Below are 227,880 nucleotides of genomic sequence, written 5' to 3' on the forward strand. Positions count from 1 at the left end.
GCCCAGTGTTCCTAAAGAAAAGGTCAAATGCAGGAAAAGATGGTAAAATTAGGACCGACTACTAAAAATAATATACGTAACCTCCCCCCTTATTGAAAATCCTGGACATGCCACTGGAAGGAGGGCATTCTCCAGGAAAATCGCATAGGTAAAATGATTTAGAGAATATTCCTGAAACGCGGGCCTATTTGTGTGTTTGTTATATAACTTCCCTCTCCTAGGTCCTAGCTCTTTTTAGGTAGATGAAAGAAGGAATGATTTGAGTGGGATTCGACCACAGTCTCTTCGGTGGAGAGATCGTGTTAGCAACCAACATGCTTGGCCACTATACACTTTTCTATACGCAGAAAAGTAAATGCATTTACTAAAGCAAATAGCTGTAGCCTCGAGTTTTTAAAGTGCATCAGCAAGCACGTTATCTAGAAATTTATATTCCGGGTGAGGTCCGAATCCAATTGTCCGTATTAAATCTACAAGCCGCATCTTTCAGTTGCCTTATCCCACTGTCATACGCAGCCCCAAATAGATTTGTCTCATAACTTCTTTCCGTACCGGGGTTCCTTATCTCATATTGGTACTTGGGCCAGTCTCCATCCGCCCTGCCAGTTTGATTCAAGGTCACGGAAATACCCTGTGTACCTTAACAATAATGAAGAAATATATCCCCTTTATTCAAAATGCAAGAACCGTTTGCGGAAGAAGCGAAATGCCTTCATATTTCTGAATTAGTAGACACGATAATTTATGAGTGTGAGTATTGTGTTGTGTACTCAACTATATCGGCCGCATGATGCAGAGTTAGAAACACTTGTTACGTATTGTTAAGCTGCCAACATTCGACATGATAAGTGTGGCTACAAGAGGTAGGTACGTACATTATGAAGGATGATTAACAACTATGAAATAAGCAATATCCATTGCAGGTATTAAGTAAAATATTTTTTTCTAGGCACTGGAGTACGCATGGGGCTTGAACTCCTTGAGCCCCTCCAGAAATTTTGTAAAACTCAAAATTTTGAAATGAAAGCAGTAAAGATCTCGGGAAAACCAGCGGTAACTGCAAACTCCTCTTGAAATGACCTCTGATTAAATTTTTTGTTCTTGAACTAAAACGAAGGTTTAAAACGTTAATTGCGATCTTTGTTAAAAGTTTATGCCCCGCCCCTACCTAGAAAGCACCTATGTGATACCCACTCAAAATGCCTCTCCGAAAGAAAATACTAGTGTTACTAGATGAATAATGATCTATAGATATAGACATAGATTTAGTCTAGATATAGATATGCGCGTATCCTCACTCAGGCCCGTAGCGAGGGGTAGGGGGTTGTGGACTAGGACGCCATGCAAAGCTTTTCCTTTTTCGTAACAAAAGTCACAATATGCGACCGAGAAATTTACACAACTCACCGTTGGAATTTTCTGTGCCCCAAAGTAGTAGTAATCGTACATTTTTAAAGATGTTCGTCAGGCCACTAAGACATAACTAAAATATTCTTAAATATGCTCAACTTTTTAATCGCGAAGATTAGGATGAATGGTGAAAATATGAAATAGAAGAAATTGAAGGACAATTAAAAATATATGCGGACGACATAACAGAAGCACCGCGGAGTATCATACTGGACGTGAGTCCCAGACGGCAGAGTCTCGCTTGTCTGCAAAAAGTAGTCCAGGGTGTACTACGTGGAATGAAAATGTAACAGTTATTTAGAAAAATAGTCCTGGACACTCTTTTTATGGGATGAAAAACTTTCCATTCTGACCCCCATTCCCACAGTTACGATCATGATCAGAAGCAAGGTTGTTGAGTGTTTAAGTCCACTTTATGCACAGATAGACTAATCAGGACTGGGCTTACATTTTCAAGTGGACTCCGAACCACTGTGTACCTCCACCGGCTATCGAACCCGGGACCCCTTGATTACAAGGCGACGACGTTACCACTGCACCATTGGGGAGACCCTAGGTTTATTAAAGGTCTAGGAATCCATAAATTGTAATGGATTCTATTGGGTCAGTAACACGGACCGGAACATTTTCCATTGCACAATTAAAACACGGTCCAAGTCACAGTACCGAAAATTAAACATTTTTAAATGAGTCTTGGGATAACGGTTCTGATCCATGATAGTTCGGTATTATATTGGTTCCGTATTGATTGTCTTCTCTATCTGGTGTCACTTAAAATTGAGTTCTAAATAGGTTCGCGAGTACCTCTTATGTCGGAACACACCGCGGATGTAAAAATTGTGTAGGGAAGCAATGACAACGCTGTTGTTCTCTCATGGGCCATATTCATAAACCTCCCTTGGTGAAGTGTTAACCCAATGCGTAAATCTGATCGAGAATGAAATGTGGAAAATGGGTGTTAAACCCACTTACCTGAAGTACAGTATTGCAGCCACGAACTAAGTAAGCATCTTGATTCCTTCGTTTTTAAGTCGTACTCATAATATACTTCCGTACCAAATCCAAGATGTCGTCGACCACGTTTCGTCGCTGGCTTCTGTCTCGTTGGTGCGATTTTTATAGGCGTTAAAAGATTGGCGATTAGATGAGAAATGGGGCAGCTAATCTGGCATGCCAGAGCGAGGCGAACTTCCACTGTCAGTGGCAAACCTTTACCTCTCTTGACAGAAAGGATTTCCCTGTGCGTGTTGCCAACTCCGGTCTCGAAACCCAGAAAACAGCGGCGATGGAACTCGATGCGTTCACCACGTGTCACGTGGGCTTGACAAGACTGTCGGTTCCTAAAACGGGCGCTATTGGTGGGAAAGGTTTGATGGGAGGATTTGCTGGGCTTGGACTTGACATATGGTAGTCAGAGGGAAACTTTATCTTTCGGAACTTTCTTTGAAGTAAAGTGGCGTTCGAATCAGGACTCGAACTTTAACAAAAGTAATGCGTACCGTTTCGTGAAAATTGCCATTTTGAGCCCTGAGTTAGATGGGGTAAGAACGAGGAGAAGTAGATACACGTGAATTTTATATGGGAGTGGTCACCGAAGCATGAAGGAAACTTGAAGCATACCAGAAGATTCCTCTTCTGGTTCACTGACTACCATTCCTTCGTTATCTCATACATGTTGCTGGTGCTTGAACATGGATTGTGGCGCTTCGAGGCTTCTGCTCGTGTGTTCTCTAACAAAGGGAGATGATGGTGCGAAATGTTGAACAACCCACCTGTCAAGTCTTCAATAGGTGGGCAGGTCGTAAAGAGAGGCAGTCGAGCTGTTTTAATGCATCCGGTTAGCATCTTTTTCACTGTCACTTCTCTCTACTTGGGCGTGAATGACCTCCAAGCAGAAGTAAAGATAAATGTGTTTTTTTTGTTGTTGTTTTTTGCATAAGTCAGCTACAAGTCAGCTACCATTTGGTAGTAACGATTTACTTGCAACGTAGATACTTTTTTGAGTAACGGTAAATATTTACTTTTCGAAACGAATAACTGAAACTGGAACTCTGATACTTTTTTCGGGTAAGCATGGGCATAACTTGCCCCCATAAAATTTGCAATTTATTCAAATGTACAATTCCTGGAGCCAAAGGAAAAAATAATTTTATGCAGTAAGATAGTCTTGCCCGGTATTTTTACGAAATGGAAAAATTTCAAGCCTGCCAATGAAATAAAATATTTACGAAGATTTTGCAAGAATTTTTTTTAACGTATACAATTTGCGGACAGATAAATTTCTTGGCCTCATTCCATCGTTTTGCACTCAGTGCAAACAGTTGTTATTTCCTTACAGAGTTTTCCGAGATCACAAATCACGTGAGTTATTATCTCAGTGTGGTATAATAGGTTCACGGTGTTTTGAATTATTTCGGATAAAGAGATAATGTAGAGAAAGGATTTTTTTTTGTTGTTTAACTATGAAAAAGAAATTCTTTGAACGACAGCTTCTAGCATCAGTCAAATTATTTGAAGAGGTGCAAGGGGTACGGTTCCGGTTCGTATCAAAGGATTTAAATAATACTGCACCATTTTCCAACAGCCCCCTGTTCCACACTGTCGGGTTAACCAAAATCCGCAGAAAAGTGACGTTAAATAAACAAAATCAACTCAAATCTTTTGTTCCTCTGGATCTACAGTACACTGTACAAGATAATCTCTTGTTTTGTAAGTGAACTTTCATCAATTCCATACGATTACCATTCATCATCGTCGTCACGATTCGCAAAAGGTAACAAAAAAGTAAGAAAATATAATACAAAAAATCAAGTCAAGAAGTGTTGAAGCGAATAAGAAAATTAATAATACTGCCTAATTTAAGTATTTTAAACTTTATTATATTTTCAGGACATATTTTTATTAATTTTGGTGCCTTATTTGCATACCTATTTTACAAGTTGTTAATGCCCATAAATCCTTATGCTAGTGATATGAATCATGACGAAATTTTTTATTTCGCAATTGTCACTACAGTGTACTTCTTGCAACACTGAAATAACACCGTAAATCACTCGCCTCGAAGGACAAACTCTGCGTTGACTTCAGTTACTTTATGTCCCCACAAGATGCAGTCACTGCAGTAGAATTAGCACGAGACGATTCATCGATCCTTCCTTGCATAGTAGCCGGACCCCGCAGCGGAGTGGTTAGCACAGGGGTCCCGGGTTCGAATTCCGGTGTGGGCATGGATGTTTCATAAATTTCATCATATCATCACTCATCCCCATCTTCGCAAATTAACCGAAAGTGGCACAAAAGCGAAGTGAAATAAAGCAAAACACAATCAACCTTGAAGAGGAAACGATCTCTGTCAACGATTGGTGAACCTGTTTCTTTCGGAGACGAATGATTTTTTTGTTCAACTGTTCACACGGGTGAATTAAATAGAGGGGCCAAAAGGACGATTGCCCCAGTCCCATGATAGAAGATCGTTAATGCACCACTGTTTGTTTACCACTATGTTCACCGACACATTTAGTTAAAATGGTGTATCCAAAGCCATTAGCGTCGCTTTTATGCCACTTCTTGCTAATCGCGACGATGAGGATGACCGATGACTTGATGATGGGACACTCACAAATAACACTCATGCCCAGGCCGGGATTCGAACCCGGATCGATCTCCGTGGCGGAGTGGTTAGCACAGTAAACATCAATACTGAGCTTTACAATGGAAACAATCCTTGTTTGTCGCATTCTCTTCCAAGTTTGTCTGTCGAAAAGATAAAATGTAAAGACAGGGGTGCCCATCCCCCAAAAAAGGTAGAATATCCCCCCCCCGTTTATGCAGTGACGGCGTCAGCCTAAAATAACTGGGGGGGCTACGGATTTGGGAGTCAAATTCTCGGGGGGCTAACTAATATCGGCTAAAAGGTAATTACGTAATACTTTACTACGGTAAAATATTACCAGTGACATGCTTTACAGTGAGATCCAAAGATAAATCACTGAGATGTTACGTTGCATTTTGTTCCACAGGCACGAATCTGTTATATCAAATAAAATGCAATAATCGCATTGTTTTCTTTTCTTAAGCCATTCTCGAGAGAAATAATATCACATACTTACTATTCATATGAACAGTAAACAAAATACGCTATAAAAATACACTCATTATCAACTCGCTGGATAGGCCGGTATGTATAAATACTACACGTAACACTCTTTCTATGTACAGAATGTGAACACTTTTTTTTATATAAAATAAGAAAATAACCACAGCAAGAAACTACAAAAAGATACGTCTGTTTTTATGAGCAGCTACAACATTGTTTAAATCCAAACATTTTGCAAAGCTCTTTCTCACAGGACAGAATAAATATAGCACTCAACCTCTTATTACCATTTCGATTACGAAGGCAACACTTGGTTTGCCGTAAGCAGCCTTTGATGGGGTTGTGCAGATTTCCATAACGCAAACCTTTTAAAGTTCGTAAAAGGTAATTTTGAATGTTTCGACCCAACCATTACAAGCAGCTGCTGAAGGGTCTTTATTTTGAATTCCTTTCTGCCTCAGTGTGCCATAACTCTAAACTGTTCAAATCACAACAGTAGGGAGCTGCGAAAGATTGTAGCGTTTCGTGATTCAGAAAAGCGGCACTAACTTAATAAAGTAGGCATGAAATAAACAATTCCACCCTTGAATAGAAAGTATGTTAATGATACCATTTTCTCTGCCATGACGAAATATCTTAGTTTTTCTTGTTCAACAACTGGAATTAGGAACTTAGGGCTAAAAATGGGGAGGATGCGAGAAATACCGTCCACTTAGGAGCCGCCACTCTCAAGGAACAAACATATTTTCAATACAAATTCACCTCTTCTAGGAGACAAATACATCGACATAAAAGCAATGAGTATAGTTGCAGCTCTTGCATCGGGGATTTATGTTAGTGAAAATAACTGCTGAAGAGTTAAATTAAATTTCAGAATATTATGCATAAATACTGAATTGGATCAATAGTTTTAGAAGTGCTTCAAAGATTGATTCTTCTGCACAGTATCAAGTTTGGCCACTATGGTAATATTGCAGCAATTATTTCCTAACCTACCAAATTATAATTAGTTAACATGTAGGACTAGGACTGCGAGCAAGAAAATTGCCAAAACCTGCTGATATTCGGACCGTATTTTAATGATTACTTGATTGAATTTGTATTAAGGTCTATTATATGCACAGAGGCTAATCGGGACGAGAGTTACGGCTTCTAGTGGAATTGAATTGTTTTTTTAAGTCCACTATATGCACAGATAGGTTAATCGGGACTAGACCTACAGTTTAAAGTGGGATGCGCAATATGCCTCCACCGGGCATCGAACTCGGGACACAAGTCGACGACGTTGGCATTACGCCATAGGGGAAGTCCTTCTAGTGAAATTTGAATGACTTAATGAAATGTTACCTCCACCGGGATCGAACCTGGGACCCCTTGATATCAAGGCAGCAATTCTATCGCTAGACTATGGGCGGGGGAGGCCAATTTTAATATTTCCAATGTTTAGCATTTAGGAATTAGGTAGTTTGTGTACTCTTTGATCCTTTAACTTCGTATTTCTCCCTCTCGAAGATTTGCAGTGATGAGGATAGGAAGGCTTGTGTTGCTACAGCCATAAACCTTCGGGTTTAAGAACGCTGGAGAATTAGTTACTTAGGAATAGATATAACGATGAAACCAATGAGAGAACATCTCTAACTCTCATGTAATTGTCGGTACTCCAATGAGGAACTAACAAACAGAAAGGAAACATAGCGCTTCTTTAGATTTTGAACGTCGTTCTACTTTTAAAAATTAATTTGTCACACTTGTTAGACTTTTCAGAAATATAGTGATAAGATTTACAAAGGCTGCCAACGACAATCAAAGAACAGTCTCACAGCCACTGAATACGTCCATCTTCCAGGCAGGTAGCAGATTTCGTAACAATTTTGGCGACTCATGATTGGCGAATTACTTGTTAGTATCGGGTGACTAGTGGCCCATTCATTTCAGAACACATTGTAATAAAGTAATTGCGATCTACCCCAACTAGAAAATGTACGTGAACATTGTACTTGACCCAATGAAAGTTTCATAATGGAAAATGGAAATTTTACTTTTTAAGTTTTCGGTTGAAATGCGTCTACCGTACTAAAAAAATCTAGGGGGGCTGAAGCCCCCCTAGCCCTCCCTGTAGCGGCGTCTCTGCGTCCATGCCGAATTAATTATTCAAATTATTTTTGTCAGACAAAATTTGTGGAAAAATATAATACCAGAGGTGCAACCACGAATTGTGTCTGGGAGGGGGGGCAACTACCAGGATAAACGTACCAATAATAATAATAATAATAATAACATTAATAATGGCTTTATTATTATTAGTATTACTGCTACTACCAGTAGTAGTAACAAAGACGTTATTATCCTCAAAAATTACGCAAAGAGGGGGTAGAAGTCTGTGCTAAAGCAGTTGTTTCGAACGAACGATATGAAACATTTTTCAAAACCGTCAATTTCACATTAGCTAATAATGGAAAACAAGCACAAAAACTGTATTTTTGAATGGCAGAAAATGAATGATAAATGCATTCCGAAGATATATGTGTAACTTTCACGCACAACGTACGTTTTACACATATGCAACATGGAGCGACATAAAATAGAAAATACATACTATTCAACAAGCTAACACTAAATTGTGCACTAGGGTTATGACAAAAAATATTTTTTTAGCCTGTAGGAGAAATCAATGAACTTTTTAATACAGAATCAGAAAATGACAATTATTTTGTTCAATTCATAAAAAATGTTCCGCACCAATGACAATGAAAATTCTCAAATTTAAGTACATTCAGCATAGTCAAAATGTATTAGTTGAAATAAGATTCAGATTAAAATATTTGTCTGTTTTGCATTTCTGGTACAGTTCCATTAATTACACCCCTCGTTTGGCACAAATATTCGTCTGTGATATATCTACAACGGATCTTTCAACATTCCAGTGAGTTACAAAGCACTTCATGGCTGCAGAGCAATTTAATTCGGAAATTCCATCCATCAGTTTCTGGTGAATCTTTGCGTTGAACATTTGGTTAGAAAACCAGGCTTCCTGCCATGTATTTGAGATGAAAGATCACGGTATTTCCAGTGATATTCTCCGTTTAGGAATGAGGAAATACGAAATAAGAGCAATATAGCACGTGAATTCCATCTGGCACTGTGAAGAGACTGTAATTTTCTCCATTTAATTGCTGGGTATGCACCAGTTTCTTTAAGGAAACTGAATTCTCTACATAACTCATACAGAAATCTAAAATCATCTCACCAACCTGGATTTTGAACAGTTATCATTTCACTTTCTGGCTTGTAGGACTGCTGCAAGACATCGTATTGTTTTATCACTTCGTCCACGAATTCATAGTTCAGAGTTGGTTTGGTAGAAGAAATCGGATTAAAGAAGTCTAACACATGCTTTACGATTCTATCAAGAATATGATGCTGGCAGCCAATGCACTGTGGCTGATCAAATCCTCTTGTGATCACTTCACTTTTTAATTTTTGAACAATTCCATTCACTCCTCCAGTATTTACTGCTGTTGTGTCACATACGATCATTTTGAAGTTCATCCATGCATCAAATTAATTCAGCAAACTTTGCAGTTCATTTAGAATATCCTGTGATGATCTGCTTTCACATTTTACTATACCTAATTTCAATTCTCTAAGTGAACTCTTCAAGATTTACACTTGATACTCGTGATTTGCAATTTGCTTACCGTCGAAATGAAGGCAGAATTGTTTCTCTTCTTGCAAAATAGATTTTATTTTACGCTTTGCATCTTCGCCACTTCTTATAAAACCTCGCCAAACACCTGCTGTGATGGTGTTGTAACACTGATTCCATCTTCGGCTAGACTGGAGCACACTACAGCAGCTTTATTAATTGAAAGTGATTTTTTGTCACCAACTTAGTTGCATGTGATGTTGAAAAAACGCAGGACTCGTTTTCTTTTGTCATCTTCATTTTTATTTTCTTCTGATACAGATGCTGTGTCAGAAAAATTTCATTCATAATTACTTCTGCTGATGATGCGTCGTCTACATCAGTGGCAAAGACAGCGTTTGGTTCAGATTGGGAAGCCGATTTTCGAACTCGCTTAGAGGGATGGATGGACGATTGTGGAGCAACTGTGCTTGTTACATATCCAATTTTACCTTGTGATTTAACTTGTAACTTGTATAGTTCTTTATCTTCTTGGCACACCAATGTCAATCTGTTTTCGTTATGTCAAATATATTTTTATTTAAATTTGAAGTGAATCCTTTTTCCTCTTTCTATTTTTATCGTTCTCTTCAATCAATTTAACTACTTTTGACATAATTGCTTGTTTTGATAAAATTGGAAATCTAAATTTTCCCCAGAGAACAGTAAGCTCACCAGTTATCATAGCCATTATTTCTTTCTTATCTTTCTCTGTTTCGAGAAGTGTATGTTAGGGACCAATAATGTCTTCTTCCGCGGAAGTCGAGTAAAAGAACTAAGTGTTTCAATTATAGGTACATCTCGTCTTATTGTTGCATCAATAGCTACATTCTGCGTCCACGATTCCGCATTTTTCTTAATCGCTTCACTTGATTTATATTATGCCATTATAATACCGTGTCATTCTATAGAATGAAGGGATCTGAACCAGTTAACTGATGGGGTGATGTAGACTACTCATCATTCATCCTCTTGATGAGACCACTCGTCATTAACATGACGAGTTATTGCTTGGCATGCGAAAGGTACAAATAACACAAAGGAATTAAACTACTGAAAAGACAATGGCAACTCGTTGGATTTTGTGAACCGTTGAACCTGTATCATGGCTGGGTGTAGGATAATTACCTGTCTAACTGAAGTCTCTGAGCTGAATCGAAAATAGCGAAGTCCTCTGTAAGCTTCTCTCTAAGTGTTGACCAAAGCGTGCTTCCACTATCGACCTCCTGTCTTGCTGACCTCCTCTCTCTACCAACTCAATTCCCAAAGTCCAGTCCCTTCCCAGCTTGTCTCACCTCTATCTTCCCTGGCCATCGAGCTCTTCCTCGATGCCGAATCGCCGAATCGTGTTTATTATAATTGCTACCATGCAAACCGCTGACACCAAACCCAGAAGTGTTACCTGTTTCCTGAATGCTCAGGAGGTTTGCATGGCACAACACAATGCATTGTAAACATGCCTAAGAGGCTTGAGACAGCTGAGAAAAACAAGTGAATGCTCTGGTCAACATGAAGCGTTCAGAGAGACTTAATAAAATAAACATACAATCTTAGGGATTGATACGATACTAATATTGAACTACCAAACCTGAAAATAGAGAAAATATACACAATTTGTCACTTAATAAATAATCATTTAATAATTACTACATTAATTTACTTATTATTACATTAATAATGTCCTTTTCAAATGTTTTTTGTGGTATTTTTTCGAAAGAGCCCCAAAAATAGTTGTTATTGATAATGTGGGGTTATAAAAATATTAAATTTATTGTGATGCTCTTTCCGAAGAATCCTCGCTGTTTGAAACCACCAACAGTCACACACACTGTATAATTAGCATAATCTGTAACTACATACAGATACAAATACACGTATCATTTTAAATAATATTTTACTAAAAATATAAACACATCTTATTAGTAATTTTATCGTGAGCGATATTATAAAGATCTACTTTTTTAGTAGCTACAGGCTACAGTACCGTACATACAGTTCTTGTGACACACACTGAAATTGAAACGGGTTGGTGCGGGAAGTTTTTTTTAGAGCCACCTGTAATAATTATTTTTTAGTAATCAGGTCACAAAAGCTCATCATTTGCGACCACAGGAGATACAAAATTTTGCAAAAATTTTTTTAGTCATAACCCTATTGTGCACGTATTGAAAGCTTATTCAATACAAATATACAACACATATTATTTAAATACATTACATTATAGAAAAAAAGCAGAATGCGAGCGAATGTTTGTCCCCCTTGCTACCCTAGAATTGACTTCCGTCGAAGGTTGGGGGGCAATGACCCCCTGCCACCCCTGTGGTTGCGTCACTGTATACAGACATATTTAAGCAATATATGTTTACTTTAGATACTTTAGGCTCACTGCCATTCTTAGTGTCAACCTTATTCTGTACAGTTTGTCTACTCGACTAACCTTGTATTAATGTGAATACCACGCCCCCCTCCATCCAAACCGATTCTAAAAGCATAAGAGGTGGTGTTTAATTTTAACCCTATCGCCGCGATCATCCACAGGTAGGTAGAAAAAATATACACAATAACCAAAACTAAAAATCAATAACAAGTCAACCAAACGATACGATGACCCCCCTTTTTGTGTGAAGATATATTATAGAATTGGTATAAAATTTTGTCCCCCCCCCAAAAAAAAAAACTGTGGGCACCCCTGTGTAAAGAATAAACCCGTGTCAATCAATCAATTACGAGAATATTTCAAACATTCTGTTTGACAATTAGTAGGAAATTAATTGTAATTGTAAAATAAAAGTACATGACATTTCTCTCACGTGTTCAACAATTGAAATGTCGGATAATTCTATTCCATTTCACCAACAGCCGTTGTTACGAAGAAACACATATCATTTGAAAGGTTTGATTGAATTGTTGTTATAAGTCCACATTATGCACAGAAAGGCTAATCGGGACTGGAACTACAGTTTAAAGTGGGATCCGAACCACTATACAATATGCTTCGACCTGGAATCGAACCCGGGACCCTTCGATTACAAGGCGACGACCTTACCACTACGCCAACAGGGAGACTATATGTAAAATGTGTACGTTGTTTACGCGTCAGACGCACATCTGTTGCCGTCTCTGTATGGAATGGGGAGAATATCTTCCTTTAGTTTTTGCCTTTCTCACCCAATGGCAACCTTGACCATGAGAAGGTTAGGATAGTGAGTGCCAAGAAGACTTGTGAAGGCGTCCCCCTTCCAAGAGCGGTTACGGCACCGGATTAAAAAATGAGTGGGGAGGCAGAAGAGGAGGGCGGAGATACTTTATGAAGAAAGCAGTCGCATTCAATACACCATGAAGTACCATACAGAAGCACGATTGGGCTAAAAGAGCATTTATTATGCCCTCCTTCGACGCCGTCGCCGGCAAAAAATACAAAAAAGCATTCGATTCTGTCCTGACACATAGTGATTGCTTTTGTAAATGAGCTAATTTATGAAATAAAAGGCAATAAACCGTGAATAACTAGGAAACAAGTTAACACGAATATATGATGTAAAAGGGTTGACAATTACCGATGGGGATTTATCTCTGTAACAGAAGAACATGTTCAACCTTTACGTTTTTTCGTGTTGTGGTTTAGTTGTTATATTGGACAGTTAAAATAAAATTTCAGTGAATTTCGGATACGTAAGAAAATTGCTTTATGTATTAAATAATGATCCTTCACATACTAATGGAGTAAAAACTTTCTCATATATTGGTTATTATATTTTCTTTCGAAATGAGGGGAATTTGACAATAATTTAATATGATGTATGACACAAAATGTTATTTTGTATTTACCGTAGATTCCTAAGCCAATAGTAGAGATTACTAGGGAGTGCAGTGAGAAGGGGGAGAACATGTCAATGCAATGTGCTATATTTGTTTAAAACTAGAAACGTACCTGGAAATATTATCACAGATGCAGTGGCGTGGCGTGGATTTTTAAAAGTGTTACCGGTTTTAAGGGAGACTTGGGCGCCTCCCCACCTCATGCCCCCCCCCCCCCAATGTCTTCCAAGTAGTTCATATAATATTAATCTGGTACGTATGCAATTCAATACTAGATTTTGGTAAAGTTATTAGTCAGGAAAAAAAATGTTGACATAAGGACTAAAGTGAAATCGCAAACATTGGTTGTTGACACAATAATACGTAATTTGATACTTACAGAAACATCGAAGGCTACTTATAGAGCAGATCAATCCGACTTTGAAAATAGTTATATGATGCTGGGATCCCGGGTTCGAAACCTAGCTTGGGCATGGGCGTTTGTGATGTCTATTCATCAATTTAATCATGTCATCATTCATCCCCATCTTCGCAAATTAGCCAAAAGTGGCACAAGCGAAGCAAAGTCAATCAAATCAAATCAAAAAACTTCTATGATGCTGTCATAAAGTGAAGTTTTTCATTTGAATTTGAGAGTTTCGACAACTGCACACATCCACATAACCACGGATAGTCGTTATACCACGAAACATTGAAATGTCGGTCATATCCAGCAGACGACTTGCTTTTTAAATCGTTTAAAATAGGCTTTGGCCTCCCTTTCGCCACAATTTCGATTTTTTCTGCAAAATAACGAACCGAAAGATTGCTTCAAAATATCTTCTATCGCACGATTACACACACTGTCCAGATAGGATGAACCCGCCACCTCGGAACTCGGAGCAAGCTTAATTGACAATGCCCGAAAGACACCAGTCACAAAACTCCCACTGCACAGTCCCTCCCACAAACCGTTGTTTACTTTTGTAACACGTGAAGCACCCTCCTTGCCCCCTCCCCTTTGCTACCTTTAATGCTTTCGCTTTATAGGATAATCGTGACTGACACTTCAGAGCGTGCTAAGATAACAATCGGGAAATTATGCTTGTAAGTATTGTTTTCACCCAAAAACAGTTCTACCACCTCAAAAACATTGCTTCAATCCGAAATTATTGCATTCCTGCGACAATCAGTATTATCAACAATTATCACAAATTCCTGTAACCGAAATAATATTATACGTGTGAAATATAGAATTTTAGGTTGACATTTTTAGAAGGACAGCGGACCCCTTGAACATGTACATCCCTCTCCTCTCCTTCTCGCCCATGATGTCGAAGAAGGACAAAGAGGACTTTCATAATCGCTGATATTTAGTGTAAATACAAAATATCACTTGGTAGTTTGCTTTTGCCCCCGTGTGATTTGATTTTTTTAAATTTTTGATTTGGCAATTTAAGTCCACTTCATGAACAGTAATTCTAATCGGAACAGTTTAAAGTTGGATCCGAACCACTTGTGCCTCCACCGGGTATCGAACCCGGAATCCCTTGATTGTAAGGCGGCGACGCTACCACTGCGCCATCGTTCCCCAGTGTGACTGGACACCTTCACAGTAAGATAGACCCGATTAGGCGACTTAGCTCTTTTCTGTCAATTGAATACGGCAACACTGGCATGTTTCCGGTAAGGATCACCGGCAACTGCGCCGGCTAAACAGCCCGCCTCCTCCTCCCACCATAACAGTCTTTGCCGCTACGCGAAGTCTTCCTTTGTGGGCTCAGGACCCTTTCCTCATGTTGCCTGAGGAGGGTACCGGATCAGTTTTCTTCTTCGCTTTTGCCGGTGTCAGAAAAAATGTCAGTCTGCAATGTTTACTTTACGACAATATTAACAGTTTATGTACGTAATAATATTTTAAGACGGGTTCTTCAATTCTTTATATTTTGGTGTTACCTGCGGTAACAGCGGCTACATGCACGCCACGCCTCTGCACAGATGTCATTTTCGGTGTGTGTGTACATCGGAAATATTCGTATAAAACACGACAGGAAAGTATGCACACGCCATACATATCATAAACTTATTAAAATCAACATTATTTGTGACATTTCTTATGAGTCGTCGTGTCTGTCGCAAGCAATGTTGCCAGAATGTGGAGTCATTTCACTCCAGAACTGTGGAAATTGGAAGTTCATAAGCACACACAAGAGCGGTAGGTAGTGAAGGCAGAGCGAAACTTCATGTGGTGTGTACGGAGTAAAGTCCCTATCACACGGAACTGGATTTCCAGTAGGAATGACCTGGTTGGCGCTGAACTAACTTTCTAGGTAGCAATCATGGCCGCCTGGCTGACTGCTTGACTGGCTTGGAGGAATAGGACATGTTCTAATTGCTACTTGCTTTCCTCGACTGGATTCTGTGGAACAGCCAATCAGAGAAAAGTTTCACCATGTGAAGATAATCTGTGAGTGTGCAAAGGAGCGCTTTTGTCTGTGGTTTCCGAGTGTTACTCCAGCAATGTATAACGTATACAGCATGAAAGGCGAGTTGAGTTACACCATCTATGCTCAGTGCACGGTGTTTACATTTGAAATAAATAAAATATTCTTCCATACGTGCACAGTAAACGTTCTAAAGTATGTATTTAAGCAACGCCATTGTTTTGTACCTAATAACGTTTTATACGAAACGTTATTCCTCTCGGTTGAATAGTTATCGGCTTTTAAAAATGTGAAGTGATACATTGTTTACATCTCACGTGGCCGCCATTGCAACTTCCCTCGTATGGGAACCAAAGTCTATCGACAAGTACGCTAAGTATCGTGTGAGGCGAAAACTAGCAAATTGGTAGACAGTCCAGCGCCAACTAGGGCATACCTACTGGAAATTCAGTTCCGTGTGATGCGGGCTTAAGGAAGGATTGATTCCCTCTGGATACTTGCAGGTTCTTCTCTGCTTGCAAAATTTTAGTTCTTTTGTATTAACAGGGGGATGACGGGGATTCCTCCCTCCAACATATTTTGTTCCCAGCAAAATAAAATTGTTTTTATTTCTCCCAGCAAGGACGTATTTAGGGGGGTCCAGGGGGTGCGGACCCCTCCCCGAAAGACTTACTAATTACAAAAATTAAATAATGAAATAATATAACTAAAATTAAATAATGAAAATATACTTACTTGTCATTTTATCGAGGGTTATTTATTTCCACCAAACTTATTGGAAGGCAAGCATTATTTAATAATCATACTACTTTGAATGACAGTGGCAAAGTAGATTTATGCACGATTTATTACCACTTGTAACGTAACATTCATAAAATATCTCCAGGAACTTTACTTTTCGTCAACTGGATCTAACAACCTTTTTTTAATATTTAATAATAAATATTCAATTATTTATCTATTTGACATTAATTTCCTTGCCAGGGCAGTTTTTCTTGTGCAAATTTTGCCCACCTTAACGAATGTTAGATAATGAATGTGTGCTGTTATATCACTATTATTATGCCGTCCTCTTATCTATTCATGTAATAAAAATATATTAATATGAATATTTTAATTTAATGTAACATTTTTGTGTAAACATTATTATTATTTTGACACACTTGGTTCGGACACCCCCGGAAACATATTTCTATTTATGTGCCTGCCTGCCATGGATGTTTATATCCCCTCAAAGAAAATAAATTCAATTGAAAAGCATATAGTATATGCTTAATTATGTAACAAACACAATTGAAAAATCATTCGTGTTCATTAATGGTCCAGTCATCCATTCTGCAACTGAACAACTTACCGAGCCGAGACAACAGCAGCATAGTACTGATATTTTACGTGTGTTACAGGGGTCACAAGGAACTTGTAGATGGACGTGGCAAGAGAAAGTTGGTCAAATTTTCGGCGTTACTATTTCAAAAGCTCTTTAGAGAGAGTTTGGGTTTACTTAGAATGTAAATGTATGAACCAAGTGCTTCTAAATTAAGTTTAAATGTCATCATAAGATTTAATGACCTAGGTCATATCCAGACAATAGTTTAGTTTACTGACTGGTTTATAACATACAAATTTGCACCCCCCCTCAAAAGCTCACCTCCCGAAATGAATTCATTTGCACAGTGGGGCAAAGCAGCCCCCCCCCCCCAATCTACAGGATACTTCATATTTAATATATTTTTCTATTACATTGTAATCAAGGATTTACCAGGGGAACTGATGGGGCTGCAGCTCCTGAAAAACACAAGAAGGAAATTCGGATTTTGATATAAAACTTGAAGCCACATGCAATTTAGTGGAATATACAGGCATTCAAAATGAATGGCAAAGAATGAAAAAATCGAATTAAGAAAGTAAGTTACACTCTGAGGAAGGGAGAGAGAGAAAAGCATCACTGACGGACTTACATTTGCTTCTGCAGTGTCACAAAGCAGTCTCTTTGACAAAATGTACTGTGGGGCAAAAGTAATGATCTTTCAAACTATATTTTTGGAATATTTTAAAATAAATTCGAATAAATGCTTTAGTAAACAATTGCTTGAAGAAAAGTTACTCAATGAAAGAAGAATCCGATTTAAATCTTTTGGCACAGATAGCATGTAGAGGCAAGAAGAACCACTTTTCTTAAAGTTTTGCTCATTTGGGGAAAGGTTTCGTTCCAAGTTCTTTAAGAACGGAAATTTAATCCTGTATGCATGCATCAACATGAGATATATTCACGGTTGCCACAGACATATCTTTTTCTGCTGGATAATGTATTAAAGGGGATAGCATATTTGATAACAGGGTCATAGCGGCAGAAATAATATCAGGATGAAGTTCCTATGGTCAACCAATCTGTGCTGTCGCATGGTTTCGCACAAACAGCAGTGTTCAGAGTGGCATTTCGCCATCTACTACATCGTCTCCATGTTGATCCATACAATACAAACACCCCCCCCCCTCCCAAACTCCACTGAGCATCCCCCGTAGTTAGGAATTTCCACCTTGAGCACTGACATGCAGGATAAAAAGTGTGCTTTTTCTTTGAGGGCTCATTGTGCTGAATGAACTGAAACACTACAGATTTATTCCCGTCTACTGGATGACTTCTTTCTTCATTAGTTGCATATATACAGGGTGTTGACAAACAGCACAGACAAATTTTCAAAGTGTGTAGGGGACATGAAGGTGAACAATTTCTCGTAGTTTCTGGAGAAAATATAAACTTAACTGCACGATCAGTCAAACTCTGATCCTAGGAACTTGTGGACATTTTGGTTCCATGAATAACATCTAAGGCTTTGCTCAAGTCCATTAATTAAATTTCATGAATAGAAGACAACTGAAACATTTGTACTCTCAGGTTGAGCTTCCTCAAGGTATTGATTGTACATGTATTTTGGAGCTTGGTGTTTCAACCTATCTATGAGCTGAGCAACCGATTCTCCTTGTACTTGAATGCATTTTCTGAATTTAAACCTCTCGGTGAACTTGTTTACTTGAGGCCTCTAATGATGAAGCATCTTTTAATCCTCATGTAGGTCAGCTTAGAAATATCCTCAGGTGCAGTAACATTATGCAATACTTTAAAAGCTTCTGGACCCATAACTGCAAGAAGAACAGGAACCATCCTTTGTTCAGAAACATTTTGAGCTACGCACAGTTGCTCAAACAAAGACGTAACTGTCAACGTCTTCAGTTTCCTCGTGAAACTCACTGAAAGGAATGTTAAGTGTCATTGTACAAATTACTAAAAACACAATGATGGATCCAAGTATCGAAGTGAAATGTTCAACACCGAATGCTTTTCCGTCAACCTTGGGACAAAGAGAAATCTACACAACCTATGTACTCACGTACAGTTGTTCTGACCAAATGAACACATTCTGGGAGAATAGAGATGTACGATCTCTATGTAAACAAGTTCAGTTCTGTGTATTTACGATGAAATATGCACTTCGTTTGAAATTGTATCCACTTATGCATAGAGTCTATCCCTGAAGCATTCCGTATTTACTTGATTATACAAATCCTTCTTCGATTCAATCATATCCTGTCCACACAGCAGCACCAGAATGAAATGTTCCGAATGATTATAGAATGCTTAGGTACACATGAAAACATGGATAGACACAATAAAATACATTCTGTACGTAAAGCACTAATGAGGTTTTAATAACTTTCAACATGTGTACAACATGGCACCTGAGGAATCTGAACTAAATCCCTCATAATCAACAACAGACTATTGAACACGTTTGTTCTTCCTCATGGCTTCAGTATATCATGATTATACATAATATCATACAGCTCAATCCTGTATGTATGCAGCCATGGGGTAGAGATTAATCGTTGCTACTGACGCATATTTTCTGTTGGAAAAGGATAAAAAATGTGTATGCTACGGACAAGGGTTGCCCTCGGGAATGTAAACATATTTGGGGAAAACTGGCGAGGTCCATATTAAAGTATCTGTAGCCACTTTCGACTTATCACGATGAATAATGATTAAATTAAATTATGGATGAAGGATATTTACAAAGAACAAATGTCAACCTTGCCCCCGAAGCTAGCTCCTTAAGAATCAAAATTTAATTTGATAGATATGTACGGATTGTGATGCATTAAGGGAGGCTAAACCATACAACTTTACACTGCCTGTGTGTTGGCATGATAATGTTTCCATACCACACTATAACAATGTTTTCTAACAAAAAACATAAATGACAGTGGCAATTGTGAATCTTTACTGCAAGGCTGCATGTACACAGGACAGAAAAATGTCATGTTTCAGGTACTCATGGAATCCAACGTGTATGTCTGCATGCACACATGCCTGATGCTACAGATGTTGCAAAATTCTATTTCATGTACTTGAAAGTATATAATTTAGGTTTTTTAATTTTATTGGAGCATTCTAATTCTTTATTCCATTATGTACTGTTAATAGTCTATCTAATTCTTTATTCCATTATGTACTGTTAATAGTCTAACTCCTAAGGTTTTGAGAAAATCAAATGTTGAAACAAAAGCAGCCATTACAAACCAAAGTGTTAAACACAAACTCTCTTAAAATGACAACCGATTACCATATTTACCTTTGAACAACTTACAAAACGAAGATTAAAAATGGTAATTACAAAATATTTTATAGCGTATCCTGCCCCTACCCAGAATGCAGCTACACGATATCCACTTTTACAAATCCAGCCCTCTTCCAAAAAAAAAAAAAATCCTGCATACCGCTAGTGATCTGTACTGATCTGATAAAAGGTTTTCGAGAGAGATTACATTAATTTCCATTTAAATGATCATAATATGACATATTTGTAGTTCCAACAGCACATATGCTCTAAAACAGTTATATTTTTCACAAGCTGCAACCTTAAATGTATAATGTCACAAGAACACAGTCAGAGAAGTGCAGAAATACTAATGCATCTTTGTGTTGTTAATGTTAGGGAAGTTACAATTTTTGGTGTTAATAACTCAATTTTTATATAGTTTTTGTCAACATTAGTCAAGTTACAATTTGTGATGTTACTAGTTACGCACTTTGTGTAGGTTAGGTTTTATTTCTTAGCATTTCCACCGTTTTATTTTTTGTGGCATCATACATCAAAATTCAGAAGCATCTGAATTTTTACCTGTGGGAATCCTAAACTTTTATCTACAATATCACGGAATTTCACATCTGCCTCTATTCTAGGATGAAAATATGAAAAACTACACAGAGAAATCGTATTTCTGGCACTTGTTCCACTTTATCAAACATGCAACGAATTGTACTGTGAAGAGGTATTAATTTGAACATATATATCTAAATAAAACAAAAGGTGCAATAAACTGAGATTCTATATTTTCTAACATGGAAACATGTATGTGTATATACATATATACACATACATATGAATATTTTATGTATATATGTAACAATATATACAACAATAGCATTTCTTTATTTTACAATTTACAAAATTTTGAGTTTGTTGCTTTCATGGACAGAACATCTAGGACATAATATTATCAACAGAAGTTATATTTTACAGAATAACATGCTGTACATAACATACTTTACCAGAAGAAAAAATAAAGATCTCTTGTGCACAACAAATACTTTAAAAATAATTTACAACTTGAATACATTTTAAAAGCAAATTGTTGTAAAATATATATATATTACTACTGAAAATATAGAACTAAATATGCCTGGCAAGAAATGAAGTTGGATAAACATAAAAGAAATATATTTTTTCTCATTTTCAACTTTAAGGAAAGACACAATATGAGCATAAATATTAGATAAGGAGTTTTTGTGACATTTGCATAAAACATAACATGTCTCCCATAAGTTTAGGATACTTCTATGGATTTAAAATTGGTATTTGTAATACTTTTCATGCATAATAAGTTCCCAAGTTTAGCAATATATGCTATGCTGTGAAATTATTACATTATAGCTTATAAATTGACATAACCCTTAGAGCTAAGACACTTTATAATTCAAGAGTAAGTCACATATATCACTACAAAAAAGGTAGTATCAATATTTGTACATTGTTTTGTAAACATTAACATAACATTTCCCAGTGGAATTATCAAGAGAAATAAATTGGAAACAAAGTTACAAGCTTCATTGATAAAAGTACATTGAATAGAGTAAAATTAATTTCAACTGCACTACATGTAATGCCCCTTATGTGAATCAAACAACTCGATCTTATGACAGAACTTTAAGGAGTCCATTAATACATTTGAAATTTAAGATTTCAAAGTCATACTTTACAGAAATGAGTGGTTATTGTATCATATTTGTTTGGAAGGAAGGTTCCACAATGATTAAATATGTTATTTACGATTTTAATAGTTTTGCAATGAGTGGAACTATTTACCTATTGCAAATGTAAACATCTCATTGGTAAATAAATTTCAAAAGAATGATGTTGAAGAACATGCTTTTTTACAAAGAACTGGTCATTTTCAAATAGTAAAAGAGGCAAGATTGTGCGATGGTTTTTATCTGTTTTCAAGTTGGTATTATAGACAAATAATTGGAAAAAAATTAATAGCAATTAAAATAAAATATCAAACCCTCAAATAACTCTTTTATATCCACACTGAATCTAATTATGGCATTTGTAACTGAAAAGTAAAGGTTTTTTGTAATAGTTTGTTCTCCTTGGGTACATGACATTTCTTGTATACAAAGTTGAAAATTGCATGACTTCTTACAAATATCAAAATTTCGCAATTAGCTAAAAAAAGTGACGGAAAAGCAAAGCAAAAATACACTAAATCAAATACAACCAATTACAAAAAATCACACTTATTATACCTGCATGTATATGTAGCTGTACCATTTCCTATTATTTTTTTCCTTATCATGAAATTCTACTATGCTTCAAGCTGATGCTTATTATATTTATGCAATCACTTACCAATGCAAACACCTTTTTCAAAATTTCAACATGCAGTATTTTTTGGTTCAGATTATGCCTTGTTATTATCCATTATAGGTTAATCATACTGATGAGAATGAATGATAGACTTACAATGCTTGGTTTTGAAGCATGTTATTCCAACCCCCACATCAAAGGAACTTGCTTTGAATACAGGTATGATACAAATACGCTATGTTATATTGTTCTTGTGAGAATTTATATTTTTTCAGCTGTAAACTTAACTAACTGAACAGGAGGAAAATAATGATATTAACAAAAAAAATATTAATCCACTTTAGATATTACAGTATAGAGGGAGGAAGGTTGACTAAAGCATCTACAGTATTTAATAACTCAAATTAATAAATTTGCAAATGGTTTTTTGACGTTACCAGTTTTGTAAATGAACACAACATTATTTATCTGTACAATGCACTCAATAGGCTTGGGAGATTTAATTCCTATACTTTTTGAGTTTTTAATTCATGTTAAATAATTATTAAAAGTCAAGTACTGCAGTATTATACAACCTATACTGTCATAGGCATTTTGTGACTTTGTATTAAATTATGAAAATGAATACCACAACAAGTAATACTCCAAATTTATCGAGTGTGGAAATACCTACACACTACATATTTATGATGGCAACATATGCAAATTCTTTAACTAGCTTCTAGGACAACTTATTTCCAAATTTTGGAAATAGTAGAGTAAATAACTTGTATAACAATGAATTCTTGGGGAGTTAATATGATGCCATAATTAGTTTGAACAATATTAAAATTTATATGTAAAAGAAATACAGCAAACAGGTACCGAATATCTTGCAGATTGTTGTAATACATTTTTACAACTCTCTGATTCTATTTCTAAGATATGAAAAACAACAACATTTAAAAAGTTGGTAATTCTGAAGATATTTTTTTAATATTCTTCCAATTACTACTTCAAATGCTGCGAACCACATCTGACAGCAATCTCTTCAGTTTAGTAGAACACACTTTGCTTCTAGTATTTGGTAAACATTACCTACGTGCTAAACTATTTTATGAATAGTAAAGCTGATGACTTTCATATTGCATATGCAGGAGTATTATTTTCATTATTTGCATTCAAGTACCTGAACTAATAAGTAGGGGAAGAAACAAAATGTATAAAAATACAAAACTACTTATCCTGCTGTTCATGTATTTACTTCCATCACAAATGTTGGTTTTACAAAAAATTATCCCATTATTTACTGTACACATGGACTATATTACTGAAATATTTATTACTCATATCTCATTCTTATAGTTATATTTTCTTTAGAGTTTTGTAATAATAATGAGAATCTACAATCAACAAATTTATTCAACTTCAGTACAAATTAACTTATGCCTATTTTTGAGTATTACAATAGCATATTTTATTTATTGCTGAATGTAATATCTTCCATATCAGTGATATTTGTGATTGCAAAAATCATTATCAACATTAAATTTATTAGTACTGAAAGTAATTATAAGTTATGACAAAATAATTGATAGGAGGTGGGTACACAAAAATTTTGCATAGATTTCCTTAGCACCTGTAGCAAGTATTGTGACAGCTGAGAGATGAATTTAAGTGTGAAAGGTGTAGTATAATCAGTGAAAATGCATTTTGAAGTCTGTTTTGAAGAAAACTGGACACAATTTGAATGTCATGTCTCATTGAAACAGACTTTTGAAATGCTACAATTGACCGAGGAAAACGTATAAAATAAACCTTGTTAAATATGCTATGCCTGTTTCATTCTAAAAAAAAATAATAAATAAAGTTTTTCGTCTAGAGCAGATCCATTGCAGTGAATGTAAAAATACTAAAAAATTTCCAAAAAGGATCAAAAATCCATGGCAAAAATTACAATCATATGAAAGGTAAAACTTCATCTGCATCATAAATGATAAAAGACAACAGACTATTGTCTAGACATGTACCTGATATTAGTTCCAAATTTGACATCCCCGATTAGCCTATGTGCATAAAGTAGACTTTGAAAAACATCCAGATTAGACATGGCTAGCCAAGATCTACCAGCATAGAGAGATTTTTAAATGTTTTCTTACCTTGAAACTTCTCAACAACTTTTCAAACTTTATGAAGATGGGTTTGAACATATGGATGAAATATGAAAGTACGTGTCTAGCCTATAGTCTTTTATCATTTTGAAAATAAAAATCTCACTAGAACACAATTGCTTTTATCGCAGTGTTACAAAACAATATGCACACAAGTACACACTGAAATGTCATTAGCTTATAACAATGTTATTTGAGGCAGTAAAGAAATTCTTGCATGGTACATATCATCTGTAGGTGGAATTCAATGAAACTGACAGGCGAATATAGTTATTCTTTAGAAGTTTCATAGAAATTTGTAAGATGGAGGTATAAGCTATGCCTATGTACATATATCAGGAAAAGGTCCATGGGATGGATAGAAAACTTTGGCTATTAGTTTCCAAACCGCACTACAAAAGGTTACCATTCCCTTCTCTCCCTTAAAAAGTCATTAAATTGGACATCCATAAGAATTATCTATATTTCTAGATGTTCTTGTACAGGACAAAAAGTCTTAAACTAAAATCAATGTTATTGCCATGTTGGACCTTTGGCCTTCACCAATGATGTTGTTTCTGAAAATTCTCATTTCCGATATTCCAAATTCTGTAAAATTAAATCTGATTAGAATTCTATCTACAACACTGAGCAGTTAGCTTTTGCAGTTGTCTAGATACCAGTATTAGAAAACAAACTTTTGGTGCCACAAAACTATCACGGTTATGAAGACAGCAGTGAAAGCAAATTACACAAAAATTCATGATTTGGAATATCATAGCAGTTTTTCCAAAAGGAGAGAAGTTTTCAGAAATAACGTCACTGGCACGGGCCAAATGTCCGGCATGGTGTTAACTGCATTGTATGTAACATCATGAAATAGACGCAACATTATCACATTACAATCTAAATAAAAAATAATTTGCTTACTCTCGTCCCTGTTTACAGTTCATTTGGCACCTTATTTTCAGTTACAAGTCTTGCAATTTCTCCTGGCAATCAATATATAAGAATGATAAACGAGTGAATGGACAGCACTAGCAAAACAAAGAAGACAAGAGAAACATGATGATTTCAGAACTGGCAAAATGCAAATTCCCACAATGATAACATTTCCCCCTGTTCTTGGAACAAGTGTAAACATGCTCTTCATTATGTTATACTACTGAGAACCTCCATTTGGAAACAAAGACTGGCACTAAGGTATGTAAAATTATTAACGAATAGGAATTGAACATATTTTAGCATCTTGATCACCTATAAATTTCTGAGACTCCCTGATATAATTTAGTATTAACTTTTTACTCGATTAGTGTGAACAGTTTTTATAATTTTACACTGCTTTTCTGCTTCTTTAGGCTAGACTTCGAGTTTTTGTTTTAAGTCCATTTTATGCACAGATAGGCTAATCGGGACTGCACCTACAGTTTAAAGTGGGATCCAAACCACAATGCCCTCCACCGTGTATCGAACTTGGAACTCTTCGATTACAAGGCAGCAACGTTACCACTATGCCACTGAAAAGTCACTTTAGGTTAGAGGAAACACCAACTGGGAAGGCAGTGAATAGAATCATTCCTATCAAGCATGCAATGAATAGCACTCAAGCCCTGTTGTTAATACTTAACCCTTGTTTATCACAAGGGAGGGGGAAGAAGGAAGACCCCCACAGTTCTTGAGTGTGTTTCTGTGTTCCCAGTTTCAACCTGACCATTGAAATACACAGAACATAGCAGACTAACATTCGACATTTCATGTAACATTGCACTAATTCTCTATGGCAGAAGGCTAACCACTTTCCTAGTATCCATTCTGTATAATCACTGCACTGAAGGTAAATGGTGATTAGACGAAGGGACACCCACGTTAGGACTCGGAGCAGTGGCAAGATCATGACACCAGCATATTCAAAGTGCTCGGCCACCAAGATGACTTATGCTCAGATAGCTTTAAAACTGGTTACAGCTTGAAGTGGAATCTGAACCACTGTGCAATTTGCCTTCACTTGAACCTTGATTAAAAGGCAACAGTATATTATAGCCACAGGCTCGTCATTATTGATGCACTTGATTAGACAATCTCATTTGTATTGATCTACCAATTAATTTATTATTGTTATTCCCATTTTCTTTAAAATTGGAAGTCAAAATTGATGAGATTGTTCTTTGCTAGTGTTGAGAGTTGGATTATTGTGGAGGATCTCGTAAGATACCTTAATAACACACTGGAGCTCACTGGTACATTAGTGGAATATATTAATATCAATAGGTAATTATATTTTTTTTTTGTGAGTAAAGTGGATTTTTTTATGTATCATACAAATCAGTGAAATTTATAAAATTTCTCCTGTTTTGCTGTTTTTCAAAGCATCAGGGATAGTGGTTCTGTCATTGATTCTCAGAATTGGGTAAGTTACTCAAAAAAAGTAACATATTACAATTATCATTACTTTTTTCCGAAAGGAATGCATTACCATTACTTTTTTTTTTCAAAAATAATATGTTACCACTTTGTTATACAAAGAACATTTACTTGTTTACTCAAGTATTATGTCTGTTCTGTGCAGTGTATGATGCACAGTAAGGCTAATCTGGACTGGACCTACAGTTTAAAGTGGGATCCGAAGAACTATATGCCTCCACCGGGTATCGAACCCAGGACCCCTTGATTACAAGGCAACGACGCAACTGTGCAGTGTATGTTTTCCCAGTGTAACTTTATATGCACAATGCAACATGGCATAAATAATGATCTAAATATAATAAAATATGTTTTGTTCTGGTAAAAATATCATTCACACCAATTTTATCAAGGTAACGCAAAGTAACAAAATATCGTTTAAAATTTTGGTAACATGTTAGAAATGCAAGTACTGAAAAAGTAATGTGTTACTAACATAAGTAGTGAAAAAGTAATGCATTACCAAGTAAAACAACTAACATTACATTACTCCTGAACTCTGTCATTTTCTAGTGTGCTATTAATTGTAAGAAAGTGACTTTTCAATGTTTTGTTCAGATCATATTTTAATTAATTCTGATGCAAGTGTAAAAATTACCCCTAATATACGATATAAAGCAGACAATAAATCTTAGCTATAGAGCTAAAGTATAATTTGTATATATATTTATATAGACAGCGAAAAAAGGAAAATACTATGCTTGGTCATCTTCTGATGTGAATCCTTCAGTCCCTGACAATACTAACAAAAAGTTTACGAAATACTGGGAACATAGTCAATATTAACTACAGCACTTGGCATTACAGTGTATTTGAAATTGTTTCAAATACAGTAGAGCGTCGATTATCCGAACGTCGGTCAACCGAACGACCCCTTAACCGAACTGTGTACTCGCTCACTTTCAGATATCTGTAATGAAAAAAGTACGTGACTTAGCTGCTCGTAAGCGTGTAGGCTTGCTTAGACAGACCAAAATAAAGGATTTTTTTAAACGTTAATTTTGTGTACTGTGTGTATTGTTCATGCAAAATGCGTATGTAATATGTACATATTTTTGTTTAATAAACTGTACCACATACTATATATTCCTACTAAAGTTGCCTTTGTACGTTACTTTGTAATACACACTTAAAGAGATTATCCGAACAAACCAGTTTTCCGAACACCCATGTCCCCCAATTACTTCGGATAATCGACGCTCTACTGTATATTGAAAAATCCTGATGTGATCCAAGCATTACTATGAAACAGAAAAACAATGTTATTAAAAGAAAAATAACTTCCTGGTTATAATAATACTTTGGGGTATTTACCTTGAACTCAGTGAACATCAAACTTTACCTACAGCTTTATGTTTTGGTGCCTTATGTTAAATGCTGAAATACTACTGGACATTATCTTTTGTGCAGAGGATAAATTATTTTGACTCAATATTTTTCAGGCAATATGTCATAATTCCATTACAACTGTCAATGAAACTTTCAGAAAGAAACAAATGTTTAGTGTAAACCAGTTTCCCTTGTCTTCTATATATGAAATTTAATTAATGGACTTTAAAATGAACTATATGGACGGATACTACATAACAGACGGAATAACCACTTATGTGTGGTATTGGTCAATAATGGTACCAAATAATCATTCACGAAATGCACTAAAACTATTGATGATTTTCAGTTATGTTCTATAGAGAGATCTTTTTCTATTATGCCAAGATTTATACTTTCAGGGAAATATACTGGCGTTAATTGTATCCACCAGCCTTTAGAAGAAACACAATGAACACAAAAGATAATGAAACGCAAATGTTTCACAATTACCATACAGTAATTTGTGTTCATTTGGGAGACATGTCAAAAATCACACGTATGATCACATTTTCACATATATTAATACACCCACACACCCACACGCACACTTAACATGACAAATACATCCATTCACATGAGCTAACCAGATTCATAGTTGGACCTTTCTCCTTATTTGCCACTTGGTTAGGATTCAAGAGCATGTTGTATTAGCATAGCACCTCAAGAAATCTGGCTCAAGCAAAATACTGCTTTCAAGAGTCAAATGTCAATAATAACATATTTCCACTGACCACAAAACTGCATGGGGAAAAAACACTATCATTTACGCAATCTACATGCATAACCTTGAGCACTCGATATTTTATTATCTTTCAAGATGAAGATGGTAAATAATTACTTTGTTTAAAATCATAACAGTAATGCTTAAAAAATCAGATCTACCCATATAATTTGCATGTTTCCTTCCTGCAAAAAGTAGCATAATGCCACATGAAAAAAGAGCAAGCAATTGTACTCCTGTAATTGCATGTAATAAACTTACTCTTAGCAAAATTCAGTTCAGCACCCTTATCAAGAAAAATCCATCTTGAATGCATTGCATCTGTTGAACACAACCGTAGAAGCGTTCCGGAATTTGCATATATTCAAGCGAGCCACTGTGGATTCTCCGAGCATCCACAATCCGTCCAATGACGATTCACTTCATGCCACCATTGCTAGACGTCATGGTTCCTCAGCTTGGTTCTCTGCTCTTTTCAATATGGTAGGCCAGTGCCTCGCTAAACTTCTGTTTGCCAATGTTCATCTTGATTGTGTCTATGGACTTAAACAATTGGTCGGACACAACGTCGTCGGGTAATTTGGTCAGAAACTGTGCTCCGTGGATGAAATCAAGATTAATTAGAACATCCTGGTACAAATGGAGGACGCCTGGAATAGGATGACAAAACATAAATGCTTTATTCTTACCTGATTATTTACCTCTCGATTCTATGACCATTCAGGGTTGTTACTTTGAAGTGGTAGTTATTGGAATTTGGACCAATTTTGATCCCCCCCTAAATGTCCATATGCAAAATATTGCATTAAAATCTTACTTAGGGCTATTTTTGAATTACTCTCATGGAAAAATTGCATGATATATTAATGATACCTCAAGGGTGCAGATTTATACAAAGAAGATGTCAACCTTTTTTAAAAAACAAAGAGCAAGAACATGAAACCATGCATCATATGGCCTAATATAACAACTATGAGTTGCAAAACTGTAAGGTCTTCATAAATAAAACTTTATTATTTATAACAGTGAACATCCTCACGAATGCAGTGATACCCCACAAGTATAGTTACAACCACGGATTACCATCAATATTTTCAAAAGAACGGGGCTGCACTTTGGACTTGAATTGCACTGAGAACACATGGGCCCTACTTTGCCCAGAACCTTGCATAGTTTGCCTAGTAACAAAATCTTTGCTGGCCAAGTAAATGTAGTCGGACATAGCAGCTTCAAATGCTGTACCACAGACATGTGTGCACCTAAATCAGCATCAAGCTTACATTTAATATACATATGCCGTAACTATAGTCATGTCTGTCTATGATTATATGATGTACACTACATTAACAACAGTAATTATCTGACCCAGTTGTGACTCATGAGTAGGACAGCATTCTCACGGGAATTGCAAATGCAGCGACCAAACTAAGCGCAACAAAAGTATTTCTTTTGGCCAATTTCCTTCAAATTTTCAACTTTTCTTTCCAATTTTTTCATGATTCCTGGGAAAAGGGTTATTAGAGAGGGATGCTATTCCTGGGGTCCCTATACAGCGAGTTAGTTATATTTCTTGCAAAAATCATGAAAGACCCTTGAATATGAATAAAAAAATGACAAAAGGAAGTTGCACCATTTGTAATAAATTTAAATAGTAATTTGAGCTGATGTCAAAAATACTTGGGGAAAAGGAAAGATTTTAAAAAACAACGATAATCAACATTTTGACCAGTTCCTTTCCTACAATGCATATTGGAAAATTAAGCTAGATTAAAAATTACCTAATAGGAATTTTTTTAGCAGTTTTATAATTTCCCTGGGATTTTTTCCACCTGTTTAAGCAGCTCCGGCCCATCCAGCATCGTATAGAGTGGGTACCCGGAGGAAACTCTGGGGGGTAAAGGCAGCCAGGGGCATAGTGCTGATCACATCACCCTCCACTCCACCTTTGGCCGTGATCAAGAAAGTGTGGGGCCCTAACTTCACACCCCATGTACGCCTTCATGGCATGGTGCAAAGCACAGGGGAGCACTTTACTTTTTTTTGTTTTATTCTTGCTTCTTCATGTTACAAGATTTACTATAAAAAGTGTGTAATTTTGCAGCTTATACTGAGAAAGAGAGTTACACGATTCATACAATTACTTACCTAAAGCTGTCCTGAATAGAAACTCCTCTCCATCTCTTAGGAAGACATCCCACACCCGACATGCTATATCCAACTGCATGGATTTTGAGAAAATGGTGTATACCCAGTCAAGCAAATAGAGGTCGGGACTCAGACCCTGTCTTGAAAAGTGTTCGGAAAGCCTGGGCAGATTTTCCCTGAAGAAATCGTTGTAAGTAGCATAGTAAGCCTTCATCTGAAACAAAAAAATCTTATATTAAAGATGGACTGATATTATTATTTACTTTATCAGTAAAAATTTCATAACCTGTGGCGCAACAGCCTGTGAGGACCAGTGCCTACCCACCGACTGCCGGCCTCATTCCCACATGCCTCAGCAGAGGTGGGAGATCATAAAACCAGTTACGGAATGACGTGTGATCAGCACGATAAACCCAATCATGACCAGGTTATGCTACTTATTCACAGCTCCCCAATTTCATGATGGTGAGTGACCACCAGTACCATACACTGGCCAAAACCTCATGAGAAAGGTTGTTAACCTTTCCCCAAGAGACTCGAACCAGCATGCATCCCATAGCAGAGCTCAAAACATGATACCTTAGACCACACAGCTAAGGTGAGGGACTTACTGATAGAGTACCACATAAATTTTACCGAAATCAGTAACTGATATTCTGCTGATCTGATATAAAATGTTCCATTAAAGGATTATTGACATAAGTAATCAAGTCCAGTGTTTGGCATGTGGCTTCCTCAGGAGATGGACAAGATTAGTCAAGGTTTAAAACATGTGGAAGGTAAGTTGAGGTTAAAAAAGGTTAAATGAAAAAAGACAATGCAGTACCCTGTCACTTCTTCCCACTCCATCTCTGGCTGGCAACTGATATACGCTGATCGCTTCCTAAGAAAGCCACATGATGTGGTGAAAGCTAGAGAGCAAAGTAAGTACAGTACATGCCAAAAGCTGGACTTGTAACGCTATTCCTCACTCGCAAAGGAATATGAGTCAGATTGTGTGCAAATCGTTGTTTGTTTGTTTCCGTTTTTTGGAGAAGTAATACGTCACTAGGTCATGTGACTATGGAAAGGGAAGGCTCTCGCCAATTTAAATTGTTAAATATACTATTTACTTTTCGTACTTCCCACAAAGGCCTCTGATTCTGTTAAATATTTTAATAAGTAAAGTTAGTCAAATTGTCAGCCTTTAGTATATATAATTGTAGAGGACTAGTGGTATAATCCAAATCTAAATTATATGAGAAAATACTTGGGTGGTGACAGACTTTATTACTTAGTGAAATGATGGCATGTGGTGAAAGTTATGCCTTATCTAGATTATTTACCTTCTTCATTTATCAGGTAAGTGCAATAAGTTTTCTGTGGAGGGTAAAAACTGCAGAATTTTATTTAAAAAATGGTAAAGCTTGGCACTAAATTACAGGTTCTTGACAGAAATATAGAACAGGTAAGATTATCAAGAATGACTTCGTTAACGATGATTAGTCACATCTTCAAAAGATAACAAGAGCAAGAACATGCAACTGTAAATGATATATGAGTAGGGACATAAATTTATGGTAAATGAAAATTTGCAAATGAAGTAAAAAATGCGCTAGATCACTGGTAAAAACAACAGTGAAATCAAATGTTTGAACCATGCAAAAATGGCTGTAGATTGCTGAGCTGGTGCAATTGCGTATGTAGATAGTTTGAATGAAAGTAATTATGCAAAGAAATCTGCTTTGGGACACTCAGCAAAAGGGAAGCAGAGCAGGACTGAGACAGTGATAGATGTAAAGTAAAAGTAAAAAGTAAAGTGCTCCCCTGTGCTTAGCACCACGCCATGAAGGCGTATAGGGGGTGTGGGGGTAACGCCCCACACTTTCTTGATCCGGTCGTGACTGGGGGTGATGTGATCAGCATCACGCCCCTGACTGCCTTTACCCCCCAGGTTTCCCCAGGTACCCATGTTATTCGACGCTGGGTGGGCGCCGGGGCCGCTTCCGTCAGAAAAGTTCCCGGATTTGAACCGGCCGGGGATCGAACCCAGGACCTTGAGCATGGTAGTCAGACGCGTTACCGACTGAGCCACCGCGGCTTTTCAGTGATAGATGTGAGGAAAGAAATGCTACTTGACATTTGTACTTCTGTGGCAAATTGGCAACGCAAATGCAAAGTGTTGACTACCATGTTTTGCATGCTTCTGTTCTAATTTGCTAATATTTCCCCAAAACAAAATTGCATTACTTCTTGAATAAAATTCATGCACATTTCATCAATGAGTATGCTAGTATTTACAGGATCTTAAAATTCTTTCACATTTTACATTTTTGCGCATTCGTAAAAATTCATTGTCCCTATGCATGAGTAACAACACTAAATCACTGCTTTAGATACAGATATAGAGAAATCTGAATTGCACAATTGCAAAGTAACCACGAGGTAAACATTTTCGGAAACTAAGAATTCCACCTACACATTTCTGAAATGTTATAGAAGTAAAGAGGTTAAGGAACTACAAAACCATTTAAAATCTCTACACAGCAACAAATACAATCCTACAAAAAACATTTTTGAAACAAAAAAGGCAAAGTCAGATCATAGTTACAAACTAATAGTGCCCCATCTTTTCAGCATTTGCAATGCCAGGCTTAATTCAACCTCCATATGAATTACGACAATTTCAAATTTAATTTCAGGAAGAATTTTAGCCTCCACATTATAGTTTTCCATATTTCATAACAGAAATTACATGTCAACCCCACCATGAAAAAACACACACACAATATACTAAGCAAAATTCAGAGAACATTGCAGATAATCTCAAAAATAAAAATGAGAGAGAGAGAAACCAGGAAATTCGACAAATTAGAGGTCTTTTCCTGCTACTCATTCTCTCGCTGAAAGTCTTAATGGTCCCATCCTATTCATATACTCGAACCACCTCAACCATTTTGATCTATTCAGTCCTGCACACTCCACAGTGCCACACATGGGAAATAAATAATTTGTAATCTACCAGTTCCAGTACATCAACACTAGAGCCAGATTTTGCACTAAATGCTTATTTTGTTTCTGTGGACTGATTCATAGGCTCTTAACCTTTTGGAGCCCAAGGCCATTTTCACATGTAACCCCCTTAATGCCAGAGCCGATTTGATCAAAATGCAGAGTTTCAATTAAATGAGTGTAGATCGGAGGCTAATTGCTCTATAGAGATGAGTGATATACCGTTGTACGCGGAATGAACCAGAGATTCACACTATATAAAATTTATGCAAATTTGGGGTATATGTGGCGAGGGGAGGGAGAGAACACTCAAAAATCTTTTTTTTTTAAAAAAATGGCATTTCCCACCACCCCCCAAAATTTCGGAAAAATGGGGATTCCCTCCTCCCCCCAAGAAAAAAGTACATGACAGTGTCAACATGCACATGGAAATTACCGCTGACATGTAAGGAACACCAAAATATTTGCATTATTATCGTATGACCAATGTAATGCGAGTTGTACCCCCAAAAGGAATGGTCAGCATGCCACTGATTCAAGCTTCAAAATGCAGCTGTACCTTGAAATGACTGTAGCTCAGAGGCTAATTGCCGTTGAATGATATATCATTGTACGCGAAATGAATCACAGATTCAGACGATATAAAATGTATGCACATTCGGCGTATATATGAAGGAAGGAGGGGGGGGGAAGGACGAATCCCCAAAAATCATTTCTTTACATTATTAGGATGCAGTTTCAACAACCCCTCTTCCCCCTCCCCCAACTCCCAACCTCACTTGCTCCTGCACGGAAATCATTCCTTTTGACCTCGGGTACCGATATACAAACTTCCTTCCAATGCAGTTTCCAGGGGTGAGGGAAACGCATTGCTTTAGAACAACAAAGACGGTCTTCCTTTGTCGGTAAAATTTTTCCCTTGGAAAAAAGAAGTTGCCTTTTTCCTGACATTTTCATGAAAAGAAAAAAACGTGCAACAATCATTTCTGTTAAATACACGTGTTAACAACAATATGAAAAAGATAATCGAAATTCTAACCAAAAATAGCAAAGTTATAATGTAAAAACTAAGACCTTGACAGAGCGTCTCGATTGAAACAATCGGGCCCCCGAGGGTTACATGAGAGTGTCTTGATCGAGACGATCGGGCTCCTAAAGTTTAAAGGGAAGTTCCTTTCAGGCCACACAAATCACCATGTGTAAATTCTATTATACCAAAAAATTATTCAAAAGATGAATAGAGAACAAAATATCCGGTGTGAAAAGTGTGTTTTGGTGCCCTCCTCTTCAGGTTTGCCAATGGATTGAAAGGACACAAGAAGGTGAAAATTTTGAAAATTAATTGCAGAATATCTTAGATTTTAAAGGTCAAGCAGCACTTATGCAAACTAAGAACTTCGGAAGTCAAGAGGATTTTTCTGCATATAAAAATATTTTTTTCTGGAAGCAAACGGAAACAGAAATTGACCCCCATCAAAAGATTTGCTAACTATAACGTAGGTTGAAGTATTTGTTAATATACTCTACAACACCCCTATTACTTCAGAAAGTTATAGAATAATACAGAATTTTAAACATTTTCTGTTTTGAAACCCAATAAATAATGCAGTTTGTTTCTGTTAATGCAAAAAGTACACAGACTTCAGTCTATATTAGGAAAGTATATAATATACTAACATGAAACACACACTCACCTAGGAAACTAGTATTTCAATGCTCTATTAATTACTTTGGCCACTGTCATTATCAACTCACAAACCTGTAGAGAGGATGGTGAAAGTGATCCCCCAAATTAACCGAAAACTGTTAAACCAGGTTTGCAGATAAATAAGTACTTCTTTTCAGCATATCAATTTTCTACTGTTTCTTTCATTCCCCAAAACATGAATTAAATTATACTTGGTTAACATTATTAAAGTTTGGAAGTATTCAATTTTTCCATGGGAGATTATGAAGTTTAGACTTTTCATTATTTACATGCATATTAACAAGTTAATGCATGTTATGTGCTTTTTTTTTAAAAAAAATCATTTTTGTGTCAATTATCATAGCAAATTTTTAGGACCTATTATCAGGCCTTTTCCCCAAAATTTTTAGTATTTTTTCATGCATAATTGGACAGTTCTTAATGCCTACATGTACAGGATCTAATAAATGCGCAATAAACACACATGGAGGCTCACACCTTGGCTGTGCTGTCTAAGACATTAGATACAGGAAACACACTTGTTAGAGTCTCCTGGGGAGAGGGAAGCTTAACAACTTTTCTCCTGAGATTTTGGCCAGTATAAGGGACCGGTGGCCACCATCAGGAGGAAAATTGTAGCCAGATTACTGGAAACCTACAACGACTGGGGGTTCGTCGTGCTGAACATACGTTACCCCGTAACTGATTGACTGATTGCCCACCTCTGCTGAGGCATGTGGGAGTGAGGATGGCAGTCGGTACATAGACCCTGGCCCTCTGTTGAACCATGGGTTAAAACACACATGGATGTCTGTGTATATGATTTACATGCAAGTTCATAACTGGTATTTTGAAATTCAAAATTATTATTATTTAACATTGTTAGCAGCAACTTGAGAAAGCACTGTAACAAAAGCTGGAAAATCGCCTATTTTAAAGTAAATGTAAGTAGTGTTTTACAATAATAATGCTCTTAACAAAATGACTGCAAGAAACAACCGAATGGTAGACTTATACAAAGGTTGGATGCACACTAACAAATCACAACCAACTTACCACGGGCTCATCCAAACGAAAGAATGCCATCTGGCATGGGCGGTTAAGTAAATTGGCAAAGCAGATGAAAGCATCGGCCACCTCCAAATTCAATATCAACACTGCTGCAAGGAATGACATGCCTTGAACGTAGCCAACATCAGGTCTGTAGCAAACGTAAGCACCGAGCAAACTGTGTAACATGTCATAATATGGTCCACCCTGAAACGGAGAGAGAATACATAAAACCAAAGTTATGATTTACTCAAACATCTGTGCACAAAATTCTATAGATATTTATGCAATGTTAACTTACATCAATAACATAATTAAAGCTGTAAAAATACATATACAGTGAAACCTCGATTTTATGTTTTTTTCAGGAGATCCTGGTGAAAAAACTAAAATGTGGGAAAATGTAAAACTGAAGAGACTTTCACAACATTTTGCTACGTTGGCACCATCAAAACTGAATGTATAATGTGAGAAAATGTAAAATCCGGGAACATAAAATAGGGGTTCCACTGTATATTGAATGAAAGGAAAGAACACCTGAATGGCTAATATTAAAAGTGTGAAGGAAATAGGACAAAGCATTGGAAATATTTAAATTCTTATAGCTGCTGGCTCCATCCTCAGACATCGGTAAATGATGGTGGAAATAGAAGTGCTGGATCTGCAAGGTTGCCAGGTAAAGAGTGACAATAGAGTTTGATATGTACTCTTGCGAGGATTGTTGTAATGGTGCCAACTTTATCCTTGCTCTTGACCTGGCAACCCTACAGGTCCAAAACTGACTTCCATTTCCACCATCTTTTACCTACATCTGAAGATGCAGCCAGAAGCTACGAAAATTCAAATATTGCAGCATACAGGTATGTAAGAAATTCACTTATGCCAAATGAAATTGTCTATCCACATGAGAATAAAATCTAATCTGGGGTATGCTGGTATAGTGTGTACAAACATACAAATGAAGAGACTTTGTATTTTGTACCTTTTGAAAAATACAAAGATTCGGGAATGTTCTGGCAATGTCCAACTGTATCAGCTCTACACTGGCCTCCTTGTCTGGATTTTCACAGTAATTTAAATCCGAATCTGATGGATTGGATGAATCGGATGGCTCGCTACTTCCGTTCTCAGCAGCCTTTAAACGATCTTGAGCTCTGTAAAGAAATGGAATCTTTTGAAAGGGCAACAACACAAATTTCTGTCAGAGAAGCAATCTAAGATTAATAAAAATGTCACTCTCCACACACACAAACACATAGTATTATATACAGGTTGGCCCAAACAGTACTCAAAGTGAAAGGAGGATGATATCCCCAAGCTAGTAAAATTTTCGAAAAGCATTTCCCCAGCTAAACCCAAGGCTTGACCAAACATCACCCCCCACCCCCAGCTAACATTTTCCACTTCAAGCCCTGTATATAAAAACATAAACATGTTGTGTGTGCCAAAACTTAATGTAATGTTCATTGAAGTTTTGAACACCTTGCATATGTATCAGAGTTCGAAGCTGGACCATCACCCTTTGGTGCTGTTTAATAACTAATGTATGACATTTAGGTACCAAAGCTGAAAACTTAGTTACCAAAATTTGACTCTGTAACAAAAGGTCAAATGATAATCTAATATAGACAAAAATTTGTTCACTCTTAAAATAAGCTTTTCTTAGGACCAGACTGAAATTGTAATTTGAATTTATAGGAAATAAGTCTCCAGTTTCACCTTACAAAGTAAAATGTTCTTTCTGATCAACATAACTTTTTAAAAACCTACTGATAACACAGCACATCAATGTTTGAGATTATTAATACTGATTGGTAGGCAAGGGGGTTCCTGAGTTAGATTCCAGGTGTTCCCATGCATTTTCATCTATTTTTCACTCATTCTTATCATGGTGTTTAAGTTAGAGAAACAGAATAGTGTAAAAAAAAAAATCAAAATACAATAAAATGCACAGCAATTTCTTGGCTAAAGAAATGTAAATGCAACTGTTGAGTATCCAATTATGTGACAGTAGTAAATACTCCATATGTCTCTGCATCAAGATGATGCAAGAAAACGTGTGAAATAAGTATACAAACTTTTCGGTCGTCAAACACAAGTAACATTCTCATTTTGCACATTGCACCTGATAATTTTGAACACTGATTTGCATTGTTAGAGTATTTTGAGGAAGTCTGCAAGTGATTTTGTGTGCTTAAGTGTCAGGAAGAGAAGAGATATTGCTCTTTAAACTACGTACTACAAAAAAAAATGCTAATTTTTGAGACATAGGTCTCTTTCTGTATGTGAGCTTTTAGAGATTATTTGCACCCATTACAAGACAAAAAATGATTTAATAAGAAAGTTTTTCATTAATAACATTACTTGTCATAGGATTAGCACTAGAGGCTAATAGTGAAAATAATTACTCTTTCCTATAACAGAGTATTGAACATGAGAAAAATTCCACACATATGTAACTTGTGCAAGAAACAGCATAACTACAAATGAGAAGCATATATAAAATTTCTGTAAATATACAATGTCCATAATGCTTTGTACAGTTGTAAGACTGTTTAGAATACACTATAATACCATGTGACAGAGGACAGGAACAAATTTATTGTATCTTTTAATATTATACAGCCCTTATAAATTTTTCAATTCTTATAAATTCAATACTTCACAAGTATCATGTCTTTATGTTCATTCCTTGAAGTCCATGAAGACACAAATGTGATGTATGTGTGAAATGTCAGATAAGATTTCACTAGTGTTTTAGAACTGTATATTATTAGAGGATACAATAAATAAATTTTAATAATGTTTACCATGAGCAACTGACATATTTAACATTTGCTTCTTGGATTTCAGGTAAAAAAAAAAAATACTGTTCTTCTCAGGGATTTGTTATTGCAATTAATTGGATTACGTATGTACTTACACAGAACAAGCAAAAGTGATGCGCCTCTACTTACCTAGTGGCACAGATGTCATACAGCTCAGTTGTCAAATTCAATTCGTTCCCGATCGCAAGCTTCCAAACCTTTCCCCGCACACTGGGTGGAATACCTTGCCACCAAAGATCTCTTGCTTTCCGCGAGTTTTTCCTTTGAATAGACATTAAAGAGAATTGTGAATTTTTTGTCAACACTTATGAATTATAACTGTCATTTGACTACCTTTACATTGGAAAATCGAACAAAATGTTCTACACTACTCATGTAACAACTTGTGCAAACGTTTAAGCAGTTTTTATTATAAAATATCTGTAGGAATAACATGAGCTATTGTGCATTTATGAATACAGCAGTAATAGATTAATAAGAGTTACTTTCATTAAATATAAACTACTTAATTTCATTAACACTGGCAAAACTAACACATAAATTAAGTTGACCTGAGTATTACCTAATTTATTGTTCTGGATGTACAATAGAGTACAATATTACATTTAATTAATCAATGGATCAAAATGAATTACTGGGTAAGTGCTATCAATGGATGACAATAAATTATTGTGTAAGTGGTTGAGATATACAAAAGGAAGTATCTACAACTCATGCTCAGTATGTAAAATTTTGTATAAGCTTAACACATGGCTGTACTGAGGAATAGCCTTCATCTTTCTTCAAAAGCAGTGTTTCTTTTCTCCCCAGGAATAGGAAACTGATTTTGAGCAAAAAAATTACAGGAAAGGGAAAAATTAGTAACATCTAAAAATATATATTCCCCCAGACTCCCCCAACAGTGTGTTCATTGACCATAGTTTGGCATTGTTTCAAAATATCAAGAATGAGAAAGAGGCCCCCCCCATCACATTTTTCATCCATTCGAACCCTAAAGTATTGTAAGATAGCACAAGTTTTGAACCCAGCATACACCACTGTGTCTATAGTGTAGCTAATACTACATAAACACTAAACCTTATAATCTCAAAATTTAAATTATTCATAAATTTCTCACATGTGGAAATGAACCTCCCACAACAAACTGCTTGGTCTAATTGTTTAGAAGTTCACCAATTGTTTTGTAGTGAGTCTAAAAACATGGGTCATAGTCAGTCAAGATGTTTATTAGAAGAGCCTTCAGCAAACATAAATGTTTAGTATAATTCTTGAAGCTTTTCTGGCGGCGAATACTGAAGAGGTTTTCTCGGGCAATCAGCCAGGTGATTTCCGGATAGGCTTCCGAGCTTTCGAGAGCTAATGTCACTCTCATCTTCAGGGATTGAAGTGCAGAGATAAGTCAGGGTGAAGTTATATGTATTTGGTGTGGGAGGGGTCCAGTGTAGGTGGCATTTCTCCGGAGAAACATCCGAGAAACGCCATCTGATTGGTTCGCCACCTACACCGGACCCCTCTCACACCAAATACATGTAACTTCACCCTGACTTATCTCTGCACTTCAATCCCTGAAGATGAGAGTGGCGTTAGCTCTCGAAAGCTCGGAAGCCTATCCGGAAATCACCTGGCTGATTGCCCGAGAAAACCTTTTCATAAATGTTTAGTGTTCTAGCATAAGATCAGCCCAAGACTCAAACATTGGTGGAGTTTTAGTTTTTGTTTTAAGTTCACTTTATGCACAAAAAGGCAAATCGGGATTGGAACTAGAACATAAAGTGGGATCCGAACCACGATGTGCCTCCACCTGGTATCGAAAATGGGGCCCCTTAATTGTAAGGCGATAACACTACCACTGTTCCATGGGGGGAGGCCCACGAAGTCAATTAATCCACCAACTTTTAAATTCCTCCGTCCACAATAAATTATTTCGATTTTGTGCATATTTACTGGACAAAATGGATGAAAATAAGTCAACAGGATTTTCTTTTACACTGAAACTTGTCTCCTTATGACAGTTCTGATACAATATTATTAACAACATTAATCCATTTTTAAGGCAAAACATAATGCAAGATGGATTTAAAATTCCTTGTCTTTTTAAAAGCTGTTACAATAAGGTAAAATCACTGGACACATCACTTTTCTACTCTATCACAGTACTGCAGGATGCAATAAATACTAAATCAAAAAGGAAACTCACATGAATTCCCATTTAGGCAGGATTTCTTTGTTCCACATGCGGGCTGCATTTGCCAGTTGTTCTTCTAGCTTTAGCTGTTGTTGCAGTTGCTTCTTCCTAAGCTTTGCTTCCTTGATTTCTGGAAAGAATTATTTATCATTAATAATTAATTATACGGTTTTAAAAGCTCTCCATACATTCTCAGTTAACCCCTTCCATATGTCTTTGATATCCCTGAACATATTTGCGTATGCTGAAACATTACACAAAGACAATCACGCAGGTTTTATGGTCTTCAGAACTAGGGGTAGCCACCGTTACCTGGTACTATGGGTCAATGTCAGAGTTGGGTAAATTAGTGACAAAAGTAATGCGTTTAAGTCACTTTGCTTCCAACCTGCATTTCTCTGTGATAAAGTGTTATTTAACTGTTTACAGAAGTATCACACCGTTCTCTGGAGTGCATGTTTCCATAGTGTAACTTTACATGCTTGAGTTTTTGGCACATAAATATTTGTTCTGAATTTATCAAGGTATCACAAAATAATGCAAAATAACAAAGTACCATTACATGTTGCTAATGCAAGTACCGAAAGAGAAGCACGTTACGCACTTCCCAACTCTGGTTGACGTACACATAGGCGTAACTTGGCAGGGGCAAGGGGGAGGGCACTTGCCCCTCTCCCAAAATTTTCAGGTTTCTTAAAATTTACAAGTTAAGGATACTTTTGGTAACATCCTAAGACCTAAGGAGCTAAGTAATAAATAATAATATTTATGATTTCCCAAATGTAACAGATATTTAGCAAATAATCCTGGACACTATTTTCATGGGATAATAAACTTTTCGACTCTGCTCTCCCCCCAAAGTTAAGCCTCAAGTTCAATTTGCATAATTTGCCATATTAAGATCATGCTTAACAGATGATTAAAAGCAAAATGCTGGGAGGCTGTTATATTGAGTGGGAAGTCTACGGAAATGAGAATATCTTTACTGAATTTCTAGGCTATGCTTCCTGGTGCTTGGAATCCAAAAACGCAAACAAAAGTACTGCAGAGAAACAAGTGAAACGGTGGAGACAAGATACTAATTACAAAGTTTTCAACTTTTTACATTTGTTTAAATAGTTACACTGTTCATAGATTCTTCAGGTCAAATTGAATAATCTTGAATTTGAATTTAAAATTTTAGGTGCATCCGCACTTAGGCAATTTTGCACCCGTCACATTCTACAGGGTCCAGCCCCTTACCATATCTAAAATAGCTTAACTGCTATGTCGTGTTACTAAAATATTAAAATTTTCTGACTTTCGTTAAAAGCTGAGGCTGTAAACGGGCACTCAGCCCACATAAGGACAAAAACAGGACAACACACAGAAATATACTGGCCATAAGGCCAGACGCCAGAGCCTCGTTAGTCTGCAAAATGCAGTCCAGGGTGTACAATTGGGTGTACTATGTGGAAGGTCACCCCTTACACCCCAAATTGAATAATCTGTTATTATATGCAATTACAGCTGGAATTATACTAGTTTTCCTTGTATGTATGCATTGTTTGCATTGTAGAATTATTTCTCTTGTAGTTTACAGTTATTACAAGCATAAGAACAAAGTTTTTCGTTGTGACGTTTCAGGAGCACACACACTCCCTTCATCAGACATTTATTTTTAGTTTCAATATAGCAAGAGAAAATGACTTTCACACTAACAGAATAAACCAAATCAAAAAACAAGTCGCAAGAAAACTAAAGGAAAAGAGAAATACGGACCAAGAGGAGAAATCTGTTGAAAATAAATCTGTGTGCATTCCATTCCACAAGGAATTCTCACATAAAATTGCAAAAATTTTTAGAAGATATAATTTCAAAATTCTTTTTAGATCACCAAGAAGTTTGGAATGTACATTTAATGAATTCAAAATGAGGAAATCTCTACCAGATGTGGAAACCACAGGAATATATAATATAAATTGTTCATGTTCAAAGGATTAACAGCAAGGAAAATGGCAATAAGATGGCACGAACACGATTTGGACATTATAAATCTAAACCCAAGAATAGGTTTGTCAGCTCACATCATTGAAGAGAAGCATTTGATTAAAAAGAGAAGGGTTTTAAAAAGAGTGACGGGAAACATAGATTTGAATGTCTCGGAAGCTTCGTTCATTGCAGAGGAACACTGGAATAAATAAAATAAAGAAAATGGTAACATAGACCCACTATGGAGTTTTCTTTTTCACAAATGGAGTAAGCCACCATCTTTAAAATGTAATGTAACAGAAAACATCAAGAAACTTTGTGAAAGCAATGATGACTTTAAATTACCTGATGATATTTGGGATTCATAATTTTTAAATAAAAAAATAATGTGATCAATTTTCTTTTTATCTGAAATAAAAATAAAACAGACTGCTTGATTTCACAGTTAAGTTGTTATATTACAACAATGTAACATTGACAACATCCATTGTATAATGGATTCTTTTTGTTTAAAAAATTGTTAACCACTGTTATAACTGTATCTTTAGTCAAACTAAAAATAAATGTCTGATGAAGGAAGCGTGTGTTCTCCTGAAACGTCACAACGAAAAACTGTGTTCTTATGCTTGTAATAACAGTAAACTACAAGAGAAATAATGAAATTATACTGGTGTGGAGGAAGTTAGTTGATCTGTCAACCACATAACAACTTAATGGAAATAACCAGTGCCCAAAGTGGAAGGGGGTGGGGCTATCTCCCAGTTAGGAAACGTTTCATTAGCATTCCCCCATCTATTGCACTGTCTTCAAGTTAATCCATACACGCACTACACCAAAACTTGAACAAGCATCCATCCAGCTAGCAATTTCTACTTCAAACATTGGGATAACACATTATAAATAGCAACATAAAACAAGAACTCTAAATAAAGAAGTACATAAATAACTTACTTTTAATTTATTTATTTGCTTTAAAAATTCTGAATTCACAATGAAGAAAACCTAAGTAAGCAATACATGTTTATCTAACAATAACAAAAATAATAATACCTAACTCTCAGGGAGATTTCAGACCGAAGAGACAAACGGCACATGACACATGTTGCTTGGGAACAAGTGACGTGTGTCGCATGTTGTTTGCTGGTGTGAATTCCCCCATACCCTGATTATGGAAGTACACTACCTTTCTTCCTTGCAGCTTCCACCATTTGTTCATACTCCTGACGATGCTTCATTTCCTCCTCCTGAGATTTGGCAGGAAGATTGAGTGGGCGGTTTTCTAGGATGAGGGCTGTGCTGCTTGCTACAACATCTACATGGCGCTTGTTCAACTTCGCACCAGCAGCAGGAGATTCTGGACGACTAGTGTTTGCCTGGAATGGAAATGCCTGATGTACCCATTCTGTTTTTTTCAGAAGTAACACGCTTCAGAACTTTATCATTAAAAAAAATCACCTATCCCTTGTAGGTTTTTAGTGGTGGCGCTGTATGATCCAATTAAATATGTTTGGGACTGTTACATTATTTTTTGTCTAAGGTCTTTGAGACTCACCCTTTGTACACGGTGTTTCATTCACTCTTGAGCCCTGATTTTTGCTTATAAAAATCAAACTATTGGTCATAATGTAATGAAATTTGCTACGGACATACTTTGGTGTATGAGAAGCATGGTGACATCATTGGAAATGGTGCCACAGTTTTCTAGTCCTTGCATGGCCATGGCCATGTGTCTGGGCGATTCTGCCGTTAAATGTCAATCGTATGGTTACGTGCTTTCAGCCTGAGTTCTTGGTGCTGCTGTTGTGATGCACCTGGTTTTGGGCTGTTGAGAATCGTGAGAATGCACGAAACACCTCTTCATGATGAAAAAATTGGAGTGTGGTGCGCTTTATCAAGGCGTCGCATTATTGGCCCCATATTTTTTGACACAACAGTGGATCCAGAAGTCTACGTGTGAATCTTCCACGAGTTTTTAAATCAGTTGGATGACGAGGAACTCCGTAATGGCTATTTTCACCAGGATGGTGACATTTGCTACACTTCCAACGCCAGCATGCAAGACATTGTGTCCTCCTTCTTTGAATTGAATTGTTATTTTAAGTCCACTTTATGCACATGTAGGCCATTTGGGACTGAACCTACAGTTTAAAGTGGGATCCAAACCACTATGTGCCAACACTGGGTATCAAACCTGGGACTGCTTGATTACAAGGCAAGGAAGCTACCACTGCGTCATTGGGGAGGCACCCCCTTTTCTTCTTCTTTGAAGATCGTGTCATGCTAATGGTGACCACTTCCAACACTCGCTATGAGATCACATGCTTCTCATACACCAAGGTATGTCCCTAGAAATTTCATTACATTATGACCAATAGTTTTGATTTTTATAATAAAAAATCAGGGGCCGAGAGCGAGTGAAACATCTTCAGGAATTTAGTACTGATTTGATAATTTATTTATGATTCAGCCTTTTTGAGGTGTCTTACCTATTTTTTTCATGAAAAATACCCTCCATAGGCCAATTGTGGATATGGTAACGGATGTTTCCCCTGGGCAAGCTGTGAGTAATGGTGGGTTGCTGTGATTCTGTAGTGAGAACAACTCATTGAAGGATTTTTCATTTCCTCAAATTAGAGAATCCAAATAATGTTCATAAAGAGTGTTCATTGTAAAGAATATACAAAGGAAAATTCAAATAAAGAGCAAGTGAACACATGCATACATATCCCATAATCATTGGTTTAAATTATTCTATTGCTGAAAAAGGTAGTTTATAATCTGTTATGGTTACCTAGTATACCCTAGATAAATAATTTACTTTAGAAATTTACCAAGAGGCATTTTACAGTATGTCAACTCTCTGAATCACTAGGTTCCATAGGTGTATGTATGATGACCTATGAATTGGTCTCAGAAGTAACTACTAAATCCATGAAGATTGTGTAAAAACAAATCTGCAAAGTTGAGGGGGGAAAAGAAACAGTATTTCAAGTTCAAAACATATTCACAATGAGTTTAGTTTCTGTTGTAATACAGCAATTTAGATTTGGAAAATGTTTTGGTGTCAACAATGAAATATACATACAAACTATTCATGGCAATTTTGACTGAAAAAATGCACGAAAATATTAATGTTAGAAAAAAGAAAAAGGCATTAACAGTTTTCATTGTAATAAAACAAACTTCAGAAACTAAGTGACAAATGTTGGTTGACCTTGTCTCTTGCATGACACACATCTGCTCTACTTCTGTCTTCACCAAAGTGTTTACTTTATGGCAATACTTGTGTGGGTTGTTGTTTACTAGGTACACCTAAAGGCAAAAGTAATAGAAAGCCAATTGCCCATCACCATTTTTATTCAGCCTGTTTTCCACAATGTGATGAGATGATCATGAAATGAAATAATTACATCAATAAGCAATAAATAAATAATTATTTCACAGCAACAAAATTTAGTTCCTGAAGACACCACACAATGCAGAATAACAAAAATGAATGCAGCAAAGGACAATTTGCCTACTATTATCTTTGGAGTTGGCTGTACATAGAAGCTGATGGTTCTCTGGATGGATGACTGAATCTTTCCTCTTCAAGCAGTTAAAGAAATGGTGATCTGCGCCAGGAAATTTTCCACTTATTTCTGTTTCTGCATGGCCCTTGAGGCCCACCCAGCCTCCTATCATTAGGTACCTGGGGGCAACCCTGGGTGGGGGGAGGCAACCGGGGGTGATGCTAATCACATCATCCCAACTATGGCCGAGATCAAGAATATGTGGAGCTCTACACACCCCATATGCCTTCATGCCATGTGTGCACATGCACATGGGTAAGTTTACCTTTTTCATTAATGTATGACTAGAGTTGCAAAAAAGCCGGCTTTTTTAGGGAAAAAATGGAAATTTTGGCTCTTTACCAATTATAGCTAACCTATTTCACTTGAAGTTACTACAGGGTGTCCCACGAACGGCGCAACTGGGAATTAAGAGTGGCGTTACTTTGTAACCGAAACCTGTACATACATAAGTCATACACCAAATGTTAGCCCTGTCCAAGTAGATATTTTTAAACATAGAAACAACAAACGGGGTGCAGTGTTGTTCATGCAGTGTTGCCAAATGTAAGTGAAAGTGTAAATTTATTTTTCCACAAAGCATGGAAAATTGCATGTCAAACATTCGTACGGAAATTTGGACGTCAATTTCCACCTTGGGTAGGTGGACTATTTCGCCATCTATAGTTCAGAGAAGAAAACCGATCGTTTTCGCGTATAGCCAATCCTGAAATGCCTTGTAAAGGCGTACGGGTCCAAATGGGTGTTTTTAAAAAAATTATGAGGTACAGTGGCAACACTGTTGATGTTTGAAGGCAACAAAAGGTGTGTTTAGTGATGGTCTATGACATGGAAATACTGGAAACAGGAAAAAAAGAAAATGAAAATTATGGTGAAAAAAGTGTTACTTACCTACTCCTGGCAACCATGCAATGTGATAAGAGCGCCCACCCAACGAGAACAAAAGAATCAGTTAGTTGTGTACTCAGAACGGTTTGAGCGTTTTGAGCAAGCCGTGCATTTCGCATTGTTCATAGGGGAAGATTAGAATTGTTCTGTGAAATGAAGTACTCTTTAAAAGAGAGGGTGTTCATTGTGAAACATTATTTTTGTTCAAAATCGTACGCTAGTGTAAAAACTGTGTTTCGCGAGATATATCCGAATAACAGTGTTCCAGAAAATTCGACGATATATCGACTTGTTTTCAGATTTCGTGAAACAGGATCAGTTAATGACAAACCCTACCACAGACAACCACCAGTTTTGACACAAGGTGTGCTGCAGGATGTGGAGCAGAGAATACCACAATCTCCCAGGAAATCTGTTTGTAAACTTGCTGCACAGTCAGGTGTATCAAAAACAACAACTCCCCGAGCGTTAAAACAATTGCACCTACGTGCATATAAGGTACAGGCTGTGCAAGAACTGAAGGAAGCAGACAAAGGTGCACGTGTAAGATACTGCCAGTGGTTTAGAAATTTTATTAGAGACAATGGTGTGAATATTTTGGATAAGGTTTTTTCCACGGATGAAGCATGGTTCCACTTAAATGAATATGTCAACAGTCAAAATTCTCGACACTGGTCAAGTAACAAACCCCATTTGTTACATGAACAATCACTTCATCCACAAAAGATTGGTGTGTGGTGCGCGATTTCGCGGAGAAAAATAATCGGTCCATTATTTTTCAACACAACAGTTGACGGAATAGTTTATCGTGACCTTATCACACAGTTTATTTCTCTGTTGGAACGTGATGAACGTGATTGTTGGTTTCAACAAGACTCCGCAACATGTCACACGTCTAATGAAACTTTAGACATGTTGGCAGAGTTTTTTGGCGATCACATTATAAGCAAAAACTTATGGCCCAGTCGCTCCCCGGATCTGACGTCTCCAGATTTTTTTCTGTGGGGTTATTTGAAACAAACAGTTTACATTAATAACCCAAGAACACTTGATGATCTAAAAATAAACATTTGCACAGCTATTAACAATATAAACCAATCAACCTTGCATAAAGTTGCTTCCAACATGATAAAACGTGTTGATGAATGCCTCAGGGAAAATGGTTGTCATTTTCAACATCTTTTGTAAAGCTACAATGCCTGTTACGCGCATTGCATGGTTGCCAGGAGTAGGTAAGTAACACTCTTTTCACCATAATTTTCATTTTCTTTTTTTCCTGTTTCCAGTATTTCCATGTCATAGACCATCACTAAACACACCTTTTGTTGCCTTCAAACATCAACAGTGTTGTCACTGTACCTCATAATTTTTTTAAAACACCCATTTGGACCGGTACGTCTTTACGAGGCATTTCAGGATTGGCTATACGCGAAAACGATCGGTTTTCTTCTCTGAACTATAGATGGCGAAATAGTCCACCTACCCAAAGTGGAAATTGACGTCCAAATTTCCGTACGAATGTTTGACATGCAATTTTCCATGCTTTGTGGAAAAATAAATTTACACTTTCACTTACATTTGGCAACACTGCATGAACAACACTTCACCCCGTTTGTTGTTTCTATGTTTAAAAATATCTACTTGGACAGGGCTAACATTTGGTGTATGACTTATGTATGTACAGGTTTCGGTTACAAAGTAACGCCACTCTTAATTCCCAGTTGCGGCGTTCGTGGGACACCCTGTATTATGAGTTTACAGGATTTAGTGAGTTTACAGGATTTAGTGACATATTTTACTAGTAGCTAAAAAAAATTACCTGATTTAGCAGCCAAGAGCCAGATATTGGCCAATCCCAGAGGACACATGTTGCATAGTGGTTCAGATACAATTTTAACACTGGCTTGCCAAAGGGAGGGGGCTTGCAGGCCCACCACCTCTATTTTTTAGATTTTTCAACTGTTTGAAAATAAATTACATTGTTTCCTAGGATGTTCCCAATATTTCTGTATTACTTTTGTTCATAAAAACATAAATGTAATGTAATTAGGAGGCAAAATGCACTTGGTAGGCCTATCAGATGCCATCTTTGAATGCATCGCATTCAAGACACTCATGCCAGTGACAGTGTACAATTGGTTGGCAATAATGGTAATTATTTTAATTATTATCTACAAACAAAAATAGATTAAAAAATTATTATGGATTTTGTGAGTTTTAGTGAATGATAAAATATATGTGAGACACTCGTGCTATAATTGGTTATTACTTTTCTTATTAATGATAGTAATTTTTGTAATTATTATAATTAATAAATAACTGCACATACATGATCAGCAAAGGAAGCAGTGATTCAATAATTAAACGGTTTCTTGAATTTTAGTGATAAAAAAAAAAAGTGTGGGCTTGTGAGCCGCCCCCAAAATGTAAGTTTCTTGTACGGCACAAGTAAGCTAGGGTTAAAACTAAACATGTAGTCCTGATGAGCACATCTGTCCATGAAATGGACTTAAAGCAACCTTTTACATGTTTGTGTCTAAATTTAAATGTTGATGTCATAAAATATGAAACAAACGTTAATATCAAAATATTCTATGTTTTGAGATAATTAAAAATGTTTACTGTTCACAACACATATGCAGAAGTATACGTAATACGTGAATCTGTGTATATATATATCCTGTTTAACGGAGCTTTGAGATGAAAGCGATACGTGGCTCTTGGAAACCAACACTTAGAAGTAAATGTAACCTTTCAAACGAAAGCAACATAAGCTGCAAGTGTCACTTGTCACTTGGCCTGTACTGTTTTCTCAGGGAACTTTCAGACTGAAGCAGCAAGTAACATATGTCACTTGGAAGCAGACCTTTTGAACAGCAGATCGGCAACGAGCTAAACATGACACTTGCATGTTGCTTGGACTATAGTACTGTTTTCTCAATGGTGTGCATTGTGCCACTTCGGTCTGTTGTTCTCACATGCACTGTCATTATGTTACTTTATACTGAAGGATACTGTCTTGCTTGTCATCTGTGACTTCAGTCTGAAAGCTCCTTCAATGGAGCGCATCATGTCACCTCGGTCTTGTTTGTGCATGCATGGTGGATGCTTGCTTACAGACTGAAGAGGTCCATGTCAGTCGCAAATTAACCAAAAGTGGCACAAAATGCGAAGTAAAATAAAGCAAATTAATCAATCCATGTCAGTTGTCACTTCTATGTGACACCCCCCACTGTCATGTGTTGCTTTGGTCTAAATGTTCTCTATACTTTACAAGATTCTTTGCTACTTCTTCAGTCATTAAGATTTAATTTAGGCTGTAAACAGTGATCAGAACGCTACATTTTAAAAGTAGCTTCGCTACAGCTACAGCTCTCTTCTAAAATGTAGCTTCGCTACAGCTACAGCTACATTTTCCAAGAAGTAGCTCGCTACGCTACTCCTGTTCGCTACTCGCTACTTCGCTACTTTTCCGCTACTTTTGCATAAAAGAAATTAACAACCACATGGATATTCCAAGAAGACCCTAGTATGATAGTTGTACTTGCTGGAAAATAGATTCTGTTATTTATTATCATGATTCCCGTCATTCTGTAATTTTGATAGCAGTGTTACTTCAGTTGCTTATTTTCAATATAGTGTTTCAGAATAACATACCTATGTAAGCGGCAGATCAATTCAAATTTGATATATGAGTATTTCAATTAGGATGACACAAAATTAATGATTACAACTATACACAAATAAAATTTGGTAGAATTATTTACATTTATATATCAACATATTTTCCTTGAGAATAAATATTGAGTTAAGTCACATAGTGGTTCGAAACCAGTCTCGATTTCCTTATTTGTGCATAAAGTGGACTCCAAATAAAAACTAGGAAAGACACCTGGAGGATGGGATCCTCCTGCTCCTCCTTTCCCCACGCTGCTCTTTCATCATTCTTCCTCATTCTCACAATTAACCAAAAGTGACAGGAAGCGACTCTAGATAAGATTGATTGACTTTTTGTTTTAAGTCCACTTGATGCACAGTAAGGCTAATCGGGACTGGACCTACAGTTTAAAGTGGGGTCCGAACCAGTATGTGCCTCCACCAGGTATCGAACCCGGGACCCCTTGACTGTAGATAAGATAATTACTAAATAAAACATTGATCTTCATTGTCATGATTAGCAAAAGTAACAGAAAATCTAAAGGGAAATATATTGAGAAAACTGATGTGCAAATCCGAGAGTTCTGTTAACATACTGAGCCATTGATTGCTGGCACTATTGCTGTCATTCTAGTGGAAAATGGATCGCACCTTTTTGCACTGCAAGTTGTGTTTTACACAGTAATTAAAGACATTTTGCTGCCTCTTATACTAGGGATATCCACAATATATGTTCCGGGGTGGTGCAAACGAGGATTTTTTTTTTCAGGGGTGACACAAATGAGGCATTTCCCCAAAATCTCAAAAAAGTAGCTGTTAGCTGGAATATATTCATATATGTCAGTTAGTTGTCTGGATTTTAGAATTATTAAGATACTGTGATATCAAGATATTTATTATCTACATTATCCATATTTCCATGTAATAGACTTTGTCTTTATGAACCTCCTGCAAAAGTAAGCGTTATTGTCGATTTTTTTAATGCTGTTGCCACATTCAAAATTTACCTCAAAATGCTGAGAAGAAATGTAGCTGTAGCGAAATTTTCGCTACAACTACAGGAATTTTGTAGCTTCGCTACCGCTACAATTTTCAAAATGTAGCGCAGCTACAACTACAGCTACAAATTTTGTAGCTAGCTACAGTAGCGCCGCTACAAGTAGCGCGCTACTTTCGACCACTGGCTGTAAATCAGAGAGAACAAATTGCAAGTACTGTTGTTGGAAAAAAGCCGGCGTTTTGATAGAAGGTTACTTTTATAATCATGAATGGGAATTTGGAGTGGAATAAAGTAATGCTGTTGCTTTGTAATAAGAAGAGGTCTGAGGTTCAATTCTCAGTGAGACACAGTGCTTCGGATCTCATTTCAAACTGTAGGTACAGTCCAAATTTCTATAATTGATTTTTTTTGCCATTTGCAGCCTGTCTCATTTGCTCCTGCTTCAGTTTTAGTGCCAGTGTTTTTCAACCGCAGGGCCGCAATATGTCCGTCTGACCCAAGGGTTTTAAATCTAATCTTATATTTGACAGCAAGTCTAAATATAATTGAACTATGATTATGCCATAATTGATATATTAATATTAAATAAGGGTGCATAGTAATTTCCATATAAACTTTAAAGATCAGAAATGAATGTATGAGTGAAATTGTTGGGATCGGGGCATTGACTTGTAAGAAATAAATTTACTGGCCTGTGGTCTCACAAAGGTTGAGAACCACTGCAACAAGCAGCCAAAATACATCACTAGTTGCTCTGTGACTAGGTTTAGCGGCCATTTAACCAAATTGTACATTATGTACTGGAAAGCCAGAATACACATATTTTACTGAACACAAAATTTAATGTAAAAATATTTTATACTAGATTTTCAAAAGATAGAGCAGTATTTTCTCTTATGTTTCACGTATGTGTTTGCATAACAAATTCAAACATTGAAAATCATATCATACTATTAGGTTATATTAAAAACACATACAGAACTACTCTAGTTATGTGAATACGTTTATACTACACAGATATATTTAATAAGCCTACCGAAATATGAAGATAACACTTGGAAAGAACCACCCATTCAAAAATGCCAGCTTTTTTAAAAATACTCTTTATGTCTAGCTACGAATTTCATATTCAGGGTGGCTACAAACAAGCAGAAATGAAATTCCCTGACTTTTCCAGGTTTTCCAGGACAAAATTTACATTTTTCCCTGACAATTACAAACTAAACTAAATCGATGTTTTTGCAAATGGAAATAATAAACTCATACAGATCCACGTATGGATTTGTTAAGTGCCAATATTATCTTATATGAAATTGACTTAATTTCTCTATTCTCTATGATTTGAATTCAAACTGCAAAATAGTGAATTTGGAAAATTATTACAATTCACAAGCCAGGGAAGGATTACGGAATTTTTTCATACGCAGTAAGTTTAAAATAAAATACTTGATTATTTTTAAAGTTACGACTAAATGAGATAAGAGTGAAGAGTGAATGATTGAGAAATATAATTTGTAATTTATCAGTCTCCTTATACATTCTTGGTATTATATGTTGATATTTCCACTGAGGTTTGGAACCCTCTGCTTGCAAGAACCATGAGTGCGGACTCATTTTTCAATGCATAAAGCTACTTCTCTCTTCTCTGTAAAGCAAACAACTAAACATTTGCATATAAGTGAAACAATTGAATCAAAGAAAATAAAGTGTCATATTTCCTTACATTATCAATGGGATTTCTGCTTCAGTACAGTATATTAAAGTGAAGTACTGTGAAACTGACAACATGCAGTTATACCATTAATGCTGACGAAAAGGGTATGTAGGTATTAGAAATATAACGCAAGGAATTTATAGAATTGCACTGTATAGGTACCTGATTTAGCTAACCACACATTAAAACAGGAACACTCTAATAAAAGCTTCTGAAAGTTCATATACGAGGGGCATCCTGAAAAAAGCTCCAATGGTGCCTATACGCAGCACTAGTGGTCGGAGAGCGACACACACACATGCAGGCAGGATGAAGTGGCATGTAGCTGTAATCTGGTACAGTTGCAATGCAGCCACTTTAGGACAGTTCTAGGTTAAAGATTGCAGCTCTCATACAGTCTCCCACAGACTGCGATGTAGCCTACATTGCACGGTCAAAATCTGGCACAGAGCCACCAGCAATCGTGTGAGGTGTGCAGACCAGACGTCGTGAGTGATAGTATGGTCAGACGATGGTGCAGACAATTCACGGAAGGCCAATCGAATGTGCACAACCCCATACAGCTGAGTACACACGGGCCCTTTGCATCACTTCAGGTGAGAGATCTTGGACCAATCCCTGTACAGCCCTGGCCTTGAATCTACCGAATTTCATCTCCTTGTTTAACTGAAGAGGTTTCTGGCAAGGCAAGGATTTGACAGCTACACTGCAGTAGAGATAGTTCCAGTCTTTGCTGTCAGACACATATACCATGGGCATACAAAATTTAGTGCCATGCTACGACAAATGCCAGAACAATGGTGATGATTATGCCGAAAATTAGGATAGGACTCACTGTTACTAATGCAATAAATTACAATTGATATTCTTGTTTTATTTATGCCTAATCGGTAGGAAATTTGATATCTTTTTTAAAAAAAATTGGTGTATTTTCTTATTTTTTTATTTTTTACTATACGGTGTTATTTTTCCCAAAATTCTCATTTTCGTTTTAGCGCATTTTCTGGCAAATATCTGAAATTATATCTTCATGGTGTTTTTAAACTACTGTTTCAAATTGTAAGTCACATGGCTTACGCCTCTTCGTGAGAGTTTGATATCTTGAAAGTTATTTTCCATACCCCTTTTTTCATTTTAAGGTAAGGATTTTAGATAATGGAATTTTCCCCGTATATACTGAAGGGTGCATAATGACCATAAGTGGCGATGCACCCAAAAAATTAAAACCAATCATTCTCACGTGACAGATACCGATATATTATGGCCAAAAAATTGGCATTATCTTTTTTGACTTGTTAGTGTTACGTTTCCCAAAATTCGCGATTTTGTTTTAGAAAATTTATCTGCCAAACATACCGAAACGTAATACTCCATTGTGCTTTTAAACTATTATTTTAAATTGTAGGTCACATGGTCTACGTATTTTGGTGACAGTTTGATATGTTGGAACAGATTTTTGAGAAAGTAAAGTGATCCCCTGCACTTTTCCATGAAGGTGTACAGTTGGGGTGTGTAGTTAGGGCCCCATATTTTCTTGATCACGGCTAAAGGTAGGGGTGATATGATCAGCACCATGCTCCTGGCTACCTTTATACCTCAAAGTTTCCTCCAGGTACCCACTTGATATGATGCTGGGTGGGCGCCAGAGGAGTTTGAATAGGTGGAAAAGATCCCGGTTCTCCCCCGCAGGGGATCAACCCCGGGTCTCTAACATGGTAGTCAGATGTCCTAACGACTGAGCATTATTTCTCGCTCGACAAATGCCAATGGTGCACACTTAGCTTGGTAATTCAAAACACATCTCACGCGACAAATACTTAAGATGTGGCTCCCGTGTGACTGTTGAAAAACTCGTGGGAAATATATGATTTAATGAGGCTGTCGGAATTATTCCATGTAAAATTAATTCTATAGTTTACTCTTGAGTAAAATGTTGGAAAACTTGCATGTTCTATGTACACAAACATGGCCTAGAAAAGACAAGAATGTTGGATTTCATGGAATATTTCGTTGTTTTAGGACATTTTTTAAAAAAAATCGCTAAAAATGCCAACAATTCGCATTTTATGCCAAATTCGCATTATTTCGATATCTCGAATGGGCGAAAAATGTGCCCAGACATCACTGCACATTCCTAAACATAACTTCGCAGCAATTACCATTTTTCACGGTTTTGGCATTTGCGAAAAATCAATGTCCCTACCAATTGGAAATTACTTTCTGGCCACCCCTCGTATAAATCAGTAGATGGAAAGTGAAAATTTAGCAGAGCTGGCAGAGAAAAGTCAATTCTTGAAGAAAGTTATTTCCTTTTATGATTGAATGATTCGAGTAAATATGATATTAAAATATTGACGTATTTATTATTAGTATTTTATTTCATAATATTGGACATTAACATTACTCAGTGAGAGATTAATGACCATCTCTCATGAGTTTAAACAGACAGGACAGAGAGTGGTGTTAATTTCATTGCAATACTAGTGTTGCAGTAAATTTGAGGTTGGGAGCATGCACTTGCCAATTTTTATAACGTTCACCAATGCAGGTTTATGTTTTACTTTTTCGTGATAGTATTCAATATATATCCCATTTGGTTGGATTCTTTTTGATATCTAAGAATAGTGCAATGTCATTGTAAACGTATGTTAACTTGTGCGAAACCAGTAATACGTCAGGATGATGAAAGAAAACCTTCGTAAACACTGCTACATTAAATAAGGCGAAGTGAGCCAGTAGAGTAATAAAATTTCAGCAGCATATTTGAAGTCTAAAGCTCTTCTTGTTTATGCATTCGATTTTTGTTGGATGTTGCAGTCCATGCAATTTCTGTCGCATGTTGTAGTGAGATACAGAGTGTCCGAAAAGTCACGCAACCCGGTGTTTACGACCGTATAACGGAATAGCGAAACGGAATGAGAAGAAACGCTTTCCGCCAAGAGAATGCCCTGTATATTGGGAAAATTTAGAGAGACAAACATATGTAAGAACATGCATGTTTTAATAAGAAATAAGCAAAGTGTTGCCAAAGGCGGAAAAAAAATATTTGCAAATCGTGTATATTGATGCACAGAACTCACTGAGGTAAATTATTGCAACATTTCACAATACCAACGAACAATTTGGATGGCCATCTAATGAATTTGACAGAAAAAGAACTTTGACGAAGTTTCAAAAACATTGCAGAAGGGAATAAATGGGCTGTTCCAAAAATCGATGTTTTCACAATATTACGAGGGACACTGGCAACACTGTTGGTGTCACGTGTCACTAACAGACGTGTTTCACCTCAGGCTATCACACTAAGACACTTTTAACGACAAAGGAGAAAGTTGGTTATTCTCGAACATATGCAATAAATTACATACACCTTGCAACCCTGAAATGTGGTTTCAATTGGATAGGTATGTCAACAGCCAAAATTCCAGGCATTGGTCGACAGAAAACCCACATCAGTTTCATGAACTACCCTTGCACTCTCCGAAAATCGGTGTATGGTGTGGAATATCGCGACGTCGTATTGTGGGACCGTTATTCTTTGAGACAACAGTGGATACTGCTGTGTACGAGGATCTCATAATGCAGTGACGTGCGGTGACGTCGACACTTGGGGTAGCAGTCAGTGGCGTGCTCAAGGGGGGGGGGGTTGGTGTCAGTCACACCCCTCCTCCCTTTAGGGCCAGTATTCCTTCAAAAAAGAAGAATGTCAATAACAGGAAAAGATTGCAAAATTATGAATGAGTACTAGAAAAAAGTACACGTAACCCCCACCCACATTCGAAAATAAAAAACTATTTGATTTGACTCTAAGCCAGAGATCCTGGGTTCGAATCTCGGATTGGCCATTTGTGTTCTTTGTGTGTGTTCCTTCATCTATTTTGTTGTTCCAAAGGTGGCGGAAAAGCGAAGTAAAATAAACCAATTTGAGCAATCAATCAATGATTTGATTTCATTTTTGTTACTTAGCGTCGCTTTTTTGTCACATTTGGTTAATTGTGAAGATGATACGATGAAACTGATTAAGGGACGAGCACAGGGAAGACCCATGCCAGGGTCGGGGTTCGAACCCGGAACGCCTGGTGTCGTAGCGCGCTGTGATAACCACTCCCCCGCGCTTGGTTGATTTGGTGACAGGAAACAAAACACAACACACTTTTTTGTAGTTTCTTCAATGATATTCATTTGACTTTTTGAGTTCTGAGATACATTTTTCATTCCAAATTATTTCATTATTCACTGCAACACATAGGACAAGAATGCGCACTCATCACGGGTTCGAATCCTGGCCTGGATTGTTCATATGAGGTCCCTTCACCAATTTCATTATATCATCACTCAATCCTCATTTTCGCGATAACCAAATGTGGCAGAAAAGTGAAGTAAAATAAACCAAACCAACAACAATATGAACACGCGTTCTCTTGCCCAAATAAATACAGCCGTATTTATGACTGTTACAGGCCAATATATTAGTATATTTAAATAAAACACTACTAAAACGAGAGTCAGAGAGAGCCTGAGCACATATTTGTAATTTAATCATTATATATTCCATATTTGAAAAAGAAAAAAGAAAGAAAGCATAACATTATTGTCTGCACATAACACGTTCCTATTTTATAAATAATAAAACTACATCCCATATTATACATACACACATATTGTACAACGTGTAAAAGGTTGTGTAAATACAGATAACATAAGTACTGCAGAAAATTTTACCCTGTGTTCTTTAGAGGATTTACAAAAAAATTATGAGAAACCAATCCCCTATCTGTCCTATAGGAGATAGACTGGGAGACCTGAAAGCCTGGGCTTTCAACCATTGCAGCGGGGGGCGTGGGGGCAAGGGAACTAGAGGTAGAAATCTTCCTTTTCCTTGGGCCGGCCGTTTCTACCTGGAAACTGGCCTGGCTGAAGAAGAGCGAGCTAGGGTATCCAGCCTGCTTTGCCCGCGGAGAACACCGATGGACGAGAAGTGCGTGGAAAAGAAAGTGTTGCGTATGAGCTGTGGTGGCTTTAACAAGACAATAAATATTGTGATTTGAATATAATTCGAGATGTGAGATTGATTGATCTATCTCTGCTAGACTAGCTACTCCTCAGTGCACGTCACTGTCATAATGCAATTCATTGCTCTCCTGGAAGAAGACGAACGTGATGTTTGGCTACAACAAGATGAAGCAACTTGCCATACATCTAATGAATCTCTTCGTATGCTGAGAGAATTTTTTGGTGATCGTCTAATATCCAAGGATTTATGGCCCAGTCGCTCGCCCGATTTAACATCTGGAGATTTTTTTCTGTGGGGTTACTTAAAGGGGAAAGTATACCAAACGGGACCCAGAACATTGGAGGAGCTGAAACGAAACATTACACACGAAATTAATAATATCGGTGCTGCAACCCTGAGGAAGGTATCTGAGAACATGATCAAGCGAACCAACTTATGTATCCAAGAAAATGGTGGACAATTCGAACATTTGCTTTAATTTGTAGGGGTACCCACATTTCAGGGTTGCAAGGTGTATGTAATTTATTGCATATGTTCGAGAATAACCAACTTTCTCCTTTGTCGTTAAAAGTGTCTTAGTGTGATAGCCTGAGGTGAAACACGTCTGTTAGTGACACGTGACACCAACAGTGTTGCCAGTGTCTCTCGTAATATTGTGAAAACATCGATTTTTGGAACAGCCCATTTATTCCCTTCTGCAATGTTTTTGAAACTTCGTCAAAGTTCTTTTTCTGTCAAATTCATTAGATGGCCATCCAAATTGTTCGTTGGTATTGTGAAATGTTGCAATAATTTACCTCAGTGAGTTCTGTGCATCAATATACACGATTTGCAAATATTTTTTTTCCGCCTTTGGCAACACTTTGCTTATTTCTTATTAAAACATGCATGTTCTTACATATGTTTGTCTCTCTAAATTTTCCCAATATACAGGGCATTCTCTTGGCAGAAAGCGTTCTTCTCATTCCGTTTCGCTATTCCGTTATACGGTCGTAAACACCGGGTTGAGTGACTTTTCGGACACTCTGTACTTTGTCGGGTGGCGATATTTGACAAAAAATGTATGTATCAATGGAACCTATTTGTTTCCATGTTCCTTCAGTTTGCCCAACAAAATGCCTTACTATGACGTCTGACAACTATCGGACGGCGCCACCTGCTCTTACCCCCTCCATCTGTTGACAAAGTCCCCTTACTGTTTCCATACGGACAAGAAAAAATGATAATTCAATGCATTTTCCACTTAATATTTAGAGGCTTAACCTTTACTCCCCCAATGATACATATGGTATCATCAGAGTAAGATCGTACTCGCCCGATGATACCATATGGTACCATGGTGCTGATTACGAAATGAATGTGCTTTTTGGACCTTCATACTCTTATGTTTGGGTGGAAACTCTGACACAGGTCTGGAGCAAGCCTGGGAAATTCATATTGATGACCAACATCTCCCCTCTCTGCAACATATCCATGCCACATTTCCAAACAGAGTTTCACATTTTGGCGCATTATTCAACTTGTATGGCACCCAGGAACATGAAACATGATTCAATCTCTTTGGAAACGTCCATTCTTTGAAGAGAATACTAAGAATTGCGCCTTCTTCCCAAAATAGTGGGAGAAGAGGAGGCAAACTCCAGATTTTTGTTGTTTTTTTCCATTGAAATTCGGTGGTCGCATCCCCAAACCTCCCTTCCTCGGTTCGGCGTTCTGAATTGTACACGGTTGCATGCTATGATGTTTTAGCTGCAAAACAAAACTTATCCGAAGTAGATTGCTTTCATAATACCAGAGTTATAACAATTTTCCTCCAAAAATGCAAATTACCTACTATTCGTAAAAACAAAATCACATTCTGGCTTATTATTCAACTTGTATGGCACCCAAAAACATGAAAAATGTTACGTTCTCTTGAGTAATGTCCATTCTTTGAAAAAAAAAAATACTAAAATTGGCGCCTTCTTCCCAAATAGCGGGAGAAGAGGGGGCAAACTCCAGATTTTTATGGTTTTCTCATTGAAATTCAAGGGTCGTGCCCCCCAAACCCCCCTTTCTCGTTCGGCGTTCTGAATTGTACTCGGTTGCATGCTATGATGTTTTAGCTGCAAAACAAAATTTATCCGAAGTAGATTGCTCCCATAGTGCCAGAGTTATAACAATTTTCCTCCAAAAATGAAAATTACCTTATTTTTTGTAAAAAAAAATCACATTTTGACTAATTATTCAACTTGTATGGCACACAAGAACATGAAACATGTTTCATTCTCTTGAGAAATATTCATTCTTTGAAAAGAATACTAAAGTTCGCGGCTTCTCCCCAAAATAGTGGGAGAAGAAGGGGCAAACTCCAGATTTTTATGTTTTCTTCCATTGAAATTCGGGGGTCGTGCCCAAGCCCCTTCCTTGGTCCGGCATTCTGAATTGTACATGGTTACATGCGCTGATGTTTTAGCTGCAAAACAAAAGTTATCCGAAGTAGATTGCTCCCATAGTGCCCGAGTTATAACAATTTTCCTCTAAAGAGTGTTCGAATTTGAGGTGTCAAAAGAAATAAAAATTAAAAAGTCAATGAAGAGGAAATTCCCTGACATTTCCCTGACTTTTTTTAACACCTCAAATTCCCTGACTTTTCCCGGTTTTCCAGGTTTTCCAGGTCTGTCGCCACCCTGATATTGTAAATTGTATTTGATATTTAGAAATGAGTATCTATTTTATCGTAGGAAGATAAATTAAAACCATGGAGCAGGAAAAATACTGCCAACTCCTGTATTTACATTGATTTGAGACACTTTTGTGAAAAAAGCTGCAGAAAAAAACCATTTTTTCCCCCCAAAAAGCATTTTTTTCCACCACTTCCAACTCTATGTATGACACATTTGTTCTCGATTCTCAATTTTCCCAACCTCTTACTCTGGTAGAACATTTGCAATAATGTTTAATTTCCACTAGTAGTTACCTGACCATCTTCAGTTATATCACTTGGATCCTTGGCAGAGGCAGATCTTGGAGGGATTTTTCCAAAAAGCTTCCAGCCTGGAGCACCATTGTGTTGTGCTTCCTTTGATAATTTCCACACAAATAGGTTTCTGCAACAAGAAGAAAACAAGGGATCTGTAAATAAGTATTACATTAATTTTCAAATATCACACCACTTAGAGCTACTGATTGTACCGGGTGTCCGAGAAGTGTTTGTATGAAAACAAAAATTAACTGTATCCGCTATATGCAACATAGACATGAAAAAATAATACCAAAATGTTCGGAAACTATTCAAGTTTTTTTTTGTTTCAGATTTCTGTACCGTTGCAGTAGTGTAGCAGTGCCAGTGTCCAGCAAACCGGAAATGTACACAAATCAGAAAAAGGCTGAGTGTGTCCTGTGGTTTCACGAGAGCAGGTCACCGAAAACAGTGCAGAGACAGTTTCAAACATCGTGCGTATCTGGGGTAAAGAGCCCCCTCATGAGGTGAGGAAGTCGACCATGGGCAACCCGAAGGTGAACGTTTGGTGCACGCTGCTGCATGACAGAATAATCGAACCATTCTTTTTCTGTGAGGACACCGTAACATCTGGAGTGTATCTCGACATGTTGCAATTGTTTGCTGTTCCTCAATTGCTAGAATACCACCCAGATGTTATCTTTCAACAAGACGGTGCACCGCCACATTGGAGTCTGGAGGTTCGTTCCTACCTTGAACAGACATTTCCTGGAAAATGGATTGGTCGAGATGGACCGACGGCGTGGCCTGAACGATCTCCAGACATAACCCCTTTAGTTTTTTTCTATGGAGTTATGTGAAAGACAATGTCTACAGAACTCCTGCATCCGATCTTTCAACTCTGCAACAACGGATAGCCCAAGTCATCACATCAATCCCTCCTTTGATGTTGGCTAATGCATGGCGAAAAGTTGAATTTCGACTAGATGTACTCCGTGCTACCAAGGGTGCTCACGTGGAGATTTATTGATTTCTTTCCTATTGCCAATAAAACTTGAATAGTTTCCGAACATTTTGGTACCATTTTTTCATGTCTATGTTGCATATAGCGGATACAGTTAATTTTTGTTTTCATACAAAGACTTCTCGGACACCCGGTATATTATTAATCATTTATGCTCCCTACGACGCCAGGGATCCCAAGGTTCGAATCCCAGTCTGGGCATGGGTGTTATTTGTGAGTGTCCCTTCATCAATTTCATCACATTATCACTCATCCTCATCATCACGATTAGCGAAAGTGGCAGAAAAGCGACGTTAGAACAACCAAAATTACATCAAAGCAAAAATATCTATGAACAGAGTTTGAAACTTAAAAATTCACGACTTATTGGAATCCACACATAAATCAATGTTATCTCATACCCAATTTATATAGTGGCTTGAGTTAGTGATTCAAAATTTTATATGAAATATTGATGTACACACTTTGGCGGTATTGTTCGATTTTTGGCGGCAAATTTCTGTATCCCCAAATCAACATAAACTCGGGCGCATTCGGGGCTTGACAGTCAAAAAATATTTTGGCTCTTGTGCAAGTATTTATAAGAGCTAGAAAAGAGCAATTGGAATGCAAATATGATTAGGAAAATGGAGTATAATTGTATTGCCCCATTTACTGCCGAATAGTCCAAATGGAGGAGCGGCGGTGGGGGTGACAATTATAAAGCATAAATCACTACTAGAGACATATTATTTTCGGAACATCCCCAAGCTGACTGAACGAGTCAAGCTGGCGAGTCTACCAACAGTTTAGAGCGGGAGCAAGAGGGCTAGCTATAGGTGCTGCACTGAGATGACGTCAGCGGCACACTTGTTGATTGGATACTGCGGCAGTTGTGACTCCCTCCATAGCTGCGGATACAGAACAGCTACTACTGACTACAGTAACTGCGTAGTTTCCAAATGAAAATACCACATGAGGCACAAAGGAAAAGAAGAGAATGCGGGTTCCGGTGGAGGGAAATTGTAGAATGCAGGAAGCAATACGTTTTTATTTTTAAAGTACGCACGCGAACGCCGCATATTTGAAGTGTACTCAACTGAGGACAGGTCAGCACGATAACATAAACACAATCAACGACGTTCCTCTCGATATTCACACGGTTAGTGATGTATAAAATGCATTTCCGCGGAGTTGCCATGTTTCTTGTTTGTCCTCGCTTTTCTACCTCAGTAAATTCATCGCGACAGAGAGGATAAATGATGACTGGTCGAAACAGTCGGAGGTAATACTGGTCAACAGGAGGAGCTAACTGTATAATCACCAGGATGAATATTATTGGGTTCCCAGGCAGGCTAATGTTTACAGCGGAGCATAAGGGTGACCCTTTCTATGGATACCCAAATTTCATATGTTGATCCAAACAATCGGCGAGGTAACGGTTTTCGATCTAAAGTATGGGGAGGGAGTATTGGGACTGGATTCAAGGTAATCAAGATGTTTTTGGTTAGATTCTACCTGGGGGAACATACCAGTCATTCCGATCCATCTCGAAACTGTCACTCCTGTTTCTATATTAGATTATCTGCTCATAAAGCAAACAATAGAAAAGTTCATTGTCATGTAACAAATTTGTGTTAAGTATAATTTAACGTCACATGTCTACCTCGTTGGGTTAATCGCGGTGGCGAGGATTAACCTTTGATTAAGCTGATGGAGGGGGAATCGAACCCAAAACCTAATTTGGCGAGATCATGATGCAACTCTTGTATGGTGCATACATACATTGAGGTGGATTAGCTACGCTAGTGGAGAATCCGCAGATGAGCAACATTTATCCCCAAAAAGATCCGGCTTGTGTGTCACAGCGTGTGTGCGAATGAGTCATGTCCGGAACATGTGGGACACTTGCTTGCTGATTTCAACCACCCCTACACATGCGGTTGCAGCACAACATGCACATGGCAATTAGCGAGCTTGAATCACATCTATCGTACTCAGCATTCATGGCACTGGAATTGTTCACAATATTCCAAAAGCAACTCTGTGGAATTTTACTGGCGACGAAGTGTTGAAATGATAATCAGACTGTTTACCTCTTACCCGCTGATAAGATCACAGTTCTTAATTTACTACGCTCGTGTTGAGTCACAAAGTTTTTCGAAGTTTACTTTGTGCACCGAAGCTAATGCGTTTGAAAGACTGACAACCAGTAGAATCCATGGGAGGTTTAAGGGGAGTGGTAGTTTCCCTTCAACTATAAACAGAAAACATTGGTAATATTTTCCAATTTTTTGTTTATTTTTGCAGTCTCTCTTCAAATTATATATATGGGGCATTCCATGACAAAGTATCTCCATTTCAAAAATTAAATGCAATGTAATTTTATTCTCACTTGTGAGTCAACAATCTAAAATTGTCAATTGGATAAAAATTCAAGTATCATACATAATTTAGTTAATAGTAGAATGTATTTTACATTTGATTTTAACTTTTGATTTCCATTTGTTTTGTATTATGTCCCACCGTGACACCAAGAAGCAATTAATTTCTCCTATAACGTTACATTTCCCTTTAAACTCCACTAGATTGGATTGGATTAATTTGGTGTTTTAAGTTTACTTTATGCACAGTAAGGCTAATCGGGACTGGACAAACTCCACTAGAATTTTTCAAAGGTCAAGTACTTTCTCTCTTTGTCATTAAGTAATTTACTTTTCATCACTTGAGAATTCACAAAAATTAAAATAAAAAAAATTGTTCACCTATAGCCATAAACATGGAAAAGTATTCTAAAGGTAGTTATGAGTAGAATGGCAAAATGTAGCCTGTGCAATCCGCCCGTGACTATGGAATGACAGTCCATTCCATATCGGGGCTGAACCGATGCCTATGTATCGGAAAGTATTGATTCGAATTTATTTTCCGATACGACCGATATTTTCCCGGCATTTTGGTCATTCACAGGGTCCGAAAAATTGCCTCTCGACAGTTTCCCGGAGTCTAATTATCCTGGAAATTATGCAAAACCCGAAGTTTCCCTTTATTTTGCACCAGTTTCCTGTGTAAAAACTTAATTTTGTGATGACATAACATGCAATTTAATATTCTATAATGTAATTTTTAGATTTTTGTTTTGTGCACATTTAGACATATTTACTTCTCCTAAAATTCGTCAACGAAGACAGAGAGAGTAGAGGAATCACGCTGAGGCGCAAGAAGGGCTATTATGTAAACGCTTGAAAAAACACCGCGCCCTGGAGCGAGTAGCGTGATACGATTCATTACAAAACAACATTCCTCGCCGTATCTTGCATAACTATCCGCCGGGGCTCAGACTCAGTGCTGGTCTTCCGTGTTTTGGGCCAATTTTTACCTCCATCGGACCTTGAAATATTTCTTAGCGACTTCTCCCTCTTCAGTGCCATGGCTGAAGGCCAGAGGACTCGTCGGCCGATCATCCTCCGGACAGCTCTCACCGTATCAATAGAAAATCTTCGATATGTGTTGTCAGTGGGTGGTCAGCTGGTATTCATTATTTTTGTCACCATGATGAGTGTGAAGAGAAAGATAATGTGTCGGGCCTATATATAATTCAGGCGCCACCAGCCTTTTTCCTCATGAGCCAGCATTTATTATTATTATTATTATTTGCAAATACGGCCTAATAAAGCCATGAATCCAACTAAGATAAAGATACACATTTTGAAATGTGACCTTAAAACACTTATTAATTACTACAAGATTAACTCTTGCACCTGAGTGGCCATCCTAAAAAGGCTTTATCGGTAATAGCATGAATAACTGCAGTACATTCTAATATATTTCTTTCTTTCTTTATTTCTTTATTGATAGAGCTCAACAGGCCGAGCCCAATTATAGTGCTCTAATTACATAATATTACTACAATAGATTCGGTGTTCCAGTAATAGTATTTTTAAAATTGTATAAACTCATTGCAAAAATATCAATTGTGTTATTTACACATGTAATTGTGTTGAAAGAGTTGCACGCTCTCCACACCGGAGAGATAGAAAGAATTGATGTTTTCGCTCTTTGGCAATGTAAGATTTTGTGCTTGGGACGTGTTTTCGAACTGGGAACATTAAATGATACGGCTGACAATAAGTTGGAATCGTCTATTATACAGTACAGAAAGAGCAGGCCATTTACTTGTCGTCGGAGTGCTAGTTTGCTGAAGTTGGTCTCCGAGACTAGATTATCGTATGACTCGAATGTTGGATATTCTCCACAGGCTTTGAATTTGAGATATCTAAGAAACTTTGACTGAATACGGGCCGAATCTACCATATCGACTACGGGAAGTGAACATTTCGAGAATAAATCTGAGAATAGATTAAGGGTAAGTGAATTAACTTTCACATTCTGTAGAAACTACTGATTTGAAATGTACTCTTGCGAAATTCAGATGATTTTTCTGGACACAAAACTATTTTTTCTGGGAAAAAATAACATATATAATATATAAAACAAGATTTAATTCATAATTAATGAGGTTGGAAACAATGATCGAAGTTGTTAATTCAACAAGTATGCACTATTTTCTGTTACGAAATTAGTATGTTAATGTTATGACATTTTGAATTTTAGGCTTTTCATTGTAATACTGCACGTTATTGCATCTTACATGCCTTATTTCACACAAAATTTTGAGTGCCTGTCAATTTGGACATTTCTAGTGCTTAGAAACCCAGGCTATAGTCAGGACCTCCACCAGTCCCCTACCTCTGGCTGGGTGCACAACAGCGAGTGGGTAGAAAGCAGACAAACCCCAGGCCACATTAGCAGTTCAAGAGAACCGACACTGACTTCCCTTCACACTGGGTGCACATGCCTGCATTGTTAGTGTATTTCCGGTTGTTTCTTGCACTTGCTTGGAGCGTGCACATTCATTCTATGGATGACCTCCAACGCAACGCTTAGGCACTTGCTCCATCTCTGTCGTGGACAGATGTCAACACACACATATCGCACACAAATGAACGAAAGTAAATTCCGTGGAGCAACAGCCCTTCGACTTTGCTTCTTAGTGATTGGTTAACGCATCAAATCCCGTCGTCCTCGTTTCTTGGCTTTGTCATGTGGTGCCCAAATTATCCTCACGATTCGGTTTTCACCGAAACTTTATAGTTCTCACCTGGGATCGAACCCAGGGCCGGTAGCACCACAGGCAAGAGCGTCACCAATCCCGCTACGCAGAAGGTGAAGAATTACACAAGATTCTGAAATTATGTATTGATCGCACATTTGAAGCGTAGTTTCTAGCTCAATAATCTACCGACTCTTGAGTTGCACATGAGGAGAAATACATAATTTAAGATACACGACGTCATCATTTCACAGAACCCGCGCGCATTTTAATAACATTGGAATGAAATGCAACCTATGCGGAAAGATAAATTCCCTTATATTTGCAATGTCAGACAATTTGGGGAGAGGAGGAGGAAATAGATGTTCTTTAAAAATCGTCAACGGTCTTCACAATGATGGAAATTTAAAATATCATTACATTTGTACTATAGCGCCAAGATATATGTGCCACCGGAAATATGCGAACTTCCCAGGCCAGAGCTTCAGCTATGGTGGCGGATTAGTGGGTATTGGTTCTCAACCTTCGTGAGACCGTGGCCCGGTAAATTCGTGTTTTAAACGTCGATGCCCCAATTCCAGGAATTTTACTCGCAAATAGCTTTCTAATTATTTTTAACTGATACGTTTATTAATAATGATCAATTAATTAATGAAATTATTAATATATAAATTGTGCCATAATCATAGAGTATTAGTTCGATTCTAGGCTTGTTAAATATAAAATTTAGTTTAAATTAGTTGACAACGGCTGGATCAATATTATTAAATCAATTTGGTAAGTGCTGATTTTGGAATGTCTCATTTCGGATACAGAAAAATTCCAATTAGTCAGAATATTTCCAGGTAAGATTAAGGATTGGAACGTGGAATGTCAGAACCCTGTTACAGTCGGGAAAGCTAGAAAACTTAAAGGCAGAAATGAGAAGAAACAAAGTAGATGTTATGGGAATATCAGAAGTGAGGTGGGAACAAAATGGTGAAATAGTGAGTGATGAGTTCAAGATGTTTTATTCTGGAGGTGATCAACAAGGAAACCGTGGTGTGGGAATAGTGCTAGGACCACGTGTGAAACATAAAGTTATAGCAGTGCGTTATGTGGATGACAGGATTATAATGGTGAAACTTCAAGGAAAGAAGAAAGACTTAGTGTTAATTCAAGTGTATATGCCACATAGTGGGTTGTCAGAAGAAGAAGTGGAGGAAAACTATGAGAAGATAGAGGAATTGATGGAAAAAGAGAGAAAGGGATCGTGCATTATCGTATTGGGTGATTGGAATGCTGTAGTAGGAGAAAGGCAGGATGGAAGTACAGTAGGAAGATATGGATTAAGCGAGAGAAATGAGAGAGGGGAAAGCCTGGTAAATTTCTGTAAAAGAAACTCCCTAATTGTTGGAAACACACTGTTCCAACAACATAAGAGAAGGAGGTACACCTGGATATGTCCAAGAGATTGTAAAAGATACCAGATAGATTACATACTGGTACAAGAAAGATTTCGAAATTGTTTGAAAAATGCGAAGACATTGCCAGGAGCTGACATTAATTCAGACCACATCTTGCTAATAGGATAAATCAATCTTACATTGAAGAAGATAACCCAAAACCAGGTGAGCAAGAAACCCCACTTAGAGAAGCTAAGGGAAGAAGACGAAAGACAAAAATTTGCAGAACATTTCCAAGGAAACTATAATAAGTTTAAAGCTAGTTGTAACAATAAGGATGAGATGTGGGATGGAATAAAAAGCTGCTTACAGAAGGCAGTGGATGAAACAATAGGCTATACAGGGAAAGGAAAAGTGCAAAGAAACCATGGATTACTGAAAGTATGCTGGAAAAAATGGAGGAACGGAGAAAATGGAAGAATGTAAATACAGAAGAGGGAAGACATAATTACAAGATACTGAATAACCAGCTAAGAAGAGAAACTGACAGGGCAAAAGAACAATGGATGAAACAAAAATGTGAAGAAATTGAAGAACTGGAAAAAAGAGGAAGGTATGACTTGATGTATCGTGAAGTAAACTGCTTGGGCTTCCAAAAGAAGAAATGGAAAACAATGTGGATGATAGAAGACGAGGAAGGATGTGAAATCACAGACAAAAAAGGAATATCGAATGTGTGGGGAAAGTACGTTGAAGAGCTCTACCAGAAAGAGAATCGCCCAGACAGTCTGAATGTAGAAAATGAAGACGACGTGCCTGACGATGAGAAAGGATACTATATCCTGAATGAAGAATTTGAGCAAGCACTCAAAGAAATGAGGAATGGGAAAGCAACGGGCACTGATGAAATTCCTGTTGAACTTATCAAATGCCTGGGAGATGGAAAAAGAGAAATACTGCACTTATGCAATGAAATCTATGAGAAAGGGGATTGGCCACAAGATTTCACGGAGACTGTTTTGGTACCTCTGCAGAAGAAAAGCAATGCCAGAAAATGTTCTGAATACAGGACAATCAGTTTGATATCTCACTCGGCAAAAATTATTCTAATTCTGAACAGACGCCTATACTCGAAGGTCAGTGGCGAGTTAGAGGGAGAACAGTTTGGTTTCAGGAAAGGAAGAGGTACAAGGGATGCAATTGGTTTACTGAGGACCATTGGGGAAAGATATTTAGAGAAAGGAAAGGAGGTGTTTGTAGTATTTGTAGACCTGGAGAAAGCCTTTGATAGAGTGAATTGGGTTAAACTTTTAGAAATTCTGAAGAAAATTGGTGTAGATTGGAAAGAGAGAAGACTTCTAAGCAACTTATACATGAATCAACGAGTTAAAGTGAGAACAGGAGACGAAATGACAGAAGGCTGTGAAATTGGAAGAGGAGTACGGCAAGGATGCTGCCTATCGCCTACTTTGTTTAATATTTATTTAGAAGATATAGTGAAAACTTGTTTCCAGGGCACAGGAGGTGTCAAATTAGGAGGAAGAAGAATAAACTGCATAAGATTTGCTGATGACATGGCATTATTCGCTGAGGATGAAATAACCATAAATAGTATGTTAGAAGAGTTAAACAGCAGCTGTGAGCAGTATGGGATGAAGATTAATGTAAAGAAGACAAAGGCAATGGTTATAGGACGGAAACCAAGGAATATTAATGTGAGAGCAAACAGTGAAAGAATCCAGCAAGTGGATAGCTTCAAGTACCTCGGATGCACTATAAGCAGTGACATGAGCTGCAACCAAGAAGTGAAAATGAGAATCGCAATAGCAAAAGAAGCTTTCAATAGAAGAAAAAATGTTTTTTGTGGACCCATGGACATAGGTCTAAGGAAGAGATTAGTGAAATGTTTTGTGTGGAGTGTAGCACTATATGGTGCAGAAACCTGGACGTTGAGAAGAAATGAAGAGAAACGACTCGAAGCTTTTGAAATGTGGACATGGCGAAAAATGGAGCGTGTAAAATGGACGGACAAGGTAAGAAACGAAGCCGTACTGAAAAGAGTTGGTGAAAAAAGATCTATACTGGAGACCATCAAGAAGAGGAAAAGAAACTGGTTAGGACACTGTCTAAGAAGAAACTGCCTGCTAAGAGATGCCTTGGAGGGAATGGTTGAAGGAAGAAAAGTCCGTGGAAGAAAGAGATATCAGCTTATGGATGATATTAAATTAACTGGGTCGTATGCTATTACGAAGCGTAAGGCAGAGAACAGGGAAAGCTGGAGATTGCAGTGAAAAACCTGCCAATTAGGCAGAAAACAATGAATGAATGAATGAATATATTTGTTAATGAAAATTGCTGCGTCGACTAAATTGTTAATGATGCCCGTTCGTCAAATTCCAAATTTGTAGGCGGGAAGCAACGCGGTCTCCTGGTTAGAACATTCGATCGTTCACCACCACTGTCACGAAATTTTCTAAACCTGAACGAAAGGCCATCCTTCCAGATGGTTTCCAAGTCGCTTCACCTTTATGTATGGCCCTAACTCAAGAACGGCCCTACTGTCGTAATTCAAATTTGGAGGCTGCAGGGGAGACAGTCCTCTCTCAGCGTCTTTTGATTTCTCACCAGCACCGGCGCGAAAGGATTTCTTGTTATCGTTGGTGAACCCCGAACGAAGGGCAGCACAGGCTGCAATTCGCAAACAGCAGGAGAACCTCTCCCAGTCCGGTACATTTGATGCCAGGGCCCGGCGGTTGAGAAATACTGGTATAGGGAGGGCAAAAAAATAATTCTAAAATTAATATTGGGAGACAATTTAATAACGATAAAAATGAAGAGGCATTGATTTCCAGTACACGGAGGGGGGGGGGGGGAGTTTGAAATAAGAAAAAAAATAGTTTCTCCTAACCAAACATTTGTGTAAATAGGCGCCAAAAGAAATATCGTTCACCAGAATCGAATTCATTTAGTAACCGTGCACATTTCTTCAGAGTTACCAAAAAAAAGGTCAAAATTACCAAATTCAGTTTTCTGTTCTTTTTGTGCAAATTTCATCTTTTTCTACAAGTATAAGTAACACCCCCTAATAAAGCGTGCCCATATGAAACCTCCCTGATTTCAAATTACAATTGTGGGGAAACTACTCGACATAGAGCCTTGCCGTTTGCGGCATCATGTAGAGCAACTAAAAGAACTAAAAAAAAAATGAGTTGCTTTACATTGTGACGCAAACCGCAAGGCTCTATGTCGAATAGTTGGTTTCCTCACAATTGTATGTTGAAATCATAGAGGTTTAATGTGGACATCCTGTATTGTATCAAAATATATCTGCCACAGCCTACTTTATGGCAATTGTCAATGCATCTTTAACTGAGGAATGGAGTAAATGACGTGCAAGCCGACAAGATCCTCACAAAGCGAATTAGCCATTATGTGGGTGTGCTATAAAAGTGGATCACACGAAACTTTGGCGGCCTCGACACACATAGGAACATCAATAGTTCCAAATCACGCACATCACGACAAGTTAGACATGAAAGTATCTACGACAACTTCATCGTATTTTCATTTTCCGTCGTCCTCAAGTCTCTCCAACTATATTTGATATTAGTTGGCTGCATTGCTTTTGGTTTGAATGTAAGTAACAGAAGACAGTGAGAAGTATCTCGAGCTAAGATTTCTACAAACTAATGCTCTTATACGTGCAATATATTTTCTTGTAAATGAAAAAAAAAATAATAACCTCAAGGTAAATTCTTGATAGCAATATTTGCATTGGTTTACGTAGCCACGATACTATTGTTCAAACCTGGGACCACTGTACTATGCGCTAGAAACTAGGATAGCCCAACTCAGGCCCATAGCCAGGCAGGGGCCAGGAAGGGGGGGCTGAGCCACCCCCTGGAACTGCCTTCAGCCCCCCTGGCACAGCCTTCAGCCCCCTGGATATTAGGCAAAACTATTTGCAGTGAAGAGTAAAAATGTAGACAGCAGATATTATTTTGCTCACAACTTTCGTGAAGGATAAATTCACAGAACATGAACAACAGCTAATACATTTGTTCATCTTATTTATAAGAAGAAGTATAAGTAGCGGCAAGTATTTTGAAGATTGTCCTCTAGACTCTAGAAGGTTCTTTCATAGGGCAGTTTCTTTATCTGTACCTTCGCTACCCCTGTTGCGACCTCCCGTTTAGACAGAAATCTGTGACTTTGATGTCATCATGGAAATTCCCTCCGCATCTGCGTCAAAGGTCAACAGCTCCCATGATTTGGAAACGAAGGGGGTTTCATTGCTTCCGCCGAGGGTGGAATGCATTGTAGGCTGATTGAATATTGTGCATTTTTTTTCGTGTGATATACAGAAGGTCGTTCGGGATCTCTGAGGACAATGTTGGAAGGGTGATAAGTTCATGAAAACCCATGTCGCCACCAACGATCATGCTCAATTGGAAAACCAGCATTCCGCGCTATAGCCCGACAACGTAATTTCCATTGCAACAGACTTTTCTGAAGAGTTATCATGTCCAACTTTTCCCACTCCTCTTGACAGGCTTTCCAGAGGCCATTGAGAGTGCGTGGACGTCTCTTTCCTAAGGCCCGTTTTAGGAGTCCAAATGCACAGAAGTCCATGGTGACCCATCTGGCGCCTTGACCGGAATGTCGCTGTAAGGAATTGCACGGATGCCAGTTTCCACCTCCATTCGCTGTAAGAACAGACGAGTCGAACGGGAGGTATGGCTGGATGCTTTATCTTGGTGCACCCAGACCTGGTTTTTGGTACCCCCATACAGTGCCGGGATATCTATGTTATAAATGGGTGTTAAAACCTCATCCTGATAGTACGTGGAGTTCACCTTCACATTATTAGCTACACGGCGAATTGCTAGCTTGCCGTTATAGCAGTATCCAGCGATGATGTTTTTGTCGCGAGGGCGGTAGTAAATCGCGCGGGGTTTGTGACAGTCACTAAGGTAGACATATGCTTCGTCTAATGTCACCACATTTTTCCATCTCTCCCCTGCAAGATAGGTCTCATAGAGCTTTCTAGCGTTCGTGCGACGTTCCGCAATGTGACGAGGCAACAGCTTGTGAACTCGCCGCTTATGCCGCATTTCTAGTTGTAGGTCCTTCTTGATTATGGTGTTCACTGTTGACACAGACATTCCCCACTTACGTGCGATACTCCTTTGGAGGGCAGGGTTACCACCTGACACAAGGGCCTTCACTTTTCTCACTATGTCTTGTGTACGACTCGTAGCTGCTCGTGGATTTGCCTGTTTCTTCCCCTGTGGAATTAGGCCCAGTCGGTCTTTGTCTTTTTTGTTCAATACCGCACCGATCCCGTTCTTCGATATCACAAAACCACGCTTCTTGCACATTCCTTTGATTGCCGAATAGCTATATTTAGCATCGGAAAGGGCTGTTATGTAGCCCTCCCAGTATGGTTCAATTTTCTTCGGCATCGTTGTAGGTAAATGGCACAACACTCTGCACACGCGTTCTCGGTACTGACGTGACTCAGCATGCACCGTTTGGACGGACGGACGTTGATAACAGCGCCGCCAGCGGCTTTCAAAATCGTCACCAGAGATCCCGAACAACCTTCTGTAAATATCTGTATCATGAAAAGTAGTATGGGGTGTGTAGTGAGGGATGATGTCAGTAGCAGTCAACACTTCAAAAAACGATGTTTTAAAAGATATAGAAAAAATTAGTATTTGTATGATATTTCTAAAATTCATATAACTTAATGACCCCCCACACGTAATTTACCTTCATTTAATACTGTTAAACTTTGGAAAATTGGACTTTGTTTACAGAGCCCCCCTTATAGCCCGTGAGCCCCCCCTGGAGATCAATTCTAGCTACGGGCCTGGAAAAGGGAAGAGGCCAAAAGCGTGAGATTGCGGAAGGAATACGGAAGAGGGAACGAGAATGGAGAAGAGGAAGCGTAGAAAGAGAGCAGACGAGAGGGAGAGAGAATAAGAAAGTAAAGGAGAAAGATCGCGAAAATGAAGGAGAGGGAAAAATCGAGAGAGAGTGAATGAAAGACACCACATACATCGATTTGCTTTATTTCACATCGCTTTTTGGGCCACTTTTGACTAATTTGCGAAGATGGAGTGAGTGATGAAATGATGAAATTGATTCGCAATCCGCAATTCGAACCCAGGATTCGACCCCTGGCGTCGGAGAGAGAGAGAGAGAGAGAGAGAGAGAGAGAGAGAGAGAGAGAGAGAGAGAGAGAGAGAGAGAGAGAGAGAGAGAGAGAGAGAGAGAGAGAGAGAGAGTTTGCTTGTTTATTTAGGGCCTCATTTCTTCCACTTATGGGGCTAATCGCGATGATGAGAATGAATGATGAAATTGAAACAACAAATAACACACATACTCATGCCGGGATAGCGCCTGTGCAAACCACTCTGCCAAGGAGGTCCGCGGGAGAGAAAGCGAGGAAGAGGGAAAGTCTGGGAGTAAACGGGAGAAAGAAAGAGAACGAGAGACAATGAGAAAGAAGCGCCTAGGAAAAACACAATACCCCACTGCATCCAGTTGGAACGGAAGAGAATAAGTATAAGGATACTTTATTTTCTTAGATCAACATTGCAATCATAGCAAAGCGATACCATTGCTATTGCAAAGCACACAGACACGAAACTAACGCTATATAAAAAATGAAAACACAGATAAAAGCAAAAGGACAAAACTGAAATGGTAACATTACATTTACTGCGTTCTTCGAACTTCAAGTAAGAAAAGCAAGCAGTATCTGATCAGAGCGAAGAAAAGGTCCACTGCCAAACACCATGTTACTACTCTCAGAAGCTGCTATCTATCCGAGATGTGCCCAATTAACTGTTAAAACAAAAGGAAATAACAGATACTAGCGATTATTGATGTGGATTTCAAGTCTCTAGTATTAAGAAAAGTGCAGGAAGAAATGAACAAGCTCACATCTTCACCGCTGTAGTAAAGCAATAAGCGTAATTCCTTTACAAGTGCAGTGATTTAATTAAGGCGGTTTAATGTTTAAATGACGGTAATTTTTTGTGATTCATAATGAAAACATCCTACATTGACAAGACAAATTTGCTTAAAATTTCACAAAAACATTGAATTTAATTTTTAACTTATAAGTTGTCTTTAAAAACACTTCAACATTCTACGTACTAAATAGGATTCTTGAAAACTATTGCACAACGATGAGAAATTACGCCCTATAAATAAGGGCTGGAGCCGACTAATCTATAAGTTAATGTATTCGGCCGATAATGATAGGTTGATTAAATTGATGTTCAATTTATGGATCCAATATTTAGATGTATTATGCATTGATTTAATTATTTTTGTTTATTTGTGCAATTATGTAATCGCGATGAGATGAGAGGGTGCTGGAAGTGAGAGAAGGGATCGGTTATCTTCATTGAGGTACTCCCTAAGCATTCGTATGGAGTGACCGATGAAAAGCACGGATAAAAACCGTCAGCATAACCGCAATGCGGTGCATTAATATATATCAATTTATGAAATTTATATTGGAATAATATTAATTCTCACTTCCACTATATTCTGAATTTCGGCGTGTAGTTTTATTATGCAATTAAATACACGCAAAAACGTTGCCAGTCGTCGCAAGAAGTTCACACCACACATTTTTGCTGCTGTAATGAGTGGCAGCTCTACGATAGTGAAAAATCAATGCTTCTACCACACACTATAAAATCGAAGGCAGCGTGCATCATTCTGGTTAACTTTCCATGTACTTGATGAAGTTTGTTTTACGCTCAGATAGGCTAATCGAGACTGGACCTGTAGTTTAAAGTGGGATTCCAACGAATGTGCAGTGTGGCTCTATTGTGGATCGAACCAGTAACCCTTTGATTACAAGGAGACGAAGTTAAGACTACGAAAATAGAAAAGACGCGGTTCTTGATGCAAACATGTCATTACGTGTGGCACTTCTCGTGACGCAAAGAAAGAAAGTAAACAAAACGAAACGTTACCGCACAAATCAACAACTTTCACTCGCGATCTCGCGAACGACAGTGAGTAACGCGAAAGGAGACAGGCAGTAACCTCGCGGCTCACTATAATACAAACCATTTCTCTACAATCACCATATTCCCAACTTTTCCCCCGAACAGCCTGAGCAATCTGTTTACAACCGCTGCTGGCCGCTTTCCAAAGCCGCTTTATCAGCGCCGACCTCCTTCGGGCTTGACAAGAGGAAAGTGGGGGGGGGGGGGATTCTCCGTGGACAATCTCCCGCGCTAAAAATCTGTCAAAACATGCTGGTATAGAAATCCGCGAGCGATTTACTGCTTCCATTGCTCTGTCAGATGTGATCACGAATGCAGCTCTAACATGAGATGTGTGCAAACGCAGGATTGGAAAGCATCCAAAAAATTTTGCTTCTTGGTTTAACGACTGTGGGAAAAAAAATACTAGTCAGAGTGCTTTTTAAGTGTAGCAGTACGACACACTCTTCCAGAGTTCTTACGATATGAAAATTGGTTCAAATATTCATTACTTCAACAACTAAAAACTGAAATAGGTGCTTCATTTCTTATCTGACCTCATTTTAATTTTATCACCAGAAATCAAGTTGCACATTGCCAGCCCAGGATAGGCCTTGGGTTGACTGTTTTGTTACTTTTCAAAGGACTGGCCTCTTCACAGCTGCCAGCTGATTGCGGATAGTGGTCTGGTGTTTTCAGTGTGCACAGATTTGCAGAAATGTACAGAACAGCCAGACAGAAGCTGGTTGGTTAGAAGTCACCTGTCATTCCACAGCATTATGTATGATTCATATTACACATATGCTCCTACTGTAACTAATGGTAGTTCCAGGAACTTATTAATTCAAAGTACTGGCAAACCTATATTCTCCACATGTCTATGTATACGAACTTGAGCTTCAGATTTGGTAAATCTTGTTTCATCTAGAGATTTGTATTTCTCTTGCATTATGGCTAATGGCGACAATTAAAATTAATGGTGATTAGAGGAAATTGACGACACTCATACATATGTCCAGTCCGGGACTCGAATCTGGAATATTTGGTGACTGGCTAACGATTCGATCCCCTGAACGCGCCTTCATCCAAGGATAAATATGCTATCAGCGTTCTGATAAAACGTGCTACTGGAGATAAATATCAAGTGGGGACGAATTGGGGGTTTGGGAGGTCAGCCAATGGTAGTATGATGACCAAACAGGAAATCTTTGCTCTTCTTACCGTGTATATGCAATAAGCTTCTTGTCTTTCCTGTCAACATTATTTGAAAGCCTGGAACAGATACGATCTATTGATCTGGTTTCTATCAGTTTTTCCTGTAGAAAAGGCATTCCTCTTATTGTGAATGGGCTTGAAGAAGGTTATGTCAAGGATACAAGCGGTTTACAGAACATACACATACATTTATATGCTGCTATACATTGTAAATGGACGCACATTCCTTTATATCTAAAAACCGTGTTTCTTTGTATTGTGAAGGTCACTGAAGAGCTTTGTAGATGAACAGAAAAGATTTTTACCATACTTCGTTCACAATTTTTAAATTGATTAAATTAAAAAAACTAAAAATAAATAATTTTTATTTACAACCGGGACCACAATCTATCGCGTGGCGAAAGACCACGTGATCACGTACAAATTCAGCAATCATTGACGATGACGACGTTCGGGCATTGCAAAACACGATTTCTCTCTAACCTCTGGGTCACAGGCCTTTTGGACGTTCGACCTAATTTCGTGGGTTAGAAACTAACAACGATGATGACCAGCCTCACTAGCATTGCATAAGCAGTAAGCAATTGCATCGAAATAAAGTCCGGCGCGTATGATCCTGGCTTTGACATTTTCTGATTCTGGTAAAATGGCCTCCCCGACGACGTAGTAGTAATTTCGCCGCATTGAAATCAAGAGGTCCCGGGTTTGATATCCGGTGGAGGCACACAGTGGTTCAGATCCCACTTTAAACTGTAGATGAATCCCGATTAGCCTTGCTGTGCATAAAGTGGACTTTAAAAAATTCAAATTCTGGTAAAATAACATTTATATTTTAACTTGCTTTATGCGTGATTAGTCAATATTTGGTTACCTAACGCTCAATTTGATCTCTTTGGCGCCCCTCCGATAGCATAGTGCCACCACTGTGGTCTTGTAATCAACAGGTGTCAGGGGTCCCGGGTTCGAATACCGGTCTGGGCATGGATGTGTGCGAGTGTCCATTCATCAATTTCGTCGTATCATTACTCATCCTCATCTTCGCAAATTATCCAAAAGTGGTCCAAGAAGCGAAGTAAAATAAAGCAAGTCAATGAATCAATCAACTGGTCTCGGGTTCGGCCACTTATGCAGTAGTTTTGGATTCCACTGTCAAATATAGGTTAAGTTCTCATTAGCTAGCTGAATTGAACTTAACGATTGATCAGGACGCATAAACTGACAAACGATAAAACATAATGAAATACTTATTAATGTCTGTGGCGTGTCCAAGGGAGGATAGTGGGGCTCGTAGCCTTCCCTTTGGCTGCGCTATTGTAAAAATAAGAACGTTACGTTACGGTCCGATAGTATGATAAATATACGACTCACTGCTAAATAAAGGAACGAACTGCTAACTGCTGGTCACGCCACTAACTTCACAGGGACTTTAGCGGCAAGGACGTCTCCTTGGTTAAGAAACACGTTCTTCTCCGTTTCTCAGACCAAAATAATTAAAATTTCAATGATTTCTTTGGCAACAACCATTCTCTTGGGTTTCTTAAACATGGTCACACTATAACGGCCTGGAACACATCGCGGTGACGCACCGACACCTGTTTCTGCATCAACAATTTGTAAACCAGCTCCTTACCTCCACGAACGTGGCATGCACACGTCAAACATGCTCCAAATCATCGTTCATTTACTTCTGCGACGAGAAAGAGAGAAACAGCGCCGACCATATGTAGCGAAACACTTTTTCACGTTGTCACTTGTAACGATAGCGAAACGTTCTCGCACAAATCCTCGTCGAAAAGCGGCCGTTTAAACTCGAACTCAGATCGATACAACATGCGCACGTTATCCGGCCTCCACGTCAAGCTCGGCGTGGGTGGGGGGAAACCTTACTTCCGCGGGGGGCGTAAGAGGGGGCGGAGAGGTTATGATAACTGCAGGGGGGCTCCTTTCAGCCGGGACAAGGTTAGATATAATAAAAAAAAACACCTACACCTGAAAAGTCACGATAGGTTTTGCTGCGCCGTTTGTTGATTGGGTTTATTTTACTTAGCTTTCCTGCCACTTTTACCTAATTAGCGAAGTTGAGGATGAGTGATGACATGATGGAAATGATGAAGGGACCCGGGTTTCGAACCCGGAACCCTACTGCTCCATTGATTCACTCTGAAGTGTTAAACCAAAGGATTTTTTTTTTACTGAAGTCCAGTTATGAGGCGCCCTCAAGTCAAACGAGATTTTCAGGAGATGAATCTGGGAATATTAATACCCACATACGCGTTTCTTCCCACCCACTATACCCTGTCCCAACTACGAGGGTGGTTCAGCATGCTCCGCCCCTGACCCATTTCCAGTGATAATAGAGACCTGTAATTTTATATGTAAGATTGTTCATTCTTTAGACTAATATCCACAAAGTTTCAAGAATTTACAACTATTTCTCTTTTTGTTACAGGTTGATGATCAGTAAGAAGTGTAGCCACATGTGAAGAAATGGAAAAATCTGAGGTCCGAGCAGTGATAAAATATTTACTCAAGAAAAATCTAACACCGAAAGACATCCATGCAGATATGGTGGGAACTCTTGGAGACTCTAGCCCCTCATATGACCTAGTGAAGAGATGGTGCCGTGAATTTAAATGTGGTCGGCATACCTGTGAAGATGAGCATCGTGGTGGCCCATCTGCAACGGTGACCACACCAGAAATCATCACAAAAGTGCATGACATGATTTTGGCAGACCCGCGAGTGACCGTTCGCCATATAGCAGACACATGTGGCATCTCAACTGGCAGTGTGCATTCAATTATTCATAATCATTTGTTAATGAAAAAGATCTCTGCACGTTGGGTCCCGAGAATGCTGACGGTCGACCAAAAGAGGACACGTTGTGTGACAAGTCAGAACCTGTTGCGGACAATAAAGGCTGACAAGCCAAAGTTTCTGAAGAGATTTGTTATGATGGATGAAGTGTGGGTTCACCACTTCGATCCCGAAAGTAAACGCCAAAGCATGCAATGGAAACACCCCCATTCTCCACCCCCAAAGAAATTCAAGGTTCAACCATCAAAGGGCAAAGTGTTCTGGGATGCAGAAGGAATCCTTTTGATAGATTATCTCCAACAGGGAAAGACAATCACAGGTGTTTATTCTGCAACCCTAATTGAAGAATTACGTACTGCCATCAAGGAGAAACGCCGCGGAATGTTCGCCCGTGGTTTGTTGTTCCATTGTGACAATGCTCCCGCCCACACCTCCCAAGTTGCGGTGGCTGCAATTCATGCAGCAGGGTTCGAAATTGTCCCTCATGCCTCTTATTCTCCAGATCTGGCCCCTAGTGACTTCCACCTGTTCCCGAACATGAAGGAAACACCTTCGTGGAAAACATTTTGCCAGTGATTCCGAGGTTATGGATGTTGTGAATGCTTGCTTGCAGGACCAACCAAAATATTTTTTTTTTCTGCTGGGATTGAAGCACTGGAAGGCCGATTGGAAAAGTGTGTTAATGTTGAAGGGGACTATGTTGAAAAGTGACAGGGATTTCGTTTTCGTACGAGGGTTCCTTCTATGTCAGGGGCGGAGCATACTGAACCACCCTCGTATCTCTGGAGCAAGGTGTCAGAGAAGGGGAGGAAATCGAGTGGGCAGAGCGAAGCAGTACACGCTGCTGCGAAGGTTGGTAACTGCAGCCCCCCCCCCCCACGCAATCCCCTTAAATCTCACGTGTTCATTGGTGCAACCGTCTCGCGTCAGTACTTGCGCAGAGACATGTTTTCGTTCGCCTGCTCCGGTGATAGATACCTGGGACAGGATATAAGTTATATTTATTCATTTTTAATGTTATATTTGAATTTCTCTTCTTTACTTCTTGCATACATATAAGATGTATTTACAATAAAAAGTTTTTAGAGAAAATGTAGATATAACGAATACACACTGACTTACAAAACGCAGGGAGCATCATGGTAAACTAACAACTTTTCTTATAATAATAACGTTGTGCTCGTTGAGCCTCGTTACGATACCACAAACCTTCGAGGAACGGCAATTTTTTGGAGGTTTTGAATTTTATTTCACCTCGCTTTTCTAACCGCAACGATGAGGATGAAATGGTGATCTCATTAAATTTATTGGACAATCACAAAGGAACGCCCATGACAGAACACGAACCTGGAACCTCCAGTAGCGAGATCGCGAGCCGACTAATCAACGCACTCGGCTAACCAGAACAATCCTCCTTGAACGGCAAGCAACCCGCTAACTCGTCGTGCGATTTGGGTTGCATAACTTTAAGGATCCAAGTCGCAGAGTACGGTTAGGGTGGAATGGGGGAGGAAGTCTTATATTGATACCTGTATGCACCAGCAAAGAAGTGGATTCCCCTGGTTCCTGCTAGGGGATTGAAAGCCATCTGCACACTATGCGGCGAAGAAGAGACGAGGGATCACATCCTGGTTGAATGTGTTTGGTCAGAGCCCCTCAGACAACGAAAATGGGGGGGGGGGGTGCAAGGGACAGTATTGGGCGTACAATCCGGGCAGTATCTATGGAGAAGAGAAGCATGCCGGTATGGAACATCAAATCGCTGGGCTCACATTTACATGCAATCTGGAGGAAGAGCAAAAATATGCTACTAGGTGTCAGTGAACAGTGGCGTAGGCATAGGTCGGACGTGGAGTGCACAGTTATGAATGAAGGTAGTGTAGCAGACAGTCAAATATTAGAAAAGGGACAAATTGTCATCTATACATGTACAGTCACGGGCACTTTTGGATTGTAACAATCACACTAACTTTCAATGGAATAGTTACAACCCAGAAGTATCCATGACTGTATACACACGTTTCTAAATGTATGATCAATGGGATGTGGGTTTAAGGCGGGGCATACAATAATATTGTGTGATACACACAGCCCAAGGGCTTGTATCGTAGAAAAGTAATATTTCCATGAGCTTCCATTCTAGTTTCCGTACACTTCCTCACACAATCCAATTTCCTCTCGTTACTGTACACGCCGATTAAGAAAAAGATGGGAACGCATGCTACATGAAAACTACAATCTTACTGTAGGTAAGTGGACAAAAAAGCAAGAGATTCGACAACATTACTGCGAGAAGGAAAGCAAGAAGGTGGATGCGATTACGAAATCGGAATTCCTCAAGCAGCTGAGCATGTTCCATGCCAGACACAAATCTCCTCGTACTGCATTCCAATCATTATGGGCTCCAAATTGAAACAAGCCATGCCGAAAGGCCATTTCTTGTCAAAGGATATCCATTACTTCGCATTTTTAAAAAGGTTCCTGTTTTATGCGTAGAAAGTGGATAAGACTTTTGAATCAAATTTATATTGCAAATATATTTTCAATTAACAGTTATCAGTAAATCGTGATACTATTGGCCTAAATAGGACATCAATAAAATTGCCTATAACTCTATCGATTCAATATTTCTATGAATGATGTCACCGTGAACTATACCCGTGCCACCTGGCCAGCTGTCACAATAAAAACTTATTGCGTGGTTGGGCAACGCGATTGGTCCTTACGGGGATGTTTCCTACACGTTACAGAACATAGGTGGGGGCAGTCAATCAGACGAGCATATCCTTGAAATGCGTTCCTTTTCCGCACTTCTCTAGGCTAATAAAGACCATGAGCCGCACTAGATCTCTGGCATTCGCCAGCAAAACTGTTTTCGAAAAAAACACTGCGCCGACGTTCATGGCGGAGTGGTTTTAGCAACGCGCGAGGAAGCCAGATCTTACTAGTTTCGAACATTGGTTAAGTCATGGATGTATCGCTGCACGTGTCCCATTATTTCATTAGTTCATCATTCATCTTCACTGTCGTGATCAACCCAAGAGGACTAAGAAAAGACGTACGAGGGTCACTTTATATTTTGAGCCTTGGCAACACTGATTGAAGTTAGGCGCGATTTGACGTTTGCACGGAATCGTCTGACATTATTGACCATAACGTACTTCAAATGTTTTGTCAATAGCTTCATTTGTGTTGTTTATGTTGCCTTGGGGATTGCGCGACAACAATAAAATGGAATTAACTCGGGAACATTTTCGTGCGATGATTTTTTACGATTTTCGACGTGGATTATCAAGACAAGAGTGCATCGATCAACTTACTTCCACATTTGGCGATGAAGCCCCATCCTTTGCCACTGTGAAACGCTGGTATAACGAATTTAATCGTGGCCGCCATTCGCTCACCGACGAGATTCGCGAAGGTCGTCCGAAATCAGTTGTTGTTCAAGAAAACACTGATGCTGTGCAAAACCTAATACTGCAAGATCGTCATGTGACATACTGTGAGATTGAGGCAACCATAGGCATTAGTTCCACCAGCATATATAAAATATTACATGATCATTTAGCTGTGAGAAAGGTATGTTCTCGTTGGATCCCACACAATTTGACAAAAACTCAAAAAGACGCTCGCGTCAATTGGTGCAAACAAATTCTCAATAAATACAATCGTGGTGCTTCAAAAGACGTATATAAGATTGTAACAGGTGACGAATCATGGATATATGCATATGAGCTGGAACGTAAACAGCAGTCGACTGTATGGGTGTTTCAAGATGAACCCAATCCAACAAAAGTTGTTCGCGCTCGAAGCACATCGAAACAAATGGTCGCCTGTTTTTTCGGGGAAACTGGTCATGTGGCAACTGTGCCTTTAGAGGAACGTAGAACGGTCAACTCTGAATGGTACACAACAATTTGTTTGCCAGAGGTCTTCGGTCAAATGCGGAAAACAAACAAACGCCGTCGGATCATTCTTCATCAAGACAATGCCAGCTGTCACACATCTCGTCTAACAACCGACTTTATGAACAGTCAAAAAATCGAATTGATGGGTCATCCGCCGTACAGTCCTGATTTCGCACCCAATGACTTCTTCTTGTTCCCGAATGTCAAGAATAAATTGCGTGGACAACGATTTTCGTCGGCGGAAGACGCCGTTGATGCGTTCAAAAACCATATTATGGAGGTGTCTCAAGAAGATTGGAAAAACTGCTTTGACAAATTGTTCGAAGGAATGCAAAAGTATATTGACCATAAAGGAGAATACTTCGAAAAACAATAAAGCAGTTTTCAATGCCAAATTCCTGTTTTTTCATTGTTAGGCTCAAAATATAAATAGTGACCCTCGTAAAATAACCAATACAGAAAGAAAAATAGCTGCGATATTCCAAATTCTGAACAATTACACCCGCCTAGAATTTCTAGAGCATTCTAGTGAACCGTCGTGTGATTTGTTATCCCTTTTGTATAGATATCTGTGGTAAGAGAACAATCTTACAGCGACACAAACTATATCGCATGTATCTAGATATTGAGGAACCGAACCACACTAAAAATAAACTGAAATGAATTGTATACACATATAATTTTTCGAAATGTGGAATAGGAGTATTAGCATTTTGTCGGAAGTAGAGGATTTTTTTAAGCAGACTATGCCAAGAATACACACTCCCTGGATGCTCAATAAAAGTTGCGCTAACCACTAAACCACGTTAGCCAGCTTGTTTGGATACAAGGGCACTTAGGCAGTTCAATGGTGAGAATCGTTTCAGGTTATCCTAGACTGTGGAATAACGCGTCAATGTACGTGGAAACGAAAGAAGTATCCTGTTCCCTTTGCCATTCCAGCATTCCGCTACAATGCCTGGGAAAAGCAACTGTGGATATGGAAGGGTCGGAGTGTGGACCTTGAACCTCGATTCACATGGCTTACCTGCAAACCTCACTACACAAAAACTTGTTCCACTTTACCACTTTTCCCCCTGAATTTCTACAAGCAGAAAATGTTGTATTTCTCTACATTTCCCAACGTCTTTGTACTCTCCCCACCCGCCCACCCCCCAAAAAAAGGGGTTGAAATGTCAAGATTTTCACCAGATACAACACATTTCTACGACAATCTTAGGAATAGCGCCTAGAACGACTTCTGTATAACTAACAAGCAGAGGATGCGGGTTGGGAAATTGAGTTTGGGACGGGGTTTCGTGTCGTGGTACACTGTAGGTAGCTAAGGTACTAACGCGAACCAACCAGTCACTTACGAGAAAAAGCGCTTCGAAGATTCGAAGCGCGCCTCATGAGACGAAGTGCAATCCGGTGGCCTGGTGGTAACGTATCAGGTTCTTGATTCGATAGCCCAAACTTCTTTTTTAACTCATCATAATGATGCAAGTGAGTATTCCTTTTATGTATACCTCTATTTATGCACTTAACCATTTGGTCCGAGCTCCAGATAAGGTGCCAACTCTCCCGTATTTCCCGGGATCTCCCGCATTAGAACTAATTTATTTGGATCTTCCCGACTCCCCTATTTTTCATTAACAACCAATATTGCGAAATTTCAACTCATTTCATGTTCGGCGAGCCATACAAAACTTCAAGTTGACTGCAAGATCTTACACGTTTAATCTCTGGCGGGCGGAAGTGACGTCATTTCTTGCAGTAGTTAATTATACAGCAGCAGTGAACAAATATATATGTCATATGGGTTAGGCGATATCAACTAGACGATCGTCACGATAGTTTGGCGATATATATCGTGTCGGGGATATATCGTGACGATATTCTGGCGATATATCGTCAGAATATTTTAGCGATATTACAGGACCGCTCGCACAATTTAAATTCGGTACAAGTTGCGTTTTGTTTCATTGAAAAAAGGTTCCTAGACCGTATTTAAATTGATACGGTCAAAAATGTTCCTGGACCGTATTTCAAATGATCCTGGACCGTATTTAAATTCAACCGGAAAAAGTTCCTGGACCGAATTTAAATTCATCTGGAAAAAAAGGATCCTGGACCGAATTTAAATTCATCTGGAAAAAGGGTTCCTGGACCGAATTAAAGTACTTTAGAGTATAACGCTCGTTCTTTACGGTCCACAATCCATTTACGCTTGCTGATTTTCTATCCTGCACTGGAATTGAATTTATTTAAAATTCCTGTATACCTTAAACAACCATGCTTTGCACCACTGCATCTAAACGAATATCTATTATTGGAACGTGTCAGCTTTCTGAAAGTTCACCAACTGTCACCGCCCAGCACATTTCCTTGCGGTACTTCCTTGTTGGAACTGCGTTCTTATATCCAAGAGGACATTGTACAACACGAGCAGGAGGAATGAGCTCATCTTGTGTCTAATTATCGCGGAGGATGTCCGCTGGGAGCTGGAGATTGCGGTGGAAGGGAAGTCCATCGAGGCTGGCGATAGTTTCGCTTGTTCCATTGTGAAAGAGCTCTGAGGCCACAGAGGGATGGCGCCGCAACTTTCACTTCTTATCCACAAGTTGTTGATTGTAATCCGCGCTGATGCAGAAATCTTTACAACTGTGTGCGTGACAGTATTTCTCGGACCGTGGAAAAAAACGCTTCGCTGCTCAGGTACACGCACACAACGCGTCCAACCTGCAGAATATCAGGAATCAATGTCAAATTAAATTGTATTTTTTTTTTTTTAAATATTCTTTGCCTTTCTGGAAGAACGGACCAATTCAAACTTCATTCAGGGTTTATCTCACTTTCATCTAGCCTTTGATTTGTTATTTTTGTAATTAAGCGTCGCTTTTCTGACACACTTGGCTCATCGCGACGATGAGTGATGATACGATGAAATTGATAAAAGGGACACTAACAAAGAAGACCCACGCGCAGGCCGGAATTCGAATCCGGGACTTCTGGTGTCGTAGCGCGCTGTGCTGCTCGATTGTTTTGTTGTTATTGGTGCTGTTCTGCTGTTACTGTTTCAGTATAAAATGGTATTTCAGTACTGTATCTGAAACTTTATGTAAATAAATAAATACATTATCCTCCTGCTGTATTCATTTACTTTTCACAGACATACTCGGCAGTCTTTAAGCACGAAAGAGTTAAGGTGTAGAATCAATTAACATAGCCGTCACTTTCCACACATCACCATATTCATTTCTCAGCGGTATACAGGCTTTATTCACGAAGCTTAATGGGCTTAACAAAATTATCGACAGCCGCGTAACTGCCACCCACTCTAGCGTATCCAAACAACATAATAAAAGCTGCTAAAGAATTACCCATTAAAAAGAAGAAAAATCTTTCTCACCTGACTTGCTAATGCACAAGTGATAATTTCACCTTCAACGCATGTGTGTGGGAGTGGGGGGATGCATGTTGTGCCTGGTAGAAGTTCAGGAACGATCAATTCGAACGAGGCAATGTCAACGTACAGAGCTGTAGGTGCAAATTGAACGTGTAAAAGTAATGAACAAACATTTACATTCCATTCTTGGAGTCCCAAGGTCGTCTACGTGGTGACGACTCGGCAACGAGTTAAAACAAAGAGTGTGAACAGCTTTAAAGTCGTAGATCTCTTCCCAATTGTTTGCATGCGATCTTCATTGGATACGTCCCATTCTCTACAGTTTGCCTTTTGCCTATTCTAACACTATATTTCAAGAGAGCACGTCACCTCGAGTTTTCAGTCAACTTTTCTTGTTTCATTTACCGATGGTAGAGAACGGATCTATGATTTCGTACTCTTAGATTAGATTAGATTTATTTCTCATCTGATGCGCGGCTGTGCGCACTACAATCTACATTATTACATCACTCAATTTATTTCAATGTAGTGTACACTTTCCCACAAATTCCGTGTAGGTGTTACCATAGCAGTTTCTGGTTGTTTTGTCTTTTCTCACTCAACACTTCTTCCTCTGCTTGTTTCCGTTTCTGTACAGCACTTCCTTTCTCCCTGTTGAAAAAAAAACATCTTTTCCAATAGTTCCATGTTTCTTTGCCCTATAATTGTTTCGAGCACTCTTTCCCAGTTATGTTGCCTAGCTTCTTCTCCTGCAGGACGCACGTGTCCTGACATAAGAATAAATGTTCTGGCACATCATCACCATGGCATAGTACGCATTTGTATCTTCCTTCCTCACTTTTTACTGTATTGTCTCCATCCCCCGGCCTCAACCATGCCAACACCTTTCTTGCGGCCCCCCATGCTCACTTTCTTGATGTGCGCTACTTGTCTCCATTCTCTCGGTCACAGTGCTCTAACCCCTAACCTACCGACCACCCGAAAATGTTGTCCCTCTTGAGAGCTGTAAAGAAGGGTAGCCATATTTGCTTGACATCTAGCCTGGAATGATTTCTTGGTTTGGAACCAGGACTCTGTAGTCTGCTTTAAAAAATGAATAGGGTTGTTGAGTCTTAGTTTTAAGTCTACTTTATGTACACATATACGCTAACCGGGACTGGAAGTACACTTTAAAATGGGATTCGAATCTCTATGTGCCACCACAGGGTGGCGAACCAGGAACCCCTGATTACAAGGTGACAATGTTACTACACAATCAAGAAGGCTTTGAATGAATAGGGTTGTCCGTATTTAAAGTGTTTGATTTGGATGTTCAAATTCACGCCGAAATTTATAAACAATTTTGTGTTAACGACATACAGGACATATATAATTCCCCGCTCTCTAAGGTTTACATGAGGTAGTAGGGTAGTTTCATATGAAGCATGTGTTGGTAGCACTTAAAATGGTATATTTTGAAGTTATATTTACATTGAGTATTAAAATTATGCTACTAATTTCCTCACATTCCTATTCTACCTGCACTATCTCATTCACTATTAAGCCGCCAAAATATATGATTTTCCCTTGCTGGAAACACAAAAAAGATTGAAAATTCAATTTTTGAAAATACAGATCTGAAATTTGAGAAGGATGAAATAAGACATTTTAGCATGTGTATAACTTAAAACAATTGTTTTATCCTATAGGTCTCTACGCAGAGTTCCTTGGGGATAAAACTGAGCGCGCCATAAAAAAAAAATATGACTGCAATGCGAAAAAAAAATTGGATTTGTAAAAAAAATAATGGAAAAGCTTGTGCTTGGAGCACTTTACATGAAATTAATTTGCTATGTGAATGGATGATGAATTATGCTGATAACTGAACACATTGCACAACGATAAAACAGATTTTGGTCTAGATTTCGTGATTTGGATCACGCTTTAAACTGCAGGTCCAGTTCCGATTAGCTTATCTGTGCATAAAGTGAACTTAATTAAGCCAAACTCATAAGCGTGGTGTGTATGAATTGTATGGAATACGGATGTAAGTTCTGTCTTTCATCCGTCTCGAACGTCTGTCAAATACGGAGGACCATACAGACATCGGGAATCTTGTTTCTAAGCTGCGAAATGGCAAAACGAAGTGCAGGGGGGACTGGGATGAAACTGACAGCATTCATCTGGCTAATGGTTTTTCATGTCTTCCTCTGGAAAAGCCTGGAGAGAATGCATTTCCTGGGGGAGAGCACGCCATGAGCATTCGTGAGACAACGCCCACGTAGCCTAGTTTGAGATGAAACAATCGCAAATCAATATACATTTGAACAAGTGCCATTAATTACATAGATTTGATGCTGACGAAAATCTATGGAGTTCTTGAAGATGTTAAACCATTAACACTTGACTTAACTTAATTTGCTCCTCGCCTTAGGTCATGCACTTCTGCCTTCTTATCTTACTTATCTACAATACGTGTCAACGCTATTGCCACAAAAAACATATTTAGGAAATTAACCATAGCAATGAGATTTGTACACGACAGATGTGATTTTCAGATAATGATATAATCTTTATTATTATCATTGTGTTGAATGTTTGACACATTTAGTTGAACTTTTTCTTTTTTGAATGAATTCTGCGAATCTCATGTATGAATACATACCAGAGTACATATTTTCTTTTGGGCCCATTTCTAGAACATGCTTTACTTTTAATTTTGGCAATTGTAAAAAAAAACTAGTAGAAGAAGCTATTCTCCTTTCTTCAAGTCGTTCGTCTGCGCAATGCTCTGAGAGAACGAAAGTCTGCCAACTTTGTAGTTTCGTACGAGGCGAAACCTGGCAGGTGAGGAAATAGTTCAAGTACAACTGGAAAACCCAGCAGGATATCTAGCCTTGTGTGATTTCGGCATAATTCTAGAATCTAACAAAATTTTCAAACAAGTCCTTGCAAACGGTTTAGGAGCTGAAGAGCTCTCCTCGACGAAGTTTTCATGTAAAAACCATGAAATACATTTAAGGCCAACTACTGTTCTTTTACCGAAGGTTAAATAGACAAAAAAGAGGGGGGGAGGACGCTGGAGCACTGGCGACACGATTCCACTCTCGTGTAATTAGCACAGACTTAAGAGCTTCTTTTTAATCGGGAGGTGGGGGGAGTCACGCTCAGGGGACAGGAAACCGCAAAGACGCCTCCCGAGATAACCCCCCCCCCCCCGTTTCTTGCGAGAGTTAATTAGAGAGTTCATAAGCTGCGAGCCCTGTAAACGAAGGTTAATTCCCCCAGAGGCTGGGGATCTTCAGATGCTTTGTAATGGGAGAGTTTCAACCATGAGAGGATGGGGGTTGTGCTTTGTTTGAGTCACTCCTGTGTTTCTGATCGAGATTTATATCCGAAATGCCCAACTTTCTCTGGACTTCCCAATGCCACTGTGGAGTTTCCCCTGACATGTCCTTGATATGTTTCGAACAGCCAGAACTTGTAATCGTCACCGCAACTAGTCTCTTTCGCCAATTTTAATTTAAATTATGAAAAACTTCTACTATAGTAAACCTTAATGGTTGTTGACATCATTTTGAATAGTGGAAATAAGGGATTGCTGAGGTTTATAAGAACAATTATATTCATTTTATATAAATCACCTGATCACCCATCAACAAATATCCCTCGCCACACCCATACCTAACACACAAAGTGATTAATTCACTGGTTCTAGTAAATAATATCAAATAGTGTCATCTTTTACATATTTTTTTGTTAATTTGCTATTCACTTTTATTATTTTATTACTTTTATTTATTATTTTTTTATATTTTTTGCTTATTCTTATTGCACTTTCATTGTTGGCAATTTCAGTGTAAAATGGCCACCTGTGCTGTATCTGGAATTTTCTCAATAAATAAATATCGTATTCTTTGCTAGTTTTACTTGTTGATTGAATTAAGTTCTTTTATGAAGCTTTTCTGCCACTTTTGGCTAATCGCGACGACGAAGATGAGTGATGAAAGATATACTCATATCCCCAGGTCGGAATTCGAACCTGGGACCCCTGTCGTCGTAGTGAGCTGTGATAAACACTCCACCACGAAGGTCGGCTGCTTTACTTGTATTTGGTTATTTAATAATACGTAACAAATGAAAATGATCAGTGGACTTGAAACTTTCAGTCACCTCGATGGCTGAGAGCATTGTGAGGTGGTAAGCGTTGTTTCATCAATATAATTATTCCCATCATCGACATTGGCCAAAAAAGGCAGAAAAAGGCTGAAAAATACAAATGAAAACCCGGAACTTCCCGCAGTGAGATTGTGAAAAACTATTTCTTTTAAAGGACACTTTATGCACAGATAGGCTAATTCAGACTGGCAGTTCGAAGTAAAGATCCTAACTACTATATACACGCACCGTGAATCGAACCCAGTACCCCTATTATCGCCACGACATTAGTATGACACAAAACACTACAGCTACAAACATAAATAACTTGAGGTGTGGTTTTGATTGATTGATATGTTGTTTTAAGTCCACTGTATGCACAGTAAGGCTAATCGGGACTGGACCTACAGTTTAAAGTGGGATCCGAACCACTTGTGCCTCCACCGGGTATCGAACCCGGGACCCCTTGATTGCAAGGCAATGACGCTACCACTGCGCCATGGGGGAGGCCCGACTTGAGGTGTGGATATGCTAACTTGTTATGTTATGTTATTCTGCAGCTTATGTATTTTATTCGTGTAACTTTGTGCTTTTGTATTTGTATTTGACTTAGTGCTGTATAAGGTTTCATACTGTGCTCAACACTTAAAATAAACGATTATTATTATTATAATCAATATGATCGTAGCTCTACGGTCACCGTCACGCCGTACCGTAAGAGACGTTGAAATATTTCGCAGATTCAGTTACCATGCCAATCGCAAGTCTAATTATTACGATGTGCAATTACAGTTTGCATCATTAGAGTTGCGGTGATGTTGTTAGCCGGACCACAGTGGGCAATCTCCTTGATGTATTCTATTACCTAGTCCAATGCCGCAGTCGTGTTACCCCTGATCTGCGTCTCAATCCACTGTCTTCCCCCACGTGGTTATACGAAACTGCGCTTCTGCCCGTGTCGAATGTCATCTCGGAAACTACTGGAGCTGTGGGGCTGAAACTTGCTCGACTGATTACGAAATAAAGTAGTTCGAGTGGTCAACCTATCATGTGGCAGAATTTGATGAACGGAAAGAGTAGCAAATACAGGCTTAGTGCAATGTGAATTGTACCTAGAGTTGACGAGCTGTATCTTTGCGGGTGGCCTTGGCTACTCAGCGCACAGTGCGAGAGAGATACATTTATGTAGTTGCCATCTACTCGCCTTTGGGTGGTCGACAGCAAGGACAGAACGCAAGGGTAATGACGCGCAGCCGGTAACTCCTCCCCCTTGCTACTGCGCAGCCGGGCTTGGGCAGGGTTCACCCGCAAAGATACAGCTCGTCAACTCTAGTTGCCTGTTGGTATCAGACATGAACAAGCCACATCATGCGATCCGTGTATCTCTGGAGAAAGGGCGCCCATAAAGGGGAGAAAGCGAGTGGGCGAAGCGAATCAACACACGCTGTTGCAAAAGCTGGAAACCGCAGTCCGTTTTTTTCTCTCCACGCAGTCGCCTCGCACTTGTTCATTGGTTGAACCCTCTCGAGTCACTACGTGCTCAGAGACTTGCTTTCATTCGCTCGTACAGTACAGTACATTGCTATTTTCAGTGGCGTGCCCAAGGGCGGGTATACGTAAACCCCCTTTTCGAAAATCCTGGGCAGGCCACTGGCCATTTCGGACCATAAACGCAGCTCCTGTTTGTCTTATCTTTTCCCTGTTGAGAAAGGTTGGATAAAAAACAAAGTTATTTTTCCTCTCCCTTCCCTGATCTCCATTCGGTCGTACTTCACAGAGCGAGAGGGGGGGGGGGGGCAGAGTGGGTCTTAGAAGAAAAGCTCTATCCTTCTTTATCTCTACTTATCTTTGTAAAGAGAAGAGAAGAAGAGTGATGAAAGAAGGAGTAGGAAATGTGATAAGAGAAAGAGAAGGGAGAGATCTCTCTCACACACGTACATGTGTGTGTGTGTGTGTGTGTCTGTGCGGGTAAAAAAAAAAGCACCAGCAAACCTTATAACTGCTTCCGGCATTGGTTGATTATCTTTATTTTACTTCACTTTTCTGCCACTTTTGGCTAATCACGAAGAAGGGAATGAGTGACGATATGATGAAAGGACACTCGCAAAAGAACGCCCATGCCGGGATTCGAAACCGTGACCCCTGGCGTTGTAGCGCGACGTGATAACCACTCCGCCACGGCTTCCGGCAGATATATTTTGCAAAATAACGTGTAAGACAAAGTTTGTGCCACTAAATTATGAGAGCAAGAAAAAGCAGTGTAAGCATAACTGGATACTTCCCATCCCCACTCAGTCATTAGTGTTAATCGCATATATTTCTCCAGTTATACAGGTTAGCTGTGATTAGGGGTGTAGACTCTTTTACTATAACCATACATGTAGCCGTGGATAAAGCAAAAGCAGGATAATATATCACGTATGCACTTCATGAAAGCTACTGGATTATTCAAATAATTATATTATCTCTCTCCATTCATATTCCCACTAGCACTGGTTAGCCAGGACTATGCTGTTAAATAATCCAGAAAAATAATGGCATTCGTCGTGTACAATGTAACGAACCGCACGTGGAAAATATAATTCCGAGAAAAGAAAAACTGCAATAAATAAAGCCATACGTGAAAGAGGACCGGGGGGCGTACAATAAAGCTGTGCTAATTCAAACAACATAAATATGTAATTTCATCACTGAAGCTGCAACGGCTGCGTTAACGCTATGATTGCACCTGGAATTGTTCGCTTCTGCACTTTTTTTCTTTAAAAAAAGGATGAGTAACAATGGAATGGATGAAAGGAACGCCAATGCCTTACCTGGGATTCGAACCGAAGAACCATTAGTTTTGCGGCGTAGGGTAGTTTTTGCAGTGTAGGCTAGTTTCCTCTTTATAAATTTTGGTTTTAAATATTACTGGGGGGAGGCGGTAGGATTCAATGCTGTAAAATTCTCAACATAGGAACTTTTTTTGCGTTAAATCATGGTACAGTACTCTTTTTGTCAAGTATTTCTTAATAATAATCCAGGTCTGTGTAACGATAGTCAAATATGTTTTCGGCTGCACTAGTGACGCTTGAAAGCTCAAACGATACTTTGCTTCATGAACAAGTTTGTATTTGGAAATATAATGACACAAACGATATTAAGGGGGTAGGGCAATATACTTTGATGTTTTAAAAACCGTCCAATGAATGAATGAAAGATTTGATTTATTTTAATTCGAGTTTCTGCCACCTTAGGATATTACGTAGATAGGGATGTATGATGCCAAGATGAAATAGAAGAAGGGACAATCACAAATGGTTGATTATTTCATTATTTTATTGTAGAATATGTTGTATATGAATGCCTATAGTATCCATATAAATATGTGTGTGTGCATGTATAACGTAAATATATGCATGTGAATGAGCTTATGGATACGTGTCCACTAATATGTATATTAATGTGTGTATGAATATATTTCACAGTGTGTCTATCTTATTATGGTTATATTTATTCTGGGCAAATCTAATCTACATGTGTATTCATGAGAAATGTGATTTTTAGACTATATTCTCTAATAATAATATTGTTGTGGATTTATGGATAATTTGCATATATATTTTATACGAGCACGTCATTACTCTACATTAAATACAGGTAATGGACAAAATAATATGAACATCTTGGTTTGCAAAGGCCTATATACGCCGTCATGGAAAAGGGACAACACTCAGCAGAGATTTCAACCATCTAGTGGCGATGAAAGCAAACATATTAGTCTATCAGAAGCTGGTGTGAGAGTTGCATGCGAGCAGTCAGCTATCCGTCAAATGCAGGTATGTCCGACCTTTCAGACTTCAAAAGAGGCATGATCATAGGAGCCCGCCTGGCTGGAGCATCTGTAACAAAAACAGCTACACTTGTTGGTGTAGCACGGAGCACAGTGTCAACTGTTCTGACAGCCTACAGACAACATGGAAAGACAATGTCTGCAAAGGAGAATAGTGGGCGAAAAACGAAGTTGTCCAACAGGGATCGACGTGTGTTGAAGCGAATAGTGACTCGAAAGCACAAGACAACACTGTCCCAGATAACCGCAGAGATGAACAATCACCTCCAGGACCCTGTATCAACGAAAACCATTCAAAGGGAGCTGCATTCTGTGAACATTCATGGCAGAGTTGCCATCCCCAAACCGTTGGTGAATCCACGTAATGCAGTGACACGAAGAAGGTGGTGCCAAGAGCACAAGAATTGGAGACAGCAGCAATGGGAACATGTGATATGGTCAGACGAATCGTCTTTCACATTATTTCAGACCACAGGACGTGTTTATGTGTGGAGAACTCCTGCTGAAGCATTTGATATTAACTGCTTAGTGCCTACCGTGAAACATGGTGGGGGGTCTGTGATGGTTTGGGGGGCTATATCTTGGAATGGTGTTGGCCCACTTGTCGTCCTGCGTGGGAGAATCAACGCAAAGAAGTACTGCACCATCCTGGGTGACCACCTCCATCCCATGGTTCAGACTTTGTTTCCCGATGCATGCCCCATCTTCCAAGATGATAACGCCCCTATTCACACTGCTAGGTGAGTTGATGCATGGTTTGATGAGCACAGTGATGAGGTAGAACATCTCATCTGGTGTCCACAGTCCCCCGATCTTAACATCATTGAGCCTTTGTGGGGTATTTTGGAGGCCAAAGTGCGTAATCGATTTCCACCTCCAATGACACTTTCGGAACTTGAGACTGTTTTGTGCGAGGAGTGGCTACGTATTCCAGTTCACACTGTACAGGACCTTTGTCTATCCCACGTAGGATACAAGCTGTCATTCAGGCAAGGGGGGGGGGGGCGCCAACCCCCTACTAATACAAGTTTTCTGCAATTGCATTGGTGTTCATATTATTTTGTCCATTACCTGTAAGTATACCAATGTTATATGTTATATGTAGGGGCATGCTTATTTCGTTTTTGACGAAAAAACGAAATTTGAAAAAACACATTGTAGTGTTAATTTTTCATGTTTTTGAAAGGTGTGAGATGCATTTTGTGACCATGTTTTGTCACGAAATAATGCGAAATGAACTGCAAAAAGCAAAATTAACTCTTAAACACGAAATTCAGGGTTTATTCACCGACGCGACACCTTCTGAGGTCTGAATTATCCTGAGAGTTATGCTATTCCCGGAAAATTGATTAATTCTGCTGTTAATATTGGAGAAGCAAAAATGGACTCCTTTACACAGAAATAAACTTAATACTCTGATAACTACATAAATGTGCTATTAGAAGTGAAATGTTAATTCTCTGGAATAAGTGTAGTTTTTAAATCAAATGTAGGATTATATTCACAATTTTAAAACCAAAATATCTTTTTATATACGACTTTTCATCCATTTTTTCACCGCAATAACACCGATATTTTATTTTATTTACCGCTTTTGAACCCGAAATTGACTGTTTTTGTACCGAAATTTGCTTTTTTATTTACCAAAAATATGTGCCTCTAGTTATATGTAATATGTATGCATGCCTTTTAATTTCAGTTGCATTCATATTTACATCATTTATGCTATATTAATACCTCTGTAATTGGAGATATTCTCTGTACATGGCAAATAAATAAATAAACAATCACAAACACACATGGACAGAACACAACACAAGTTCCATAGAGGGTTATAATGGCCATGGGCCATGACGTCAGAGTTCGGACAGGGACAAATTCAGTAGAACTTCAGACATGCCTTGCATTACGTCCACTCGCAAACTTCTCTCCTCTGAAAAGAGTTTTCGAGTAACGAGAAAATTTTCACCTCCCCCTTTGCAAACTCCAGGTTGGGTAACATTCTTACGCGGCGCTTTCAGAGCGAAAGAAGTTTAAGGCGAGCACATTACAAGTTCGATATGGGAGGATCACGTAATACCCCCGATGATTCTTCAGGTTCTCTGAAGACGCGCTCAGGAACCGTAACGAGGTCTACGCAATTTCCACGATTTATCCCCTTAATTCTCACGCACCACGCTGCTTCGTAATTAACGCCCGATCTCTCTCCTCTGCTTCGCTGCCAGGGAGCGAGTCAGCGAACAAGAAAGAAGGAAGCAGGAAAGGTTACGTAAGGTTTGCGAGGGTGACGTTACGCTCGGGGACAATTCAGTGTCGCCGCTTGTTGCTGCCAATACAAACATGCGTGTTGCCAACGGTCAGAATAGGAAACCACGGAGCTTCGCGCGCACTGGCGACAAGCCAGACAAGCGCACGTCATTGGATTTTACCCTGGGTAAAACCCTTTTGCCCTTTCCAAACTTATCAAGTCTATGTTGTTTAATCAGTGTCCTAGCGTAGACATGGGTGTTCCTTTACGAGTGTTCATGCATTTCACCAAATCATCATTCATCCTCATCGTCGCGATTAGCCCAACTAACGAACGATGCGGACGTGCAGTCTGGTTAAACAGACGGGGCAAACACACAACGAACCGACCCGGGATTCGATCCTGCGGCCTCCAACGTCGTAGCGAATCACGTTAATCACTCAGCCAAATCACGGCTACTGGTGAGGTGTAAGCATGCGAATGTCAACCTCTCTCCCATGTAGTACATCCTGGACTGCATTTTGCAGACTACCGAGGCTCTGGCGTCTGAACTCTCAGCCAGGATAATCCTCTGTTGGTAGTGTTGTGTTCTGTCCATGTGTGTTTGTGATTGTCCCTTCGTCAATTTCATCTTGTCATCATTCATTCATATCGTCGCGATTAGCCAAAAGTGGCAGAAAAGCGACGTAAAATAAGAAAATCGATCTATCACAGCCGTTGATATATTCTGAAAAGTCGAAGAGCCCACTAACGGAAATATGCACCCATATCTTTTTAGGGCGACGGTGGGAGAGGGAGGGGAGGGGGAAGAGAACGAAATGTTATTTAATCAATTAATATTAAAACAGCCATTGAGTTTTTTTTAAGATGTAAGTTATTTTAATAGTCTTTCGTATTTGTTTATAGATTCGATCAAACAAACATAAGGAAGATGTAGCATCACTTTCCACGCAGAAGAATGGGAAAAGTACTGAAACACAATTCAGTACATTATTGAGAAAACCAATTTCCTTTACGAATAATTATGGATTTAACTAATGAAATAATTTCTGAGCCCCACGAAAAAAACTTAAAAAGAGTCGACATTTGAGACGCAAAAGAGTTATAAATCCCTCATTGAACATTCTCGACGGAAATGTCCAATTTTATTACTTGTTAGCAGATAAGAAAGGTATGGGTTGCTTAGTAATATAATGTCACATGCAAAATGGTCTCACAATAATTTTGAACTGATGGATTGGAGGGGGAATATTATTCTATGAAGAATTGGGGGTTTATGCTTAGATCTAGATATATGTATGGATGATAATGGGCGCACCGAATGGAGAGGTGTGGGGATCAGAACTTTCCCAGTTTGGGTTCCAGTTCCCGAAAGAAATGGAGGCACATAATTAATTCGCTACACGCAAAAATTGCTTTCAGCTGTTTTTCAAGCAGTTGACCTCCTCTTTAAAATATCCTGGGGACTCGAATGAATGATATGAAAGGAAGTTTGAACCGAAAGAATCGAAACCAGAACCATTAGATCCGCAGTTCGTTACACTAACCGCTGGACCACGTAGGGCCCGTGCACTCCGTTAAAGAATCGATACATATACACATTTCACATGCTTTTAAGCAATCAATTGAGCGGCCTGAGCTCCTTTTGCAATAGTTCATCTCGCACAGCACCGGATGACATGGAGAGAGGGTCAGGAAAGCGGCTGCCCACGTCGACACGCCAGCGGTAACGGTGCATGCAACAGCGATTCGCGAACACACCCTTAAATGGCTCCGAAAGTGAACACGGTGGGTGGAATAATGCAGCTGAAACTTGCACCGAGGAAAATGCAACTTGTTTCATTTCATGCACAATAATCCCCCGCTTCCCCTCGTTTTCTCCGTGCTTCAAATGACCTATGACCTACGCGTGGACAGCACAGGCAAGTCAACACATCAAAGTATGCCCAAGGTAAATTTCTGAGATAGATAGATCCAAGCCAAGTAAAGGACTGTCGCTATAGTACAGACGCATCTCGGCGCCACTCAGACGTGGATGTAGGGTTCAACACATTCCCGATCTCCGACACGACGCTCCTGTCGCACACCCACACGTCATGTACCCATTGAAAAAACGATATGCGAGATCTGGGATTAGCCACGACAGGAAAACGGATTCACATTTGCCTCGTGACAATTGTGGATTTATTGGTTTGGTTTATTTCACTAATTATAAGGGTTTAGTGGCTTTTCTGCCACATTTGGCTAATCGCGAATATGAAGATGGGTGATGGTGACACAAAGAATGCCCAGACCAGGATTTGAACCCGAGACCTCTAGCGTCGTAGCACACCGAGATAACAATTGCCCCGAGGAGGTCGGTTGTCTCGTGACAAGTCTGATGCTGTACCAACTTGACCACCTCCGGGTGCATGACGCAACGTAATGGGTACATTCTTTCCCTTTTCTCTTTTGTATTTTATTACCAAACAGATGCAGTGGAAGAAGAGGCATCATAGCCTTAACTGTGTCGTGTATACAAAGCCGAAATAAATACAGGAATAAGGCTAAAAAGATTGCAGTGAGCTGGAGTTGAATAAGGATGGTGGCACACAGAATGCCAAAAAAAGGCCGAAAGGAAAAGGTGGAAAGAAAAGGATCTGGGAGGATCACGTAATAGATAAGGGCAATAGATGCTCCTTATAGGAAGACAAAAGACTGAGCAATGCGTCGTATTTTCATAAATATCGAACAGTTGAAATACGAGAGTAGCAACGCAACAAAAATGACCTCGTGGGGGCATTCTTGAAGAAAGGATCCATGTCGGAGAATATTTTGCCACAGCTTTTGTCCACAAGAAAAAAAATCCTATGCAACGTGCCAATCAACTGCGTGAATCTGGTTGTCTAAGGGTTTAGTGACTGGAGATGGTAGCGAGACAAGACTTCGTTCTCGCCTAGATTTCTAAACGCTTGTCTCGCTTCTAGTTTCCCAGATGTTCGTTTTGTTTCGCAATTACCTTAAACAACGAATACAACCTGACTCTATAAATAACCAGACAGCCACCATATCACCATGTGATGATAAAACGAATCTATCTATTTTAGGAATTAGAAAATTCTTGGCAACTACCTCCAGAACTGTAACCAATCATCTTAACCACTGGACCAATTTTCCATGCTTGGAATTCCTACAGCTGTTTAGTATGTGCGACGTTCCAGCAGAATATTTATTTGGCTAATAACATCTTTTGCACTGAAAGGCAATTCGAAATATTGACGTCGTTTACATAGTTTCAAACGTCGTATTCAATTATATAAATTTTGTTCAGAGGATTGAGACGACACTCTATGTTCCATCGCTAGCTGCAAAGATGAAGGGTGGCGAATGTGAACGGATATGGAAACAATTCAATAGCAAATAAAAATAAATCGAACTGCACAATTATCTCGAAAGTAGCCCGAATATGGACATTCGAGATAACAAAGCAGGAACAGGTAATTGTTCAGGTCCCGTATACAGTCATAAAAAAATCCGTTGTGGGTTTACCGCCAAAGAAATTAGCCATTATGATTTCCATTAGTTCATAAAATTGGTTATTGCGACCGAACTATTTGTTCTAGGAGGATGAACGCTCTTTCTTATTGTTCTTCTGGGAGAGGGTTTACATTTGAATTCAACGATTTTTAATTGGCTCATCAGGATTCTGAACCATTTTGAAAATAACTATCAATTTTTTATGCACTTTTACGACTATACTACTATAATATTAAAAGTCTGTCACGCAGGAAATCCGGGTTCGATTTCCGGGATGGGAATTTTGGAGCAGTGTCCCTGTGTCCCGGTATCGAATCTGGGACACCCTTTATTACACAGGGTGCCTACAAAAATATTTGTTTAATGAAAAGAAACCTACCAAAGGCCAGTTAAGATGAAACTGAAGCTGTATTTAGCAAGATAATTATACTTGCTTTTTCTATTAATGCATCCTAGACTGCATTTGGCGGACTAACGAGGTTCTGACGTCTGGACTCTCAGCCAGTATAATCTTATGTGCGGGGTTCGTGCTGTTGCTATACATTTCCGATTGTCGCTTCATCCGACATACCTTACCACTATTCATCCTGATCATCGCGCAAAGGGGCAGAAAAGTGAAGTAAAATAAACTATATCAATCAGTCAGTCATTGTGATAGCAAAAATTCTTGACCACAAGTATTATTTCTTGACTGCTAGACAGACTGTTACAAGGTGACAGCGTTACTACTACACCATCGGAGAGGCACTACAATACTGGACCACTATCAACAGGAAGAACTTATTGACTGTTCAGAAACAATGGAATCAACAACTTTGCCACATCGTTTACAACTTTATGTCTACCCTGCAGAAGAAAAATCCAGCCATCCATCCAGCCACGTATAAAAACCACAGTTTCATTACAGAAAAAAAGACATATAAGCCCGTTATGTCAAAACACGCACGACGTATCTCGCTGCCCATATCTAAAACCTACCCGCCACGCATGTTTATGTCGGTGATCACGCCAACTACACACGGAGCTGGCTGGCTCAATTCCAACATATTTCTCAAACTTCCGCCGCGACGTCATGGCAACGCGCGGACGTTACGTGCTATTACCATAACAAATTGTCGCCAACGCCCGGGCACCTGAGATGAGATCTCGCGCCCGCATATCGGACCAGGCGTTTATATTTCCGGGGTGAAACGACGGAGCTCGGTCAAATAGCTCTGAAACTGATGTCGAACAGGAGCTGTGTTTATGACACTTGTTTTGAAAACGTCAGCCTCACTGGGCCAACAACAAAATACCCTGATAGATAAACATGTTCATGTGAATGAGTAATGTCCAAAATTAGCAATGCAAGGTTTCACTCTCAAATTCATTACCCATTTCCAGTTATTTTTAAAATAAATTTCCAGAAAAATCTGTAAGGTTTTTAACTTACTTTAGTTTGTCTTACAGCAATTTTTTACAATGAAAATTTGAAAAGAGTAGCTCCAATTGACATTTTTTTGAAAACAGTATTCTTCTTTTTACAAAGAAACGCACGCTCTAGCAATAGAGTTTATACAGGTGAATAACACATATTCAAAGTTACACTTCTCCGACATTTTCAAGTCTTTTTCAGCAATATGATTTTATCTCCAGGATTTTCGCAGGATTTTATACACTGTCCACGTCCATAGGAACTCCCTAGTAAATATAACATCAATCCCTGAAAGATATTAACTAATGTGTAACCCCACGTTCTACGTAAGAAGAATTATCATTGTTATTCCATCTGCTCAGCACAAAGTATGGGGCCTAGGCCATTAGTAGGGACACAAATTTATGGTAAATAAAAACTGAGGAGAGCGGTAAATAAAATGTTAGATCAGCGGTATATACCAGCGGCGAAAAAAAAAGTTGCACACACTTTTTCATTATGAGAGGAAACAACATACAAAAGAGCTATAAATTGATAAACTACTTCATTTTTATATACTGTACACATGCACAAGTACTTAGCTGTCCAACCAAAAAGAAAACATCAACACAAAATCACTTCATTTCTAAATTGAATATCTCAAATGATTTATTCATTGCATGTATTTAAAGGATATCTTTTCTGTCCAACAAATAAAATAATCACTACTGCACATACACAAACACATGTTAAAAATCACATGATGATAAACAAAATTCATTCATGACTGAACACAAATGACACCATTGTTTCCCTTGATGTGCGGGAACAGACTATCCCTGCTACAGCTAGCACGTTCAATGAAACTGGAAGTTGAGTAGACATTCGGGGGAAGAAAGGAATGGAGCTTGACAGGGAACGAAGTTTTCGAACTGAGATTATGTGCATGGGAAATCCCAATTTGCAGCGTCTTCCTGATGTGATCGAAGATAAAACGTTCTTCAGCTGCTAGTGGTAGGAAACTTTAGGCAAACGTTTCGTTACAAATCGACAGTTTGCTTTGCGCGCGCAACCTCGATTGCCGGTTTTTGCGCGTTTTCTACTTAATTTGATGATATTTCACGGTTATTTCGCGAAAAAGCGTTCATTTCGTGGAAAAGCACACATTTCGCATTACTTCGCGAATAAAACTCATGCATATTTCATCATTGGGGGTGTAGTTACGTGCAGAATGTTCAAAATTGAATCTTTTTTTCACATTTCGCGATTTCGCGCATCGCGAAAATTCAATGTCCCTAGCCATTAGGTACTGGAGCTGCAGTTTCTAAAGCGGTATCAGAATCTCTGAAATATGAGTCCACCGGAAATCGAACCCGGGACCCTTTAACTGAAAGGCGACAGCTACTACGCTACTCGGTGAGTTTAGGGTACTTTTAAAAAAAAGGTTATGATCGAAATGCACTTGCACTGCTAATTCCATTTATTTTCTAGCGTTTTGTCGCCGAAAAGAAAGTGTTCGCATTTCATTGAACCTGGAGCACTGAGAGCTCGCCATAATACTTTGCAAGAGCTGTTTCTACACTAGAAATCAACAGTCACTGAAATCGGCGCTTCATACATCCATACGAACTCAAGCCTCTTCAACGGTGCAAGGGAGACACACCCAAATGTCCTTTCTTCTACGTAGTACACCCTGGACTGAATTTTGCAGACTAACGAGACTCTGGCGTCTGGACCTGCAGCCGAGATAATTCTGTGCGGGACTTGTGTTGTGTTGTCCCTTCATACAACTTATCACCTTTCACCGTCATCTTTGCGATTAGCCACAAGTTGCAGAAAAGCGAAGTAAAATAAGCTTAAATTAATGAATGAATAAATCAATTAATTCTTCATTACTTTGTAAATGGGAAGAACTAAATATTGCGAGTGAGATACCATCGCTTCGCTTGAACACTTACCCCATGTCGTTTCCTCCCAGATCCTTCACAATGCGGTACCTTTTTCTGTAATATTTCATCCAGAATCACCAGGAAATGGATTTTTACCACATTAAACACACGAATCGATGACTAAGCACGCAGGAAAGACACTAATTCCAAAATACTTTCGTAGCTATCTCTTCAAGACAGAATCAGATAATTGAACTATGTCGATAACGCTAAATAGCACAGAATGAAAAGTATCCTTTTCGTTATCAGTCTTGGTCCATTCCAAAGGTAACGGCTGATCGTGCAATCTCAACAGAGATTTAAATACGAGTACAATATGATAAAAAATGTAATTTCTGCATGCACAGACAAGGCTCAAAATGAGTTCCTCGTTCTGGTCTAACTTTTCAAACTTCTCAAACTTTAGTTCACCCAGCTCTCTTCATGAACATCCTGGCGCTGACGAAATATCCCGCGGCTCATCGCATCTCTCTATCCCTGCCCAAATTGTTTTCCATTTTCTCTGCATCAGTATTCAGGATGCGAAATTGACTACCAGATTCCATTCGAAATTCGAGCTACGCTGGAGTTTCCAGCATTCAGTTAGGCTTCTCTCTTCATGTTTCTCAACTAGAAGTTTCCGTGACAAAAAAAAAAGGTTATGTAAGCGTGAACATCTAAAAATACTAGAGACCTTACATCTTTCTATATAACATCGACCTTTCTTATAGTGTATTTTTGAATGGATGGTGACGAGACTGGTCTCGTCTGGAGTTTTAAATGCCTGTCTCGTTCTCTTATCGATTTTACAAAGTCGTTCGTGTATCGTCTCGAAATTGGAAACGGGGCCGAGACGAGATTGATTTGTCTCGTTTTATACTTCTAACCCCAATAGTTTCTGGGATATCGACAGTTGACTTTCGCTGAGCCTCCTTCCTAAAACGCACGGACGTCATTAAAGGGGCGCGGGACACTGGCCCCTTCGAAATTTCCACGTGCCTCCCTATTATCTTCCGTAGCTTGAAGGAAAATTTACGTTAATATTATAAAAAAACTTCTAAATTCCATATCATCGGTTTCATCTTTCAGCTATTGCACTTGTACACACACACACACACACAAATGTCAACCTCCCTTCCACGTAGTACATCCTGGACTGCATTTTGCAGACTAGCGAAGCTCTGGCGTATAAATCCTTCGTGGGGCTTGTGTTGCGTCGTCCATATGTGTGTGTGATGGTCCATTAATCCATTTCATCTAATCAAGTTTCATCCTCATCTTTGCGATTAGCCAAATGTGGAACAAAAGAGAAGTAAAATATATCAATTCAATCACTATATATTATACGTACATACAAATCTGCCCACTACCCCCATCCAACACATGGGATACGTCCCTGCTAAAACGTAAACGTAATGCTTAGGGATATAGCGTCTGTATAGCAAAACTGTCCCTGTTTTCTCAGTCTATTCACTAGAAGGACGACGCAGTACATTTGGGTTGCTCGGAGATAAAGGACCCACGAGGAGAGAGAGAGAGGTAAAAAGGAACAGAATGAAAAATTCAGCCTGTGGTTGGATCAGCTCCAACTCCGCAACGTGGAGAAGGTGATTACCGAGTGTGACGGGAGGGACGAGCGTCCATGACCCACAGAAGAACTGCAGAGGGAGGGGGATCAAATGACGAAACAGGAGACGTCAGCATCCTCGTCGCCGACAGCCAGTGGAGATGATCAAGATCGCAGATTCATGGCTTGGCTGTCTGGCATACGAACTCAAAATGAAGAACACCATACTTCATCGTCATTCAGTAGTCCGTGTCCAAGCAACTTAGGCTACTTTTCATGTTCCATTCTCTTTAAAATTTCGAACTGGCTGCTTTAGAATCGTTCAGGATTCTGATCTATCTTCTTCTTATTCATTCTATTCGTGCCAAATGCACTTTTGATTGTCATCCTGAAGACGGGACTTGATAACGTAGTTAGAGGAACTTCATTGCCTATTTCAAATACATTTTTTAAAGATAAACTACAAATTTTGTATAGTCATTTTGTCTCACAGTAACAATCATTAAAAGAAAATTAACTAGTAGCCATGAATTTTTTTATTAATTTCTTAATTTAATGAAACGTATCAAAAGTGATTCCTGACACCAAACGACGCCTGAATTTGTCCAAAAAAGGGGGGGGGGGTATTTTGACATCTTGCCTGCAGTAAGGAAAAGTGGTTAATTTGGGTCGTCTGGTAGACTTAACATTGGTAGAAGTGACTTTTTAAAACATCGCCTGTTGCAGTACCAAGAGAAAAATTACGTTGACTCGTTCTTACATAACGGCTGACGAATCAGATAAGATTGTAATGCAGGCTCTGAATCGTTGGAACTGACAGAACCAATTCGGGGTGGTGGGGCACAAAAGCCGGTTGTTACAAGTGACGTCACATGAAGAAAAAAAAAAGGAAAAAAACAGTACACGGAATTATCTACTCACCGTTGGCAACATATGAATTACGTGTTGGCGCTCACCTGCAACAGCAAAAAAATATAATGTTAAAAGAGTAAGGACACAACATGCGGATAGAAACGTATTATACAATTCATGGACACGCTGCACTTCACAAACATGCATGTCAATGGAATTAGTCTCCGTTGGTTTTTGAAAAATCTTAATCAGGCTGCTAATTAACAAGTTCATTCCGGGAATTCTGAGCCTCATTACAAATAATGCCCTGACTACATTATCTACATGCAGAGTACAGTGTTGCCAATGTTGTGAACGCAATGAAACAGTACGTGCACGTCAAATGGACGTCACCTAATTTGAATACTTTTTAGCTACTTTATACCCACTCTTAAACTTCTATAGGTTTTAGTGATCCACTCTGTGGTCATTCTAAAAACATTAACAGCATTTGACACAGACGCTCTTAAAGCATTTGAATAAAAAAAATTAAAGAACCAATCATAGGAACCCATAATTATAGATTATATGCCAAGTATAAAGATATTACTATTTCAATCTATTATTTTAATGATAAGAGGTAAGGCATAAACCTTTTGTTCCACTCTTTAAAACTATTAGCACTGCGAATTTTAAAGAAAATAATAGTCAAATTTGATTATACAGCATGGTCGTATATAAAAGAAGGGTTCAAGAGCTCCCTACACCTCTCCCAACATTGGTTTAGCAAACATTTTGTATTAAATTTAATTTTGGTTTGTCTGGTCCAGTACGTGGATGGTCATTTTTCATGTAGTGCCAATAATATGGGTTTCTTCATAATTCCAACAGAATTGTTCAATACATTTAGATATACCCCGTACTAAAGATATTATACTTTTTCAAAAGAAAAGAAACGAATTTTTAATACATGATTTGTAAAATATCAAAGTAAAAGTTTAACTGTAAACATAATATTGATTATCGAAAGACGTGTTATAGACGATACAATTCATATGCATCAAACTATTTTATATAAAGTTGGTTAAAAAACATAATTGATAAATTACAAGTTTGATATTAATACATTACATTTTTATTATTTTTTGATGCTGAAGATTTAACCTCTCTCACTATTTATATACTAATAATCGAATATTTTTATGTATATTTATTAATAAGCATAATTCTGCAAACACATAGAAACTATTATCTGTTCGCTTTAAGAATGAAGCCAATGTAAACAATTACATGTGCCGTATGAGAAATCCTATTGGTTGTTCGAATGGCAACTGCGCAGGAATCTTGCGCGTAGGGATGCAGCGCATGCGATAAAGCCATACTCTTCAACGTAGGTGCTACATAGAAATTGTGAGACCTCAAGAGTTCCATGGTCAAAATAATACCAGAACCAACACGTATAAACTAAACAATTTTCAAAAGCCACGTGGTTTTGCTTACATTAGCTTCGTTCTAGCAGTGGACTGAGAATAGGTTCTCGAAGTGCCAAAGCCTAATTTTCATTACCATTAGAGACTACTGTGAGAGAACGGGGCAAAATAGATGGATTTTCAAGGTTGGAACCTGAAACTTTGGTTTTAGCGCATTTCCCGCACACTGCGGTATGTCTGCGTCCTCCTTCCTTGGAGACTGCAAGAACTTTCACGACGAGAGCTATTGCTAGAAACTGACCTGCTTTCGACAATAAGGAAAAGGAGCAACCCTTTTCCCTTTATTTTCTCCCGCCCTCGGGCATGATGTAAAAACAAACTTCACGTAATGTTCATTAAAGCCAATTTGGCTTCCGTCCAAATTTGCTCTGTGCTGGTTTTCTGGAAGATTCCTCGGCATGATTGAAATAAAACGGAGGGGGAGAGGGCCGAAATGGCGACGCGTGGACAAACTGCAAATTTGGCGCAGACATGAGTTGGGTCGTTTCCTTTGGAAAAGAGATGCTGAATTATGTTAAATTTGGGTTTCGCATTTACAGTTAGCTTACCTACAAGAATATACTTGTACTTATTGACTTATTTATTTGTCGCTTTATTTTAAACGATACGGTACCTATTCATGGGCTCTTGGCCGAATTTTCTTACAAATGTATTAACTTTTTAATTACATTCGCAATCGGTGTCATTTAAAACACAAACATAAAAAAAAGTTTAAAACTTGTCTGTACTATAAAGGGGAGGAATTAGGAGCTTCACGCATTCTTAACCTAAGCCATAGTAGAGGTGATAAGGTCAGGACCGCACTCCGGTAGCCTTTCCTCACCGATTATCCATTGGTGCTGGGTGAGTCCCAGAGCACCTAATAGGCACTTTAAGGTAACTATCTGAAATAATCCATCCTGGGAATCGAACACGCTACGCCCTGGACCAGTATATTTCTCACAAGCATATAACAAAATACCTAATATAAGAAAAATATAATGGTAAATGTCATTATACTACCAAGCTTAAAGCTTTCATAATTGTATCGCCTGTAACATGTGGACCAAGGCCCATTCTCCGAGAGAATACATTTTTGTGGTTCGGATTCAACTTTAAACTGTAGGTCCATCCTCAGTTAGACTGGACGTGCATAAAGTAGACTTACTACATTGTTTTCAAACATTAATTGTGCAGAACTCTGTCGAAGAAGTCATGAAATAAATATGTTTATCAGTCTCTTTTACTGTATGAAAACAATATAAGTAATGTTTGATTTGTGGTTTGAAGTGAATAGAATAGAAAATATTACACAATTATTAAACAATATAAATGCTACCAATTTAGTGGATGCTATCGAAGTATGGAAACTGATGCTGCTTATGGGAAAGAAACGAGATTTGTAATTTTAAAGATAAAACACACGATGAGGAGGAAGTGAAGCACATCGATCTATTAAACTGAAGAAAGCTAACCTTTTTAATCTAATTACAAATGACATTCAAACATTTAAAACGGTCGCTCTCGCCGGGCCAATTCTGAACATGGACGACGAATGGATCCATGGGAAGTGGTGGCTGAGTAGAAGTAGTGGCGTGCGCAATGGGGGGCAGCCCCCCCCTGCTTGGCCCAGCATACCTAAATAAAATGAACGCCAAATACAGAGAAAATGGCAAAATATACGACTGAAAACTAAAAAGAAGAAGACATAACTCCCTTTATTGTCACATATCCACCCTTCGGAAAAATCACTGAATAACATCTCCGTGCATACCACTGTGGTGTGAAAAAATCAGATCTTGACGACCTTGAGAGCAAGGAGATTACATTGTGATCAGCCACTATCCATACATCCAGTACACGTCACACACCGTGCCAGTTCACACTGTGGGGGAGAGAGAATTGCTGGCGTGCGAACAGCGCTGTGCTCCTTTTCCACAAAGTTCAGATTTCGACCGAAAGACGCGACCTCATGAGGTCTTGAAATATTAACTAAAGAACAAGAAGCGTTTGCTCACATAATCATGCTGCCGTCTCTTATGAAAATGTTTTATGAATTAGCTAATTCTCCTGTGTCTTCCTGTATTCTATACTTGGTCTTGTTATTTTTAATCCAACATGTTTTTCATATAACTCTGAAAATATCTAATCACACACACACACACACACACACACACACACACACACACACACACACACACACACACAACCACAGTTTATAGTGACCTTAATATAAAGTGTTGGTAGAATGCTAAGATTGATTGATTGATTTAGTTTATTTTACTTCGCGTTTTGTGCCTTTTGGCTAATTTGCGAAGATGAGGATGAGTGATGAAAGGATGAAATTGATGAATGGACATTCACAAACAACCAAGCCCGACCAGGATTCGAACCCGGGACCCTTGGCGTCGCAGCGCGATGTGCTAACCGCTCGGCCACAGGGTCGGGCGGTAGAATGCTAAGAATTGGTACCCATAAATACCGGGTGTTTCAGAAATAATTGAGGGGTTACAAAAATTTATTGCAACTAAAGCATTGAACTTACGTTAATGAAACCAGTTCAAAACGAACGAGGGACCCAGTTTTTTTACACCTACAAATGTGTGCACCACGGGTGACAGCACACATCGACAGTCGTTTGCTACCTTCCTAAAAGTAGTCTAATCTTTTTCAGCACCAAAGACACTTCTTCGAAATGAGATTTCATTATGGCTCATGCACCAGGCAAATTATCTGATCCATTTTTTCCTCTTAGAGATACCTTTACTGATTGGAGGAACCACGCCGAAATAGCACTCAAGTGATCTTTTGAGCTCCCTCCATTTCCAAAAACTACGTAATCGTATACGTAAATGAAAGGAAACATGCCATGGAGTAAAGACGAGAATTTTTAGACAGACAATAACACATTTCTGGGGACGGTAAGTCAAAATATACAAGTAAATAAAGCACTGGGATTTTACAGGTTGCCTTCGAAACAATAAAATCTAGAGTCGGTTCCAACTTTGCATCGTTACACTTGTGTTCAGCACTTTCTGGATGTAGACCAGTGAAATTAGTGTAAATTACACTTTATGCCACCATCACCGATATATTTGTGTGATATCACTCTCGTCCATTCTCATAAATATTCACTAGCATTTTTGTAGCCGAACATATTATCACCACCCAATGTCTTGGGTACGAGTTCTAGCCTAGACATAAGCGTAAATCGTCGTTCAGGAATTTTATCAATCCTCATTCACTGGGTAGCAGGTAAAGGTAAAGTTCCCGTGCATTTTGGGGATGTGGGGGTAGGGTCCCACACATTCTCGAGCGCGGCCATTTTGGAGGTGATGTGATCAGCACCACGCTCCGGCCACTCATTGATTTGTCGCTGGGTGAGCCCCAGAGCCGCTTCATGCAGGGACAAGGTCGAAGAAAATCCGACCTTAGATCACCCATCCCGGAATCGAACCCGGGTCTCCCGCGTGGAAATCAGATGGGCAACCGACTAGGCCACCACGGCTTTTACGTAGCAGGCGATACACAATTTTTCTATCGCCACATTTATGTTACTAATATCAAATTCCCAATTTATCTATAGACTGGGATGTATAAGAATGTCACCTTTTCGCCAAAGGGCGAAGACGCAGTGGCGCGTACGTTAGACAAGCAACCTTCAAGCTTCGGGCAGCGAGCTGATTGGCGCAGCCGCAATGACGCTTCTGCGCGTGAAAAGGCGCCTTTTTACTGCTAACGTGCTGTAGCTGAAGTGCAGAGCGAGTGTTTGTGATGTTTGCGGAAACTCGAAGTAAAGCTATCCTTTAGGTGTCCTTTCCGCATTGCTATTCAGTCTGTCGCTCGGACGTAAAGAGGAAGAGATTCGGAAATCTGACGACTGCATGTAGGAGGTGTGAAGCTTAGCATTGTCTGCGCTCCCTGAATACCGATGGAGCTTGGCTGCAGATGTTCCGGCGCTGCGGAGGGAGTGGGGCAAAAAGAAGATTTAGTTGGCTCCTGCCCCATCCAGGAAGTCATGAGATGGTATTACATTACAGGATTTATCTTCAGAAAGGATTTTTCACTTGGGCTCTTCCCTAGACCCTGATCGCTCAGTACTGTCATGTCCCGCTCATTCTAATTTTACGATGCTAATTTTCTACCCCTTTAGGATCCCAATCAGTAAAATATCCCATTATAAGCAGATTAATCCGAAAGTCGCCCAACTTTCACATCAATCTTTATTAACATGAACGCCATGCGATGCATTAAGACCGGAAATCTTGCAGGTCCATTGGCATATTAATTGACACTTTGTTTAGCGGCAATATTATTTCTGCGGCATAAAATCAATTATAATTACAATAACAAGTAATTACTTGTATTTTTAGTTATTTACGTCTTAATTCTAGTTCCCTAGACCAATCATAACAATAAAGATGAATAGTGAATCGATGAAATAGATAAAGAAATAAAAGGCAATTAAAAAACGTCTGTATGTCAATTAGGATTTGAACCCAAGGCCCCAGGCTTCAGAGACCGCTACGTTAACGAGTCAGTTACAGGGGCAGACCAGAAATCAAGTATGTATTTGTGCAGCTATTTATACCGGGTGTCCCAAAAGTCAGGTCTCCTAGGGAAAGTCGGAAGACTTGAAGTGATGAATGTTGAATATTGATAATATAGCCTTTGTTTCAGGTAGGAAAAGCATTACAACAAATGTTCAAATTCATGTCCCTCTTGAGCCTTGCAGGTATGGATAGGAGAATGGAAAGTTAAGGTATTTGTACATTGCGTAACATTGTTTATGTGCTAGGGACCTCAGGCATGCAGAATCACAATTTCGGCTTTCTCTTGCGTAGTGGGACATTGCTAAAATGTGCATATACATCGTACAGATAACATATAAACCGAATTGGCAACGTTTGGGTGTTTTGCATCACGACACACCCATGTCAAATCCAGTTATATTTCTTTATTTAATCATAACATGTTCCTAAGACAAGTGGACAAAGAGCAAACAAAATTCCTTTGTATTACGGCACAACCATGACTTCATGAAGAATATCTGTTGAAATGTTTAAAAAGACACTAAATATGGCTAAAAATATATTTCAATACCATGTTTTGGCCACAAAAAGGGAGAAATGTCCATTTATATAAACAATAAAACTATAGGTGTTACCGAGACAAAACAGAGACTGAGATGACCTTGTTAAAATCGAGACGATACCCAGACTCTAGCTTTCATTCCAGACATCGGCATGATATTGAAAAATTTGAATACGCGACTTGTTCAGGCGTATCAAACAGAAACATACCTATTTATAGATATGTCGTAATTGCTCGACGGCGTAATGGTACCGTACTCTCCTTATAATCAAGAGTTCGATGCCCGATGGAGGCACAAAGTGGTTCAGACTGTAGGCCCAGTCCCGATTAACCTATATGTTCATAAAGTATGTATATAAAATCAATCTATTATTGGCAATTGCAAGTTTGTGCTGCGTAGTTGCATTCAGATTTCTAGGTTTCGTAGTGCTGAAACGAGATGTCAACAAAAACTTGTTTTAGTAAACTTTGTTTATCTCGTAACTCGAGCGAGAACGAGACACGCATTTACAACTCGAGACGAGACGGAGAAACTGCAAATTCTCGTATCGATCCATCACTATAATATAAAACCAGCATCAAAAGCTAGAAAGGCGGTTAAAACTAACTTAGGCGTGGAAAAAACAGGGCGGAAAAAAATATGACGTCACAAAAATGTGAACCTTGCCTATTACCATTTACTGAAGAATGGCAGTGGCCACAGGGGCATAACAAAAAAATTCAAGGATACCCCTTTTCCGCTATGTTTTCCTTATATTTTCCAAATTCACGTTTTTCTACCTACATGCGCATTCACTTGTGTTGTACCTTATCAATATTCAAGATACTATTTAAACTTCGGCACAGTTATCAGTTTCTCAATATCATCACCATATTATTTCAGTGGGAGTAGATCACAAATCGAGTGGCTCGCAGAGAATAGAGATGACATTATAAAATCAATACGTGCGAATCAACGAGCAGTGATTCATCACAGGAAGTAATTCGTTCAACTGATAGAATCGCAGCCGTAATTCCCATTGTTCATTGCCATGATCTGCTACGACTCACCGACGAAACAATACAGACGTTTGGTCATGCAAGCAACAATTTGGTCTGCAACAAAAAATAAATGTTTGCTAATGAGAGCATGATTTCGTCAAACTAAAGACAGTAGTTATTGATAGTTTGAAAGATTTTTCCCACTTCAGGGGCAAATTCACAATCGAATGCCTATTTTCCTTTTTGCAGAATGACAAAATTCTTTTTAGCCCATGCTTTCTTCATTTGCGGATCCTGTAAGCAAAGAACACACACTTTGAAGATTTATGAGTCACAATATGTTAATTTACTATTCCTCCATGCCACAGGATATGGCAGCTGCGGTGGTCTAGTCGGTAAGGCGCCTGACTGCCACGCGTGAGACCCTGGTTCGATTCCGGCATTGTTTCTGCATAAACCGGTTCTAGGGTATACCCGGCCTTAAATGAAATGTACCTGTGAGCAACTCTCGGGAGTCAAGGAGGCCAGAGAGTGGTGCTGATCACCTCTACACACAGAAAATGAAATACATCAAATCTACTTGATACACCAGAAACGCATAGATTGATGTACTAAGTGTGTTTTTCTTTTAGACTTTGCCAGGAATCAAATTTACACCTTGAAACTTATCTGCAGGGATAGAAAATTACAAGGCGCCTTTATTTTCAGTTCTATTTTTTTTTTAATATTTCGAGTTCGCTTAGGGAAATTTCCATTAAAATATCGAGTACATAATGTGTTTTTTAATGTTTGTGTGTTTTCTCTATCATGTGTATCATTAAATTGAAAAATTAACATGCCATTATAAATTTTTGCTAGCCGAATATTAAAATCTGCAGCAATATGGTACAGTCGACCGTAGTATATTAAAATGTAGCTATTGCATAGTTATTCATGCTGTTACGAGTTGAGCCTTCTTCAGGAAGGTCACTGCGGCGCAAGAATTAATTTATTTTAATCCAAACTTGTATTAACTAACAAATTAAATGTTTTAAGATCACATTTTCATAGTTTAACTTAGTTGGATTCATGGCTTTCTTAGTACGCACTTGCAACAAAAAAAAAAATGCTGGCTCCTGAGAATAACGGTTTGGCGCCAGAGTTATAGTCAACGCGCTAGCTACGTTAACGACCGGCTGGCTTTGAAGCCCACGTAGCGCGCCCACCAGCTGCAACAATCACATTCAACGCAGTGTTGCCACACATCTAGTCTACGCCACCTTGTCCCTCCGCGCACAAGCACCTTCCCACGGTCTCCACATTGAAGTTGCAAAGTACGGCAACAGCGTATCCGCAGTCATGTGACTGAAACTCCACGTGGAGTAGACGAGCAGAATGACAGCTACGCCCATTGGCTGAAGGTTGAGTGTGATTGGACGAAAACAACTCGCCCGCTATTTATCCCCACCAACGTTTCTTCAGTTCTTCGACGTTAACGAAGTAAACGCGTGAACCATATCTGCATATCAGTTGTGAAGGTAACGCCTAAGTGCATTATACAGGGTGTTTATAAAAAAGGTAACTGAAACTCAGAACTCAAACTATCTTCCGTTACCTATTTGAAACAGCCTGTATGATGTCAGTAAGTATTTCAATGTCAAGCTGAACTTTAGTGCATCAATTTTGGATGCATTCCTGAATCAGATTTGGTCTGAAGTTCCGAGTTCGTGCAATTTCTGTTTCAGCTGATGCATTTATTTTCCCGCGTATATGTTCCTTCATGGCACGGACATGCCCTGGTTTCCTGCTCCGTCTTTGGAAGAAAGATATCCACATGTGTACGTATCAGAACATCATCTTTGTAACTCTATCCCTTTGATCTTCAACATTTGCCGATAGTCACATTCCGAAGGTTTCAGCCTTTTCTTCTTTCACACATCTACCCTACGGGGAGATTAAGACTTCAGTAATCCCTTTAGGATACCGTGAAGACATCGTCCACTGGCAAGCAGGAACACTTGAAACCCAGAGGCTGACATTATCGGTTTCCTACCCCAAGGGAACGAAGTGACGCATCTCCTCTCTGCCGAATCATTGTAGTGATAAATGAACCACATATTTCCTCTTCCTGATGGGACCGCTCTTGCTCAAATCCTCCAACGTTCTGCGCCAAGATCGGTGATAATCCCCAGGGCGAATTTCAACTTTTTTACCTCCTGGGAAGATAAAAAAGGAGAAATCTTGATCGAGGAACATTCGACAGTGTCTGCAAGGCTGCTGACGTAAAAGCTTCTCGTTCCACAAATGCTGGTCACGTGTGAGTATGTGTTACGAGATTTATGTCCTGCATGGTGTACGTTGTTGAAAACTTCACCTAACACATGCATCAGCATTTGGAGCAAAGCAGGATTGTTAAAGGTCCACGAATTCTACATAAATTCAATTCCGGTCCAGGAGAGAAAATCAGCAAACGTAAATGGGTTCTGGACCGAAATAACCTTTTTATGTTTAAAGTTTTTCAATTCGGTCCAGGCACCTTTCTTCAGAATCAATTTCAATACGGTCCAGGAACCTTTTTTTTCCGGGTCAATTTGAGCACGGCCCAAGTTCCGTATTGAAATGAAACAATATGCAACTTGGACCGAATTTAAATTGTGCGAGTAGAAAAAAGGTTCCGACCCTGTTACGGAACCCAATAGAACCCATTAGAATTTATGGGTTCCTGGTCCTTAACAACCCTGGAGCAAAGGCGTACGTTGGAAATTATCGACGTACCGGCTCAAATTCGCCCAGCCCGGGATTCGAACCCGGGTTTCTAAAAATATACAAAATTAATAAAAACCGGAAGCAAAAGTGACACAAATGAAACAAGGAACAATGAATAAGTAATTTACCCTCATTCCAGAGGAAGAAGTCGAATGACTCCTCTTGACCCTCCGTGTGCTCATGGGGTGACCCTGAAGACAAGATTGCTTTTTTCCAGATATCACAAAGGTGAGAAATGACTATTTAAGATAATGGGGGGGGGGGGGTTTCAAGGGATCAGGACTCTCCGAAAGACTTACCAAGTACATAAATTAAATAATGAAAATGTGCTTGTTTAGCATTTTTATGTGTATAATCGATGGTTATTTATTGCCTTTGAACGGCAAAGATTATAGAACTTTGAAGGACAGTATACCAAATATGATTTATGTACGCTACTACTTATGATAATATGCATAAAATATTAATCAGGAACTTTACTTTTGTCAACTGGATATAACATCCTATTTTGTTGTTCAATAAATATTCAATTTTTTATCTACTTGATATTACTCTTCTTGACAGGGTGCTTGACTTTTATACAAATTTTTGCGATCTTAGGACAAGTAAGCTAGATAACGAATACGTGCTGTTATATATCTATTCTTATACAGTCTATTTACCTATTCAACTAATAATTAATTTACATATTTTATTAATATTTTAATTTAATATAATGTAATTATAATTTAATAACATTAATTTCAACATGTATAGATATTATTGTTTTGTTTCTGAGAAACGTGGTTCAGACAACTTCGGCACTGCAACTACACAACCTCCAAATAGGGACCTCCTGGATGACGTTTTGGTAGCGTAGCCTCCTTGTAAACAAGGGGTTCCGGGTTCGATAGCCGGCGGAGGCACATGGTGGTTCGGATCCAACTTTAAACAATACTTCGAACAGTGTGAGGAGCTTTCTATTGGCTCATTCAACGACCTTTCCCCATACTGAACTGGATTAGCATATCGCAAGAAGTAATCTTCTGAATGACTCCGCCATCGCTGCTGGAACGGACCGTCGCTTCCTTGTTGCTTTAGGGGGAAAGTATGCGGCGAAACATCTGCCTTGCATCATCAATGGAAGGGTCTCGCCTCCAAGGACGGTGATGACGCGGCATTCTAGTGACCTCACATCTTGGAGAGGCCGTGGGCTGTTTTTTCATTAACCCGGGCCGCCAGCCACCTCATCGACGCCCTGTGCATTCCTCACCAGATAGACCAAGGCTGGAAGTGAGGGGATTTCAAAGGCGAATATGCGATCTAGGTGGCGGTACATTTGGATTTTGTAGATAAAGTGCCAATTAAATACACCAGGGTACCAAGTATTAGGCACTTTTCAGTAACTACAAAGGCAAGAAAAGAGGGTATGGCATGGCCGTAGGCAGGAAATATATTTGGGGGGGGGGGGTTCATTCATAATTGTTCTCATGGGCGTCGCCAGAAATTTGAATAATAGAAATAATGACAATAATTATATAATAATAATTAAATATAATTATAAACCAATTTTATTCCAAAATAATAATTATCATTATTATTGCTGTTGTTATTTCCTTGAGGAGTCTTACTCAGTCCATCAGATGAGTCAATATCCAGCACGTTTTTTTAAATTTCTTTTTTTACGTTTCGCACAGCATATAGTGTGTACTGAAATGCACAATTATCATACTTTGTTATTAAATTTTAAACACCTTCAAGAAAAAGCTTTAAAAGTTACATGGAAATTTTAGTCAAAGTTTTTGTTATTTGACCTTAAAACGTAATTTTTGGAATTTTGAAAACTTAGCCCGGTGCATATATTGTAACCGTAATCGCGAACTTAACGCGCTACAAAACTGGGGATCCGAGGTTTCAACTCCTATCAAGGGGGATTTTCAACTTTATCGGATAGGGAATTTAAAAGTTGGAAAGGAATTTTGGAACAATCATAAGGGAATTTTCAGTCTGACCCAGCCAGGAATAATACTTAAAAGAGGACAGCAGAAGTGAAATTGGAGGGGCCGCGTAGGTGGACTGCAATTCCGAGAAAAAATACTGTTTCACTCAAGTTTCAGAATTCCAAATGTATGAAAATTCTGGATGGATCGTTTCAACATTGTCTCCTTGTTGTATTTCTTTGAAACTTCGAAAAAATTTTGAAAAATGAGTTCGAGATTATGGTTTCTGAACTTCCATTAATCCAACATGTGAGAATTCGGGGGGGGGGGGGGTTTGAACCCTAGAAACCACCATCTAAATACGGCCATGCGGTATGGTGCAATTCTTGAACCCCCCTCTCTAATTCGTATATTTTGGCACTGAGGCGTAGATACTATGTTTCGAGGATGTGCATAAATGACCACAACAATGTCTTCCGAACAAAAACGTATCAAGTGTAAGTTTTGTTTTCACCTCATGTAATAAGCGTCAGCCCTCCGAGCTATCTAGCTGCTGCGACTATCGCCAGCTCAAAAGTAACAATTTATGAAAGTTGTAGTGGTCAAGGGCGTATTTAGAGGGGGGGTCCAGAGGACCAGATTCCACCGAAAGTACAAAATGAAATATGCAAAATACTTGTTTACTGTTGTATATTACGAAGTTGTTTTATATTCGCAGTACTTACGCTGCGTTGACAGTGGCTGCGAATAATTACTCGTACCGCTACTAATAATACAGGGTGTCCCACGAACGGCGCAACTGGGAATTAAGAGTGGCGTTACTTTGTAACCGAAACCTGTACATACATAAGTCATACACCAAATATTAGCCCTGTCCAAGTAGATATTTTTAAACATAGAAACAACAAACGGGATGCAGTGTTGTTCATGCAGTGTTGCCAAATGTAAGTGAAAGTGTAAATTTATTTTTCCACAAAGCATGGAAAATTGCATGTCAAACATTCGTACGGAAATTTGGACGTCAATTTCCACCTTGGGTAGGTGGACTATTTCGCCATCTATAGTTCAGAGAAGAAAACCGATCGTTTTCGCGTATAGCCAATCCTGAAATGCCTCGTAAAGGCGTACCGGTCCAAATGGGTGTTTTAAAAAAATTATGAGGTACAGTGGCAACACTGTTGATGTTTGAAGGCAACAAAAGGTGTGTTTAGTGCTGGTCTATGACATGGAAATATCGGAAACAGGAAATAAAGAAAATGAAAATTATGGTGAAAAAAGTGTTACTTACCTACTCCTGGCAACCATGCAATGCGATAAGAGCGCCCACCGAACGAGAACAAAAGAATCAGTTAGTTGTGTACTCAGAACTGTTTGAGCCGTGCATTTCGCATTGTTCGTAGGGGAAGATTAGAATTGTTCTGTGAAATGAAGTACTCTTTGGAAGAGAGGGTGTTCATTGTGGAACATTATAAGCAAAAACTTATGGCCCAGTCGCTCCCCGGATCTGACGTCTCCAGATTTTTTTCTGTGGGGTTATTTGAAACAAACAGTTTACATTAATAACCCAAGAACACTTGATGATCTAAAAATAAACATTTGCACCGCCATTAACAATATAAACCAATCAACCTTGCATAAAGTTGCTTCCAACATGATAAAACGTGTTGATGAATGCCTCAGGGAAAATGGTTGTCATTTTCAACATCTTTTGTAAAGCTACACTGCCTGTTACGCGCATTGCATGGTTGCCAGGAGCAGGTAAGTAACACTTTTTTCACCATAATTTTCATTTTCTTTATTTCCTGTTTCCGGTATTTCCATGTCATAGACCATCACTAAACACACCTTTTGTTGCCTTCAAACATCAACAGTGTTGCCACTGTACCTCATAATTTTTTAAAAACACCCATTTGGACCGGTACGCCTTTACGAGGCATTTCAGGATTGGCTATACGCGAAAACGATCGGTTTTCTTTTCTGAACTATAGATGGCGAAATAGTCCACCTACCCAAGGTGGAAATTGACGTCCAAATTTCCGTACGAATGTTTGACATGCAATTTTCCATGCTTTGTGGAAAAATAAATTTACACTTTCACTTACATTTGGCAACACTGCATGAACAACACTGCATCCCGTTTGTTGTTTCTATGTTTAAAAATATCTACTTGGACAGGACTAATATTTGGTGTATGACTTATGTATGTACAGGTTTCGGTTACAAAGTAACGCCACTCTTAATTCCCAGTTACGCCGTTCGTGGGAGACCCTGTAATATGCATAAAAATAATGACCAGGGACCTATTTTTCATCAGCAGGACTTAACAATATTTTAGGTGTTGAAAATAATAATCCATTTAAGAAATTGACATTAATTTCTTTGGTATAACAGCTGTTTTTTCTACTAATTTCAGTGATCTTTAGTAGACATAAGCTAGATAATGAATACGTGAGGTTAAATCTGTATACTTATGTGTTCATGTAATAATGTAAACATTCATAATCACTATTATTAAATGACCTTGGTTCTGATTTGATTCTGGTTATTTGGCGTCGCTTTTCACCACATTTAGGATAATCCCGACGATGACAATGAGTGACGAAATTGATGAAGCGGCATTCACAAGAAACACCCATGCCCAGGTCGGAATTCGAACCCAGGACCCCTAGCGTCGTAGCGCGCTGTGATAACTACTCCTCCGCGGAGATTGGTTTACTAGAGTTCTAGAGTCATGCCCTAACACGGATTTTGAAAATGTCAAAAATGGGCGAAATGTAGAAATATACTTGAAAATCCTTCGAAAAATGAATTAAAGTCCCGCAGGCAACAAATGCCTATGCACAGAAAGAGGCCAGCCCTGTTATACTGCGAATACAGATTTCGTCACAAGCATTTCCTTTGAGGCTCACATTTCCAAGAATGCGCACAGCACTCTCAACATTTCAGTGCTAGCTCTATTAAATCCCAGAGTTATTCTCGTTTTTCCGTCCTTCGGTGCTCTTACGATGCACCATCTGGCATTCAACGTCATCCTCAGCATCACAAGGGATCCATTCACAACCACAACATGAAGATCCTGCGTAATAAGTTTGAAGGTCAAGGCCCTCGAGATTGGAGATTTCTGTCCAGTATTCCCCTCGGGGCACAGCTAGGTCCTCTGACTGGATTCCAGGCTTCCGCGAAGCCTGGAGGGCTCCTGGGTAAAGAGGTACAAAGGAGTCTCGAAATAAGCTCTCTTGTTAAACTCTCATCCACAAGGACATCATCTTCGGGCGAAATGTTGCATGTTACGTTGAACAAAGTGGCTGGTTGGAATTTCCGAATAACCTCTCGCCTGTCAGGGTGCGAAATCCTGGGGGATTTCCCCCACCAACAATCTTCTCCTCAAAAATCCCCCCAAAAAAATTCCGGGGGGGAGAGTTTTTGTTATAACAAAAAAAGATAAGCAATTACTTTTAATTTCAAATATACTTTACTAAGAATAATATCGAAAACACACACAAATTAGTGTAATTGTGAGTATTGAATGCATTCTCTCAAGAGATTGTTAACAAATCTACATCAATACGCACAATAAAAGTAAAACATGAATGCAAAACAATAATAACTACGAAATCTAATTGATTTATATTAGCATAAAGCACAAACTAAACAAAAACTTATACATAATAAAACCACTTGAACTATTTCATAATTTATTTAATATATTTAACCAGTTAGTAAAGAAATTAGCTTCTTTGCAATATCTGATATGTATAAAAGTAACAAATTAATATCCTTTATGTAATTAATAATAATAGCAATATATTTTAATTGAGTAATTAACTTTTACTTTTAATAACATTTCAAATATGTATATCGTATAATATACACATATGTTTGTGGGGGAGGAGGTTTGAAGATGAACTTTCTCCCCCCCACCCGTTTTCAATAATTTCGCACCCTGTCGCCTGTGCTCTCTGATCGTAGTGAAATAGCATTTCTTTATCAATGACCGAAAGGTGGTCACATTTCAACACATCTCGAATTTGGCTAGTTTCGTCCAGTTCGATTTCGTTCGGTTGATTGATTCGGATTATTTTACGTCACTTTCCTGCCAGTTTTGGCTAACCGCAACAATGAGGATGAATGATGGAATTGATGAAGGGACACTCACAAGAAACAACCATGCCCAGGACGAGATTCGAACCCGGAACAGTGGGGTCGTAGTTCGCTGTAGATTACATATTTTGTGGGTGTGGATGGGTTGCATACGTTCTGGGGGGGGGGCGAGTGAGAATAGTTTCTCGAATGTTCGTGACGTCGAAATGGGGCACCGAACAGAAAAAGGAACGACGGAAAGTTGTTTACGTTAGCGGAATATGCGTCTCAAATGGCGTAGTGGCACCGTCGCCGCCTTGTAATGAATAGGTCCCGGGTTCGACAGCCGGTGGAGGCACAGGGTCCCCCCCCCCAAGTTAAACTGGAGGTCCAGTCCCGATTAGTAACTCTGTGCGTAAAGTGGTCCTAAAATCAAAACTCAATGACATCTCTACGTTGAAGAAGCCTATGCGGTGTCATACTGCACATATTACATGTGCTGTACGTTTCGGAATCCGAGACGGGAGACCGATGCTTGCGCTTCGATACAGAGACGAGTGTCCACAAATCTAGACGGAATAGAAACCACTGACAAGACTCAACTGGTTTCGATACTATTCCTAACGTAGCTCCTGAAGTAAGGCGCCCAGGAAATCTTTACAATATGACTAACATGTTGTTCTGGGGGATAAAATCATCCACATCTCTATTGGAGAAGTCCCTGTCATCCTGAATGGTTGTATTAGGTTTCAAGGTAAGAGAACTTCAAGATACATGTACAAGTGACGTTAATAACTGGAACAGCTCCCAATCTAAATCAATGTTGGCGCTCATCAAGCGGGATACAGACGCTTTTCCGGTATGTACATCCGGCACAATACGTAATCATGTAGAGGAAAACAAAAACATTTTAAAACATTACTGCCGTGTCAGCGGAAACGTCGCATTCCTGAAACGCCTCTCCTGAACTGAAGGGTTCGGTGGTCATTGACCACTGGAGGTCGCGACACGAGCAGGAGGTTTACCCTCGTATCCTACTGAGCCATGTTACGCAAGGGAAAAAAAGAGGCAAAACAACAACGTCCGAGTTCACTTTCTATGTTCCTTATCGCTCTGCTTGGTTTCAACGCAACTTGCCTTCGCATTGGAGACCCAAGGCGAGAGTACCAAGGAGAAACTCAAGACTTTCCACCGTGGTCTTGGCGAAACAAATACAACGCCACAATGTTACAACCAAAAGGCATAAGTAAACGAGGTATGCTGCTATTTATTTGCGAATTGGGCAGAGCGTAGTGCGACATCCTGAGGGGGAGGGGGCTTCCACCAACAACAATTTCCTGGGGGAGACATTCTGTTATAACAAAAAAGAAGAGCAATTAGTTTCACTTCAAATATACTTTACTGCGGATAATAATACACACACCCACACAGACATAAAGTAGTGTGGTTGTGAGCAAGGGCGCACGCAGGATTTTGTCTCGGGGGGGGGGCAGAGTCATATAAACTTCTATTATTATTATTATTGTTAGATATGGTTATTATTACTTTACAAATCATAAAAATCAAACTGAAATGAAAATACTTTGGCGTTGTATAGAAGTTGCTAGAAGTTGCGACTCAAGTCCACTATTTAGATAGGGATTCGCCTTCCTTCCTTTCCATAAACATCTATAATTTTGTTGATGAGCAGTTTTGTCTTTTTGTACTTTTTCACAATGCACAGATATCAATCAGAGTAAGAGACCACTTAATCCACATGTTTTTACGTGGCGAAGGATACTGGAAAATAACAATAGTAATAATAATTCAAAATTATTATAAAAATTATAAAATGCTTCCTTCACATGCGCTACTTGAAAAACTGTTTAAACTTTACTTACTTTTTTATGTTTTTCTTAATTCCATACATTTGTAATTTCCATACTCTATGTATCTATAGTATGCAATTTGCATAACTGAATACTAAACATATTAATTCGTGTAGACACATTTATATATATATATATATATATATATATATATATATATATATATATATATATATATATATATATATATATATATATATGCGTTGATGGGTGTAGATTAAGATCTTCTCTCCCCAATAGTCTTCAATGACGGAGCCTGGGAGGCAGAGAGTGACGGCATGGTCCAATCCAGGTTCTATTATAGTGCTCACACTCATTTGGAAAAGCAAATTCCCTTTTCTCAGGCTTTCGACGCCATTTTAAATAAAATTGAAAATGTTTTATAATAGGTGCATAAGTGACTCTGGAACTCAATCATCCTCCCGTCATGGATACCTGGCAATTCTGCTGATGCGAGTAAAGGCGACCTGGGTTTTGTAGTGACGGAACTTCTACCATGACTGACACGGATCGATGATTTCACAGCTATTGCAGGCCTATCTGGCATATTACAATGGTAAAATTTACCTTGGTGATGAGTAGTGGGTATCAAGTTTTCCCTGGGTTATAGCTGAGGGTGGTGTGGCATTATGCAAAATTGCTTGGTGTAAATTAACAAGCAACAAGTAGCGACAACTCCGATCACTATTTTAATAGCTTGTCTGTAACATCAACGCATGAATAAACAATACAATAACTATATCAATTTGGTAATAGAATGTGTGCTCTGCCAGTTCGTCTACCGTTTATTCACATTACAATTACACGCAAACGAGAGGCACTGCCTGGAGCAGTTACGGTTGAAGAATGAAAATATTTGATTATACATGCGCGATGAACGTCGACCGGGGGCGGTTGTTACAGTATCATTTTCCCAGGCAAATAAACGCAGACAGCCACTAAGTTCCAACAAAAACTAGGTTTAAAGGCCTTCATAATATCCGGACGGCCAAAGAAATCCCTTCCAAGGCAGAACAAAGGCCTGCCGTATATTCTCACGGTTGCACTGGATATGCAATGTTGCCATCCTTTTGACACTCAATGTCCCTATACTGTAAGCGTCGCTTAGGAGCTCGAAAACAATGACTGCTCAGAAGAAAAATGTTCATTAAAGATATATATAGAACAGACGAATATTAATAAAACAGCAGGAAGAGATTATGTAGTTCAGAGGGGTACTAAAAAATTAACACGGCCCCAGGAACCATAAATATCAAGGCAGACGACTTCTTTAAACATATTTTTTATCAAATTTACCAATTAATTTCTTTGCACAGTGTGTGTTTATTTAACTACTCTCTTCTCATTATAAACTTTAATTATACGGTGCAATTCAACTAAATGACTCAAAAGTATATGTAGAATATTTCAAGACAATTTGCTGAAACATTTCTCCCACATTTTATATATTGTAATTATAAAGCTTATTTATTTATTTATAAACCTTCATTACTATTGTCCATCGTTTTAAAATTTTTACAATACACACACACACACACACACAAACACACACACATATATATATACACAAATGAAAAATTTATGTTCCAAATTTTGCCGTAATAATTTCCCATTTTGTCAGCTCAATATAGGCCACAACCCCGTCGCCACTGGAGGAGTCAACATCAGTGGCGTAAACCGAGTCCAAGACCTGGACTAGCTCACTATGCAGGCCCGTAGCTAGAATTGATCTCCGGGGGGGGGGGGGGGGCACGGGTTAACAGGGGAGCTTTGTAAACCAAGTCTATTTTTCAAAAATTTCACAGTAATAAATGAAGGTAAGTTATGTGCGTGTGGGTGGGGGTCATTACACAAATACTACATTTTTCTACATCTTCTAAACCATCTCTCGAAGTGTTAATTGACTGATACTGAAATCATCCCTTACACACTCCATACTACTTTAGATTATACAGATATTTATATCACACAAAAAATGCACAATATTCAATCACAGTCCCTACAGTATATTCCACCCCGGCCGAAGCAATTAAACTCCCCTTCCTTCCCAAAACTTGGGAGCTGTTGACCTTTGACGCAGATGCGGAGGGAATTTGCATGATGACATCAAAGTCACAGATTTCTGTCTTAAACGGGAGGTCGCAACAGGCCAGTGAAGGTACAGATAAAGAAGCTCCCCTATGAAAGAACTTTCTGAAGTCTAGAGAATATTCTAAATACTTGCAGCTACTTCTGCTCATAAACAAAATGAGCGAATCTCGTAATAGATGCCGTTCATATTCTGTGGATTTCTCCTTAAAGTTGAGTTGTCTACATTTTCACTCTTCACTGCAAACAAATTATTCAAAATAGTTTACCTAATATCAAGGGGGGGGGGGCTGATGGCAAGAAGACTAGGATCACGTAAACCCCGAGTAGAAGTGAATAAACATTCATTTTGATAGTTCTTCACATCTTCAAGGAAGCCACGTTGCCACCCCGACGGCACTCAGGCTTCAAACTTCTAAGAATTCCGGTTGCCTACATCGGAATCGCAATTACTTTCTTATTAAAATGAGTAAATGTTATCACAGTTTCTAATGTTTGTAACATATATTTCTTCTGTACTTTTCTCTCTACGCTTCAGGCTTCGCAGATAGCCATACCTAGTGTTATGTTACGACGGATGGCAAAGCTGTGGATCCCACGCAAACTCTTCCCAAACAGAAGACGGGGTATCTCCGGCCAGACGAGGGTGTCTTTCTTTTGTGGCGATTTGAAACCATCTCCACATAAGAGGAGGGGTGATGGACATAAAGGGGAAACGGGTGATTCGTAGGGGGGGGGAGCACCGTGAAAAGGAGCTGAAGCGTAAATTGCGGCCGTCAAGACAGGGAAACGGTTTCTCTTTGTAAGTAGGTTCAAGGCCACAAAGCGTATGAAATTTCCAAACAAAATACAGAATTAGATTTTGACAACAGGGTCATAAAATGTCTCAATGCTCATCCCACCCTAAAAAACATTCTGAATCGAGTCACCCCCACCGCAAAGGTAAGTTTTTTTGGTGCTGTACACAAATTAAACAACAAAGTGATGAAAATATCAACCATTGGTGCTAATTTGATTCTAGCTATATCGTAAGTCAACTACGATTATACATATATTGTAGACGTAGCAAAACTAAAGATTGTAGACCAACTTACCAGACTACAATTACGCTGAAAAACAGGTGAGTTCTTTTTAAAGCTTTGAGCATGAAAAACAAACTGTGGTTCTTGGACAAACTGCTCAAAGGGCATACGTCATTAACTCTGAACAATGAGGCGTAACTGCGTGGAAAATCTACTTTAATGGCATAAACCTTTGGTGCAATGAGTCACACCTTCAAGTAAAGAGTAATCGTAAATGTTGACGTAAGGTCTCTGCTGGTGTTAGGAGATCCCACTGCATGAATGAGTTGGAAATTTAAGACATGTATTCAATAAATGCAATATTGAACGATTAAATATTATCATTCTTTGGAGAGTTTTTACGTTGTCGTTGTATCCTACTTTACTAGAAGCATGAATATTTTTATTAGTTGGGATTATGTAATGTGGGTGAGATTAGTTTCGGTTGGAAATAGGCGAGCGTATATACTTCGGCAATTTCTGTCATTCCCGTGCCCTCTTTTCATGTTTATGACAGTACAAATAGTAATTATACTAAATACATTACTCAACATTCTTGTTACAAGATATTTTGAAATGATGAAGTGGTAATGTGCTGACCAATATTGAAAAGTTCACTTGGATTCACGTTTCTGCCACTTTTGGCTAATCGCGAAGATGAGGATGAGTGATGATAGGATAACATTGATGAAGGGACACTCGCAAAGCACACCCACATCCAGGCCGGGATTCGAACCCGCAACCCCTGTCGTAGTAGTGCGGTGTGCTAACCACTCCGCCACGGAGGTCGACGATTCTATAACTATAAAAAGGAGTCTTTTGTCTACATACATTAATGTGTTGACCTTACAGTTACGCTAATAATTTATAAATATACAGAATATGGATAATTACGACTGTATATTCATATACTTGAAAAAAACATTTTGTTCGATTCATAATTTCGCCTGGGTTCATGTGTGGGTAGTTGCAGCTCTTCTCTACTTGTACGTGTGCGTTATCTTAATTATACTGCAAATAGCCCAATTTTGCATTTTGTCTAGTTTCGTGACGCTATTTCTGTCAATCCAAGAACAATATTCAAGGAAGGGCCCAATAAATTTTTTACTATGCAGAACGCTAATCCGTGGACAAAGTGTACAAACGAGGGTCTGGGCATAAGTCTTGGCAACGATTTTTTTCTCCCGAGAATGCAGGACCGGCACAAAAACTCGAAATATACAAATGGATGAGGACAATTTATGGAATTGAACAATGTATGAGCAAGGCAGGTCATGTGTACCAGGGGTAGGTAGGGAAGTGCAAAAAAAACATTTGAAAAAGTGTCGATCTACATTCTCCATTCTCAGTACTAAAACAAAGAGGCGCAAACAAAGCGCCCTATGAACCCTCCTAGTACTCCCCAAGAGTAACACGCTGCCAAAGATGTGGGAGGCGTCGAATACCATCTGCCTCATTGGATGTGAGTCGGGCATCCATCTCACGTTCCACGTCATGGCAATGTCCTCTCGAGCCCGAAAAAATATTGCCATGACATATGCCTCGACTCGTATTTGCAGACATGAAGCATTTTCAATCAAAATATTGTGGCACGTTTGTTATTCCTGCAGAAAAAAGTCTACGCATCTTGACGAAGAGTTATATGGGCTGTTAAATCACTTTCGCCTGATATAGCAATTACGGAGCACGTGCGCGTCGTGAACTCCTTCGGCAAGCTTATATTCCTTCAATTGCCGCAGTTCACGAGATCGCTGGAGACGAGATTGGAGAAAAGGGCCCGGTTGGGATGCTGCGTTCCCTTCGCCGTTTGGTACTTCCCGACGCATCCCTAGGGGGGAAGGACTGCGCCAAAAGTCATCTCGGCACCGTCTCGATTGCAAATCCTGAGGGGACCATCCCGTTGCCAGGGGCGACGAGGAGCTAAACGATGTTCAGGAATTCGGCTACTGAATCGAGGGAGACCCTCCTTGCTCGAAAGCGATGGGGGGAGGGGACAAAGTCTCCCACAAGAATGCCTTTCTCCCGAGAAATGTAGTTTACGTGTCGACGGTCGCTTTGAAATCAAGTAGGTTGCTCACGGTGGATGCATATTTTACGACACGCTTTGGTTCGGAGGAAAGTGCTGTCAAAGACATTACTGCTTCCCCTTTTCAATGGTTCTTTAGCGTTTGGGAGTGTCCGGGACATATATTTCACAGAACGCAGCTACAAGACGACGGGATGGGAAAGTGGCTGTATGCTTCGCAAGCGTAGTCGTTTCAGAGAAATCCTTCCTTAAAAAATAAGGAAGGAGGAGGAAGAGAAAATCTGAAAAATCACATCTGTTTACAATTCCTTCTTTGCATTCAAGTGAGCACCTGGTTTGAGTTCGCCGCTGTCTAGATACGAGTGATAGAAAATAGGCTGGCACGTATCTAGAAATATAATATATTTAGGAGGGGGGGGGCGAACCAAGACCTCAGAAATAATAACAACAATGTTGAAATTATTACGTTGATATTAAGTTATAGGTCTACCCATAATAATACGTGGCGTAACAGGCTGTGAGGGCCAGTGCCTACCTACCGACTGCCGGCCTCACTCCCACCAGAGACAGGAGCTTATCCGACCAGTTACGGGGTGACGTGTGGTCAGCACGACGAACTAACCCCAGGTCGTTGTTGCAGATTTTTTTTGTGAGCGGGTTACTTCCTCGCGATGGCCGCCGGTCCAATACACAGGCAGAAATGTCAAGAAAAGTTGTTACGTTTCCCCCCCCCCCGCATTATTGTTGTTTTTACATGTTGATTTGGTGTTTTAAGTTCACTTTATGCACAGTAAGGCTAATCGGGACTGGACCTACAGTTGAAAGTGGGATCCGAACCACCATGTGCCTCCACCGGGTATCGAACCCGGGACCCCTTGATTACAAGGCGGCGACGCTACCACTGCGCCATCGGGGAGGCCCTGTTGTTTTTACATGTATATGTAAACAGACGGTATAAAAATAAAGACATAACAACACGTATTCATTATCTAGCTTACGTGCAATTAAGATCGACAATATTTGCAGAAAAACAACTGTCCTGGCAAGGAAATTAATGTCAAAAAGATAAAGAATTGAATATTTATTGAATAACAAAAAGGATGTTAGATCAAGTTGACGAAAAGTAAATTTCCTGAATAGTATGTCATGCATATTATTATAAGAAGTAGTGTGTATATATCTTATTTGGTACTGGCATTCAGAGCCTTATGATCTTAATCTAATCCTTGCTTTCCACTAAGTTCGGCGGAAATAAATAGCCTTCGATTATACAGCAAATTCTAAACACGTATATTTTCAATATTTTTATTACTTGGTAAGGGTTTCAGGGGGAGGGGGTTCGTACCCCCTTTTACGTTCTTGAAAATAGGCTTACTGTAGCATGAAGCCATCACAGATATCTAGACAAGAGTGATACCAAATCACACAACGATTCACTTAAATGCTCTTGAAAAGAACTACAAAAAGACACAATTTATCAATTTGGAATATCAAAAGGAGAGACATTTCTCAAGTCGCAAATTTTTATTTTAACACACAAAAAACTAGAGATCGAATCGGGACGAGACTTGGCCGTGTCTCGGTCTCGCCTCGAATTGCAAATGTTTGTCCTAGTTGCTCTCGTACGGTAACAGCACCAAATCTGCGGCATCTTTTTAACATTTATACGGTTTTAGTGGCTACATAGTGACAGTGCACAATGAAGCAAAGACTTCCGCCCATCCGCAGGCATACCTAAACAAGGCAAAACATTACTTATTCACGCTCTACAAAGCATCTGCTAACCAAACTCATTTGTCTTCGGTGGATAATCTCTCCAAGGTCATAAGCGAGAAGGTCTGACAGAGACCGCTGGTATGCCCACCTGTAATGGACCCTCGTTAGTGCAACAGCCAAATGCACAATTAATTCCAACATACTCTCGAAACAGGAGCGTAGCCAGAATTTTATTTCGGGGGGCCCTTATCAGCAGCCGCCATCTAATGGCGAAAAAGTGGGAGGGAGAAGCCCTGATAATACATTTCTCAGTATATTTCAACTTATTAAACAAGATGTTTAATCTTGCTAAGGAAGTAAAATTAATTACAGCTATACAGTATTTAAATTAGAAATTTGTATGAATTCGGATGGGGCTTCAGTACCCTTAGCCCTTCCCCTGGCTACGTGCCTGCCTTAAATCCAAGTGCACAATTACTAGGTCTTTATTGTACTTCTCTACTAGCTATTTTTCTTGGCATTACGGCATCAGAATAAGGAGGAGGGGTGGAGAAAAAGCGGAAAAAAAATAGACTTGAAATTTTAATCTGGAACCACACCCCTCCAGTTAGGCAACCCGACTAATGAAACAAATTGGAACGCCTTAGACCCTGGAAGAATATCGGTTGAACGAATTAGATTGACTCATTCTTTTGGTTTATTTTAATTCACTTATTTTTATTTGCCATCCTTGGCTAATCTCGAATATGAGATGAAAGGACAATCGCAAACATACACAAATATAACACAACACAAGCCTCACAGAGAATTGTACTGACTGTGAGTCCAGACTCCAAGGCCTCGTTTGTCTCCAAAATGTAGTCCAGTGTGTCCAACGTATAGTTTGCCGTTTTGGTGTCTTCACACTCATAAATGTAAGAAAAGGCTGTTAGAATTGAGTTTGGTTCTTTCTACGAAATTCATTACCTTCCAATTAAGGTTATATGTATGGGTTCCCGTGTAACCAAATAGTTATCGTCCTCGCCTTAGGAGCAAACCGTTTCAGGGTAATCTCTGGGGGTAGTTCCAAAACGTCGGTGTCGGCCTTAGCAACGACACACGTGATTACGCCATTCTCTTCATTTACCAAATGCAGTGATGGGCTGATGAAAAAAATGAACATTTTTTATAATTCTACATCTCGGGTAATCGCGACGAAGAGAATGTATGATGACCAGATGAAATGATGACAGAACAACCACAATGCCTTACCCCAGGGTTCCAACCCAGAACCACCTAGCGCTTTATGATAACCATTCCGTCACGAAGGTCAGTGTAAAATTTAACGAAAAGATTGATTTCTTAAATTTGTTATTTAGCATCGCTTTTCCGCCACCTTTAGCTAATCGCAACGAAGAAGATGAATGATGGTATTTAGGAAGGGACAAAGGAACACTCACCAAGAACAATACACAGGTTGAAGATCAATTTCTGGAATACCTACAATGTACACACACATATATATACCTGCTGAAATTAATATTTGAAAATAAAATGAAAAAAAGTGCATGTGTAGTAAAAATCCATCAACAAACTTCCTATATATACACACAGTTATCATCATCTTCACCACTCATGTTGAGGAAGCACAGCACAATCATTACAAAACTCATGAATAATAGGCCGCAAATGAGTGAATATGTAAGCCAATTTACAAATCAGTGCAAGATGGATACTCTTGGTGAAAGTAACGCAAGATATTTACGTCTGGTGTTACAGCCTCGGAATATCCATACGTAACCTTCTATATTTTTACACACCACTACGTTAACTCCATTTGGATAGTGTTCGCCCGTTTTGCGCGACCTTCATCCTCATTTCCGCGATTTCTCCAGTGCACTTGCCTCGGTGGAACAGAGGGGGACGCACATACAATCAGACAAGTGTTGCCAAATGACAGTAGATATCACTAGTGGAGAGAAAATTTTTCATCGTGCAGGGATGTTTCACTTCTTGGGAGATAAATCTCTGATTTATCAGAATTTATTTAAATTTCTGGTGTTTTAATGCTTCAATTAAATATTACGCCAATACCATATAAAAAGTTGTAAATATTTCATGACGAACCTGTTACTTTAGTAATCTGTACTCATTACATGTACATTCTTACGGTTGTTTATATCCGTCTAATATTGGAACAATGTGCAAGTACAGGATGTCCAAAAAGTTACGCAACCCACACTTTGAACATCGTAACTTTTGTAATAAAAAGCGATAGAGCCACGAATCACACTGGGTATTAACTTTGTCTATGTGGATATTTTTTAAACATTAAATAAGAAAATCATGCTGTACATGAACGTTCAGTAAGTGGAAAAAGTTACTAATGCGTAAGAAATTTTTGTACGAAATAAAAACAAACATGAATAAAAGCTGTGGAATCGCTTGCAATAATTTTAGATGTGTATCGATGATCTCTGTGTGTATAATGTTTATGCATTACAGACGAATTATGGGGTTAAGTATGGCATAGACATAATAAAGCGTATATATATATATATATATGTATGTGTGTGTGTGTGTGTGTGTGTGTGTGTGTGTGTGTGTGTGTGTGTGTGAAACAAAAATGCAACACCGATTAACCTTTTCGTCATAATTAATTCCCTTTAGAAGACTAGTGATGTCAAAGATGCGTCCCCTTGTGTGTAGAAATGTTAATTCTGGATCTCAAATACGCAGAAATTCTCACCAGCGTATTCGCAAAAATTAAATTTTAACCCTCGTCCTCCATTCAAGGGAATGCCTTGCATAGATTTCTTGAGAGACGGGATAATAATTTAAAAGTTGAAACTTTACGAGCTAAAGTAGGAAATTACACCAAAAGGCCACACTGAATCAGGCTACAGATCGAACATCTCACCTCCTCTGAAGCGTATCAGAATGAGTGGAGAAACGAGATACCTGCATGCCAAAACCGTTGTTATACGTCCTGAATACCAATCCCTCCTGTGGCATCTTAAAAATGACTTCCGGGAATATGCTGAAAAGATGATGTAGTGCAAGGCAATGGGCGTCGCCAGAAACTTTTGTAGGGGTGCGGGAGGTTAGGTCACCGATATAAAATTCAATATAAATAATTATTACACACTAAAAAGAAATGGTTATTGTCGTTGCTTATTTGTTATTACTATTGTTAATAAATCATCATGCTCGATACATCAGACGAAAGAATATCAGGTACAATTGTCTCAAACCACATCTTCGCGATTAGCGAAAAGTGGCAGAAAATCGAAGTAAAATAAAATCAATCAATATCTTATGGAGAAGCAACTTCAAGTTACGACTAATCAAATGAAACAAAATCTTCAACCTGTCCTCTTTCCGTTCATATATTTTTTCCTATGCCAACTGGAGTTTTATATTCCCAAGAAAACAATACTCCCATAAGCGTCATGTTAAGTTTTTCCCCCAGCCATCCAGCGCACAGACCTCTCCTTCTCCAGTTCGACGCAGGGAAAGACTTTTAGAGTATGTTTAAACTGTTCCTCGTGACCTCAATATGGTGACAATGAGACAGTTGGGGTGAGACGTCGAGAAAATTTTATTACGTAGCTGGGTGGATACCATTCCCCCCTCACTTCGAGGACCACATTTCACCTGTTCTTCCCGACCTTCTTGGTTCAAGTACGAAGGGACACATGACGTTGAGTGACCGAAGAGTGGTGTGCGACAAACGTGACAACGTCTTACCCCCATGGACTTTCCACTATGGCCTTACTCCTCCCTCATTTGGTGCTGAAAAGTCTGACTCCGTCCCTTCACCGGTGTTGGAACCTAACCTTTGGACGTCTTCCCGGTTACACATCGAAGCGCAGTTGTGCAAGTGCAATGGATATCTCAGAACACACAACGGGAAGCACGGAACACGCATTCATTTCGCAAACAAGAGTGCTGTCAAAATGTCGCCTTATCTGTGCGGAAGGGGTGACGAGTCAGTGGAAGAACGCAAGTGCCACTAGGCAGAAACGAACGAGTCAAGAACGAAGCACGAATTAAAGACCGAGTTTCGTGCTTACAGAGGACGATCTGCGATAATCTTGAATGCCGGAGCATGATTCAATGAACAAATACATGGCAGGGACGTAACTACGCAGTACCAGCAAGATACAGGCTGCAATAAACGACCTTTGTGCATCTGAGCTCTTATGTGTAGCAAGGAAACGGGACTTGCAAAATATACACATGGGCGTCGACAGGACCTCGTCCCACGACGAAAGTTTATATTTACCTTCTATCACTTCGGTTATTAATGCGGACAAGTGACCAAAGCAATTAGGATTCGATATCTATTCTCTGCCCCGTTATCTCCCCGTTTTCTCTCGCCTCATTTAATTTTTATCTACCTTCTCTGTTGCGTTTAACAGAGGGTGTCCTCTCTCATGATTTATTAATTTGGTTCATTTTACTAAGCTTTCTGCCACTTATAGCTAATCGCGAAGATGAGCATGATTGGTGATGAGATGGACGAAGGGGAATTACGACAGAAATAGGTGACACAACACTAGTACCACAGAGGTTTATATGCCAGAACCTCGCTAGTCTATATAATGCAGTCCCTGGTGTACTACGTGGAAGGGAGGTGAGGCCGGGATTCGAGCCCGGAACCCATGGCTTCGTAGCGCTGTGCTAACCACTCTGCCACAGCGGAGGGAGGGCTCTCTCGCCTTTTGTGCGAACGGTCCTTGCAGACTTGAGAACAATCTGGGGGAGCCAGATAACAGCAGCGATGGGACTCGATGCGTCCGCCAACCACGCGTCACACGACGAAAAGTCGCCTCTGAAAAAGTTTGTTCCGAGCCAACGTGGTGCTCTGATAGACTAATCGGGGCGGAACCTACAGAGTGAAGTGGAATCCGAATTCCTGCTGGGAATTGAACCCGGACCCCTACCTTACAAGATGGGCAGCGCCTACTATCCGGAAGACCCTCGCAGGCCTTGGTCACAAATGGGTTTTTAACCTGTAAAAGCTGCTTCTGGCTTATAAAGACATTTGATTTGTCAAAGGGTACGGATGAAAATTCAACCAACGACAACTGACAATTCCTATTGGTAAAGCGAAGAAAGACGACACGGTATACTTAGTTTCACCAATTTGATTACCCCATTGTGGAACCACACGCAAAGGAACTAGCGCAGACCCGCGACTCCTGTCCATCGTGATCGTACTCCCGGGAGGACGAGAGTGAAGCATGGCACGAGTTGGACAGACGAAGAGGAAGGTGCGCGAAGAATTTTGGCGAAAGGCTCCTTTGATTGTGGTCACGCTATAAAATGGATAACTCGCGGACCCTTCTTTCCTATTCGCATCCACATCTTGCATCCTTTATCGAGGCCGTCAACAAAATTGAGAGAACATTAAAGATCAGGTCGGGCAATAGACTCCTCCAACGCGCAACATCTTTAGTCACAAAGCAACCGGATTCTGATTTGACCTTTTAACTCCTTCCTTGCTTACTTGCCAAGATATTGAAGGGGAAAAACTTTAAAGAGCATTGACCTGCAATCCCACACAGGCTACGTTATCGATTCTGCGTATTTCATTCCTCGACTGCTACATATCCATCCTTCATGAATTATTCTCTCTCACTTCAGGATCTCTTATGCGAGAGTCTGCACAACACACCGGACATGTCTGGTTGTGAACAACCACACATTGTTGTATAATATTCATACAAGAGCTTCCGAACCATCTATACAAATCTATTTCTATTCCCAATAACATGTTGCCAGAGATGCGCAACAAGTTCCCATACTTCATATTTAGGATATTTTACGTCGTTTTTCTACCCTTTGTAACTAAAAATGGCCGTCAAATTGGGGAGTAGCCATTTAACTTGCTAATAGGTTATTTATTTACAGTTTAAGACACCTGGGAGCAATCCCTTAATTTCGCTATCATGCCTCCATCGCCTGACAATTTAAACTCTTCTATGAAAGTGTCATTAAATAAACAAATGCTAATAGGAAACATCTGGCGGAGTATTAGATGGCCAGAGAAAAAAGAAAACAGGTTGTAAGGAAATGTGGTAGTACTGCTTGAATTTCCACTGATAAAAAATAAACCAAATATCGAAATGCTATTCAACCAGAAAAGTGAAGAGCACGAAATGGGAATCTTCACGAAACAGAACACTTCATTTTCTTTAACATGCTGTTGTCGTTTTTTTCTACGATTATGAAAGTGATGAGATGGAAGGACAAGGTTCCAGACATTTAAGGGGGTTCCGGTTTGCTCTGGACCATTTCGAGCCCTGACTATAACAGTAAAAACAAATTGTAGGATGCTTTCAGTTTCTTCCATATAAGTACCAAAATTTATGTAAACAATGAGGAAACAACAAAATTATGCTATTTCAAAAATTTGTAACTTCAGGTACTGGCTTCAGATTACTTAACACCACAAATATTTAAGTGCAATCTGACATCTAGGTATATCTCATAGGTGCTAAATTTAGCTATTAAGCTGCTAATTTGGAATATGATGAACATATAACAAAATTAATGTACCGAAAATCAAATGCATCACTCGCATTTAATATTATTGTGATTAAATATTTGTATTTTAATATTTCTAGTTGTTTTATGTGAGAATGCACAACAGCCTGATGAAGACTTCTCGTATTTGTGTCAAGATTCAAACCTTTGGGCTTAAGAAGCCATGCTAATAAGCAAAACACAGAGAATAGTTGTTCATCCTCAAGATCACTTAAATAAAAAAAAAACAATATGATTTGCAAAGTAATAAACTTGTCATTTACATACAAAATAAATAAGTACAATACTGATCTAGTGAATAAGAACTGCAATTGTTTGGGTCAATCAAAAGGCTTAGAAAAAAAAACTGTTGCAAATTTTAACACCAGGTTGAAAAGTGGCACAGTAAACAATATCCTGGGAAATGTTTCGTGTGACCACTGATCACACCGTTTTATGCTTCCAAAGGGTAATTCACATTGACAGGGACATATTGAACACTGCTGTAACAACATATACTCAAATTATTGGTTTATTTCTCTTGTATTCTATGGTTATTTCAAGCATAAAAAAAACAAGAGAAATAATTCTACAATGCAAGCAATGCGTACATACAAGAAAAAATATTGGTTGTTGTTACTGCAGCATCACATTTGCACCTGATGGTGAAAATCTTGATCTATTCTTTTTTTATCTCATCAACTTTTGCTTCCCCATGATCTCCAAAGGCTCTATACCTAGTTTCATTGATCTCTGAGGGCAACTATAATTCTGGCCACACGGTACTCCATCATATAATGCATAAGAAGTACTCAACATAGAACTTTTAATTCCAACATTGTGTGTTTGGTTTATGCTTCACACATTCAAGAAAGCCTTCTTTTCCTGTACAGTTTTGTTCACACATGGCCAGCAAATTAGTACGCTTGTCGAGAGTATGCCCAGGCCGGAATTCGAACGTGGGACCCTTGACTTCATAGCTTGATGTGCTAACCACTCCCCCACAGGGGACGACAAATGATTGTGAAGAGAATTGCAATGAAGTTTGAATTTAAATTGATGTTTTAAGTCCACTTTATAGGCAGATACGCTAATCAGGATTGGGCCTACAGTTTAAAGTGGGATCCAAACCACTGTGCAATGTGCTTCCACCAGATATCGAACCCGGCGACGACATTACCACTATGCCATCGAGGAGGCCCGACAATTGCAATGAAAAAGAAAATTTTGTGGACCCTTGAACCACTGTACCCCCTCAAGAAAATGAAATATTTGCATGGTTTATGAAGATTTTATTGTTTATAAATGTTTTCAGTTGTTCTTAGCTCACGGAAATGTGTTATTGTGAAGTAAAGCACATCTGTAACCTTACAGGGTAACAGTTCCGATTGTTTTACGATCTTTCAAATTCTCCTAGCAGGAAGATTAATTATACTAGTTAGGATATTGACAAACATTGTCACATTAAATTTTAACCTTCCTTAAAGTAATGAGCACTGTTTGTATTTCGATAAAAGTTATTTATGTTGAAAAAAAAACAACTTAAAAATTACCTTACGCAAGCATGCATGCTTCCTATGTACAATGTATTTTCCATTGACAAGCGACTGTAGATTAGTGGGATTAATGTAGAAGTAAATCGGAACCTTAGTAGAATGCATTTAGGGACTTCATTTTAATGCTAAGAGAACCAAACCTAGCCTGTTTAACCTAGCTACGAAAGCATATAGGTATTAAACAAAATCTGAAGTAAACGCCAAAACTCCGCAGTATGTGTTAACAGAAGTAAATCAAAATTGCATTTGTAGCTGATGAAATCGGAAAAAAAAACAAAAGGAACCTGGGGCATTTATACTAATACAAAGTGGTGAAAATACTCCAAAATGGCAGTTTTTTTACGTGGGCCATACTTTGGGATCAAGACCATTTGTGTTTTCCACATGTTGCAACCAATTTTATATCACACAAAACATTGAAATCTGTTGATTAAAAAGAAATTCAATGTAAATTTTGAGGGGGTACAGTGGGTCGATGGCACCAAATTTTGTAAAGTAATTTGAAATTTAGACCTCACCTAAAACAGTTTCTAACAGTCCTAAATAAAAGTTATTGAGCAGAATAGACAGCAAAGGAGTGATTTTACAATAGGCCTACCGGACACTTCCCCAATTTCTTTCATATTTCGCATACCCAATAATTTAGGCCTCCTAATCATGAATCTGCAGTTAAAATTTGACGCTCACGTGTAGAACTTGCAAAATAAGCGGGTCTGTGATCTCAACTGACACCCTCGATTTCTCAAGAAAAGCAATGTTTATCGCAAGATTATGTGTTTCGAATACCTAAATAACAAAATATATGTTCGTGATATTACTACAACCCCAAATTTTCACCCTGTTAGCCTAACCTGACCTAACCTTGTATGGTTCATGGGCTATCCGTGCATTGTTACAGGGGTGTAAGGCTAATTGCGACCCCAAATTTTAACTATGTTAGCCTAACCTAACCATGCATGGTTCGTGGGGCTACCCGTGCATCGTTCAAGGGGTGTAAAGCTAATTGCGACCATGGACTGTCAAAATCTTGTGATAAACATTGGTTCTTGAGAAATCGAGGGTGTCAGTTGAGATCACAGACCCGCTTATTTTGCAAGTTCTACACGTGAGCGTCAAATTTTAACTGCAGATTCATGATTAGGAGGCCTAAATTATTGGGTATGCGAAATATGAAAGAAATTGGGGAAGTGTCCGGTATTGTAAAATCAAACCGACAGCAAAATAAACAATTCATGATTTTTCCAATAGGAGCAATACGCCATAATTAACTTTTGTTTATTATAAAAAAGCAACAGCTAAATAATGAACTCTTACTCACCTGCTAAAAAATCCTGATATTCCTCTCCTCTTTGGTTTAGCACCAGTATCTTCATAATAGTGCTCTCTATCACTGCACCCATCACCGTGTATGCTTATGTCAGTTCCAGATCTGTCATCACCATCAAAGAAACTGCCAACTGTGCCATCTTCATTGACAGAAGGTGAACAATCTGTGTTTGTGCTCAAACTTGATATACTGGAAAATGAACTCGCGTCAGTTTTTGATAGGGACGTAAAAGTACCAACACGTTCCAACGTACTGCGGGGGCTCTCGTAACTAATGCTGTCATGGTCATTTTTATCAAACACACACACGCTGTCACTATCATGTTCGCTCTTTTCTTCAATGCTCTCTAACCGCCGTGATACACATTCCGGAATAAAATCTTTAGAAAAGGGTTGTCCGTTTTTTTCTCCATTATGAGCCTTTAAGTCAATAAAGTGTAGTTGCTTGGTTACAGGACTATAAGCTAAAGGAATGTTCTCCAGAAGGTCTGTGAGAGGAACTGTAGCCGAAGCACTGTTATGGGCAACACCATTCTGACCTGCAAATTCATGCAAATTGTGATTTTTGTAGCATTTGGTGCATGAATCACAACCTGCATGATTCTGACTTTGTGACATTGCCTTTCCACTAACGCAATTTTTGCACAAATCTAATATTTCGACATTTGTTGAAGATTTCTGGTTTGTAGAAATAGAACAGCAATGCACTTCTGCAGATATATCTTCACCTGTACCATTTTGTACACAACCTCCACTTACTGATATACCATCTCGTACTTTACAGCATTCATTATTTCTGTCAAATTTAGGCCTACAATTACATAAAAATGGTCCGGATGAGTGATTCAAATTAATCTTTTGCAACTTAATTACTTTATCATTTTTGTTACTAAGTTTATCGTGACCTCGTTCAGGCCAAGTTCTAAACCACCCTTCATTTGACACTATTCCATTACACTCAACGGTTATCTCTTTATCTGTGGGATTTTTCACACAAGTCTCCTCCTTGCCTTTTTCTGAAGCCCCATTTAAATCCAAGTACTTTTCACTCACCAAACAGCTGGGTAAACTTTTACTTCGGACATTCTCCGAAACTTTCGTAGCATCCCAAATAACGAAATATTTACCAGGATTGCGAATACCATCTCCTAATATATTATGATTTTTAAGCTGATTTGTTAAGGCTAAATTCTGAAGCAAGTTTATTCTACACCCATCAGCAGAAAGTGGATCTACGGACGACGTTCTGATGTGACCCTGATTTGTTGGGAGCACTGATTGAAAGGAAGACCTATCGCCAGGCTCTACGGACGACAAGTGCTTTGGTGGCAATTGCCCATTGTTCTCCTTCTCCGGAGAAATATTCTTCATCTCCAAATGTTTTCCAAATTATGCTATATATTATAATCACACACACAAAACAAAAACACACCGCTCACGCAGACATCTTGAAAAAAAAATTCAGACACAAACAGAGACGACACTTCTACATGCAGTACAAATAACAGACTGCATTATCACAGATGGCGTTGCATGGAACTCTTGCCTCCGTTGGCTCGTGTGCAGAGCCATCTAGTGGATGTTCCAAAAACAAGGAATGAAACATGGCAGCTGGTATTTGTGTTAGAAGGATTATGCAGTAATATTTACAATTCTACCACATAACTTAGTTCTTCGTATATTGCCGTATGCTACTGTTTTGAATTGATATGCCTGAAGTAGAACTGAAAAAACTCTTTAACGACAGCAGGTAAGAAGTAGTTAATTTATGTAAACTTGTTTTTTTTCTTTTTAGTTTTTACATTTTGTTTTCACCTGAACAAAGCACGCACATTCCTATTTCTATCCAACTGCAAACTATAATTGAATTTTGGGGAGAATACAGTTTCTTTGACCAAATCATAAATTAGTTCCATTATTAAAACCAGATGTTTGTCTCAAATGGTAGCAACAATTTACAAATTCTTGGCATAGCGAATGTATCTTGTATGCTAATAGTTCTAAGCATTGCAACGTCACAGGTGTTAAATGGACCAGACGTGACCACCAACATAGATTATTTTAGTATACTAATGTAATTTGAGATTTTCATCAGCACAGCTTCACAGTCGAGGTGGTGGTATATGACGTCAATGGACTTCATAGTGGTATAATCTGATAAATCACGATGAATGTTTATCGACAGGTTAGATTTCCTGTTTAAGTTAACTGATAATGAATGCACCATATCCAAGTATAGTCACAAGGTAAGATGTGCCAAATTAATTTTTCTGTTTCTGTACCATAATTTATAAAGTTTTTATATTAGCTCACACCACTGAAATATATGTGTACATTCTTGTGAGTTAGTAAGGTATAATAACATGATTGTCGAAACAAGTATTCTGTGACAGATTTCAGAACTAAGTTGGGGTAAAAGTGTACAATACAGAGAATGTCTCTAATTTCTTTCCTACTACTTATATTCACTAAATATGCAGTCCTGATAATGTATCTGGGTAACACTTTACTATACCGGAGACGGATTTCTTCAAATTTACAGGAGAAAGTACTTACGCAAATCATCTTCTGTAGCGTTGTTGATGTTCGGGAATGTAGTTTTGATCCATTTTAATGCGAATGCATGTGGTTTTCTACGAAAATCTATTTCCGACGTGCTATTGCTGCTGCTGCCATTTGCTTTCTGCACAAGAGCACAATACGCTCTCGTATTGTCCGTATATGCTAAATTGAACGAAAGGAGTGCTAATGGATCCTAACCTAAGAGGCCTAACCTAACCTAACCTAGTAGGCATACCTCGTCACCGTGATGGTTCGTGGGGCTAACGTCAATGGTTTTTGGGGCTACCCGTGGATGGTTTGTGGGAAATAACGAACAACAGTAAGTACTCGTTAATGTAAAGAAATGTTCCGCAATGCAGAATAGTATGTTAGCAATGTAAAAAATTGTGAAATAAATAATTGACAGGTGTCTCTGGTATAGTAAAGTAGTACCTGTATCTGGAGTTAAGATTGGGGGGGGTGACATATAGAAATTATACACTTACGTCTATATAAGGTGCAAAATTACATTCTTCATTACCGCGATCATTCTTCATACAGAAACATAGGAACCATGTTTGATGATATGAACCAGTGACGTTCGGCATTCGTTGCGCTGTCTACAGCATTGCCACACTGCTGCTTTGGGTAAGACTCTAGTTTACATCCTTTTCCTAAGGAGGCTAGAGTCTAGTTTACATCCTTCTTGCTCACTCCTTCTTGCGCACTTCTTCTTGCCCGTTTACAAAACCGTGCTAGCAGACAGCAGGCGCTCTGGCATCCGTAGGGTAAGTAAGTTTTTCTTTTTACACTTTCTGTCACTAACCATTCACGGGAACGAGGTTAGGTTAGGTTCCATTAGCATTCATTTCACCCCTAAATATGTGCTTTATCATCAAAAAATGTCCTCAGTACGTTCAATCACGCATATCCTGACAACATCGGTTTTCCTCGATTTTCTCCTCGAGGAAATTTTTCCTCGCCTTGGGATTTAGTTTGTTGAATTCCTTATACAATAACCTTTCCAACGATATATGACACGTATTCCTTATGAAAAGGACGTAAACTAGACTCTTACCCCTAAGGAATACGTGTCATTTCGTTGGAAACCTTTTTTATAAGGAATTCAACAACGTAAATCCCAAAGCGAGGAAAAATTTCCTAGAGCAGTAAATCGAGAAAAAACGATGTTGTCTGGATATGCATAATTGAACGTACTGAGGAATTTTTTCGATTTAGGGGTGAAATGAGTGCTAATGGAACCTAACCTAACAGGCCTAACCTTACCTCGTCCCCATGAATGGTTAGTGGGGCTATCGTGAACAGAAAGTGTAAAGAGAGAAAGGTACTTACCCGAAGAGATGCTGGCTTCGGGACCACAAACGCGCACCTGCGAACGCAAAGAAGCAATGGCCATGTAGATAAGGACGTAAAGTAGAGTCTACCCTGCTTCGTTACTTGCAGATCATTAATCGTTGAAGCATGGCGAAGAGAGGAGTGATAAAATTGTTAATGTGCAACAGTTATTTAAGTGGAGTGTGGAGGAGGATGGACGCGACCAGTAAGTTTACCAACGGTGTTAAAGCGTTCTTTTAGAAACATGGCATCTTGCACAGTGAGGAAGATGTAGCCCCACAAACCGTTCATGGATGCCCCCACGAACCATTTCCAGTAAGTTTAGGTTAGGCAAGCTTAGTTAAAATTTTGTTCGTAAAACAATGCGAGGCCCAAGTTCCTTTTGTTTTAGTGCAATTTTTCATCATGCTATGAATGCAATTTGGTAACAGTTCGTTATATCGGAGACACATTTCTTCATTTTTACGGAAGAAACTACTTACAGAAATGAGTTTCTGTAGCATTTTGAAAGTTTGTGAAGGTGTTTTCTCACCGTAGAATGCTGCACAACAAGAAATAAGCACTTTTGGTATAATAAACTTGAATTTTGTGGAAAGCGACAATATTATGCCATTGTTTCCATTATGTACCTGCAGATGGCATGAGTGTCGAAAGTCACGCGGTCTCGCCACTTTTTCCAAAGGTCCCTTTTTTTACGAGATTGTTTTTTAACTATGCTAACCTAACCTTGCCGGAAGTGGTCCGTGGGGCTATCCGTCAATGGTTCGTGAAGCTATCATGAATGGTTTTTGGGGCTATCTGTCTATGGTTCGTGCGGTTATCGTGAATGGTTTTTGGTGTTATCCGTCAATGGTTCGTGGGGCTATCGTGAATGGTTTTTGGGGCTATCTGTCAATGGTGTGTGATGACATAATGAACACGAAAGTAGGTATTTTTTGATTAAGAAGATTGAAACACTGCATACCCACTCCAAATCGACAAAACACAAGCAGAACACACGATGATCCACAGCTGTGCGTGCCATATTGTATGTTCTGCAACGGAAGAAAGGAACCAAAAGAATTACTCGTAATGTGAAAAATCTATGTTCTTTTCGTGTAAAAAGCATAATGGCACCTCAACTATGTTCCGCAATACACAATTCGTAAGTACAAACCATGAGAAAAACAAAATATCCGATTTTAATGTGTCTCCGATATAACGAACTGTTATCTGCAAATTTTACATGGTTCGATTTCGATGTATGTCTGTTAACACATACTATGGAGTTTTAGCGATTACTTAAGATTTTTTTCAATATATGCTTTCGTGGTTAGGTTAGGCAGGTAGGTTTGGTTCCCTTAGCATTAACATAAAGTCCCTAAATGCATTATACTAAGGTTCCGATTTACTTCTACATTCATTCCCATGCTTCTACGATATTTACTGTCACTTGTCAGAGAATATCTTGTCGATGAGAAGTGCGTAAGGTAATTTTCAAGTTGTTTTTTTCAACATAAATAACTTTTTTTCGAGTCCACAGTGCTCATTACTTTAAAGAAGGTTCAAATCTCATGTGACAATGATTTCCAAAATTCTACAATAATTAGTCTTTGTGCTAGGAAAAATCACAAAACAATCGGAACCATTACCCAATGTGATGGAGCCCTAAAAAAAATTAAAAATCCACTTCTATCGCCTTTTTTCCTGATTTCCACATGTGACCTCTGCATTTTAACAACAGATTCGTGATTAGAAGACCAAATTTATTTAGTATACCAAATTTTAACGAAATTGGAGACATTCTCTATAGTGTAAATTCGCTCCTAAGTTGGTTTGTGTGAGATATAATGTAAAACCCTGACGTCTGTTGATTAAATTTATAAAAAAAAACAACTTTTTTTTAGGGTGTATGCTTGGTCACCAACATCATTGTTTCAATTGTCTCATAATTTCTTGTCCCTGCAGATTTGTTTTTCTTATATAGGATACTTTGGTACATGTTTTTAATTTCTTTTCAGATTTCCTTCAGGATGGAAGGCCCTAGCGTTAACTTTGTATTTTCCAATAGGATTGCTGTTTGCTGTTCTTCGGTTTTTCATAGGACTACAAGCATTTATGGCTGCATCATTCCTACCACAGCTTTCTCTTGTAAGGATGTAAGTAAATGCAAGTGGTCAGTTTCTCTGTAAAAAATTGTATTTGAGAAAGAAATAATGTTCTAGACCAAAGATAATAGCAACCTTACAGATAAGCTCTTGACTGTGCGATTTATGACTAGCAATTAGCAATGAATGTATGGGTGCAAACGCTCACATGTAAAGGCATAGTGGGAAAATCTCTTAAACACATGTATGAACAATTGGTACGGTTAATAAGGAACTTCATGTAAGAATGGCAGTCACTTGGTTTTGGTTTAACCCTAGAACACTACAGTATGTGAAATTTACGTATGCTTTGCACTCGAATCTCTCCTCTATATATCACCCACTCACCCCTCTGCCTAGCAGTGCCTCGGGCATTCTGTCAGATGCAAGGCAGCACTGGTAAGGAGGGTGCGGGCCTTGAACGTCTTTAGTTTGTTCGTTATGTTGGAGTCTGTACGTCAATTTTACATAGCTCTAGTAAAACAAGAAATATCTTTCACGTAATTTTGACATTCGTAAATTCGATTTTGATAGATTTTGAAAAGCAAACGTTTAGAAGCATGCACTATTTTTTTTAAAAAATACATTCATTCCTTATTTACAGTATTATAAATATTATTATTGTTTGTTTTTCCTTGTTTGAACTTTTCGCCTTCATTCTTAATGTATGTACAGGCTTGTCAATCAAGACATTCTCTTAAAATATTCTATGGGTCCAAGTTCCTTTTGTTTTTTTCCGATTTCATCATGCTACGAATGCAATTTTTACATGGTTAGATTTCGATGTATGCCTGTTGACACATACTGCGTGGTTTTAGCGATTACGTAAGATTTTGTTCAATATATACTTACGTGGTTTGGTTAGGCAGGTTAGGTTTGGTTCTCTTAGCATTAAAATATAGTCCGCAAATACATTCTACTAAGGTTCCATTTTACTTCAACATTTGTTCCCACGCTTCTACGATATTTACTGTCGCTTGTCGACTGAAAATATCTTGTCCATGTGAAGTGCGCATGCTTGCGTAAGGTAATTTTTAAGTTGTATTTTTTAACATGAATAACTTTTTTTTCGAGTCCAAACAGTGCTCATTAATTTAAGGAAGGTTCAAATTTTGTTTGATAATGATTTCCAAAATTCTACGATAATTAGTCTTTGTGCTAGGAGAAATCCTAAAACAATCGGAACCGTTACTGACTAATTATCATAGAATTTTGGCATTCATTGTGACTCAAAATTTTAACCTTCCTTAAAGTAATGAACACTGGATTTCGAAAAAAGTTATTTATGTTGAAAAAAAGGATTACCTTAACCAAGCATGCGCATTTCCCATGGACAATATATTTTCCATTGACAAGCAACTGTAAGTATCGTAGACTAGTGGGAATTAATGTAGAGTAAATCGGAACCTTAATAGAATGCATTTAGGGACTTAATTTAATGCTAAAAGAACCAAACCTGGCCTGCCTAACCTAACTACGAAAGCATATATTGGACATAATCTTAAGTACTCGCTAAAACTTCGCAGAATGTGTTAACAAATGTAAATCGAAATCGAACCATGTTAAAATTGCATTCGTAGCATGATATAATCGCAATAAAGCAAAAGGAACCTGAGCCAAATGTACTGCCTCAAACATTGTGTTGATTTTTTAATGAGGAAATTTTGATGTTCTGTGTAACATAAATGTTGTTGGAACATGCACAAACCACTAATTACTGAGATATTTGGTCCTGAAATGTGACCTGCCTAAATAAATGATCATCGTATTCTTGAGTATTTTCTGCATTTTTTGATGAAAATCTGTCGTATGCACATAACATGTGCTATTGCTAGTGGTACATAAACTTGCACACCTATCTTGACATCATAAAATTACTAACACCGTTAAATCCAAATCATCAAAGAGTGGTGGTTTTTCTTGGATTAGCAACGTATGGAATATTATAATTAGTGAAATTGTTAACAGTGTTTTTTTTATTTCCAGTATTGTTCTTCGAGTAATGTGTATGATATTAGGAATTTTTGTTACCCAGGAAGATAGTGACAAAAGGGACAGAAGAGTTCTGTTAATAATTACAAATCATGTCACATCAATAGATCACCTAGCTGTACATTTAGTAACAAATTGTATTACAGTAAGTATTACTTTTGTCACAGTAAATATTTAAATAGAATTAATGTTTTAGTATCTTTTCTTTCGATATTATCGATACTAAGTTGTAACAAGACAAGTTTAGAATTATTTTTTTTGTGATAATCTGAAAAAAAGTATTGACTTAAACAGAGCTTGTTTTTCAATTAAATTACATGTTTAAAATTGCCCTTATGAAGATTAAGTATTACTTTACTTCAGTGTCTGTGTATCAGTTATGATTTATGTTGTTTCACAAGATCCGATTTTAGTAACAATCCATTCGTCCATTTTGGTTTCTTTCATAATAGTTTTGCATATTTTAGGAAGACATTTTTTTTTTGTTTTTTTCTGCAGTTGAATTTTGAAAAAAATTGTATCCATTATATGGATTTTTTGTTTTTTCAAGTCTACTTAGTGGACAAGTACACTAATTAGGACTGGTTCTACAATTTAAAGTGGGATCCTAACCATTATGTTCAATGCTAGTGTGTCCTACTACATGGAAACTTGTTGCTTCATGTTACACCATACCTTGTTCGTTTCTAGCCAAGTCTATGGGAGATGCCAGGACCGTTGAGCTGGGCACTTGGAGTCCGAGACTTTGGTTCAAAGCAAGGGAGGGAGACATTGCTTAAAAATTTGCAAATTCATTTTGAAAGGTCGCAAATTCCAATCCTAGTTCATCCTGAGGGCACCACCACCAATGGAACAGCAGGATTACTTAAGTAAGTAGCACAGGTGTGAATTTCATGAAATTGTACATATTGATGGAAGATACTGACCATATGTGGCTTCTCAACATTTCAATGAAAAATTTCATTGCATTTCGAAATTTTTTATGTCTTACATTTAGTGGCATTTGCAACAATTCATAAGAAAGAAACATTTCAGCTTCTTTTTCTCTTTGATTCAAGTCCACTTTATGCACAGATAGACTAATCAAAACTGGACCTACAGTTTAAAGTAGGATCCGAACCACTATGCCATCGGGAGACCCTGTTGAATGTTGAATGTAATGATCCAAGTTTTTGGCACTTGAAAAGCCAATACTCAAAAAAGTGCCTTCATCACTGGTAGGAAAATATATCTTTCTTACCTTTACTCGATTTTTTTTAAAAAAAATCACAAATTTCAGTCACACAAAGAAGGAAATACTGACCATTATGGACAAAAGGTAGAGGAATTGAAAGGCTGATGAAGATAGACAATGAAAATAATAGTATGAGGAATAGTTGGAAAAAAATATGTTTCTTACGTCTGTCATCTGCAGGGAGTTTTATTCTGGGGAAAGAACACGATATGAGCAGAAAGAGGCATCATTACACTATTTTTCCACATACGTAGTCCCCTGCAGCATTCAGCCACTTGTCGTTCCTCTTCATGAGTTTCAAGAAACCCTGTTCGTAAAACTGCATGCGCTGTTTAAGATTAAGTTGTGTACAGCAGCTTCCACTTCTACTATTGTGGTGAAACGCTTCTCCCCCATTGCCTTATTCAGAACAGGGAAAAACTCGTCTGATGTCCTCTCTAGTGGCTGTGGATGGCTGCCTGGGTCTCATTATCCATCACACTTTTTCCAGCCATCTCGAAACTGCTGACACCTTTGGCTTTGACATTACGTGAGGCCATACACTTCCAGCGGGTTATGAATTTCCATGCAGGAAGTCCCACGTGACCATTAGCGAACAACAGCTTGCACTTCATCCTTTGTCCATGAGTGCAACACATTTTTTTTTCTCCATACCGTCTTCTCAACTCTTCCTGTCTTCAACACAACGGTACGCTGGTGCCCTCTGCTTATATATAACCACAACATATTACCAACCTAAAATCTCCACGCTTTCTAGAAGTACATATGCAGAAAATTTTTCTTCTGACCATCCCTCGTATGTAAGAGAAGGAAGCAAAACTTGGAGAGCTGAAGCAAGAATAGAATGATAGCTCAAACATTCATAAGTGAAAAAGGCTGCTGAGGAAAAGTGGAAGATGAGAGCAAAGAATGAAGTAGTTTTGCCCTACATAATTTTGTACAATAATGAAAACTTTGTCTTGTAATCAATAAAAAGTGTGCAATGGGGGATGGATGAAGCCAGGTAAAAAAAATAATAAAAATTTTTTCCCCACACATATAGCACAGTGCCATGAAGACACATTTAAAGTATGGGGAGTGAGGCCCTACATATTCTCTATCGCAGTCATTTTTTAAAGTAATGTGATCTCCCACCTGCCAGTCAGATGCCGTACTGCCGTACTGACTAGAACACAGCGATTTTTGAAAGATAAATTCATATTTTTTCAATTTATTGATATGGTGTAAATGAATATCCCATTTTTTTTTATTTCTTATTATTATTCGTTGGTCAGTTAAACCGGTAATTTTGGCCACGGTTTTCCTCTTGTGCTTCAACTGTGTGTCAACAGTATTTCATATTGTGTTGATGTTTTCAAGCCAAAGTTCATATCCATTTATCTGTCTGGTTCTCATTTGTTATGGTTTCACTTATAATTAGATTTAATGTGCTGTGGGATATTAGCTCACATCGCCATTTTGATTGTACGTTTGATAAAATTTGCACGCTTCTGTGCTGCTAGAAACTCTGGTGCCTCTGAGCATAATGTGAACTTCCTTAATATTCGTTTCAGGTTTAGCACATGGCCGTTTGCTTTGAATAGACAAGTGCAGCCGGTCATTGTCCGTATCTGGAGGCCACCCATGTCCGAAGTTGCAGCAACGTCCCTTTGTTCAAGATGGTGGATAGATTTGTTCTGGTTCTTGTTTGTGCCATGTACTATATTTTCCTTGAAGTAAGTATAAATTTTGTATTTCTTGTTTTACTTTTTTCAGGCAGGAAGGAAGTTTTAGAATTCAAAGTAACCATATCACCATAAACTTTTTTTTTTTAAATATATTGTTTTCGCTGCATCTGAAGTATGTTTTTAATTTTTCTTAGTTGTAGGTTTTGTGTATGAGGTTTTTTTTTCACTATATTTGTACAAGGCAAAACACATTTGAGTTATCCAAGTTAATAGCATTCAGGTTCTTCATGCGGCATTGTAGGTTTAGGTCAAAACCAATGATTGAAAATTGTAGCAAGGGGTCCTGGCTTTGATGGCCAGAGGAAGCATGTAGTAGTTCAGATTCCACTTTAAATTGTTCGTCCAGTCCTGATTGGCCTACGTGTGGACCTAAAGCAGAAACTCAAAAAAATGTAACAATTGAAAATAGTTGAAATTTATTAATTCTGTTGTAAAAATTTGAGAGGTAAAAATTTACTCCTTTACACTGGAATAAACATAATACTATGACTACCACATAAATGTACTATTAGGAAGGAAGTGTTTCTTTTGTGTAATAAGTGTAGTTTTAAATCAAATTTAGTGTTATATTCAGCATTTTTAACGCCGAATTGCCATTTCATATATCCCCTTTGTGATCCCGAAATCTGCTGTCTTTGTACTGAAACTTGAACTTTTATTCACCATTAATATGTGTCCCTAGTTGTTGGTGATATTACAAATGATTTTACTCATTCAATATTTCCATAAGTAGTTTGCAATTGAAGCATACTGTTTTTTTTTAAAGGAATTCTTTTACGAATATAAAAAAAAAAATTCCTGTATGCAGATTTTGCAAAGTAATTTCAAAGATGTAGCTCCATAAAAACCATACATTAATTAAGGAGGGAATGAATCAGTCAAGTTTGTTGGAATAATTGCCCAGCGTTAATTCTTTCTTTCAGGTATTTACCTGTCATGCAGAAGCGGGAGAATGAAACAGATGAAGAATTTGCAGTGAGGGTGCAGACATGCATGGCTGAAGACTTACATGTGTGTGCAACAAAGTACACACATTCAGATAAGGTAAGTTCATGTCATTGTCTACATTATCCAAACCATCTTGGTTCGAACTGCGATACTCTATGTTTTAACACACACACACATATCTGTGGTGTAGTGTCATGAGAGTGTGGAATGGAGAGATGCAAATCATCTTCTTGCTTTACCAATAATTCTCTCAATGTTATTAACAGTGATTCTGCATTAGTATCCATTGTTAATTGTACATTATCCATTGTCTCGTGCTTTCAACTATACCTATTCTAACACTACGTTTTGAAAGATTACCTCTTCTCTCGTCTCCAGGTGAAAAACTTTGTTTTTGCCGGAAATGGCAATCAAACCTGACAGACAATTAACATTGCATGCTTTTGTTTTACCTAATTTTTGCAGGGACGTTTGCTTCAGGAAATATGCTGCCACATAAAGTGAACCAATCAGAGTTAAGAACATCGTAAAATTCCGAAATTACATAGACACTCGTACAAATCTGTTCCCAATGTTGAAAGAATCTCAAAGCTAAGATAAAACTTGACTGTGCAAGATATTTTTTAAAATCGTGCCAAGTATTTTTCAATTTTGAGTACATATTTTAAATATTTTTAGCACATAAATAAATAAATATGGTTACTTACTGCTTTTTTGGGGCACTGTTTCAGTGCTACCTGCTATTAATGCATGCTTCAAGTTGTTTAGGCTTATTTGCCTGAGTATTTCCAAAATTTCCTTCCTCTTTAAGAATGTTTTCCATGATTGATAAAAACCAGTTTCGGATAGCAATGAGTTACATGTACTGTCACTTTCAAGAGCTATTTTTGACAACATGGGTGCATTCCTTAACCTTTAGCCACCGAACCTCTTGCGTGCCTGTATTCTCGTTCACGCTGGTGCATTTTCAAGTATGCACGTTTCAAACTTGCCGAGAAGTATAAAAAAAATCATAAGGAACGATCTAATTGTTGTAGACAGATGGAATTTGTTTTGTTTTCTTTCCTAAAGACAGGGCTTTTAGCGGAGGTAAAATTTATACATTGTGCCTCCCAATAATTAGTGTTAAATGAAGAAGAAGAAGAACATTAAAATTTTTTAAAAAAAAATTGGCATACTGTACCCTGTACCCACCTCGATAGACCGAAGTGAATGAAAAATGTAGTATGTAGCAGTGGTACATTCCTACAACCGTGCAATTTCGTTGAAATCAGACTGATACTTCTTGAGAAAAAAAAATAATAACCTTATATAAAGCGGCAGTGTTGCCAGCTTCAGGACAATGTCCGTATTTCTCTCTTCTAGAATCGGCCCTATGGACACTGGATGGACCAAATTTGCATAACAAAAGACCACTCTATGAGGATATGTAATGCAGGTGCCTAAACTTTGAAGAAGGAAACTGAAATTATGGGGAACTTTGGTCATTTACCCCTGCTTTCCCATGGACCCTTAATTTTCAGATGTTACTTAAAATCCTTCTTTTTACTCATTTTTACATTTAGAATTTAAATTGTTGAAAAAGATGCAGTAGTTCAGCAGTTATAGTGTTTTATCTTCAATTTATCCCATAGTAACAAAAGGGAAACAAAGGGCTTTTCAAACGGTGCTTGTTAATAATAGTAACAATGAATGTATTGTTTTGTAATTACAGTATTTAATACGTAAACTAATGAAAATAAAAGACAACTGAAATACAGTGTATAGTTTTCAATAAAGGACGTGTCAATTGCTACCGTGTGCTAACACGTGGTCTGCGCAAATTTCGACAATCGGGCCTGTGTCCCTCTTGCATCCATAATTGTCGGACATTGCTTAAAATGTTGCCTTTTACTCATTCTTGTTTGTATAATTTTTTCTTTTTTAAATAGATGCAGTAGTTTACAAGTTAAAGCCGCTTTTAGAAATTATCCCATAATAGTATGGCAGTAAGGAAGGGAAACAAAGGTCTTTTTCAAACTTCGCTTATTAATAGTAGTAATAATGGATGTATTGTTTTGTGATTTGAGTGTGTCATGCCTTCGTATGTTTACTAAATATGAAAAAAGACAGAAGTGAAATATTGTGTGTAGTTTTGGAGAAATTGCACGCTAATTGCTGCCGTGCGCTGCTGGTCAAAATATCGACCATCCGGCGTTAATGGGTTCACAAATGGCAGTCGAAATTTCAAGGTTAAGCCTTAATGAAATGAATGAATTCAACAAATATAACTGAGCTCGTGAACCTGGTGAAACAAGTTATTTTACAGACTTAAGAAACACACTAGGCAAAAGCACAGACACAGCATTTTGTTTATAAAAAGTTTCTACATGCCTTCTGGCAGAAATAAACTCTACTGCGGGCACTGTTACTCATTTTAATCACATTTTAAGAAAAGTGATTTTGCAAGTAACAGACAATTTTAACTGAACAAACCAGCTTCCGGCCGTGTATTTCATGCGAGAACAAATTTCATGCATCGCTCAAAAATCAACTTAAGGAACACCATAACAAACTTCACAACGGGACTTGTGGAATGTCCATTGGCCATAACTCATTTAAAGCATTGAACTCGTGCTGCTTTCGGAACGTGCTCATATTTCCTGAGAAAATTGTAATTTCTGCAACTTGAAACAACACAAATTAGTTTCTACAGAACAGTTTTCACTTTCAGGCGGAATACTTGAAGAGGATTCTCATGGAACAGAATCAGTCTGTCATTGTCAGATCTCCATCAGTACCGCAACAGCCAAGCCCAGAACTGCAGAGAATGGCAAGACAAGTAAATGAAGTGCTTCCTTATGTACCAATTGATGTAATTCTCAGGGATTTGGGTAAGGTATTTCACAATTTTTTCTTAGTTGGCTAATTCATTATGTATTTGTGTGTGGGTATTAATGATACATGGTCATTTTTATTTGTTGTATATGTATATTAATTAATTTTAATTAGGCCCCTGACTTAAATTTTTAGGTAATGTGGTAATGATTGTGTTCATGTTCTTATGCATTTGTTTAACTAACTAACTCTCTAGCCTTCTTAAACCTGAAGTTTCATGGCTGCAGCAACACAGGCCTTCCATCTGTTCCTATCTTGAGCAAGATCTATATACTCTTTTCCATCCCTACCGATTTCCTTTAGGTCCATATCAACGTTGTCCCTCCATCTTCGTCTTGGCCTTCCTACATGTCTCTTACCATCAGGTTTCCCAACAAGAATCCTGTAAACTGCTCTTTCCTCTCCCATTCGTGCCACATGGCCTGCCCACCTAAGTCTTCTTGATTTAATCATTCTTATAATATTTGGACATGAATACAAATTATGTAGTTCTAAATTATGTAACCTCCACTCACCTGTCTCCTCATCCCTTTTAGGTCCAAATATTTTCCTAAGGATCTTATTTTCAAATACTCTCAATTTATGTTCCTCTTTCAATGTAAGGGACCAAGTTTCACACCCATGTAATACTACAGGCAAAATTACTGTTTTGTATATTTTAACTTTTAGTTTCTTAGATATTAAATGAGAAGACAAAAACTTATGAAGAGAGGTTTTACCTTGGGAACATCCATGGCCTCATATTGCTGTTTCTTCACATGTCTTTTTACAGTGCATAGATGTCAGCTTTACGCCTAACCCCCAATATGAATGGAGGACCACACCTGTCATTGGTCAGCGGATCCCTTGGATCTAGCTGGGAGGGTCACATTGTAGTCCACCAACCATACCCCACTTCTGCCGATTGTGGGATGCTCATAGAGCCATGACAGGACAGCTCTATAAATCCCATCAGAGCAAAATGTTGATATGCATTTGTTTGGAATGTGAATTTGGTAAATTTCTAGTATCGGACAAACGGATGAAATTTGCTAGTTCATTTAATTTGAATATTCGTACTTACGTATTCTGCATTGAAAAACTGCTGAAGGTGGCATTTCGTTTATTTCACGGAAATAAGCTCTATTTGCAACATATCGAGTAAGTTTTCACGCTAAATGGCGGTCACAGTTTCACTACCGTACTCGGCATGCAGTGTTTCCACCCCACTGCACCCAAAAATACCTACGTAACCCCACAAACCATTGATGCATAGCCCCACGAACCATTCATACATAGCCCCACGAACCATTTCCTGTAAGGTTAGGTTAGGTAGGGTCACATATAGGTTACAACAGTTAAAAATTTGTTTTGAAAAAAATTATGCGTAGCCCCACACACCATTCTCGCATAGTCCCACGAACCATTGACACATAGCCCCACATTTGCGGAAACATACCTTCTTCAGTTATAAAAACACGTGTTTGGAAACACTGACCGGGATTACGTCATCACACACAGGCTACATCCACCTGGAAGTAAATGGATGCAAGAGCTTTCGTGCATCGGTCACACATTTATATCGAAAAATAGATGATTTAACGGCAAAATTCAATGAACGATGAGAGAAAACACTTCCCCGAACTTCCACAAGTATAAAGAAACTGCATTCGGTAAGTAATTTCTCCTGTAAATTTGAAGAAATCCGTTTGTCCGATACGAGAAATTTACCTGTGAATTCTTGATGAGTGTGATACAGGGTTGGCAACATTTGGAAGAAACAAATAAAAATGACCTCTAATAGCAAAGTGTTGGTCACCCTAGGTATAAGTCAATATGTTAAATCGTAATCACTGCTTTCCAATAACAGGGATAATGACGGTTAATTCATACCATATACACAAGTTCAGCCTTATTCTTTATAAAGTGACAGTTGTGCAGTTTTTATAGTTTTTTTCAAATTAAACATGCTTAGTTTTCACCTATGTGTGTTTGCAGCTAGAACCAAGAACGTGGACATGACGATTTCAAATATTTTGGAAGGTCTTGTCCCGTACGTTCCCGAAGTTGATACTGCCCACACCACTACAAGCAAACCATCAACTTCCCAATCAACCAACAGCAGTAGTTTTCCTTACGCGAAGGCTCAGCCTGTGTCGCAATCTACGTCTCAAGTGTCTTTAGGAAGTGGGAGTAGCAGAAGCAGCAGCCCCGAAGCCATTGCTTCCAAACCACGTGTGGTAAGACTTCTCTTTGAATCCTTTGATTAGGCTTGAGCTGAGTGGATACTGATAAAACCGTATCAAAAAGTATCCGTTTGAATTGATAATTTTTATGGCGTGGATTTGTGTAAAAGCTTAGAAATGTGCATGCATGTGTGGTGCTCGAGCATAGGTGGGAATCAAGAGGTATCTGCCCAGCTCAAAATATTAATATATTGAAATCCCGATTTAACGTTTCCGAATTTTACTGCATTATACAATCTCTCGTCATGGTCTCAATAGAGTAACATGTTCTAAAATGTTCGTGGATTTTAAATTTTCCTGCATTTCAAGGTTTTTCCCCTTGGTCTCCTGAAAAACATAAAGTTGAGTTTCCAGTATATTTTTTTCCTGTAACCTGAGTTTTCTGTGGTTATAGTTTATAGTGTGTCTCACACACAGATTCAGTTTTCTTTACATCCATATTGTTGAAGTAAAACAACAATGTCGTTCAGTTCATGAGAGATGTCTTACACTACTTACGACACTTTCCAGAGAAAATGTTATGTACGTGGGTAATAGCTATATGGTTGTTATAAAATTCTCAGAGAACAATTAATTGTTTCTGTTTCTGTTAATACAAGTATATGGAGTGGAACCATATTGTTGGAATTTTCTTGGGACTGAGGTGAAAAGAAACGTAAAAGAAAATTTGAAATCTGGTAAATTTTAAAATATTTTGTCTATTGGAGCCAGAAGATATAATGTACAGTATTGGCTATATTTTTGGACTCATTAGTTGAAAAAATGAAACAGATTAACTTACTTTGTGTAGAGAAATTTGACAGATTTTAATGTTTTGTGATACATATTGCATTGTTATACAAACCGTATGACCGACCCCCTTTGGCTCCTTTTGAGCCCATTTTAATCATTGTGTACAATTCCTTTTTATTCTTGTTTCTAAATTTCAAACCATGTGGTTTATGAAATTACTTGTTGCTCCGAAGATACAAATAAAGAACACCCTTACAACAACCAGAATTAATATTATTTCCTTTGCTATAACCAAAAAGTAGCATAAATAACATTGTAAACAATGTTCCAGACATTTTTGCGAATTTGCAAAGAATCATGCTGCCAAAGAAAGGATTGTGGGAAGCAGACAAACAGTTTAATCCCATAAAAAGTTATAACAATTGTCAAATATATTTAGGGCCTCCCCAATGCCGCAGTGGTAGGTAGCGTCATCGCCTTGTAATCAAGTGGTCCTGTGTTCAATACCTAGTGGAGGCACATAATGGTTCGGATCACACTTTAAACTGTAGGTGCAGTCTCGATTAGCCTTACTGTGCATAAAGTGGACTTAAAACATCAAATCAAACCAAACTCAAATATATATTTAGTTAGAACACTTTCAAAACAAGGAAATATGCTTCTTTTTTACAATGAGTCCAATAATTTAGCCAATACTGTATAATGAGGAACAATGTAAAATCGGGAATGGAAAATTGGGGTTTCACTGTATATAGTGAAATCTTGATTCTTGTGTTTTCCAGGTCATTGACTAATGAACCTATAAGGTAGGGAAGGGAATAGTGTAATCCTGAAAAATCTTTTTAAATTTTTGCTGCAACCAGAAAAATAAAATGCATAAATTTTAAATGAATGAATTTGAATGTAGATTTTCAGCGAAAAAATGCAGCCTCGACCAGGACTTTTTTCGCTGAAAATCTACATAGTACATCTCCTGTGTGTGCCTAATTTAATGGAATGAATTTAAAGTTTGTAATTGTAATTAAAGCCCGCTTTTTAGGCACTTCAAGAGTTATAATCTGGGGAGGTCAACAACAGTTGCAAGAAGGATGGGGTCTGTGAGAACTGAAAGGTTTAAGAACTGCAGAATTTTAATGTTAAAATGATTTTAAGGCAAGAAAGGATGAAATATTATTCTGAAATTGAGGTCAGTCAAGAAAGAGCAGCAACAGATTGTCGCCTTTGGCATACATCTGCTTACAATTTCATTCAGAGCATCTCTCTAGGTGGTTTGCATTCACTGTAAACTATATATTACATTTGAAATAGTTTCATGCCATTATAAGTTTGCCATAAACAGGGATAACAAAAAATAGGGTGCCCGGTGGCCCATTACACCTGAAAATTTTCACCTGGATCTTGAATTTTTAAATTCAATTCTAAAAATATATTTAATATATGTCTATACATTTTGAGTTCACTTATGGAAATTTCCATTACCTTTTTTTTTTCAAATAACAAGTACAGTATGCATTTTTTAATGTTTGTGTGTTTTCTGTATCGTTAAATCAGAATGATAAAGATCATTGTTGCACTGTTGCTAGCTTCATTTTAAAATCTGCAGTGATATGGTAGTCGGCCAAATATTTGAACATATTGCATAGTTATTCATGCTGCTACCAGTTGAGCCTTCTTTATGAAGGTCACTCTGGCACAAGAATTAATTACTTTTAATCCAATCTTGTATTAATTAATAAATATAATGTTTGAAGATCACATTCCATATCTTTGTTGGATTCTTGGCTTAGCCCGTGGGGCTGGCACCTGAATTGTTTTTAGCTTTGTCTACCCCTGATCATAGATATATGTATAGACAATGGTGAAGTCAAACAATATGAAAATTCATTTAAATGCTCTACAAGGAATTCTCAAGACATTAAATTTTTCAGAATTGGAATATTTTGTTTCTCAAAACAATAAATTTTGAGAAAGTCCTTTACCGAGTTATGCAACCTCTTGGAATTTGTTTGTAAAATTTTTTGACAACTACATGTTGAGGTACGTGTCTCTTTCATTTGAAATGTGCATTTTTATGTTTACATTGAAATGTACAACATGCTTATTTGTTACATTTCAGGAGTCCCCATTCTTGGACACATCATCCCCAACTTTCGCTAAATCTGCTCAAGAAAGAATGCTGTCATTCCAAGAACGGAAGAACCGACTTATAGAAAATGCCCGCAAAAAGTATATAGAAAAGCACGGACTAAAAATTGCAGGTTACAATTGCTGATTTTAACAGCTATGCATCTGTGAGTGTCAAGTGCATCTTTCCTGGTGTTATTTTGGAAGAGCAGTTTCTTTCTAGTTCCTTCTTTTGTTTGAACTCAAGGTGGATCAGAATGAGACAGTTTCTTACAAAGGAGACAATATTACCACTTTTTCCAGTGGGTGTATGTGCATGAATGAGGGAATATTTCCGAGAATGTATGAAGTGTGTACGTAACATAAACCATGCAAGTTGTTCTTTGTTCTAAAGAGCACTCTAAAAACCTGGAAATTAAAATAACTGTACATAATTCTAAATATTGTGAAAACTATTAAATGTCATGCACTTTTTCCAAGTGAATCACATAGTTGCAATGTATATTAACAAATAACAGATATCTTTGAGGAATTAAATGTTACATATAAGATAACTTCGTATAATTGAGGTAATAAAGATATGAATGTATGAGGTAGTTTTCTAATTTTCCATACAGAATGACTCATTAAAGTTTGGTTATGCATATACAGAGTGGGCGAGAAGTAACTGGGTGTTGAAAATTTGTTGTAGTTTTTGTAATTTTTAGGCAATCTCAAAGTTTCTGTACATACGCATTATGGAATAGGATTACGTACGTGCATACAAATTTCACAATGATAGCCGATAGGGTCATAGGTGCACATTTTCTGAATGACACCATGAATGGTGAACTCTACCTGACAATGTTGCACGAGTATTACTTACGTGAAATTTAAAAGATCTCCGCTTCAAACGCCGTACCCTTTTGTGAATGAAGACAGTGGATCTTCGAAATTAATAGGATTGAACCATTAAATTGTGCAACGTGGAATTACGAAATCTTTTAAATTTCACGTAAGTAATTTTAAACTGCGTTTACCGCAACCACCATGAATTGCACGAGTATGTTTGGGCCATCGTATTTCAGTGGGGAAACATTTGTGAGCATGTTTTCTTGCAAGATGGTGCACCGTCACACTTTGTACTTACCGTACGGGCCTGGTTGGATCACAATTTTCTGAGATAACGACGACCTCATGAATGGCCTGCCAAAAGTCCAGACCTCACGCCCTGTGGGGATGGGCAAAGGACGAAGTGTACAAGATAAACCCCCACACTGTGGAACAATTGGAGGCACAGATTTGGAATGTTATCCCAAACATCCCGAAGGAATTCCTACGAAAGACCATGGATTCCAGCCCCGTTTGTTTGAGGAAGCTGGTGGATACCGCCGGTGCCTACATTGAATTCTGAGCTGGCACATATGTAATCCTATTCCATAATGTTTATGTACAGTAAATTCCATTGAGATTGCTTAAATATTACAAAATTACAGCAAATTTTCAATGCCTAGTTACTTCTCACCCATCCTGCATAACAACATAACTGTGAGAACAGTGGAACATGAGCATCAGAAGAGTGGGTGAAACTGGTTTACAGGGTGGCTCAATAAGTCACTTAACACCCTCAGTACAAGGCCACTGCGGCATGGAATGTGAAAATGGCAATGACCAATCATTGCCTGGCCAAGGGGGAACCACATTGACGCCACCCACACGGTCGGCGGCCATCTTGATGTCCGCCATCTTGAATTCAACTTCAGAATTTTAAATGGGAAGGGGGTCGTGCGACATATCAAAATGGGCTAGAATTTCACGAGAAATGCAATGGTGAAGGTTTTTTCAACGTATCTTTAACCAGTAAAAAGTTATGACTGAATTCTTGTACCAATTTGCTCCTTTTCGAGGTGTTAGAAAAATGCCTTAAAATTTGTTTAGCGCTTCGGTAATGCATCGAGATCAAAGTGACGTCTATGGAGAGACGTTCGCATGCCATTGCACATTATTTTAATCGGATACATCCATGAAGAGCTGTGCATTATGAATGGTTGTCGCGAACAATTTACAGTGTGACGCTTCCATTGAATTAAAAGTCCTTCACAGTGACAAGGCTAATGTTTATGTTCATAAAGAAGTTTATAAACAGAATATGCGACCCTTGTCATCTGATAACTAACTTTGGACAAAAACTGCTTCATAACGTTCCCATAAGTGTTCTGGTGTTCTTCCCTATTGAAAAACCTCTGTAAAAAGTACCTTCTTCCACAAGCAAGGATGAAAAAACCTGTTTATTTAACAAATCCAAGTAGCCCTAAGCATTTAAGGTTCCGTTGATGGAAAATTGACTAACCAATCGTGTTCCACACAGCACGCCACACCATTAACTTACCAGCACTAACCATTCAGCTTTGATCTGTTGAAAATGGGTTATCAGATAAAAAGCATCGAATATTCTGTTTATGAACTTCCTTATGAACATAAACATTAGCCTTGTCACTGTGAAGGACTTTTAATTCAATGGAAGCGTCACACTGTAAATTGTTCGCGACAACCATTTATAATGCGCAGCTCTTCATGGATGTATCCGATTAAAATCGTGTGCAATGGCATGCGAACTTCTCTCCCTAGACGTCACTTTCATCTCGATGCATTACCGATGCGCTAAACAAATTTTAAGGAATTTTTCTAACACCTCGAAAAGGAGCAAATTGGTACAAGAATTCAGTCATAACTTTTTACTGGTTAAAGATACGTCGAAAAAACCTTCACCATTGCATTTCTCGTGAAATTCTAGCCCATTTTGATATCTTGCACGACCCCCTTCCCATTTAAAATTCTGAAGTTGAATTCAAGATGGCCGCCGACCGTGTGGGTGGCGTCAATGTGGTTCCCCCTTGGCCAGGCAATGATTGGTCATCGCCATTTTCACATTCCATGCCGCAGTGGGCTTGTACTGAGGGTGTTAAGTGACTTATTGAGCCACCCTGTATAAACTGACTTAGTTTATTTCACGTTACAAGGGAGCAGAAAGCATGTTATTTTTATAGTTAATAAGAAATAAAGTTCAGTTTGTATTCAAACAGAATAACCCAAGCTGAAATAAAGTTCAGTTACTATTCAAACAGAATAACCCAAGCAAGTGTTCAAACTAAAAAGAATGTGTAAAGTGCATATATATGGTTCCTAAAGAATTCACTTTAACCTCCCCTCCCAATCTGGAAATATTAGAAGTACTACATTGGGGTGTGCTATTCTCCATTCACGGTAAGAATGAAGTAAATGTAAACAAAAGCACATGACTTGTAAAGTTCTGAACTTTATTTATTAATTCTAACTTCGTTCCTTTTCAAATAAGGTGCCTGAAATAAAAAGAGGCCTAAAGTCCATTTTTTCCACTACGAAGTGTTCTAGAGAAAGCCAGTGCACCCCTATTGGTGGCTTCTGGCAGTAGTCCCTCCGCAGACCTTTTGCACCCTGATAGATAGTCCATTCAATGCTGTCTTGAAACTAGAGTAATACAGCATTGTATGCTGTTCAAAGCATTTACTAGCCTTATCCTTGTTTATGAATTCATAACCATTCTTTAGTAAAGCACCTACGGTGACATTCATTCATTCAAAATAACGAAATTCCCGCTACTTGTCCGTCACTCTGTGTTGTGCAGTGTTGCAAATTCGCAATATTAAGTAAAGTCTATAATCTTGAAACACCGGACTAGACAGAATCAGAAAACGTGATTTAGACTGACAGTGACCGACATGGGAATATCTAGATTACACACGTGTTGATGTATATACCACAAACACGCACACACTACTTTCAACTTCATGCGTTTTATCTAGAATGGTAAAATTAACACACTGCAAAAGATTGTAGGGAAACCTTTGAGAAAGCCAAAGTGGTTGGTGCAAATACAACCAGTGATGCTTAAAATCGAACGGAATGTTACTTTAGAATTTATTAAATGATCCACCTACGCTTCCTTTCCTTTACTTCCCACATAAAACATGCTCAGATTTCAAAAACCCGAATTCCCCCAGTTTGTCAAAGAAAAATGCCAGATGCATACACTGGCAACTGCTTGCAAGAAGGAATTTGTAGAGGGCGGGGACACAAGCTTTTGGAGTTATAGATGGGCAAACTGTGCCATTCAGTGTTGCTACCTGACCTTTATAGAAACATCGTTACAATTCAGTAATATTCCAAAGCTGTTATCGTATCTAATTTCTATACAGCCAACTTCGCAACTACAAAGTTTTATTAATATTCCAACACGGGTGTACGTAATAAGCACTTCACATTTCTTGTATCTAATTCATAGGGAAAAAAATAACAGTTGGAGACACTACTTCTCGTGGTCAAGAATCTTCCGAAACAATGTTATACACTCAAGCACATGGATATTTATAGCTTTCCTCCCTTCGACCCTGCAAAACCTGCCCTCCTCTCCGTTGCCGTGTGTTGGTTCTCGAGATTTTGCGTAGTGTTTATAGGTTGTAAGTATCATTGAATGTTGATGTGGCTTCAACAGCAAGTGTTACAAAACATCTACATTTGAAACCTTGAACAAGTGGAGATACCAAAATTGCGGTGAATCCAGAGTATTGTGTCGAATCGTTGACTTCTGAACAGGTGTCTTAAAAACAAGCATTTATGCGGTCCGCAAGGAAATTCAGCCAAACAAAAACGCGGATGGCACATTTTAGCCGATTTTGGACTTGCTGCCGTCAGCAGGAAAGTGGATGTTTTTTTTCCATTGATATGAGTTTGACTACGCTGGTTAAATTATTGCATGATTCATTTGGTTTATTTTACTTCGCATTTCTGCCACATTTGGCTAATCACGAGGATGAGGATGAGTGATGACATAGTGAAATTGATGAAATAACACTCACAAAGAACTTGCATGCCCAGGCCAAGATTCAAACTCGGGACTCCTGGCATCGTAGCGCACAGTGATAACCACTCCGCTACAACGGACAGCTGTGTGAATTCTTCTTACATGGTATATTACCATTGATGAGAACTGACATCGTTGGTAAGTGTTTACCTCTATTTTATTATATTTTCTTCATCTCTCGTATTTACAACAGTGTTCATTTTAAAAACTAATATTTGCACATTTTTAAAAGTCACTCTAGTTTCGAAACGTTGTGGAATATACTGACACTGAAGCTAACACGTGCGCTGGGAGGGAGGGGCAAGTGCTGGCGAATAGAAAGTGGGCACCGCGCGCATTAATACAAATTTCGGTAACTTATTGGCCACACCTACACCTACTTCGTTTTAAAGCTAGAAACAGAATAGTCATTATTTTCTGCTTTCTAAAGTGTCGACCCGTAAACATTACGAACGACAGAAATGTAATATTTTTTTATTATCCATGTTGAGCAATTATGTTAGTCAATTATGCCGGCCCCTCCCAGTAGGTAGGAGGATAATGATGTGGTACAAACAATAATACACAATTTTAAAACTAGTTTTAAAAATTTATAGTGCATATTTTGCCTGTTTTAATGCACATTTTGGCACATGTAAATCCACCCCCTAGTTATACCTTATTAAAATGCATCAAAAAGGGTACTAGGAATGCTAAATTATCATTGTAGGTAAAATATAAACACAGTGGACATTCTTAATAGTTTCTATTCAGTTCAAAATAAATTTGGAGTATAGCAAACCATAAACTTGGATTACATCTTTCAACTTCATATATATATAATATGTCTACTCACAAGCTTTTACTTAACATAAAAATTAAAAACATCAATTGAAATCATACTGTTATAAAAAATAACAAAAAAAATTGCATGCATACATTATCTTCGGTAACTTTACACCAAAAATACTTGATGTAAATTAGCATTAGTAGATACAATACACAAAACTAAGTACACAATTTTCTTTAAATGTAATAATTTAGATGCTAGTACACTATGCACCTGTCCATGTATATATGTATCTAAAATTAGATAAAATTAGTAAAAAATTTACAATAAACACACACATTATAAATTTTATCTGTTTATCATGCATTAGAAAATCTTTAATTATTCAATTTAATTACACTTTCTTTATATTCAAAAGAATCAAAGCCCTTAAAAACTTTTTTTCGACAAAATGACAACGCTGCACTGCTACACAGCTAAAGCACACAGCTATTTTCTGCCACCCCTGAATAAATCATCTGGTTACAGTGACATGCAAAATGTATCTGCTTCAATGCATGTAAAATAAAAGATCCGGTAGGTACTCTGACCAAAACAATACAGCTTTGCAACAGTAACAGTACTTGAGCAACGATTGCTTGTTAATTCATTTCTATAAACACTCTCAAAGAAATTAACAACTTCCAGCTAATTTTTCTCCATAATTGTTTCTACACACTGGAAACCTCACAACCAAAAATAAGCATTCCACAAGACACTAATTATCTAATTAATACTACAGCTTAATGTTTCTTGATATGAACATCAAAGGTAATTTGAAAGATCAACCATAATTCAACAAGTCGTACACTGCATTCTCACATTTTACATAGTGATTCACTGTTACAACCAGTAATATTTGGCAACTGTAAAAGTGAGGGAACTTTATTGTTTAGGACAATGGCTCACATGTACACACAAAATTCAAGACACATGAAAAATACAAGTATAATGAGAAAACAGTTTACATATAACTACAGGTTTATCGACATTCATCAATTCCAAGTTGTACCACTATTTCTTAAAGCCATTACAACCAAAGAACAAACCCCGACTTTTCATCTCCAGATATCAGTTTTCAAGTACAAAAAGTGGTGTTGCCACATGACTGGTTTTTGCTGTCATAAATGACACCATCTGCTGTCAACATGCATCCTTCGCTCCCAGTTCATGAAGAGGCAGGGGATCGTAGACCCATTCGTTTGCTTTACCATGCCTTTGCCACCGGTTTTGCTTTCAGGTATAAGTTTGGCAAAGCAGAATACCTCAAGAATTTCCCCTCCTTATGGTGACTGGACCAAGCAGATTTGTTCGAGAGTTGCCTTTCGGCGGAAAATACAAAAGTAGAATTTGAAATTGGTTCTTTGAGCGATCAGGCTTTAGCTTCTTTGAAGTGCCATTCATTCTCTACATGGAAATGTAACTGTTTCTCTTGCACAATTGTTATATTTCTAAATCAATAGGGAAAACGTCAAAATTGCTAGAGATTACAAATTATCCACAAATACTGTGTTGACTGGTAAATATGTTCTCCCTGCAAGGTAGCAATCAATTCTATTTTACTGTTTTTTTCTTCCCTCCAATAAGGGACACACATTTTAAGTACCTTTAAACCTTTTTAAAATTCCTTTGACCATATGAAACAATAAGAAGGGGTATGTGATCAGCACCATGCTCCGGCCACCTTTATCCCCCAGGTACCCATTGATTTGAGCCTGAGTGAGCCCCAGGGCCACTTTATGCAGGGACAAGGCCGAAAAGAAATCACTTTACATTCTTCAGCATAAACATTTCATTTGGGTGGGTAAAAAAGAACACAGAACAAGTTTAGAAATGTGTTACCTCCCTGCTTCAAGGTATATGGACGATTAACTAATGAAGGATCATATTGCCACAGTTCTGAAATACTTTATCTTGTCACTAAAATGTCACAAAGTGACAAATTATATAATAGTTCTAGGCATTTAAAAGTTTTTAAGTAGGATACAAAATTTCCATCATGTTTACAGATACCAGGAATCTTCTTTATGCTGGATGTGTCCTACATTTCAATCTTATGTCTAGCATCCATGAGGAATTTGGAAAGAATCGTAAATGTCCTGCATTTTGCATTACGAAAATGCATTCTTCTGTATATGGTAAAGTATGGGAAAATTTGAGAAACTTTGCTTCTTGGAGAAATACAGTCAGTCCGATTAAAGAACTCCAGGGTTTCAAACACAAGTATATTACTTTTGTTGCAGCATATAATTGTTTTGAGCGTAATCATGAAGCAACAACAATGAAGTTTTGCTTCACACACTTCTCATCAGATAGCAGTAATGTCACGTAGCTGTACAGGCTAAGCTGTTCATAAAAGCTATGCAACCGATTCTTAGAAAAATGGATACCAGAGCTGGTGCTAATTTTTGGCCACCACAAAGTCCCATTTGACGTCAACGGGTATTTTCTTTTCGGGTTACATAAAAGATATTGTGTGCCAAGAAAAAATCCAGTCACTTGATCGCCTATGCCAAGATGAAATTCCTATGATATGCTAACCAGTGTGTGGAATCAAGTTGAGTAACAAACTGATGTTTGTAGAGCTGTATGTAAATGCTACACACATTGCATTAGACTAAAGATAATGAAACTTTGAACATTGTAGTTCCATAAAATACATTACATACATGTGATTCAGAATGTAATAAAATAACTTGAATTCAAAACCCGAGAGTTATCTTTCAGACACCCTGTATACTGGTGTTATTGACTGTTCTTATAGTTGGGGAAATTTTGTTCATTTTTTAACTGAACATATCCTAGTAATATATTTTATTTACTGTGAACAATTGTGTCGTACATCTTGCATATAGCGATCTAGTAACCATAATCATGTTTATACGAATCAGAAGTGCCTAGGCACAAAAGATCATGACCTCATTGATTTGGTTAGGTGCCAAACTGAAAATTACAGTTGAAAGACTTGCAAGGGACAATTTCAAACATTGCGCCAAAGGTATCAGGTTCCACAAAATCATTCTAAATTAGTGATTGCCATACAGTAAAAATCAGGTGTGCACATTCCTTTCTGAATTTGTATGTACTAATAATATCAGAACCATTAGCAGAAAGTAGCAAGATATATACATATCAACTAAATGGCTAAGGAATGCATTTTATACAGGTCGCTATAGTTAGAATAGAAATTAACAAAATATGCAGCGTTGGAAAATAACACAAACATGTGTAGAATACTACCACAAAAAGAAAAGTTGCCACAACATTAAAAAAATGACATATTACATATCTTTTCAGGTACAAAATTCCAAAATATTTCCATGCTGATTCCAAAATACCAACATAAATTTGAAATTCATAAATGTTTTTATATCCTGTTTATTATGCATCAAAAAATTCCAAGTCACCTAAACTTTGCAATGTGGACATGTGAAAAGTAAGGAATCCATATAAATAAGAATACAATTACAGACAAGTAAATCCTATCAATATTTTATAACCAGTTTAAAATTAACCACTTATAAGAGTCATCTGCAGCATAACTGGAGTCTGTATCATCACAATTTTGACAAAACATTTCCAAAAATTCTTGAACTGTGATCCATTGTGACAATCCTGTAAACTTGGGAGTTAAGCTATTTACGAAACACTATGTAAAAATGTTTTTCTTAGTTTTTGCAAAATATTAATTTCTTGGAGTAATTTCACATTTTCAAGATATGTTGTCAGGGTAAGCCAAAACTTACACTATATGAAATACTTGTTTACATGTAAACAACAGTCAGGATTTGTTTTTCAAAAAGTCAGATCAAGTATTATGATAAATATCTACTTCCACAGGAGATTTATAAATTTTTTAAAAAAATCATACAATTATTCTTTTAAAAATTTACATAAATTTTCTGACATTTATCAACACAATTAATTATTGCACTAATATACAATGACAAAACAAGCTTCACAGAACATTGTAAACTAATTAATAATGCACATTAATAGTAATTTCTTTCATGTTACATTTGAAATTCATTCACACATTACATATATTGCAACGGGTACAAGAATTATTCAGAACACACATCCATGCTTTATATACACGAAAAAATCACCTGTACAAATACTTTTATTCATCAATGGAAACCACAGGATTAAATATAACATTGCTGTGGTTTCTGCAATACTAACACATTCCTTGATATCCCAATGGATGGAACTAGTCCTCTTGCAATGTTACTGCCTGATTCTTCAACTCTCTATTAAAATTCTCTCATTCAGCGCATTTCAACTTTTATACAGTGCACAGTTATTTTCAACCTATGTGTGCAATAGCTTTAATCTACCTTGTAAAACGGTTTCATAGTAATACGAACATAACATCAATTATCAGTTGCAGGGGAGAATCTTATTACTGCACGCACCCAAAAATAAGATAATCTCGAATACTTTGACAAATCTTGACATCACTTCGTGCGATGATCGTTTGTGAAGAAAAAACTATAAAAATATGTAGGGATGGGACCGATTAATCTGTACTCTATCGGTATTGGCCGATATAGGTTTATCGGTAAAATTACCGATTATTTTACCGATCCGATATATCGTTAAATATCTGAATTTAGTGCAAAATTCTGCCATTTTGTTGTAATTTTTATGGATAATCTCTATGCCCTACTTTCTAAAAGAGTAAATGTATAAATATGCAATTTCTTTTTCACTGCAGTCACCTTGAAACACATTTATTAAGGAGGTCAATGAACCTTCCAGGTTCTTCAAGGACCATTTCTATTATATCGGATCGGTAGAATATCGGTATGGGTAAATTTTATATCGGTATTGGCCAAAATTTCATATCGGCCCATCCATAAAAATATGTATCATTCATGCTAAAAAGTTTAAATTATGCACTATTAACATAATCCTACAGTTCACACACATTTTATAATCTGTCGAGTTAAAGCACACATAGGGTCAAGAATTAGTCTCAACTCACTTCTACGCCTCATAAAAATTATACTTATCTTGCCTCATTATCACCTTTATACTGCACCCTTATATTGTAGTGAAATTCACATGCTATTAAATTAATAACAAAGAAAAATGTTTTACAGTCAACATAAAGCGAAACCAATTCATTTTTACTAGTGACTAATTAGTTCACGTCCGAATGGTTAAACATTCTATATTGTGATGAATCATGTGATATAAGTAAGCAAAAGAAGAGACCCTATTAATTCAGTTATTTTATACCCTGCAAACATATTATAAAACACCTTACAAAACTAATCAGATATAAAATTGGCAGATTTGCATCATTTATAAATATGCCAAATCAGCTTAGTTTTAGATGTCAACCAGTTTGGAGGGAAACAATCCATTTTCATTGCAAAATTGACAATAGTTACAGTTATCAAATAGTACTTGCAATATAATGCATTGTGACCAAACGCAGTGTTCGACTTCTATTATTGCTCCAAATGGTTGAGGTTTTTTCAAGTCCACTTTATGCACAGGTAGTGCATAGTGGACTGGTACTATGGTTTACAGTGGGATCCGAACCACTATGTGGGACCCCAAAGCGATGGCATTACCACTACACCTTCGGGGTGGTTGGTCCAATGTGTTGGGTTGGGTTCCAGCCTAGTCATGGGTGTTACATTACAGTGGTGTCATGGCCAGGTACGCAGGCTAGGCAGTTGACAAAACACTGTGTTTATTCTTTTGTATATTTCATCTAATCATCATTCATCCTTGCCATCCCAGTTAACAAAGTGATTGTAAGTAATTTAATAATTTACTATAAAAATTCAAATGGGGAATATAAAAGTACATTATATCAAGCAGCAAAAGGGCCATAAAAAATACTCTTAGCCTGATAGCATCATGTACAGTGAGATGCACAAGTATTGCTTGGCAAATTGTCCATCACTAAATTAATTTTTCTCTTGTATCCTATGCATTTTTAAGGAATAGATTTTTACATAATCTGGTGCAGGAGTTGTCAGCAGATTATTTGGTGTTTTGTTTCAATCCTTGAAGCTCTCATTGCGTAAAACAAAGAAAATAAACATGGTGATGGACAATTTCCTTGGTAATATTTGTGCATCCCACTGTACTTCACTTACCCACATTTCATAAGTGAGACAAAGTGTGCATCCAATACATGCCTTCTATTACTAATGAGGCTATAAATATGGATATGTTCTCTTGTAAACTATATTTGAATGTGAAAACTTGGTACAATATTTAGTAAACATGTATGTATTTATGCAATACTATGATTTATTTTAGAAATATTTGAAATTCTTGCTCTGAATACATTTCTTGAAAGAAACTGTGAACTGTGTTACGAAACCTATAAATATAGCTAGCAACAGTTTGATATTAACAGAAATAATAGTAATAGTGAGACTACTGTATTACCAGGTGCTGGCAATTTACATTTGCACTAAGTCATATTGTACAATTTTTATTATTTGTTCCATTAGCATGTGGCTACATGATACATTATGTATCTTCATCTATGCTTACAAAATATCACATGCTTCCGCACAAACTTAAAACTGATACCTTTTTAAAATACCCTCAAGGCTTGCACATCTTAAAAGAGTAAAAATATTCATTTAAAAAAATTAAAAATTGACAAAAGTATATGCACTGTAAAAAAATGCACAGTTTCTATACCTAATATTGCTATGCATATAACCAATTCATTGAATCCCAATAGGGCATATGCAGATTGCATACTGTCATGAATGATTTCAGCACCATTATCTCTCATTTTATGACTAACGTAGCTCAGTCTCAAATTAGTTGACGAGTTCAACATAATTGGCAGGGAAAAGGCCGAATGTTCCATCGGGGCCTAACCCCTGCCACCAACCCTCATCGATTTGATCAATATTGGTGATGACATCCCCTGGGTCGAAGGAGATCTCGGTGGCATCAGCTACAAAGGAATGGAAAGTCATTTTACATTTGGTTAAGTATCATTAATGACAAAGCATTTAATCTTAACAGGTTGTGGAAAATGTCTCTCTCTCACACTACTAGTAGCTACCTTTAGCGGATGGAGCCTCGCATGAGAATATTCCTGTAGAATCCGGTGCTGTTCCAAGCGTGCATTTTCCAAAGTACAAAAAAATCTAAACTCTAGAACTAATTGTAGAGAGATGAAATCGTTTTTTTCTTTTCTTTCTTAAAAAGTGATCTGAATAACGGTGGTACATTCCTACAACCATGCAAAGTTTCGTTGATATTAGACTGACACTTTTTGCCTAAAAAAAATAAGAACTTTATGTAAAGCTGCAGTGTTGCCAGCTTACGGAACAATTTCCAGAATTTTGCTCCAGAAAAGTATTGGCTAATATTGGTAATGAAATTTCAACCTCTACTTTCCAATACCAATGGTATCAGCTCAGTCCTAGCATTTGTGAAGTTCCTAAATATGACAGGTATGTGTGAACAACCAAAACCTGTTTTGAAATAGGTTTTCACGTGTCCATTCACGAACAGTTCTTGTAAGTTCAATGTAAATGACAACTGTGATAGAGATTGAGGAGGATAGATAGGAGGAAATGCTGTTTGACATTCATATCTTTTGTCACAAACTTGCAACACAAACAAAAACCCATGATTGTCATATTTTGCACATTTCTGATGTAATTCAGTAATAATTTGCCAAGAAAGACCTTTACTTTCCAGGAAAAAAAAACAGGAATTTTGCATTACTTTGCAAATAAAATTCATGCCTATTTCATCATGCGACATGCCACCAGGTGCAAGACGAAAATTAAATGTGCCTAATAATACTATTATAACATTCAAGATCCTTGTTATTTACAAAAAAATGACTGTCAAAACAACCTAGGTTCTACTTAAAACCTCATTTGTATAGCATCCTGCACAATGTGTATAAAATTGTTACAAAGAAATGAATTCTCAACATACATTTTCATAAATACCGAGATGAAATAAAATTAATCTATTGCATCTTGTTATGTTACGAACTTCTTAAGCCCACAAAGAAATTGGAGATTTCTTGCTCCTATGAACCCTGTAAATAGAGATGCACGGTGTTCGTAAAGCCAGTAATAATGTAAACTTACCAGCTTGATAATCATAGAGTGCCCTTGCCTGGAGACCGAGGTCTTCCTGGTAGAAGTCCCCATTATACTGCTCTTCTTGCACCGGCTGTTGAGGTTCAACCAACTGGTGGTAGGGGGACTCTCCAGGGATCACTGCTGGCTCCCCTTGCCCCTGCTCTCGCAACAAAGCACCAACTGGGTCTCGGATTTCCGGGCCAGCTTCCAATGGAGGAGCTTCAAATTTGGAAAAAGAAAGAAGATTGTCGATTGAATTTTGATTAGTTAAGAACAATATATGGTTCAGCTAATACCACTATAGTTGTTTTCACGTTCAGAAGACACAATGGGCTCTTATGGACAATGCTTTTCTTATGGGAAAATACAAGCATGCTGTTGTGAAATTTCTGGATTTACAAATTTAGCTTACGTAAAATCGGTACCTGCAGTTTTGCAGGAAATTTTGTAGAGAATAAGATGGTGAACACAAAAAACTGGTAACTTACTTAAATATTTTTAGATAAATTAAAAACTCAAATTTTCTGTGAAAACAAAATTTTTACATTGTTTTCATTCCTAACGTTGAAACATGCCATAAAATTGAAGCATTCATTATTAAAAAAAATTGACACTGTTTTTTAATTGTCATAGGTGACGGTGGTACTCAGAATTTATCAATACTTTAAAGCATATTTGCATTAAAAAATATTCAAATAAAGTATGTGGAGATTTTTTATATTCATGCAGTAGAAAATATCGTCGCTGGCCATTTTTTGTTCTGTAATTCCAAGTAAAAACTTCCAGCGACAAAGTTGTGGAGAAAATAATGAAATTATTTTTTATAACCACTCAAAGGTTCCCAGAAATATTACTTCCATGCATTTGGAGTTTCTTTTTAACCCAAACCGCACGCGAAGTAAGGAGACGTTGTCTGGCCATCTTTAGCTGACTCATGGCAGCATTCCGGCTAATCACCACCAAGTTTTAGAGTTGTTATTTTATTTCCAGTCAGTAAAAATATGAACTTCATGCAGTTTGTTATAATAGAATTGAAATTACTTAAATTTAATAATTGACAATTATTTCCAATGCTGCTGTTGTGAGAAACATTAGTGCTGTGGCAAATACACCTTGTTTTTGTTTACATTACTGTCGACATTAATACTGAAATGAAGAATCACCTTTCAGTTTCCAACTACACATAAATTCATAGACACCATATTAACCTTTGAAAGGCTTTCCAACACGTGACAAAATATGGGGCTTCAAGATAGAAATACGACATGCCTTGCTTGAGTCATTGATGTCTTATCAGTTCAAGTGGGCCATAACTCATTTGTTTGTTTGGGTTGCAACTTGAATCTAACCCATGTGCCAGGTTCCCCTTACTTGAGTGAGAGATCTGGTTTGGTCTGTTTGGACTTTTTTCCTCTCTCGAAAAAGTGTTTTCAGTTGTGTGAGCGCTCAGTGATTTTTTCTTTTTTAAGTGATTTCTGAAGCGTCATATTCGTGCATTACACTCGCGCATGTAGTGATCACAATGGATCATAGTAAAAAGGGTAACTGTAACGTTTACAGTATAATATTAATAATTACATATAATTATCATTATATATACAAAATATGTAACACCTTCATTGTGAAGGAAGGTCATCATTTCCCGGCAACCGGAGCTAGCGCTATTGGCAACATTGTGCGGTTTCTCCATAAGCGCCGTTGTGTCTTCTGAACGTGAAAACGACTTTAGAGAATGTAACAAAGCAGGAAAATTAGATTATTTTTGGCTTCTTTGTATTCTGTATTTGTTCCCTTTTTCTGGCTCTTAAGGCTAATTGTGATAATGACAACGAATGGTGATTAGTCGAGGCATGCATATTTAGTTTTTCAAGGAAACATGAGATGTGAAACAACACACTGTTGTGAGATGCATTTTGGCACAAAATGATGCAAAATAAATTGTTAAACATGAAAGTGGGTTTATTTGCTGACACAACCCTTCCTGATGATGATGATGATGATGAAGAAGAAGAAGAAGATGATGATGATGATAAAGATGAAGAAGAGGGTGAAGAAGAAGATGAAGAAGAAGTAGTAGTAATAGTAGTAGTGGTATTATTATTATTATCAGATGTTATTACCCTTGTAAAGTGTAGAAGTTGGTGCTAAACCATTTGTGTTGAAACAAACTACTTGAATTATTTTTTCAACACTTTCAATTTCACATTAATAATGGAAAACAAGCACACAAACTATTTTTGAAAGACAGAAAGTGCTTGATAAATGCATTCCAAATATATTTCCTTTTTACATTAACATGTATAACTTTCATGCACGATATGTTTCACATATATGCAACATGGAGCGACGTGGACACTAAATTGTGTATGTATTCAAAGTTTCTTTAATACATACAGGATGAGTTATAAGTCTCCATACAAATGGTGAAAACTGTGACTAATGTTTATTTTTCCTTTTCAGGCAGGTGAACCAATGAAAAAGAGATGCCACTAACGAAGGAAGAAGTGATTGACATCATTCTGTTGGCTGGGAGTGGTACCACCCGTCATGTAGCATGTACATCCAATGCAACCCACAGAACGCAGATAACCCATGACACCGTGGCCAAACTTATCAAGAAATTTAGAAGGACAGGTTCCGTCGCCGACGAAAGCAGGCCTGGAAGACCAAAGACAGCAACAAAACTCTGCTCTACGGTCAGGATCGTCCTCTGTCATGCCAAATGCGCATGACAATGCTTTGGCTGATTCCAATTTCCACAGAGAGGCATCGGGTTCCCTTTGTCGGACTCCTGGTCATCGTTGTCAGCACCTGCGTTACCCTCCTTTCATCTGTTGCTGTCTTTGGTCTTCCAGGCCTGCTTTCGTCAGCGACGGAACCTGTCCTAAATTTCTTGATAAGGTTGGTCACGGTGTCATGGGTTATCTGCATTCTGTGGGTTGCATTGAATGTACGTGCTACATGACGGGTGGTACCACTCCCAGCCAACAGAATGATGTCAATCCGTTCTTCCTTCGTTAGTGGCATCTCTTTTTCATTGGTTCACCTGCCTGAAAAGGAAAAATAAACATTAGTCACAGTTTTCACCATTTGTATGGAGACTTATGACTCACCCTGTATTATATACAACATATATTATTTAAATACATTACACAACCTATTCATCCATCTCACAACATCCAACAGCAAAAATTACATAAATTGCAAGCCGGCCCCCGTGGCGGAGTGGTTTAGCACATTGCGCTACGACGTCAGGGGTTCCGGGTTCGGATCCTGACCTGAGCATGGATGTGTGTGAGTGTCCATTAATCTATTTCATCATATCATCACTCATCCCAGTCTTCGCAAATTAACCAAACGTGGCACAAGAAACAATTGAAGCATTCACCGAATAACGCTGTATGGCACATTTCAGTGAATGCGAGAACAACGGATAAAACCTGTTGTATGCGTATGTTACTGGACTCCAGTAGAAACAACATAAAAACCTTATGCAAACGCAGTAGCAATCTTTGGGCAACATCCGATCTTATGACTGTCCAGCTTGTAGCCTGTAGAAGCACGGCTGCAGCATGATTTCACTGGTAACTCAGCACATTCCCAAAAGTGCCATACAGCGTTATTCGGTGGAATGCTTCAATTGTTCATGCATTTAGAACAAAATCAATTAATAGGGTGCAAATAATTTCATGGGACGTCAATGCATTCTCTCTTTTACAACATTTGTGCCTCCCCGATGGTGTAGTGGTAACATCGTCCCCGTGTGATCAAGGGGTTGCAGCAGTGGCTTCAAGTGGAATCCCAACCACTATGTGCCTTCACCGGGTATCGAACCCGGGACCCCTTGATTACAAGGCGATGATTCTATCCCTGGGCTATCGGGGAAGCATGATGATACAAAAGATTTTGAGTGGCTACAGTGGCCAAGAGAAACAACTCATTTGTCAAGATTTGTCCATTTCAAAAGTTCGTTCACCCTTCCTTGTGACAGTTTGGGGTCCCACACAATAAATAATTCCATGTACATTTCCGAAAATGATGCACCCTCCTAGGAAACAGATGGCAAAATCAAAGACAGGGCTAGGCATGTAACTGCCTGGTGGTCAACGCTATGTGGAAATTATAGAAACCATTCATGCTCGCAAACTTGTGGGTTAAGAACGTGACATTTTCAAAATCAGCATTATTATAATGCTAGGATCATTCCAGAGTTCCTTGGAAAGGGATGAATGTTGTTGTGGGAGGGAGGGTTGCGGAATTTCATCTTGTGCTCTACCCTTCTGTGTGACTGCTGGCCAATGTCGACACTCCACTGACTTGTTTTTTTTTTTGCAAATGACTGAGAATAAAACATAGCAGAGCATATACAGAGCTGCCAAATGACCATTAAATATATATATCTGTATTTGTGTATATTTTGATGTTGTTTTCCTCCCTCCCCAGGTTAATCCAAACTATAAGAATGTAGTTTACATTTGTATTTATTTTGCATTCCTTGTGCAAGCTGTACGCTACAGGCATTACATACATTTTATTTTACACATGATAACTTTCTCCCCCCTTAACGACATGTATGATGAAATTTAGGATCATGAAATGAAGGCAGGGACACTTATAATAATAAACCGATTTTTTCTGTGTATCTGCAACACTTTAACAATGCTTGCAATATTTCAAAAACTTCTTATTCTTCTTCTTTTGCATCCTCTGGGGGTAGAAAGAAGTTAACATAAAATGTCACAGGACATTTTAAGTGATATAATGTTTGTTATATGAGAACAATTTAGGAGTATTTGATATCATTAATACTAATGTGATGTGATGAGTTTTGTGACTCAGTAACTAGCCTTTGTTATTTTACTGGAATTATGCTAACCCCTGAGCCACAAAAAAAAATTAAAAAAATAAGTATCGGTATCAGCAAATGGTGGTATCGGCTTAGCCCTAATTTTAAGAAAAATGCCATTTTATACTGTTTTCAATCTCGAAATGTGTCCATTTTTGTACCATTAATTCACTAAAAATATGTGGCTACAGTGATTAGATACAGCTGATGAAGGAACACTCAAACCAATAATCTTTGGTGGCATGACTGCAAGTCGTTCAATCAGCATATCAGCATACTTGGTCATCAAGATAGCTACTTTGGGTTGAAGGCAGCAAAAGTAAAAGACCAGATTTTAATTGGAAAAAATTTACTCTAAAAAGGATTAAAAAAAAAAGGGAAATGAAAAACGACTATAACTTGTTTCTTGCACTCCACTGAAAATAGTATTTTAAATGAAAGCACAATATATACCATTCATATATATATAAAAAGGAATAAATTAAATTTCGTATGAAGTAAAGTAAAACAGGCAAGAAATTTAATATATCCCTTTTTACATATGAATGATATAAATTGTGCTTTCATTTAAACTATTTTTAGTGGAGTGCAAAAATAAACTATAGTCCTTTTTCATTTACTTTTTTTTAAGGTAAAGTACAGCGAATAATCTTACCATCTGTTTCGATTAAATCTTTCTTGAAACAGTATACCGCATTCCATAGCTTGCTGCCACTTGTACCTGGCTTCGACATTTCACTGACATTCAATACTGTAGTCAGTGCTACACAGTAAGCTTAAAACTATTCTTAAAAAAAAAAACTTCACAATAAAAGTCTAAATCTAGATAAGTACACTATTAACTCAACAGGTGTGCTGCTTACAATGCAATGTTACTGCTTAAGCCCATATAGCATTGTTGCACAATGGAACTCCCACACTCATGGAGGGAAACTAAGATAGAAGGTACTTGTTTTTTTTATATCTTGTGTATAAAGGAACCAAGGAAGATTTTTATTTGTAAAAAAGTAAAAAGGGAATGTTGGTTGAAAAAGTAAGCAATAAAGAGACCAGAAAGGAAAATGTTTTTAGAAAAGGGGAAAAAAAGGGAAGTCAAAACCAGGCAATGTTGTTGGAAGATAATTATCAACACTGTTGTTATTTATTCCATGATCCCAGTTGAAAAATAAAAAAGGAATTCCCTTTAAAATCCGGTCTCTACTCATAATGTTTCATAGGAAACATTTTAGTTGAATCGGGATATAACATCTGCTGAGCACATCAGTCAATACATGAAGTATGGAAACAACCATGAAGTACTACTTACAGTCCCAATCTTGCTGTTCCTCCTCCACCTCCTCCTCACTCTCCATCCTCTGGGGTAAACCTTCTCGCAGCAAGTTCCTTGTGTAGACTCTCTCTAAAGCTCCTGTTGTGGGAGGTGCCTGAGCAGCGTTCTAACAAAGAAAAGCATAACATATACTAGGAATGAACTGATATATACCGGGTGGTCCATTTATAATGATAGTTTGGAATATCGCATGAAGAATGCATCCAATCGAAAAATTGCACAGAATAAAAGTTTGCTACTATTGAGGGTTTAAGTCAATGCCGCAAAAATTTTGTCGCCTCCACCCACCCCTTAGGGGGGGGGGGTAAATGTGAAAATTCCAAATGGAACACCCCATTTGTTTTACATATTTGGATTCCATGTTGAAAAAGAAGTATATTTGTTTGAAAAATTTTGTAAAAAAATTGCAAACTTCGAACATTTATAAACATTTGTTAGTTTCAGTTTCATTTTGTTCCCTTTATATAATAACAGTTTGGTTTCCATTGAGAACATTGCAAAAACGAATTTTATTCAAAAAATGTGTGCAAAGAATTCCGCAAAAGAAAATTGTTTGCAATTTATGTTTTTGTGTAACAATAAATAATATTAATTTGTTCCAACTCTTTGGTTTCAAGGAACAATTTCATATGAACAACAAAATTAAGTATGTTACTACAAATTAGTTAACATTTTAGGTACACAAAAAGGAGCAAATGTTCAAAATGATGCATTTCAAAACACGGTGTCGGAAGCTCCACACTGTTCGTCCCAAAATGTCAGGAGTGATAGAGGCACAAGCATCAATAATTCGTTGCCGCATATTTTCTGGCGTTGTTGGAACTTCATGGTAGCACTTTTCTTTAAGTGTCTACAAAACCCTGTCTTCAAACAATTGTTCCAATAATGCCAGAAAACATGCGGCAACGAATTATTGATGCTTGTGCCTCTATCACTCCTGACATTTTGGGACGAACAGTGTGGAGCTTCAGACACCATGTTTTGAAATGCATTGAATAGAACGGTCATCATTTTGAACATTTGCTCCTTTAAACATTTATTTGTGTAGGTAGAGAGTTTGATAAAATTTGTTCCCTCTTAAAAAATATATCCTTACCCTTTGTCATTATACACTAAAATTTACAAAAACAGGTTAATACTATAAAATCAAAACCCCCTGCCAAAAGTGCTGTCATCAGCTGATGCTCCCGTGTGGAATGCTGGAAGCTGACACAGGCTATTACCTTTCAGCTGTCTACTCCTCCCTTCATCTACGTCACTTCTGGATCGAACCACGTATTTCCTGTCCAACATGGATTACTTTCGGGGTTACCTGGAAGCCTATTTTATTTCCTCTTTGCAGTTTTCCCATCGTTTAAACATGTTAATCCAAATATCGTCGAGGTTTCCATCTTCATTATTCAGTTTATTATTCTTAGCTTTACATATGTTGACTGCTTCTGCTTCGTATGCATTCCTATTAATGGTATTCCCTTCTAATAACCCATCTCTTCTCAATTTTGTGTGAATTCTCCAGGATCTGCTCTGATAAAGAAGTTCTAGGAATTGCATCGCTACCTTTATCACGCTCCTTCCATCTAATTTTTATACTTCTCCCCGTTTGAAAAAGGCTAATGAATTAAACAAGGAAACAAACTGGGGAAAATGAGGCATCAGGAAAGGAAGAAAATAAACAAAAGGGAGGGAAACAAGAGGGGCAGGGAGGAAATCGTGGTAAACTTAACCTTTAAACCGCAGGGTGGGTTTAAGGAAGTAACCCCTGTTTCAGCGAGGCTTTTCCGCGCGAATTTTTAATTTGTACTCTTATTTCGGAAAGAAAGCATTATAACTTGTAGACTATTGGACCAATCTGCTTCAGGTAAATTTTGTTTTCAAGCTAAGACACCAGGGCATGCAACTGTGTACAATTCAGAACGCCAAAGTGAAAAAGACAGTCTGGGGTGGGCCGTGCCCCCCAAATTTCCATGAAAAAATCTCCTATGGGAAAAAGACGCAAACTTTAGCTTTCTTTTTATAGAATGGACCTTTTGTAATGAAATGAAAGTTGTTTCATGTTCCTAGCTGGTACACAAAATGTACGCCGGACAGGTTTGCCTATTGTAACCCCTGATTCGCCGAGGCTTCTCCGCACGATTTTTAAATTTTATTTCGGAAAAAACGTTATAACTCATAGACTATTGGACCAATCTGCTTGGGGTAAGTTGTGTTTTCAAGCTAAGACACCAGGGCATGCAACTATGTACAATTCAGAATGCCAAAGTGAAAAAGACTGGCTGGGGTGGGCCGTGCAAAGAAAAATTTAGCTTTCTTTTCATAATACGGACCTTTCATAATGAAATGAAAGTTGTTTCATGTTCCTAGCTGGCACATAAAATGTAATATGAGCCAATATGTTGAAGTCTGCATGCACAGCTTGAAAAACAAGGTTAACAAGGACTCGAACACGTGACCTGGGCATGTTGAAAAGGGGGAAAAAGGGCTCCAAACTTGATGAAAGCTTTTCCCAGAAAGCCTGTTAGCGTTTCCACCACAATATAAAAGTATCAAGGTGAAAATAGCATGGGAATTTTACCTAATTCGTCTTTTCACATATATGTGACAACGGCGATAAGAGCTTTACTTTGCATGACACATATATGTGACAATGGCAGTTTAAAGGTTAACAGAACATGTGATTCTGGATGATCTTATGGAGATTTTAGAAAAAGGACAAATGTTTGCTATAGGAAATGAACACATTGGAAAAGAGGAGTTTATAATTGCGGCTCAAAGGGCTGGGATGATGATTGATGAAATGGAAGATAGGGCCGAAGCCAAAGGGAAAATTCACGATATTATAGAAGAAAGGGTCAGAAAAGAGAATTTTGGGAAAAAAGGGAATAAAGATAGCAAAAGGGATAAGAGGGAAAATGAACATAGGAAAAACGTGACAAAGATAAAGAATGTGAAAGAATGGGTGAAAGAAAAGAAGGTATACTTGATCTGATCTGACAAGGAAAACAAAATGGTAGTGATAGGCAAAGATACTTATGAAAGAAAAATGGAGGATTGTTTTTGTTGTAAAGACTTCGTAAAGATCAAAGATAACCCAATAAATAAAATAAACAGGGAAATTAGGAAAAGGGTTTAAACCAGTATAACATTGGCTAGATCTACAAAAAAGAAATTAATTGAAAATAGTAAGAAAGGCAGTATCCCAATTGCATTTGGGATTCCCAAACCCCATAAGAAAGGAACCCCCCTAAGACCAACTATACCAATGTACACACATCCAGGATCTTTTTTGGCTAAAACTTTGGTTAAGCAAATCAGGGAAGTGGGGGAAAAACCAAACACAGCATCAGAAATTCATGGGAGGTTAAGAAGGAGATTGAGAAATTGATAATCACACCCCAAGATAAAATGATGAGCTTTGACGTTGTAAACCTATACCCTAGTGTCGCCAGAGATAAGGCAGGGGATTGCCCACAAAGATGGCTTATGGAAAAAGGGGTGGACGTAATAACAACTTGGGAATTTGTAAGATGGTTCCAATTAGTCACTGGGTACAACTATTTCGGTTTTAACAATGAAATTTATTTACAGAAGGAAGGGCTAGCCATGGGAAACCCGGTATCTGGGATTATCTCCTGCATCTTTCTGCATTATATAGAAAAAGGAGCCTTAGGGCTAATGGATAATGAGATCAAATTTTATGGAAGATTATGTAGACAAGACACTAATAATAGGGGAGGAAAAAGGGCTAAATAGAATGTTTAATATTTTTGGGGAGCAGGAAGATCGTATCAAGTACACCAAAGAAGAAATGAGTAATGGGGAAATAAACTTTTTGGACCTCAGAATTATTAGCAACTAAGGGAAAATTAGAACTGAAGTGTTTCGCATATATTAAGAAAGAATCGGAACATGCAAGAAGAACGAAAAATAATGTTTTTCTGAACTTTTACATTAGAGCCAATAGGCTCTGTAATCAAAAAAGAACAACTGGTAAAAGAGGAAGAATGGATCATGAGAACAGGTAACAGGAATGGGTATAGAGACAATGAAATGAGGAAAATAAGGTGAGCCTAAAAAATCTGTGAAAAATAAAAAAAAAGGGAACCTTGGGAAGAGTGAAACAAAAGGGAATGAAAGAGGGGAAGAGGAAAAGGCATATAAGTTCAGGGGAACTCCATACCTCAAAAATGTTTAAAAAAAACGAAAAAGTATTAAAAGGGTATAATATCAAATGCAGAATGAGAGCCCCACGGAACAAGAAGCACTTCTCTGAATATAAAAGAGCAGGAATGGAAAAAGTGCAAGAAGAAGATGAGAAAGGGGTGTATAGCATTAGGTGTAATTGCGACAAAGAATATATCGGGCAAATGGGGAGAAGTATGAAAATTAGATGGAAGGAGCATGATAAAGATATCAGCGATGCAATTCCTAGAACTGGATTATCAGAGCAATCCTGGAGAATTCACACAAAATTAAGAAGAGAGGGGAAAGGAATACCATTAATAGGAATGTATATGAAGCAGCCAACATATGTAAAGATAGGAATAATAAACTGAATAGCGAAGATGGAAACCTCGACGATATTTGGATTAACATGTTTAAACGCTGGGAAAACTGCAAAAAAAAAGAAATAAAATAGGCTTCCATGTAATCAGCTGAAGACAGCACATTTTGCAGAGGGTTTTGATTTTATAGTATTAAACATTTTTGTAAATTTTAGTGTATAATGACAAACGGTAAGGATATATTTTTTAAAATGGGAACAAGTTTTATCAAACTCTCTACCTCCATTCCAACCTGCAAAAAACTTTTCCTTGAAAGATAAACTTGACGCAGCATGGTAGTGACTCATGCCTAAAATTGCCTGAAGAATGAGGCGGTTGTACCTCTGAAACGTAGCAGTTTAAAAGAAGGAGACTCACAATATCGTAAGTAGTGACCTTTTATTTGATATTTTTGTTGTTTTCATAAGAGAATTTTTTTAATATTTGTCAACTGTGAGTAATTCGCGCAAAACCAATTATGAATACAGAAGTCTGACAACTCAAATTTTCTGGCATTTTTTAAATTTTAAAAAAAAAAAAATCCCTTTTCACTGAAAATCAGACCTGGAGCAACACTGCCTCTGCTAAGTGCTGCACAGTGTTCAGAAAGCAGGAAGGTAGAAGCAGTTTTCTCCTGTGAATGCTATTTCCAGCAATGGAACTCACCATATTTTTAAATAGACACCCAGCTCCCTCACCCTCCCCATCCACAATAAAGGAGAAAACCTGGTCATCGGAAGGGTGTAATGGAGAATGATCAGTGGCATACATGAATCCGTCTTTAAGTTCTTTAAACAATTTACTTAAATTCAGATTTAAAAGCTTGTTTTAATACTTTGCATAATTTTTAATGAGTAATTTCCCATATATTTTAAAGCTAAATGTATAGATATAACATACATGAGAAAAAGTTAGTTTACTGGCGGGAAGCACAAAAGGATTAGTGCATACACAAGCATCAAGTGTTGGGTAAACAAACTGAGAACAACACTCACATGGTGGTTCTGATGGACATAATTCTCAGGTGGTTTCACAATCTCCTCTCTTTCTATTTGGATGTTGTTGGCAACTGGAGATGTTTCTGCTGTAAAAATTATACAAACAGTCTGAATTAAATTTATTTTCAAACTGTAGTTTCATTAATAATGTTGGAATAAATTTACAAGCATTCAGAAAACAGGTTGGCTACTCTAATGATATTTTTTAAATTTTATTTTTAAACAACTTTCTGCTCTGACTTATTTGTTGCAAAAATAATTGAAAGCCTGATTTTGTCACATCCGAACCCTTTGGACTAAATGTTTCCACACTTCTTACAAATTAATTAGAACAATTTGAGGTTGAAATAACACAGTATAAAAACACACTGAGCATTAAGATCACTAGAAGTTATATTTTAATAGGGATGGGACCGATTAATCGTTACTCTATCGGTATCAGCTGATATAGGAATATCGGTGTATCAGTAAAATAATCGATTATTTTACTGATCCGATATATCGATAAATATTTGATAATTTAGTGCAAAATTCTGCCATTTTGTTGTAATTTTTATGGATAATCTCCATGCCCTACTTTCTGAAAAAGTAAATGTCTAAATGTGCAATTTCTTTTGCACTGCAGTCACCTTGAAATACACATTTATTAAGGTCAATGAACCTTTCAGGTTCTTCAAGGACCATTTCTAGTTTTATATCGGATCAGTCGAGTATCGGTTATCCGTATCGGTAAATTTTATATCGGTACTTTATCAGTATCGGCCCATCCCTATATTTTAATATTTTACTGTTGGGATTTGTGGTGTATAATTTTTCCTTTCACAAAATATTTCAATAGCTTGTATTATCCAGTAATTGCTTTGTAACAGTAATAAAATATATAGTGAACAACCCTGCAACACTGTGATGAAATACAATAGAGGATTAAAAAAAAAAAAATGCTGTGTCCAGCATCATGCCTGATACCCATGCCCAGGCTGGGATCTGAACCTAAAACCTTCAGTGGTGATGTAAATCGACCACAATTAACACAGTCACTTAAACACCTGAGATTGAGAATGCATAAAGCTCTAATAATTTTTGCTTTAACTTCATGCCCTCATGAAAGTACATTCTAGCCATATTACATGCATCTCGGCATGATTACTTTCGTCATAACCAACCTGATCTCACTTGATTTTGATTCCTCGTGATGGAATCCTGCATCGCCACAACAGAATTCTCAGAGGGGGGCCACACTGGGAGAGAAGTCTTCCTGCCAAGACTGGATGGTGGTGGTGAGACGGGCGAATCCGAGTCCACGGACTGAGGATGGAAATCCTTCAGCGATGGAAGCCTCCCCCGCATCTGCATCTGACCTGCTGATGTGTTTTGTTCGAATACTGCTCGAGCATCAATTGTTCTCTTGGATATCAACTCTTGGGCTTCCTGTAACACAAGAAATTGTGTCAACTGAGTGATAAGCAGGGAACGGATTATAATGTAAATACATATTTATGTATGAATCTTAAATTAGTTATATTTTGTATTATCCTTGTGCATCATGGCATGTAGACTCAAAAATGCAGTTTTTATTTTCCATATTTGTACATATATTAGGTTTTGGCTCATATTTTAGTTATTTTTACATATTATTTACATATTTCAGAACATTTTTCAACATATACTCAATATTAGCACAATAACTACATGTTCCCGTGTGTTCGAAAGAGTTGTGTGAATTTCTTGCAAAAAACTAACGAAGTCCAAAGTGACATTAAACAAACAAAAGTTTAAGACCTTTTTATACCCTCCAATTTTGTTAATTACAGCTTCTCAGTCATCCGAACAATAATGCTTCTTTTTCTTCAATTTTACTACTTCCAACTGTTGCTATTGTAAAACACTTGAAATTCCTGTTGATTTACAATTGTTCTCAACAATAGAGAATAAGGGCTCACGCATCAGCCCCTGGTTGTTACACGTTATTTTGGCATTGCTAACCCCACCCTCCCTACTAGTTGCATGACTGACAGGAGCACCAGAAGCAACGATTTTGTGGTCACGGTAATAGATACAATGCCAAAGACAGTGTATCATGTAGCTTGTGTAGTATCCGATATTATTAAAAAGGTAATTTTTAACAATTTTAAGTCAATGTTTAACTCCATATTATTATGCAAAATGCAAATTGTGCATAATAATTATGCAAAATGCATAATTTTAAATTATTTTTCAAAAATATTGTGGGGGAAAAAGAGGATATTGTGATGAAAAGATTATTTCATGTGCACTTATGAATAACTTAAAGCAAAATTCTGGTAGATTGCTATGATAAAGTACCAATGGAAAATTTATAAATATTCCTTGCAACTTTGAATTTCTACAATTTTCAAGTATCAATATCTGTTAATAGATATAACGAGCTGAAGTACTCACTTACTCATACAACTAATTCTTGATTGTGTTCTGTAAATTTTGGAGGATGCTTGCAGTGGTCACCGAATATAATAGAGGGTTCGCACATGAACTCTACATGTATTTTCCCCGAGTTTTCCAGAATTCTACAAATTTTTCCAAAGTACTCATTACATGGTACATTACTATTTTACACCGATTATACAATGGCCTCCATTTCCCCTCATATCCATACCATCCTCATCTTTATTATTGTTATTATTATACATGGTTTAGACCAATGTAACGTATCAGTGTAAAGGTCACTTTACTGATAATTTTACCAATCTGATTTATTCATAAATCTCCAGCAATTTAGTGCAATATTACGCCATTTGGTTATAATATATTTAATTAAAAACAATTTATATGTCATGGTTTTGTTTTGTACAGTAAATGTTCAAATGCACAGTTTGTTTTCAAAGTCTAAATACATTGGAGTCACCTGCTTACATAGATTAATAAAGGAGGTGAATTAACCATATACGATCTTCCATAAATATTTGTAATTTTGTATAGGTTCAGTAGAATATCATTTACCAGTATCAGTAAATTGTATATTAATAGCTTAATTAAGGTACTCACGTTTTCCACGAAGCTGTTTTACATTATTTTCTATTAATTCCGGTAGCAACTGCAATCATCCTCATTGGAATTCGTTGTGTTGTTGCTTAGAGCATGTGTTGTTTTTTTCCTAGATCGCCACTAGGTGTGTTGCTGTTGCACCAAGCAACAACGCAACGAATTCCAAGGATGGTGGCAATGGCTACCGAAATTAATAGAAAATAATATAAAACAGCTTCGCGGAAAACGTGAGTACCTTAATTAACTATTACCACGTCGCTCATTCCCATAGTCTGAATTAATAGATGAGCAATATTCGGAAAAAAAATTTTAAAAAATAGTTTCAGTACTAGTGCTGAGCCGCTTCTCACGCCGATGTATCAGCATCGGAAAGTACTGGTTGAAATTTATTTATTGAAACCTGCCAATATTTTTCTGGCATTTTGGTGGACACTTCACGGAGTCTAATTATCCTCGATATTATACAAAATTCGAAATTTATTTTTATTTTGTACCAGTTTTGTGTAAAAAACGAAATATTGTGATTAAAAAACTTGTATTAAAGCAATGTCCTTCATAAATTCTAGCATATATTTGAAGTGGAATACTACTTTCAAATTAATATTAATCAATATTTTCAACAACTTTTAATCATTACAATTTTCAAGCAACTGCACCTGTATCAGTAGGAATTGGTAAGAGCATTGGAATCAGCATAGGTATTGGTTCAAAGTGGTATCGACTTAGCTCTAATCAGCATTTTCTGATATGAACAACATACATAACCAATATATTAATTCTGACAATCAGAAGTTTACAAATTGACACAATATCAATTAGTGTCTCATGCAAAATAAACATGCATCTAAAGCCTGTATCTTCAAAGTAGCTTCTTGAATTTGAATTTTGTTCAGAGTCCACTTTATGCACTGTTAGGCTAATTGGGACTGGACCTACAATTTAAAGTGGGATCCGAATTATTATGTGTCTCCACCGGTTATTGAAGCTGGGACCCCTTGATTACAAGACGACATTACCACTACGCTATTACTCTAAAAGTAACTTGCATAAAGTAGATTCATGAAGTTGCAGTTATTAATATACATTAGTTGTAATTATTATCAATAGGTAGAAGCATATTCCAGTTTATCAGATGTACTTCATTGGGACTTCATCAATTAGATAATTTTCCCTGAGAATTCCATCAGACTTTAATTTTTGTCAAGTTCCCCGAGATTTCCAGGTTTTCCAGGTGTGTGAGAACCCTGTAATAGAACACAAACAAAAACCTGTTGCATGGATAAGTGAGTAATTCAGCTCCGTATATCTATTTACTACCACTTTTATTTTTTTCTAAAACATGAACATCAATATAAGTTCAAAATATACAACCACATATATTGTATTAAGTGATAAATTGTAATTGAATTATTCTTTGCAGTGGTGTGCAGCTGGAAAAAAAAAACAAGAGTTGTGGTGGGTGCACCCCCACCTAATTTTTCAAAATCCTATCCTTTAACCATGCCATTCCTTCAACAGTTTCAATTTCATTTTTACACTTAAAATAATATACAGAGTAGGTCAGAAATATGGCTACACATTTTAAGTAAATGTAGTGTGTTACTGTAAAATGTAGAGGGGAAATGGTGAATGGTATATTAAGCTTGAAACTTCATTTCAGATAAGTGTCACGTGCCTGAACTTACGTCTTGAGCCAAGCACTGAACATTTAGCAGCAAGCTACAGTTGCAATGTGGGCAATTGCATAACAGAATCATCGTGAGAGCAGTCTGCATAGCAATGGAATAAAACGAAACAACAATCTGATGTACGCAGTCATTTTCTCCACTTTTACAGAGTCGATGACAACAATGTTACTTTAAAATCAAGTCTTGTCAGTCCCGCTATCATTCTGGTATGCAATTGCCCACGATGCAAATGTAGCTTGCTGTAATACTCTGGAATTCCAATACATTGGTATCACCTCAGCCCTGGTAAAAATGCCAGCTAACAGGTGGTTAAACTGGAAAATATAGGCTCCGCAAATAACACAATTGATAATACAGTTGAACCTGAGTTACATGTATGTCAAGATGAAGAGAAAATAATGTGTATAACTGAGAATTACTTACAAATCAGATTTAGATAACATGTCATATTATTATTAAAATACTGTAATTGTATCTACTTTGAAGAAGTAGCTGTTTTGCTGTGAAAGCGACCCCCGATTCCCTGCTTTCTATTCGGCCCTGGATTACTTCCCTTTTTCAATCCTCTCTAATCTCTCTCCTTCCACACCTCTCCCTGGGTGTCTTGCGAGAAGTTTATAGTATCGCCGGAATTACAAAAGGGAGAATTACACATAAAATTTATATTTCTGTCCCTAGGTTCCTTTCACATGTACAGAGAGAGTGAATAAACAGCTCGTAAAAAACAGTACTATAGCTCCAAGTTAATTCGCCAAATCAGAACATTATCTTTGAGGATTACATATGGTTTATTGTATACTGCTTCTATTTACATTATTTACAAGCTGCTTGCTTGCACAGGTGCATTACTCCGAGCCAATAAAAAAAAACTTCAAAACAACAAAATGCGCACCTATGGCTTACACCATTGGCACTTCCTTTATCGTAGAGTTAGCAAAACTATTTCTACAGGCGTACCCTCGACTTAAAACGATATTCCGATCACTTCATTGCGTTTCCTTACACTTTTACTTATTTTCTATAAACTTATTATTCAATTCAGGAATATCTGAATACGCAAAGCTCTTCTAAAGGGGACTTGGGGACAACAAACAGGGATTGGCTTACACCAAATGCATTTTTATCATCCGTCTAGCCACCATAAGTGGACTAAACTAGAGGAAAGGTTCCTCGTCGTCGTGAAGGTGGGAAATAACTCTTTTTTTTATAAGGCGAGTTACTTAAGGTATATCCGCGAAATTACTTGTAAATGTTCTATTAATTTTGGTGACCTCTGCCACCATCCACTTGGGAACTCAAGTGGAAGAGGCCGCCGAAATTAATAGAACATTTACAAGTAACTTTCGAGGATATACCTTAACTAACTCGCTTACGTCTTATATTATCAACCACGTTGTTTATTCCCCTCAACATGAACTCTTTTTTGTTAAGCGCAACTGGCCTTTTTTATAGTCACGGTGGGAGTCCATGGATGTTCACCCTGTAGCACTGGAAAATTCCACAGCAACAGTCTTTTGAAAGATATCACCCCAACGGGGTAGTAAGAACAGGGGAATCTAATATGCAAAAGCATACTCAAACAAGTACATTCAATAACATATAAAAATACACATAGGAAAACATATTAATTAACTCTTTACATTGTAGCTGGTCAGCAATTAATTAATACAATACCACAAAGACTAGTAATGATCAATCCTATCATTACAATACATGTTATTTCTGTCATAAAATGGTAAATTAACAAATCTAAAAGTTTGATTCTTAAATACAGGTAAGAAGCCCTTTTTGCAAATCTGCACATCTTCCCTCTTGTTGGTGGCTGTGTTTCATTTGATTTACTACTCAATTTTTAAAATTCGTCTAAAATAGCTTTTCTTTTACTACTGACTGTGCAAACTGTGATTTAAGTGATGCCTAAATATGGAGCTGTTTTAGTTTTATGTGGATTAGCGTCCACTTCCCATATAACTTTTACTTTCTGGTCAAGCATGTAACTTTTCCCCTTTCTGTTCTCCATGGCCAACCAGTAGCAACTGAAAACGTTCACTGAAGGAACTACTGTTCTGTTTTTATTATGGAACATGGCAAACGTCAGCTGTTGGCATGTTTCTGTAACGTGTGTACTTTTGTATCGTGATTATGTACAAAAGAAAATGCATCTCGTGTTCTATACAACTGTGGGAAATCTTTGTCCTCCGAATTCATGCTGCGCACCGCCTCTTCTTGCCTTCTGTGACACCACCATGTCACACTCGTCTTTCTCGCAACTCAAAACCGACCATCATTATGTTTCACATTTTAAACCCGCCTTGTGTTTTTGTAATGACAAGACATGAAATGTATACTTCTGTGACATCGTTGTAGCTTGGTTACATCCTAATCAACTGTATTTTCTGAAAATTAGTACATATCACAGCAAATTACATGTAAATGCATTGTGCACAAATAAGGTTTAATTAACATTTTTCTAATTATATTTTGGAAAAACCTACAGTAATTTACATATAAAACAGAATTATGCAGAACTGAGATACATATAAAGCAGTCTCAACCGTATTCCTGTAAAACCGAATGTATTCACATTACAAGTGCAGTACCTGACTCCTCTGCCTCCGTAACACTTCGCTCCTCGTCCGCCTTTCGTGCTCGTCCCGGAGGCTCTCCTGAAGCATCCTCTCCCACTTCTCCTTCTCTGCATCCTGCTTTCGGTTCTCTGCATTCTTCTCGGCTTCCCTCAGCTCATTGATCGTTCTCGTCCTCTCCTTTATTTTTTCTTCCCTCATCACTGCATCCTGCAACTGAAAGATTTGATTGTTTTAGAATTTATTACTAAGGCATCAGTACACTGAGGTATTAAAGGTACAATAGCACTTGCAGTCAGGAAGCCACCAATTTGTGTAAAAGTGGTCCTCCAACACTAATGTTTTTAATGACCATATTTATCAGCTTTACAAAATGAACAAAAACTAATCAGTAGAGCTAGTCGATACCGATGTATCGGTATCGGCCAATACCAGTGGTATGGGTATCCAAAAGTATCAGTTGGAATTTATTTACTGATATCCGCAGATACTTTTCCGGTATTTTTGGTCTTTCGCGGACTCCACAAAAATGTCGTGCGACACTTTCCCGAGATCTAATTAAAATCAAAATTTCATCTAAATTTGTCATCTTTGTGCGCACCATATACTGTTGATATTCATGTTATTGGTAGAGTAACCATAATATTTTGATCCAAAAACGAGACACATCAAGGAAGTCAGTTTAGGCACCTCTTGATAAATCGATAGAGGCACATATTTTTGGTAAATAAATAAGCAAAATTTCGGTACAAAAACAGAATCAATTTCGGGATCAAAAGCGGTAAATAAAATAAAATTTCGGTGTTATAGCAGTGAAAGAATGAATCAAAAGCAACATATAAAATGACATTTTGGTTTTAAAATTGTGAACATAATCCAAATTTCAATTTGAAAACTGCACTTATTACATTAATAAGCATAACCCTTCTAATAGAACATTTATGTAGTTACCAGAGTATTAACTTTATGTCTGTATAATGGGGTCCATTCTTGCTTCTCAAATATTTACAGCAGAATTAATAAATTTTCCATGAATTGCATAACTTGCAGGATAATTGAAACTTCAGAAAGTGTCACGTCGGTAAATAAACTCTAAATTTTGTGTTGTACAGGTGTACCGTCATAAACCATGTAACTTGAACACACTTTGGGGTGAGATTCAAGCGATGTGTGCAGAAATCCCATTGGACACTTTGGTGCGAAGAACGGAATCAGTCGTGACTCGTACTCAGAAATGTATCGAAGCTGAAGGCCAACATTTTGAACATTTACTTTAACCACCATTTGGAACATTCAGTTTGACCAGAAAGTACACTTATTTTTCAAATTGGACTGTAGCCTTTCTTTTCCGAGAAATTTAACCTTGTAGGTTGGAAAATAAATTTTCTATGACAGTTCAAAGTGTGTATACATTTTTTTGATGCACCCGGTATATTTGGTAAATAAAAAAGCAAAATTTCGGTACAAAAACAGAATCAATTTCAGGTTCAAAAGAGGTAAATAAAATGAAATTTCGCTGGTATAGCGGTGAAAAAACGGCATATAAAATGACATTTTTGTTTTAAAAATGTGAATATAATCCCAAATTTGATATAAAAACTGCGCTATTACACAAAATAAACATACCCTTCTAATAGCACATTAAATCATTACCACAATATTAAGTTTATTCCTGTATAAAGGGGTCCATTTTTGCTTCTGAAATGTTTGCAGCAGATTTAATCAATTTTCCGTGAATTGATAAACTCACAGGATACTTCAGACTTCAGAAAGTGTTGCGTCGGTATATAAACGGTAAATTTTGGGTTTAAGAGTCTATTTCGCATTTTGCAGTTCATTTCGCATCATTTTGTGACAAAACAGGGTAGGAAAATGCACGTCACACCTTTCAGAAACATGAAAAATTAACATTACAATGTGTTATTTCACATTTTGTGTTTTCGTCAAAAACGAAATATGCATGCCTCTAATTGTATGGGTCACATAAATAATACATCATAAACAATAAATGAAATATGATCTCCCATTGACAAAAGGTATTCATAATTATAATCATGATATGACATTGTGTTACTGGTCCCTTCTGATCAACTTTTGGTCTCAGTCCTGTGCTGAAGTTGAATGCCAGAAGTTTTTATCAGAAGAACCAGTCTTCTTAAAAACAGCTTTATTTTTCAACAACCACTCACAAAACTCCCCCCCCCCCCCACCCACATATCTGACACACAATGCAAGATTTGTCTTTTGAGTTTATGTCAAGATGAAAGAATTAAAAAAAAATTTGCAGGTCCATATTGAAACTACATGTACGTTTCTTGGTCATGCTTCTTCACTGCTCTACCAATGATGGAACACACATAAAACAATACAATCAGCGATGCGAGCTAACTTGTACAGTAAACTTCTGTCTGCTCGACGTTCTCGATGACAATGGAACATTTTGATTGTTACGAAGTGCTTGAAACACAGTCCAGCTGTTTTGCTACAGTGTTGCTATGATGCTACTTTCAAACTTCCATCTAAATCGTTATTTTTTTTAAAAAATAAATAAATTTAGACACGGCATTCAAGCTAATTCCTAGACTTTTATAAAACGGGACAAGTAGTGTTTTTTTAGTAATATCGACTGGGACAAGCTTCTGAGATGGGATGTATGGTCACCCTAGTTATGAGTCTTTAGACACAGTAAGATATTAATATACACACAAAGTGTACTTGCGTATCCGTGTATTTTTTTTATTAATTTGATGACCACTGTCACCATCCACATCGAAACTCGTGATGGTCACAGTGGTCACAGGCTACATTTTCAATTCCACCCTGCGTATAGGTGTTTCCTTGTGAAGGTTCCATCCTGATTTTCATCTAATGATAATTATCATCCATTCTCATTGTCACAAAATTAGCCAAAAGGGGTTGAAAAGCAATGCAACATACAAAAAATGCAGTACCCAAAATACTAAGGCTGAGCAGATCCCACTTTGACCTTTAGTGAAAGGTGACCTCCTCCACCTATAAGCTTCTCTGCACTTTTCAAATGTGCTGCACAAAAAAATTGTTAAAGACACATTATTTATTTACCTAAGACAGTTAGGATTGGTTTTGTTTTTAATTAGAAGAAAATTTAAATTTTACACAAAAATTACTATCTGGACAGCCCCTGTGGCCCCTGCAATAAACTAAATTGAATAAAGAAATTGTAAGATGTAATTCGGTTTCTTAACAGGTGAATATTTATTTCAATAATGTCGAAATTTTAACTGATACTGAAAAAAAAAATGACAGAGGCAAAAGAGAGCATGGATTTTTCACCATGTTGCAAGTGGAAGCAGTTTTTTAAGTTGTAAGCCAGATACAAACTGTTAAAAATATGATGAATAAGTATTTACAAGATTCCTTATGGAGAGGTAACTTCAAGTTATGTCTAATCAATTGGACATTTAGTAATATAATTAAGCCTTGTTTCCAAATTAAAAAGACTAAGTTGTTGACCAAGGCAGATTTATTAAGAAATAAAAACACTTAATAAGTTCGTAAGTGTTAAGTGTTTTATTTCTTAATAAATCTGCCTTGGTCAGCAACTTAGTGGACATTTAGACTTTTCCAACCACAAATGAAATCTTGAGCCTGTTCTGTTTCCGTTCATGTGTTTCTCTATGCCATCAGAAGTTTGGTATTCCCAAGTAAACAAGTAAAATAATACTCCCATAAGCATAATGCTAAGTTTCCTCCTCCAGCTCACAGATGTCTCCTTCCCCAGCTCGATGCAGCGAAAGGTCAGTGGGGGGAGGAGCAGTTTAGAGCCTTTACTTCTGGCTGGACACAAACTGTTCCTCCTCCCCTTAAGTTTCTTCAACAGTGCCAAATTGTGTTGATAGTTCTTCAATAGTTAATTGCTTTGCACAATACTAAGATAAGTATGACAGGTGACAATAAGTATGCTAGGTAAACATATTTTGTGTACCACGTACAGATCAACTCACACATAAATATCTTTTCCATGTAACATGGAATTATTATTTAAATTAAAAGTGTAACAATACTTACTTCTCTCTGCTTCCTTATCTCTTCCAACTTCTTCCTTTCCTCATCTTTCCTCTTCCTTTCTTGGGCTTGCCTTTGCTTCTCCTCCTGTTCCTCCTTCTCCCAAAACTTGTCCCTTTCCGAAGTGTTTATTTCTTGAGTTGGTATGACCCTTTTATATGTTGTGCCCTTGGAAAATATAAACAAAATGGAATAAAAATAACGTTACTGCTGTTCTTTATCAAATGTAACAACATGAGAGTAATTACTTGCATAATACTAGTCAATTTCCTATGTAAAAAAAGGGGGGGAACTGCCAAAGTAAGCCTGTCTCCACCCACATACATTCAAGGGTATGCGCTTAGTGTCCTGGTGCCTTAAAATATACCAGGATGTCAGTTGCATGAATTTAATGGTTAATGGACTTTTAATTTCTCTTATTTATTGATACAATATACATGACAAAATAACATACATTAATTTTAAAAAATATTGCATGGTACTTGATTTATAGTATTTTATTTTTGCCGTTCAAGTACCTGGTGAGTGAGGCGATTGATGATTGAATAGTAGGTGTGAGGTTTGTTATCAGTTTTATTATATAAGTATTGCTGTCATTAAATTTTAAATTTAAATATTATGATTGTGTCAGCAAATCCAGTTTTATCAGAATCGGTATTTGGTTTGAAACTAAATGTTTGTTTTCCTTATTCTCAGGTCCAGAAGAAATTACTGCATTTTTAGTGAAGTGTGTGCTATGTTACAATATGCAGTTTGAAACTAATAAAAATGTTTCAGAATGTATGTAATTTTGTTTTGATGCACTGACGTTGCCTGCCTCATCCTGAAATCCCAGAATATAGCAACCCCACCCAGCCACAACCTGAATGTCCCATTATATATTGACATGAAGTTCATTCCTTCACTTGTTTTCATCGGCTACTGCAGACATGTCGTCTTATGTAGTAAAACATGGGATCCCGTGTAGCCAAATAGTCCCAGGTTCGATTCCTGGTGGAAGCCACAAAAATTCCGATGTTAATGCAGCATCATGAGAATTGGGGAGTTACTTTAAAAGACGTGGTAGGCTCCAGTCTCAAAAGCTAGAAAATGATGGCGATGGGACTTGATGCGCTGACCACACATCACCAAATGGAAAAGTAGCATGGCAAGGACTGGCCCTTAGAGGGCTGTTGTGCCATTTTCAGGTTTCAAATTCATCTTGTTTCAAAGCCTAATGGTGCATTTTTATAGTGCCTATAAATACCCATTTTGAGGTTTAATGCCTATTTTCCATAATCTTGCCTCAAATTGACTTTTAGGGTATTTATACTTACTCCTGCTTTCTGTCACTATTTTGTTTCTCTCAACAGTAATCTATTGTTTGTGTAAGGGGTGTCCAGACTTTATTTCTATGCTGGTCAAGTATTTGAGCAAGTGACTGCAGACCACATTGCACTAAATATAATGCATCAAATAAAGGTCGAGGTTTTAAAAGTACTAATGCACATAAAATGTCATGATTGACAATAGTTCATGATGAACCAAAGACTGCTAATATACAAGTTTTCAGATTTGCAATGGATAGCATATTTTGACACCAACTTTGAATCAATACCTAGACAACTGACAAGGAGAACTGAAATAATATGTTCATGTTCACAGTTTGTTTCAGAGGTTTTCAGTGCTTATAAATCCACTCCTTAGTAATCTCTGACGTCCTAAAGTTTGGATTTAATTCTATTCCTATAAAAAAAAAAGTTATTAAATCGGACTGAGTTGGTATTAACGTGACCCATTAGATATTTCAATGCTGATATTTGGTTGTTTTAACAGATTTAAAATTCATAAAACAATAAGATTCCATGTTTTGTGTCATCTTCATAATAAGATATCTTCAATAAAACAATCTTTATTATTTTAGATTTGTTCAATTTGAAATTATCCAAATCACTTTGGTATGAAGTTAAATATATACTGCAATTTTATTGTGGTGCTCTAGTAACTAAGTTTTGTTATAAAATATTAGGGATGGGACAGATGAAACAGTACTCTATCGGTATCTGGCGATATAGCATATCAATGTATCAGTATATCGGTAAAATTACCGATTATTCCAATCTGATATATCTATAAATACCTTAGAATTTACTGCAAAATTCTGCATTTTGTTACAATTTTTATGGATAATCTCCATGCCCTACTTCTTAGTAAAGTAAATGCTTAAATATGTAACTTCTTTTGCACTGCAGTTACCTGCGAACAAATATTTATTAAGGAGGTCAATGAACTATTCAGGTGCTTCAAGGACCAATTGGAATTTCCTATCGATTCGGTATCGGTATCGGTAAATTTTATGCTGGTACTTTAATGGTATCATGCAAAATTTCATATCTGCCCATCCCTGTAAAATATTCTTAAAATTTGCTTATAAAACCAATGCGAACTTAAAAGTAATTATAAAAACTTACCACTGGCTGTGTTTGAGGAGAATGCTCACTCTTCTCCTTGAAGGAGTATGCCGACCCAGTGGATTTTGACACTTTCTCCATTATGATCTCCGTGTCTACTTCCTCTTCTGTTCGGGCATTCACCGTAATGTGAATGCCCTTGAAGAAATTGGTCACATCTCGAATATGGTTGGCACATGTTCCTTTCCTCACCAGTGGTGCACCTTCTCCTTGCTGGGGAGAAAATTTTAAATTGAATTTACCTATCAATGCAGAATAGCATTCCCAGTTTAACCCTAGCTTACCCGTGATGTACAAGATGTGCAGTTATTTATTAATTATAATAATTACCAAAATTAACATCATTAATAAGAATAACCAATTATTGCATGAGTGTCACGCACATATTTTACCATTTACTAAAAACATATTTTTTATTAATGTTTTTTTTTTGTTTATAGAGGTGCAGTTGTTTATTAATTATAATAATTACAAAATTACCATCATTGCCAGCCAACTGAACTCTGTCACTGGCATGAGTGTCTAGAATGACTCACATTCAAAGATAGGCCCACCTAGAGTATTTTGTCTCCTATTTACATTTGTGTTTTTATGAACAAAAGTAATACAGAAATATTGTGAACACCCTAGGAAACAATGTATTTCTTTAAAATATTTTAGTTGAAGAAATAAAAAAAAATAGAGGTAGTGGGCCCTGACAGCCCTACTCCCCCTCCGTCAGGTAAGACAGGGTCAACTCGTTAGTAAAGTTTTAATTATTTTACACAAGAAACTGGTTTACAGCTTGTGCTGAAAAATACAATACTATTCACTATATTGATGAAGGAATACAATATATACAATGCCTTCATCTGGTTATTGTACCACTTGGAACTCGTGCTGGAACCACCTACTTGCTAGCGAAATCGGATGTGCATGTTGATTTATCTTAATTCACAATTAGAAGTAAAGTAATCTGTACTTTTGTCACAGATGATGATAGAAATGTTTTCCTTGTACGGTCGAACATTTTTCAAATTTTTTGAGAAAGTTCACTTAAAATTGCTCCCTCACTTCTACGCAAGTTTGTTTTTGACATAAGAATCACACATAAAAATGTTCTCTATATTAGTACATTTACTTTATTAGTAACGTCTAGTGATAAAGTAAATTTGGAAAAACATGCTTAAGAGGTGGCAACTATAAGAGTAGCTGTTTTGTCGACGACAAAAAATTTGCAGAGTTTAATTATCCTGGAAGTTATGCATTGATTTTGAACCAATATGTACAATACTAGGGGTAGAAAAAACAAGAATATTTTTTTTTTAATAATTCGAGTTGGCTCGTGGAAATTTTTATTACCTATTTTTTTAAAAAAATAATTAGGGCAGTATGTGTTTTTTTAATGTTTATGTTTTCTGTATCTCGTGTTATCATTTAGCCTTTTGTATCCTGAGCATCTTGATCAAGAACCTACATGTAACCCCTTGCATCCCAAGCGTCTCGATCGAGATCGTCTAGCATGCTCGTAGTTCTTACTCTAATGTTGCTATTTTTGGCTAGATTTGCGATTTTCTTCTTTTACATTATTATTGTTAACACACACATTAAACAATTATGACTCTTGCACATCTTGGTGTCGAACAAAAAAGGCTGGAAAATAGCGGCTTTTTTTGTGCAGATTCCTCACAAAGGAAAAAGAATTCCGACAAACAAAGGCCGGATTTGTTAGCAATTCTTTTCTTCCACTACTGGAAACTAGACGGGTGATAAGTTTGCTTCTTGGTACCCAAGGTCACAAGGAATTTCCCCTGAGTCGCCACAAGGGGGGAAGAGGGGTTCAGGAAAACTGGGCTATTACAAAGAAAAGTTCGAAAGCAAGACGAAAACAGGTCTTTGTTGCCAAGCAAATGTTTTTTAAGTTGCTGCAATGTGACCTGCATTGTCTAAAAATAGAAAGGTGCTGCAGATGCAAGAAAGGGGAAGATTTGATGTGCTTTCGTCACCCCTTTCCTGGCTTTCGTAGCTCAGCGGTGGTGGTTTCGTGCGTGCATCAGTTGGCTTCTTTTGTGTGAAGTTTGTTATACGACCTCATCAATTAGTTTGTGTGCGTGTGTGTGTTTGTGGGAACAAGCTGTTCAAGTGCCATTAGTGCTAATAGTGCCTGCAGTTTCCAAAAGGCTTATAGTCGACCATGACTTCTCCAAGTGATCTCCGTTCAGATGAAATTTGAGATGAGCTTGAGGCAATGGACATGGACTCAGAGTGGGAAGACGAACAATTTGACATTTCCTCTGAGATATCATCAGAATCTGATTCTGATGATATGTCACGAAGACGTGACAAATGTTCCCCCTCCCCTCCTGCATCTCCTGTCGACCAGCAACCCTCACCCTGAACTGGAAGGACCGCTCCCAACCTGCAACCTTTCCTTGAGTCAGTGGTGCGCAGACATGTTGTTTTGGGAGTACAACTCGTGTTCTATTGATCATATGATAATAGTGCAATTACTTTCTTCTTCCTAACACTCCAGCAATTATTTCCATGTGTGTTGTTACAATGTCTTGTACTTTTTGTCTGGGTGGGGGGGGGGGTGAAACTCCCATTTAAAAAAAAAATCTTGAATTTTTAGGTTCGTCCTCCCCCAGTCCCTCCATATATACACCGAATGTGAATACATTTTATATAGTCCGACTCTATGGTTCATTCCGAGTAAAATGATACATCATTTTTCTGTCTACGCCAATTAGCATCCGATCTACAGTTGTTTGAAGGTAACTGCATTTTGTTGAAATTCGAGACTTGAGTTAGTGGCGCGCAGACATGTCGTTTTGGGGGTACAAGTCGTGTTCTATTGATCATATGATAATAGTGCAATTATTTTCTTGTTCCTAACACTCCAGTGATTATTTCCATGTGTATTGTTACAATGTATTGTACTTTTCGTCGGGGTGGGAGAGGGGCGAAACCCCCATTTTTTCTTCAAAATCTTTTGAATTTTTAGTTTCCTCCCCCCTCCATATATACGCCGAATGTGCATAAATTTTATATAGTCCGAATCTATGGTTCATTCCGAGTAAAGCGATAGATCATTTGTCTGTTTACGCCAATTAGCGTCCAATCTACAGTCATTTTTATAAAACTCTGAATTTTGCTGAAAATTGGCTCGGGCAGCAAGGGGGTTACATGCGAAAGAGGCTCGGGTGGCTAAAGGTTAATCAGAATAATAAACATGCTATTATAAATTTTTGCATTGTTGCTAGCAGAATTTTAAAATCTGCTGCAATATGACAGTCAGCCGTATAATAGAATGTACTGCGTAGTTATCATGCTATTGAGTCTTCTTTAGGAATGCAACTCTGGCACAAACATTAATTACTTTTAATACAATCTTGTATTAATTAATAAAATAAATTTTTCAAGATCATATTTCCAAATATGTAGCTTTACCATAGTTGGATTCATGGCTTTTTTAGACCATATTTGTCCAAATAAAAAACTGGCTCCTGGAAAAAAAAGGCCGGCACCTGAATTAGTTTTAGTTTTTCTATCCTGTACAAAACTGTATTTTGTGATTACATATGTATTTTCATATTTTTATGTATTTTCTTAAAACATTGTAATGCAAAACTCCGGTAAATTGATGCTTATAATTGAAGTGGAATATCAACCCACTGTTAATCAATATTTTGTACGACTTTTAATTGGTACATTTTTCAAGCATCAGATTGATTGATTGATTTGCTTTATTTTACTTCACTCTTGTGGCACTTTTGGCTAATCTGCGAAGATGGAGATGAGTGATGATATGACGAAATTGGTGAATGGGCACTCACAAACATCCATGCCCAGGCCAGGATTCGTACCCGGAACCCCTGGCATCGTAGCACGATGTGCTAACCAATCTGCCACGGGGGCCGGCTCAAGCAAGCATCAAAACCAATGGGAATTGGTAAGAGTACGGTAATGGTGTGGGTATCAGTATTGACTCAACCCTAGATGAAATAACATATTTGCTACAAAATTTGGTCCAAACTGAGTGAAAATACTACATTTGGCATGAATCATAGAAAGTTTTTGGTTAGAATTTTTGCAAACCATGCAGAATATAGACAGCCAGGAAAAGAAAGGTATAGTCAGATATTGGCGCTGAAACTAAAGTAAATCCAGAAAAAGCTCATTTTATGCACAAATTGTACACTTCAGGATCAGCTTGCAAATTCAATGCTTTTACTTCAATTTGTGTTTTGTTTTCTTCCTTTTCTTTTCTTAAATATAATACCGATTTACATTACTGGTTGAATTGAATATTACGTGACCAAGCACAGTAGCTCTCATTATAAATATTTATAACAACGATACTACAATGTCAGACAATAAAAACTACTTCACTCACCCAATTAATAAGAACAAACTTTGGAAGACTAGTCTTTGGGTCTATTACTCGGCAAAATGCATACATTATTTTCCCACTGTTCAAATCTTCAGTCAATTCTTCAATGCCACCATCTGGAAAATAAAAATCGCGTAAGTGATTACATATACCCAGTTTTTTTTTTTTCTGGGAAGAAAGGTTCCAGTACTCTTCAAATATTGTGGTACATTAACAAATGGTCACCGATAAGAAGGTGCCAGTACTGTATACCGTCGGGAAAAATGCACTGCATATACCAAAGTACAATAGATCTTAATTGAATTTAGTACCTTATGTGAATGTCATAGTCCCTTCCTCCAGAATCTCTACACCAAAGAAAATATTACACTTGTCAAATTATAAGGTTTTGTTTTATCACATGAAATTACAACATGTATTAGGCATTTGGGGGTGCCCACAATGGAGCAATCAGTGCCATAAAAATTTTGATGTGTATATAATATGTATATATTTTTCTAAGCAAATAAAAAATGCACCATTCCATAATATCAGGAATAAGGCTTGATGTGACAAGCGAATCAGAATGTATGTCCTTAGTAATGCATTTACTTTAGCTAGTTCCGAGTCCATTTTTACTGCCAGTAGCATCATATTTAATCCGTTACATGAAGGACTAATCGATTTGCTTTATTTTACTTCGCTTTTTGTGCCACTTGTGACTAATTTGCAAGATGGGGATGAGTGATGAAATTGATGAATGGACGCTCACAAACATCCACGCCCAGGCTGGGTTTCGAACCCATACCCCTGGCATCATAGAGCGATGTGCTAACCACTCCACCACGGGGGCCGGCGTTACATGAAGGAAAGTAAAGTAAGAATTTATGGGTGGGGGCAGTTCAAGTAAGTGTTCAATAAACCTAAAATGAAGAAGTGATTGTCATAATTAAAATACTTTATGGATTATGATATTATCGGGGGGGTGCCATTTTCATTGGGAGGGTGATGGGCACACCTGTAGGCATTTACATTCAGCAGAAAACTTCAGTCATCTTAAATTTGGAATAAAAATACAGGATGCATTATTTTCTTAAAAGGAAGCATATCAGAAAGTTGTATTTTCTCCTCTAAGAGAATGCCTAAGAATTGTGTTTCTTTCATTAGGGGAGGGGAGATAATACTTTCACATATCACACACTTTATTCCTTTCAAAAAAAGGAATGTTAAGTGTAAAACCTGTGAGAAAATGGAAATGCTGGAAGCAGCATTTCAATTAAATAATATAACATATAATAGAATATGTTAAATATTAACACTGGAATAAACTCAAAAAAGTATTGGTTAGTAGTTATAAATTGGCAAATTCATGTATTATCATGTTACTAATCATTAGAATCAAAGTAACATAAAACGGCAGATGTCTTGACAAACATTTGCAATGGGTGAGCAGTGTAGATCAACGAAATTTAAGAAATATTACACCATCTACCACATGAAACTTATTTTTAAAGATTTCGAAGGTAAACTTACCTCCTTTGCTTACAACTTTTAGGTCATATGTTTGCCCTTCATAGCCATAAAGAGCCCTAAAAAGAAAAAAAAAGTGCTGCTTCAGATAAGCAAAATTATAAAGTTCATTTTCATAATAATATAGGTCACAAACACACTATATACTTGTAAAAGGGTGCCTGAAATTATTAATTGATGATCTAAAGTCTAGTTTAAACCACAACACTGCAATCGTAATAAGTATATTTTCAGGGAATTGCTACAAAGAAATCACATGGTTACTTGAGCCTCTGAAATTACTTTCAAGGAAATTACAACATTATACATTGTTTACATTTTCAATGAGCAAATCATAATCCACACAGAAACATGCATACTTGATATTAAGAGTAACATATTGTGCACCCTTATAAGTCATAATATTCTTTTTTAAAAATTGGCACATTTATAGTAACACCACTACCATTTGTAGATTCATTTCCCAATCATACTGAGCTGAGAAAGAATTATACAAATGAGAACCGAGGCCTGCTGCTTAGTTTTTCATGAGGTAAAAATTCTGATTGTTGTGTAATAATGAATGTGGAAGTACATTTGAGGAACTTACTTGTGCATTTTAAAGATGCAAAAAGTAAAAATTTGTGGGGAATTGTGTTGTGAAGAGTAGGTTATTCAAGTGAGTGTACTCATAAGTCATGCTATCTTTAGCATTCTTTCATGTGGATTATGATGTACAGTCTCGGACACTTCTGGGTTGCAATGATCGCATTACCTTCCATGGAATTGTTACAACCCAAAAGTGCCCATGACTGTAAATATCTAGAGGAGATAAAGGAAAGCATGTAAGTACTAAGACAATCAAATGTTCTTTCAAAGGCTTTCCAATGAGCCACAAATTAAACCTCTAATTGCAATAGTTGCCGAGTTGTGACCATTTAACACTGACAAGGTGCTGGCCCAGGCTCATAGCCAGGATTTGGGGGGGGGGGGGGCTTATTCTTTTCAGCACAGGCATCGCCAAAAATATTTGTCGAGGGGCAGGCCACGGATAAAACTTATTAGTAAAAATAATAATGATGATAATAATTTATTACCATGTTTATAATTGTCTTCTCACAATAATAACTATTATAAGTTTTAAACACATCCAAATTTATTGTTGTTATTATTTATTATTATATCGGGTGGTCCAAAAGTCCCGGAATGGTCAAATATCGTGAGAAATACACATCGAATCGGAAAACGAAAAAAATACGTGTTTAATAAGTGAAAGAAAGCTATTCAATGATATCACACTTGATTCCCCACCCCCTCGCCTCTCACCATTCGGTGTTCTCGCCAACCTCAATTCATTTCCTGCTCAAATTGGTATACCCCGTTTTCTTGGCACAGTCCCAACCGAAGATACACACCATTGGAACCATTCTGTAACATCTCCAGACTAATTGCTTTTGACACTGTACGAATTCTGTCTTTGAATTCCTAGATATCGTTGGGTTTGGTTTCAAAAACCTTGCTTTTTAAGTATCCCCAGTAGAAGAATTCAAGAGGTGTCAAATCGGGTGACCTCAGCGGCCACTCTATGGTGCCCCTTCTACCAATCCACCTGTCAGGAAAAATGTTGTTCAGCACATTGCAAACAATTAAAGCAAAATGAATTTGAGCTCCATCTTGTTGATACCAAACATTCACAAATGCATCCCCAACGCAAGTTTGTATTTCAGGTATTATCTCATTGGTCAACAAATTTACGTACTTTTCAGATGTCAAATTGCCATCAATGAAGTATGGCCCAATAATACGATTACACAATATTCCAGCCCAAACGTTAACTTTTTGCGGGTACTGTGTACGATGCTCCCTCAGCCAGTGGGGATTCTCTATGGGCCAATACCTCATGTTATGCCGGTTGACAGATCCACTCAACTCAAAGGTAGCTTCATCGGAGAAACAAGTCCACCACAGAAATAGATTATTTCTGTCGAATCGTAGCATCATTTCCTCGCAGTATTCAAGTAGTTGTCTCCAATGAGTTCTTGCACTAGGTTTATTTTGTACGGATGATACCGATGCGACTTCACAATTCTAAGGATAGATGTTTTACTTACTTTGGTTTGTTGAGCTACTTTTCGACTCGAAGTATAGGCGTTTCCTTGGAAATGCACTTCCAAAGATTTCTCGTCATTTGTAGCAGTTTTAGGTCTTCCACATCGTGGTTCATCCCTGACTGCTCCAGTTCTTTTGAAGCGATCAACGGTTCAATAAACAGTAGATTTTTAAATAGGTGCACGATTCGGGAACGTATCGTTGAATAAATTAGTAACGTCTCCATATGATTGTTTCCTATCACCAAACTCCGGCATCATGAGAACTGTTATCCTTTCCCTCTCTGACAATGCCATCGTTGACAGAATACGAACAGTAATGGATTTTCTATTCTTTCGTACACCTATTAATACTCCAGTACGATTCCCCCCCACCCCTCTTTCGTGAGTTGCAAAGAATGCACACAGGGTTACTGAAACTAAATTTGACCACCCACTTTCACATTCTGTAAGATCTCACCTCTTACACAATGATTGCCTTAAGAACGCAACCTTCACCGTGGTAGATTACAGGCAGCTCCTCATGCTGAAACGACCTGGTGGCACGATGAGTAAGCCCACTGTGTGTGCATCGCAGTTGGTTGGGAACTGCTCGTGCAGCAAACTGCTGACGCACGTCAAGGTAATCGCATGCCCACATAGAGTCACCAGATGGCAGACCAGTCGCCTTCGAGCGGCCCTATGGGACCACGGAAGAAAAACAAATCGGGCCATGATGTAAACAATGAACAATTCAGACGTTTATGCTTTTCGACGTTTGGAACGGAGAAAAGGCAGTGGTGAATGGGTAATTAAGTTCCGGTCACCACATAGGCAAGGGGACTCACCTAAAAAAAGTACCCCGATGGGAACAAAATACTACTACGTCCACATCTTTGTTCCTGGGTTACGCAAAATGTAGTACAGAAACCTGGTTATTTTCTTACGTAGAATCCGATTCTACAATACAAAATGGGGGTTTCCATTTCAAATTTCACAGTTGCACCCTGCCCTACCCCCCAGGGGGGCGAGGGTGGGGAATCAAGTGTGATATCATTGAATAGCTTACTTTCATTTTTTAAACACATATTTTTTCGTTTTCCGATTTGATGTGTATTTCTCACGATATTTGACCGTTCCGGGACTTTTGGACCACCCAGTATAAATGGAGATACCTTGCTAATCGATCCACGGTATGAGTGAACACCCAACACAAGTGTTGTCCATTATTTTTCTTACAATTTGTACAGTTAGTGTACTAAGATTCATAGTTATTGTATATTGTTGTTAATTTTTACACATTCCGTTAAAAACAAGGCTTTAAAAGTTAGGGCCAGATTTTACTCATAAAGTTTATATTGTGTGACCTCTCACAAAAAAAAATATACATGTGGATCCATTTATTCTTTGGAATAAAAGGTAGAAAATTAAAATATAACCTGGATCCTCTGTTATACACTAAACTTTTTTCGATATTCAATTCTGCTAAGGAAGTAAAATTAGTTACCACTATACACTATTTAAGTAGATATTTGTAGGAATTCGGGGGAGAGGGGTCAGCCCCCTTAGCTCTCCCCCTGGCTGGCCAAAATGTAAACTCCTCCCGCCGCCCATAATTCCAAAACTTAGAGAATTTCGATGCTGAAATATTGTATCTATACTCATTACGGTGAACCTATGTATAAAAGATCAATTAAATTAGAGAGGATCGGGTTGGGGTTAACACATACTTTGGAGGCTTAGTGAATACTTGCTGTATGGTCTCTGGAGAATGATCTTTGCCTTCCGTATACTCCTATGTACTGCCATCTTGAATACAGATTGTGGTACCGTCGACGCTCCGTGTCCCAGCGATAAGGTGATGATTTTTGTGTCATTTATGAAGATTATGTTCTATACGAACAATTTGTGTTATTTTTAACTTTAGGAGAAGTATTATAGTGGAGTAATGATAGTTTTTTGATGGGACTATTTATGATGTCATTTTCATTGTTGCCATCTGCATGTGATATGAAGGAACATGTTGTTACGTTATTTGTGTTTTGTAACTTGGAGTCTTGTTGGAAATATCCGAGATTGAAGATTGGCAATCCTGGTGTTACGTCAGGCCACGCGAACCCCACGAACCATGCATGTGTAGCCCCACAAACCAATCATAAATACACAAAACATTCATAAATAGCCCCACGAACCATGCACGCATAGCCCCACAAACCATTCTTAAATAAACTATTCATAAATAGCCCCACGAACCATGCACGCATAGCCCCACAAACCATTATTGAATAAACTATTCATAAATAGCCCCACGAACCATGCACACAAGGTTGGGTTAGGTTCTGAGGTTAGGCAAACATAGTTAAAATTGTCATGTTCTGGCAAAACAATGGCGAGTTTGGAAACACTGACCAGGGGTTACGTCATTGAACGCACCGAACATTTGGTTCACGTAGTCGAACGTAATGGAGGCAAGAGCTTTTGAGCATCGGAGAGACATTAATGTAAAAAAATACACGATTTACCGGCCGAATAAGTTGAACGAAGGGAGAAAACACTTCCACGAACTTTCAAAAGTCTACAGAAACTCAGTTCCATAAGTAGTTTCTCCTGTAAATTTGAAGAAATGTGTTTTCCCTATACTATACTGTTACCATATGTGTATACTCTAGTCTCGGGCGTAACAGAGAAAACTGACGAAATATGTTCTATATCTCTGTATTAAATATAAGGTATGAAATGGGTTCCACGCCCCAATTAATATACAATAAAGAGATCGTACACGAATACTCAAACGGTATTCTTCACGAACGCTTACGGACAATTAATGGGACGTTAAACATAAATATCAACAATATATATCAATTTTAAAAGTTGCTACGAAACGGCATAAAAGGTACTCGTTACAATTACGTGAACAGCTGATAGTAATACATACCAATCAGTCCGACACTTGTCGTCGACAACTTCTTTCCAGGCTGCCTGTAATGCATCCCTGTTTTTGGCTAAATTAATAGCCATATTTCTAAGAAAGCTAATAAAGGACCAATATATCAAATAATTTTAAGTCTATACTAGAAACTTTCAGTGAATTTTGTAAATTACGCGGTTCGAAACCGGTATTTTCAACATTTTAACTATCACTTGTCAGAACTTTCGCACACGCTACCTCGATAGCCTTTCCAATAAGTGTTGCATACTCAGCAATTAAGAAGGAGCCTCATAAAAATTGCCATGCTACCACCAGATAAGTGATTTCCATAACATATGCAATTTCTACAAATAGAAAGATAATTTGGAGCAAAGAAGAATGTGCAAATAAGCGAATGAAATAAAACTGGCGAAAATCTCTAAGAATAGTAAAATACAACACAGTGAGAAACACTGATAAAAACGAGTGAATAACCTCAAGCAAAGATCTGGGTTTTTCAACTGACTCGCGGAGTCACTTCAATTTCAAAGGATTACGGCTCCAAAACATTCAAAGAAGTATTTTCTGGTGACACCCATATGAACCACAAACACCGCCCGTTGATGTTACCGTAACATAAATACAAAACACCGAACCTGATCTGCCTTATCTACCTGTCCGTGGGCAGATATCTAGGATATCAGGCTTGGTTTATAACTTGGCAGTTTTTAAGTTCTATATTGGTGTGAGTAGGAAAGGTATACCTGTCCACAGACTAGGTACCTGTCTACAACGCCAACGAATAAGCACAGACTAGAAATGGCTCTGAATTGCATTTTGCTAAAATGGATATTAATCTGTGCAAATGTTGTATTAGTCCTTAAGTAATCTGTGGTCCTTAATCTTTGTAGTTTCACCTTGGTGGTATGTAGGATGACTGTTTTTATAACAATAATTAAGTAATATTTACATTATATAAACTAATTTATGGCGTTACAAAAGTAACACCAATTGGACACCAAGTTAATAACATAATGTGCGTCAACAACTCTGTCCACAGAGAACGGCATACTATTTACTGTTGCCAATGTTATTGACTGGCTTCCAAGAATTAAATAGTATCTATTGACTGGCTTCCAAGGATTAAATAGTATCTTTCATGGTTATTTGTAGCATAGCGGTGAAATTAAAAAGAAGGGGTACTTCTCCAAATTAAGAATCTTGCATTGTTTTCATTCTATCATGTACAGGATACCTGTGGTTTTACAATTCCTTAAATTTGTAGGCACAAAAAAGTGATTAGTTCAATTGTGTTCAACTAACATTGTTCACTGTGGTAACATTATCGTATGGGTGAAACGGATTCCTTCAAATTTACAGGAGAAAGTACTTACGGAAATCATTTTCTTGAGCGTTTTGGAAGTTCCTGAATGTAGATTTGATCCATTTTAATGTGAATGCGTGTTGTTTTCTGCAAAAATCTCTGTCCGACACGCTGTTTCTGCTCCCGCCATTTGCTTTTTGCATGAGAGTGCAATGTTCCGTGTGTTAAGACGATGCAACCCCGTAGCCAGTGTTTCAGCCTCGCCGTGTTTTCACTAGAACCACCTGTCGAGTTCGGAACAAGCCATTTTTCCCGAATGGGTGTCACTTATAGCACAACATTGTGTTCCGACGTCACAGGAGAGAGCTGTTTTTACAATTTTTCTTTGAATTTATGCTAATGGAACCTAACCTAACAGGCCTAACCTAACCACATAGGCATTCCTCGTCTGACGTCAATATTCAAGGTTGCAAGATTGTTGTGCGTAAAGGAAGAGAATTAACGAATTACGAAAGAAAGATGGTTCCGACCCGAATGGGTGTCACTTATCACACAACACTCTATCAACATTGTGTTCTGACGTCACAGGAGAGACCTTTTTCATGTTAGGCAATACAAAGGTAACGCGTCTCTTAGCGAAAATATTTTTTCTTTGTATTTATGCTAATGGAACCTAACCTAACAGGCCTAACCTAACCACGTAGGCATTCCTCGTCTGACGTCAATATTCAAGGTTGCAAGAGTGTTGTGCGTAAAGGAAGAGAATTAACGAATTGCGAAAGAAAGATGGTTCCGAATTGCTGTGTATGGACAATGAACGTGGTAAATCGCAAGGTTATTTTACAAGTTCTACACGTAAATGCGACGTATTAGCATAATTTCAAATAGGGGCACGAAAGTAGATATTTTCCGGTGAACGAGGTTGCACCACTGCATAAATCGACAAAACACTCTCAGAACGCCCCCTAAACCAGTATGCTATCACGGCCATAATGTGTTACAGATTCGAAACAACAAGTAACAGTAAGTACTCGTAATCGTAAATAGAGAAAATAAACATTATCTTAGTTAGAAATGCATTATTTCGCCTTAAGAAATGTTCCGCAACACGTTAGCAATGTAAAGAAGTCCGAAATATATGATTCGTAGGTGTTTCACCCATACGATAATAGTACCTTCACGGTTTCATGCTGCTCACTTGATGTCAAGTGTCGGAGACACTACATGATGCTACTAATTTTACTTTGATCAGTACTTGAAGTGCAAATAGTTAGCTGGGGGAATTTGGTCGAGCGTTAAGGGTAGCTGGTATGGTGACACAGAAACAGTTGGGGGTCAAGTACTGTCTCTAAATACATAGTTTGCTCTACAGTGAGAACCAAAGATTTAAAATAACAAGAAAACAAAATTCTTGAGAGTAACTCATGAAAAATCAGTGATTGATTTTGACAAACACAGAATACACATTTTGGTAACTATCCGATATCGCCCAAACAGATTTCTTCAAATTTACAGGAGAAACTACTTACTGAAATCAGTTTCTGTAGCATTGTCGAAGTTTCTGGAGGTATTTTCTTTCACGGAAACTGAAAACTTCACCATAGAATGCTGCAGAACAAGAAATAATCACTTGTTACGTAAGGAACTTGCATCCTCTGTAAAATTAGGCTGTTGTTTCCATTATTACATTTTAAGTTTGGTAATGATCCTGCATGACAGACAGGAGAAAGAGTTCAGAAACAACTTTGCTGCCTTGGTGGCCGATCTTGTTATGTAGTCAACTTTTGATCTAGCCACAGAATTTCCCAGGTTTGAATAGTGGCCTGAGCACAGTTGTTTTGTATTAGTGTCCCTTCATCAGTTTCATCTAATCGTTACTTATTCTTATTGTCATGTTTAGCCAGAAGTGGCAGAAAAATTACGGTTAAGAACAGAAACAACGTGATGGTGGGAGTGGGAAAATCTAAAAATCTTGAACAAAAATAAATTACATGTTTGGTATGGGGAAAACACCTTTCACTCGTTCATTTCGTCTTGTTTGACATTGGTACTTACCTATTATGCATTGCCAAACATTCTTTTTTTGAGGTGGGATTTTGCTTTTCTCACGAAAATAATTTAAATTTTTCACATTACTAGTATTTATTGTTCTTCTTTTTAGCTTTCGTAAGGCACAATTTAACAGGCACAGTTTGGTGTGTCGTGGATAATCAGTGGGTATGCAGTGTTTCCAACCTTCTTAACTGAAAAAATGCTGCACAAACCATTCACGGATAGCCCCAAAAACTATTCACGCATAGCCCCAGAAACCATTCACGGTAAGGTTAGGTTAGGCAAACGTAGTTAAAATTTGGGGTTTTAACTGAAAAATGCCCCACAAACCATTCACGTAAAGCCCCAGAAACCATTCACGGAAGGTTAGGTTCAGTTAGGTTAGGCAAACATAGTTAAAAATTGGAGTCGTATTTGGTTTTTTCATCTTCTTGCAAAACAACGGTGTGGTTGGAAACACTGGGGGCTACGTCATCAAACGTACATAACAGAATCAAGTAGAAACAACGGCAATTGTGCGTCTGAGATATATTTCTCTTCAAATACATGAATTCCCAGTCCAATAGTTTCAACGATGAAAGAAAATACCTGCACGGACTTTGAAAATGCAACAGAAACCCATTTCCGTAAATAGTTTCGGTACTAGTTTACTATCCTTCGGACACATTTATTTATTTTTACAGAAGAAACCACTTACCGTAATAAGTTCCTGTAGCATTGTTAAACATCGGGAAGGTGTTTTGTGTGATTTGGGAATGTTTCAGAGCTGAAATTCATGTTGTTCGTTGAAAATTAATTCTCCGACGGAGCTAGCGTTTGGCACGTACATCTTCCGACACCATGACGTTCGTACACCGTCGTGACTATCATGACGGGTCGTGATTGTGTTTTGTTGATATGCAGTGTTTCGAACTGTCTGCGTTTGCGACGAGCGTTAGAACGGTGAAACGGGAGGTAGAAGAATCGTTAAGGTATAAGTTAACAATACAGGGAATTTATCCAATTTGTTTGAAATTTGGGATAGTTACTAATTTGGGCCTCGTAATCACGAATCTGCACTTAAAATTTGGCGCTAACGTATAAATTTTGCGTTTATTTGGGGGCAGGTGAATCCGGCCAATTTCTAACATGCCCTTAACAGGGAGTCTATAGATATAGGCGGGGCCGCAATAGCGGTTGGGGGCGGTAGGTCGATTACCCCAGGGGCGGAGCCCGGAACCGGCGGGAAATTTGGAAATCGAGGGTGTGGAAATAAGAACTTAATTGAGATTATTTTGCTATTTCCACGTGTGAACGCCAAATTTTAACTGCAGATACGTGATTACGGGGCCAAAATTAGTGAGTATACCGAATTTCAAACAAAATGAAGAAATTCCCGGTATTGTAAAATCGCTCCTTAAAATTTGTTGTCGGGCATTTCTTGGGTTCCGAAGGTTGAAACACTGCAAAACAATTGAAAATCGAGAAAAGAGAAGGCCGACGCGTCATTATTTACGACGGTATCCGCGCCATATTGTGTGTGAGGCAAACGGAAAGGTAGGAGAAAGAAGTACTCGTAATGTGAAAAATTGCTATTAGTTTGATCAAAGCAACGTCAATAAACCTTCAGGAATGTTCCGCGACGCAGATATGTAAGTACGAAGTTCAAAAATTTTACAAAAGACAAGCACGACGCGTGATTATGTAGGAAGGTGTACTCGGCATATTGTGTCTGAGGCAAGAAGTACTGGTAATGTGAAAAATTGGAATTAATTTCATGAAAACAACGTTAATACACCTTCAGGAATGTTCCGCGAAGCACATACGTAAGTAAGAATGTCAAAAATTGACGAAACGAAAAAAATAGGGGTGTCCGAAGGATAGTAAATTTTTACCGTAGTTTCTTCTGTAAAATTGAAGAAATTAGTTTTCCTCATATCAAACAGTTACCAAATTAATAACAACAAGAAATTGAGACAGGAATGTACCAAGAATGAAGTTTGTAAAAGTTTTCAGGTCAGTGGAGAGTATCACATATATGGGAAGCCTAGTGGATAGGAGTGGGAGAATAGATGAGGGAATGATAGGGAGCAGGGATGTAGCCTATCTATGAAAAGCAAGAAGATAATGTACAACACACAAAGATTTATATTTTCTGCAATGTTGTTCTATAGTGTTCCATTTTTACAAATATTTGTCACAAGCTGTAAAAAACATGCTGAGACAACTTCTGTATTACTGTTGTAATAATGCACATTTAATATTTTGCTTTGTTGTAGGCTTGAGGAACCAACGGAGGCAGGATGTTGTGGGTATTCCCATTCTTTCAGAATCCATTAACAGACCTGACAGGTCCTATTGGGTCCCACCAGACGTTTGGCAGGTGTGCAAAACTTGAAATGAAGATGATGGATTGTTTGGAAGCTTATGGAATGAAGAGGGGCAAGGTGAAGTGCGATGATCTTATAGAGGATTTCAAGGAATGCACTCTTCATGCCAAAGAGGTAATCATCACTTCAGAGGATTCTGTTCTGGTAACAGCTCATATCCACTTTAAACTCTTAAACCTAAGAGCATGGCTTTTTTATGAAAAATTAAAATCCATGCAAGCACCCTAATGATATTACGTAAATTTCAAATTCAAATGTATGTTTTCTCTGCAGTTAGTTGCATATACAGGGTGTTTCTGTGATCTTGATTCAAACTGGCAGGGTGGATGGAGAATGGCCCAAGTACCAATGGGAGATAAAGAACCCCAATCGGGAAACGCACCATTAAAAAGTTATGAGCCAAAACTAGTTGAGTCTGCCCATGACAGTGGAATAATACAACTGATAGATGCAGCTTGTAGATTTAATTCAGACATTACTACAGTATATTGTAGCAGTCTACGACATCCGTTGCATCCCTTGTAGGCAAGAGGAATCCTTGCTGCCTGTGATATCATCAGAAAGACTCCTGGAATGTTCGAGCAGATGCAATATAGATTTTCCTATGCTATCATGCCTGCATCAATGCTGGGGCCTGCCATTTTGAACAACTACTCTAAGGTCTTTGTCAATACATTGTAGTAACGTCTGTATTAAATCTACATGCCACATCTTTCAGTCGTCTTATTCCACTGCTCCCAACTAGTTTTAGCTTATAACTCTTTAATGAAGCGTTTCCGAACTGGGGTTCTTTATCTCATATTGGTGGTTGGGTCCGTCTCCATCCCTGCAAGTTTGAATCAAGATCACAGAAACTCCTGTATATCCCCAAGGGTGAGTATGCTCCCTTCAAGGTTGGGTGAAGATTTTCTCGTAGCTCTGTGCATTGTTCACATCATCACAGTACATGCCTTCATTTTTTCAGCAACAAATGAAGTGTAATTGGTTACCATTTCAAAAGGCACCCAAATATCACACTCTCTTCCATATAAACTGCATTTAGCTGATTAACAACGCTTTGATATCTGGACTCACAGTCAGTATAATCCTTTGTGGGGATTATGTTGTGTCCTGCCCATGTTTCTGAGTGTCCTTTCATTAAGTTCATCTTGTCACCTTTCATCCTTCTTCTTTACAATCAGCCAAAAGTGGCAGAAGAACAAAGTAAAATAAATCAAAGCAATAAATATATTGAAGTTTTTAACATATCAGCGGTACTAGGGTTAAAACTACTAGGTTGGCAGGAAACGATCATCTCCATCTTCTGTTCTTCCATCACTCCTCTCTTTTAATACATCAGTCTAACATGGCTTCCACAAGAAAAACAAACTATATTTGTGTATTTAACAAATATACATTTTATCATATACAGTGATGACTCGGCAAACATCCCTCATAACGAACATGCACACAGGCCCAGAAAATGTCCCGCATAACGATCCCAGTCCCACATTATGAATCACACAAAATTAACCCCTTCGTAGGCACACTTCATATCTTACACGAGCAGCATGTCAAAAACATAGTTATAAATGCACTAAAAGAAAGACAGAGCAAAGTGTCAAAAGCCAAAATAGCAATGAAGAATAAGTGGCACTTGAAACCAGTTTGATGCATAGCATTGTTACCACAGTCAGCAATCTAACTCATAGAACAAACTGCCAACAAGTAAGTGACCACTAAAGGTGGACAAAAGAAAATCTGGAGTGTTACTGTTTTGCAAGTTCGTATCTACCAAGGTCCGTCGACCACTAGTTTTCCCCGCTCTTGAAAATCTGGTCATAACTCGTCTTTTTTTTTTCAGCCCCTTTGTTTACAACCCCGGCAGGGTTTCTGTGATGAAATCAGGATGATCCCTTTTATAAATTACATTTGTTGTGTTATGTAATAAATGTAATGGTGAATATGAGCATCATGATTGTGAAATTGTGAAAAATCCTGACATGATGGGAAAAATGGATGTCATTTTCGTGATGAGCATTCAAAATACATCCAGAATTATCTATTGGTTTGAAACGATTTTTTTTTCTTTCAAAATGTCGACCTGTGTTATTAGTTACTGAAATTAATTTATCTTTGCAGTTGAAACGTGTGTCACTCATGAGGCTAGAGCGTCATCGTCAGTATTATACAGGCGAAAGAAAGCAGCATTATGCAGAAGCACCAGCATCTGATAGTTATTAATTTGTGCTTTTTTGTGGAAGAACTCCGTTACTGCAATAGGATTTGCAAAAGTTTTTATGGTGGAACATGCCCTCGGTGTTTTCTCAGCTAGGAATACTGTAGATAAGTTTTTTTTGGAATTAAAATGATTGTTACTGCATCTGTTGTTTTTTTTTTAAATAGATTCCCACAATATATGTGTATCATGATAATTGTTGGACCCCTCTCTTTCTGTTATGGAATTAAGATAATTTTTGAACATTCATATTTCCTTGGAGTATTTAGCAAATATCCTATTTTACAGACAGTATGCAGTTTCAGTTTTTTACTGTCAACACTTTAGGATTAGGGCTGAGCCAATACCATGTACACTCCTGTTCACATAAAGTGGCACATTTCATAAGGTTAGACACTTGAAGAATGTGCCACTTTTTTGAACAAAACTGTACCAATACCGATGCTTGAAAATTGTGACAATTAAAAGTTGTTCAAAATATTCATTGAAATTAGTAGGCGAGTGTTCTACTCCAATTATAAGCATCAAATTACAAGAGTTTCGCTTTAAAACATATAAAAATACATGTTAGGTAATCACAGCACACAATATTTTTTTCACATGATATTGGTACAAAATCAATGGAAATCTCGAATTTTGCACAAATGCCAGGATAATAAGACTCCATGGAACTGTTGTGTGGAATTGTTGCAGACCCCACCAATGATCAAAACACCAGAACAGTATCGGCCGATATTGCTAAATAAAATCCAACTATAGTTTCCAATGACATTGATTTTTGGATTGGTGTTGGTATCGGCTCAGCCAAGTTTAGGATACTCATCATTTGTTAGTCTTAATGAAAAATGAGGTTGGTAATAAATCTGTGAACCCAAAGTAGAAAGTACCATAGCAGGCCTGTAGTACATCAAGACCCAAGAGCTATGATCTCATGATGTGGCATTTGTTTTCATATCTCTAGCCGCTTTTAATAGGTTGTTGTTTTTTTCTCCTTGAATTGTAAAATTCACTATATTCTGGTACAGGAATGCAGGTTTGATTGACTGATTGATTTAGAATTTTTGAGTACTCCGGTACGTGTGCCCATTTTGCACCCTTCTAAGTATACAAGAAAAAATCCCCTTACCTTAAGTTTAAAAAGGGGTGTATATAGAACCTTTGAAAAAGGTTAAAAGTGCAAGTGGTAAATGAAAGGATAAACAGGAAACTTTAAGTCTAAAATCTTCCTCAGAAACAGTGTGAAAGGCCTCCACTTCTCAAAAAGCTAAAAACATTTGCTGAAGTGCTGTCGTCATCTCCCAACATGAATGACAAATCAGTGGGAAGTTTAAAACTCTTCTCTGAGGTAAGTAAAATCTGCACATTCAAGAAGAATGTGCCACACACTTAAAAAAATATTACATTCGCAACACATGGGAGGGTCAAGCTCTTGTAGCAAATGACGATGGGTCCAATTTGAAGGCAAGTTAAAATGAAGTTTTCTCAATGCCCAAAAAACTTGAAACCACTGTAGAGACTAATTGAAAGGCATCAGCAGTTGGCACACTGAAGTTTTTTTGTTTTTTTTTGTCATGTGATTTATGATCAGTTCTTTCGAAATGTGTTGGAAGTTCTTCTTCTACTACCTCGTATAACATTATAAATTCACAAAGGTTTGTGTCTTGCTTCGTTGTTATGAAAATACATTCAAATACAGTTATGCTTAAAGACTTTTATCAATTATCATGTTAGTTTACAATATGTGACCTAGGATAAATCTTGCTTTCAAAGTTAAAATCAGTTAGAATGAAACAAAGGTATTACTTGTTTTATCACATCTCTCTATCACACGTGCAGATTTCCAACTGCCAGGTTTTTGGCTATATCGTTATGTCTAATATTTTTCAAGACTCAACTGTTCTGTCTTGAATCACCAAGTTTAACAGGATCAAAAATTTGTTTTGATATTTGATTTGAGCTCACTTTTTGCTCATGATAGCAAGAGAATGGATTTTCATTTCTTTGTTTCGTGTCATTCATTCTATAGAATGAAGGGATCTGAACCAGTTAACTGATGGGGTGATGTAAACTACTCATCATTCATCCTCTTGATGAGACCACTCGTCATTGACATGACGAGTTATTGCTTGGCATGCGAAAGGTACAAATTACACAAAGGAATTAAACTACTGAAAAGACAATGGCAACTCGTTGGATTTTGTGAACCGTTGAACCTGTATCATGGCTGGGTGTAGGATAATTACCTGTCTAACTGAAGTCTCTGAGCTGAATCGAAAATAGCGAAGTCCTCTGTAAGCTTCTCTCTAAGTGTTGACCAAAGCGTGCTTCCACTATCGACCTCCTGTCTTGCTGACCTCCTCTCTCTACCAACTCAATTCCCAAAGTCCAGTCACTTCCCAGCTTGTCTCACCTCTATATTCCCTGGCCATCGAGCTCTTCCTCGATGCCGAATCGCCGAATCGTGTTTATTATAATTGCTACCATGCAAACCGCTGACACCAAACCCAGAAGTGTTACCTGTTTCCTGAATGCTCAGGAGGTTTGCATGGCACAACACAACGCATTGTAAACATGCCTAAGAGGCTTGAGACAGCTGAGAAAAACAAGTGAATGCCCTGGTCAACATGAAGCGTTCAGAGAGACTTAATAAAATAAACATACAATCTTAGGGATTGATACGTTCGCGCCTCCTAGGAAAAATTTTCTCCTTTGAAAATTTAAAAGTCAAATCGCAAAGCTTGACATGACTCAGGTTCGCCAATTCCATATATTTTCTTAAAAAACCCAAATATACAAAAGAAATACACCATAACTGTCTGTTGTTTACTGCATCCTGAAGGAAAGAAATTTTTCATTCCCTAAACTTTATAATGAATAATACCCTTAATACTAACAAATTCGTATGTTTATACGATGTAAAAAACAATAATATATACTATTATAAGACTAGAAATCACAAAAGTTCATGTCGTTAAGCGAGAAAACTCTTAATGTATCACATGTGCGTGTACGTAATGTGTATTATGTATAATTGCTCATCAACCTGCTCCTAGTCAAGAGTCTGTGATGCCTCGCCACGCGGTAACGACTCTGTGTCTCCCGCGAGGCCAACGGCTGGAGCGTCTTGCAAGATGGAACGGAATTCACAATGTTTATTTATATTGCCACTTGATATAGACTCTTCAAATAAATAAAAAAAAACCTTAAAAAGGTGCACAAGTAAGTACACGTAAGTAAGCATGTAAAACATTGTCACTTCTCACTGTTTTGTCCGTGTGAAAACCTGATCATATCAAAGTGCGTATGTTTTACGAACTACGTAGCACTGCACTCCTAACATCGCCAAATATATAAACTTGCATGGCTGTGTTGCACATTCCAATGTATTATTATACAATATTCAAATGCATATAGTGAGTTACACTGAAAACTGTCGCTGGTAAAACTTAATTATAGCGTTCAATTTTCTTTTCTACGTTTAAACTGTACACTGTATACACATCTATGGCGTGGTGAATACCTTTGTATGACTGCACACAAAATTAATAATCTTCCAAGTGACAAAACTATGTGCTTGAATTTAAATATCAAATAAATGTTCTGCGAACAAATGTGTCGCTTTCAATATTCCATGTTGGTGAGAAGAGGGAAAAAAAAATAACAATAATACCTGCATGCGACAAACATATGCATAAAATATTGTCACTAAAGCATGCTTTCTAAAATGTTCGAAAGTGCTGGAATTATGTTTTTTATTGCTTGCATGTCCGTTTATTATTCAAAGTGCAAAATTTCATCTTAAAAAAAATTATGCACTAATTGCACTGGTCAATTGACACCACTGGTGCTTGTCGCTTCCTTGTAGTATGATGTAAACTTGCATGCATATAAAACTAGTTCTTATGCATGACACAAAACTGAAAATGTATATAAGGACTATGGAAAAGTACTGTTTCCCATAATGCATGTTAAATGACCAAATAGATACACATGATAGGAGCTCGCATGTGTATGTGTAGAAACACTGTAGCACAATTCTGTAATTATTGTTTGTGACCAGAACTGCTGTTTGTAGAAAGTACGTTTGCTATACTTCTTCTTCTCTGTGGATTGCTTGTCGTCTTAACTGCATTGGGCAATGTAAAAAAATGTGGTAAATTACCCGTAGAACTTGGGAGATGGGGAAAAGTTGTTGATAATGTATAGTCCGCTATACTGGGAAATGTATGGTTGACTACATCCTTCCTGTAAAAGGTAGTCTCCGTGCAGTAATAAGTAGAAATGTCTGCATGTCTCCCTCAAATTGGTGGTGACGAGTCTCTTCTTGAAATAGTACTTAAAATGTCTGCATGTCTCCCTCGTAGAATGGTAATCAGTCTTTCTGCCTGGTAATAGACTGCCTGCGGATGTCCGTCATGAAAAATGCCCATGGATGGTGTAGGCATTGCTTGTCCATGGTGCTCCGTATAGACAGGTTAGGTTAAAAGGAAAAATTATGACAAAGAAAGGAAATTGCAATAGGATGGGTATATGTAATTCAAGTATGCATGTACACAAAACCAACTAATTTCCACTGCCTTTTCTTTACAATTAAATTAAATTGTCTCATCAAAATAAAATAAATTAAATAAATAAATAAAATAATTGCCATAACTCTTTGAAAATAAATAAGGAAAATTTAAATAAAATATCCAACCGTAATTAAAATATTAATGTCCATGATTAATGTGTTGCCTTAACCTATTAATTATTACTGCGCTGCCCTGAATTAATCTGTTTCGCAAGCTGATGATGCTTATAAAAATAATATCCTATGGTTGTGGTTAATAACACATTCCAAATAACAAAAACTAATATAGACATGGGCAAAGGGTTTAAAACTAATTCTTGAAATGAAATGTTCTTACTAGCTAATTGATTGATTAAGTTGTTTTAAAGCAAGTTCAAGCGGAGTCCATTGGGGAATAGTGAAATCAGATAAATTCTTGGGAATATTAGGTAGTAACTCAATTTCTTTCATCTTTACTTGTTCGAAAGCTAAAATTCTTGTGTGTAAAATTTGTTGATCCACAATAATTTGCGAAAAATCCTGATAATTAAAAAATAAAGATTGGCCTTCGGTAAGCTGAACTGATCTGTGCGTGTTCAAATTATTATTCAAATTCTGAATCACAATAAATTGACCTGAACCTGATATTAAAATACCATTGCGTGTTCTGATAAACTGAAATAATTTATTGTCAGTAATAGATTTCACTTCAAAACTACAAAATGTAAAATTAATAAACAAAAGTAAGTGTTGCAAGCATGTTCTAAAGTCTGTTGAAAATTATAAAATAAATTATGTTGTGAACCCTTAAAATAAGTATACAAAATTTGTGTTGCGCAAAGCAAGCTATTAGTATCTAAAAGGTTGCTTTGACAAGCCTCTAATGGCCTCCTAATAAACGATAGGCCGGTGCAATTTGCCGTGGTTCATTAATATGCAATGTAAAACAAAAAATTCAGTAAATGCTACTTCTGACTTTTGTTGAAACTCCAGGTGGTCAGAAAATATGGCATCAGGGAATTAAAAAGGTGAAATTCAAATTTAAAACACAATAAAATTAATGAAAACTTTCTCAATTTCAAATTTCCTTTAAACAAAAGAAATGTATCCACTCAAAACTTCTTGAGTCCGCCGTATACCTCAAATCACTTGGTCGTGTAAACAGACCCGCCGCGGAAAGGTATACTTGACTCATATAAGAATGGTGTGTCAATTCCTTAGGCATGTCCAAAAAAAATAGATAGAGAATAGTTATGCAATATATTAAAATATAAATACAAATTACTAATATTACCTACTGTACTAACATTAACATGAAGTTAATCAGTAAGAAGTAATGAATTTATTGCTGCATTGTCGAATAAGATGCAAATTGGGTAAGTGAGCTAAATTTCCTAATAATAATTATTAATAATAATAATAAATTCTCAAATTCTAACATTTGTGGTAAACCACTCTGTTTAAATTTGGACAGGCTAACGATGCCATGGCGACTTTTGCTGCACATGCCTGTGCTAATCACCGAGGCTTAGCCTGGGCCTGTTGCTAATAATCTTGATTACTCTATGTGCATAAAGTGTTAAAATTGCCCTTTTGTAAAATTTCCCTGATTTTATCAAAATTTCGTTTATCTTTATCCTGATTCAAACCAAATGTACGTCGAGTTCCCTAAAATTTTACTTACTATAAATATATCTATGAAAAACGGGAAAATTTTGCGAGAAAAACGCAAAAAAAATTCGTCTTGTTGTTCCTTTGTAAAATTATTGGTCGTGATTAGTCTGAAGTGCATAAATGCGACGTTTTATGGCAAAAGTTTATCTATATAGAACAAAATATCCCTAACATTGTTGACATGAACTTCTATCGTAAAAATCAAATTCTGATGGCTATATGCGTAACTAAACTGATTCCCTAA

At 37.9% G+C, this 227,880-nt stretch overlaps 4 protein-coding genes and 1 non-coding gene across 6 annotated transcripts; 2 read left to right on the forward strand and 3 right to left on the reverse strand.

Annotated features, from left to right (window-relative positions):
- Positions 1–22,476: 22,476 nt before the first annotated feature.
- LOC145991048 (TBC1 domain family member 14-like) lies at positions 22,477–144,952 on the reverse strand. Of its 2 annotated transcripts, none has more exons than XM_083126748.1 (9): positions 143,417–144,952; positions 62,705–62,834; positions 45,084–45,273; positions 41,942–42,059; positions 39,874–40,005; positions 37,899–38,070; positions 36,923–37,123; positions 31,189–31,402; positions 22,477–29,693 (listed from the first exon to the last, which is right to left on the reverse strand). In XM_083126748.1, the coding sequence occupies exons 1-9, from the start codon at positions 144,793–144,795 to the stop codon at positions 29,497–29,499; spliced, it is 2,733 nt and encodes a 910-aa protein (XP_082982874.1). In that variant the 5' UTR covers positions 144,796–144,952; the 3' UTR covers positions 22,477–29,496. The 2 variants fall into 2 exon arrangements, with proteins under 2 accessions (XP_082982874.1, XP_082982876.1); XM_083126750.1 differs by lacking the exon at positions 143,417–144,952 and adding an exon at positions 81,048–81,170.
- On the reverse strand, positions 94,103–94,177 carry TRNAA-UGC (transfer RNA alanine (anticodon UGC)). The gene has a single exon. It is a non-coding gene; the product is annotated as a tRNA-Ala (tRNA).
- Positions 144,953–144,983: 31 nt separating the features above from the next.
- LOC145991049 (lipid droplet-regulating VLDL assembly factor AUP1-like) lies at positions 144,984–163,895 on the forward strand. Its single transcript, XM_083126751.1, has 9 exons — positions 144,984–145,174; positions 149,322–149,459; positions 151,434–151,584; positions 152,130–152,308; positions 154,227–154,388; positions 155,324–155,444; positions 158,062–158,221; positions 160,203–160,444; positions 163,299–163,895. Exons 1-9 carry the CDS (start codon positions 145,134–145,136, stop codon positions 163,452–163,454), a joined length of 1,350 nt encoding a protein of 449 aa, XP_082982877.1. The 5' UTR covers positions 144,984–145,133; the 3' UTR covers positions 163,455–163,895.
- Positions 163,896–168,915: 5,020 nt separating this feature from the next.
- Abp1 (Actin binding protein 1) lies at positions 168,916–213,775 on the reverse strand. Its single transcript, XM_083126752.1, has 11 exons — positions 213,478–213,775; positions 208,480–208,535; positions 206,971–207,083; positions 202,596–202,808; positions 200,149–200,313; positions 196,117–196,317; positions 189,971–190,235; positions 188,805–188,893; positions 183,245–183,374; positions 177,099–177,311; positions 168,916–175,939 (listed from the first exon to the last, which is right to left on the reverse strand). The coding sequence occupies exons 1-11, from the start codon at positions 213,558–213,560 to the stop codon at positions 175,800–175,802; spliced, it is 1,668 nt and encodes a 555-aa protein (XP_082982878.1). The 5' UTR covers positions 213,561–213,775; the 3' UTR covers positions 168,916–175,799.
- A 506-nt stretch (positions 213,776–214,281) lies between these two features.
- ND-15 (NADH dehydrogenase (ubiquinone) 15 kDa subunit) lies at positions 214,282–221,557 on the forward strand. The gene is made up of 3 exons (XM_083126756.1): positions 214,282–214,374; positions 219,085–219,309; positions 221,317–221,557. Exons 2-3 carry the CDS (start codon positions 219,109–219,111, stop codon positions 221,416–221,418), a joined length of 303 nt encoding a protein of 100 aa, XP_082982882.1. The 5' UTR covers positions 214,282–214,374; positions 219,085–219,108; the 3' UTR covers positions 221,419–221,557.
- Positions 221,558–227,880: the final 6,323 nt, after the last annotated feature.

The sequence above is a fragment of the Lepisma saccharinum genome, chromosome 8, assembly GCF_977018435.1.
Source record: "Lepisma saccharinum chromosome 8, izLepSacc3.1, whole genome shotgun sequence".
In the NCBI taxonomy this organism is placed as follows: domain Eukaryota; kingdom Metazoa; phylum Arthropoda; class Insecta; order Zygentoma; family Lepismatidae; genus Lepisma; species Lepisma saccharinum.

Coding starts and splice junctions, on each gene's coding strand:
- LOC145991048 (XM_083126748.1), bottom strand. CDS start 144,795: ATGAAGAATATTTCTCCGGAGAAGGAGAACAATGGGCAATTGCCACCA. Junction 62,835..143,416: donor ATATCAGGATTTTTTAGCAG/GTGAGTAAGAGT, acceptor TTCTTGTTGCAG/AAACCTATTTGTGTGGAAAT. Junction 38,071..39,873: donor TATGACATCTGTGCCACTAG/GTAAGTAGAGGC, acceptor ATTTCTTTACAG/AGCTCAAGATCGTTTAAAGG.
- LOC145991049 (XM_083126751.1), top strand. CDS start 145,134: ATGCCTGAAGTAGAACTGAAAAAACTCTTTAACGACAGCAG. Junction 152,309..154,226: donor GGAACAGCAGGATTACTTAA/GTAAGTAGCACA, acceptor TATTCGTTTCAG/GTTTAGCACATGGCCGTTTG. Junction 155,445..158,061: donor AGTACACACATTCAGATAAG/GTAAGTTCATGT, acceptor TTTCACTTTCAG/GCGGAATACTTGAAGAGGAT.
- Abp1 (XM_083126752.1), bottom strand. CDS start 213,560: ATGGCTATTAATTTAGCCAAAAACAGGGATGCATTACAGGCAGCCTGG. Junction 188,894..189,970: donor TCAAAATCAAGTGAGATCAG/GTTGGTTATGAC, acceptor TAATTTTTACAG/CAGAAACATCTCCAGTTGCC. Junction 183,375..188,804: donor ATGTCCATCAGAACCACCAT/GTGAGTGTTGTT, acceptor TTTCTTTGTTAG/AACGCTGCTCAGGCACCTCC.
- ND-15 (XM_083126756.1), top strand. CDS start 219,109: ATGTTGTGGGTATTCCCATTCTTTCAGAATCCATTAACAGACCTGACA. Junction 219,310..221,316: donor GCACTCTTCATGCCAAAGAG/GTAATCATCACT, acceptor TTATCTTTGCAG/TTGAAACGTGTGTCACTCAT.